We start from the raw sequence: 247,365 nt of genomic DNA, 5'->3' as shown, positions 1-247,365 counted from the left end.
CAATTCATTAATGCTATCTCAATATTTTGGTGCACTGAGCTTTTCTTCTACCCTGACCAGTCTCCCAGTCCCTGCCGCTGAAAAACAGCCCCACAGCATGAGGCTGCTACCAGCACACTTTACTTTTGGGATGGTACTTTGCAGGTGAAGAGCAGTGCCTGGTTTCCTTCAAACATGATGTTTGAAATTGAGGTTCATCAGACCAGAGAATCTTGTTTCTCATAGTCTGAGGATTCTTTCTCCTATCTCCACGTATACGATGATCAGGTTCTTGAGGCGCGTACTGGAAATATGCTTATGATTGTTATTAATTTACATTTTATTAAAACCTGCAAAAACCTTTCTGTCGAGCAAAGTAAATAAAATTTACAATAGTTTATTGTGCATGCATATTATATTTAAAGTTAAGCCAAATCAATGAGTTTATAAGACTGGTTTACTCATTCTTTATAGGCTACTGTATAACATATCCGAGTTTGTGCGTCAATGTCTGTAATGTGTGCTGTAGGTGTAAAACTTTAAGGAATCGTATCCAAGTTGTAGGCTATTGGTCAAAAAGGATACGAGAATGAAACTGTGACCACAAGCACCATTAACTTAAGTGAATTATATGGCAATAATCAGCAATATGCTTTCACACAAATAACTTTATTTATTTTTTGAGTGTTTCAACATGTGTTGACACAAATGATAAAATTTTTCATTGATGCAACATGCCACTGAGCTGTTAGAAAAGAAATGCGTAGAGATGTGATTGATTGATTGATGACGTCAGGAACCGATAAATCGGCTTTTGAACCGGTTCAATGAGCCGATCTGCCCGAAAGGAATCAGTTCGCGGAAACGAATCGGACTTTGCATCACTAACGGAGGCTACGTGCTTCTGTGAACCTTCAGTGCAGCAGAATTTTTCTGTACCCTTCCCCAGCTCTGCTTGTTTTGTGTTCTGACATGCACTGTTACCTGTGGGACCTTATATAGACAGGTGCTTGCCTTTCCAAATCATGGCCAATCAACTGAACCACAGGTGTGTTTACCACAGGTGGACTCCAATCAAGTTGTAGAAACATCTCAAGGATGATCAGTGGAAACAGGATGCACCTGAGCTCAATTTTGAGTGTCATGGCAAAGGCTGTACATGTGCATGTACATGTGATTATTTCGTTTTTTATTTTTAATAAATTTGCAAAGATTTCAAACAAATTTATTCCACATTGTCATTATGGGGTATTGTTTTTAGAATTTTGTGGAAAATAATGAATTTAATCCATTTTGGAATAGGGCTGTAGCAACAAAATGTGGAAAAAGTGAAGCGCTATGAATACTTTTCGGATGCACTGTGCAGGGGTGTTGTATAAACTAGAGCCTGTGTGCTTCAGCACCATCTCCATGTGGAGATCTTGAAAGAGGTGAGGGCCAGATATTGAATGCCACGAAGTGGCCACACAGGTTATATGTTTTATTTTAATGACCTAGTATTCAGTCACTTTATAATGTTCTAATGTATATTCTGTCATTGTTGTTTTTCCTGCAGTTGGGTTAATAAAATTCAGTTCAGTTGCAATTTATATCTGTTGTCTTTCTTGGCCACATAATGAAATACAGTGTTTATAGAAAATCTTACAGTGAATTTGAGTAAAAAACAACTATTTATATAAGATGTATTTGTCTCTTTAATCCCGTTACCCAAGTCTCAACCCCGTCACACCTACATTTTTATTAATTATTTTTTTAAGTTTATGAGAAAATATCTGAATGTTTGTTGAACTCGGTCTGAAATGTTCAGAGCAATCATAAGAATACTGATTTTAGTTCAAATTTTGAAGTTAAGCCACGTCTTTGATCAAAAATGATGAGGTTGCTCTCACAAAAAGTTCCATTTCAGGCTTTAGTATAGCAAAAGTGTGAGATTTTATGTAACTTTTATATTTGCAAATACTGAATTAGTGTGAGGGACATCTGATTAATAGGAAAATGTTGATTTCATTACAAATACATTTTATGATCATTTTCAGAGAGCTCCCATAGTGTCCATAACGGGGTTGAAGACTAATAGTGCCCATATCTTAAAATAATGACCAATAATAATAGGGATTTGATGCCTGAGGTGGGAAAATATGGTTTTCTAGAAGTTAAATATGTGATTAATGCTGAGGGGTGTTCAGAAAAGTAATACATTTTGGTAAAAAAATCTAAAACTCATCCAAATCGTACCGGTTTCGTGGGATGACTCAAATACGAACAGGTACAAATATTTTAAAAATGTATTAAAAATATATTTACAAAATTACCTATAAACTTATATTACCTATACCTGTTCAAATCTTTTCAAATACTGTATATGAACACTTGAACAGGTAGAGATGCTGCAGTAGCCTACGCTAAACAGAACTCATGATATGAATTCGAAATACATGGCTAGAGGTTAAAATGAAATCAAGGTTACCTCGTTTTAGGTAAACACTAAAACAGAGATGAAAATTACTTTCAACGTAAAAAAAAATAAAAAAAATAAAAATAAAATACTTCAATATATAAATTTCTGCCAAAACCTCTTCACAGTGTTGACATGAAATGACTTGGATGACAGTTTAAGATGAATGCAACGTAAATAGCCTATATTAAGTAATAGGCCTAGGCTACAACTCCTACCTATCTTAAAAACCAGAATATTTTTGAGCCGCTGAGGAACCTCAACAGCCCAGAACAACATATCTTATTTTAACACAGAGTGATTTAACACAGAGGACACCTGATATCACACATAAAGATGACTGAGAAAATGTAACACTACTTGCATAGACGATTTGTCAATAATGAGGGCAAATTTCCCCGACTTTAACCCCATATTATGATCAAGTCTGCATTGCTTTTTTTTAAGTGTAGTACAACACTGACATCTGCAGGCGGTGTGTTGCCTGCAACTAATTCATGACACTTTTATTCTAAACTGAGAAACATCTCTCACATTTGACCATTTTCTTGGAAATGTGTAGCCTATAAAGTTTTTGATTGCTTCTAATGTCCTCATTTGTAAGTCGCGTTGGATAAAAGCGTCTGCTAAATGACTAAATGTAAATAAATTAGTAAAATATAGGATCTATGAAATATGATACCAGCCAAATACATTGTATTGGGCCAGATCTCATGGATAAGTGGGAAATGGTGAAATGGTAAATTCATGAATTTCTATCTGTTATAATAGGATGTTATCTTGATTTAAATAAATTTTGATTACTTGCTTTGTTTTCTAACCACTAGACATATTGATTGTTCCTTTTATTGATTGTGCATTCATTTACATTTCAATTTAGTATTTCAGAAGTCACACACTTTTGAAGACTTAAGTCACACTTTAAAATGTCTGCATGTCATTAGATACACCTACACGAAATTGCTTGCACTTTTCATCAGAACTAGTTTTTTTTTTTTTTTTTTTGTAATTAGGCTACTTTTAATCAGGTCCCAAGGTGATTTTCATATTTCATAACATAACAACAGGTGTTTCTATTGTCTATTTGTTGTTTAATAACTCATAACCTAGAATATATTTTATATAGGCTATTTATTTATTTATAATTTGTGGTTTTATAGGCTAATACGATGTAATTCAAAACTTAACACACTTAAAAAATAAAACGTTAAAGTCTTAAAAACGTAGGCTTTAAATTAATATTTGTTTTTCCTCAAGTCAAGATTATTATCTATTAACAGAACCGCCCTGACTACATTAGTTTACACAACAAAGCGAAAGCATGTTTAAAGGTTGAGATCAGGTAAAAATACTCAACATCATCTGCACCGCCAGTGTGTGCCGCGGGTGAGATCAGGGTGGTGTCACGCGCCAGCAGGTGGAGCCGAGTCATTCAGTCAGTGTCAGCAGAGCTTCAGCGCGAGCTCACAGGGGCTTTCATCAGGTTGACAGGCAAAGGAAGAGCCGCAGTAACCGAAAGCGCTTCGATGCAAGCGGAAACGCCGTTTTACTGGGAACCAAGGCTATGACAACAGGAGCAAATTTTGTTTTGCTCGCTTGAGAAAGAAGTCTGAAGCAAGTGTAAGAAAGTCCGAGCGCAGTTTATGGTAGAGGCACAGCAGAGTTTCAGAGGAAGCAGGATGTACCATGAAGACGGCGCAAACTCTCTCAGACCACGATATGGATGTAAGTAAAGCCACTTCACTTCATGTCAGTTAAGACACTACTCTTTAAATATGAAACTAAATGAGTGTTAATTGAATTTGAATGCACTGTAGTGCCCTAGACAGTTGGTCAGCAAGAGTAGCTGCCACAGTAATCTGACATCTATGATCAGTGCAGTGCTTGGTTAGTTTGGTGTGCACATGTGTACAAATATTTCTTCAATAGTATGAATATACATGTAAATATTATATATAAATATGCAATATTTGGAAGCACACTGATGCTTTAAAAAATGAGTTCAATATGAGCTAATGTATTCAGGCAGATTTTAAATAATATTTTTGACTTGACTAAAGCCAGTTGACTTTTAGGTTACCTGAACAAGCATTTTTTGTTTGAAGTCAATATTCCTGATTTCTCAGCCTATCACTAGTTTTATTTAGGCTAACGTTATTATAAAAGCAATCAAGGAATATTGTTATAACTGCTGGGGAGTCGTTCAAGACAATTTAAATTTGTATCAAGATTTATGACTGAACTAACTGACTTGTCCAGTAAGAGATAAAATAAAAATGTGTGAAAGTTGTTAAAAAAAATCTGTGAAGATAATAGATCTGATGATGCATCTGTCTATCTATAGTTTAAACTCAGTTGCCAATTATGTTTCTGTCAAACCCACATCCCATATTTAAATTAAGAAGGTGATGTGTTATTAACTTCTATGAGACATTGCAATGTCTTCTGGGCCTTACAGATATGCTATATTAACTATTTTGTCTGTCCAGTGCTAGATCCCTGAACTTTCTCTGTCATGTCCTTATATTATGTTGCCTCAGAAAGGTGTTTGTGTACCCTTGGCATTAGATCTCATGCTGTGGCCTGAGCAAAGAGAAGCTCCAAGAGAGTTCTCTCCAGTTAAACATTACCTCTGCCCTTTGTAAAAGCACCTGACATACTGTACAGTCCAGATAATTGAGGAATTCTGTTTAAGGAGTTTATCTGTGCAGGCTTTATTAAACACACAAATTGCACCATGCGTGTAGACGTGGTGCTTTACTGTGTATATCTAGAATGATAAAGAATGTTTAATATACTGTTTGCATAGCAGCAGACATTTGATTCTGGCGTAAACTTCTAGTTGGCTGTGTATGAGAACCTGCTAGTTAACTCTACCATATCAAATCAAAGTTGAGAGATGAACTAGCTAACTAACCTTTTGTATGAAGTTTACTTAACTCTCTGTCAACACTGGCACAGAGATCACATTCCAGCTAAACTGCTGACAAGGCCACTGGTTTCATGCTGCTGATTTATATAGGGTGTTTACATGAGCCTTTTTGTTATTGATTGCCATTTTTATTCACAAAAATTAGATTTTTGGAATTGGGACAACACATTTTTATGCTTCACATATTGAATTTATCTCCAAAAGCTAGTACAGCTATACCCTGTTTCTTATGCTGTTTGCTTGAAGATACCCCAAAAAAGTTGGACCAAAGTCTGCATCACAGTGAACGTATTTATTTTCAGATATAATTAATCTTGAAAGTAAGCATACAGGAAATCATATCGTGCACAGAGGACTGAAATTGCCTACACTGCATCTCATTGTCATATGAGGTAGCTGTGGCCCATATTGATATGAGAGATTGCATGGCCAAAATGTAGTGACAGACGTTCCACTCACAACCACTATAAGTGTGGTGTGGTTGCTGACACAGTTTACATTACTGTTCAAATGTTGGGGTTGGTAAGATGTTTTCGAAAGAAAGGCTCTTATGCTCACCAAGGCTGCATTTATTTGATCAAAAATACAATAAAAACAGTAATATTGTAAATGATGTAAAAAATTACTTTTTTTAAATGTTGTTATTATTTTTAAATATAATTTATTCCTGATGTGCCAAAGCTGAATTTTCAGCAGCCTATACTCCAGTCTTCGTTGTCACATGGTCCTTCAAAAATCAAGAAACATTTATTATTATCAATGTAAAAGTCTGAATAAAAAACCCCAATCTTTTGTACGGAAATGTGAAACTGTTACTAATGTTGCCACATCAGATCTTAGTTAACAGGCTAAATCTACCCAATGATGTTTCCTCAAATGGCTGTTTGAGTCGTGTGCTGATGAGTCTTTCCTTGTTTATGATATTTTAATTGCAGAGCCACTTTAATGAGAACCCACTTTTGTTGCCATGTTTTCAAAATATCGAGTTTATTGTCTGTGGGACAGATTGAGGTGATCAGGCTGACCTACGTAATGAAACCCCACAGAGGTTAACTGGCAAGCCTGAGCCTGTGCGTCAGGGTGAGAAATTTGCAGTGCTGTTTGTCATTACAGAATTGAATCTCATTTACTCGAACAAAGGCCAGCATGGGATTGTGTGTCAGCAAGCTTAATTATTACTAGTGAGGATTGTGAAAACACTTGGTAGTTGGACACAGTCTTGTGCTCTGTCTGATTTTATCACATGTAAAAATGAGCTTCTCATTTCGTGTCAGAGCATCACATGTTCTCTTTAGGTTTCTTTTTAACTGCACTGGTTTTTGTTGTCAAGCCGCTGCCTTTTTCTTGTGAGAGTGGATGTGACCTACTTCACCAAGAGTCATAATAAGTGTCATATTTTACTATTTTATTGACGTTTCAAGTGGGCTCCATCAGGCTGTGGAGATGCACTGTATATTTCAGTCAAGGGAGGAGCGATTGTATAATCAAATAACTTATTAAACCAAGTGACGTGAGTGCCGCTACATCTGCGAGTAGACTGTTCTCAAAATCAGTCATGAGCTCTGTGGTAGACACTACAGGTTGTGAACTTGTGTGCTGCTTTCATAGATGGTGTTTTGATGGTGAGATGTGGTTGGCAGTTGATCTATAAGCGTGTCATGTTGACGTGTTAAGTCACGGCATGTTGATCATCAGCTTTGCACAGCTTCACTAACTTGAATTTTTTTTCCCAGTGTAAATTCAAAATAGAAACACATTCAAAATCCAGTCCTGGTTTTACCTAGGACTGAATATGATTGTGTTGGTTGCCTCATGTGATTGGTGAGTGTGTTTACAGTAAGTGGCAGCAGCAGCTCCATGCTATTAAAATAAATGATTAAATAACAAGATAAAGTAAATGTCTGAAAAAAGTAATGATGCCCTTAACATAACACAGAGCTTCAGTCACATTTAAAAGTGTTTAAATGTTTCTGCATTGAATAAAATCAAACTGAATGACATAAAAAAAAAAATGTAGCAACTTTAAGGCAACTTAACACACTTTAACACACTTCACAAATATACACTACTGTTCAAAAGTTTGAGGTCAGTTAAAATGTTCTTTTTTGTAATAAAATAGTACTTTTATTCAGTAGGGATGCATTCAGTTGATCAAAGTGACAAATTGTTCAAAATAAACACATTTTTATTTCAAATAAAATAATTTTAATAAAGACATAAGGATTTGTATTTCCAATAAATGCTGTTCTTTTCTGAAAAAAAAAAAAAAACGTGTCACGGTTTTCACAAATATATTAAAGGGGACCTATTATGCAAAATTTACTTTTATAAGGTGTTTGAACACAGTTGTGTGGCCGCAGTGTGTGAAAACAACCAGCCTATAATGTTAAAAATCCACCAACTAATTTAAAAAACCCAATAAATCATGAACAGTCTCTCCAAACAAGCTGTTTCAGATTCTCCCTATGTTCACGTCACCGAGGGGAAAAAGTCCCGCCCATTTGTGACGCTCTCTGCCCTATTAGCATAAACACAGCCCTGAGTGAGAAGCTGCAGTCTGCCATTACTGGGGATATATATACAATGTCAGCGCCAAAGAGGTGTTACAAGTGTTGTGTTTTGGGATGCACTAATACACAGAGTCGCCATAATCTCCTCTCATCTGAGCCGAGGACACTGTGGTTAAATTTCATTTTCGAAGGAAATATCCCGGAAAAAAAACTGTAACGTTCCCTAAATGTTCAGGAATCAATACCAACGCTTCGTGCGCGAACGTGAGCTCCAGACAAAGTAAGTATAACGCGTTTGTTTTCCAAATTGCCTTTCTGAAAGAGCTCCTTGGCACTCTGTAAGGCTAATTGCTGAAGCTATCATTGTCTCTGCCTGTTTTCAAGTGCTACCAGAATGATCTTAAATAGGAATGTGGTAGTTAAAAGTGGCATATGAAAGCGATGTGAGTCGATCGCTTGAAGTTGTCGAGCTCATGATCAGAAGTAGCCTGGTAATACCAAACTCTGCTACTTCGCTTTGCTTTGTAGACAGAGTCTGGAAGGGCATAATTGACAAGCGTTTACTTTCTCGTGGGCGGGCGCTTGTCTGAAGTTTAAAATCATTGGTGTACCCATAAGCCAATCACATAACGGTTGGTTATGACGTATGTTATTTGCCGGCTCAGCCGCCTCGAACTTCCGCTGTAAACACAGGTATGCGGTGAAAACAAAACCATCGAGCGAAATACCGGAATGAAGATGGCTGTGAACGACTTTTGCAGATTATGTGAAGTAAATCTACGCACCCACAATTATCGCCTTGCCGAACTTTGGCCCCCCCAGTTTCTCGCTGACAATCGGTAACCGTTGATAAATTAAACTTTTCCCAAAACCTGTCGGGAGTAGGGCCACAACATCACCTCCATTCAAAATGTGAACCAAATACTCTTCTTGTTCAGGCTTCAGTTGGCAAATGCCGGGAATATTCTCCACAACAGAGCGAATGTCTCCTGTGTCTCCATGTCCGCTGTCGTTTTATATTTCCCTAACCTAAACTACAGTCTTAAATTCGGCGCTTAGCGTCTACGTCACGGCTCTCAGCCCGCCCTCTGTTCGCTGGTTGGCCCGGCTGCTGCGGAGCCGGAGATAAACTAGGAGATGGTTTGCTATATCAGACTGAGTACAGAAGCGAAATGAAATTGAGTGGAAGTACGAAGTCTGATGTAGTCAGGCTAGATCAGAAGTGGGATTTATAAAGTCTGTGATAGCATGAGACCAGCTATGTTGTTATTTTTATCCCGCCGTGCTCCCCGTCTGTGTAATTCATAAACGCGAATTTATTATGCACAGTATAATCAGATGACTGACTTTGAAACAGAGTTCGGTTTTTGTAAAGATAACAGGCTTGTACTAATAGTGGAATGTTTATTTGCAAAGGCTAGCACTGCTAATGTCGGAGCTTGAGCTCTTGAAGCTCCGCCCTCTTCTCCGGGAGCAACAGTTCATTTGCATTTAAAGTTTTGGCTCATACCCTAAAAGTGGCAATTTTAACAAGCTATAAAAATTGATCTGTGGGGTATATTGAGCTAAAACTTCACATGTACACTCTGGGGACATCAGAGACTTATTTTACATCTTGTTAAAAGGGGCATAATAGGTCCCCTTTAACCCTTAAATGCATACATCGGGTCTTTAGCGGCCTGGGATGTCATTCAATGCCATCTCCCTCCTTTATTTTTTAAATTTAGACATCATCCTTCTTAGTATTCCTTAAAGCCAAAGTATACTTCACTTTTTACGCATACGTGAGGGACAGTGTGACGTGAATTTCATCATCAGAATTGTATGCGCGTTCTGTACACGCACTGCCGGATTTTTGTAACTGCACATACTTTGTACCCGCAGGTCGCACATGCACATTTAACTCTCTTGCAGTAATTAGTTTATCTACGAGGTGGCAACCCTGCCGTGGGGGTATCGATTCACAAGGTAGCCGAAGAAACACCGCATAAACAGAACAAACCGGAATGCGGGTTAGCTACAGCGACAATGGAGGCCTACATAGACGAGAGATTGTGCAAAGATGTTAGAAAATATCCTCATTTGTACAAGTGTAGCATGAAAGAATACAAAGATATTTATATGGGTTTTAACTCGTGGTGAGAGATTGCGCAAACACTGGCCCCGTTAGGCCAGGAGAGGTATTGCAATTTGGCGCAAAGTGCATGCGTTGAACGTCTGTGTACGCGTACGAGTCAAATGAAGTATACTTTGCAAGGCTGTGCGTACAACCGTACGTGTACGTTAACGTACACGTAAAAAAAAAGAAGTATACTTTGGCTTTAGTATATTCATTATAAACAATATAACCAATAAAGTAAAATTATAAAACAATGTCTGTTTCCTTATTAATTTTCTGTAAAAACTGTGTAAGGTCGCTAGCGATCTGAGGTGTGTAATAGTGTAAGTATATTTTCCTGCGCAACAATAATTAAATATCTGATGGCTCAATGAGTGCAGTTCACATTTATTCCTCTGCACTGTTGACGATGATATGATGTTTCACTCATAATAACATTGAAAATGGTAGTTTTGAGAATATGTTTGAGATGAGCCAGATGCTGAATGTACTTGGGAAATGCGCTCTGACGGTGATGGTAAAATCATCTGCTCAAATTGAACCCTTCTAAGTTTCAAAAGGTAATGAAATAAGCTTTATTTTATTCTTTTGTAACTGTTATTAAAATATCAGGAGAGTTTTATGCTATTGCAGCAATTAGAGATCCATCCGTGTTGGATATATAGGTCCAGGTCACTAAAGACCCGAATATGTAATAATGATTGGCACAACATCCATGCATTTAAGGGTGAAGTAGCAAAACTGTTTTCAGATGTTAGTAATTTGTAGTTAATGTGATAAACTCTGATAGGACACCTTTGTGAACTTGAGTCCACATCCACTATAGTCACTTTGGGACAAGTTATTTAAAGGTCATTGCATTGTTAGTTCTATGACAATCTCTTGTATCAATTGTTTGCAGATGACACATGATTTTGATAATTGTATTTAATGCAGTGCCATTCCACATGTGAATTAAATGTCCAAAAATCTTTGTGAGAGAAAGGACAGTTAATGGCATGTCATCAATTGTTTCTTTGGTCCAATTACAGAAGACTGATCAACAACTTCTTGTGACCAGCTTAAGTCATACATAAGGTGTTGATGTCAGCTCTACTTAACCAGAAATAAAGCGATTGCATTGAACTTGGCAGTCTTGTGTAGATGTAGCCGAGAAGTAATGTAGCAGCAATCACATAAAGGTCAGCCACAAACTGTTTTGTTGTGTAACATTACTGACAGCTGACAGACGCTAGATGTAACGGTGTTGCCTTCTGATGATTTCACGTACTGCTGACAGTGATGAAAGAGAAGCTGATTATTTCTGCACAGATGTACTGTATATTGTGTAAAATTCCTCAAGCATACACACACATTCAGTGGATCTTATAAGTGTGGTGTGTTTTAGATTCAGTTCATTCCTTCATTTCAAATTGCTTAAGCACTTTTTCCAGTTCATGCTGCTGAAAGGCGATTCCAGTGTGACTTTAAATCAACAGCACTCTGAAGCACATAGAGTCTGAATAAAATATCATTTGAAGAATGGAACTTGGCTATACACTGTCATATTCATTCATTACCTTTTGTCACAGTTTGTAACTGGAGAGTCTAGTGGTAGTTGTGTTGGCTATGCTACAATTAGCTGATTAACCAGGAGAGGAAAATGTCACACTCAGTGTTCTGATGTGTTATTCCAACATTATGGAAAAATAATAACCGATTCTTGATATCGGGTGTTGCATTCTCCAACTGTTATTTTCCTTTGTTTATCCTACAGCCATTGTGGATGATGAGAGGCTGTCAGCGGAAGAAATGGATGAGAGGAGGAGGCAGAATATTGCTTATGAATACCTTTGTCACCTAGAAGAAGCCAAACAGTGAGTCAAAGTATATATATTTCACCAAAATGAGTCATATGGACTATGCTCAGGGTCCCTTATGAACATGAACTTAAGTAATTCAGTGGTGATCCTGCCTAGCATGTGGCTGTATTCACAGTGTGATAACTTATTATAATGTGATACTGTAGTCTGTTTGTAATCAGTCAATATTGTTTTTACCAGGATGGCAAAATAAATAAGCTTACAAACCTTTCACAGGAAGGAGAAAATGCATATAATTTGTTGGCCCGCAGTTATCCTGTTCTTTGTGCAGCTCATAAGTGTATTTTATGGCAATTGTGTGTCAGAAGAATGTGCCACAGTCCTGACACTCTTTAGTTTTGAAATATATAGGTATGTATAAATACATCACTAATATTAAACTGAAATAATGAATTGTAATGTTAATTTTTCCCAATATGATTTTAAGAAATTAAACATTTGAGACCAGTCACTTCACAATGAGCTCCCAGAATGCAACATTTATGGAAGCAATTCATATATAGGAAATAAATGTTTTTTTTTTTTTTCAGTATTTTTATGATTTACTTGTAGTGCACTACTGTTCAAAAGTTTAGGGTGAGTAAGATTTTTAATGTTTTTGGCAGAATCTCTTATGCTCACCAAGGATGCTGTAATATTGTGAAAATGTTGTGTATATGATTATATTTTTAAAAGTCATTTATTCCTGTGATGGCAAAGTTGAATTTTCAGCAGCCGTACCTCCAGTTTTCAAATGATCCTTTAGAAATCATTATAATATGCTGATTTGTTGCTCATGAAACATTTTTATTATTATCAATGTTGAAAACAGTTGTGCTGGTTCATATTTTTGTGGAAATTGTGATATATTTTATTGCAGGATCTTTGATGAATAGATTGTTCAAAAGAACAGCATTAATTGGAAATCATTTCTAACATTATAAATGCCTTTACTGTCACTTTTAATCAATTTAATGTATCTTTGCTGAATAAAAATATTAACGTATTTAAAAAAAAAAAAAAATCTTGTTTACCCTAAACTTTTGAACAGTAGTGTATGTTCAGATTATAAACCAGGCATATTGTGTGCATGGCTAGAACATTTCCAGTTGTGAGGGCTGGGTCTCGTTTTGCTGTTAAGACGCAGAGAGCAGTTAAATGCATCAGCAGTCATTTGTATCACTGGGAACTTGACCCACATCTGATGAAAGCATGAAAGAATGTGAGGGAGTTTTGCAGTGTGCATTGTTCTGAGATGAGGACATTTTTTTCACTTCTCAACACAATAGTTCAAAATTCTGCGCAGTCCATCTGATGACAATGATGAAACTGTAAAATCAGAGCAAAGTGTGCAAGTTAATGAATGAAGGAATCAGTTATTACACATCCTGACCTTCCTCAAAGCCTTTGTTCTGGGAATCCTGTCGTGTTGGATCAGGATTATAAGGCTGGTCACTAATCTGCTTGTTAGCAAGGAGTAACTTGTCATCCTTGTGTTCCATTCAGACATCAGGAGTCACAGGTAGAGGCCCACAGGTCACACTAAATATCTGTTGCCTGCTGAGCAGGATTTTAACAATCAAAACAGTTCATTAGTGTAGTGTTTTTTTGCAAAAGCTACAAGTCCAGTAAAGAGCTTGCTAGCAGTTACCAAAAATAAATTAATCACAGTTACTGAGATGTTACTCAGTATTAATTACACCTGGCAAGATTTTGGTGTTCAAATCCACACAGTAAAATATTTTCTTTATTTTATCATGACCACATGTTTGCTTTCATTCATTTTATTTTAATTAAATCACAATCATTTCTTAATATTTTTTACTCAGCATTTATATTAGAATGATTTCTGAAGGTTCATGTGACACTGAAAACTGGAGTAATGGCTACTGAAAACTCAGCTCTGCCATAACAGTAATAAATTACATTTAAAAAACATTAAAATAGAAAATTGTAATAATATTTCGCAGTATTACTGCTTTTACTGTATTTTTGATCAAATTAATGTATAATTTATGCAACTGAAACTATATTAATTCCAGATCTATTAGACTGTTGTTGCAGCTGACAAACATACTTTCTTACACAATCCCACCCCCCTTTCCTGCACTGTGACAGAGAGACTTTGTACCCGCCGACTTAAGCAAACAGGACATGTTATTTTAGATAGGGGGACCTAGTTGTGAAACTTTTTCCATTTCTAATTTTGTCATTGTGTGATGCCCTAAAGCTCATTAGTCACAAGAGTAATGTGTGAGCAACATGTCTATGAGACTTTATACAATTGTCTCTTTTTTCGGAGCTTATATTTCTCTTCCCCTGAGTCGACATAAGAGATTTTTTTAGAGTTTACTTTAGTGTTTCAGTAACTTTTTTTCATTTTGATCTTTCCAGGTAGTACTGTTGCTACTTGTCTGCTTTGTCTGCCAAGTACGGAAAAAGGAAAATGATATGTCTTTATAAAAAAACAAGGCAAATTAAGCATTAACATCTGATCCCATTCACTGTCTGAGTCTATACTGAGTTGTTTTAATTCACTATGCAAAGTCATTTTAAGGCAAGTTAGTCCACTCTGGCCGTCTTAATGCCTCTGGGTAGCTATTTCTGTGTTGCTGACAGGCATACAAGTACATGCTATTTACTTGAATAGAGAATGGCGTAACTTTCCAAAACTGGCTTATCAACATTGTTTCAATTAGTGCTGTCAATCGATCAAAAAATGTAATCGTGTTAATCACAGTCATGGACTGTGATTAATCATGATTAATCACAAATTTAAAATACTAGGATTTACCTGTAAATGTGTTGAAATAAAGAAATGCATGACAAACTAGTTTAAAGGTCCCATGGCATGAAAATTTCACTTTAAATTTTTTTTTAACATTAATATGAGTTCCCCTAGCCTGCCTATGGTCCCCCAGTGGCTAGAAATGGCGATAGGTGTAAACCGAGCCCTGGGTATCCTGCTTCGCCTTTGGGCCATCTGAGCTTTCATTTTCTCAATCTGGAATCTTCCCTTTATGTCGTCATACGGAGAAAGGTTACCTCCCCTTTCTCTGCTTTGCCCGCCCATGAGAAAATGAGCTACCGTGCGAGGCGAGCACAATATTTTTTTTTCCTCGAGAGACATCATGGCTTGCAAACGAGTGAAGCATGATAGTTGCTCAGTGTTTGGATGTACAAATGAACACCGAAGTATTTTTTTCAGTTCCTTCATCCAAGTCTATGGCTAGCATTAGCTACATGATAATAACTGTAACAGCATACATAAACAAACCAACTAAAGTTCTGTATCCAGACACAATATTTTAAACTAACCATTCGGAGACGTCCTGCTGTAGCCGCTGAGTTGCAGCTTCTTCATCAGGTGCTTCTCCATCCGGATCAGATTCTGGGTCAAACTGAAAAGCTTGAATGACTGCATGTCTATGAGCCACTGCGATACATCCACTGTCAACATTAGCGCATGGTAGCGCAAGCTGGTTAACACTAGAAGCGCCAGAATTCCAAAACTACTAGAACAGCCGTGAGCGGTCATTTTGACCGCTATATTATAAACTCTATAATCTCTAAATAAATTGCCCAAATGAGAGATTAATGTATTAACTGTGTTAGGATATCTTAAAAAAAAACAAATAACACCAACATGTAGACTTTTTATTTAGTTAAAAATGATAATTATAAATTTAGAAATATTCGCATCATTTCATAGTAAAATGTAATTATTGCATATTCAGTATTTCTCTGTATTTATTTTACATAACTCAGAACAACAAAATAACATTTAAAATGATCTATTTGATTATGATTTTTTTTTTTACAACATTTATGATACATTATAACATAGAACATAAGCTGGAAACAAGCAGCTCTAAAGTTAAAAAGAGTCACGAACGAAGTTTGGAACCATAAAACAATTACGCTACAAATTTTATATAAAATAAATATATCTATATCATGCTCGGCTATTTAAGATTCACAGTCAACACAAGTTACTTCTGTTCTTCTCGCACAATTTCCACACACGGGTTTGTGGCATTTGCAACAGGTGTCGCGCGTTTTATTTTGTTTGCAGATTCTCCGCACCTGGGCCTGGCACTGTCTCCGTTTTGGTGTCAGTTGCGGGGGTTGATTGTGCTTTTGGTTGGGACCTTGTGTCAACTGCGATGCTGCCATTTTTTAAAAGGCAATAATAATTTGTAGTCCAAGAATTTGTATTTATAATCAAATGAGCATATGCTAATAGTACTGGAGACGCTGACAGAGACAATAAACCGCGGGAAAGTACAATTGATATCGCGCGAGATTTAAAGCGGTCAATATGACCGTTATGGCTTTAATAGGTAGAAATGCTCATATTTTTTTTGCCTTTTATGTAATTTATATAAAATCTATTGTAAGTAAAAATAGAAACACTTTTAGGAAAAGTCACAAACCAGCAAGATTGTATTTTTTTATTCAACAAAGTTATTGTACATATACATTTCAAAACGGTCATTTTGACCGTCATGGCAGTTCTAGTGTTAAGGCCACACCCCCACCATCCACCTTGCCCCGCATCTCTCGTCCTTAAAGCTACAGACACAGGAACGGCACGTCCTAAGGAAAGCTCATTGTGGGACTGGCTCATAGTGGCTGAAATTCTGCACCAAGGCTGAATTTCAGGAAACAGACTTCAGATACAGTATTAGGGACCACTTAGGCCTATATAAAAGCATCCAAAAAGCAGCATGTCATGGGACCTTTAAGGAAACAGAACCTTTCACACTTCCGCCAGGTATGAGACATAATCCTTATTATTCTTTTATCATTATTCTTTTGTTTTTATTCAGCCATTATCAGCCTTTATACTGGCAATAAAATGTTTACCAAGCCACATCGCTTCAATCCCAGTATACATTTACCCAACTATTATCAAAAGTATTTCTAAATAAATACAACAAAATATTTTCTTGCGACCTTACATGACGGATTATGACAAAATGCATTATGAAGAAGAATTGGACCTGTTCTGCAGGTGCATTATAGCTAATATTAGCATCATGCTTCATAAGACAATTTATGAGATTGCGGAATTTGGTCGTTTACTGTTGTTAAAATATGCTATTTATAGCCTTTTATATCGCTGCACAAATTAGCATTTCAGTTGTACACATTCAACTCAAGAAAATCACATACAAATATCCTATTGTAATCGTGTGTTTATTATCTTATATAATATATAGTGGCTGTTGTCATGTTTATTTTGTGTAAAAGCCTTAACATGTATGCTCTGCTGAAACTCACGTTGTTTGTGATGTTACAACCGCCTCTCCGTTCTTAAGTTGCCAGGTATACATTCCAAGTATAACACACATTATTAAAAGGATCTATTTTAATTTTAATTTGTCTATATACACCTTGGGCGGCTGTGGTACATTATAAAAGTAGCCCAAAAAACCGCAACCCACGGCTCTGTAATTTTTCCCGCGACTGTATTTTCAAAATAGCCCACTTGTGCCGCTACCCTAGCAACACTGGTTCACTGTACCCTCATCACACAATAATAGATGACCTTCCGTGTTGTGATGACAGGAAGAAGTTGGGGTCAAACCTTATCGAACAATTAATTTGCGTAAAATTTTTGATTAATCGCATGCGTTAATGCGTTAACGTTGACACCCCTAGTTTCAATAAAATATACACTACTGTTCAAAAAATTGGGGTGAGTAATAAATGTTGTTCTTTTGAACTTTCTGTTCTTCAAAGAATCCCCCCAAAAATGAATGACCGTTTCCACAAAAAATTTTAACCGCACAACTTTTTTCAACATTGATAATAATAAGAAACGTTACTTGCACAGTTGGGGGGGACAGTAAACATAATATTTCTCAAGAGCAATTTTTGAAGGGGACACAAATAATTCAGCTAAAATTGTACTTGTTAGGACATGGATACATAGAGGAAAGCCTTACTACTATTAGTGCAGCAGGGAGGGAGTGAGACCATGCCAAATTAGACAACTTCAAGCTGTTATGGTCACGCTGCGACAGCGGTTGTGTCCGTTGTAGACATTACTATCCATCACAGTGTTGCCAAGTCCGCAGTTTTCCCGTGGAATTGTGCTACTTTATCACTCTTGCCGCGGGTTGAAGCGACACCAATAACGTGTATTTTAGCACCCGTAACGTGATTTTTATCGGGGGACCCCCTCGAAACGCGGTTAGTTTGGGCTAGTTTTGGGCTAACTTTGAGTAGCAATTGGGCCTGGCAACACTTTCCTTCAAGCAGGTAACGTTATTGCTAACTCGTCGAAAAATATATTGGCATCATCTGTATTAAAGAGAAAATAATCACTTCATACGATGTTAAAGTGAATAAAATAGCCTCGACAGCCTTACTTACTGGAGTTCCACAGCTATTGACTTTGTTCCCTCTCATCAGACTCCTGTGTGTGTAGGTGATGTAAAAGAGGAAAGCAGGCATTTGGACCAAAGCACTGTGAGGCAAGGGAGGGGGAGACTTAAAATGTTTCTAAACTTAAAATGCTTTTTGCCCCGTCTGTGTTGTTTTACAACTTACACAATTATTTAAAGTATAGAACATTGTTATTTACAATACACAGCGTGGTTTTTAATCATATTTTTAGGGGGGACAACCCTCTGTTGGGGGGGTCCTGTCCCCCCCGACCCCCCCGGGATTTCCGCCTATGGTTACTTGAGCAGCAAATCAGCATATTAGAATGATTTCTGAAGGATCATGTGACACTGAAGACTGGAGGAATGTCTGCTGAAAATTCAGCTTTGCCATCACATGAATAAATTACATAAATTGTATTAATATATTAAAATAGAAAACATTTATTTTAAATTGCAATTATATTTTACAATATAACTGTTTTTACTGTATTTTGTACTGTATACTGTATCAAATATATGCAGTACTGGTGAGAATAAGAGCATAATAATAGCATACAGTGCATAACTTTTTAATAAATGGTCTTTTTCCAGACCCTCATGACCATTTCTAAATATTTTACATTTTGATCTTATTCATACATTTTTAAATAATCTGCTCCAGTGTGTTAGGTTTAGGGGTGAACCTTCATGCTGTTTTTTTATTTACATTTTTGTATGAATCAAATCGTACAAATTCAAACAAATTCACCAATTTATCAAATAGTTATATTGTGAGATTGGTTTGGTCCATTTTCTCTCATTATGCTTCCAGCTGCCCTGTCACCCCCTCAGTAGGCAGCACACAGACCCTGTTTACTGCAGGTAATGGTTTTCTATTCAGTAGCATGTCAGACACATGCAGTCAGATAAATAGGTGAAAAGTCATGAAATAGGATGTTGACCTCTGTGCCTCAGTCCTATTCATCTGACAGTAAACTGCCAGAACCAATAGATATTTTTGGCCCATTGCTTTGTTCCTTCCCCAGCTGAAGTAATAATATCCCACAGTGTGTTCCCAAGGTGCAGTTCTGCTTTTAGAACCCTCACCTCAATATCAGTTATGCTGTTATTTTCTATTAACAGTATGTAAAACTTTTAAAGTAACTTATTAGTCAAAGCTGTTTATTATAAGTCATGGTCAGTCTGGAGCAGAGCTTTGAATCTTTCTTTCAGTTTGAACCCTTGCAGCCTAACAATCACAGGAAAGCACCACTTTAGGGCTGTAAACAGTCAGATCTCTCATAGTCAGTGTAACAGACGGCTGCATTGTTGGTAGAGAGCAGCGGGGACAGGGAGAGGTGTGCACAGCAGCCGGATACTCTTCTTCTGATCGGGTCTGCCACATATCCTGATACAGCAATGCTCATTTTCATTCTAAAAGGTGCAATGCATTTTTTTTCACATTAAAGGGATGGTTTACCCAAAAATGAAATAATTTACTCACATTCATGTCATTCCAAACCTGTATGAATTTATTTCTTCTGTGGAAGACAAAAGAAGATATTTTGATTAATGTTGGTAACTAAACAGCTTCACTTCCCATATGGTCAAAAATATAATGGAAATCAATAGGAACTGAAACTGTTTCATTACCAATGTTTTTCCAAATATATGCCAAGTTCTGTCATGAAACTCTAGATGGCGCATGCTGATGGGTCCTTAACGCAAACTGATGATATTCACAGCGTTGGCACAAGCTGATTGGTTCATGTTGTATATGCAGCCAATAAGCTTGCTGCTTTACGTTTAAATGGTTAGTTAGCTTTCACTAGAGCATTCGCAGTGCGCTTGCAGAGTTTCTCTGAAACCCTCCACCTTCCCCAGCTCCACCTGTATAGATCTGCTACAGGTTATTATATATACTATAACCTAGAAGTGTGGGAGTCTCTGAAGGCAGAGAAGAAACTACTGTATGTTAAAGGTGAATAATAACGCAGCATATATATATATATAATTAACCATTCAATGTTGGCATAAGGGAAGGAATATTGTACCTCCAGAATAAACATGCTGAGTCACCTCTTGATGAACTGAAGTCAAACCATCTGAGAACCACCTCACTATAGTGTAGTAGATGTTTTACTATTACCACAGTGGCTGGAGGGGTTTAAAATGCTTGAAATTGACTTATATTTTCCCCTGTCAGCTGCCTTTTACGTCACAGCTCAATAATTACTACATTAATCATGGATGACATATTGAGCCGCAACTAGGCCATTTCTGCAGTGGCAATGGTTAACAGTGATAATGGTCAACTGAAAAATAAATTTTTTTTTTGCATTATCATTCATCAGTGCTGTTCATATGAAGTTTAAGACTTCTGTGAAATGTAAACATTACTTATTGCTCTTTTAATTGTTTTCTGCTTTGAAAGGCACGTTTTATAACAGCCAATGCTCAGTTTTAGCTTCCTTTTAAAGCAAGTCGTTTCTCATATAAAAGGCCACTATTTATTGTTTGATCTAATATAGTTTATTTTCCTGTCATTCTCCTGACATGAAATCTTGATACTGAAACTGTATGTCACATTGTCGGTTAGATATCAATGATATGATCTCATGTACTAGTGTGATGTAATTTACAGGCGCTCTAGCAGATGGGCTGTGTTGAAACAGAGCAGGTTTTGTGGAGGCTGGGGAATTGCTGACACATGTCTGGGCAGAATGTTTTCTTTGCCATTGTCATTTCATCTATGTTGTCTTTAATTAAATCAACCTAAAGAGCTGGATGGACATGCAAGGAATGTCATCTTATGGTCCATTCGAGAGAAGCATCAGATATCAAAGAGGGTTTCTTTGATCAGAATCATGATGCAACCCACTATGGCATAATAAAAGCCATTATCTCCATCTTGATTCTGCTGTACCTCAAAATGAATTGAGCATGCCAAAGAGCTCACCCGTGACCTCTGAACTGACCAACTCTAAACTCTGCTTTCATTTCTGTAGGAATGAAGTGACTTAACAAATGATTAGCCAAAGGTTTGCGAACAGCACCATAATATTGATGTTTTAACTGATTCACTTAACTCTACATAGTTTAGCTTTCTTCAGTGTTTAGCGTAATGTTTCTTACCCAACCAGATCTGTCAGTTCTAACACTGATTATAGACCCCGTTGCTTAAGCATAGATAACCCATGAATCAGCAGAAGGGGTGAATTACCGATATTTGATCTTTTTAAATGAAGACTTCCCCGTGTTTGTGAGCTGAAGGCAGGACACTTAGCTGTCAGTTGGTTGGGCAGCCCTGAAGGGCCCAATGCCAGTTTTCTTCACTGGCAAGAGAAAAGATATGCCAGTGTAGGTGCCATGACAATATGGCTTTCTCTGAATATGTCAAAGGTCAGGTTTGTCAGCTGGTCACTGACTAGCAACCAGTTTGGAATGTTGTTTGTTGTCCTGGATGATCCAGGTGAATTTCAATGATTCAGTGATCTGGAAAACTGAGTGGGTTAAGTGACTGCATGCTTATCGAGACTGCAGACTATTGAACTAGTTCATACTAGTTTAGACAATAAAACAATAAATAAAATATTTATTATAACTTCTTTTGGAAGGAAAACAATTCTTAATTCAAAATATGGAATATAGGCCTATATATATATATATATATATATATATATATATGTTAATTATTCTTACCAAGGCTGCATTTATTTATTTAAGATTTATTTTTTGTTTGTTTTACTATAATTTAAAATGTAATTTTATTTATTCTTATGATGGCATAGTTTTCATCAGCCATTACTCCAGTCTTAATTGTCACATGATCCTTCAGAAATCATTCTAAAATGCTGTTTTGCTGCGTAAACATTTCTTATTATTATCAGTGTTGAAAACAGTTGTGCTGCTTAATGTTTTTGTGGAAACCATGAGTTTTTAGGATTATTTGATGAATAGAAAGTTGAACAGAACTGCCTTTTTTAAATAGAAATATTTTGCAACAGTGTACGAGGCTTTACTCTCACTTTTGATCAAATGCATCCTTGTTTAATAAAAGTCTCAATTTATAAAAAAAAACAAAAAACACCCCAAACATTTGATCTATAGTGCATTTTTATAACATAAAATATGAGTTACATTTTTGTGATGAGAATTTTTTGTGATACATGATGTGTTTTGTTTAAAATAGAAAAAAAGCCAGAATTTCCTTGCTTTTTTTCCAATGTGAAAGAGTGGTAAGAAGGAATACATTTAGAGATCACATTTTTGATATTGATATTAACTGTTCATGCCAGAAAAGCCAATATTTAACATTTGGCTTTGAGTTTTTATCATTTGGGTGTGCTTTGGGAACTCATATCTGAAATGAATATTTATAATAAAGCATCACAGTGTGTCAGAAAGATAACCTTTAGTTCTTCCTCTTCTGTAATTCATTCAAAGGCTTAACTTGTTAGCACACTTGTTTTCCAGAAGAAATCTGTGTTGAAGTATATTCAATAAATAATGCATAAATAAATGCATGTAAAACCATGTTGCTATCATTTGAAAGTGTCGATTTCATATTGTAGTGAAATACCTACCCGTTGTAACATTTAGTGTTTGCTGTTAGTCTATTAAGTTTAAGTATGTCTTGCTTATGTGAGGAGTTAAAACGTGAACCTTTTGCTTTCAGATGGATGGAGGCCTGTCTGGGGGAGCAGCTGCCTCCTACCACAGAACTGGAGCACGGCTTGAGGAATGGCGTCTATCTTGGCAAACTGGCTAAGTTCTTTGCTCCCCTGTTGGTGTCAGAGAAGAAGATTTATGACAGGGACCAATCTCGTTATAAGGTACTGATTTTCTGATGTTATTTATTGGTGTTTAGCAACTCTTTAGTTCAGCACAGAATTACTGTATGTTACCTTACGTTCACACAGCTGCTCCTGAAAAGTACATTTGGAAAGTCGCACCTGTTAGTAAATACAGGTGTCAATCCCAAACACTGACTGTGTGAACATAGCCAGTATGTCACAGTGCTTTGCCAGGATGTGCCTTTTCAAATGCAACACAGACATCCTCACATCCTGAAAGTCTCATTCCCATGGGAGGAGAAAGAGTAGGGCAGGAATTCCCTGAGACTGAATTGTCACTGATAGTGATGTTTATTTGCATATGCTATCTGCATTGTTTTAGTACCTGATTCACTAAAGCAATTATGCAAATCAGGTAATGATGCATACACACCCAATAATTTTGTGGTGAACTCAATTTGCATGCCACAGCATAAAAAGGTGGCATGGTTGTACTGAAACTAATTATAATTATGGCTATTTAAGAGAATTTAGTACATGGTTAATTAAATTGGATAGTGAATAAGGTGTGAAGTTTTGCTATGAAATATGATTAGTAAATTGGCCCTAGAATAACTACTTTGCCGTTCAAAAGTTTGGCATCAGTAAGATTTTTTTAAATGTTTTTTTTAAAACGTCTCTTACGTTCAGCAAGGCTGCATTTATTTAATCAAAAATACAGTAATATTGGGAAATATTTTTTACAATTTAAAAGTACTATTTTATATTTTAATATCCTGTGATAGCAAAGCTGGATTTTCAGCAGCCATTACTTCAGTCTTCAGTTTCACATGACCCTTAAGAAATCATTCTGATATGCTGATTTGCTGATCAAGAAACATCAGTTGTGCTTTTTGATATTTTTGTGGAAACCATGATACTTTTCTCAGGATTCTTTGAAGAATATAAAGTGCAAATGAACAGCATTTATTTGAAATGGAAGTCTTTTGTAAAATTGTAAATGTCTTCCATGTCACTTTTGATCAATTTAATGCATCCTAATGCAATCCCAATATTGTTTTATTTAGATTTAATAAAATAAAAATAAAATTACTGACCACAAACTTTTGAACGGTAGTGTACCTGTCTGATGCATTTCAATAGCTCATTTACTTCACATATTTATGATGCATTAATTAAATGTAATTCCATTTTAATCGTTCATGAAATGTGCATGAAACATGTTACTGTTGCATGTATTTATTTTGTTTTGTACTTTCTTCAGCACTCAGGACTACATTTCAGACACACAGATAACACTGTGCAGTGGCTCAGAGCCATGGAGTCCGTTGGTTTGCCCAAGGTGAGGCCCAAATACACACTTTTAAAGAAACAGACACGCAATCACACACACACACACACGTTTGTTTCTGTGAAAAGTGGGGACATCCCATAGGCTTAATGGTTTTTATACTGTACAAACTGTATGTGCTATTGCCCTACACCAACCCTACACCTTACAGGAAACTTTGTGCTATTTCAGATTTTCAATACACTCCATTCTGTGTGATTTATAAGCAGAGGTGGGTAGTAACGAGTTACATTTACTTCGTTACATTTACTTGAGTAAATTTTTTGGGTAACTAATACTCTTACTCAAGTACATTTTTAGTGAAAAATCTGTACTTTTACTTCGTTACTGTGAGTGCCGCTCCTCTCGTTACTTTATCTTAATGCAATGCAAGTTAAAAATGCTTAAATTTATTCCAAACACGCCATCTACTTTTCTCTGGGCAATGAGTGATGCTTTGATTCATTCTTTTGAGTTAATTCTGTTCAAAGGCTTGATCAAACCAGTTGGCAAACCAGTGAATCGGTTCGCCAATCAATTTGAATGATTCGTTCAGTTCCCTGCCGCACGCGCTGAGTCGTCTGAAGCGGTTCTCACTCAAGAGTTGTAACAGAAAGTTTAAGAACATCAAGCGCGTTGATCGCAGCGGCGTGTGACCTGTTCCAGGAGGAATGCCTTTGCCTAGACACAATTAATATTGATATTTTCACAATATTTATGCTTGCAGAAATATAGGCTACATTTGTTTACATTTTGCAGAACAGATGGTAGAAGATCCGTCAATGTGCATTTGTTTCGTTATTTAGATGTTCGGTAGCGGTCATGTGAGGAGTTTTTACGCTTCTCCGTGTCAGGGGTTATATAATACATAATTAAAATATAATTTTTAAAATATAATTTAATTCAGTGACGCAAATCAGAATTTTCATTAGCTGTTACTCCAGTTTTCAGAGTTTTCAGAGTCATATGATCCTTCAGAAATCATTCTAACATGTGACCCTGGACGACAAAACCAGTCTTAAGTGTCAATTTTTCGAAATTGAGATTTATACATCACCTGAAAGCTGGATAAATAAGATTTCCATTGATGTATGGTTTGTTAGGATCGGACAATATTTGACCGAGATACAACTATTTGAAAATCTGGAATCTGAGGGTGCAAAACAATCTAAATATTGAGCAAATCGCCTTTAAATTTTCAAAATATCTTCATGGAATATGATCTTTACTTAATATACTAATGATTTTTGATTTGGATCACTGAAGTAAATTACATTTAAAAAAAAACATTAAAAATCTTTTGAACGGCAGTGTGTGTGCATAAATTTGATCTATATATCTAAATAAAAAATAGACTATAGATATACAGTATATGATCCAAAGTAACTAGTAACTAACTACTTGAGTGTTTTTTTTATCCAATACTTTTTTACTCTTATCAAGTAACTATTCAGACTATTATTTTTACTTTTACTTGAGTAAATATTTTTATAAGTACTTTTACTTTTACTTGAGTACAGTTTTTGAGTACTCTACCCACCTCTGTTTATAAGTGTTTTGAAAAGTGGGGACATGGGGTAATGTCCTGAAAAGTCACCTTCTCCTTGTAATACCTATGTCATACCCTATCATTATACAAATTGATGTCCTCATTTGTCACAAAAATGCGCACACACACACACACGCACACATATCCTTGCCATCTCCTCTCTTTGAAGATAACGGTGCATTTCATTAGATTAACATTCAAAACGTTGGTTGAATCAAACTAAACAAAACTGCATCCTATACACGTTGTGCCCAGTTTGACAGTTTGGTTTCACAGTATTACTTTTTAACTGTATTTACAAACATATAAAAAAATCCTACTGACCTCAAATGTTTGAATGGAAATGTACAGTAATTGTAGTGTATTATTTATTACAAATATTGAATATTGCTATTCCTCTTTCAGATATTCTATCCTGAGACCACTGATGTGTATGACCGCAAGAATATGCCCAAGGTGATCTACTGCATTCATGCACTGAGGTACTATAGACCTTTTTTTTTCACAGAATATTTAAAATGGATTCACAGGCTGTGAACTAATAAGGTTTGCTTGCTTCATCAGGTTTCATAACCTGAAATTATAAAAATGGCGGTTACTCTGTGGTCATGGTTTCACGATCTCTCAGTTATGACAGCAGGTTTGTAGAGCATCAGCATGTATGACTGCTGCTTCCTCTTGGCAACCATTGTCATGGCAATCTCACCACTGAGAAAGCATACGTTTTTGGGGTAATGGTGCAACTAGGGGGTGCCTCGTGGTACATCTACCCATCAGGCCTGCTGCTTAACTTCCTGCCTGTCTTAGGTCATTTCCTGTCACTATGCTCCAGAGACAAAAATTTTCACACCACCTCTGTTATTCAGATCGCCCTCAGGTCATTGACTTCCTGAGAGCAGTACTGTAGGATGTAAGCGCATCCATCCAGTTAATGTTTTATGTTTTTATTTGCTTCATGGATAATCTCCATTCAGTTTTTATGGCCTGCTCAGGATTGAATTCTCTGAAGTATGAACTCTTGAGGTGTGATCCTGCACTGTTATGATATCAGATTCCCTCCCTCCCTTGCAGGAAGTGTATACTCAGAGATTAGCAGAGGTTTCTGTTTCCTGTCGTAGTTTGCCACCAGTGGAAATATGCTACATACAATCTGAAAGCGGTGTCTCCTCTGTCCTACTGTAAATGTCTACCTTTATAATGAAAGCTCATGAGAAAATATGATTAGAATTGATCACCATGAACTTACAATAGTATGTTTTTTTTAAATAAAATAAAGCATTAAGGTGATTAAAAGTGACAGTAAAGATTTTTAAGTTCTGTTTGGTTATTGCTCTCTATTAGGTCTATTGGTATTGCTATCTATTAGGTTAATGCTAATTTACAAATATACTGTTACACTATTAATATATATTAATGCTTATTTATAAATATGTGTTGTTCATTCATAATGCATTAACTAATGTTACTTTCTACCGAAAATGTTGCAAATGTACATTATGATTCATAAGTTTGTCGTAAGATTTTTGAATACTTGAATATGTGTACTCAGCAACGATGCATTATTTTGACCAGAAGTGACAGTAAAGACATTTAGAATGTTACAAAAGATAACATTATCTGCAGTAATGGCTGCAGTTTTGCCATCACAGAAATAAACTAATAAATGGCAATCAAATAAATGCAACCTTGGTGAGCATAAGGCATTGCTTTCAAAAAAATATGAAAAACTTACTGATCCCAAACTTTTGAACAGTAGTGTGCATTTAAGACGGAACCCAAACTATATTTAGTTCAACAATGTCACAGAGAATGGGTGGGCTTTTCTGAAAAACCACAACTCACAACACATTAGTAACCACATAGCAACACCCTGACAACCACCCACAGTGAGTTTTGAGTGGGCAGTAGAGCTGCACGATTCTGGATAAATTGAGAATCACGATTTTTTTTGTCTCGAATTGAGATCACGATTCTCCCACGATTCTGAACCAAACAAAATAATGTGTGACAAAATATTATTGCTGCAGTGTATTTAAAAGTGTTTAATTAATTTGAATGAATTACTAAACATGTTAATATATATATATATATATATATATATATATATATATATATATATGTATCTTCAACATATATTAAATACACCAATTTTTAATATTAAAATTTAGAAAAAATGGTTTGAATGAATGATTCATTGACTCACTCATAAATACTTCACTTGTTTTATTTATTAATGGATTAATCAGCGTTTTTGAACAAATCTCTTCAATCAGTCACTAGGTGGCAAAACAATGCAATCGACACATTATTTGAAGTGCCAGTTACTTTCAAGAGGGGATTAACTCTATTTTGATCGCTACCGTAGACATCAATGACTACGTTTGCATGCGCACAAATAATGTATGGACTTAATCGCATTATGATGTTTGCATGTCAAGAGCAAAGCTCTTCACTCCCGTTTACATGCAGTTTCCATTATTCTTATTATTCGCGAGTTGTACTTTTTTATTTATTTTTTTTTTTTTTTACTGCCTCACGTACCCCACTGCACAGCACAAATGATGGACTCAGAAAGAGCAGGTGTGTTACTGGCCGCTGTTTTAATTTATTTAAGTCTAATGCAACACACTTTTGTATGGTTGTATTCCATGCTTTGGCGCCATAGAAATGTGACGGCAATACGTTCTGCTCGCCGTTTCTGGATGAGGGTAAGGAACAGAGACTGGTGGCAGCGAGTTGTGTTTTCCCGAGAAATGCGATGCTTTCTTCCCCGCCATCGTTTCTAATCTGCATGTTATTACAGGTGTCGCGTCATTCATGTCACGAGCGCATGCGCACTTTGGTCAGAGCGGCAATAGGCTACTCCGATTAAGGTGTTTACATGCCTGTACATTTCGATTAAAATCGGTGTACGCCACCTATGTCAATACGATTATGCTTGCTCCGATTATGAAGTATCGATTAAATCGAAGTATTGCGTTTACATGAGAAGTTTAAATCGCAATATTGCCAAAATCTCATCGCATTCAGAGGGTGCATGTAAACGCTAATGTTTATATATGAACTGCAAACTTTCATCCCAGTATTTCTGTGATAATATGAATGACTATAAGACAGAAATAATACTGTGCAGTTGAAAAGACTTTGTGAAGCTGTTTCTTACCTAAACATGTTAAATGTCTGCTCTCTGTGTCAGTGGCAGCGCGAACGCAGATTTGAACGTTGTATGATTTTTTCAAAGGTTTAAGACACGAGCGAATCGTTGTCATTTAGAAATGAGATCGTGTGGGTGTTTGAATCGAGATCGCGATCTTTTAACGATTAATCGTGCAGCTCTAATGGGCAGCACCACTTTTCTCAGAAAATTTCATTTAGCATTCACTTGTAACTTAACATTTATGTTAAGTTATTTATAGGAAACCGTAGAATGACTCAGTGTAGATAAAATGGTTCATGAATCATTTTGAAGTAAAAAAGCCAGGTAAGTCATTAGTATCGTAATGTATGCAAATAGTAACATTTAGACATTAGCAGTTGGTGTGCACAGGGGACTGTGTCTAATGAATGACCACAGGAAGGCTTCTTTTACGGTAAATGATTTATAGTGTTTTCCTGCTCTCTTTTTCTCTCTCTCTCTCTGTCTTGTGTGTGGGTTGCTTGGCTTCCTCCCTCTGCCTTGCACACGCTCTTCCTTCCTGACCCTGTAGTTAACCCGCTCAGTAAGACTAGACAACACTGAGACTGTGCCCAGAGAAAATCCTGTGGCTCAGGCATCATTAAATCACCATCAGCATATACTTTGCATTAGATAGTAGACACATGTATACGAGTATTTTTTAATTTATTTCCAAGATCGTCAATGTTTTAGGTTAAAAATATCTCTAATACATTATGTATGACACAGTAATGCTTACATATTTATATAAAATGTTTTTGTGTTATACATTTATACTTTGATAACCAAGGACATTTTTTTTTTTTTTTTTGTATTATAAAGGAAATGTTTGTCTGCATAGTTCTGCTATCAGTTTGGCTCTAAACAATAATCAAGCTTGTGACTCATGAGGTATAGTGACCTACATCTCTTATATCCGTTAAACCACTTAACCTTTGGCCCTTGTGTAGTACGGAGGATATTTTACACCAGACTGTGTCTATCTCTCTGACTACTGATGTAGGGGTCAAAGGTAAGGAAGGCATGTTAAGTTTATCTGTCATGCATAAACGCTCAGGCACACTCCACTCTAAACCCTTCAATAATTAATTACTCCTCTATTTGTCCTCAATCAGTCGACAGATAAAAGTTTAATGCAGTTTCCAGCATGTGTTGCACACTAGCTGCAGGCTATTTTCCTTTTACAGAACTGTATAGGGCTTGACTTAACTCAACTGCATACTGACATCTAGTGGAAGAACATTAGAACTACATGAACATTATGAAACAATATATGATTTTAATGCTTTGTGTTGCAAATAAGGCTAATGAATTATTTAAAACCGTGCTTCTCAACTGGTTTTGGCCTTAGGGCACAACACAGTATCAAACTGGGAACATGTTGCTTGCCTGTATAATTTGGCTGCTGTTACCAAGTGACATTTTAATGCAAGAATTACCGTAGGGTTTCATTGTGCAGTTCAACTGACATTCGACATCAAAAACTAAACATAAGAATTGAGGATATTTTGACAAGTTGATCAACTATTTATTTTGCTGCATGATTGTATGATCAAAGCCTAGATAGCAGCACGTCTAAGGACAGGAGTTGCTTTGGAATATATCTTTTTAATAAAGAACTTTTAGTTTTAAATACCAGCTTCTTTCAGTTAGACATGTTGCTCCTTCATTTCATAGTGAGGCCAAGAGAGTTGAAGAAATGGTGTTTAAGATTTATGATATGTGATTTTATGATATGTTCATGTGTGTTTGTGCATTTATTTATTTACTTTTGAAGCGTGTATGTAGTAAATGAATTGTGTTTATGGAAATTTGTTACATGTCCTTACATTGTCTTGAATTCAGTGTACTGTGTATGAAATTTGTGATAAATGTCTTTTGGAAAACTTATTTTTTTATTATTCTGCCATTTTGGACAGAAATGAAAATACTCAACAATTTCAAACTTCCAAAATGACTGTGCATCCTCAACCCAGCTCTCATGACCAGTTTTCTCTGCTGTCTCTTATTATATCTCATTCTCTCGCTTTTATATAGTTCATTTATTTATTTATTTATTTATGTATTTATTTGTTCTTCTTTGTGTAGCTTGTACCTGTACAAATTGGGAATTGCTCCTCAGATCCAGGACTTGTTGGGGAAAGTAGACTTTACAGGTATGCCACAGTCATTCACAAAAATCAGAAAATTTAGCTCAGGTCCAAAGTACAAGATCTGCCTGTAACCACAGTACATATTAATACTTTCAATAGTAATTATATTAACAATAAACTAATTGTTTTTACAAAGGTTAATCCTTAACCTATTACTTCAGTCATAAAAATATGGCATCTGCAATCCATTTGAGATTTAAAGCACATTCAGTGGTGCTCCCTTACAATCAGAGAACTCAAGCACAGCCATACAATTATATCCATAACTGAAGTGTAGATCCACCTCTGTCAGCTCAGATCACAGGAGAAAGAAAAGGAGAAAAGTGCCTCAGGTTTTAAGGAAAGTGAACACTCTGGAGAAACCTAGCTGTATGGGTTTGATTAATGATGGGATTGTAATGACAGGTAATTACCGCTTTAGCTCTGTTCAGAGTGTAACTCTTCAGCTTACTCATTGTGCTGCTATTAATAAAATATCTCATCAGGAAAACTGAGTTCAAGTCATAATGATGTGGTGTGTAGTGAAGTAATAACGATAGTGAAAACACATTCAATTCAATTCGTTTATTTGAATAGCGCTTTTTACGATGCAAATCGATGCAAAGCAGCTTTACAGAATATTAAAGTTTCTACATTATATTTAGTAATAGCTTATAAGTGGTGACTATCTCAGGCTGATGTCCATATGGCAGAAATGTACGGTAAAAATCAAGCAGTTAGTTAATGTCATGTAATTAAACAGACGGTGAACACTATTAACAGCAATGATTAAATGTTGCGATCAAACTTATAGCAAAATTTGGTAGTTTTGTATGTTGTCTGAGGGTTGGCATCATCTCTTCTCAGGTGTTCAGTTATCTCAGGTCTTTGTAATTAATGGTTTTGTCAGTAATAGAATAAAAAGATATATGTAGAATATTTCATATTCTCTTTCTACAGAGGAAGAAATCAGCAACATGAGGAAAGAACTGGATAAATATGGCATCCAGATGCCCACCTTCAGCAAGATCGGTGGCATCCTGGCCAATGAGCTTTCAGTAGACGAAGCTGCATGTGAGTGACTTCACCTGTTTATCCTATTCGTATGTTTAAATTAAATACATATAGGCCCGGTTTCACAGACAGGGCTTAGACTATGCCAGGATTAGATCATAGTTCAATTAGGACATTTAAGCAATTTTTATAAACATGCTTAGAAAAAAACATGACTGGTGTGCATCTTGGGACAACACAAAGGCACTGATATATTTTAAGATCAATCAGCGCAAGTTTCTTTCAGTTGAAACAACTCAGACTTAGATTTTAGTCTAGGACTAGGCTTAAGCCTTGTCTGTGAAACCGGGGGATGATATTCTTTCTCAGGATCACGTATTTGTTCTCTTTCTGATCTATATCTGTAGTACACGCTGCTGTCTTTGCCATTAATGAAGCCATTGACAAAGGTCGCGCAGAGAGCACAATGGTGGCTCTGCAGAACCCCAATGCCTTACTGAGAAACACACAGAAACCACTGGCCCAGGCCTACCAGGACAAACTGAGCAAAGCCAAGAGGAAGAAAGAGGATCAGGCTTCGGGACGGGTAAACTAGATATTCATATTAAAATTTAGAAAAACCCTTCCATTCAAAGTTTTGTGGTTGGTAAGATATTTTATGTCATTTATTTCTGTGATGGCAAAGCAGAATTTTCAGCAGCCTTATGGATATTATGCTGCAAGAATGATAATATTTCTGCCTGTCAGAAATAATGTTTTACAAAACCAATGCAAACCACGTTTGTATGTGATTTTAAAATCTGATTTAAATTGGGTTTTTGAAATTATGCACTGTATGAATGCCTTAGTCATACATAGGCGAACAGTAAAAACTTCCAGACACATGAATATCTGAATCTTTTTAACCTAAAGATTGAGCACTAATTTACTGGGAGGACTATTCATAAGTTGCTGAAAGCAAATATCCAAAGGTTGCCTGCAAAGCAAGTTTGTCTGTTTCTTTTTGCAGTCTCCTTTTTTTCTTTTTGCAGCCTTTTTGCAGCCTCCAAACAATCTCCAGCATTCCTTTACTTGCAAAATCAGCAGGATTTTGATTAAAACATAACAGAATCAGCCTTGCTAGTTAAATGCTGATGCCCTCTAACTCTCCTCACACACTCTGCTGACTCCAGTATCACCTGATCCCCTGATGTTGGCTCAGTTGAATAGTCATTTTGTTGTGTGTACACATCTAAGGTTGTGTGAATAGTGTATTATTGCTCAGGGATTTTTTTTTTATTATTTAATTTTTGGCCTGGTGTTAAGATCTTTGCTCACAGGCACAATGGTGATAACTCATGTCTCGCTGGGATAAAACCAATAGCATTCTCATTACTTTCCCTGAGTTTACCCTGTCCTCTGCACCACCAAATCTATGATTGTTTTTTTTTAACAAGTCTTGTTAATAAATAAAGTGTGACATATTGTTTGTGTGTGTGTTCAGCGCTCGTCTGTTGCAACTGAAGAGAGAGATGTGTATGAAGAATTGCTGACTCAGCAGGAGATCCAGAGCAGTATAGACCTTGTGAACAGTAAGTGTTTTATGTGTTAATTTCTGTTTTTTTTTTATAAATTTGAAAAAATTAAAACAATTTAGGTGGAATATTTAGTATATGTATATATATATATATATATATATATATATATATATATATATATATATATATATATATATATATATATATATATATATATATATTAGGGGTGGCACAGTACCAGTGGCGGCTGCTGGTCTTTCAAAGAGGGGAAGCTCATTTTCGGCCTACATCATAAAAATTGTCCATTTATTTATACGTAAATTCTGCCCTACATTCCTTTTCAAGAAAATGCTCTGTTACCCTGTCGTACCAACTAGGCGTCTTTTCCAGTGACGCTAGCCCAGCTACTGTATGAATGAATAAATGAACAAACAATCTAAAAAAAAGAAGATATTAAACTCGACGGAGGAAATATGGGAATTAGGTTAAACTGAAACAAGGAATGTGGTGTATAATAGGGTTGTCACGATACCATAAAAATATCTTACGATACTATACCAGCTTAATTTATAATTCAATTCTACAAAATGAATCAAAATTTAATAAATAAATAGATGTAAGTGAAAACAGATCCGTATCAAACCGTGACCCCCGAACCGAGGTACGTACCGAACCGTGACATCTGTGTACCGTGCCACATATTTTTTTTAATTTAATGGATAGTTATTTATGGGATGCCCTGCAATTGATACATACTGTATGGCATAGTATTATATAAATGTTATATAATAATGATTTTCTCATTCTAGCATCAGAAGCTATTCAACATTTAAATCAGGCTCTTGATGCTGAGGATCAGAAAGCCCTGCTGGCCAGCCTTAGGTTGCCTGCACTTGGTCTTGTGGGAGTCCTTGATGACAACTCCAGCTTTTACCTGGACCACTTCACATCCTACAGGGAGCATAAAGTTAAGGTACTAAAGCAGACTTTCCTTATTAGGTGAAATTACTTTTCAGTCAAATGAGTTTGATGAGAATGTTTATGACATCTGTATGCAGGATGCTGGTGCAGGTGCTCAGCTGGAGAGGGAAGAGATTCAGAGGGTCATCACTTCCTGTAACGAGTTTGCAGAGGCCGAGAAACGAAGTATGTTGCACACATACATGTAGCCTTGCCTAGCTGATAAAATAGCCTAGAATATAGAGTAGATATATCTGTAGATATGAAGCTCTGTATTTCATTGTTTCTCATTCAAAATCGTGACAAGTGAATTTATGCATCACAACATTATAATGTAAAATGATTTTTTTCTTTTTTTTTTCTTTTTACAAATTGAGATTTTGTAAACATTTAACAGTGTTAATAAGGTAAGAATTAAAAGAAATAAAGAAGTAAATAAAATGTATTAAAAGTGTTTTTAAAGATTTAGTGAATTATTAAAATAGGGAAACTGAGCTTAAATATCCAATATTGACCATTATATAACCAAAGTGGACTGATACAGATCTATTAAAAAAAACGCTCTAAAAGCAGTTTATACTGTATTTCCCTATTCAGTTTGAACCTGTATAATTTTTCTGTTTGTTTGTCTGATACTGTTGATTATTGTGCACTTAATGAACACAGAGCAGGAAGCGGTTGTTGCGATCAATGCAGCTATTCGACGAGGCATTCCAGAAGAGACCGTGGAGGCGCTTCTGAAACCAGAGGCCCAGTTACCCATCATCTATCACACTGCTGCCAGCCTGTACCAGGCTGAGCTCTTCAGCCTGCAGCTCGGCTGTCAGGTCAGCTCTCTTAACTCTCTGATTCCATGTGTAGCTCTTTCTTGTCCCTACTTACAAAACTAGTTTTCATTTGTTACCATCTCAGAACAAGGCCGGTCTAACTCATGAGGAGCTGTGTGTAGCTGTGGAGATGCTGTCTGCTGTGTCTGTGTTAAATGAGGTGCTGGACACTAAAGACTCTGTGGCCGTCATTGAGCAGCTCAGTGACTCTCCACTGGGCTTCAGTGGTCTGGATGCTGACAATTTACAGAGGTACAGTGATACTACTGTCTGAAAAAGAGGTGTCATACTATGTGGCACACTAAAACACAATTTAGTTATTTACTTAATTAAGTGGTTGTTTTGCTTTGTTAGATATGCAGACACACTGATCCGTCTGAGAGCTGAGTCCCTCACTCAGGGTCAAGAGTTCCTCACCTGGAATGATGTTCAGAAATGCATCGACACTGTCAATGTCCAGGTGCACGAGGAACATGAGAGTAAGCAAACTTTGAAATAAATTATACAATATTGTTCAAAAGTTTGTGGTTAGTACGATTTTTTTAAGAGATTAACACTTTTATTTAGCAAGGATGCATAAAATTGCTCAAAAGTGGTAGTAAAGGCATTACTATTACAAAAGATTTCTATTTCACAAAAATGCTGTTCTTTTTGTATTCGTCAAGGAATCCTGAAATGTATTACAGTTGATTTGATTTGATCAGGATATCAGAATGATCATGTGACATCATGCTGTTGAAAATTCAGCTTTGTCATTGCAGGAATAAATTACATTTTAAAATATATGAAAATAGAAAACAGCTATTTTAAATTGTAATAATATCTTACAATATTACTGTTTTTACTGTATTTTTAATCAAATAACTGTAGCCTTGGTGAACATAAGAGACTTCTTTCAAAAACTTTTGAAAAATCTTACTGACCCCAAACTTTCAAACAGTAGTGTAAATTTCAAAATGATCACCACAGAAGTTGGAAATGGAAGTATTTCAATAGTTTTTTCCCTTTCAAAATGTATTGAGTTTTAATGAATTTATGTAATATAATAAAAAACAGACTAAGTGGTCTTCTTAGTAATGATGTGTTTCATAGATGGTCTGTCAAATACAATGAGCCTTTCATACAAAGAATGTCTGTTTTATAAAAAGTTACCCAATAATGTGTATAAATTGAACTTCATTTATCCAATGTATTGAAATCTCACAAAAAAAGTTTTATTGTTCTCACAAATAAACATTTAGGCTTTGATCAACATTCAATTATAATATAAAACATAAATGATCTTGAAACAACATGCTAATGTATAAACAACCAGTTTGTCTTTTTCTTAATCATATTCCAATATTCCATTGAATATTCCAGTTGTTGAGCACATAACATTTCCATGTTCCCTGTGTAGGAGTCATCGCTATCGCTGAGATCAACGAAGCCCTAAATTCTGGAGATCCAGAGAAGACACTCGCCACCCTCCTACTCCCTACAGCTAAACTACAGGGAGTCAATCCAGCCAACGCCAAACACTATCACGATCTACTGCTGACCACAAAAGACCTCATCTGCAAGGTGAAACAGAATAACAGTGCTGAACCAATGAAATGTCTAAGAGGTTACATCTGTTATTTCAGATACTCTTTTCTTATACAAATGATCCGGACACTTTTTACTCAACACTCAACTTTCCCGGTCTCAAAGATTTTGTATTAATATTAATTTAGTTTCGTGTTCACACTTGAGTGTAAGTGTCCAACTCCTGATCAAGTCAGGAGACTCTTCTAAAGTAAAGTGGGAAGTCCAACCATAACATCCTCAACCCACTGTTAAGCCATTTTTAGATAAGGAAGCCCCCCTCGCAGGCCACAACAAAAACATCCTGGTATTTAAAAGGACTCAACTCATGGACAAAGCTATCGGAGCTCTAGAGCTAAAGGATCTAAACTTGACTTGGGAAGTTGAAGTCTTTGTGAGGAGATATGAGAGGAAGGGGTCCAGACAGCTGTGGAAAGAACACAGACATACGGCTGCTTTGTAGTAATAATACAAGTCATACTGCTGTTGAGTGTACAGCTTCACATAGTGTGCAAAAAGAAGTGCATTACATGGGGCAAAGCACACTAAAAAGATTCCAAACACCAACGTGCTGGCCTTTATGTAGTGTTTCCAGTCACGATTGGAATGATTTAGATGGTAGATGATGGATCCGTAAACAAATGTGTTGACCAGCGATGGCAGGATGAACCCCAGGCAGATTAGACTTAGTCTGTATGGAATCAAAGCTTGGTTGAAAGCTTTTTCATAGGACTGGATATCATGACACGTCACCAGCTTTTGTTCAAGAACTTGGTAGCTTTGCTGAATCATAAACTCAGGTATCATCGCGATAACAAAAACCATCCAAATGGATAAACTGGTGCAGATCGCATAGTGCATTTTCGACATTGTCCTGTAGAAGAACGGATGGACCACGGCAAGGTAGCGCATTACACTAATACACATGTGGGCATGGATCGAGCAGTAGATGTTCCCATAAAAGCAGGCAATCACCACCTTGCAGGCGAGCTCTCCGAAGATCCAGTCATTGTTATTGAGGTGATAGTGGACTCTGAGTGTGAGGGAAAGTAGCAAGAGAAGGTCTGAAAATGCTAGGCTAAGATATAGGATACCACTGGAAAGATTCTTTCTTCCGCTGAGGCAGGTTAGCACAAAAACATTAGAGGGGATCCCGATGAGGATGGCTAGGATGTACGCGGATGGAATGATCCTAGTGCTGACAATTCCAGTGGTGTGATCGATGACATTGGCACTGACATTTATCACAGGCACCTGGAAGGATGAGTTAAAGACTATTGTTCCAGGATATGTTTTTGGGTGAGGTGGGTTGTTTGGAAAAATGATTCTGGAATCTTTTGATACTAAAAAAAAGGTTAGAAAACAGCATTAAAAGACTTATACAGTGTGTTCTTAGTCAGTAATTACATTTCACACAGATTCATACTGAAAATGTGGTTACATTTGAAATGAAGTGAATATAATTCAACAGAAATTATTAGATTGGATAATAATTAATAGCAGGCATTATGGAAGCAGAATAATGACAATAGTTTTTGAAACATAAAGCATGCTGAATTCCACAAATCGAAAAAAAGATACATTGAATTTCCAGGGCTTGCATTTTTAGGTCCTGAAATTTAACAACGTTTATTTAAGCTGTGAATATTTCAATTCAAAATATTTCACACACATTTTCATAATTAAAAATTTTATCATTCATATTCACCTTCCAGAATTCACTTCCAAAATATTCAATCTGTTTAAAAATACGATTTATAATATTCGACAGGCAAATTTCGGTCACTTTATTTCACTTTCCAGATTCGCTGCCACAAATTCAGTGGTTAAAATTCGGCATAAAATTCAGGGAACGGCAGGAATAGCAGTAGAGCACCGATGCATGATCTCCAGCTGATGTCAGCCGCTCACCAGCAGGTGGCGCAAGCGGCTGTTGATGAAGCAGGCCATATGTGGATCAAGTCATTCATTTACAAAAACTGATTTGCAGAAATGGAGCTAGTGCTAAGTAGAAGTTTTGATTATCGGGGCCAGTATAAACATGTGGAAATGCTGATTGAGGTCTTATATCACTGTATTAGTTCACTGAGGCGCGTCGTTGGGGAATCCTGGAGTGTGACGTATGAGGGGAAACCCAGTATTACAGCACAGTGTCACACAAGCCATGATACAAAGTTACAGAAACTAAGCAACCGAAAGCAATATACTGTATGTCTTCCTCAGATGTAATGTTAGTTCTGTACTTCAGCATTGGGTAAAAGAGCATTATAATCTCCTTTGTGGTAGAGAAAGCTGCTTGCATGTAGGCTACGGGAAACAGTAATGAATTCTGGAAGGGGAATAAGAATTGTTGAATTTTTAATTATGAAAATGTGTGTGAAATATTTTGAATTGAAATATTCACAGCTTAAATAAACAACTATGTTAAATTTCAGGACCTAAAAATGCAAGCACTGTTAATTGCAATGCATCTTTTTTTCGATTTGTGGAATTCAGCATGCTTTATGTTTCAAAAACTATTTTCATTATTCTGCTTCCATAAGGCATGGCTTCAAGTTTTAGTCAATTTGTGTAGTCAATAATAAGATTAACAATAATAATAACATTACACTTTTAATACTAAAAACATATTTTTGTTACTTTATTAACTAGAAAAATCTGGAAAACACTGAATTGAATTTGAGATTCAGTGACCAAAAACATTAAAACCAGTTGAACAGACAGTTTTTGAAATTAAATAAAGGTTGTTCGTTTTCAGTTTTTAATGTTATTTAGGCACAGATTAGGCGCAGGTGTTCCAGATTTACCACACGACAGACATTTTTTAAGGTTAATAATTGATTTAAAGTGTTACATTTTTAATTATGTAACATTATATTTACTTACTACATTTAATTTATTTTAGTGTATTATTTTGGGGTAATGTCTCTGACTCTTTTTGCTGTTCTTTCAGCAGCGTATAACCACCTAAAATTCTCAAACTCACCATCGATATGTTGCTAGATTTTTTCACATTGTATTTAGAGAATAATTTATTTTAGGTGATTGAAAATGTTGATCGCCATAGACTGCTATAGTAGCTCTGACTAAAAGAGTCAGTTCACAAAAGTCTTGATTTCAGTCCAAATTCACATCTCTACCACATAGCAATCAGCTGTTGATCTTTAACCGAAAGAGAAAAGTTTTTCTCTTACCTGAATCTTGAAGCGAGTCCTCAAACATTAATGGTAATAGCAGCAGCACAAAAACTCTCCACATGTTTGAAAGGGTTTTCCAGTAAATTTTTACAAACTATTGTTCATCAAACTAGAAATGATCTACGAGTGACTCTTTTGAGGATCACTCTCTAGACAAATAACTGTCAAGTTAGGAGTTTACATCGAAGGGTGTGATATTGTGCTGGTTTCCTGTCAAGGGCTTGGGGAGTCCGAGTCAGAATTGCTCAGGGCTCATTATTCAGGCATGCCAGGAAATGCTGCGAGACGAGAGACTTCCTCCGAATGCAGTTCATGGACCAAATTATTTACAAACATTTGTCCATAAATAATTCGTAAATTGCACAGAGTAATGTTTAAATGGTATTTTGAAAATGTCTCTGGCCACAAGTCCTTTATTGGATAAATGTGTCCCTATAATTTCTTTCTTTCTGTCTTTCTTTCTTTCTTTCTTTCTTTCTTTCTTTCTTTCTTTCTTTCTTCATAACTTCTCCTTTCAGATAAAGAAAATGGTATTTATTTTTGTCTTTCTGAATATCAGTGTTAATAAATGATCAGTAGAATGATAAATCTTTCATTTTCCCAGTAGTCGAGACGATCAGTTTGTGATTTCTTTTTTTATTCTATCATTGCAGTATGTAAAAGACAGTATGGCCTTGCAATCTGACCACCCAAATTTGACAATATCACATGAATAATGTTTTTTTGCTCTTAATGTTTGGCATCATGTATTGAGATGCTATTTATATGACTGCTGTTCAACAAAAACAAGGCATTTCCCAAAGAGACAATTCCCGTTTAACCAGTGATAGTTGCACAGAATGTCTCCCACCTTTACTTGATTTGGTTGATTAGATGAGAGTAATTTGTAGAAGAGTAATTTAGAGTAATTTGGTTTGTTATAGCAGATGATTTCTTAGCCCTGTGACAGTGTGTTCAGTCTCACTTGTTTGTATGAAGCATGTGCTGACCGTGTGGTGCTGTAAAACAGAGCTCTGGAGATGAATCTGCTGTGCTGTGGCTGGACCAGATCCAGGAGGCTGTGCACACTGCCAACCGGGACCAGGAGGACGCACTCAAATGTTAGTGTGCAACCAAATATAAGCTGCATGGAAGCTGTATGATTAGCTTTCCTGTTCAGTCTATTCATGTCTTATACACATCTCTATAAAGAATGTGCATTAATACATATGATCCACATAATAACCTATGACATTTCAAGTCTATTAAGTTTAATATTTAAACTGACTACAGTAAAAACATGTAAAATCTTTATAACATTTACACAAATTAAATTATAGTCTTAGGAAGAACTGTGACTTTACCCATTCTCAATGATTACAAAAGTAAAGCCTACCAATTGAAATAATAGTCAGAAATTCTTTTTTTTTTTTAATGAAACAGTTTAATGACCCTTTAGACAAAATATTTTAAAAATTTATAAAAAAGGTTGCATACAGTATGTGATTTTATTGAGTAGCATATTTGATATACAAGGAATTTATGGCTTATTTAGTATGATATAATAGAATATGGATCTCATTCTTAAGAAGGAAATAAACACATACATTTTATTCAGAGGCCCAAACTGAGAAAAATATGAAATTAGGTGCAGCTGCTGATATTTATATGACCAAAGTAAGGTGAAATTCTCATAGCTTGTGATGTAAATCAATGAGTTTTTTAAAACAGTATGTCAGACTTACATCGGTTCATATACATATCAGTTGTCACTTCATGTCCAAATAATGCCTTAGTAAAATGCTTCGTTTTGTGAAGCTCTGTAGTTTTTATTGTGAGGGGCAAAACATATAATACAATGCAATACCGTGGTGATTGAGAAATTGCAAATAAACATTCCTCAAAAGTCTGTTATATCATATTTGATACATTTTAACATGGTTTGATGATGTATAGGTAATCAAATAAACCTAAGTTGCCTAAGTCAGTCCAGTAAGTGTTGAAATCTTGAAATATTACTACTAAGAAAATAAAATGAATTCTTACGTTTGTGTGAATGATTTCAGTGGCTGAGGCAGTAGCAGACATTAACAGGGCAGTATCTGATGGAGATGCTAAGGCCACACTAGCTGCTCTGCGGTGTCCTGATGCAGGTCTTCGAGCGGTGCTGTCTGAATGTGCTCATGTCTACCACAGCCAGCTCGCTCACTTACAGAGCACTCAAACAGAACAAGGTATCTCTATCTCACCCTTGATGACTGCGATCTGGAAGGTCTAGCTTTAATTTGAACATTAACTTATCTGCCTTACTCTTTCAGGCTGGAGAATTTCTTTTCATGCTGTTAGAAAATATTATTTATAAATTACAAAATTAATTATATGTTTAGCAGCATATTCTGCATGGTTCAGTAGTGTATTCTTGTATGTTTTTTTGCTATCATTAACAATCATAATAGTGTCAAATTTGCCAGTAAAACATTTACTGATTCATTTGATTTCAGACAGAGACATATGCATGTCTATAGCTCCTGTGAAGAATAACTTCTTCATGAAGAATAGCAATCACAGTGCTATAATTTCATTTTTTCTGTAGGAACCAGTGGCAGTTTATGGGTGAAACACAAGATCAAGGATAAATATGACTACTTCTACAACATTGAAAGCAAGGAAGGGACATGGGTTGAGCCAGATCATTTTGTCCATGACAGTTCACAGCTCACCAAAGAAGATATTCAGGTATGTCTTCAGCACAAACATACATTTACGGTTTTTAGTGTTGAATTAAAGTATGTAAGCTCTGTTGTTCATGTTGTCTTTCCCCTAACTAGAGTGTTTTGAGCAGTGTAACAGTGGAGTATAACAGAGAGCAGCTGTGGTTGGCCAATGAGGCGCTCATCATCCAGCTTCAGGCCCTGATTCGTGGATACCTGGTGAGGCGGGCACATAATGACAGGCTGGAGTACCTGCGAAAGCAAGAGCCGAGTGTCATCAAACTACAGGTGCTTAACTGTTTAATGTAAAGTATTGATAATTAACTTGATTACTTGTATACCAGGCCACTAACAACCTTAGTAATAAGTTAATAACATGCAGTAAAATGTTACTATCATTAACTCTTATTTAATAAAGTTCCTATTTAAGAAAAGGAATTATATAATTTGAAAGCTCTAAGACTCAACATTTTTGAATAGTTTAGCATAAAAATTAAAAATGTTAAATGATTCTCTTATAATAATATTTCTGTTATTTTTTTAAATTAGGATTGTTTATTAAAGAAAACAATTATAGTGAGTGGTTTCATAGTTTTTTTGTAATATGATACTCATCAAAAGCATGTAAATCTAATTATTAACTCTTCAAAACATTAAGAGACAATAAAATTAGCAATGACAACGAAATATCAACATTATACAATGAAAGTATAAAAAAAAACAAATAGGCTTGATAAACTCTAGAGTTGTATTGTTTTCTCTACAGCTCAGTTCAAAAGAAAATAAACTACCAATATTCTCTAGGAACATATATATATGATGTGGGGTTCACATGGGGTTTGGTTTATGATTACAGGCATCCTGGAAGGGCTACAAACAGAGAAGAGTGTATAAGGACAGACTAAAGACCTTCCAAGACAGTGTGAGCAGTGTGATTAAGGTAACGGTCCTGATCGCTGATGCTCATTTATTACAGCATTTCATCATCTTTTGCCTTGTTGCTTTGAAGTGCAGTATGCATAATAGGAAAACTTGTTTCCTCTATAATTTAGTTACAGTCAGTGGTGAAGATGTGGAAAGCTAAACGAAGCTACACAAGGAGACTGCAGTACTTTAAAGACCATGTAAGTCACGCACAAGCACTGATGTGAACGAGCAGCTTCTTTATCGGTTATACTCATGAAAATAGCATATTCTGTGTGTCATGCTCAGGAGAAAGAAATAGTGAAGATTCAAGCTTACCTTAAGGCTAACAAAGCAAGAGTGGACTACAGAACCTTGAGTAAGTCAATAACATTATATTTAATATATTAATTAATTTACATTACTTGCATAGTTGATTGGCTTGTAAGGTAAAGATGATTGTGTTTTTCTGTTTTTCAAACAGCCGGTTCTCAGCACCCCCCTCTCTCAGTGGTCCGTAAATTTGTACATTTGCTGGAACAAAGCAGCCTCGATTTACAGGAGGAACAAGAAGTGACACAGCTCAGAGAGGAAGTGGTCACCAAGATTCGTTCTAATCAGCAAATGGAAAAGGATCTGAATTTGATGGATATTAAAATTGGCCTGTTAGTAAAAAACAGGATCACACTACAGGTTAGATGCAGTTTGCTTTCAGTGCTTTCATGCGGTGATTTTAAATGATCCATAAAACTTAACAATCTCTTTGCTTGCTGGATATACTTTAATGAGATAATGTTACATTATCCTTTGATATGCATAGGTTTCTGTTTTCCCATGATGGGAAAGTGCTACTGTAAGCAAATACACATCACTGAGAGAAAACAACAACAACAGCATATTTGTTTTCTTAGGAGTCTCATGAGAGTAGAAGCAGCTACAGATGTTCAAACCAGTCGAGTATGAACCCTTGACCCATTCTAATTTTTCTAACTACTGCTATGTTGTCTCACGTTGTCTCAGGATGTGGTGTCACACAGCAAAAAGATGAAGAGCAAAAAGAACAAAATGAGCAAAGAGGATCTGGCCATGGGGGAAAAGCAAGGCATCAAGGGCCTGAGCAAAGATAAGAGGAAGAAACTAGAGGCCTATCAGCATCTTTTCTACCTTCTACAAGTGAGATAAAGAACTTTGGCACGAATTTAGTCATTTTAAATCATTTAAGAAATAGATTGGAATGCTGAATTGCAGCTTGGAGCTGACCAAAGGCTTTAATGGAATATTCCAATTAAATTTAGCATTGATTGCCACAGGAAATAATTTAGCTTGTTCATTTAAAAAAAAAAAAAAAAAAAAAAAAAATATATATATATATATATCAATCATACATTTATAAATTATATTTCTAAATAATTTATTTATATGTATTAAAATATATAATAAAAAATATTTTAAACATTTATGGAATGTATAAAACTCATAAATACTGTATAAGTACCTTTCAGTTATATTTGTTAATCAATGAGTTTTCTTCATTTAACAGACCAATCCTTCATACCTGGCCAAGCTAATCTTCCAGATGCCCCAGAACAAATCCACCAAGTTCATGGACACTGTGATCTTCACGTTGTATAACTATGCTTCAAACCAGCGGGAAGAGTACTTACTGCTCAAGCTTTTTGAGTCAGCCTTGCGAGAAGAGATCAAGTATGATATATCTTAGATATACTTATCTTAAAGATTCTGTCTTAAAGATATAGATACTGTTTGTTAGCTCGAGCATGCAAAAACAGCACTGATTTAGAGAGACCGATATACCTTTGAATTCATAATTAATGTAACAAATGTGTCAGTCAAATGTCTGTGATTACAATATGTCTTTATAATATTGAGTATGGCAAATATAATTGTTACTCTGCTGTCATCTCTGGCAGATCTAAGGTGGATCATATCCAGGAAATAGTGACAGGGAACCCTACAGTCATTAAGATGGTTTTGAGCTTTTACCGTGGTGCTCGTGGGCAGAATGCTCTCAGACAGCTTCTAGGCCCTGTGGTGAAAGAGATCATTGAGGACAAGAACCTGGGCATCAACACTAACCCTGTAGACATCTACAAGGCCTGGGTTAATCAGCTAGAGACCGCTACAGGAGAAGCCAGGTTTAAACACGCACACACCACCCATCTGCATATTTTCTCATCTTCTACACTTATTATATAAGCTTTCATTTAGACTATACTTTACATCCATGTCCCTTCATTTTTGTTGGCATATTTATATTTTTCCATACTATTTAAAAATTGTAACAATGAAAATTGCATGACCCAAATAAACAAGCTTATTTTTATATATATATATATATATATATATATATATATATATATATATATATATATATATATATATATATATATATATTGCTGTTTAAAGGTTTGGGCAACGGTGAAGGCTTTTACTCTGTAACAAAATATCTATATATTAAAATAAATAATGTTTCTTTTGAAATGGCAGTTCATCAAAGAAAACAACAACAAAACAAATCATGGTTTTCACAAAAACCACAACTGTTGTCAACATTGATAATAATAAGAAATGTTTCTTGAGCTCCAAATCGGCATATCAGAATGATTTGAGTAATGGCTGCTAAAAATTCAGCTTTGCCATCACAGTAATAAGTTACATTTTAAAAGAAATTACAAAAGAAAACAGTTTTATTTATTTGATTTTTTTATGTATTTATTTTCACTACTGTTGTTGGACTTTATTTCTAGTAAGCTGCCATATGAGGTCACGCCAGAGCAGGCTCTGTCACACGAGGAAGTGAGGGCTAAACTGGAATCCTCCAATCAGGAGCTCCGGACGGTCACAGATAAAGTGCTCGGCTCAATCATGTCATCGCTGGACACCATCCCGTAAGAATGAAGACCATCCCAGCCTTTCAAGCAGATGTTCAGTTCTGATTCATGCAGTTCATTTTCATATCGCTTGTTATGTTTGTCAGATATGCCTATTGTATTATGAAGGATTCCTTCATACATCAACTTTATACAATGTAACAGTGTCATTGTGCACCAGGGGGCAGCACAGTAGTTAAAAATAGTCATTTAGTCATATAGTCAAAATACAGCATTGTGTAATATTTTGCTCATGCATTACAGTCATCTCATTATTGTAAGGTATGGCCAGATTTTTTTTTTTCTGCTGCTAATCTGATTTTTACTTTTGCATCATTTGATCTGTTTTCTTTTGCATGCAGTTACGGCATGAGATATATTGCTAAAGTTCTAAAGGACACGCTTCATGAGAAATTCCCTGATGCCACAGAGGATGAATTATTAAAGGTCAGTTGTTAAAAATTTAAGTGGTACCCCTGTATCCATACTAATGTTTCGTTTAAATAAGTATGCCACTAGGCCTGTCTGCAAAACTCTTTTCATATTTGAAATGTAGCTGTAATTGCTTGATACACCAAACCGCAACTGCTTAAAGATTTAACAACTTAAGAGCCCATAAAAATATTGGTTCACATGAAATAAGTGCTGTCTGAATGGTCCTATCTTCTTCCCACAGATTGTTGGGACTCTGCTCTATTACCGTTACATGAATCCTGCCATTGTGGCTCCAGATGGCTTTGACATCATTGACATGACGGCCGGAGGACAGGTGCATTCGGAGCAGAGGAGGAACCTGGCGTCAGTGGCTAAGATGCTACAGCATGCTGCCGCTAACAAGCTGTTTGAGGACGAGAGCGACCACCTCACCCCTATGAACAGCTACATCTCCCAGACCTACCAAAGGTTCAGGTGAGGAGAACAGAGCACTTGTCCAGGGTCACAAACAATAAACACTATTTCTAATGGGAAGAATTAAAAACTTAGAGGAATAGTTCACCCATAAATGACGACTCTGTCATCATTTACTCACCCTCATGTTTTTCCGAACCTTTGTCTTTGAAGAATGTCTGTGTTTTTTGTCCATAAAATGAAAGTCAGCAGGATCTAATGTTGTTTGGACATTAGGCAAAGTACACACCTACTGGACAAAATCTGTCAACTGTTTTGACATATTTGGATATTTTCATACAGTAATCAGCATAAATGAGTAACTTCTTAACTTAAAAGACATATTAGGGTTGTTTGTAAATAGAATGTTCCATTGAGTCTTTAATTACCTAATAAAGCATGTCAAAATTATTTAGAAAAATAATATTTTCTTATCAAACTGATAAAATGTTGCATTGCAAAAATCAGTATACCTGATACCTGAGTATACCTCCTGAAAGTTACAAAATAGAACTAAATAAAAGCAATTTTGGATCAACAGGTGAGTATGTTGAGCCAAAGAAACAATTTCTTGACAATCGAAAGTGTTACATAGCCCACTGAATCATTCTCAGACTTAATGTTGACAACAATAGAATCACATAGGAGAGAACTATCAGGAGATGTATTTCATTGCTTAAAAGAGGACAGTGGTACAAGAAGTATACCAAATCATTGTTTTAAGTGTGAAAATATAGCTACGGTAACAGAGAAATTCATAAACAATGGACTTGTGACAAGGTCCCTGAAATAATCAGGCCTGTACTGTATTTTAAGCTTTAATTTCATGAGAAGGAGCAGGAGCAATACCAAGCAAGTGTCTCAGAGCTGACAAAAGCTATGAAGCTAAGTGACTATTGCATCTCACACAGTGAGATTTAAATTGAATTCTTTTAAACTATTACTAATTTTAAGCATTCATATTGTATGTAGAAACTGATGAGTAAAACAAAAGATTTGAAACAATCACAGATCTCAGGACAGGCTGAGGATATATGGAAATGGAGGTGAAAGGTGGGGAAGTGTTTTTGTGTGAAAGTAAGGCATCAGCAGAGAGGAGGGACATGTGTTCCCACTTCAGACACATTAGTGTGTGTGTTGTGTGTGAGGAGGCTGGAAGTGCTAAATGACCTTTTGCCATAAGCCCCTCATTCCCATGCTAGTGAATCATGCTTACTGGAAACTCCCTGTTTTTTTCCCCTCAAATTCTCAGCAACTCTGCCTGAATACATGTCTGTGATAGACCAGGTAGTTTACACTTGAGCTGGATTATTGCAGTTTAGCATGTGACATTCTCATTCAGGTGTACTTGGCATTATACATTTGTTTTTATCTTGTTTTATTATTTTTTTGGTCGCACAAAACTCAGTAAAAAGCTCAACAGATTTCTCGAAATTTGAACAGCTGATACTCACAAAATACCTCACTCTCTTTTGCCTAATTTCATGTGTTTTCAGCTAGTCATTTTAGCATTTTGATATTGTTTCTGAAGAAATCCACAGATTTTCAACCAAAATCACAAAGAAATCCACAGATTTAATCTTTTCTTCTTTTTTTTTTTGATTTTCAGGGGCTTCTTCCAGGTAGCTTGTGACGTTCCAGCTCCGGAGGAGAAGTTTAACGTGGACGAGTACTCTGACATGGTGACACTCAGCAAACCTGTCATCTACATCTCTATTGAGGAGATCATCAACACACACTCTGTAAGACATACAACTGAGAATTAGATACAGTTATAATGCTTAGATTACAAGGTAAAAAATAAAATAAAAAATGAAACATGCACAGTTTTTTGCACAGTAAGATTTATAATATGCATTTAGAAAATAGATAGGGTCAATTTTCGTGTCAAATTCAACAGAAGAGATGACCTCTTCTTTTATCTTATTTCTGGGCTGTTGTTATGAAAGAGAGAATCCAGTTTACATGCGTCTTGTCAAAACGTGTGATTTTAGCATTTACTGTTGGGCCTTGATCTGGAATGTGAAGTCAAATGCTTTTTTGAGGTCTGCAACTCATTGTGATTAAGTTTCATTAGCCACCTATGAGTCATGAGAGAAGTCTTCTGTGAGGAGCGGCTTAGCTTGATCCATATGTGTGAGGAAGTGACATCATGACCTGTGCAGACAAAATAGAGTCTCCAAACTTTTACCCTCTCAGACAAGTCTCTACATTCCTTCTGTTGAAAAAAAAAATCCAGACTGACATTTCGGGATGTTTCTCATTATGCAGCACTTAGACAATAACGTGATGTTCATTTTAAGCCGTATGGCTGTAATGTATATTATATTGAATGAGAGATATTTTATGATTTGAGAAGATGTTTAGAAGTTGTACATGGAAGAAATTGTTGTCCATATATTCCCATCAAGTCCAATTGTGTATTGACTCGTAATGTTGGGTGCTGTTCTGTTTTCTCTGCCAAATTTTAGGCATTGGAAACCAATAAGTCATCTTATTTATGTTGCCAATTAAAAATATCAGAAAATGAATCACATTGGCATCTAAGCAAAGTAATTTTGACATACCTATAAAATGGTATTACATCAGATTTTAACATATATCATACTTAACAGTACATGTACAGTATCAGAACAATTTTATAGAATCTTCTGGGTTTTGCTGTGGATGTAACATAGTACTCACAGTTAGTAGTAATAACAATTGCAATAGGAATGTATCTTGATCTAAGCTGTGTGATGTTAAGTATTATTGTTGTTTGTAGTCTGTACAGACTGCTTGTAGCTAGAATACTTAAATTGGCTTTTTTCTTCCAGTTGGTGTTGGAACATAAGGAAGCTATTGCTCCAGATCACAGTGATCTTCTGCATGAACTCCTGAAGGACCTGGGGGAAGTTCCTGACGTTGAGTCACTACTTGGTAAAATTATAACAAATACAAACACATAATTTCATTCATTCACTGGGTGCAGCTTTCAAACACCAGCAGTTTATCCACCTAGAAGAAGTAAAGACTGCAACAGTGTTGCCTTTGGCAAAAAAGTCCAGATGAACATGCCCTCACTGACAGCTGATTAAAAGTAAAGGACAGTAAACCGCTGTCAGAACAATAATTAATGTGAAACTCTGACACCCAGGTGAAGGAGCTTTGGATGCAGATGACCCCAGCAAGGAGAACTCAATGAGTCAACTGGCCAAAACAGAGGTCTCCCTTACCCTCACCAACAAGTTTGAGCTGCTGGATGGAGATGACAAAGACATGAAGGGACTGATGATGAAGTAAGTGCGCAAGTAATCATCACTTCTTCAACTGCCTTAATACGTAAAATGTCCTAACATATAAATATCTCCTTGCCCACACTCAACTTTTCTTCACTGTCTTCATTTCCTGTCTTCATATCTCTCCTGACCCATAGGAGGAAATGGTTTGGTGTTCAGTTTTATCTTTTCCAGTTCTTAAATGGGCCTTTTTTGACCAGCTTGTGTAATTAGAATTGTTGAGTATAGGCTTGTTCACAGTAAGACGAATGTTCAGTGGAAAAATTTGATGCAATAAACATTTTCATTTAAATGAACAGCTGGTAATAAAAGACAAACTTTTGCATCCCGTCAATGCAACAGAGTTGTTTTACATAGAGGTATTCTAATTTCTTTTTCATCACAATGCAAATAAAACTGCTCAACCAGAAGCAGCATGATTTTGGTCATATGGTATAAACAGACTTTAAGGACGGAGGTCACCACACACTTGAAATGTAATACTCTAAGGAAAATTTGTCGACTGTCATTTGCTGGCCACTATTGTCCTAGCATTGTGTCCTAACCTCTAGCTTTCTAGTCTATCTTTGGGAAGGAAGCAGGAACACTGTCGTCACTGCTCATTGTCTGTATGTTTACATCTGCTCCATTTCCACTCAGAAAAAAACACAGCATCTGTGAAGCCCCAATGACCCAGACATTTATGATCTTCTGTTTACAGACCGTATGAACATCAATTACTCTAACCAGCCAGTTTGTGTATGTGCAGTTTGAGACAAACCACAAATTAGTCTGCACTTCCTTAACAGGCATTTTTGTATGCTTACACTACCAGACAAAACTGTTCCAAACCTGCATAACTTTCTTTCTTTCTTTCTTCTGTGGAACATACATAAAACAAGATATTTTGAAGAATGCTCTCCTCTAGTCGCTCCAAAACAACATTGGACCACATTGACTGTATAGACAAAAAAACACCAATATTTTTTAAAATATCGACTTTTATTTGACTCTCTTAAGATTTTTAAGGTCATTACAAGCATAAAATTAGTTAAATTCAGTCCAGATATTTGGGACATTTCACCCAAAATGGAAATTCTGTCATCGTTTTGTCCTTTGTCACCAGCATATGGCAGTCTTGATCAAATCTCAATTTTGAGTGCCCGTGAAGTAGTCTTGCATTGCATTATCTTCTGGAAAATATCAGCCTGTATTCTAACAGATAAGACAATGCACAACATGAGGCACTCTGATATTCCTGACTAGGACATCCTTCTCTTTGTTTGCCTGTCACTTTGCAGAACAAAGAAACTGATAGTGGATGTTGTGAGAATTCAACTCGGGGAAACACTCACTGATATCCTAGAAACTCCTGCCTCTGCTGCACAGGTATAGTAGGCTCTTGAATTAATGATAAAGATTGAACAGAGGTCAGTCTTCCAACAGATTGAAATGAAATTCAATCACTTCGCCTCAATCAACCATCTCTCTCTCTCTCTCTGGTGCTGTAGGAGGCAGAGCACGTTAAGCTAGTAGAGCGACAGGTGGTGCAGGACTCTCAGACTCCAGAGGGGTTGAAGAGCAGCCAGGCCATGCTGGAGGACCGCCAGCTGCCCCTGGAGCAGAAGAAGAGAAAGATCCTCAGGAACCTGAGAACTCTGGAGCAGGCCGGTCTGGTCAGCTCAAAACACAAGTACCAGGAAGTCATCAATGACATCTCCAAGGTCAGGCTCTATTGATCTCAATCAGGGGTGCCGGAACTATTTGAAAAGATGTTGGGGCTTGTTGAAAAGTGATAATTGTCTATTGGACAAATGTAGTTATAATGATTGCTTCTGTATTAAATCATACCCTTTAGGACTGCAGGGTACCATAAACACCTTCCATTAGTTCATGTCTGTTAGTCTGACTGTGTTTTTGCAATATAGTATTTTGTAATAACAAAAATGTTTTATTTGGCAGGACATTCGATACCAGCGGCGCTACAGGCAGAGGAGGAAAGCAGAGTTGGTGAAGCTGCAGCAGACTCTGACTGCGCTCAACTCAAAGGCAGCTTTCTATCAGGAACAGATCAACTACTATGACACATACATCAAAACATGTCTGGATAACCTCAACAGAAAGTGAGTGGAGATGCACATGAAGTTCTCATACAAATGCACTCATGATTATGGGCCTCTTAATAATCACTTAAAATATCTATAAACAAATTAAAGGCAGGGTAGGTGATTTGGTTCAAAAACATTTTTTGTTATGCTGGTTGAAAGTCTCTTCACATCCCGATAGCGATCACTAAGTTAAGTGGTCTACATTTATTTATATGTAATTATATCGTCTGTGGAATGCGTAGGACTAGTGTTGTCACGGTACCAAAATTTCAGTATTCGGTACCGATACCAGTGTAAATGCACGGTTCTCTGTACCAATTTCGGTACCACATGCTAATTAAAAAACACACTATTTTTAATAAAGTCAAACAAAAATAAAATGTACAAAAATCAATGCCATTCTTTATACTTATTTAAATTGTGTTTCAAGTTTTTCCGCAAGTGATAAAAGTATGAAAAACAGTAAACAGTAAAGTTTCACCCAAATTTAATTTGTCTTTTAATTAATGAAATTTAAACACATTTTATTTTTTTGGTAAATAAAGGGGATTTACTATTAAAATTAAAATATGGAAGAAATATTGTGTGATTATTTCTTTAAAAATAAATATATTTTTTTTTCAACAGTAGTAATAGTATCACATACATTCTACTAAATAATAGTAATATATTTCTGGCCCAATGGCTTTAAGATAAATTTTAGTAAAAAAAAAAAAAAAAACCCTCTCTGCCATTCATTCATTCACACAGAGACTCGCAGAACATGGGGGATTCATATCTGAATCGACTTTTGTGGCTTAATATTTACAGATACTAGTCCATGTCACGATTTGATTTAAGTGTAATGACCTACTTTGACAAATTCCGTGACATTCCGTGCTAAACAGTAAATTCCGTTTTTATTACTGGATTCCGAGATTCCGTCCGCTTTTTCTGCATCGTGGACATCATAGGGCTGTACGTGTCAAGAACCGGGTTGACCGGGTACTCGGTACCACCGGTACTTAAAAAAACCTGGTACCGTGACGTTTTCATTTTTTTAGTACTGACTTGGTACCGAAGTACCGGGTCTTTTGACAACACTACGTAGGACCATAAAATGTTTGTCCAATCAAAATGTTCGGTCCGAACATTACCATAGGCTGCCCTGCCTGCCTGTCAAAATATGTATTTGCATACCTCTGAGCAGCCATGATACGTCATCAGCGTGTTCCAGCAAGAATTAAATTGTTATTGTAATATTATGTGCTTTGTACTGTAATGTTTTCTCACCGGTGAATGAGACATGAGGTAATCTGACAGCGTTGCACTCAATCCTACACCAGCTCCGTCTCTCATCGTGTCGCAGGTTAGTCTCTGGTCTGCCTGAGCCGCTGAGCGCGTTCACGTGTTTTGGGAGGAGGCGTGGCTTTGCAAAGTGGTCATGCAGGAAGGGTGGGGATCTTGCTTTCAAAGCTAACTTGCCACCGTTAGCCTTTCCAAAATCGCCTACCCTACCTTTAAGGGATCAATAAATAAAACAGCAAACAGTTAATAAAGTAATATATTCAAGTAATACATTCTAAATACAAAAAACAATGCTAAACCTGAAAATTATTTTCAATATGAACATGATAACCTTCTTATTGATTTTCTGCTGATTTGAGGTACAGCACATCTAATGTCAATATCAATTTGTTCATTTATCAATGTAATTAGATTATTATTTAATTGCTCATTTATTTTATTTAACCTCATGACTACCTTATATCAGTTTGTCTATTTATCCTCATGTTTAGACATTAATTTTCTCATTTGATATATTGATATTTAATGATTAGTGTTTGCCACAATTGAGTCCTGATACACAATGGCTTGAAGGGAAATTGGAAAGTGTCTACTGTCATTTCCTATAAGACATATATTTTATTGATGGTTGTTTTGCAATCAGGAATTCACGAAGGTCCATTAAACTGGACAGAAAGGAAGAGGAGAAGAGCAGTAAGAAGTCCAAGGCCTCGTCTCTGAAGTACACAGCTGCCAAACTGCTTGAGAAAGGAGTCATTCTGGAGATTGAAGGCCTCCAGACTAATCAGTAGGTTCTTCCTCTTTGCACCATTTCTTTTCATTCTATTAATAATTAATATTTGTATTCATTATTAGTAACTTCACTTTGAATATCAAATACTGAACAATAACTGATCAATAACTGAACTTTCTAATATCTAAAGTTAACCATCCTGTTCTGCTCTTCCTCATGCAGTCCAAAGTGGAGTTTAGCCAACTATTTCTGCAATCTCTTAAGGCAGATCAAAAGAATATTAAAAATGTTATCTTTAGTGCTCAGTGATTTAGTCGTTTAATTTGTTGTCAATCTCAGGAATGTTATGTTTATAATTCTTTTTGAACAGGCAGGCGCTACTAGTCATTTTGCAACACTGAAATTATTTGCACTGTAAGATGTACAGTAATAAGCTCCACCTATTCCAGTACTTAAGTCAGTGTTTTGTACATTTCAGGTTAAAAAATGTCATGTTCGACATTTGCCCTTGTGAGGAAGTGGGAGACTTTGAGATAAAGGCCAAGTTTATGGGAGTTGAGATGGAGAAGGTGCAACTGCATTTCCAGGTCAGTTCCCAGGTGCACAGAGCCACATGCAGGATATTAGTTGTATTTTGTGGAATTGCATTTATGGACACACCAATACAGAACTGTTTTTCACCTCTTGTGTTTTTTTATTATTATTATTATCATCAGGACCTGTTGCAGCTTCAGTATGAGGGAGTAGCCGTCATGAAAATGTTCGACAAGGCCAAAGTCAACGTCAATCTACTGATTTTCCTTTTGAACAAAAAGTTCTATGGAAAATGAATATCCCTTGGAGTTAATTCAGTGAAAATATTTTCAGTGAAAAATATTAACTAGCTATCAAGAGTCTCATTTTAGATGTTAGTTTACACAAATTGTACAAAAAGAACATTGTGCCTTTGGTTTTTAGATGTTTTTGTAAAAGAAATTTCTCTGAGCATTCAGGGTATTTGTGCAACTGTGTTTGCAGGTTTTCTGTATTTAATTAACTATGAGACCTTACCATTCTATGAATTAGCATATATGTAAAGCTGTACATACAAAGCTTACAAATGAAAGAAAATTTAATCAAACCACAATCAAAACAACGAATGTTCATGACTTTTTTTTTTTTTGGAAAATTGTGTATGGATTATATTTTTCAATACAAGTGTAATTTTATAGCAATTAATGTAATGATGCTGCAATGTTTTAATATCTTAGAAATTAATAAGATGAATGACTTTTAATGACTGATAATGCACTACTGCCATATGGCTGTTAAATAAGATAAACCTGAGGAGACTTTTCATAAGATTGTCATGAACTAGTGCCTTTCATTTCTAAGTGCTCAAATGTGTATCTTTTTAAAGATACTTATTAAACGGCATTCCTAAATGTTTTCAGTTTTAAAAAAAAACGACAATGTTCTGTGCTGAGAAGATGGATTAATGTAATTGATTATAAATAAATACAACTATCATACTTCAAAAAGTGTTTTTTTTTTTTTTTTCATATACACTGTGTATATATAGGGGAGACTGGATATATCTGACACAAAGGCTGTATTATGAATTAAAAGCCCAATCATATAAATGCAGGCGTTTATGGTCATTTCAAATTAGGACATTTTTGTGATTACTATTCTACAATCAAAATTGCACCTTCATACTGTATGTTTTAATAGCACTTGGTGAAACAAATTAACATAATATACTGTAAAGTAACTTAAAAAAAGAAATAATCCCCCCTTAAAAGTACCTACTTTAACATTTGTATGTTAGTCCCCGGCTCCCTTGTGTTTAGTAGGCGTTGACATGCACGCGACAGACGGGGGAGTGAATTCATCAGCCTGCAGTCTTTCCTGATGTCTAAGGACTGCTGTTGAGCTCAGGCTCATTCACTGAAACTCTTTGCCTGTTTTGTTAAGTATTTGCGCGGTTTTCCCATCATTCAGCTGTGATGTTGCGGATTGTGGTGTTGATGGGGCTGCTGGCTGTGGAGGGCTCTGCGGCTGTGCTGCCCAAGAACGGTAAGACATTTACAGCCTCTTTCTCTGCACGTGACACAGGCTAAAATATGATGAACTTAAGTAACATACAGTGCTTTGGTGAGCAGAGTAAATGTGAACTTTCTGTACTTTGTATTTTTGAAAGTAAGCATTACAGTCAACTGCTAAAAAATGACGTGCGAGTTACAAACTATTGCTTCTACATAGTTACTTTGGCAAGCAAAGATCACACTAAGTGCTTACTAGTTAGTTTGTAAATAACTCGGCATCAGTGTTGGGGAGTAACTAGTTACATGTAACAGAGTTATTAATGTGAAAAAAATGTAACTGTAATCTGTTACAGAGAGAGAAAAAAAGGTGTAAATAAATTAACTACTTGTGAAAATGTTAACGAATACAAAGGTGGTTTGCCTACATCTGAATATGTTCACACACACACAGAGATTTGATTGATTTCTTTCCCAAATTGCTTTGGGACTGCTTTAAAATACGAGACACCAATGATTCAGGAGTTTATGACACAAAATAAGACTCATGCTTGCTTGATAACTGTTTTTTTTTTATTTCCTATTTGGATTTGTGCATATGATTTATTTTTTAAGAGTAACTTTCTTCCAAAGCATTGTTAAATGCCAGTGTTTGTGTTTCCTGTCATATCTATGCAAAGATTTGATTTCAAAAACAATATCATAGCTATAAAACCAAATCTTATGATTTAAAATCTCTATTTAACCTCAGAACGATCTCTGAGTAAAAAGAGTTGCTAAAGTCTGATTTTGTGATGGCTGTGCTTTAAAATTAAATTCTTATAATCTTAATTCAAGTGATGAAGGATTTTGAAAGTCTGACTTGAGTGTTGACATACATGTATGAAAAGTTTGAATAATAAAGTAGCCTGCCTGCTCTGGCCAGGCAGAAAGACCAGATAAATCCAATAAAATTATGCTGGTTATGTATGTATTTATGTATGTAGCCTATGCTGGCTGGGCGGGGGTATTAGTATTTTAAAATAATTAAAGTAAATTATCATTATAACCAGAAAACATCAAGATTTTTGTGACAATTTTTTTTTTTTTTTTTTAAAGCAAACATTTTACACCTAAATAGTTTCATTATGTACTTCTTTTTCCAGAATCGTTTATTCGGACATTTTCTGGTTTTTTCCTCACCGTCACCGATGAGCCAATTGATTTCCTTGACGTGCAGGAGGGCAGCGGCTCCGGCTCGGGTCCAGTCTCCAAACCCAAGAAAGATCACCACCACCACCATGTGGCTAAAAAGACTTATCACATCTCTCCGGAGGCCTCCAGCTTCCTCACAGGCCGCCTGTTGACCGCTGTCATCCCAACAATATACATTATAGTGTTTATCATCAGCGCTCCTCTAAATCTGCTGGCGCTGGTCATGTTTGTGCGCAAAGTGAGACCGAAAAAACCGGCGGCGATTTATATGATAAATCTGGCTTGCGCCGACCTTCTGTTCGTCCTGGTGCTCCCGTTTAAGATAGCCTACCATTACAACGGAAATAACTGGATATACGGGGCCGGCATGTGTCGTTTCGTCACGGCTGCCTTCTACTGCAACATGTACTGCTCTGTGCTGCTGATGATGTGCATCAGTGTGGACCGCTTCATGGCTGTCGTTTACCCGATGGATTCGCTCACCTGGCGCAGTCCGCAAACCGCGTCCGTCGTGTGCGCCGCCATGTGGCTGTTGTCCATCGGCGGCGTGATGCCTTTGCTAATTTCCAATCAAACCATCCACCTACCTGACCTGGGCATTACCACCTGTCACGACGTCCTTGACCTCCACCACCTCCGCGAGTATTACCTGTACTTCTTCCCCATCATCTCTTCGCTTTTCTTCTTCATCCCGCTCATTTTCAGCACCGTCTGCTACGCGCGCATCATCCAAGCCTTGTGCGCGGCCAACGTGGAAAACCGCGCGAAAAAAACGCGGGCTGTCTTTATGGCCGTAACGGTCTTTTCTGTTTTCGTCATATGTTTCGCGCCCACAAACATCATCCTGCTGTCGCATTACGTACAGTTCGCGCACAAGCACAGCGAGGCGTCCTACGCCGCGTACTTGGTGTCCACGTGCATAGGGAGCATCAGCTGCTGTCTAGACCCTCTCATGTACTACTTCGGATCGTCTCAGTGCCAAAAACAGGTTCTCGCCGTTCTCAAGTGTCAGGGAGCGTCAGGCATCGAGAGGAGCGCACAGTTCACCAGCACCACCAGGTCAAGCAAGCTGGAGACTTTTAAAAGCAGCGTGAGCAACCAGTACAGGAAGCTGATGGCATGAGCAGCCTGCTTTTAAAGGGGTTTTAAAAACTTCTCAAACTAGCTGTAGCAGGTTTCCAAAGACTTTAAATCATTTATTTTTAGCAGGTCCGGCTCATTTAGGATGGTTGGAGTTGATTGCACTCATTCATTGAAACTCTTGGATTATTATTATTATTCATAACATTTCCAAAAACATCCAAATGACTGTGGCACTTAAACAGCTTTTATCTCATCTCTGCTAATGCTTGTAGATTCTTGCTTTATTTTTGTATTCATTTGTTACCATGTCGAAAAGCTATATTCTTGCAAATAAATGCATATTTACATATATACTTACTGCTTTGTAAGACAAAAATGACAATTGTATGTTACCTTTTTTCTGTTCACCGTAATTTACATGATGGCTGGATTTTACTTGGTGAAAATTCTCAAAAACATTTCAACCTATGGTTTTATCTTTAGGTAGATATTACAAACGTGCACTACCGTTCAAAAGTTTGGGATCAGAAAATTTATTCAGCAAGGATGCATTAAATTGACAGTAAAGGCATTTATTACAAAAGATGTCTATTTCAAAGAAAATACTGTGATTTTGAATTTTCTGTTCATCAAAGAATCCTGAAAAAGTGCATTACAGTTTCCATAAAGATACAAAGCAGCACAACTGTTTTCAGCATTGGTAATACTAAGAAATGTTTCTCCAGCACCCAGTCTGCATAATAAAATGATTTTTGAAGGATCATGTGACATTATAAATAAATGCAGCAGCCTTGGAGAGCACGACTTCTTTTTAACAGTTAAAAAATCTTTCCAGCCCCAAACTTTTTAACAGTAGTGTATAACAATGCAAATTATGTAAGTAAAGGCTTCAAATCTTGTTTAAATGTCCAACATAGCTGGTCACCAACATATTTTGTGCTTTGTGCTTTCTGATATGTGACCCTGGACCACAAAACCAGTCTTAAGCCGCACAGGTTTATTTGTAGCAATAGCCATGGGTCAAAATTATCGATTTTTCTTTTATCCCAAAAATCATTAGCATATTAAGTAAAGATCATGTTCCATGAAGATATTTTGTAAATTTCCTACTGTAAATATATATATATAAAACTTAATATTTGATTAGTAATATGCATTGCTAAGGACTTCATTTGGACAACTTTAAAGACGATTTTCTCATATTGATTTTTTTGCACCCTCAGATTCCAGATTTTCAAATAGTTGTATCTTGGCCAAATATTGTCCTATCATAACAATCCATACATCAATGGAGAGCTTATGTATTCAGCTTTCAGATGTTGTATACATATCAATTTCAGAAAATGATCCATATGACTGGTTTTGTGGTCCAGTGTCATATATTGTTTTGTCTCAATCAAGCTCTTTAACCTGCTCAAATTTCATATCCAGCAAGAATATTATTTGACCATCTACGCAACAAGAAAGTACTATAGCATAATTAATTATGGTGGCTTGTGCAATTTTTTTTTTTTCTCAAGAAAGGTTAAATACACAAACACATACTACAAATGGTGAAAATGATTTTTATATCAGCATATCCAAATTCTTCACAGATAGCTGTATTTACAAGAACAAATCCAACATGACAAGAAATCTTGAGGTCCGTCCTAAAAAATTCAGATCAGTCCATTACATTTAGGGATGTTACTGTACATTTGTCTTATTCCGGAGGAAAAATGAAATTAAGCCAACCTTTGGTTTGCCTAAACAATGTGTTTGATAAAGGGTGATTTTGTCAGTGATCGTTGTCTGATCAAATCCTTGTTTAAACAACGCAATATAATGAAGGCCTTGAAATGTCATGTTTAGTTCACTTAACAACAAAAAATATTTTTTCTGCTGTTCAATCATAACGGTGTAATTGTGTGAATTATGCTGCATCTAAAAGTGGGGAATTTTATTAAGGAACTGCTCTTTTTGTTATCAGCTATGCTGCATACAACAGAAAAAAAAAAATTACATAAAAAAGGAACATACAAAAACTTGTGGAAAGATTCAATAATAAAAAAAAAAAATAGATTGAGTCCTGTGTGAATCCATAAAGGAGACAGGACAATATTAACAATGGAATGACAAAAAAATAAAAATAAATAAAATGGTGGAAAAGCTTCTTCTAGGTGTCTTCAGCTTCCTTTCATTGCTTGCTTAAGTTTATTGAGATTTAGTTTAGGATGATGTTACTGTAATTCACAATAGTTCACCAAAGACAAAATGAGTAGAAAACCAAAGAGCCGGTTTTGAGAAGATCCTGTTTTTTTGCTGAACACGGTGAAAATGTAACTTCTGTGCTGTCCTTTCACACGCTCATTGTCATGTTTGGAGAATACTGCAAGATAGGAAGGTAGTTTGAATGACAGCTGCTGCTGTATTTAACACAAATGATCCTATAGAAAAGGCTTTCTGCATACATACACTTTCACTCTGAAATGGGTTGAGGAAGTTGCCACCCATTTCTCCATCATCTCTTGGTGTGCCAGGCTGATTATTCATGCTGAGGTTTCCTGGTGAGCTCTGATGAATGTGAACATTGAGTTTGAGGACAGAAAACACAAATGAATTTCAGAGAAATGGTTGTCACTGTTTAAATGTCTGTCAAAACAGTACGGAAATGCCCCATACCTTTGGGAGGCTTTCAATGTCGCCAGATCCTGCTGTTGAATGGAGGGAAAAGGAAGAGACTTTAAAGTATTCAACGTGCAAATGGATGATTTATATATATATATATATATATATATATATATATATATATATATATATATATATATATATGGCATTGTGTTATATCAGTTAAATCTGTCTTACCTAATGAACCATTCATATGATGAGGCTCCATGCCTGCCATGCTGCCTATTGGGCCATCGGAACCTGCACCTAATGGAAACTGAAAGGAAAAATCCCATAAGAAAACCAAATACACTTTACATGTCCATATTTAAGAAACTACCAAGACTCACATTTGGTCTGTTTCCATTTGGAGGGACTGAGCTGATCATGCTGTACATGTTGTCACTTGAGTTGTTTGACTCTAAAATCAATATTTTACATCACACATTAGTTGTTCATCTTTAGCTAAAGACAAAATAATTGACTTGGTATGGGTAAAGAATGCATTGCTGCCTTTTTAGAATTTGACCTAATCAAGATATGTTAGAAGCCATGAACAAGGCTTTTCAGAGAAGCCTTTTGTTTCCCTATGATGCCTTAAAAGGTTTACAGAATGTCAGTGGACTTGAAGTAGTTAGTATTGTGCTGACTGATTCAGTATTTGTTACCTGCGGGACTGGGCATGATGGGTGTTCCTGGAGGGCCACCTCCTGCTGGGGGACCCTACAAACACACTGATTCTGCTTATTAAAATGACCAGAGTGTGTTACCCAAAGTTACCTCGGACAAGGTAACAAAAAAAACAACAACAACCTTAGACAACATTACCTACCGAATAACTGCCTGGAGACGCGGATGAATAAGGGATCTGCAGGGAGAAAGTACGGGTATTTATATTGTTTAAGATACAAGACTTTTGATCAGTTATCACATTCCATGGTGAGAACTAACCGAATTGTTATTTGGTGGATTTGGCCATGGTCTTCCTCCTGCAGGACCCCTTTACACAACAATATACAAATATACAGTGTTATACAATGTTATACAGTAGTATAATAGGGATTCAGACTTAAAGGGAGTATCTATGAAATGATAATGGACTGTAAAGTGAATTCAATTACATGTTAATCCCAGGCATCCCAGGTCCCACAAGGGCATTTAGGGGAGGTCTCATCCCACCACCATAGTTCTGGAACACCAATTATACCCAATAACACATTACAGTAAAGATTGTGAGCACTGTAACATGCTTATACAAATTTACATTATTATCCATGGATAACTCACCTGTGGTCCAATAGGAACCATTCCTCGAGGGGTCATCCTCTGCATGGGCCCACTCATGTTGGGATGGCCTTTGAAATGGGAAAAGGAAGCAAAGTGGTTTCATATTTCTTAGTTTGATGTATTATTACAGCTGTTTACAGAATCTACAGACACAATTTCTATAAATCTGAGAAGATATCTGTCAGTTTTGTTGGCTGTAAATGTAATAATCCAAAGCATTTCATAAACAAACACACAAAGAGTAGGTGGTGAGGTGGACTTGATCATACAGCAAGTATTGTCATATTCGCAGAATTGTTAGAATTTTAAATACCTGGCTGTCTTGTAGGATCCATCCCACTGGGTAATAGAGGCTGGTTCCCAGGCCCCAAAGCCTGTTCAAATCACGTAACAGTCATTATCATGCACGGAATGAAAACTTTAGATCCCGAAAGCACAATATATAAATACCTGATTGGGTATTCTGAGAGAACCTCTGGGCCCACCTGGGTATCGTGGAGACATAAACTGCTGAGGAAACACAAGGACAGAGAACAATTAATACATTTAGTCTACACCACTCAACAGTTTTCATGGTTCATCGAGCAGGCAAACCACAGCAACTGAGTGCCATAAATCACACCACCAGATGGCATCACTAAATCAAATTCTAATGAATAACTATCTAGTTTTACTGGTACACATCACACAAAATTGGCTGCAAACAACAATTCACATTGGCTTCAATACAAAGGAAAGTGCTGTATTTCAGCAGATATGTATTTGTGAAGTTCAAAGCTGATATATCAGAGGGTTGGTTAAAATAAAACCGGATCAAACTGTGTGAGTTGGAGAGGACACCTGAAGAAAGTATTGTTAGAGCTGACAGCTGAATTCTTCGTGAATCTGAGTTTAAGACTATCAGTGAGTGATTGTCAGTACACATCAGGCAGGACAGCAGCTCTCAGACTGGCTGCTGACAGTTAATCAATGTATGTTCTGGTGCATTATCACTGACGTACACACAGTCGGTATTTATTCACTCAAAATCCTTCTTCAAATATAACACATTATAACAGATAATTAAACAAATAATTGAAAAGACACACATCTCCTCTTTCCAATTAAAAAATGAAAGTGTGGAAATCCTTGCATAATCTGCTGCTACAGACATCCACATATAGTTTTCTTGGCCTGAATAAATATTTAATTGCCCATTCATTCATTCATAATCTCTCCTGACTCAGCACATCTCTCCCGGTTCAACTGTCAGTCACAGAAGAAGAAAATAATTTCTCACTGCTTTTATCTGAAATTATTTCTTCCATGACACTCTTTTGTTGTGTTTTAGACAGTTAAAAAAAACAGTGTCATTCAATGACCTTAATGAAAAAGATGTTTCAATGAAATGACTTTAAAAGTTAAAAACAATGTATAAAATCAGTATCGATATGTTTGTCAGGACAGGACACTCTTCAGCCAAAAAAAAAAATAATAAATCTGAAAATTTGTTTATCAAATTAGGTTAGTGAGATGTGTGAACAAAGCCTATTGTCTCAATGCAATACTTCACACAAAAATACACACAAAAAAATGTGTGTGTGTACCTGAAAAAATCCTGGGGGCAAAGGCATACCGTCTCCAGGAGGACTTCCAATCACCGGACTCTGTGTCGCTGCTGCACTCTACAGGACACACAAAACTCAGATGAAATATCCTGAAATATCTTCAAATATAAAGAAAAACAACATAAAGGACACAGGAAGATTGTTAAAGAGGAGTCGGATGTTACATATCACTTTGATAAAAACTAGTACTGTCAATCGATTAAAATACTAGGATTTACCTGTAAATGTGTGGAAACAGAACCTTTCACACTTCCGCCAGGTATGAGACATAATCCTTATTATTCTTTTATCATTATTCTTTTGTTTTTATTCAGCCATTATCAGCCTTTATACTGGCAATAAAACGTTTACCAAGCCACATCGCTTCAATCCCAGTATACATTTACCCAACTATTATCAAAAGTATTTCTAAATAAATACAACAAAACATTTTTCTTGCGACCTTACATGAAGTATTATGACAAAATGCATTATGAAGAAGAATTGGATCTGCTCTGCAGGTGCATTAGAGCTAATATTAGCATCATGCTTCATAAGACAATTTATGAGATTAATAGTACACTTTTACTCAGAACTGAGTGTTTGTAATAACTTCCTTTTAAGATCACAAGTGGAATTTGGTCGTTTACTGTTGTTAAAATATGCTATTTATAGCCTTTTATATCGCTGCACAAATTAGCATTTCAGATGTACACATTCATCTCAAGAAAATCACATACAAATATCCATAACATTCGTAATATATATCCGTAATCGTGTGATTATTATCTTATATAATCTATAGTGGTTGTCATGTTTATTTCTGTTGTGTAAAAGCCTTAACATGTACTGTATGCTCTGGCTGAAACTCGCGTTGTTTGTGATGTTACAACCGCCTCTCCGTTGACAGGTATACATTCTAAGTATAATACACATAGTAAAAGGATCTATTTTCATTTTTATTTGTCTATATACCTGTCAACATTTTGGTACCACAATACGGGAGACCGGGGGAGGGGGCGTGTCTAGGGGGGAAGGGGGCAGAGTCTTTTTGCCAGGAATATAGCCGTTTCCCGGTAACCACAGTAAACAAAGCAGCGCAGCACCTGACTTTGAAACTCGCAGTGCTCATATTTAATCAATGAAACCATAGCCTTTTGAAGTGTAGCTATATCTCAGTTTACATGTATAGTTTTTTTTTTTTTTGTTTTTTATTTTGAGTCTTCTCCTCCCATTTCTGCCAGTGAACTGTTTCTGTCACTGCAACTTCCCGAACAGGTGAACACACACACACACACACACACGCACACACAAACGAAATCGTATGCCTGATGAAAAAATATATTTAAAACGTTCATATTTTAGAAAATGAAGTTAATATTTGCATCATTAACCCACTGTGACCCACCTGCAAATCAGAACGCATTTTTTTATTACCCGACCGGTGGATTATCCATAGCGCCCACGGATATAACTGCCATCCGCGCATCGCTACTGTGCAGATATCAACAGCATCACTGGGTTGTAAAGTTGCCAAGTTGAAGGGACAAATGGGTTGAAATTTGTATGTATCGATTGTGTGAGAAGGATGCGTTTCATACAAGATCTGGCAATCGGACAACCTAGGAATAGGCTATATAGGTATGATAAACACCTTGGGCGGCTGTGGTACATTATAAAAGTAGTCCAAAAAACCGCAACCCACGGCTCTGTAATTTTTCCCGCGAGACTGTATTTTCAAAATAGCTCACTTGCGCCACTACCCTGGCAACACGTTTACTGTACCCTCATCACACAATAATACCATGGAACCCATGGTTGTCGACAGACAGCGATTATCTGCTGCTGAACGGCAGAGAAGGTTGACCTGGGAGTTATGTCTGTATTGCGGAGCTAAAGGGCATTTGATTCTGGCATGCCCTATTCGTCCTCCATGACCAGTGGTGAGTGCAATTCTACCAAAGATGGTAAAGATGGAACCGCTCACCACTTGTGTAACACTTACTGCTTCTAATGTGTCAATTACAGTATCCGCTCTCCTCGACTCCGGGTCCGCAGGAAACTTCATTTCTCGAGACATCTGCCGTCAGCTCAGCTTACAAACATCTGCCACAGAAACGATCTACCAAGTCCAGTCGATAACTGGTAAACCTCTCTGTCGACGACACATAAGACATCGTGTGGGTCCCATCTCTCTCCGAATAGGCCTCTTCCACACCGAGGACATCCATTTTCTGGTTCTGGAGGGTTCAACTGCTGACATCGTTCTAAGGCGCCCGTGGTTGGTAAGACACAATCCCATCCTGTCATGGAAGACCGGGGAAGTCCTGAGGTGGGGCAAGGATTGCTTTCCAGGCTGCTTTCCCGTGACACCTGCACCGCTTAAGATCACCACCGAAGTTTTACCAGTAAATTCAACATCCATAGAAAGTCCCATTGAGAAGCAACCAGTGGATATCCCAGCCTGCTATGCCCCCTTCAGTGATGTCTTCTGCCCCAAGCAAGCTTCCCGTCTACCACCACATCGACCATGGGACTATGCCATAGATTTAATTCTGGGTGAGCCAGTACCTCGTGGAAAAATTTATCCCCTCTCGCTTCCAGAACAGAAGGCCATGGAAGAATACATCAAGGAGGCGCTGAGTCAAGGCTATATCCATCGATCAAGCTCCCCTGCTGCATCTAGCTTTTTCTTCGTGGCTAAGAAGGACGGAGGCTTGCGGCCCTGTATAGATTACAGAGCTCTTAACAACATCACCGTGAAGTTCCGGTATCCACTTCCCCTCGTCCCCAGCGCCCTTGAACATTTCTGAGGTGCTACTGTCTTCACGAAACTGGACCTCCGCAGCGCATATAACCTCATCCGGATACGTGAGGGGCACGAATGGAAAACTGCCTTTGTGACTCCCACAGGCCACTATGAATATCTTGTCATGCCCTATGGACTCGCCAACGCCCCCTCCGTATTCCAAGACTTTATGCATGAGGTGCTCTGGGAGTTCCTCCATCGGTTTGTGATTGTCTATATTGACAATATCCTCATCTACTCCCAGAGCCAGGCCGACCATCGCCAGCATGTTGCAGAGGTCCTCCAACGCCTACGAGAACACCAGTTGTACCTCAAAGCGGAGAAATGCCCTTTCCATCTGCCCTCTGTACAATTCCTCGGATACAACATAGACCGTACAGGTATCCAGATGGATGAGGGGAAGGTCGAAGCAGTTATATCCTGGCCAACACCTACCACGATAAAAGAGCTCCAACGATTCCTAGGATCGGCAAACTTTTACCGTCGTTTTATCCAGAATTACAGTAGTATCACCAGTCCCCTCACTAGTCTGCTCCGAGGAAAACCCAAGTCTCTGTCCTGGACACCAGCAGCTGAAGAAGCATTCACCGCCCTCAAGAAAGCCTTCACTAGTGCCCCACTCCTGGTACACCCTGACCCTGAACTCCCTTTCATCGTCAAATCGATGCCGCTACTACAGGAGTGGGGGCAGTGTTATCCCAGCAGCAGGGGAACCCAGCTTGACTCCATCCATGCGCATTCTATTCTCGGAAACTCAGCCCGGCGGAGATCAATTATGACATCGACAACCGGGAATTGTTAGCCATCAAGCTGGCCTTAGAAGAGTGGAGGCATTGGCTGGAGGGAGCAGCGTAACCATTCACCGTGTTAATGGATAATAAAAATCTCCAATATTTCCAGGAGGCAAAACGTCTGAATCCTAGACAAGCCAGGTGGGTGTTATTCTTTACCCAATTTAATTTCACCATATCCTACTGTCCCGGCCCCAGAAATATCAAGGCAGATGCGCTGTCTCGGATTCATGGTTCAATAGAAGATGCGGAGGAACCTGAAAACATCATTACATCGGAGATGATCGTCGCTCCCATCGAATGGAGCTCCCCTCCAACCGCCGCTAATCCCGCTCCACATAATCCACCGGGCTGTCCTCCAGAATGTCAATATGGTCCATGAACCCAACGCACTCCCTTGATCCATTCAGCCCACTCATCTCGAGGTACTGGCCACCCAGGGGCCAACAACACCCTCTCGCTGCTATGAGACCGCTTCTGGTGGCCTAATATGGCAAGGGACGTGAGAAGGTTCGTGCAAGGATGCCCCGATTGTGCCATGTCCAAGAGCCCATGCCACTTACCAGCTGGCAAACTCCTTCCACTACCAGTCCCGAATCGCCCATGGTCACACCTAGGGGTAGACTTTATCACAGATCTGCCACCTTCCGAAGGTAATACATGCATCCTTGTCATAGTTGACCGTTTCTCTAAATCCTGTCGTCTTCTACCTCTCAAAGGTCTCCCCAAAGCATTGGAAACGGCGGAGTTACTCTTCAACCACGTCTTCCGTTATTATGGTATACCCGAAGACATCGTCTCTGACCGAGGACCCCAGTTTATATCTTGGGTATGGAAGGCCTTCTTTCAACTCCTAGGTGTGACCATTAGCCTCTCGTCCGGTTATCATCCGGAGTCAAATGGACAAACAGAGAGGAAAATCCAGGAGGTGGGGCGATTCTTACGAACCTTCTGCCATGGCCACCAGAACTCCTGGAACCAGTTCCTAGGCTGGGCCGAGTATGCACAGAACTCTCTGCGACAACACTCTACTGGTCTCACTCCCTTCCAGTGTGTGCTCGGCTTCCAGCCTCCACTGTTCCCCTGGTCTGGGGAACCATCTGATGTCCCCGCTGTTGACTACTGGTTCCGATCGTGGGTATCAAGAATTGACATATTAGACCCTGCCCTTTTGACTGAATTCCATGCAGCTCATCCGGATCAGCCCGCTCCTCGGGGCAGAGGCAGACCACCACGACGTCGGGGTGTTCGGCCCTCAGGAGCGGGCCGTGGAGGGGGGGGTACTGTAACGGATCAGCCAGGCTCCATCACCACCCAATCACAACGATCACTATCACCTGAATACTGAGCACCTGTCTTCAATGAAGCACCTCATCACCAGCGGCATATAAGCACACACCTCAGACACCTTCACTGTCCGATCTGGTTCACACGTTGAGGACTCTCTGTATTGCTATACGTACTTTGAAAAGCTTACCTGCTCTACTTACCTCCTGTGTTCCTCCTAGTGTCTCCTCATCCCTCCTGTGTCTCCAGTTCTCCCGTCTCTCCCAGACGCCAGAAGGCTGTGGTGTGTGCTTCCTCCATTGTTCGTCCCAGCTCCTGTATCATATGGAGATTACAGTTACCACTCATTCTAGCTCAAGTACTTCTACTCACCATCACCACTCACCGTAAAGTCACCCGGATTCCTCTCACGAACTCTCTGTGCTGCAAATAAACATCCCTGCTTTTACTAACCTGTTGTGTCTGGTCCTCTTCCATTACAATATTATACCAACAAAGCACAATTTAACTGAAAATTAATAAGTTAGTAAAATAATATTTTGTGGCCATTTTTTGAGCCCCCCTTCTTGAACCAGGATTGCAAATAAATGCAGCCTTGCTGAGCAGAAGGGAATTCTTTTAAAACATTAGAAAATATTACAGATTCCAATTTGAACACTATGTGTGAACGTCATAAATGTATTAATAGAGCTGTTGTAATTATTATCATTATTATTGTCTTACTTTTTAATTGTATTTAACAGAACAACAGTAATATTACAATACTTACATTTATTAATGTTGATGGCTTTTATTTAGACGGAAACCCGCAGGATGTCCTCAGTGCTTTTTGTTGACAGCAGCAGATTTATAAATTATTCTCATTACTAATTTGATCCTTTTCCAGGATTACTAATCCATGCAGTGGTGCTTGTAATGATTTGTGCATCTTTCTCAGACAGTTTTAAATGCTTCCACACTGCTGACGTGTTTGCTGCATTAGTGCGCACCTCTATTTGATCGCGTCACGTCATTGTTCGGTACAATTTATTCTGTCTTTTTGCTTATTTCGGTGCATCCCTAGTAAATACGTTGATATCGCGATATGACACTTTTTTATCACGTAAAAATTTATACCGGTATTATCGTGGACAGTATGATATGGCACACCCCTACTGCAAAGTCACATAAAAAAAGGCATTGCACTATAAGCACAGACACGCTGTAAACACATTAAGCATAACAAGCATAAAGTATTTCTAAAAGAGACTTCTATTTGCAGCAGAGGTGACGGCACAGAGATTGAGGTCATTAAACAGCCATCAGCACATAAACATCACATCTGATATTACCTGCTTTTGCAATAACATACACATACACACACAAACCTAAGGCTTGGACAATGAGAGGAAATATGAAACAGTGGGAAGACAGACACTGAGAAGTTGGCCCTTCTGGCAAACACATTTTGTCCACTGAATAATTAACAGCACTACTGTTGATGTACTACAGTTTCGATGGTGGTTTAGGCTTTCTACTCGTTGGAAATGGAACAGAAGCAATTGCTTTCCTCTGTTTGCCACTTACATACACTCATGGCAGTTACCTGACCGTACCCAGTGCCGTGAACCCCAGTGGTTAATGATGGCTTTCTGGATGCCCATGAATCCCAGTAATTAGGGTGAAAATAACAAAAATATGTCTGGGTCATAATGCATTTCATCCCAAAATCCAAAAGAAAAAAATGAGGGAAAATGATGATTCACGTAGTGAGGACAGGCACTGCACCAAATTGATTCGTATTTCTCTTAAAAGACTCCAAGTCCAGATATGGCCAGTCACAATTATTAAAAAATGTATACTAGTACATAAGAGTGCAATGGGAATTATTTATCCTATAAATGTACATTTTTAATGTTCCTTTTCTTACTTTGTAAAGAAACAGCTGTACTATATACACAGCCAATATATTCCAGATTTTAAAAGTTTAAGCCTGCAGCAGCTCGCTCTGTCTCTAAGTTCATACATTTCCATATTTATTAGATTTGCTCCTTCTGTCTGCAATAAGGAGGCAGTGTGTGTGTGTGTGTGTGTGTGTGTGTGTGAAAGAGATTCCTCCAGTGGCTGGCTGGGTGGAGAGCCTCATTTCTCTACTCATTAGAGAAACGTGGGTAGAATGGCAAGTCCCTTTGTCTAGACTTTCTCATCAGCTGCATCAGGACAACATCCCTATTCCTCACACTCAGAGAGAGAAATAAATCTGCTCAGATCAAAAGAGAGAAACAGAAAACATTAGATCCAGTCTGTAAGAACTATTGAATGGAGGATGAATGTGGTAAAGGAAAACTGGAATTCAGTTCATGTAACTAACCAAACAATCCAAAGTTAACTTGAGAGAGATTGATATATTCATCTATTGAAATACATCAAATTCACACACCGACATTCATCCAAAATACAAGCAACTTTTATAATCTCAGTCATTCTCACATCTGTTCTTTTAAGCATGTGACTTGTTACATAAGCTCCACTGAGAGACAACAGATACATTATAGTGACACGTGAACCTGAGCCATTTGTATGGTAAGATTAGTCTTTAAAGCCAGCTGAGAACACAGACAAAGCAATATAACAACAGGAAATATACCAGTGATACAGACAGGAAGGAAGACTCTAGCTGCCCTCCTCTATTAATCTCTCCCTTGCTCCCCACATCTATTCATCCCCTATCATGCCACTGGACACTTCCTGTGCAAATCAAATAGAAATGTAGAAAAGTTTTACCCCAAAACGAAACAATAAACAATTGGATGTGGATTTATATGGTAGAAAGTAAATATATACATCGTATCATGTCCCAAACAGAATATGGGACTTGATTTCCACTTTACTGACAGGATGTGAATATATTGTGATTTGTGGTGGAGAAATTTACAGCTATACTATTTCCTTGCACCAGTAGGTGGAGACCAGTGACTGTCTTTGTTAGTGACTCATTGAGTCATGTATTTCAGCATGTGTTTATGAGTGAGTCACTGAATCTTTCACTCAACTGATTCTTTCCGCAACACTTATTTAGCCTCTGAATTGGGATACAGCTTGTGTTTATGAGTGAGTCATTGAATCTTTCACTCAGCTTATTCTTTCAGGAATGCTACTCATTGCTTGAAACCTCAACAGTTGATTCTGCTATGGATTTGGAACTATTTTATTAGTGGAGCAAAAATAAAGCAACTTGCAACCTTGATTGGGTCTGTACATGGCCTCGAAATCACAATGGCAGTGACCGTATAAGGGCCATTCACACTCAGTGTGTATTTGCATTCCACTGTCAGTTTTCTGTTGTTTTTCTATGTAAACACATTCTAGGCCAGCGTATTTCACTATTGAGTTTGCGTCTCAATAGTGAAATAGCATTCCAAAAATTCACCACTCAAGTTAAAAAAAATGTATATATATTACGGTAACACTTTATTTTAAGGTGTCATAATACAGAGTAATTACCTAATTAAGTACTTAGTAGTAGCCGTTGTGCTTACATGAAACAAAATGTACTTACCATGCAACTAAGTTATGGAACAACCTGTAATTACAGTTTGTAATTATGTAGATGTAATAGGCAGCTACTGTTACACATATGTAACAGGCCGAGTCTGTTACACATAGCTACTAGTACACTTAAGTACAATCTGATACACTTTATTTTAAGTAGCTCATGCTTGTGTAATATTCTGTAATTTTAATGTAATTAGAAAGGTATTACATGTATTTAAGCTGTGTACTGGTGGGTTAAATCAAACTAAGGTGCAGCTGGATAAGGTATACAGTATAGATACACATGAAGTACACTTAAGTACAATCTTGATACACTTTATTTTAACTAGCTTATGCCTGTGTAATATTCTGTAATTTTAATGTAATTAGAAAGGTATTACATGTATTTAAGCTGTGTACTGGTGGGTTAAATCAAACTAAGGTGCAGCTGGATAAGGTATACAGTATGGATACACATGAAGTCTGTCACGAATCTGGTCTGTGAACTTCCATTCACTCACCACCAGAGGTCACTCACTCACCACAGTATTCATTGCACTGATCACATTACTGTTGCACTTCACCATCTACTACATTTCCCATCATCCATCGCACAGATCACACAGCTGTCACAGATTACACATTGCACTGATTACAGCTGAGACCCATTAGACACGCTTATTTAAACCCTGGACCTTCTTTTCCTCACTGCCGAGTATTGTATGCATTATCGCTGCCCTACAGAGCCTTGTTAGTTTCCCTAGTCTTGCCTTTTTCGGATTGTGTTTTCCCCTGCCTGGATTCTCGCTTACGTTTTGGATTACCTCTCTTGTCAAGCCCTTTTGATACTGTTCGCCGATCATCGACCCACGCTTGTCTTTGTTTACTCTTTGTCTCGCCCATGTTATACCTGTTTGCCACTGTTCGACCCTGCCTGTTATGACCACGTCTCTGCTCATTAAAAGCTTGCATATGGATCCGCATGTCTCGTCAGCCCCGTAACAAAGTACACTTAAGTACAATCTTGATACACTTTATTTTAAGTAGCTTATGTCTGTGTACTTACATTTATAATTACGTTGTATAAAGTCTGCAACACATATGTAACAATCTTTTGGTTACATAAGTAGCTGTGTAACAGACTCAGTCTGTTACATATGTGTAACAGTAGCTGCCTATTACATCTACATAATTACAAACTGTAATTACAGGCTGTTCCATAACTTAGTTACATGGTAAGTACATTTTTTTTCATGCAACTACAATGGCTACTACTAAGTACTTAACTAATTACTCTGTATTATGGACACCTTAAAATAAAGTGTTACCAAACTTACTTCTAAAAGCTTACTTACTTCTTTTGTTTTAATGTGTTCTGTGTTAACAACCCATTAAAGAACAATATCAGGTTCAGAATGACAACATGGAACACTGGTTGGGTGTGCAAGGATGAAAGAACCTCAGATACTTTGATCTCCTGAGAAACAGACAATATAAAATATGCACGGGCATCTTCGAGACACCCCACAGAGTGGAGGTGCAGGAAACTTCCTTCCCTTCTATCCATTTGTTTCTTCTTAAATCCCTTGACCCATCCTTCCTTCTACTCACGTCTGCTCAGAATGGTCAATAGTAGAATATAATGTTCTACATGAATGCAAGTGATACTTACAGTCATGTTTGGCATCATTTGAATTGTCTCAGGGCGTCTGGTACAATGGTTTCATTCTCACAAGAAGTAAACTAAAAGGTAACACAGATCTTAAGAGTTTAGAGATATTTTGCATACTGTAGAGGGCGGGTCAGTTTTCCAGTGGTTTTCATGCAAAATTACCTTTTGTACCAAAAGGTGTTAACTCGCCAAATGCAAATTCCAATTGTTAGCTCCTGTCTCCATCTCGGGGATGTTGGTCTGAGGTACTTAAGGAAATGTTGCAAAAGGATCAGGGCCTTCTGTAGCCGGAATGAGCCCATAGGATGAAGTGTTCGCACTTATGCATCTATTATGGGGGGCTAGGTAAAATACTATCGAAGCATGGTTCGGGCATTTTGCATAGTACTAGCCATAACCTCTGGTTATTGTCTAAGCTCTATTCAAGTTGTTATATAGTTAGACTAACTATAGGGGGCTAGATAAAAACACTATTGAAGTATCATAGTGCTAGCCATAACCTCTGATTATTGTTTGAGCTTTAACTAAGTTGTTACATGAATGACTGTAGGGGGCTAAACAGAACCACTATTTAAATAATGGTAAGGATGGGCGACCTATTAAACAGTTAGTCATAACCTCTGAAAAGACCGAACACGCAGGAAACCTTCATCCATGATTGGATACCGTCCTTGGACCAAATTCGTGGACCTTACAGGTGTTAAAGGTGGCATAGAATGGAAAATGCCTCAGGTTACGTATGTAACTCTGGTTCCTCGAGGGAACGAGACGCTGCGTCCGAAAACGCTAGGGGAACGCCTCCAGTGTGAGCGGCTCTGAGTATCGTGTGCAATCTATCCAATGGATGGGCGAGACGTCACGGAAGAGGTGACGTAATGACCAGCTGGTATAAAAGCACGTGCGGTGAAACCGGCGTCAGCTTCTAGGAATGAAGCAAGCGCTGGCAGGGATGCCGGAAGTATGGCCTCGAGACGCAGCGTCTTGTTCCCTCGAGGAACTATGGTTACATACGTAACCTGAGGCGTTCCTCTTCAGGAACTCGAGCTGCGTCTGAAAACGGTAGGGGAACGAGATACCCACGCCACCAGGCTTCCAAGTCCCTGCCCAGTGTGTATCCCTGCGGAGCACATCTAGGCCGAGAGGACAGAAGAGCCTGGAGTGGCCTGTATGTCAAGGCCATAAAATCTGACAAAGGTCAGGGACGTAGCCCATCCTGCAGCATTGCGATGTCCTGTATTGGGACACCTGCGAGAAAGGCCTTGGAGGCCGCCACACTTAGAGTCGAATGAGCTCTGACTCCCATCGGCGAGGGGAGCTGAGAGGACTCATAGGCAATGTTAATGGCATCCACAATCCACCGACTGAGGGTCTGCTTTGTAGCAGGCAGACCCCTCTTAGGGGGACCGTGGCATACTAGCAATTGGTCCGCCCTTCTCGCACTGGACACATACAGTTATGCTTTTGCTGGTTAGGCTCCCGAAAGGGAGGAGGACAGAAGGCCTGCAGTACGACTGGCCGTAGTGCCGAGGAGGGGACCTTCAGAACATACCCTGTTCTAGGGTATTGAAAGGCTTTGGCCATGCCAGGCGCAAAGTCCAAGTGAGTAGGGGCCACTGAGAGGGCCTGAAGATCCCCAACTCTCTTGAGAGAAAATATCGCCAGAAGGAAAGTGACCTTCAGAGTGAGATGGTGATCAGAAATCTCCTCAATAGGCTCAAAGGGAGGCCTACAGAGAGCTTCGAGCACCACAGACAGGTCCCAAAGAGGAATAGGTGACCGTACTTGGGGCCTTAGCCTCAGTGCACAGCGAAGGAAATGTGTAACTAGGGGGTTTCTGCCCACTGACTGCCCACCAAGAGAGGTGTGGTAGGCCAAAATTTCCACCATGTAAACCTTCAAGGTGGAGTGGGTCAACCCTGTGGAGAGACGGGCCTGCAGGAACTCCAGAACTGTACCAATCGGGCAGTTGACTGGGTCGAGCTGGCGGTCTCCACACCATGAAGTGAAAAGTTTCCACTTCAAAGTGTACAGTTTCCTCGTTGAGGGAGCTCTGGATTGGAGGATGGTCTCCCGGGAGCAGAGCGATCGGGGGAAAGGCGTACAGAAGAAGCCTCAGCCATGTCTGTACCATGGCATCCAGCACCATTGGAGCTGGATGAGTCAGAGAGTACCCGAGGGGACATCGCGCTGTTTCTTGAGTCGCAAAGAGGTCCACCAGCCTGGCCAAACACTCTTCAGATCTGCTTCACCACCTCTGGGTGAAGCATCCATTCCCCGGGCCCCCATATTCTGCTCCCATATTGAGGTGCCCAGGAATATAAACCGCTCTCAGCGAGCAGAACTTCCCTTGGGCCCACACAAGGATCTGGTGTGCCAGCCCGTATAGGTGATCATCAACACATGGTGATCTCTCAGGTCCGGGAGAAAGTGTTTCAGAGCTCGAAACACGACCAGCATCTCCAGACAATTGATATGGCACGTGAGATGGCGACCACTCCACAGACCGCGGGCAGGGTGGCCACTCATGACCGCACCCCAAACGGTGAGGGACACGTCCGTTGCTAGCATTACACGGTGACAAGGAACTCCCGGCACTGGGCCCTGAGACAAGAACCAGGATTGTCTCCACATGTCTAAGGCACATAGGCACCTTGATCATGCGAAGCAGGTTTCCCCTCAGGGAAAACCCCCCGATCTTGAGCCACCACTATAGGGGTCTCATGTACAGCAGGCCAAGAGGTATCAGACCCAGCAGTCTCTGAAACTGCTTTACAGTGAGTGACCAACCTTCTCTCACTCTCGCGACTGCAGTGAGGATCGACTCGATCCAAGCAGGTGACATACGTGCCTGCATCGTGGTGGAATCCCACACCACGCCCAGATAAGTGGTTCTCACTTTTCTTGGCGTTCAGTCTTAGACCCAGACACATCTCGATGTCGAACCGCCATCTGCTCTGATTGAGCTAAAATCAGCCAATGATCTATATAATTGAGTATGTGGATGCCTTGCAGCCGCAACAGAGCTAACACAGCATCCACACACTTCGTGAAGGTGCGGGGGGAGAGTGTTAGGCCGAAGGGAAGAACCCGATATTGGTAAGCTTCGCCCCCGAAAGCAAACCTCAGGAACTTCCTGTGAGTGGCAAGGATGGAGACATGGAAATATGCATCTTTTAGATCGATCGTGACAAACCAGTCCTCGGACCTGATTTGAGACAAGACCTGTTTGAGTGTAAGCATCCTGAACTTCAGTCTCATGACTGAGCGGTTCAATTGACACAGATCTAAAATGGGACGCAACCCTCCATCCTTCTTTGGAACTATGAAGTTCCACCTCGATGGCCTCCTTCCTCAAGAGAGTATCTACTTCTCATTCCATTAACAGAGCCTGCTCGGGGCCCACCAGAGTGGGATTCACCCCATTGAATCGAGGCGGAGGAGAACCGAACTGGATTCTGTAGCCTCTCTCTGTAGTATGCAGGACCCACCGAGACACATTTGGCAGTAGTTTCCACGCTGCCAAATAGTCTACTAAGGGAACCAGTCTCTCGAGACTGGCCTCTGGTGTAATCAGTGCGGCTAGTGAACCGCACCGGCAGTAGACGGCCGAACTAGCTGCTCTAGAGAACCCCAAAGGGGAGGCGAGCACCTCAGCTCCACTACGTTTCTGGGCGGAAGAGATTGAGATGTGTGCTCGCTGGAGATCCCTGCGCCCTGGAACACTGTACGTGGCAGGGTTAGCAGCCCGATCTCCTGAGGGCACTGAGGAGGAACGGGCACCGTGCACTGCGGTGAACGCCACTCTTCCCCAGAGGGGGCTACCCTCATAAGCCCTGGGCCGTCTTCAGCTAAAAAGGTCTTGCCCACGATCTCGACACCTCGTGTGGAGATCGGGAAAGAACGGCAGGCTCTGTGTTGGAGGTGATCATTTCGCTCGCAGAAAGCATTCATTCAGTCTGCTTGTCTGCGGCTCAGCTTGCTCCTCAGCTGGCCAGTCGATTTTTAACTTGGCCACAGCACGAGTCATCACCTCCAACAGCTCCTCATACTGGAGCGACTGAGGGGGGGAAGCCTCGGTGCTCTCCACCAAGTCCGTTCCACGGGGAGAAGTAACCGCAGAGCAGGCTCCCGATCCCGGAGAATGGCCCGAATCTGATGGGTGGGGAAGGAGATAGGGACTCGCCTGTTTCCATTCCCCCCAACAGATCCACTTGCGAACCCCACGAGCGCCAACACCACTCCGCCTCAGCGGCAGCGGGACCAACACCGCGGGGAACGCTGGTGAAGGATCCTCTCTCATCGAAAAGAGCCTTCCAGGAGCGGAGCACGTGCATTGGCAAACATTCGCAATGCGGACAGCCGGCGCCCTCGAGTGCCGACTGTGCGTGCTCCGCTCCCAAGCAGAATGCGCACAAGCTGTGTGTGTCACCTGCAGTGATGTAACACTTGCAGGGAGGAACACATAGCTTGTACTGTCTCTCTCTTAGACATTTTACGGAGCTTATGGGACACACAACACCAAATAAGACTCGCAACAGATTGAATAGACAATACACACACAGAGCGCTTGCTGAATGACAAAAAGATGACGCCGGTTTCACAGCACGTGCTTTTATACCAGCTGGTCATTATGTCACCCTGTCCGTGACGTCTCATCCATTGGCTAGATTGCACACGATATTCAGAGCCGCTCACGCTAAAGGCGTTCCCCTAACGTTTTCAGATGCAGCTTGAGTTCCTGAAGAGGAACTGTATTTACCTTGGCATAGTTGAATAATAACAGTTCTGTGCATGGAAATGATATACCGTGTGCCTCAAACACCATTGTTTCCTCCTTCTTATGTAAATATCGTGAATGCAAAAGACCACTGAAAAATAGGCGAATCAGAACAGAACACCGACTGTGACGTTACAGTCGGTATCACTAATAGTTACACCCCCAACATTTGCATATACCTGCCTATGTTCTATGCCAGCCACCAGCCAAACCTGGACAGCCAAATCATCAGAAGTTCAGCAGGTATTGTAAAGAAACAAGCGAGGATAATAGAGAAAATGGCAGATCATGGAAATAAATGTTATGTTCTAGGCTGTGCAGGGGATGTGAAGTCCAGGGATGGGTTGGTGTCTGTATTCAGAAAGGCACGGAAAGCAAATAATGCGTTCTAATAAAACAACATGAGCCACTAAAGGGACATGGTAGCTGCTTGCTATCGGTAGCCTGTTACGTTACAGTACATAAGATTTCACTTACCACATAAACAGAATAAGGAGAGAAGACTGAGGATGATGGCGAATGATTTACAGATCCTGAGCACCACTCACAAGCATCTGATCTTGTAAAATGTGTGGTAAGTACTGCCGCTCCATGGTATAAACCGAGTACATGCGAAACTAGTGAAACTAAAAAGCGATCGTGCATTCGAAAGCAGTTTCAATGCCCCGCATATTAATAGCAGCTGCCTGATGCCTGCATTTTATTGTATAATTACCCAACGATATAATTACCGAACCCCGCCACCACCTCGGGTACTCGGACCACATCTCTGTTTATGCTAATCCCAGCATACAGACCACTTCTCAAACTTGCCAAACCGGTTCTAAAGCAGATCACGGTATGGCCAGAAAATGCTACCTCAGCACTGCAGGACTGCTTCCAGGACACAGACTGGAACATGTTTAAAGAGGCGGCCACCTACAACAACCACACAGACCTGCAGGAGTACACTGAAACTGTGACTGCTTACATCCAAAAATGCACTGATGATGTGACAGTCACCAAGACCATCACCACAAGCGCCAACCAGAAGCCATGGATGACAGCAGAGGTTCATGGGCTGCTAAAGACCAGAGATGAAGCTTTCAGATCAGGAGATAAAGCAGCCCTCAAAACAGCAAGAGCCAATCTGTCCCAGAGCATCAAAAAGAGAAAACGGTCATATGCTCAAAAAAATCAACAATCACTTCACAGACAGCAGAGACACACGGAGTCTGTGGCAAGCCATTCAGACCATCACAGACTACAAGCCCCCACCACAGGCCTGTTATGATGACACATCCCTCCCAGATACACTCAACCACTTATATTCACGGTTTGAAATGCAGAATGACACACCTGCACAAAAACTGCCCACACCTTCCAACAACCAGGCGCTCTGTCTGTCTCCAGCCGACGTAAGGAAGACCCTATCTAGGATCAACCCACGCAAGGCTGTGGGTCCCGACAACATACCTGGCCGTGTACTGAAAGACTGTGCTGTACAGCTGACAGATGTCCTAACAGATATCTTCAACACCTCGCTGAGCCAGGCAGTCGTCCCCACATGTCTCAAATCCACAACAATCATACCGGTACCAAAGAAATCACCTGTGTCCTGTCTAAATGACTACTGTCCCATAGCACTGACTCCAATCATAATGAAGTGCTTTGAGAGGTTAGTCATGCAAAACATCAAAACCAGCCTCCCCAACACACTCGATCCGCTCCAGTTTGCATACCGTCCAAACCGCTCTACAGACGATGCAATTTCCTCCACCCTCCACCTGGCTCTTACCCACCTAGAAAACAAAGACTCTTATGTTAGAATGCTGTTCATTGACTTCAGCTCAGCATTCAACACAATAATCCCACAACAGCTCATCAACAAACTAAACCTGCTGGGCCTTAACAATTCCCTCTGTAATTGGATTCTGGACTTTTGTAACTGGAAGACCTCAGTCAGTCCGTGTTGGCCACAACACCTCGAGCACTACCACACTGAGCACAGGTGCCCCACAAGGCTGTGTGCTCAGCCCACTGCTCTTCACGCTGCTGACCCACGACTGGACTGCAAAGTCCAGCTCCAACCACATCATCAAGTTCGCTGATGACACAACAGTGGTAGGTCTCATCAGCAACAATGATGAAACGCACTACAGAGAGGAAGTGGCACAGCTGGTGAAATGGTGTGGCACTAACAACCTGTCCCTCAATGTGAGTAAGACAAAGGAGGTTGTGATGGACTTCAGAAGAAACTCCGGTGATCACCCCCCACTGACCATCGACAGCTCGCCTGTGGAGAGAGTCAGCAGCACTAAATTCCTGGGGGTGCACATCACAGAGGATCTCACCTGGACCACCAACACCATGTCACTCTCTAAGAAGGCACAACAGCGCCTACACTTTCTCCGCCGGCTGAAAAGAGCAAGTCTCCCTCCACCCATCCTCACCACTTTCTACAGGGGCACCATTGAGAGTGTGCTGACCAGCTGCATCACTGTCTGGTACGGGAACTGTACTGCAGCAGACCGCAAGACCCTCCAGCGGACAGTGAACACAGCTGCAAAGATCATCGGTGCCCCTCTCCCCTCCATCCTGGACATTTTCCTTACACGATGCTCCAGCAAAGCCAATAGTATCGTGAAGGACTCCACACACCCCTCCCACATTCTCTTCCAGCTTCTACCATCAGGAAGATGGTACCGAAGCATCAGAGCCCGCTCTGCCAGACTGCTCAACAGCTTTTTCCCCCAGGCTGTGAGAGCCCTGAACTCAAATCACCCCGCCCCTCTCTGAAACCCCACACAAACCCCCTACCTCCTGAAACATGGACCATCTGAAACTTATGGAACTCTTTTTGTGCAATCGAAGTGTGCTACACACAGGTGAGTGGGCCTGTACAAACCACCTGTAGTAGCACACTCTCCTCCTCTATGCGCACTAGTCACTTTTCACACACACTGCTGTGTGTATACAAATCCCACAAAAAGACTCAGTAATATATGTATGTTTACATGCTCATGCACTACAAATCATCCTGCACTGTTCCCCAGCCAGCTGCTGACTCACAATGTTTCTCTTCGCACATGTACAGTATTTATCTGAAGCACTCATATAGTTTGTATAGTTTGTACTTTTTAGTTTATGTATAGGTAAAACATTTTTTATATATAATATATTTATAGTCAAAATCTATCAGTAGGATAGTTGTGTATAGGTTTATATTGTTTTACTTCATTGCTGTATGCCTGTATTTATGTAGCACCGTGGTCCTGTGAGGCACGACATTTCGTTCCACTGTATGCCCCCGCATGTAGCGGAATGACAATAAAGCTCAACTTGACTTGACTTGACTTGATATAATTACGCAAGAAATTATTGAAATATATATTTTCCCTGTGTTTTCTTCCTGCTGTTTGAGCTACTGAAATGAGCAGCACTGTGAAACAGCCAATCAGAGCAGAGCTCAACATTATTATGTGAAACAGCCAATCATTCAATCAATATTATTATTCATGACCCTTCCAAATAAAGTAATAACAGACCATTTAATTCTAGGGACAAATCCTAGGGTTGTAAATGGACATGTAAAACATTTCTGGACATTTTTTGCCCTTACCTAAGCCACGTATCTTCTATGTAGATATCAGAGAACAATTAAAAATATTGTATCTGTAGCTGAGGGGCTAAGGACTGTAAGGTGCTAGTCGGAGCTAAGGAGGGGGAGTTGCTCCGGGTGTGCCGGTTAGAACACCAGAGCGGAGAAGAGAATGAGTTCAACTGTTTATTGGTATAAGCATATGCAACGGAGGGGGAGCCAGGTGGTAGCGAAGTGCATTATTCTATGTTCTTTGTTTGCATATAGGAGGTGAGCATGAGTACTGGTGCAGAGCAGTATTGTCTTGTTCTTTATGTCCTTAGAAGTGTCAGTATCCTCTTGAGTGTGTGTGTGTGTGTGTGTGTGTGTGTCTGTGGTCTGCAACAAATGAATAAAGACATTTTCTAACATGCAATGCTTCTTCTTATCACACTACACAACATCAGTATGCTTACATTTATAGCATCTTATAAAGAATTAAAAAGCTATTGGCTCCCCCCCCCCATATATCAACACAATATAGCATTTAATACAACAAATAAGGCATTATGAAACATAAACAGCTTAAACAGTATAAAGGTTACACTTTACATTGGATGTGAACTCAAATACTGCTATACTTCACATTAGCATCCATTTCGTATGCATCACTCTTTTAACTTCTCTATTCAGTACAGTGTTAATTTCGTAGACGAAGACGAAAAATATTCGTCAACGAACCTTTTTTCTGTGACTAAAGCCGGGCTCACACTGTGCGATTTTTTAAAAGTCCTTTAGGATTGTACTTGTCAGACTGTACGAACATGATGATCATGTCACACTATGGGATCTCAGTTGTCATTAATGTCAGACTTTATGACAGTCAAGACGAGTTAAAAACGGGTGCGCGCAAGTAAACTTGTCCAGAGTTTTACATTATCAACTCATACACGTCCAGTGACTGCGAACTGCATTGCACGCGGGACCGAAATGTTGGCTGTCATGAAAAGTATACGAACCGCGGCAATACCGGCGTGTTTAAGAAGAATAGTGTATGTATTCATACACACCCACATGAAAACAGCGGCGCAACCAGTGTTTATATAGAAAAGAAACATATCAGATGAATTCCGTGAGCGGAGGACGGGAGCGCCGGAGTTTATGGCTGATAGAATAATTCTCTAGCATTAATTCTGCTCATAGCTTGCCTTGAAAACGGAGACAGTTTGATATTCATCGTAGGGGTAGTCACACTGAAGGACTGTGTGCCAAATCTTCTGACACTGCCAGAATTTAGTCGGAGGTGAAATTTGATCGCAACAGCCATTGGCTGTCCGTGAACATGTCAAACTAACGATCAAAGACTACGGATTTTAGCCTAGGATTATAGGAATCTTTTAGGATTTTCAAAATTTGTCCCAGACGACCAAATCGTGGCTAAAATCGCACAGTGTGAGCCGGGCTTTAGACAAGACGTTGACGAGCTAAAATTAATATCTGATGATGGCGAAATTTATGCCGCGTCTTCATTAACAAGACGAGACGGGACTAAAATGTTATTTGAGGACTACCGGACATTCAAAATACATCCTAGGCTAAGTTAACTGTATTGTCTTTAAAAATGTGCGTCTCTGTCATTGGATTGCAATCAGATGAGGGGCTTTTATATCTAGTCTCAGTATGGCATCCGCAGCGGACAGATAGGCTATCAAAACGCGAACTAGCGATCTGAAACAATAGCCTCAACACCCGAAGGGTTAGGGATAGGGTGACCAGACGTCCCGTTTTTCCCGGGAGTCACAGTTCGTTGTCGATTAAGTTGGTGACGGCGGGATAGGCGGAATCGCGCTGATAGAAGTGCTCCACTTCTTCAGTTCTCATACAGCGCACGATCAGTTCTCGGTGCTCAAATACACACACAGCAGTCCAAATGTCTATTGTGTGAAGTATCTCACGTAAATACAGTCAGTTATGGTTTAAGTGAGCGTGTCAGTATTACATGCATGCCTTCCGTCTTAAAGGGACAGCATTCCTATCCGTGTCATAAATGTTAACCAACATTAAGTAAAGCTACTGTATCTGAAAAATGAGTTTAATTTGTATTTCTACCAAAAAATAAAAATTTATTCCAGTTTTTCCAAATTCAATCCTTGATTCAAATTTCTCATAAGCTTAATTGATTTGGTCTAAAGAGAGAAGAATTGATGCCTATTTTTGTTTGAATACTACATATAAAATAGCTACCAAAATAAATGTTGTTAAGGACACTTTGACTAAAGTAATGACTAAAAGTTGACAAAAATACAATGAATTTTCGTCGACTAAAACTATGAAAGACTCAAATGACTAAAATGTGACCAAGACTATTAAGCATTTTCGTCTCAAGATAAAGACTAAGACTAAATCAAAAATGCCTGCCAAAATTAACACTGATTCAGTAAACAGAAATCAACTCAGTTCGAATAACGGTGAAATTTACAATACTCACTTTCTCTCTGGACACACACAACTTAAAACACTCAAAGGAACATAAGGACGATCATATAGCTGTTGTCTGCAACGGAATCTTACAACTCGTTATCACTGGAGACAGGTATTCTAATGCGATCCTGAATCACGCAGCACAGAATGCGCTGCCTTCCGCCAAAATAAAAGTCCCCGCGATCAGGAAAACAGCACTCTTGTGCATCCACATAGTAATTCATAGTCCATTACTAATGAGCCTTTCTCACAGTATCAATGCATTCTATGGCACCTTTAAGGATGGAGCCAGAAGCCTCCTGGGTAATGATGCAGTGAGTCCTATAACCACCAGGCAACCTTTCCCACAATATCTGCAGTCTAATCTAATGCAGTGATGAGGTCATCCTCGCCACATCTTCTCTCCTGCTGTCTCTCTCTGCTGGAAACATTCTCTGCTTTACAGATGGAAAGCTTTAACCAACCAGTGTGTGTTTGCTTCTGTGTGTGTTTGAGGGGGTTACTTCAGGACAACAGTGTTTTTCAGTTAACCCACAATGAACACCCATCCCAGCTGCTAACTCACTCTACCCTGAATCCACCTCTCGGCCTCTGGAACACGGCCAGCCAGACATTACAGGAACCTCTGAGAATATGTGTATGCATACAAATTCAATTGTGTGTAAAAGTACCCTGGCTCAGATTGTGTGCATCAGCCCATACTGAGATTAAATACACAATAATGATAAAAGGATTCTCCCCATCGTGCCGATCATCTTTCACACTGGCCCAAACTACACTGGGGAAATCAGTAAAAGCAATGTGATAGATGGTAAACATGAACAAAAAGTTATTTTTAGAGGAATTATTAGGAGAAATGTTATTCAGCACCTTACTATTAATAAAAACTGTTAGGAATACGTATTATTTCTCAACATATTTATAATATAATATAATAAGGTGATATGCTGTTATGTAATCTCAATGAGTATTTTTTTGTAATTTTATTATTTGAGTATTTCATCCAATAATGCCACAATATTGTTTGAAAATATCAACAAAACATTATTATTATTATTATTATTATTATTATTATCATAGTACATAAGAGGCTACATTTATTCTGTCAAGCTAAAATGTGTTAACATGTTATTGGTCCATTTACATACATAAAAAAAAGTACAAACTAGCTATAGTTTTATAAACTATCTATAATTTTTACTTTAAAATTAACACATTTTAAAGTAAAGATTTTGAGCACCCAAAGATATTGGGCAAGAGATAAACATTTAAGATAAGCAAAGATCAAAAAAGTACATGCATGCTACACTATTCAGTATGACAGCATTAATCTAAGCTCTGAATGTGGGTACACTGTGTGAAATATCTCTCTCCATTCAGGGGTGAAAATCTTCATTAACATGCTTGAATAGGCTGCATAATATTATAAGCTATTTCATGCTGCCGTGCTTCCCCTCTTTCTCTCATGTTTAATTTGCTGCTGTTTGTGTTCTACTCTGTGTGAACATAAAGAAAATGAAAGCACAGATGAGACTAGCCCTAAGCCAGACAGGAGAACATCAATAGGGAATATGAAGGATGTAAAGACATTAGGCTTATCAGAACTCGGTACCAAATATGCTCAGAATTTGCTTATTTATTAAATGGTGCTGATTAATAAAATCACTTGTAGTTTTAGCTACAAACTACAGACCACCAAATTACTTTATATATTTAATAGAGCACCATGGTTTAACCATGAATAACATCAGTGTGATTGTGAGTCATATTGTGAATTTCTATATGGGTAAATAATGGTAAAAAAGTAAATGAAACACCTTAAAAGAACATTTCACATTTAGGTTTCAGTGTGTGGTCATCAAGTAGCCTCACACAGCAAGACCTTCAGCCACATATTTTTAGTTTCCAAGTTATTTCAGTTTCCAGTGAAATTAAAGTTACAGGTGGGAGAACAATCGATGATGTTGTTTTATGACACAAGTGTTGTCTAACAGTATACCAGAATATGTCAAATTAAAAGATGGTTTAGTAGTTTATTGTGGATTATTTAAGAGCTATACTGATGTAAACAGTGTGATCTCTTATTTTTAATTATAATTTACTATGATTTAAAATGAATTATTATAACGAGATTACTAAAAAGTAAGTACTATGTAAACTTATTGATTTAAGGAGCAATATAAAAAGATCCTGATTCTTAAATCTATTTAAGCACTAACAATCATGACAAACATTTCTATGACAGATACAGGAAATACAGAAAATACAAATACAGGAAACTTAATAAAAAAGTCGCAATTTACCATAGACTGAAGATTCAGCAATATGTTATGCAATGATAAAATTGTATGCCATCTATTCCAGCCCCTCAAATGTATGAATATCTTCACTGGAACTAGTTAACAGGCAAACTGTTCCTTTCCTGAAAGGTGACTGAAGGAAAAGAACATGCAACGTGTAGCACTAAATAACACTGACAAAAATCAACTGATCTCCAGAGTGTCAGACATCATTCTGGGTGGGGGGGCACAATGAGAAAGAGTGGGTAAAAATAGAGTGTGTTTATGATTGCCAGGGAAATGGAATGTGCTCATTTAGGCAGGGGAGAATAATCTGAAGAGCACTTACAGCACAGCAGACAATATTTCCATGCTAAAAATGGCAGTTAAACAATGGAAATCAATGCGGGGTGAGTCGCTGGATCATTCTTCAAGATTTAGTTACTTCACATTTTGGATGTGTATCTTAAGTGAGAAATATTACAATACGTGTTATGTATAATCACTACTGTTGCTTGGCTAAAAAGCACACAAATATTAGAGACCACACACACAGAAACTATTTTCCAAAAAAAAAAAAAAAGAGTTGAAAATGTTCCAAACCTGTATGAATCGCTTTCTACTGTTAAACACAAAAGAAGATATTTTGAAAAATGTTGGTAACCACCAAACAGTTGACAGTAGCCATTAACTTCCATAGTATTTTTTTTCACACTATTGAAGTCAATGGCTCCCGTCATCTGTTTGGTGGTTACCAACATTTTTCAAAATATCTTCTTTTGTGTTCAACAGCTGAAACAAACTCATACAGGTTTGAAACAACTTGAGGGTAAGTAAATGATGACAGAATTTTTATTTTTATTTTAAGTGAAGCAATTTAATCATATTTTTATATTTAATTCTATATGAACATATAGATTAATTAAGATGAAAACACCTCTAGAAATATGATTGATGGCTTACTTCAATGAAACTTGCTAAAAACAATGTAGCCATGATCATAGATCACTTTAAAGTATTTTATGATTTAATGGCGTGTCTCTAACATTTCATGCATGAATGAGAATCAGTGTGGCACTTCACATGATTGAAGCATGAACTAAAAGCGAAGGCTTTTATCGTAATGAGCTGTGGCTGGCCAGCAGTTAATCTTAGTGATTCTGGTCATGAGGTCTATACATAATTTGTGGCCGACAAACAGGTACCTGACTTGTAGGTGGAGTCGTTGTGGTTTTAATCAAGGTATTAGAGGAACAATGAGGCTATTATGCTGATTTTGACCTAATGCAAATGAGTCATTATTTCTTATTGACAAGCTTTTAATCTAATCACACTCTGTCGCTGACTCCATATGCTTCCCCATTGCTCTCTATTTCTCTCTCTTTCATACTCAGAATAGGTCAAGGTGTCCTCCTCCCTCTAGCCAAGATGACCGCAAATGCATGACATCATCGCTAATGCCTCCAGCACGGACTACCAATTTATCATCCTTCCCGCTTTCCATTCCCCTCCTGCTCACCTTACCTCTCCTTCTATGAGCTGTACACTCACTCAATTATCCTGCAAGGTTTCTCCAGAGACCAGCTGTAACTGCTGTTCTACAGGTCAGTGGTTTCATACTGGTTTTGTTTATAGTACAAAACACTAAAATGTATTCAATGGTTTATTAGTGGTTCTAAATATCTCCTTAATTTCTCTTTAGAAACTGGGTTCGTGCTTTCAGCTAATAAAAACGTGGTTCCTGCACCAAATCATGGTTATCCTCATATTTATACTCACATAGTCATGAAAAGCTTTGGCTTCACTTGAGTGCTCACATGTTTCTCTCCTCTCAGGAGCAGCACAGTAGAGGTCCCAGAAAACACTGCAATAAAAGATGTACAATATCACATAAAAAAGACTGTTACTGCAGTCTGAGAATAAATGACTATTCTCGGTTAATTAAAGCCCTGTTTGGATGGGATTCGTTTTCCCTGAGGAAATGTTTGTTTCACAAATGTATTGTGAGATTTTTATACGTTAGAATCAAATATGTCTGTGTTTTTGTACAAACTTGGTATAAATCACAGAGTATCTAATATTATAACTAACTTGGGGTTCCTCTCTTTTGGGGTTCCTCAGGTGTTCCCTTGGGGTTTTGTTTTTAAATAAACTATGTTTTTATTCAGCAAGAATGCATTAAATTGATCAAAAAATGACAGTAAAGGTATTTGTATTGTTTTTAAAAAATTGGGAGAACTGATCACAAACTGCTCAGATCAGCCATGATCCTCACCTTAATGAATTTCTTCCCTACATTATATTATATTATTAGTTTTGTTTATTTTCTTGGATTTTGTGATGGATATCCAGACAACAAGATGTTCCATAATGCACATATACAGAATATAAACACCTTAGTATTAAAGGGGTCCTATTATGCTTCATTTTAATTTAATACAAACTTACTTTCAGGTTACTTTTGTATATGTGACCCTGGACCACGAAACCAGTCTTAAGTCGCTGGGGTATATATTTGTAGCAATAGCCAAAAATGATCCATTTTTCTTTTATGCCAAAAATCATTAGTATATTAAGTAAAGATCATGTCCCATGAAGATATTTTGTCAATTTCTTACCATAAATGTATCAAATCTTAATTTTTGATTAGTAATATGCATTGCTAAGAACTTCATTTGGACAACTTTAAAGGTGATTTTCTCAATATTTAGATTTTTTTTGCACCCTCAGATTCCAGATTTTCAAATAGTTGTATCCCAGCCATATATTGTCAGATCCTAACAAACCATACATCAATGCTTATTTATTCAGCTTTCAGATGATGCATAAATCTCAATTTCGAAAAAAAAAAATACACTTGTCGTCCAGGGTTACATATCTTTGTGCATGAAAAAGATCTGCAAAGTTAGAGTTAAGAGTTAAGAGTTTTTTTCTCTGTATAAGTAAGCTCTGTTTCTGAACTTCAATTATAGTCCTCAGTTTTCCTCTGGGAACATACACGTCACAATATCCCACATTTAAATAATTCACCCCAAGGCATGAGCAAAAAAATATCAGGGGGCGTGGTCTGGTTGAGTTGCGTAATTTGTTGTCGCCATGTCTGAGTGGCGCCATTTCATAGATCTAATATACTGATACACATTCAGCTTTTTATATTCGCAGACATAACCGACTGTGTTTAAGTGAACTGTGTTTTTGACACAATAACCAAAGAGATAACCAAAACCAAGCAGATGTTTTGTTTGTTGTTGCCTTAGTAACCAAGGCAGGAACAGAAAAGGCTTCACCCTCTTTCCAGAAAGCAGCAGCTCATTTGCAGGATGCTTTGGAAGGTAATGTTATTTTTAGTCCAGTTATCCTGTATTGCTCCTCTCTCCTTTTCATCTCACATTGGAGATGATGTAGAAGCAATGATGTAGAAGTAGTCACTGGTCTGATTCTGCAGAGGGGGCCTTTTGTCGCACTATGACGTTATAATGTGACAAAATGGAAACAAGTCGTTTCCTGAGCTTGGTTTCAATAACAGCTTTATAGTACAATGACCTTTTACATGTCAACAATCAAGGAAATTTTGAAGGAAAATTCATGACCCCTTTAACTACAGATCCCATGAATCTATCGTTCCTATCTTGATAATTATAACTAAAGTATAGCACTTTTAGCACACTAATCCCATCCAAATAGTGCTAAAGAAACTTTCAAACATAATCCCTTACCACCACCATGAGTGTAAGAACCCAGGCGGCTCTCCTAATGTTATGTTCTTCTCCCATCGGATCTGCCAAGTTAAACAGAGAACAAAGAAAGAGTTATAAAGATTCAGTGACAAGTCGACCTGTGCTCCCTTTGTGATTTAAACATAATTAAGGGCAAATTTTGCCATGGAGAGCTGAACTTTGAGTCAAACATGGTGCCCAGAATAAATCAGAGAGATAAAACTCTTACTTGGCATCTGTTTGAAACAGTTTCAGTGTGACTCAGTCTATGACTTCATTAATAAAAATTCAGTTAACCAATTGACACTTCACTAAGATCTGCTCTCCTTGGCAGAATATGCTATAGAAAAGAATTGGAGATTTTAAGGCAAGACTAATACGTGAGTAGGGTAAAGATTTAAACAAACAGATGTCACCATACTTACCACAGATGATTAATCACAGCACATTAAGACAATTGTTTTTTCTATTACATTATTAAATTATTTTATGTGTATATGTGTAAATGAGGTATTATCTAATTAAATTATGCACTAATTTCCATGAATTTTCCAGAACAGCAATCTGAACATTGGATAAAGCCAGGTTCAGCTTCATTTAAAGTTTTTTCTTTTGTTAAGTTAAAGGATTTCATTTTGTTAGAGTTAAAGGTTTTTACAGAGGAGATTTTGGATATCAGAAACTCTGTAAAAACCTTCAGAATTAATATACTGTATATATACAGATATGCATCTTAAATCAAATCTACAGACACAAATAACTAAAGCGTTTTTATAATAAAATGAACACTTAAAAGCATATTTTGGATATTTTCTTTCCACCAGTCTACAAGAAGACAATGAAAAAGAGAAAAAGACAATGGATTTGTCTGTAGTGTCTTGCCTTAAAAATAGGCTTATTAGCAACAATTTATTGGATAATTTCTGAAAAATACTATCAAAACACACAGGAAATCCAATGATATAGAAATAGAGCAAATGCTTCTCTGATAATACTGTGAATATGGACAGTTGCTAAGGTAAGATTGGTCAGTAAAAGGCTGTGCTTAGCAAAGGTCAGTTATCACTAAAGCTTCTGCAAACCCTTCTCCTTTCTCATCCTTAACTCTTTTTCAAAAGACTAAACAGGAACAGAAAACACCATCCGTCTCGATGAGATCATCAGTTTCAGTCACTGACCATGTGAGATGGGTTTACTGACATTAAAGCGCTGACGACAGCCGCCATAAACAACACGGGTGTGCCCAACATTATCTCAATACATTGCCGCGAGAGCTATGGCTATTTTTGGGTCCAAGTCCAGCGTGAACTGGTTACATGAGCAGGGTGGCAAAAGACAGGAGTCGCAAAGGAAACCGGCCACAATGGACTGGGCGGCTGGCTTAGTCACAGAGGCCAGTCTGAGTCACGACAGCAGTGTCTGGCTTGTTGATGTTCACGTCTGAGTGTTGGACCAGCCTTTGTGTTTTTACTTCTGTGATTGTGCCAGTCTCTTTCTCTGTCTTTCCTCTTCTCTCTTTGTTCTGTTCCACTATTTATCTGATCTTACTCCTCTGTAATTCACAAATATTTACTTGACTCAAGAGCTGCAGCACTCATCTGCATCTGCATTTACTTTTACTGTTCAGTTGTATCTTGTCAGTGATCATGCCTGCAGCAAGCGAGCTGTCGTGGACACAGATATAAACATCTCTTCCCCAAACGCAGCTTGAGAGAATGTCAAGTCATTAACATTGAGTGTCTCTAAAACAGACCCTTCAGAAGAAAGTTAAAACATTGCTTGCTGTCTGATGAATTGTGGCTGCAGTGCAAACAGGTCTCAAATTGTCCACTCTGTGTATTGGGTCATCTAAAGCCTTTCACAACCAGCTATTCTAACTAAAACTTCATATTGAATATAAACCACATTCATTTACAGAGCAGAGCAAGTGAACACTTTGTTCTATGAGTAAATAAGCTTACAGACCCCCGCTGCATCTCCATGAGACCATGCCATTAAACAGAAACAGTTTGCCCAGTTTCTGGTGCCAGCGTGGTTTTGTATCCTGTGTAATTCAATTAAGCTGGGATCAGAGAACAGTGTGGGTTTCATTGGAGCCGTTTACTGGCCTACATGTAAACAGTATCTCCTAAAACTACAGTGTCTTAAATAGATTCGTGTTTAGAAGCATTTTAGTGACAGTCGCAGAGATCTGTGCAAAAAGGTAGTTCACTTACCTCTGACAGGAAGGTCTGTGCTGATTTCTGAGCTCCCACATGTAGCAAATATTCGTACACATACAGAGCTAATCTGCAGAGACAGAAAGTTAAGAGGACTTTAAGGCAACTTTCTTTTTAGTGTCACTTCATTCATATATATGAATAAATATTTCTTTCCATACTAATGCTAGTCTTAGGTTTGTTTCCGGTGGCTACATAAAATTCAATTGTTCAGCTTCCTAAAATGGTTCATGAGAAACAAACTGCAAAAAGCACTAATAAAAATATCCATGGAATACAAGGCCAAGACTAAAAAGACTAAAGACTTAAGACCAAAAGCCTGAAGTTTAATTCTGAAAATGTTCAATACTATACTATATGTGCATTTTCAATATTGCACAAATGAGATTTGAGAGAGAAAAAGATTTTCAATGAATAATGACTTGAATTTTAATCTGTTCCTTTCTGTTTTAATCATATGGCTTTAGAATAATATAGTCATAGGAATCATTGAACTTTATGGTGTGTTTTTTTAGCCTCTGGTCAACATTCAGAAAAAAAATGTGAATATCCTAACACGAGAGAAAATATCTTCATTTTTGAATGCACCATCCCTTTAATTGTACCCATGTCTTTATGGCTTGGCTGTGTATCCTCTCATATGGTTAAGGAACTAATATGTGAATTTAATAAGGCAAAATGAGTGTGTACAGCATATCAAAATGAGTCCCAATTTGGAGATAAATAAACAAGACAAACTTTGGGCAAACATCAGGTTCACTGAGAGTTCAGTTTCCATTACTCTTTCAGTTCACCATTTCACTTGCAGTTCACAGTCCGACACGGATATTTTCAGTAGTTCCATATATTTGCCACGATGTTTTATTTTTTTTATACTAGTAAAATTCCTTCAAATGAAGCTCATGATTTTTTTAATCTATCGAGTATCCTCTATGAATGTGTAAGTGAGTCTGAGTCAGCACAGTCCAGCAGCATCCTATTAAATTTATAATTTCAGACACAGTCAAATGCAGACAAAATATTCACTCTCCTGCTTGTTTCTGCAGACACAAACCTGCACTAAACAACCTCCAAATGTTCAGAGAATGCATATACACTCACAAAAAAAAAAAAAAATGAAGAACATTCACCACAATGTAGAAGACAGTGTTTGTACAAGAGAAGAAAATGCTGAAGTGGAATAATGACAAGAGTTTAGGAACATTGGCAAACCAAGATCAAACACAAGTGAGATTGAGGGAGATCTGGAGGTTGGAGGAATGACAGGGGGTCCTGAACTCCTGAGAATCAATTCTCCTGAGATTGTCAGCAAACTTTCATATTCTAATGACAAAGAATAGAAAAGAAATGGAGAGACCAGGAACTTTCCAGCTGTGCTCTCTTTTGAGCAAAATCCAAACTCTTCCAACTAGAACAGAAAAGAAGCCAGGTTTCAAGAGTCTAAGATTAAAAGATACTGTGCACAGGCATACTTCACCAGTTTTAGGTTTAACTCAGTTTTTACATGTTCCTTCTATAGGGTGTTGTGGATGATTGCCAGGGTATTGTTACCGGTTGTTATATGGATTTCTAGTTGCTAAGTAGTTGCTTAGCCAAAAAGGCCTTCTCCTCCAAAGTCTATAGAATTCTATCATTTGCCAGAGATGAAAATTACTTAGTCAGGCATAAGTCCCTATATAAAAAGTGATAGCACTCCTCAACAAGCCACACAATTTGAGCTATTATTCATGACTGTAGTCGAGTTACATGATGAAGTTTACTTTCAGTATGGGCAGTAATAATGATGCCTGCTTTAGCAAACATCATCAATTAAAGAAATATAGCAATAAAAATTACAACAACCAACAAGCAAGTTGTAATTTAGTTGTAATATATATATATATATATATATATATATATATATACACACAATACAATAAAAAAATGAAATAAAAAATACAAATAACCAATTACGTAAATTTTCAGTAGCTATTTATGGGCCATTGATCAAAACATGAAATTAACACACATACATAATCCTGAATAAATAACTCTGACAGCTACATATGCATTTATTTTGTGCAACAAAATGAACAGGTAAATCAAGTAATAATAAAATGATCTCATAATTGTTCACTACAGCTCAAGTTACTGGATATACAACCGATATGAGAAATGATATAAAGAGATAATAATGACAGAACAGAAGAGCACATAGTCTCAGAGTGTGTTGTTAACCTCATGCAGCGCCCTCATCCCATCAACACAGCGCTCTTCCCTGTTCTACAGATGAACTGATAACATACTCATTGGCTGCCTTACACTCGCTAGATACAAACAGACTCATTTCCCAAGAGACATTAGAGAGCGGGGAGTTTGAGGGTGATTCTGTCTGTGTGTATTTGTATATTTGGAACAAATATGGCTATGGGTATGTGTTTGACACATTAGGTGCAGTGAAAGAGAACAGAGGATGAACACAGAAAGACAAATATAGAGATTGGTAGAAGAGGAAAGGTAGAAAAGCAGGAACTCATCAATGATTAATGATGAGAGCTGAAAAGGAGGAAGGAGAGTGACATGAGGACAACAGAAAAAAATATGATTGTAACCATGATTTGTAAAATAGCTGACAGATTACAAAAGTTGCTTTTATTTAACAAAACTGTGTGCATGAGCCTAACATCAGTATAGCTGATATCTTTATCTAATCCTTTGAAAATGTATACATTTATGGTGGTTATGATCTTTTATGTGTGTCACATGATCCTTCAGAAATCATTCTAATATGTCGATTTCTTCCTGAAGTAATATTTTTTGTTATTATTATTAATGTTGAAAAGAGTCGTGCTAATTTTGTGAAAACAGTGACACATTTTATTCAGGATTCTTTGACAAATAGAAAGTTCAACAGCATTTATTTGAAACAGTTGTTCTTTGTAACAATCTAAAGGTCTTTACTGTCACTTTTGATCAATTTAATGCATCCATGCTGAAAAACGTAGTTAAAATGTAATTTCTCTAGATCTTTCTCCTTTTTTAAATCTTACTGATCCCAGACATTTTAATGGTTGTGTGCAAATTTATAGTAGATTTATTTCTAAGCAAACTGTGGTCATGGCAGATTTGTTTTTTTTTTTTAGTTAAAATTGTGTGCAAAAGCTATGAAAGAACAACAAAAGTATTTTAGAGGGGAAAAGGCCATCTAGGTAAGGAATGAAACTAATATCCTGTGTGGACAGGACAATGCTACATTCCTCAGCCTACTGGGCCCAAATTCTTCTGCTCTGCTAGTTAATATGGAAGTGGTTTGCTTTCTTATTTATCATAAAGTGTAAATAAAACTGAAGTTAAAATGAATTTTATAAAAACAAAGCAGTTGCCTGTGTTTAATGTTCTCGAAGATGTCAAGAAATAGTGTTTGACTTGAGCAGGCATTTCACCACACAGAATGAAAACCAGGAGTTCAGGGTTTAGTCCAAAGCATGCTGCACAACACCTCAAGAAACAATGCCTTTCTCCACGACAACAGGAAATGCCAGCTTATCTTGCAGATGAAAGCAGGGAGAAAATGTGCAGCTCTGGAAAATAACTTATAACATACATGCTTACCAGAAGCTCTTAGTCTAGTTTACAACTACAGAGGAAACAGACCAAAGTGACAATAATGGAGAAACCACTTAACTTTGTTGGATTTCAAACAGGTCACATGGGAAAACTAAAGGAACGTGCAGACTGTGTGTGTGTGTGATATGTGGAAAAAGAAGGCTGTATAACACACAGGCTAAAGACAGAGAGAAAGACTCCTAGCCGGTTTCTAAGCCATGCCGTCACGCTTGCTTAACCTTGCAGTAGGGCCGGTGTGATGCTGCTTGCATATCAATGACGGAGAAAAATATCAGAGGCCAACCACTCTGCAGGAAAACTGTTCCAGCAGCAGGAACGACAACACCAGGCATTCTCTTACATACTGAATACAACTGCAGAACATAGAATCAATACTTTTCACCACATTAGAAAATACAAAGATAACATATATTTGAAAATCACCATTCACCAAGAATATATATGATAATTTCATGAATATGTCTTAACAGCTATGAAAATGTACAAATGTTTATTTTTTTCTTCTGGTGCTCAAGCAGTATAGAACATGATGATAGCAATGCCAAGGTCATGGGTTTGACTCCCAGGGAATGCACGAACTAACAAAATGTTTGAATGCTATGTAATTCACTTTGGATAAAAGCTTGTGCCAAATGCACAAATGTAAAAATAAATAAATAAATAAAATCATTATATTAATGACAGCTGAATTATTTATTTGATATTTTTGGAAACTGTCACAAAAACCACCATGGTGATTTTGTTTCATCATTTTGTTTTGATATCTCCAAGTGAGGAATATTCCTCTTATGTGTTCCCACATGGAGTTCTAGAGAAGAAAAGAAACTTCAGGCATTCTAGATAAACATCCTATAATACATTTTCCACTGAGCTAAAAGCTGTTAGAAGACATGTTGTGACAGATGTTTTCTTTAGTAGATGGTTTGCATGTCTTTGATTTGAATAGCTCAGATCACTTACATGAGCGAGGGTCAGATTTAAACCATGTATTATGTTACGGTTCCTAATAAGGTTACATGCCAGCTGGCATCTTATTTACTCAAAAAAAGCCAAATTTTACTCACTTCTGGCATTTGGCAAATGTTCGTTTGGGTCCCATATGTATGCATATGTAGTGAAACCCAAAAGCACACAGCGAGTTATTAATAATAACTTATTGCTAGGACACTTTTAATCACCTTCCTGACAATCATGAAGAAATGTGACTCTTCAAACTGAGATCGGCCTACAAATTGGACTACAGGGTGAGCTTATCAATGTTTGGTGATCTTTACAACACAAGAGCAACTTCTAAGTTAAGAGGGTGCTTATAAGATCACTTTTTTTAAATCCAGTTATATTATTCAACTTCTACTCTGTTCAAATTTAAAGAAAACAGACTTAAAATTAAAGTTTACCAGACACAAGTCTAAACTGACACAACATATAAACGGCCAACAGCACTATGCAATTTAAATGCAATTTAAGATGTTACTGATTTGCAAAAGGACTGACAACATTCAAATACAATACAACGACCCTCAGCACATTATCTAGCACCTTCAGTTTTATCTTTGACTATGAATTTTGTTTAGTAATATGGTTTCAGCAAGGACTACTTGTTGGTCCATGTCCATGTAGAATAAAACAGATGTTTCTAGAATAGGTATATAATGTCTTCATCTCATGTGAATGAACTTTTTTTTTTAACGATTTTAACGATATTTCTCAAAAGTGATGTTTAATTCTTTATGTGTAAACCTTTTAATTAAAAAAAAAAAACAATAACAACAACAGTAGCTAAATCTTTCAAAGTGGACAGCAAAAAAATAAAAAATAAAATAAAAAATAGAAAACCTTAAAACAGGTGTTGAAAATAAAATAAATTGCCAAAGCACTAAAAAAAATCATGTGGAAATTAATACATTTAAGCATATAAACATGATGTTGAAAATAAAGTTGTCCATACTATTTGTCATCCGCCCTATTACTGTGAAATGATTTGAGCATCCTTATGATTAATGCTTAAACACCGTCTGGCACAGAACAACATAACACAACCAAGCTTGTTTTGTTTAACGATCAGTCAAAATGTCTAAGACAAGGAAAAACAGCCAACAGCCATTCAGACAGACAGCTGGAAATGTCACTCAAATGTAAAATGCATTAACACCGAGTTACAAATAAGGGACAAGGAAGCAAACTATTCAAGTTAGTTAATTACGTGCTGTTAAAAAAAAAAAAAAAAATTGATTCTTCCCTTGACTGCTCAAGAACGATGATGGAAACTAAATTATTCTTGATAATCATACAGACTGCTACATGACCACACGATTCAGTAAGTGATCTAATAATATTTCTCATAATGCAGAAAGCACGCAACTTGAGAGGCGAAGCATACAGTAAGTAGCACATGCGCCAGCTGCTGTCTTATATGTCTCCTCTGTCTAAATGTGTGTGTGCGACTGCAGATGTGATCGCGAGAATTCCTTCTCCACCTCCTGATCAATATAACTTACTTTTCTCGGGCTTGACTATCCGATGGCACGCTGTTCTTGCCTTTGGCGTACATGCTTGCACAGACGCGACTGTCACGCACCTGTCAACCCATCACAGCCTCTGTCGAAACAATCTCGTCACCATAGCGACTCAATCAGCTCCTCACCGTTGGATGGACCGCAGTGAACAGGCGCGCTCTCTCTTCTCTCTCTCTCTCTCTCTCTCTAGATGTCTGAGCAAAGAAACCTGAATGGCCACGCCCACTCAACACCTTTCGCTCTGACTGCAGCCACGCCCCCGTAATCCGGTGAATTCGAATTCTTCTGACCCAGATTAAAGTCTGACGAAGAAAGTACTACGCATAAAGATTTATTTCAATATTAATAACGACATTTTACCCTCACAAACATTCAAATGTCTTTTAATTCCTTCTAGCCTAGATTCAGAGACCTTCACTTGAGCATTTTGTCTTAACAAAGTGCAGTAAACAGGAAAAATGTTTGCACTACAAACCGGTGCATTCATAATTAAGATAATACATTAAAATAATATGGTAAGCCACACCAATTTGCAATATCAAGCAGCAAAACGAGCTGTTTTGTACAGTATAAAATAGCTGGAAGTGGATGAGACCGGAAGCCAGACACATTCCAGCTCTTATGGAAAAATAGCAATATAAACTGCATGTAGCATGTTTGCTCACAGTTGTATAGCCTGCTGAGCTGGAACATAAATACACTAACATTTACTGTCATAAATTTTTCCTGTAAAAGTAAAACTCTTTTGACTCTTTATTACGATATGATAACAGTTACTATTGTAAAAAATATATATATATTTATAAAATTAGAATTTCGTTTGTCATAAGTTTTAGAGTCAATACATTCACTAGAAATGTCAGGTCAGGGCAAGTTTTAATTTTTTTATTGGGACTTGTCACAAAGACACATTCCAAAACCTGTTTAAAAGTTTCATTTATTGATTAAAAGATGTGACAACAATTTTGAAAAGGTGTCCCTTTATTTATGATACTAAATTTAATTATTATTTAATTGTAAATAATGGTACACTGAAAAAATTATTCATTGAATTTACTAAATTGTGTTGCAATCAATTTATTTTAGCTACATTTAAATAAACAAATTTAGTTTACTAACTTTCAACATTTTTTTAATTAAATGTAGCTCAAATAAATTGTTTGCGACCACTTACCTTAACATTTTTTTTTTCAGTGTATCATCAGGGGCGGACTGGGCCTAAAAAGTGGCCCTGGACTTTCTGGTGTGGCCCACTACACCCGATCCGCAACACACCACACCAACCTACCATGCTCATCAATATGCACAAAGCATTTTTAACACCACTTAACATAAAAATATAACATGCTATATAATATGCTAAATTCCGCCTTCTTTTCAAAAAATAAATGGATAAATACACACACTGATCGTGGTGTGTAATGCATGTGAACTAAATAGCATATTTTTATTAAAATATAAATCACTTTCCTAATCACGGCACTTGCAAGCAAAAGTCTTCAGATTTACAATGTTGTAGACAGAGTAAGTTTGAGAATAATATTTTGCCGGTCAAAATCACTATAAAGTGCCTTTGGTGTCCTCATCAGAATCATTCGGTTATCATGAACATACAGTGGGGCAAAAAAGTATTTAGTCAGCCACCAATTGTGCAAGTTCTCCCACTTAAAAAGATGAGAGAGGCCTGTAATTTTCATCATAGGTATACCTCAACTATGAGAAACAAAATGAGAAAAAAAAAAAAATCCAGAAAATCACATTGTAGGATTTTTAAAGAATTTATTTGCAAATTATGGTGGAAAATAAGTATTTGGTCAATAACAAAATTTCATCTCAATACTTTGTTATATACCCTTTGTTGGCAATGACAGAGGTCAAACGTTTTCTGTAAGTCTTCACACACTGTTGCTGGTATTTTGGCCCATTCCTCCATGCAGATCTCCTCTAGAGCAGTAATGTTTTGGGGCTGTCGCTGGGCAACACGGACTTTCAACTCCTCCAAAGATTTTCGATGGGGTTGAGATCTGGAGACTGGCTAGGCCACTCCAGGACCTTGAAATGCTTCTTCACGAAGCCACTCCTTCGCTGCCCGGGCGGTGTGTTTGGGATCATTGTCATGCTGAAAGACCCAGCCACGTTTCATCTTCAATGCCCTTGCTGATGGAAGGAGGTTTTCACTCAAAATCTCACGATACATGGCCCCATTCATTCTTTCGTTTACGGATCAGTCATCCTGGTCCCTTTGCAGAAAAACAGCCCCAAAGCATGATGTTTCCACCCCCATGCTTCACAGTAGGTATGGTGTTCTTTGGATGCAACTCAGCATTCTTTCTCCTCCAAACACGACAAGTTGAGTTTTTACCAAAAAGTTCTATTTTGGTTTCATCTGACCATATGACATTCTCCCAATCCTCTTCTGGATCATCCAAATGCTCTCTAGCAAACTTCAGACGGGCCCGGACATGTACTGGCTTAAGCAGGGGGACACGTCTGGCACTGCAGGATTTGAGGCCTTTGTTACTTTGGTCCCAGCTCTCTGCAGGTCATTCACTAGGTCCCCCTGTGTGGTTCTGGGATTTTTGCTCACAGTTCTTGTGATCATTTTGACCCCACGGGGTGAGATCGAGGGAGATTATCAGTGGTCTTGTATGTCTTCCATTTTCTAATAATTGCTCCCACAGTTGATTTCTTCACACCAAGCTGCTTACCTATTGCAGATAAAGTCTTCCCAGCCTGGTGCAGGTCTACAATTTTGTTTCTGGTGTCCTTTGACAGCTCTTTGATCTTGGCCATGGTGGAGTTTGGAGTTGGACTGTTTGAGGTTGTGGACAGGTGTCTTTTATACTGATAACGGGTTCAAACAGATGCCATTAATACAGGTAACGAGTGGAGGACAGAGGAGCCTCTTAAAGAAGAAGTTACAGGTCTGTGAGAGCCAGAAATCTTGCTTGTTTGTAGGTGACCAAATACTTATTTTACAGAGGAATTTACCAATTAATTCTTTAAAAATCCTACAATGTGATTTTCTGGATTTTTTTTTTTTTCTCATTTTGTCTCTCATAGTTGAGGTATACCTATGATGACAATTACAGGCCTCTCTCATCTTTTTAAGTGGGAGAACTTGCACAATTGGTGGCTGACTAAATACTTTTTTGCCCCACTGTAATACAATATAATGCAATTCTGAAATTATATGATAAATGACCAAACATTTGCACACATATAACTACAACTACAGTCTCTTGAAATGTATTTTTCTTATTTTATACCATTTTCTTTGATTGGATGTATGTGATTTTGGCATGTTCCTCACACAGCTCAGCTAACTTCAGTGAGTGTAAAAAGTGGTTAAATAACACAATATTTAAATAATTTAAAAATATTCTTATTGCCCTCAGCCAGTTGTTAATAAAACAAGTCAGATTGTTCTATTTTCATAATAATATTAAGCATTTGTGACATGTGCATAGTTTTTGCCAAATTCTGATAATGTTTTAACAAGGGCTATTGATTTAACATGTTAAATTGGTGTGATTAATTATGGGGGGAAAAAAGGTTGAATTGATAAATGCATTTAATGCACCCCAGCCCAGAACTGTATGCTATCCTACACTGCATGCAGTTGCTTGGTGATGAACATGATGGAAGGCAACTACTCACTGTGATGTAGCCTATTAGAATGCAGTTAGAATGTGCCTAAAATTCAAGACATAGCAATTTTCTCCGGCCAATCAGTGATCAGCAGAGTTTACACGTCACGTTTTGGTAACGTTACGGTTCGCTTGGAACCTCGGCCGAGGTGGTACTAAAAAAAGTACCAGGTACTGTTCCCAGTGGAAAACCCCCCAAAAGTGAGCCGTAATGAACCGTACCGTGCCGTACCATGCAGTGGAAAAGCGCCAATAGTGTCTTACTATTCTGATTTAAATAACTGATCCAAATGTAAGAATTTGACAAAATATGATACATACATCTAATAAGATGAGAAAAAAAAATGGCCTTATAAATGTAAAAATGCCCTTTTGAATCAATTTATAATTTACAATTGCAGTGTAGAATATATATTTCTGAAATCATTCTTTATATTACTTAAGGGTTTCTTGTTGTTCCTGTTGTTTATCTGATATTCTTTTCATCCATTAATGCATTTGTCCACCCTGTCATGCCAAGGTCCACCCTGTCATCTTCATCTTTTATGAAAATTAATAAATTATTTAAACAAGCTAGCAAAACCTTTTGTGTGATTTCTTTATAAAGAAATGAGGGCCAGTTAGTATTCATTGAAAGTTTGACTAGATATCTTTGTTGTTTGATTTTATTTAGAAAAGAAAGTGCAACTTTTGCATATTTTATGGGAATACAAATATGTTGAAGTAATTTAAATTTTTCAAAAGACTTTTCCCACTAAGTAAAATGTATTGTTGAGAAAGGGATAAAATATCTTTCTGAGAATATACATTTTATAATCACTATGTAATGAAAATGTATATAGGCCCCTACTCTACTTTGAATTTGTCCATGACAGGGTGGACATATTTTGTGGTTTACTCGAAAGTTATCTGCTTGCAGTTATTTTATAAAAAGTGCTGGAGCTTGACCAATATGCAATTCTAACAGCCTACAGTCTCCTTAATACAACAAATATGAAGTTTAATAGAAAATATAATTTTTTTGTTTTGTTTTGTTTTTTTAATTGTGAAGTCTCAAAGGCATTTTATAGTGATATTGACCCTTATATTTATTTATTTATTATTATTATTATTGTTTTACATTTTCATAAACATGTGCAAGTACAGAAGAAAGCCTTAGCCTGGATAGAGATGTACAAATATTCACTCTTATCTTATTCGCTTCTTATCGAATAACGTATGGCATTAATTCATTCGTGAAGTTTGTAAAATGAATGTCTGTCGTTTAACATTTTTCTTATCGTAAACAGTTGGTAAATATTGTTGCGTCATGTTTAGCTGCTTGCATCTTACCTCAGCTCGCATTCAAATGCCGCGCAGCTCACCCAGTGTTGCCAACTAATTTTCAGATAAGTTGCTAAAGGAAGGTCGATTTGTTGCTAAAAGTTGCTAAATGTTGTTGTGATGTCATTTCGCGATGACATCATTGCATTACAACGCAAAATTCTTCCGCATTTTTGGTTTCCTCTTTTTGTGTAATTTTGATGGAAAATGTGTGGCTTTTTTTCAAATTTATCAAGTCATTTATCAATAGTTGCTAAAAGTTGGCAAATAAATTTTAAAAATTGCTAAATTTGTTGCTAGGTGCTTTTGGAAGAAAATGTTGCTAGGGTAGTCTGAAAAGTTGCTAAATTTAGCAACAAAATTGCTAAACTGGAAAATGCCAGTGTTGCCAACTCATTTTCAGGGGAAATTTGTTACAAATGACTTTGTGATGTCATTGCGCGATGACGTCATTATGTAATAATCACCACGTAAAATTGTGTCACTACTGTACATTAAATCTGAGCAAAAAATATATTTTATATGTATATATTAATTTAGATATGTTTGTAGAATAATATAAATGCATAATATAATATTAAAACATAAATACATGTATTTTAAACACAGCATTGAATTATTGAACACTTACACATTTTTGAATGATTAAAATTTAAGTTTTTGTTTTCAATAGCTTGTAAACTAGTAAAACTACAAATTCTGAACAATTATAAACAGTGTATTAGTAGTTAGTATGCTACACTCTAAAACAAGTCTGTAAAAATAGGGCACAATCTACTCTGTAAGGAATTTTCTGTATTGACTGTTTTCGGGTTACAGGGTTACAATGGATAATGGATAATGTCTTGGAAAATTACTAGTGCCTTTTCCATTTTTCTAGATATTTTTCTTATAGTGTACTAACTGATCAACAATCACAGGTACAAGCTACTAACAAGGCGTATCATAAATGAACAATTATTCAATTATTATTAAATTGAACAATTGCAAATAGCAGCTAACTTAATTCACGTGATGTGTGTACTTCTAGGCATCTTTGGTTTCCATGATGGGGGCAAGTCGTGGCCTAATGGTTAGAGTCAAACTTGTAACCCAAAGGTTGTGGGTTCGAGTCTCAGGTCCGGCAGGAATTGTCGGTGGGCGGAGTGAATAACCAGTGCTCTCTCCACCTTCAATACCACGACTGAGGTGAGACCCTTGAGCAGGGCACCGAACCCCCAACTGCTCCCCGGGTGCCGCAGCATTGGCTGCCCACTGCTCTGGTTGTGTGTGTGTTCAGTGTGTGTGTTCACTACTGTGTGTGTGCACTTGTATGGGTTAAATGCAGAGCACAAATTCTGAGTATGGGTCACCATACTTGGCCACACCATACTTCACTTCACTCTTTTTGTGTAATTTAGATGGAAAATGTGTGCCTTTTCGTTGCTTGAGTCAATTATCAAAAGTTGCTAAAAATTGCTAAATTTGTTGCTAGGTGCTTTTGGAAGAAAATGTTGCTGGGGTAGTCTGAAAAGTTGCTAAATTTATGCTAAATTAATTAGACTTTTTGACTCATGCATTCCTCTATGCCGATGAAGGCTGCTGTGTAGCCTATATATATATATATATATATATATATATATATATATATATATGGGTCATTCTAGAATTGCGGGTACATTTCAAGCTGAGAAAGAAAACAAAAAAATAGGATATTTTTAAACCAAAAAATATATAGACTTTTTGTTTTAGAGTAAAAATACCAACCCGTTTAATTGAAAAGTTGCCAACATGGTGTGTATTTTCTCTAATCATAGCTTTAAAAATTAATGAAATTCTTTAAAATTTCATGTAGTAGTAGTACTATTTAGGCTAATTAGCTTCTGAGCAATTTGTTAACAATAAAACACATATAATTATCATTTTTAAAGTAAAACTTTAAACAAACAGAGTTGACATTGATGGTAACAGAGTTGACATCACAAAACAGAGTTGACCACCTGTAGTTAAAAGACCAAAAACAGCAACATTTTTTGCCAGATTCTGAAACTGAAACCATTTTAAATGTAACAACTATTTAATTTGATAAAATACATGTGAATTACAGATCTTTCATGTAATTGAAAATTAACTTAATGTGTCCAAAGATCTGGAAAATAAAATGACATAGCTGCTCCCTCACCCTGGGCATGCAAATCAGTTATTGGCAATTTCTGCCCACACTGTAAAAAATAAGTGTAATTTTAACTGTAGAAATTTTGTAAAAACGCTACTGAAAAAAAAAACTGTTAATTGTTAACAGTGAGTTCCTGTACTATATACAGGGGAAAACTGTAAAAGATCTAACCAGTCATTTCATGTAATTTTACAGTAAAATGCTGTTAATTGTAGTTTTTAGAAGTAAAAATAACAAATCAATGTATAATTTACAGTCAAAAACTGTAAACTGATATTCCCAGAATTTCCTGTGTGACACTCCACATTTGAAAGTATTTTGTTTATATAATCATGATTTTAAATAGTTTTTGTTATCAGTTATGTACATTTGGGCTTTATGTTACATTCTTCTTTTGTTTAATGAAAGTTTATTGCATTATTTAAGTATAATGTGTGTTACCATGATGGTGTTTTGTGTTTACATGAATGACTCTGTGCACCTTCTATATATTAGTATACAGGTGCTGGTCATATAATTAGAATATCATCAAAAAGTTGATTTATTTCACTAATTCCATTCAAAAAGTGAAACTTGTATATTATATTCATTCATTACACACAGACTGATATATTTCAAATGTTTATTTCTTTTAATTTTGATGATTAGAGCTTACAGCTCATGAAAGTCAAAAATCAGTATCTCAAAATATTAGAATATTACTTAAGAAATCTTGGCCAACTGAAAAGTATGAAAATGAAAAGTATGAGAATGTACAGCACTCAATACTTAGTTGGGGCTCCTTTTGCCTGAATTACTGCAGCAATGCGGCATGGCATGGAGTCGATCAGTCTGTGGCACTGCTCAGGTGTTATGAGAGCCCAGGTTGCTCTGATAGTGGCCTTCAGTTCATCTGCATTGTTGGGTCTGGTGTCTCTCATCTTCCTCTTGACAATACCCCATAGATTCTCTATGGGGTTCAGGTCAGGCGAGTTTGCTGGCCGATCAAGCACAGTAACACTATAGTCATTGAACCAGCTTTTGGTACCTTTGGCAATGTGGGCAGGTGCCAAGTCCTGCTGGAAAATGAAATCAGCATCTCCATAAAGCTTGTCAACAGAAGGAAGCATAAAATTTCCTGGTAGATGGCTGCGTTGACTGTGGACTTCAGAAAACACAGTGGACCAACACCAGCAGATGACATGGCAACCCAAATCATCACAGACTGTGGAAACTTCACACTGGACTTCAAGCAACATGGATTCTGTGCCTCTCCACTCTTCCTTCAGACTCTGGGACCTTGATTTCCAAATGAAATGTAAAATTTACTTTCATCTGAAAAGAGGACTTTGGACCACTGAGCAACAGTCCAGTTCTTTTTCTCCACAGCCCAGGTAAGATGCTTCTGACGTTGTATCTGGTTCAGAAGTGGCTTGGTAGCCCTTTTCCTGAAGATGTCTGAGCGTGGTGACTCTTGATGCACTGACTCCAGCTTCAGTTCTCTCCTTGTGAAGCTCTCACAAGTGTTTGAATCGTATTTCATCTTTGCTTGACTGTATTCTCAAGGTAGCGGTCATCCCTGTTGCTTGTGCACCTTTTCCTACCCAAATTCTTCCTTCCAGTCAACTTTGCATTTAATATGCTTTGATACAGCACTCTGTAAACAGCCACACCTTTCAGTAATGACCTTCTGTGACTTACCCTCTTTGTGGAGGGTGTCAATGTTCGTCTTCTGGATCATTGCCAAGTCAGCAGTCTTCCCCATTATTGTGGTTTCAAAAAACAAGAGATACCCAGAATTTATACTGTAGGGATGGTCATTTATTCAAACTCAAATGTAAATATTCTAATATTTTGAGATACTGATTTTTGACTTTCATGAGCTGTAAGCTCTAATCATCAAAATTAAAATAAATAAACATTTGAAATATATCAGTCTGTGTGTAATGAATGAATATAATATACAAGTTTCTCTTTTTGAATGGAATTAGTGAAATAAATCAACTTTTTGATGATATTCTAATTATATGACCAGCACCTGTATACTTCTGCTTGTGGCGAAGCTACCTGTGATGGAGCTTTGATTCTTCATGTGGCTTTCTCTTTTACCACCTGCATTGTCATGGTGGTTGTCAGTATGTTAAAGGTACAAAACAGATTTTAATAGCAGTGTGTGTTGTTGAATTTAGTGGTTTACATTCAAATTTCCCTGTTTGTAAATTACAGTTTTATACTGTACATTTTACAGTTTTGTTCTGTAAATGTGTTTACAGTTTTTCTGTATTTTTTTACAAATTATTTTGTAAAAACTACGGAATTTTTTTTACAGTGCATATGTCTTTATTTAGTATTTAAATGTGCACTATGCAAGTTGTTTATAGACATAATAAAAGACAGAGCTCTTGATTCAAGGAATAGCAGTTTGCAAGAATGTTAGATTTACTTTGTAGCCATATGTTTACATTAGTATTCATAAACATTAGAGCAAAACATTAATTTTGAGTAGTGGTGCTTTTTTCCTTTTGTGTCATCTGTCTCTGTCTATTTTCTGCCTTCCTTACAGGGTCAGCATGTTGCTGTGCCCTCTGTTGCCCTTGCCTTTCTGCTGCTGAGAGGTTAATTTACCTGTAATTCAATTTCTTTAGCCTGTAATGATGTAAAACAAATGTATCATTTACAGTAAAATGACCCAGAATCCAAAATAAACATAATAATAATGTAAAATACTTAAATGTGATTGGTAACATTTGACTCTGTTACTCATTGTCAACTCTGTTATCATTAAACTTTTTAAAAAACTACCTAGAGTTGACAATAACAGAGTTGACATTTTCCACCATTTTGTGCTTTACCTCAAGATGCTAACCCTCAAACCAGATACCACATGGCATGTCTAAAACTGAATTTTAACGATTTCCATCATATTATTGTTTTTAAAAAGTGAATGAGAGATTCACTGCAAAATCACAATAACAGATTTGACAAATAATTTATCTACTATTGGTGTATCCTAAACATTTTGTACAAATTAATGGAATAAAGAATGAAGACATACATCAATGCTTACCAAAGATTCCTACCAAAGGAAGTGACATCACTTGGTGCAAGTCAGATGTTTTTTCTATGAATGCTTTAAAGATTTGTATGCCTTTTTATAACTGACTTAACAGAGTTGACCGGAACGTAGGGACAGACACAAAATGTATTTTTTTAATTAATGAAATTACAAATATTCCAAAAATTTGATATTTTATGCAATTGTTTATGTAACTTAAGAGTAAACACAAAAATATGAAAATTAGACTTAATTATTTCATGATGATTCAAGCTGAATGTATGAATCAGAAGGCGAAGACAGTCAATAATAGGTGTAGTGGCAGTCTTTCAGTTATTATTTTCAAGACAAAATGTCCCTTAATATACATAAAATCATTGTTTTTGGTGATAGCTTAATATAAATTGTGTTATAACTCAAAACTGATTCAGTGAAATTTTTGTTTTTGAAAAATAACGCGAAGACGTGAAATGTACCCCCAATTCTAGAATGACCCATATATATGTCCAGATGGCCAGTCCACCACTGGGTATCATTAGACGGGTTCAAGTAGTTTGCTCACATGTAACGTGCTGCCATCTAGTGGACAAATCAATAAAAAAAACAAAGGTTTTTTTTGGGGGGGGGGGGGGGTGCAAATTCTGTGCTCTTGAGGCCTTTATGCAGCAGAACTTTTTTAAATGAGAGAATGAGAATGAGAATTTTTTGTAGCCTTCCCCAGATTTGTTCCCCGACACAATCCCATCTCCTAGATCAGGCTTGGTTTTTGCATAGACTGTATAAAGGTTTTTGATCTGACTGATCTCATTTTTACCAGGGCCAAATGTAAATATAAACCACGCCCAATATTAGCTTCAAACCAGAGCCTCTCCACGGCTCTGCTTCAAAATACAGTATGTCCCGCCCACAGCTGGAAGCCCACACACTTTGTTGATGTAGTCGCGTGACTGAGTGTAGCGACAATTTGAGTTCAGTTCAGACGTCAGAAGCAGATATTGGCACCAGAAGACAAGATGCCCCTCATTTCTATAATTTACAATCCTATCAATCAGAGCAATACCTTCACCAGCGGGGATTTCATATCGGGACAAGTCATTCTGGATGTAGCGAAGGACACACAAATGCAGTCGTTGAGTGTGAAAATTAAAGGGAAAGCAAAGGTGTGCTGGACCGAGCATTATGGTAAACCCACTGTTGTTTACTCGGATGAGGAGAAGTATTATTCCGTACAGAGATTTTTTGTTCGAGAAGACAAAACACATGGTAGGAGAAACTACAGCTGTAGGTTTTGCTTTAAAGTTAGATGAAACCAGGTCGATTTAATCAGCTGCATTTTGTTGTAACGTGATCTTGCAGGAAACGAGATGCTGAAAGATCCATCAGGACAGCCATGTAAGTCTGCACGCGAATTAGATAAATATTGCAAAAAGAGCTTTGAGAAATGTATCTAAAAGGTGTGCATTATAGTTGACACCTAGATGAACACTTTACAGTTGGTTTTGTGACTGTAAGCCATTCAAAATGCTATTGAGCTTTAAATTATGTCACATTTTGCATTTGAGCCCGTTCGGTAGTGAAAAAAATATTTTTGACATATGATTTAGTTTATTTTAATAAGTATAAAAAATGTAAAAGATGTGAATTATAGTCGACACCTACATGAACACTTTACAGTGTGTTAATTATGACTGTAAGTGATTCTCCTCAAATGCTATTGAGCTTTGAATTATGACATATTTTGCGTTTGAGCCCATTCGGTAGTGAAAAATAGCAATATTTACATAGGATTTGACAGTTTATTTTAATTCATATCAAAAATGTAAAAAGTGTGCATTATAGTCGACACCTACATGAACACTTTACACAGTGTTTTCAAACTCAATTCCTGGAGGGCCTTAGCTCTGCAACCCTAATCAAACACACTTGATCCAGCTAATCAAGGTCTTCAGGATCACTTGGAACTTCCAAGCAGGTGTGAGTTGGAGTTAATCTCTTCAGAGCTGTGGCCCTCCAGGAATTGAGTTTGAGACCACTGATTACAGTTTGTTTTGTGACTGTAAGTCATTCTCCTCAAATGTTATTGAAGTTAGAAAAGTGTATACCAATATGGTATGTAACTTTAGAGATGGTCCCTAAATTTGTGAATATCAAAAAGTCCAATGTCAAGCCAATTGTATGCCAGTGAAATAAACTTGAAAAATCTCATCTTTGATTTTATTTTTGACTTCTTAGATTCATCAGTTGTGGCACCAGGGCGTCATGTTTACCCATTCACCTTTCAGTTGCCTCTACAGTAAGTTAAATAATTTTATTTTCATAATTAAAAAAAAACAAAACTTGTATACCATTCAAACAAAATAAGCACAAATGTCAAGAGTTATAAGTACTAACTAAAGTACTTTCTTTGTGTCCTGAATACATGCAAATGAACACAACTTCTTTATTGAAAGGTTAAATATCAAGGATTTTTCTTCCTCTTGCATGTTGATTGTCACACTGACATTCATTACTAATATATTAAAACAATAGTATTATATATTAAAATAAAATGGCTTGACTGCACATATTTAATTTAAATATTTAAATATATATTATATTTTTCAAAAATATTAAAATATAGTTAATAAAATAGAACATCATGCCAAACTACTTTTACCAGTATTTCTTTTTTTCAGAGACTTTACTTCTTGCTGTACAGTTTTACATAAAGCATTTCTTTTACTTATAGGCACTTCCCACCAACCTTCAAAAGTTCAGTTGGAAAAGTTGTCTACACTTTGGAGACAAAACTATCAAGATCAATGCGTATTTCTATGAAAGACAAAACAGAGTTTCACTATGTCCCCAGACCGGATGTGTCCAATCCTGAACTAATGGTGAGATTAAAATCCCATGTTTGTCTTTACCATACATTCATCTGTGTGTTTTGAGATTCTCTCACCTATGTAATACTTGTTTTGCCATGTTTAGGCGCCTCAGTACGGAACCAAAGATAAACGAATTAAACTCTTCCCCTCTGGGAGTATCTCCATGAACATAAACACTGACAAAATGGGATACTACCTTGGTAAAAGTATATTTCTTATAACATCTCAGCTGTACGCTGGCCGAGAGAGCTCAACGCGCTGCAACTTCAGAAAACACATACAAATAGAAAAAGCACCAGCAAATCAAGAAAACATCTTCATCAATTTGACAGCAGGTGCTGCAATGCTCACAACACAAATAAAAAAACGCACTGCAAATGCTCACAACACAACCAAAAAAGAAACGCACTGCAAATAAAATTCTTTATTTGGTTGTGTTGTGAGCATTTGCAGTGCGTTTTTTTAATTGTTTGTGTTGTGAGCATTTGCAGCACCTGCTGTCAAATTGATGAAGATGTTTTCTTGATTTGCTGGTGTTTGTATTCTGTTTGCAGTGTGTTTCTTTATTTGATTGTGTTGTGAACTTTTGCAGCGCGTGTGTTGTCAAATTGACGAAGTTCTTTTCTTAATTTGCAAGTGTTTTTTTTTCTATTTGCAGTGTGTTTCTTTATTTGGTTGTGTTGTGAGCATTCGCAGTGCATGTGTTGTCAAATTGACGAAGTTGTTTTCTTAATTTGCAGGTGTTTTTTTCAAATTGACAAAGAAGTTAGACATTTCAGGCTTGAAATCAACCATAAGTTCTCTCCCCCATTTAAACCCAATGAGGTGGTGTTGGTGGTGGTGGTGGTGGTGGTGGGGGGTCCTCTTCATCTTCATCTTCATCTTCTGGGAATACATCATTTTCTTTATTTTCAGTTGTGTATTTTCACATTTCATATGTAACATAATTCTGAATTGAGAGGTCTATTTTGTCAAAAGGCAGACACAGTCATAGTTTCTAGTGATATTTTATTCTGCAATTTTGACCTAATTGTTTCATTGTGTCTTGCTACAGGGGAGGGCTTGAAAGTTTTGGTTGAAGTTCAGAACAGTTCTTCCCGTGCAATCAAACCAAAATACTGCTTGTATGAAAAACATAGTTTTTTTGCAAGAGGAAAAAGGAAACTTCACACACATGACCTGCTCAAAGAGGAAGGGAAACCCATTGAGCCGAACTCAAAGAAAACTGTCACCAAAGTGCTGTCCATTCCACCCAGCCTTACCATCTCTATCCTCAACTGTAGGATCCTCACGGTTGAGTACAGACTCAGGGTGAGTTTTAACATCTAAACCAAGTGAGCAAATAAATCAGATTGACATATTGGTGTGTCTGTTTTTATTTTAAAGGTGTATTTTAACATGCAATTTGAGGGCTGTGATTGATCATATCTAACAGAGTTTCTGTTACTAAATATTTTATATCAGTGCTATATCCCTGTAACGGAGCCAACGAGACGTGAGACATGCGGATCCATTTGCAGGCTTTTATTAGACAGGGACGTGGTCATAACACAGGCAGGGTCAAACAACGGCAAACAGGTATGGCATCAGCAAGACACAGAGTAATCCTAGGACAAGCGTGGATCGACGATCGGCAAACAATATCCAACAGGGTAAGGCAGAGAGATAATCCAGGTACAATAGCAATAGTTCAGGCCAGGCATAAACAGAGTCCGAACGGTGAGACAGGAGTAAATACAGGAAACACAGACTAGATAACAAAAAACAGGTTATGTATCGCAGCTAACACTCAGGGAGTGATAAACGCAGGACAATACTCGGCAAACTGTGAACGGAAGTCCATGGTTAATATAGAGTGTGTGATTGTGCGATAGTTCTCAGGTGTGAACCTGTGATCAGTGCAATCAGCTGTGTGTGTCGTCAGTGCAATGGATGATGGGAATAGTAGTCTAGTGAAGTGCAACAGCAATGTAGTGCCAGAGTCAATGTGGTGAGCGAGTGACCTCTGGTGGTGAGTGAATGGAAGTTCATAAGCCGGATTCATGACAATCCCCTACTTTTAAAGTTAATGTATTTATTTTTTATTTGCCTGAAAATTGTTTATGCTGACCTAAAAACATTAAAATGCACAAATTTTAAATGCATAAAAATAATTATTTGGACATTTTACAATTTTTGAGTAAAGTTCTTACTGAATCATCTGTATTTCAATATGTTTGTATTGTGTCTAGGTCTACCTGGATGTACCGTATGCCTCAGATCCTGAGATTAAATTCCCAGTTGTGATTCTTCCTCCTCAGCCTGTGTCAGGTGCCAAAAACAGTGACTTTGGAATCTGGAATCAACCACCAGAAAGCAATATGTACCCCAACCCACCTCTTATTGCTCCACGAGCCCCATCACTTAATGTGGTTGGACCACCTGGTCAGTTTGAAGCTCCTGGTTACCCTGGTCCTCCTCATGTACAATTTGGAGCTCCTTGTTACCCTGGTCCTCCTCATGTTCGATTAGGAGCTCCTGGTTACCCTGGTCCTCCTCATGTTCGATTAGGAGCATCTGGTTACCCTGGTCCTCCTCTTGGTCAGTTTGGTGCACCTGGTCTCCCTGGACCTCCTGGTCAGTTTGGTCCAAATTATCATCAGTCTGACCCATCAGCTCCACCTCCATATCAGGACTATCAATTATATCCACGGCTGCCAGACCACCCTGCAAAATCTTGACAAAATGGTTTTAAAATCACCTTCTTCGCTTCTTTTGTCATTAGATAGTCTGAACAGTTTCATGTAAAGATTTGCAAGAATGATTCATATTAACATGTAGCCTATTTATTTATATAAATACTACAAAGTAATGTTGAATTTAATATGCTGAAACATTATCACAGTTGAAGATTGGATTCAATTTTAAGTCAGAACAATAGTTAAACAGTCTATTAAATAATGCACAGTGATGTTTTCATATCTTTATTGAGGACACTTACTCTAGGCTGCACTCAAACTAAATACTGATACATGTTTTATTCTTTTTTTAATGTGACTGACACAATAAGTAAAACATGTATAGTTGTAATTTTCGTTTAATATAAATGTATTAATTTTTCCACTGGCTCTATGAGTTTTTAACGATACCCTAAGTTTAGTTTGTGACATGACCCAAACCAATCAGCTGAGGACAGTTTTATATACTGCCAGAGATTTTAGAATTAGGTTAATTTGACATGTAATACAGTTTCAAAATGCTGTCAAAGTGGAGTTTAGAAAACCCTTCTACCCCCAAAGCCCTTTGACTGCTAACAGTTGGTAGATCGTTTTATTATGCCCCCCTGTCAACAAGCTTGGCCCCCCTAAATTTGGAATCATATCATAGCAAACAATTTGGGGTGAAATGCCAGTTTGTAAACTATATATAAAAAAGAAAAAACATCACCAGCTGCTAAATTCAAATCTGCGTTCGCTGGCTGGCACAGAGCCAGAGACAGGTCGCGTTTTTAAAAACTGCGCATTATAACCAATCACGTATGATTCTGTTGTGCTTATGAATGCAAGGACCAATCAGAGGCGTTCAGATGAGTCATCGCTGGAACACGCTGTTTCGTCACCGCGCGCGCTCGCTGAAGATGTAGATGTACGAAATGTAAGTAGTAAGATATTAATTTCACAGTGTAAACAGCTTTAGAGATTATTATGACAGGTTTTGTTTTAGATGGTCCGGATCTGCTAAGACTTTTTCTTTTTAAAAGAACTGATCTGATTTATGTTTGCTTCACTCGGCTATTTTCAAATTTAACTTCACAAAGCGCAGATTTTACTATTATATCCGTACGTCGTAAACGGTTGTAAACATAACATTGTGGGTGGGACTAACAGAAACTGACGAATCATCATTTTGACAAGCATATGATGCACCTATAGGAAGAGGGAAAATGACCTGTAATTGACCATGAAAACAAGCGTTTAATATTGTTAATAAATAAAGTTACAGTGAAATAAGACGTTTATTAGTATCGTTTAATAAACTACATCCATTTGAAAAATTACAAACTTCTCAATGGGTGGGCCACAGATGAAAGTGGCCCACCCGCAGCTACGCGACTGGTGTGAAGGCGTATGACTCGCCGTCGCTTTCTCTCACATACACGCACGCAAAGAAAGATACAGAGCAAGAGAGTCTTTCATAACATGCAGAACTGACGCGCTAAACGATATTCTTTGTTGTATTTTTCTGTCAAAATAACGGAGTTCCTTTGGAATTCTTCAGCTTTTGAGAACTGCCGGTTTCTCTGGTAGTGGGCGGAACTTATGCGCAAGCGACAATCTCATTGGCTGGCTCATTGATCCTTAGGGCGTTTTATATTGTTATTATTAGTAGAATTCTTAGTATTTTTGTTATCTTATCAGTATTATTTTTAGAGTTTTTTCCCCCTTTTTTTTATCGAAACACTAAATGACAAACAATATCTTAAGCACCACCACCAGTTCAGTCAACATGACAAATAATTACTAAAATATATAATGCTAAATCATCATATAATGCTAAATTATCATAATATCAGATTATAATGCTTGACTGACTGATGCTAAGTGTCAGATATTTAAAAAAAAAAAAAAACTGTGCCATTTTACAAACATAAGCTTTATATATATATAATTGGTTAATACTCTTTACAATAATATATTGAATTTGATAGGTGTCTCTCACATTGTCCCACAGAAATATTAAAATAGATTAGTGTACAATGTTTTATAATAATAATTTATTCTATTTAGTGTCCATTTCATTAATTTAATATTGGGGGCATCCAAGTTATTTGACATATTTGAATTTTTTTTTTTTTTTTTAATGTAACGCAATAGTTACTTTCCCTGGTAATTGGTTACTTTTATAATGATGTTACTATTTGTGAGAAGTAACTAGTAACTATAACTAATTACTTTTTTAAAGTAACGTGCCCAACACTGCCTCCTAATAATCCCCATCCTCTTGATTGGCTCTATGACTCTCTCTCCTCTCCACCTGTAGCTGGTGTGTGGTGAGCGCACTGGCGCCGTTGTCCTGTGGCTGCCGTCGCATCATCCAAGTGGATGCTGCACACTGGTGGTGGTTGAGGAGAGACCCCCCCATATGATTGTAAAGCGCTTTGGGTGTACAGCAATACACAATAAAGCGCTATATAAATGCCTCATTCAAAAAAAGTAAAAAGACAGACTTAGTTAATAGATTACAGTATTAGGCTATACTTTGCCCATCGCCCATTATAGATCAACTAACATATGGTAGCTAATGTATAAAGGTGCAAAATGCATTTACTTACACATATTTGAGAATCGAGATATTTCATAATATATTTTGGGGATATATATCGAATAAAAAAAAAGAATAAAACCTCTGCTGAAAAACAAAAAACAAAACAATAGACACCATTACAAAATTTGTAATGGTTTTACTGGTTATAATAGGACTTGTATTTGTTCTACTGGAAACTGTAATGACCCTGTTGGTCTCTACTGGTAATTGGTCGCCTTCTACTGGTGGCTTGTTAAAACCAATAAATCCTAATGGAATATGTCCCAAAAGACACTACAGAAAACCATATTTTAATGGTTAAAAGTTGATGGTTTGTAATGATTTTTGTAGTGGAAACCATTAAAATTTTCTGTGATGGTTATATTTTATTAATTTTTTTCTCAGTAGGGACATATGCCAGTCATACAGTGGTACCGTATAACCCTTAACTCGTGCCCCCTCAAAAATAATGAGTACATGATGCCCCTGACACTACAATACAAAATGATTTGTCAAATAAATGAAACATGATGAAACATTCATTTGAGTTGAAATTGTTATAGATTACTTCTAGAGATTGCAGTGATACATGACATGGTGAAAAATGACTGAATTAATATTACTAGTAGGTTATGAAATATGAATTTTAATTGAATTTTAATTATGAATTGTGCCCCCCCCGCCCCCAGTTACTGTGGTCTAGAACCGCCCCTGACCATGAGATTGAGTGTTTAACCAGGTAAGCATTTATCCCAAAATCCTTTACCAGTAAAGACATGCCATGTTATATAGTGACAGGGCAGTTAACAGATGGGAACAGCCAGGAATGTTGCCTTGAGCCCCCACTAAAGCCTTTTATTGTATAATATACTCACAGGGCCTTAGGCGGCCCACTCATAGAAACTGCTCCCTGGGCCCTGTGAATTTGAGCCAAATATTGTAATCTAAAGATGGCCCGCAATACAAGATTATGAAGTGTACTATTAGGAAACCATCTTCAGTTTACAAAATTTGCCAAGACAGCTTTTGAATTTGGAGCAAATCATCTGATGTTCGTTGACATATGGTTACTCAGTTTCACTAGCCTATATTTATCCAAATATATCAATTATAGTAATCTCATCGGATGCAAAATTCACTTTACAAGTTGTTTGTACATACAGGTGCATCTCAATAAATTAGAATGTTGTGAAAAAGTTAATTTATTTCAGTAATTCAACTCAAATTGTGAAACTCATTTATTAAATAAATTCAATGCACACAGACTGAAGTAGTTTAAGTCTTTGGTTCTTTTAATTGTGATGATTTTGGCTCACATTTAACAAAAACCCACCAATTCACAACAAATTAGAATATGGTGACATGCCAATCAGCTAATCAACTCAAAACACCTGCAAAGGTTTCCTTCAAAATGGTCTCTCAGTTTGGTTCACTAGGCTACACAATCATGGGGAAGACTGCTGATCTGACAGTTGTCCGGAAGACAATCATTGACACCCTTCACAAGGAGGGTAAGCCACAAACATTCATTGCCAAAGAAGCTGGCTGTTCACAGAGTGCTGTATCCAAGCATGTTAACAGAAAGTTGAGTGGAAGGAAAAAGTGTGGAAGAAAAAGATGCACAACCAACTGAGAGAACCACAGCCTTATGAGGATTGTCAAGCAAAATCGATTCAAGAATTTGAGTGAACTTCACAAGGAATGGACTGAGGCTGGGGTCAAGGCATCAAGAGCCACCACACACAGACGTGTCAAGGAATTTGGCTACAGTTGTCATATTCCTCTTGTTAAGCCACTCCTGAACCACAGACAACGTCAGAGGCGTCTTACCTGGGCTAAGGAGAAGAAGAACTGGACTGTTGCCCAGTGGTCCAAAGTCCTCTTTTCAGATGAGAGCAAGTTTTGTATTTCATTTGGAAACCAAGGTCCTAGAGTCTGGAGGAAGGGTGGAGAAGCTCATAGCCCAAGTTACTTGAAGTCCAGTGTTAAGTTTCCACAGTCTGTGATGATTTGGGGTGCAATGTCATCTACTGGTGTTGGTCCATTGTGTTTTTTGAAAACCAAAGTCACTGCACCCGTTTACCAAGAAATTTTGGAGCACTTCATGCTTCCTTCTGCTGACCAGCTTTTTGAAGATGCTGATTTCATTTTCCAGCAGGATTTGGCACCTGCCCACACTGCCAAAAGCACCAAAAGTTGGTTAAATGACCATGCTGTTGGTGTGCTTGACTGGCCAGCAAACTCACCAGACCTGAACCCCATAGAGAATCTATGCGGTATTGTCAAGAGGAAAATGAGAAACAAGAGACCAAAAAATGCAGATGAGCTGAAGGCCACTGTCAAAGAAACCTGGGCTTTCATACCACCTCAGCAGTGCCACAAACTGATCACCTCCATGCCACGCCGAATTGAAGCAGTAATTAAAGCAAAAGGAGCCCCTACCAAGTATTGAGTACACATACAGTAAATTAACATACTTTCCAGAAGGCCAACAATTAACTAAAAATGTTTTTTTCTTTTTTTTATTGGTCTTGTGAAATATTCTAATTTGTTGAGATAGTGAATTGGTGGGTTTTTGTTAAATGTGAGCCAAAATCATCACAATTAAAAGAACCAAAGACTTAAACTACTTCAGTCTGTGTGCATTGAATTTATTTAATACACAAGTTTCACAATTTGAGTTGAATTACTGAAATAAATTAACTTTTCCACGACATTCTAATTTATTGAGATGCACCTATACATATAAAATTAAATCCAGATGAACAAACAACAGATGAAGCATAAACAGCAGCATGAATTTATTATGAATACATCACAATAGACATAATATGACGTGAAACAACCCATTCAAATGAACCATCTGTCTTGGATGGTACAACTGGATGACACATGTCAACAGACTGATTTGAACCATTTACTGTATGTGGGAGTCATTGGAACAAAACACATTTAAAGATTGATACTTAACTCTTTAAATAATAATAAACTAATAAAATTATTTTTTTTCTTTCTGTGTTTGGGCCACAAGAGAGGGAGTAAATTAAAACATTTAGCTATTATCATCAGCATATGAAGTAGATAGTTTCTCGTAGTCTCTGAGAGAATATGCACCGTTAATGCAGCGTCAGATAATGAAAGCTCCGTCAGTTTTTACTTTCACTTTCTGGGTCATTCTACAGAAACATCCACTTTTCTGTCCCTAGACTTTAAAGAAATATTACAATTGAAATACACATTAGGGTTACAATTTTTTTTTATATTTTAAAATGAAACAATATGTTATTTGAACAATTACACCTTCCTGAGCCATCAATGTGGCATTTTTTTTTTTATTAATTACATAGAATTCCAAGTACCACAAAACTGCTCGTTCCCACAGCCATGTACAGCAGCAAAGTGCTTTATTTTGAGGTCAAAAACAGGATTTTCTACCATTTAAAATACAAAAGTCTATTCATAACTATTAAATATATGATATAAATGGCATAATAAAACAAAATGCCAAAAAAATATTATAAAATATATAATGAAAATAGTGGTCCCCTGGAGTTGTGTCACTGGTGTTACCGCTTAACAAAAGTCTTTTATTTTGGAATAAAAAAATCACACTGATGACATCACTTGACTTTCTCCTTCCTATTTTCTAAACATCTATGAAAAAAGGCCCATGTTTAGTCCACTGTTTCTTTTCAGTTATGATAAATTTTCTAATTTATCTCATGATTTCATATGAAGCTTTTAGTTGATGTCACTGGTGTGACCTATTTATTGTTAGGGAAATGTAAAAAAAAAACCTATAATACAAATGGATTAAACTACTTAATTTAGTGAGTATACCATGATTGACAACATGTGGCTCGATACCTTGCAGCATACAATTTGTAAATTGCATTTTTAATGAAAATTGTCACTGGTGTTACCTTCCTTATGGATAACACCAGTGACGATCAGTATATCAGGTCTAATGTGTCACTGGTGTTACTGTCACTGGTGTTACTGTGCTGTGTTACTGTACTGTTTTTGTCTGTCACATTAAATAAATAAAACATAATCTCCTTATTTCTTGCATTTTCATTATTTTTCTGTAACTCTGACTACATGTACTTAAATTTTTTTTTTTTTAGAAATATTATTTCATAAACACTTTTAATATTGCTAAAGAAGGTAACACCAGTGACAAAAATGATACATGTGGTCTTGAAATAATTGCACAAAAAAGCAAAAAAATAAAAAAAATTAAGCTGTCATTTATATGTATTCATAAAGTCAAAAGGTAATCTAATAATGTGGTCTAAGTTTAAATGAAAAAAAAAAAAAAAAAAATTTAAGACATTTTGCCATACCAAAAGTGGACGTTTCTGTAGAATGACCCTTCTAGTGAATCGGCTGAGATTGAGGTTCACCGGCATAACTCTTGGGCAAAGTTTGCATGTTGCTTGTGTGATATCCTTTGGCTGGCCTTCCTGGTTTAACACTAATATTTACAATATGGCGACAATTCTCTCCTGAGAACAGTCCAATTGGCTGTTAATATTTAAACTTTAAATATGTATGAAATATATCAGTGTTTTTTTGCTTATTTATTTTCGTTTGGACATGCTCATATGTTGGTGTTTTGATATATTTTTAAAATATATGCTCACTGTTAAAAATTACCTGTAAATTTTACAGTAAAATACTGGCAGCAGGGTTGCCAGCCAGTTACTGTAATTTTTACAGTAGCGGTTCTGTCATTTAATTTACAGAATTTTACTGGATTCTTTATTACAGTAAAATTCTGTAAATTAAATTACAGAACCGCTACTGTAAAAATTACAGTAACTGGCTGGCAACCCTGCTGCCAGTATTTTACTGTAAAATTTACAGGTAATTTTTACAGAGGAATTTTGTAAAATGCAGAATATATAATATATTTTCCCAAATGCTGCCAATGACTGGCAGCTGAATTTTAAATGTAAACTATTAACTGCATAAGCTTTAATCAATTGTTAACTGCACAAAGTGTTGTATACTGCATAACGTAATTCAATTATAACAAAAAATAATGACACTTGTTTGAAAAACAGGTCAAAATTTATTTAATAACTTTCAAATTTGCATGAATAAAGTAATAAAACAGTGTACTTTGTATTATATTGAACTCATTTATTTACAAAATGTTATTTTTTAAATGGACAATTAAAGGGTTAGTTCACCAAATAAGTAAAATTTGTCATTAATTACTCACCCTCATGTCGTTTCCACATCCGTAAGACCTTCGTTCATCTACAGAACACAAATGAAGATTTTGATGAAATCTGAGAGCTTTCAGTCCCTCCATTGGGTGCAACGCAACTTGCACATTTAAGGTCCTTGAACTAGAATGTGCAAGTTGCGTTGCTCCCAATGGAGGGACTGAAAGCTCTCAGATTTCATCAAAATCTTCATTTGTGTTCTGTAGATGAACGAAGGTCTTACGGATGTGGAACGACATGAGGGTGAGTAATGACAGTATTTTCAACTAACCCTTCAAATGTTTTTAAATTACTTGAAACATATAATTAGCAATCATATACCCTCAACAAAAAGAAGAAATATGCAAACTGTTACTTTATAACCACAAGTTGACCAACATGGTCATAATAAAAATAATTATAAAAACCACAAAGATTCCGATGACTCTTCATCACTTCATGAACAGACCATGGCACCACAAACAACAAGGCCCCAAGTCCAACAAACTTCTGATCCAAAAAAGGAGAACACCACAGGATGCAAAGAGTGGCTAGAAATATTGCAAAGAACAGAGGACAATATATTAGATACATTACAAAACATAATGATACAGCCAGACACAGATAGAGAGAAGTCAGATACAGACAGAGAATGACGGATACAGTCAGATACAGACAGAGAATGACGGATACAGTCAGAGGATGACAGATACAGTCAGAGAATGACAGATACAGTCAGAGGATGACAGATACAGCCAGACACAGACAGAGGATGACAGATACAGTCAGAGGATGACAGATACAGACAGAGAATGACAGATACAGACAGAGGATGACAGATACAGTCAGAGGATGACAGATACAGTCAGAGGATGACAGATACAGCCAGAGGATGACAGATACAGCCAGACACAGACAGAGGATGACAGATACAGTCAGAGGATGACAGATACAGTCAGATACAGACAGAGGATGACGGATACAGTCAGATACAGAGGATGACAGATACAGTCAGAGGATGACAGATACAGTCAGAGGATGACAAATACAGACAGAGAATGACAGATACAGACAGAGGATGACAGATACAGCCAGACACAGACAGAGGATGACAGATACAGTCAGAGGATGACAGATACAGTCAGATACAGACAGAGGATGACAGATACAGATACAGACAGAGAATGACAGATACAGACAGAGGATGACAGATACAGTCAGAGGATGACAGATACAGCCAGACACAGACAGAGGATGACAGATACAGTCAGAGGATGACAGATACAGTCAGATACAGACAGAGGATGACGGATACAGTCAGATACAGACAGAGGATGACAGATACAGACAGAGAATGACAGATACAGACAGAGGATGACAGATACAGCCAGACACAGACAGAGGATGACAGATACAGTCAGAGGATGACAGATACAGTCAGAGGATGACAGATACAGACAGAGAATGACAGATACAGTCAGAGGATGACAGATACAGCCAGACACAGACAGAGGATGACAGATACAGTCAGAGGATGACAGATACAGACAGAGAATGACAGATACAGTCAGAGGATGACAGATACAGCCAGACACAGATAGAGAGAAGTCAGATACAGACAGAGAATGACGGATACAGTCAGAGGATGACAGATACAGTCAGAGAATGACAGATACAGACAGAGGATGACGGATACAGTCAGATACAGACAGAGGATGACAGATACAGTCAGAGGATGACAGATACAGTCAGAGGATGACAGATACAGTCAGAGGATGACAGATACAGTCAGAGGATGCCAGACACAGACAGAGGATGACAGATACAGTCAGAGGATGACAGATACAGATACAGACAGAGAATGACAGATACAGTCAGAGGATGACGGATACAGTCAGATACAGACAGAGGATGACAGATACAGTCAGAGGATGACAGATACAGCCAGACACAGACAGAGGATGACAGATACAGCCAGACACAGACAGAGGATGACAGATACAGTCAGAGGATGACAGATACAGTCAGAGGATGACAGATACAGTTAGAGGATGACAGATACAGACAGAGAATGACAGATACAGTCAGAGGATGACAGATACAGCCAGACACAGACAGAGGATGACATATACAGTCAGAGGATGACAGATACAGTCAGATACAGACAGAGGATGACGGATACAGTCAGATACAGACAGAGGATGACAGATACAGTCAGAGAATGACAGATACAGACAGAGAATGACAGATACAGACAGAGAATGACAGATACAGACAGAGGATGACAGATACAGACAGAGGATGACAGATACAGCCAGACACAGACAGAGGATGACAGATACAGTCAGAGGATGACAGATACAGACAGAGAATGACAGATACAGTCAGAGAATGACAGATACAGTCAGAGGATGACAGATACAGTCAGAGGATGACAGATACAGTCAGAGGATGACAGATACAGCCAGACACAGACAGAGGATGACAGATACAGTCAGAGGATGACAGATACAGTCAGAGGATGACAGATACAGTCAGAGGATGACAGATACAGTCAGAGGATGACAGATACAGTCAGATACAGACAGAGGATGACAGATACAGATACAGACAGAGAATGACGGATACAGTCAGAGGATGACAGATACAGTCAGAGAATGACAGATACAGTCAGAGGATGACAGATACAGCCAGACACAGACAGAGGATGAGAGATACAGTCAGAGGATGACAGATACAGACAGAGAATGACAGATACAGACAGAGAATGACAGATACAGTCAGAGGATGACAGATACAGCCAGAGGATGACAGATACAGCCAGAGGATGACAGATACAGCCAGACACAGACAGAGGATGACAGATACAGTCAGAGGATGACAGATACAGTCAGATACAGACAGAGGATGACGGATACAGTCAGATACAGAGAGGATGACAGATACAGTCAGAGGATGACAGATACAGACAGAGAATGACAGATACAGACAGAGAATGACAGATACAGACAGAGGATGACAGATACAGCCAGACACAGACAGAGGATGACAGATACAGTCAGAGGATGACAGATACAGTCAGATACAGACAGAGGATGACAGATACAGACAGAGAATGACAGATACAGACAGAGGATGACAGATACAGTCAGAGGATGACAGATACAGCCAGACACAGACAGAGGATGACAGATACAGTCAGAGGATGACAGATACAGTCAGATACAGACAGAGGATGACGGATACAGTCAGATACAGACAGAGGATGACAGATACAGACAGAGAATGACAGATACAGACAGAGGATGACAGATACAGCCAGACACAGACAGAGGATGACAGATACAGTCAGAGGATGACAGATACAGTCAGAGGATGACAGATACAGACAGAGAATGACAGATACAGTCAGAGGATGACAGATACAGCCAGACACAGACAGAGGATGACAGATACAGACAGAGGATGACAGATACAGACAGAGAATGACAGATACAGTCAGAGGATGACAGATACAGCCAGACACAGATAGAGAGAAGTCAGATACAGACAGAGAATGACGGATACAGTCAGATACAGACAGAGAATGACAGATACAGACAGAGGATGACGGATACAGTCAGATACAGACAGAGGATGACAGATACAGTCAGAGGATGACAGATACAGTCAGAGGATGACAGATACAGTCAGAGGATGACAGATACAGTCAGAGGATGCCAGACACAGACAGAGGATGACAGATACAGTCAGAGGATGACAGATACAGACAGAGAATGACAGATACAGTCAGAGGATGACGGATACAGTCAGATACAGACAGAGGATGACAGATACAGTCAGAGGATGACAGATACAGCCAGACACAGACAGAGGATGACAGATACAGCCAGACACAGACAGAGGATGACAGATACAGTCAGAGGATGACAGATACAGTCAGAGGATGACAGATACAGTTAGAGGATGACAGATACAGTCAGATACAGAGGATGACAGATACAGACAGAGGATGACGGATACAGTCAGATACAGACAGAGAATGACGGATACAGTCAGATACAGACAGAGAATGACAGATACAGTCAGAGGATGACAGATACAGACAGAGGATGACAGATACAGACAGAGGATGACAGATACAGACAGAGAATGACGGATACAGTCAGATACAGACAGAGAATGACAGATACAGTCAGAGGATGACAGATACAGACAGAGAATGACGGATACAGTCAGAGACAGACAGAGGATGACAGATACAGTCAGATACAGATAGAGAATGACGGATACAGTCAGAGACAGAGAATAATAAAAGGAAAATTAGATCTTGATGTGTGTGTACTTACATTTCAGAAATTCCACTGAAAATCCATCACTTTGCAAAGAAGAGTGGCAACATGTGGGTTCACTGCAACCTGTTTCTTCTGTACCATTTGCCCGGTCGTTTTAGATGGCACTTTTCCTTTCGACTTCTTTGTTCCTCTCTCCGGATTAATACCTACAAAGCGTCTAAAGGGTCATGAAACAGACAATATGTAATTAAGATGCGTTTCTCTACTCCAGTGAGGACCTCCCAGAAAGTTTTAGATGTCCACTAATTAAACCACCTGTTTTAACTCATTAGCTTGCTGGTGTTAAATGAGGAGACATCTAAATCATTTGCCCTGAAAAATTGTATGTCTTCTCGAGTTGAGAAGCATTGTGTTAAAGGCCTCAACAGATATAACACATAACATATCTACATAGATAAAATGAAAGTTCTGATATAACATATCAACATATGTAAAATACTGGTACTGAAGTTGTTAGAATTCAACCATTACCTTTGAATGAACTCCAAGGTACATGCTGCCTCCTCCTGGTACTCAAGATTGAATATATAGTACGATGCGAACAGAGTGGCAAGGCCAGACAGGAAGCTGGGCTGAATGCCCTCACACACAACCTCGCCTTCAATAGTCAGCATCCAGTGTCCACTCGTCAAAGTGTCTCCTAAAACAACCACATGTTACAAGTCATTTTTAACTATACCATTTTTATCTTTCAGCTTTTTACATTTAAACTATATTTTAATATGTAAGAGTACATGAACTCATTCTTTTAAACCAAAGTTAACAAGAGGCATTACAAACAAACAATAAGCAAATTAGAGCAAATGTCCAACTGAACAAAAAAAAAAAACAATTCTATATAAAAAGGCAAAAAAAAAACGACAATGGGGGCAGAACATCAGTGTAATGTAATACTGGTAACACCGAGTACCGCAGCAAGCATAAAGCCAACAAAAATACTAAATTTAAACAAAAATTTAAATGGAGGAACACAACATAAGAAAAATCCTTAATATAGACAGAAACCAGAAAAAACAAATAAACAAAGTACAGAGGTACAAAGTACACAGTTAAAGTAGTAGTTACATATACAAGATTTTCTTTTCTGGTCAAGTCCAAGTTCTGGTCAATTAAGAGAGTACACTTACCAAGCACAATTAGTTGTGGGCTCCCAGGTATGGTGTGTGTCGCTTGAAGGTCAGCTGCTGTGGCGCACCTCTATAAAGGGGAGAAAAAAAACATTAACTGTCCATATAAACTAATACAAGAACATACAAAAACAAAAAAATAGTGGTTTTCAGCAATATACTTACATTCGCAAGAAGCAGAAGACCATCCAGATCCTCTCGGAAATGTGCCAGGATGAGTTTGATCACAAGGGGTCCAACTTCTTCTTCGCTGGACAAGATTTTCTTGACAACTTCATTTGTGGGTTTGCTCTTAAAGAAGTCAACGAGGACTTTACCATACTCCTGTATGGCTTGGTTGAGCCTTTTGTGTATGGCGATACTGGTAAGCTCCTCAAAATGTGCATATATGTGCTTTTGCACAAACAGGTATGGCCATTTGCTTTTGAGGTCTTTGATAGGAAGTACTTGTGTGTCATTGATGTGCTTTCTTTGCAAATAATAAGTTTCCTTCATTAAGGCACAAACATCACTCCTGTCAGCTCCACTTTTTTCCATATCGCTGGTACAAATTCTCTAAAGTTTGTCTTTTTTCCTCAAGTACATCATCAGAATTTGCAAGCGGAGGCTCAGGCTGCCATTGTGTGCATCCGTATGTGGCTGTTGGTTCTCTGCATTGCATTCTCTCAGGTGTGTCAAGTTACTCCACTGATCCGTCGCCTGCGTGATAAAATATTATCTCTATTGACGTGTTCTACGCGGGTTTTTATTTGTTTCAAGAGGGAGTAGTACCCAATTTCATTTTTTTCTTGAGTATCATCAAAATCAGAAAAGCTCTTTGGATACTTTTTGACAATTTTGAGAGCAACAGCAAGGCACTGTGCTTTGCTTGGATTCTTTTCATGTTTCCTAATTTCATCAACAATTATACGAATCATTTTGCGGCGATCTGGGGGGAGTGGTCTCTTTCCATTCGCTACTGCACTGCGCAATTCGCTCGGCATTTGGTTCCAAGGAACCTGAAATGACTCAGGCCAAGTAACTGCTGTGGTTGAAGAAAGGCTTGGTGGGCTAATGGTGTCTAATGTGACAGTGGAAGAAGGCATTGTTGGAGGGACATCACCAGATTGATTTTGTTCTCCAGCTGATAGAAAAAATATATCATCAACATGTCAGTGTTATGTAACTGTGCTAATATTCTGATCTATTATCAGAAAAATAAAATAACTTTTTACAGTGTAACAAAAAAATACTTTATACACACACACACACATATATATATACATAAACTTATACATATACAGAATGTAAAAATAACCTCTCATAAAGCTGTCTAGCAGTTTGCGAATCTGGATGGGCGGGAGTAAATCAGACAGGTCCACTCCAGGAGCTCCCTCTACATACTTAAGATCATCTGTGCTCTCCACACCCCAGCTAAGAAGTCTCTGCAGCAACTGTTCCTTCTTTTCTTCAAGAAGACCAGGCAGCGCTTTGAAATGACCTTTGTATTTCCTCTCCCAAAGTTGTAGACATCATTCTAGAGAAGGAAAAGAGTGGTGAAGAGCAAGCACTGACAGGCCACACAACTTGTACATGGGCAAGGGATAGTAGTCCAATAGGTTTTCTTGGCTGACACAACACAGCCTTTTTGCAGGTTTCTCAGATATGCAATGAAGGCCCTGATCAATGAGAGTTGAAGAGTTATATCTTTCTGTGATGAAGTTGACGGAATCTCCTTGAATGAGAATGGCTTTTATTTTGCCAAATACAATTCCATCATCAATTTGATCAAGCACAAGAAACATATTTTTTTTGTATTTAGTCCCTTTCACTTTTGTTTCATGTGAAATGAGTGTGCTTGACTGACAGTTAAGGTGTGAAACAGCTTCTCTAATATCATCATTGTAATCCGATGGGCAAAATTCTGTTCCTTTTTCAACAACAACATGGGGTGGGAACAGACTACCAGCACTTAAATAAGCTTGAAATAGCTGATGCCTTTCAGCAAGAGTAGAGCAAATGTTCTTGAAATTGTGCAACTTTCTTGAACACTGCTTGAAATATGTGTGTTTGCTTTCAAATCTGAGGGTCCAGAGACGAATGAGTGGCCCAAACTGGACTGTTAGTTCTGGATAATGAGTAACATAATGGTGTTTTGGCCTCAGAGGATGGTCAGGAAATAGTTTCTTTCGAAAATACATGTAGTCCTCAATCATTACCTTTAAGTAGGCGATCTGTCCTGAAGAAATGGCAGGGGCACAAATGAACTCAACCATCTGTCGGAGCTGCAAAACAAGTTGCCACACATCATTGTCAGCTGGATCCCTTATTTTATCTCCTATTAACACTGGTAGTAATCTCAGGAAACACCAGTTCTGAACCGCATGCCCTCCAAGTTTATCACTCCCAGCATTTATCTCACATGGCTTATCATGTGCATCATTACCTAGGTATCTGAATTGATTTACCCTTCTATTTAGATCCACATATGTAAACTGTTTCTCAACTCTGACCAGATGTTTAATGCATAGAGCCAAATCATAGGACACAACACCTTCAAACAGATCGTGTCCAATGCATGGAGGCAAGCCAGGCTGGCAGACATGGTAATGTGATAAGTCATTGAAAAGAGAGTCAAATTTGACCCCTTTTTTCAGGTGCAAATCATCTGCTTGGACATTACCTATATATGACTGCACAGTCCTGCTTGGCCCCTTGGCCAGTGGGTCTGCCACAAATGTTGGTCGATCAATTTCACAGAATCTGCAAAAGAAGGAACTGGTGCTGAAATTTTCAACAAAGCCCCCAATAGCATGTGAGCCAAGATTGTCTCCGGCAATGGCACACACAATTGCTTTCCTAATCTCACCACTGGACATTTGGATACCACTCACCTCAAGGTCTTTGAGATCCTTTATCAGCTGCCCCATCACCATGTCATGTCCAAAGAACTTGAAATCTTGCTCTCTGCAAAGTAGAACAAGTTGCATATGGTCAGTGGTTGACCGATTATGAGGCAAAATGTCTCCTAAAGTGAGATAGACTGCCAGCACTTTGTTTTTTTTTCCCTGAACCTAATGGATTAACAACTTCAAATGAATCCTGATAGAGAATCAAGCCCAGGGACATGGGATCTGACTTAAACAATGCATTTTCTGCAATTACTTTTCCATCCCAAATGTCCTTAAAAACATTGCTGTTGTGAGCCTGCAAACGGGTGTTGCTGTGCTGCTCCCGCATGGACTCGCTCTTGAAAAGACTAGCAACTGTTTTTTTTATTGGAATGTACTGGGCAAAGCATTCATTTCCAGCTTCATTGTTCCCTAAACAAATTGGAACTGGCTCAATGTAGTTGAAACTTTGCTTAAACACAGTTTTCCTCCTCTGATCCGTTTTCAATATCTGAGTGTTGCAAGTGTGGAGAAGATCATCCACTTTAATCTCATCTACCACTCTTTCTATGTCTGTCTCAGGAACTCCAAGTAGAATCAGTTTGTCTTTTAGTTTACACAGCAAATTTGACAGGCTGATGTCATGTATATCCTGGAGTCCTTCAATGATTGTTTGAATAACAGACGTAGGAAGCAACAACTTTGCCTGCAACTTCAGATAAAACAGGGCCAGATTTTTTAGAAACATGTGATCATCTACATGTTCTGGGCAAATCTCATCTACAGTCATTTCACTTGAGGCAGCAGCCTCACACCTGTCCTCAGAATGGAGCATAGACTCCTGAGTGCTTCCTTGGTTTTCACATGTTCCCTGAACAATGGTTTCAATTAGACTGTGCTCTGTCTTTCCTTTATGACATCTTGATAAATGTGATGTGAATGTTGACAAGACAGTATATGTCTTTTTGCACTGTTTAAATGGACAAGATACTGCTGTGCCCTCTTTCAAATGGGTTTTTAGATGTGAAAAGAACCCAGTCAAGTCCTCACAATGCACAGAGCAACATTCAATGTGACAAGTCAAATCAGTACTGCAGAGTTGTGCCACAGCTACAGGTTGTCTTTCATTATGATACCGGTATGAGTGTGACTTAAATGCATTAAAGCTTTTGAAAACCAAACAGCAGCTAGCTATTCCACACTTAAAAGTTGCATTTGGCAAATTCCTGTGTAATTTCATGTGCCTTACATATGCCAAAACGGTCTCAAATTCATGTGAGCAAAACTGACAGATCATCTTGAACCTTATTCTTTTGGATGCTAACTATTCTTAATTCCCACACTCAGAAAACAATGCTATCTGGAGTCAGACATGGATAGAAGGAACAAGGCACAAAAAAGCGCGTGTAAGCTCCCGAAAAAAAGCGCGCATAAAAAGTATGTGGGACTTTAAATGCATTTTAAACAGTTAAATGCTCTACGTTTTACAAGCTAATTGGCACTATATCAGGTATAAATTCCAACTGACTCAAAAAAAAAGAACATTAATAAAAAAAAAAAATTATAAAAATTAAAAAAATTAAAAAAAAAAAAAAAAAAAATCACACTAAAATCAAAGACTAAATTACCGCTATAAATCACCGTTCTACAGCCGACAAGCCAACGAATGCGACAGCCACCTATAAGTAAGTTATCCTTATTGCTAACTGGAACTGCCCTCTCAACTTCCCAACTGAACTGCACAAACGCAAGTCAACAACAGATTCGAGCAAGAACCCAGAAGCAAAACTCCAGAAAAATATTCTACAACTACAATAAGTCAACTCGTTTGTTTATAGGTCGGCGTTGCGCATGCTCAGTTCATTTGTTCAAGTGTCACAGCACTGATAAGGTGCCCTCTGCAAAAATACAAGTTTGACAGCCGAAAGACATAAACACAGATGTCTGTAAATACCGTATTTAAACGTAAATAAATATTCGGTTGCGTTATAGTAATACATTAACTATACAAGGCAGACTTTATATCAAACAGATGTTAAAGTGTTCACATTACCTGAAGTAATCAAATAAAACAAATCCACTCCTCGCTGGTCAAACGCTTGGAACAGCACCATTCTCCCATTCAGCGACGCTCCGTGAGCGGGCTGACCGCGAGGCTTTAGCAACGCATTTTCATTTCTGCGGCCGAGTTAACAGATGACTAAGTTACCTGTGCAAATTTTACACCATAAAATAATCACGACGAAGTGTGCTGATCAACACGAAGTTCTCGTGAATAACGTTACCCACTGGTGTCACTGAATCATGGAATTCATAATTTAGGAACTCTATGTTCTACCCATAGATGCTATGAAATCCTACCGCGACCGCGCTGCTGAAACCCCGCGCAAGTCTCCTTGGATCACAGCGGACTGAGGAAGCGTGAATCCGGGGTTAACGTTACCAATATTAACCGCGAATGTATATACCTTCATATACTAGTCTATGACAGTTACTAAACATGAAAAATAAAAATATAAAAGTCACTTACCACAGTTGTGAATCACTCTTCTTGCCGCTCCCAGAATCTCGACCGTTGAAGATCCCAAGATGGCGCTGAAGATTTGAAATTGACAGCAATATTCTGTAAATTTGAGTCAAACCGCCACGCGACCCCAGAATGCATTGCGGTTTACAGCAATATGCTGTATTATTAAAAAAACTTTTATTAAAAATTTTTACAGCAATTCATTACAGTGCTGTAAAAGGTTATTATATGGTACGGTAGTTATTTTAGGCTGTTTAAACTGGAAAAAAAGAGAGATTCCGCAGCACCCCTAGCCAGTTGTCGCGGCACCCGGACGTCAGGCCCTCAGGCTACCCTCATGAAGTCTGTTTCTGATTGTTTGGTCAGAGGCATTCACACCAGTGGCCTGCTGGAGGTCATTTTGTAGGGCTCTGGTAGTGCTCATCCTGTTCCTCCTTGCACAAAGGAGCAGATAACGGTTCTGCTGATGGTTTAAGGACCTTCTACGGCCCTGTCCAGATCTCCTAGAGTAACTGCCTGTCTCCTGAAATCTCCTCCATGCTCTTGAGACTCTGGGAGACACAGCAAACCTTCTGGCAATGGCACGTATTGATGTGCCATCCTGGAGGAGTTGGACTGCCTGTGCAACCTCTGTAGGGTCCAGGTATTGCCTCATGCTACCAGTAGCGACCCTAGCCAAATGCAAAACTAGTGAAAAACAGTCAGAAAAGATGAGTAGGGAAAACAATGTCAGTGGCCTCCACCTGTAAAACCATTCCTGTTTTGGGAGTCGTCTCATTGTTTCCCATCTAGTGCACCTGTTATTAATTTCCAGTGTTGGGAAGTAACTAGTTACAAGTAGCGACGCTACTAACGTAACCACAGTTTTCAGTAGCTTGACGGTAGCTCAGGTACTTTTAAAACAATGTAGCTTTTCCAGTAGCTAACTACTTTTTCCAGAAAGTAGCGGTGTGGCGCGACTGAACGCTACATGACGAGTCACGAGCCTGTAATGCATAGAAGCAGCGTCAACAATCTTTTTATGTAACGATATCACGGGTTTAACGGTATTATTTTTTATTATTTCAGTGTTTCTGCATCACGTTAGATGAGGTAATGTGTTAAAATGGCAGCGTATGCGTTCAAATGAACAGTGGGGCTGCTTAGTTAGCACGGCTGGTAGCCATTGACATTAGCCTAAGCTAACTTCTACTGTATGTTATAGACCTGTTACCTTTTGAAATAAATAAATAAAACCATTTTTAATCATATTGTGACATGGGTCTTCAGCTTTTAGACATAGCTGATGACAGCACAACAAATCAACCAACCCGGTATTGCGTGATAATTGTGATCATGTAAAAAGTCCATATTTTTACCATAGTAACTGTTGCTCGATCATGTCATGTGTAGTCAATACACAATAACTACAACATATACCATATCCCTCATCAACTGTAGTTTTACTGTGGTATTTGTAGGTATGGTAACCACAACACCTTTTCATGATTTTACCAGTGTATTTAAGGCACAGTAACACAACACTTACCATGCTTTTACCACAGTAACTACTGTATACAATTTGTAAAGCACAGTAACCACAATGCTTGCCACACCTTTAATGTTTTTGTGAAGTAATTCAATATTTTTTTTCTGTTTCCAGATCACATACTCCAGCAGCTGTTTTAAGAAGCTTTCTCTCTCTCTCTCTCTCTCTCAATTCAATTCAAATTCAATTCAAATTAGCTTTATTGACTTGCACAGTATTGCTAAAGCATTGTCCATTACATGAATAAGGAACAAACAATTATATAATACATAGAACAAGAATAGATCTGTAAAATAATTAAGTAAATATGTACATGTGTACATGTCAGGTGGAGGAGCGCTGCCGGGGTTGATGGCTGTGGTTGTTGGAGGAGTCTGCTCTAAACTTTGCTGTCTGTGTCAGTTGCTCCTTCAGAGCTGGTAGTTGTTTTCCACTTTCACTTGTTTTTCTTCTGTCTTCTCTTAGCTCTCTCAATTCTTCTCTCATTACAGACAGTTGTTTGTTGTTCTCCTCTTTCTGATTTTTCAGTTCCTGAATTTCTTCCTTTAGCATTGCTATTTCTTTCCTGTAATCCTCTTCTTTCTCTGTTGGATCAGTCTGCTGCACTGCTCCATGCACTTCTTCTCTCAGCTGCACCAGTTCCAGCTCCATCTCTCTGAACTTATTTTATGTCGCTGATGATGCTGTGTAGAAAGGAGATCTCCTCACTGTCATCCCTGGATTGCTCATTTGTAGCTTGATGAGTGGAGATGGAGGTGTTTTTTTGCCTGTTTTAGTGTATTAGGGCCAGTCTCGTTCAGCTGCGTTTTTCCTTTAATTTGGAGGAAGTCCTTTTCAAATGTTTTCAGGTTGCCCTGAATCATAACAGTTCCATTTTTGTATGGGTTCGCTGTTATCATGACATCTGATTCTGAATCGTCCTCTTCTTTGACCCGCAGTTTCCATCCGTTACTGATGCCCTTTCTGATTACTGTGGGGTAATGCTGTCTAATCGCTGAGTGCCAGGCTTCTGGGTCTTCTGTATAAAATATGATGTTGCTGACCTCTCCGTTCTTATATAAATCTGAGTACAGTGCTTCTGGTCTGTCCTTGAGGAGCTTTTCTTTATGTTTTTTCTTTAAAATCTCATTTGTAGCTTTGTATGGGTAAGTTATGGGGATTGATTCTGTCATTGTTCAAATATTCTGACAATTGCTGGCAGTTTGTTGTTGTTGTTTTTTGAATATGCAGATATCCACTATAGTTAGAAACAAAAAAACTGTTTTTTGGTTCAAATCTTTCCCCAAAATAAAGATAGTTGACTGCAGACCTCAGTATATCTGTACTCACTGTACTCAGAGTTTTCTTTCTTCTCTTTCTTTTCTTTTGAGGCAGTTGTATGACCTTTTAGGCCACTCTCAGCTACCTGTCCTCTTCCTGCGTTTCTTGGTTAATTTACAATCTTCTTTCAAGTAATATAGGTTGTAGGAAGTCTGAACTACTCTTCAATTCATCAAAACTGAATGTCTGTCTAATCTTAAAACAACATTAAAGATAAAACAATCAGGAGCTCATTTTCTTGCTGCTGCTCTCATAGAATTCTCTCGCTCTCTCAATTCAATTCAATTCAATTGTGCTTTATTGGCATGACAAAAACTATACATTTGTCTTGCCAAAACAATTGCAGCTGGGCTGCTTACAAATAGTGCGTATATGTATTAACAGAAAGAAAGAAAGAAAAATAATAATAATAGTAATAATAATATATCAAAAGTATTAAGCATGTAGTGCAAAATGAATTACATGTGCTGGAAACATCAGATTAGGGCAGATTAAGTGTTTTCTCTTCTGTGGTGACATGCAGGCAGACACATATTGAGCAGCAAACACACGGCAGTTCTTGTGTTCTCCTAACAGATACGGCAGTTTCTCCTGGTTTGAAAGAGTTTTAAATGTCGGATGGAGCTGTATTTTATCATAGAACACTGTGAAGGATCTGTGTCTGTTATCATATAATCAACTGTGCTATTCCCAAGAGGTGAGCCAAATGTGAATCTCCCTAAAGTGTCTCCTCGTAACCTTCTCTCTCTCTCTCTCAGATTTTCCATTCCTATTTTTCCGAACTGTAATCCATAATTCAATTACACATAGTTTTGCTCTCTCTCTTTCTGTGGTTCAACATGGCATATCTTTAAATCTCAGAATCAAATTCTGACCAATTCTGTCAGAAAGCTACTAGAATTAACAGGGAACTTGGAACTCGAAGCTCCCAATGCTGATCTTGAAGCTGCTGCCAAGGAGGCTGAACAAGTCCTTCAAAGGTTCAACCCTTCACAGGTTTTGTTGAACACATTTAGCTATAGCTGATTTGCTTTAATGAACGCATCCTTATTTTACGTGTTAATAATAACTTTCCTTACTTGTTCTTGCATTGTTACGTTTGTTGCAATTTTGCACTTTGACAGTCAGTTTGAGATTATGTAACTATATAACTATATTTTATTATTGTGTGTATCGGATAGTTTACAAAATCAAACTATTGGGACACTTTTTGTAATTGAAATGACTTGGAAAAAACCTAAATTTACCCTACTCTTTGAAATCATGATTGCATTACAATGTTGTTTTAAACCCCAAATATTTTCCTTATAACTTCATTATATTTTACTTATAACCGAATAATTGTTAATGAAGAATTATAATTAAGTTACTTGTAATGTTAATTGTAAAAATAAAAATAAAAATTGAAAGTAGTTTCAATGTAGCTAGATACTTTTTGATAGTAACTTGTAGTGTAGCAAGCTACTTTTTCAGAAGGGTAGCTTGACTGTAGCTTAACTACTTTAATTTATGAGTAGCTTGTAGCTGGTCAAGTTACAGTTCCAGAGTGGCTTCCCCAACACTGACAATGTATATGTGCAATACAGTATTCACATCTGTGTGTAGTTTGTCGTGGATGTGGCTAATTATTTTATGTTTATGTGTAGAGTTACTATGCAAAAATACAATTTTTAGAAGAGTAAAAACAGTTTTCAAAGAAGTGTTTGCTTTTGCAAGGTGTGTGACGTTTTGTGCATAGAGTTTTGAGAAATGGAGCCATAGTTTCAAAAACTGTGCAAGCATTTTGAAAAAACTGTAATTAATGCAAGGAAGGTACACTACACATGTAGAGTGCTGCCATCTAGTGAACAATTCCAAAACAATCCACAAGACATACAGTTCAGACCAAAATTACTGTTGAAAGTTTTTTTCTTTTTCTCAAAATATGGTTTCAGAGTCACTAAGATTGTTTAAGTTATTCACACACACACACACACACACACACACACACACACACACACACGGTTTTAGTTTTATATATTTATTTATTTTTAATAGCCTACTGCAAATTACTCATAAGCTTAGTGCTGATGCACAATTTACCCTATAAACTTTCATCCATGCTGGTTACCTATAATTACCTGTCAGGTAATTTACAAGCAAGACAGATTTCTTACTAGCTCAATAAATGCATAATGTGTGCGTGTGTGTATTTTTGTATGTTGCATACAAATGTTTCAATATAAACTGCATGTAGCATATTTGCTCACAGTTGTAAGGTACAAAAAACAGTTTAAGCAACTAAAAACAGGTCAGTGGAGCTGGAACATAGACACTAACATGTTACTGTCATTGATTTTTTCCTATAAAAGTAAGTTACTCTTTATTAAGAGCCGATAACAGTTACTATTGTAAAAAATAAAGAATTCCGGTTTAGAGTCAAATACCCAATACATTAACACTAAAAATGTCAGGTCAGGGCAAGGTTTAAATTTTGCATTGGGACTTGTCACAGACACATGTTCAAAGAACCACATTTGTTTGCAAGTTTATTGGGAAATATTCACTGCATTAAAAGATGGGACAACCTCAGCCTTTCAGAATTTACAAGACATTTTGAAAAGGTGTTCCTTTATTCATGATACTAAATTTAATTATTTAATTGTATTCTTTAATTGTAAGTAATGGTATGATTGGACTGGTTCAACTAGTTTATTCATATCTAGCTTGCTGCCATCTTGTGGACAATTGAAGTCAAAAACTGTTTTGTTTTGTTTTGATTTTTTTATGGCAAATTGTGGTGGCCACTGTGCTCTTGAAGCCTTTATGCTGCAGAATTTTGTAGCCTTCCCCAGATTTGTTCCCCGACACAATCTAATGAGATATGGCTTGGTTTTGATCTGACTGATCTCATTTTCACCATGTCCAAATGTTAATATAAACCACGCCCAACATTAGCTTCAAGTAGCCTATGTCCCACCCACAGCTGGAAGCCCACTTCTTTTAGGGACTGAGTTGTAGCGATAATTTAATTGAGTTCAGTTCAGACGTCAGAAGCAGATATTGGCACCAGGAGACAAGATGTCCCTCACTGTGAAAAACATTTCTGTTACTTACAATCCTATCAATCAGAGCAATACCTTCACCAGCGGGGATTTCATATCGGGACAAGTCATTCTGGATGTAGCGAAGGACACACAAATGCAGTCGTTGAGTGTGAAAATTAAAGGGAAAGCTGAGGTGTGCTGGACAGAACGTCACGGTAAAACTACTGTTGTTTACTCGGATAAGGAGAAGTATTATTCCGTGGAGAGCTTTTTTGTTCGGGAAGACAAAACACATGGTAGGAGTAACTACAACTGCTGTAGGTTTTGCTTTAAAGTTAGATGAAACCAGGTCGATTTAATCAGCTGCATTTTGTGCTGTAACTTGATCTTGCAGGAAATGAGATGCTGAAAGATCCATCAGGACAGCCATGTAAGTCTGTTCGCGAATTAGATGAATAATGCAAAAAGAGCTTCGAGAAATATACTTAAAAAATCTCTTGATTTTGACTTCTTAGATTCTTCTGTTGTGGCACCAGGGCGTCATGTTTACCCTTTCACCTTTCAGTTGCCTCTACAGTAAGTTAAGGGGAAACAATTTTAAGAGAACATTTAAAAATGTGCCATGCTTCAGACATGTATTCACGTTGTTTTCTTCAAAAAAACAAAAAATTAATTAAAAAAAAAAACTTCTATAGCCTACCATTCAACTAAATAAACAAACAAACAAAAAAAAAGTCGAAAGCAAAAAGTACTTTCCTGGATACATGCAAATGAACACAACTTTGCTATTAAAAAGTTTTAATATCAAGGAATATTCTTTCTCTTGCATGTTGATTATACAACAGTGACTTTGATTATTTATATTTTAAAACAATATTAATATGAATAATTATATATTTAAATAAAATGGCTTGACTGCACATATTTAAATATTTTAATATAGATTATATACAGCAGATTATATATATATATTTTTTTTTAAAATATTAAAATGTAGGTAATAAAATAGAACATCATGCCAAACTACTTTTACCAGTATTTATTTTTTTTCTCAGAGACTTTACTTCCTGCTGTACAGTTTTACATAAAGCATTTCTTTTCCTTATAGGCACTTCCCACCAACCTTCAAAGGTTTAGTTGGAAAAGTTGTCTACACTTTGGAGACAAAACTATCAAGATCAATGCGTATTTCTAGCAAAGACAAAACCGAGTTTCATTATGTCCCCAGACCGGATGTGTCCAATCCTGAACTAATGGTGAGATTACAATCCCATATATGTCTTTACTATACATTCATCTATATGTTTTGAGTTTCTCTCACCTTGCCATGTTTTGTCTTATTTAGGCGCCTCAGTACGGAACCAAAGATAAACAAATGAAACTCTTCACATCTGGGAGTGTCTCGATGAACATAAACACTGACAAAATGGGATACTACCTTGGTAAAATTGTATTTCTAATAGTGTTAATGTGCTCCCATTGTCAATAAACTCAGTTTAATAAAACTTCAAATAAACTGATCATTGTAAACACAACCATTTAAAAAATCCTTATTTAAACCATTTCTGTATATTCGTAACAAGATTAAATGTATGTAAAATTGTAAATATCATACATCTTTGTGGAGTAGGTGAACACTGGTAGATGGACTTTTCCATTCTTGAGTTTCATGTTTGCGGTCTGTGAGCACTCTTGTGTAATCAAGTAGATTAAGATGATGAATTAGGTCTTTTTAGATAATGTGTTTTCAGCTGTTGTAATAATTGACAAAGAAGTTACACATTTCAGGCTCGAAATCAACTCCCCATCTAAACCCGCGCACCACTTGTAGAACTGGTTTTACTTGTTTGTTTTTTCTTTTAGGAAAACATTAGCGTAATTTAGAGTTCGCGCAAAACTTATGCATATAATCAATATTATCTATACAGATTTCTTTATTAATTTTCAGTGTATTTTTATGTCTCATATGTAATATGATTCTGAATTAAGAGGTCTGTTTTGTCAAAAGCCAGACAGAGTCATAGTTTCTAGTGATTATTTTACTCTGCGATTTTGACCTAATTGTTTCATTGTGTCTTGCTACAGGGGAGGGCTTGAAAGTTTTGGCTGAAGTTCAGAACAGTTCTTCCCGTGCAATCAAACTAAAATACTGCTTGTATGAAAAACACAGTTTTTTTCCAAGAGGCAAGAGAAGACTTCACACACACACCCTTCTAAAAGAGGAAGGGGAACCCATTGAGCCAAACTCAAAGAAAACTTTCACCAAAGTGCTGTCCATTCCACCCAGCCTTACCATCTCTATCCTAAACTGTAGGATCCTCAAGGTTGAGTACAGACTCAGGGTGAGTTTTAGCATCTAAAGCAGGGGTGCAGAACGTTGATCCTGAAGAGTTTAGCTCCAACCCTAATCAAACACACCTGAAGCAGCTAATCAAGGTTTTCAGGATGCAGTTAGGTATATTTATTTTTTTTCAGGGTTTTTCAGGGTTGGAGCTAAACTCTGCAGGAGAGTGGCCCTCCAGGATCAACATTCCCCACCGCTGATCTAAAGCATAGACACGAATGGCATATCTCGGTGTTCTATTTTTTATTTAAAGATGAATAATGACGTGTTAACTGTATTTTAAATTAAGGGATGTGCTGATTGTTTATCTCAAAGAGAGATGGGTTTCTGTTGTCATTACCCGCTCCTAATTTCATTAATTTGTTTTTTCAATATCTGTTCTTGATGTCTAGGTCTACCTGGATGTACCGTATGCCTCAGATCCAGAGATCAAATTTCCAGTTGTGATTCTTCCTCCTCAGCCTGTCTCAGGGGCTACAAACAGTGACTTTGGAATCTGGAATCAACCACCAGAAAGCAATATGTACCTCAACCCACCTCCTATGGCTCCACAAGCCCCACCACTTAATGTGGTTGGACCACCTGGTCAGTTTGGATCTCCGGGCTACTATGGACCTCCTTTGAATCAGTTTCCTGTTCCTGGTTACCCTGGACGTCGAGGTCAATTTGGTCCTTCAGTTTCACATCAGTCTGACCCATCAGATCCACCTGCTTATCAGGAATATCAATTATATCCACAGTTGCCAGACCACACTGAAAAATCTTGACAAAGTGATTTTAGAATCACCTTAGTCTTCTTTTATTGTTATTGTTTTATGTAGAATTCTGGAATGATTTGTACATGTAGCCTTTTATATTACAGGTAGTGATGTTGACTGTTAATAAGCTAACAACATTCTATACTATTTATTTTTGTATTTCTGAACCTTCAGTATAGTGCTATATTTTACATCCCATGAAAAAGCTAAATCCTGCTTGCTTTAAGTAGAGTACTGTATTTTTTTTAAATGTTTCAAATTAAAGTAAGCATTTGTGCTGCTTTAAAATTGTACATTTATTCAACTTGAAATGTTAAATTGTACCAAGTGACAACTTTAAGGCAGCATGAACATTTTTTTTGAAACAACAGTTTTTTTTATAGTGTAAATTTACCATCAGTTTCATAAAAAGTTATGGATTTACCAGGAACTTCTGTTACAAAGTTTATTCAGAACTTAAACTAAGTTACAACAATATAGACAATTTTTTTTGAACATACTGTGACACTATAGTTTGACTGAATAATATATTTTATGTATTTCTATTTATGTATGAAATATAAAACTGAATTTACTCATATTATAGACTCATATTATCTTGTTAACAGGTGGAAAACAGTGTAGTTTATTATTAGTTGAAATTTAGATATAGATTTACTCTTTAAAGCTCCTATGTAACTTTTTACTCTCTATCGGTAAAAATAAATAAAATAAAACTGCTTGTGTCTTGCGGAAGAACATTTTGGTTGTTTTTCGTCTCTGCACCAGTGTATGCAAATCTTAAAAAAAATATATATATCTGAGCAGGTGCCATATATTGCCAGGAGAGTCTTTCATAACATGCAGAACTGACGCGCTACATGTAAACGATATTCTTTGTTGTATTTTTCTGTCAAAATAACGGAGTTCCTTTGGAATTCTTCAGCTTTTGAGAACTGCCGGTTTCACTGGTAGTGGGCGGAACTTATGCGCAAGCGACAATCTCATTGGCTGGCGCTCACCTATTATCGTCCCTGTTTTGATTTCAGCAAATCAATTCGAGCGAATGCAGACAACGTGATTAATATTCATGAACCCAACAGCTCATTGATCCTTAGGGCGTTTTATATTGTTATTAGTAGTAGAATTCGTAGTATTTTTGTTATCTTATCAGTATTATTTTTTGGGGTTCCCCCCCCCCCCCCTTTTTTTTATCGAAACACTAAATGACAAATAATAAGCACCACCAGTTCAGTCAACATGACAAATAATTACTAAAGTATATAATGCTAAATCATCATATAATGCTAAATTATCATAATATCAGATTATAATGCTTGACTGACTGATGCTACGTGTCAGATATAAAAAAAAAAAAAAAAACTGTGCCATTTTACAAACGTAAGCTTTATATATATATAATTGGTTAATACTATTTGCAATAATATATTGAATTTGATAGATGTCTCTCACATTGTCCCACAGAAATATTAAAATAGATTAGTGTACAATGTTTTATAATAATAATTTATTCTATTAAGTGTCCATTTCATTAATTTAATATTGGGGGCATCCAAGTTATTTGACATATTTGAACATTTTTTTTTTTTTTTTAAAGTAACACAATAGTTACTTTCCCTGGTAATTAGTTACTTTTATAATGATGTAACTCAGTTACTAACTCAGTTACTATTTGTGAGAAGTAACTAGTAACTATAACTAATTACTTTTTTAAAGTAACGTGCCCAACACTGCTCATTTGTAATTCAGGATACATGCTACTGAATTAAATTCAAATCTGTTTATAAATTAATTTAAAATGCATGCAGTTTTCTTTCTCAAATCCAAAGGGTAGGCCTATATATTATTATAAATTATAAATATATATTATGTCATGTTTATCAAATTAAAACCGATAAAAATATGCAGCCCACTTATTCTTAAAATAGGTTAGGCAATACAAGGCCAGAACTTTCTACATGTACATACAGGCACTTACCTGTTGAATGGAAAGTGCTTCTGTACGCTATATGTAAAATTCACACTTTCTATCTGAGAAACAGGCCAATTGGTGATAATCACCGCTGACGGCTCTGTTTTCAACTCTTCCCCCGACTACAAAAGGCTAATTTTGCCTTTTAAATCCAGGCAGAAGCCGAAGCCGAAGCCGAACGCACCTTTCGAATTATGCCATCTTGTTTTACAGCCTGGCGCACGGCACACAGCCCTAGCCTCCAACTATGTCCCACCTACAGATGGAAGTCCACATAGCGCGCAGCAAGCGCGTGCCTATAAAGTGATTTCATTGAGTTCAAACGTCAAAAGCGGATATTGCACCAAGCGACAAGATGTCCCTCACTGTGAAAAACATTTCTGTTACTTACAATCCTATCAATCAGAGCAATACCTTCACCAGCGGGGATTTCATATCGGGACAAGTCATTCTGGATGTAGCGAAGGACACACAAATGCAGTCGTTGAGTGTGAAAATTAAAGGGAAAGCTGAGGTGTGCTGGACAGAACGTCATGGTCAAACAACTGTTGTTTACTCGGATAAGGAGAAGTATTATTCCGTGGAGAGCTTTTTCGTTTTGGAGGACAAAACACATGGTAGGAGTAACTACAGCTGTAGATTTTTGTGTTAGACAGCAGGTCGATTCAACGAGCATGTGTGAATTTTGTAGGTAATGACCGTGAGATGCTGAACGATCCCACCGGGCAGCCGTGTAAGTCTGCTCTCAAGTTACATGAATATTGCAAGAAGAGCTATGAAAATTTAACTGAAACAAAATCTTTGCTTTCTTCTATGACTTATTAGATTCTTCGGTTGTTGCACCAGGGCGTTACATTTACCCATTCACCTTTCAGTTGCCTCAACAGTAAGTTACACAACTCTTCGCTTTTCATTAAGTGTGACTTTGGATCTGTAAAACGTGTATAAGTGAATAAGAGTGTCTGAGATCATAAAATGTACTTTAAAACGTGTGTAATTTGGAAAAAGGGTTATCTTCAAGTTTGACACTGATCATACTTTACCCAGGGTTAACAATTAATCCGGGGTATTCACAAGGTGACGTTTCATACTGTACTTTCGTAAACCTCGGGCTAACGTTCTAAATAATTAGCATATTTGCGCTGTCAGTGTCATTGCGCATCACGCGTTTGTCAACTATTGAGATTTCCAGAATGGAGTTTTCGGATTATAAAGGCAAGAATGAAAGGATCTCCTCTCTACTCTAAATTGTTTTACTCCCTCGCTGAAACCGCTATTATAAGTGTTTCTGTATGCTACTGTTCTGACTGACTTTAAATAGGCTAGTGGTAATATTTTAAAGTGATACACTTATAAAGGTCTAAAGGTGTTCTCTCTGTTTAATGGTTTTCCTGTCATGGCATCCTGCATATTTAAAAATATATATTAATAAAATATAATTAATAAATTAAGAGACTAGCCCCAACCACCCCCACACACACCTCCCAAGTATTTTTCGTTCTGTTTTACAATCTCGAAATAATTCTACATTTACATATTCTTTTCTTCATAGACCCTTCCCACCATCCTTCAAAGGTTCAGTTGGAAAAATCGTGTATGCTTTGGAGGCAAAACTAGAAAGAGCAATGCGTGTTTCTAGCAAAGACAAAGCAGAGTTCCACTATGTACCCAAACCTGATCTGCCTGGTCCTGAACTAATGGTGAGATTATGACTAAAATCCCATGTATGTTTTTACCATACATTCATCTATACAGTGCTGCTCACTAATATTGGCACCCTTGGTAAATATGAGCAAAGGCGGCTGTGAAAATAAATAATTTATCTTTTTGATCTTTAATTTAAAAAATCCACAAAATTCTAAACTTTTTCAATAAAGTAAAACAACTGAAAGTGGGGGAAACTCACATTATGAAATAAATGTTTTTCTCCAATGCATGTTGGCTACCATTATTGGCATCCCTAGAAATTCTTATGAATAAAATATCTCTGAAGTATATTTCTATTCATATTTACATTTTTAGCACACCAGGGTGATCATGAACATGAAATTGTCCAGCCATGACTTCCTGTTCCACAGGATTATAAATATGAGGGACACAAAGGCCACATTCCCTTAATCATCTATCGCAAGGAGTAAAACCAAAGAATATAGTTCTGACGTACAGAACAAGATTGTTGAGCTTCACAAAATAGAAAGTGGCTGTAAGAAAAGAGCTAAAGCATTGAAAATTCCCATTTCCACCATTAGGGCAATAATTAAGAAGTTCCAATCAACTAAAGATGTTACAAATCTGCCTGGGACAGGATGTGTGTCTTACAGGACTGGACTGGGAAAAAAAATCGGCCCTGGCATTTTTTGGTCCTGGTGGCCCACCACCATATATGATATACACTACCATTCAAAAGTTTTTGAACAGTAAGATTTTTCATTGTTTTTTTTGAAAGAAGTCTCTTCTGCTAACCAAGTCTGCATATATCTGATCCAAAATACAGCAAAAACAAGTGGCCAAGTCATGTCAAGTGTGTTCATAGAGGTTTCCATGCTGAAAATTCATCTTTGATCACAGGAATAAATTATATTTTAAAATATATTCAAATAGAAAGCAGTTATTTTAAATAGTAAAAATATTTCACAATATTACTGCTTTTGCTGTATTTTGGATAAAATAAATGCAGGCTTGGTGAGCAGAAGAGAATTCTTTAAAAAAACATTCAAAATCTTACTGTTCAATAACTTTTGCCTGGTAGTGTAGATATGTATCATTGCACCTAGTTGTTTTTGATAATAAAAAAACGTCAGGTCTGACAATATCGTGTCTTTTCGAATTTAAATCTAGATTTATTCGCATTGGCCCATGGAAACCTCTATGAACACACTTGACATGACTTGGCCAAAAAATTGCGGTGGACGAATTTACGTTTTATTAAGTGTTTGCGTATTCTGCACTAATGGCGCGCACACACAGGATAGATGCCTGCCTCCGTTGCGAGTCCCATATCAAGCACTTTACCGATTCAACTGCTCTCCTCTCCTCCTGCCTGGCTCTTTACGCCGCATCACTCACCGCAGAGCAAGCCTGTTCTTGATAAAGCTGCTGTGAAAACATGGGAAAAGCCGACGAGGAAGAAGTTGGGGTGAAGTGTTCTTTATATAGGCGGAGCAAAATACTTCATGGCTCCGTCTATAGCGCATTGTGATTGGGTGGTTTACGCTGTCAATACAGGAGACAAACCAATGGGCCACTGGCTGCTCGTAGTCCCTGCGTGATGGTCCTTGGCAAAAAAATAAAAAATAAATAAATAAAATCTGTTGGCCCCTTCAGTGCGTCGGCTCACCGGGAAAATGCCAGGTATGCCCGATTACCAGTCCAGCCCTGGTGTCTTATCAAAGACTATAGAATACCCAAGACCTGTCACTTGTATAGTTTTGAATGTGGAAAAATGCAACGCTCAATATGGCCGCTCAATCGCAGGAAGCCCCGCCTTCTGAATGAAAGAGCCAATCACTAATCGGTAAAGTCAGCGCATCACTGCAGCTGCAGTTAGAAGTCCCGGTTGCTATAGAAACAGTCAGCGTTCTGAGACGTGCGCTTAGAACTGCACATGCGCACTGGCTGATCTAGCCTGAAAAATAAGCTTTTTATAATGCTATTTGAGCAAAAGAAACAACATTTATGATACAGTTGTTGTCAGATTTCTTTGGTGATTTCAAATATGAAATTTAATCTTAAGCTTAGTGAACAGGTTTGGAGAATTTTATGTTTCCCCATTCAAAGAGATAGGAGCTGCACTTGGATGCCCGAGAGGCGTTTCAAAGATGGCCGCCGAGTGACATGACTTGTCTTAAAGGTGCTGTATGTAGGATTTTGACTCTATTAAAGCATAAAAATACCATAATATGTTTGCAGATATTTAAGAAACATGCTAACATACTTGTTTATCTGAAAAACAATTCTACAGTCAGTTATTCTCCTTTGAAAATGTGCATTCCGGGCAAATCTAAACAGATTTTTAAAACATCAGGCATCATACACTTACCGACTTTGTAAATAGTGACAAAGGAAAACTGGGCATCATACACTACGCGACTGAAGATCATACACTACCAGACTTTAAAGTTGTTCCGATCACAACGAACTCACGCAGAAACGTGCGCCTTGTTGCTAGGAGACGCATGACAAATGAAAACATATGTGTTCTAAAATCGGCTGAAAATATCAAACATGTCTGCGACCATCATACACCACGAGATTTTCTGTGGAATCTGTCAGCTGTAATCTGCAGACTGGCTCCGACTTTCCTTAACTAGCGTCAACTTGTTCAGACTGTAAAATCGGGGGAAAATCAGGGCAAAAATTGCGTAGTGTATTCCAGGCTTAAGTGTCAATCCTACATACAGCACCTTTAAAGAGACTTTGGTCTTATCCTAATGCATGGTGAGTTTGAGTGGCCAAAGACTCTCCAAGGATCACAGCTGAAGAATCGCAGAGATTAGTTGAATCTTGGGGTCAGAAAGCCTAAAAAAAAAAAAATCAAACAGCCCCTACATCACCACATGTTGTTCAAATGGGTTTCAAGAAAAAACTTCTGGCTCATCCAAAAACAATCTCTGGCAAATTCATTTGTCAGACACGACTGGAACTTCAAATGGCACTGGCTTCTATGGTCAGATGAAACATAAAAAAAGAGCTTTTTTTCAGCAAACCCACCAGATGAGTTTGGTGCAAACAGGGCTAGAAAGTTCCCCATGTCCACGTTTAAATATACTGCTGGATCTATAATGTTGTGGGCCTATTTTTCTGCTGGAGGTCCTGGACGTCTTGTTCAGATACATGGCATCGTGGATTCTATCAAATACCAACAGATAAAAAATTTAAACCTGACTGCCTCTGTAAGAAATCGTATTATGGACCATGTTTGGATCTTCCATCAAGACAATGATCCAAAACAAATATCAAAATCAACACAAAAATGTATCACTGAGCACAAAATTTTGCCATATCCATTCCTGTCCTCTGACCTGAACCCTGTAGAAAATGAGTGGGGAGAACCGAAGAGATTCTGTATGAAGGAATGATCTCTGATCTCTTGTCAGGTGTTCTCCAAACTCATCAGGCATTATAGGAGAAAACTCAAAACTGTGATCTTGGGAAAAGGACGTTGCAATAATTGGGTGCCAATAACTGTGGCTAACATGAACTAGAGAAAAACATTTATTTCATAAATAAATGATTATATAAATAAATAATACCCCCTCCCACACACTTTCAATTGTTTTACTTCAATGAAATGTTAGAATTTTGTGAATTTATTTGAATGAAAGATCAAAAGGATAAATAATGCAGATTTATTTTAAAAGCCACCTTTGCTTATATTTACCAAGGGTGCCAATATTAGTGAGCAGCACTGTATGTTTTGAGGTTCTCTCACCTTGCCTACATGTTTTGTCTTATAGGCACCTCAGTATGGTACCAAAGATAAACAAATGAAACTCTTCACCTCTGGGAGTGTCTCCATGAACATAAACACAGAGAAAATGGGATACTACCTTGGTAAAATTGTATTTGTTATCGTAACATCTCAGGATTGTTGATGTTCCCTCATTGTCGACCATTCTTGTTCTGTTGTGTCAAATGAACCCAAAGCTTGATTTACATTAGATGGCCAATTTCATGAAATCAGTCAATTTGACATAGCAATTTTTATACATTTTGTCTCAATAAGTTGGCGTCAGACTTTGTTCAGAGAAAGGCTTAATTATTAATAAGACTTGGCATTCATATATTGTATATATTTAGTTGTTTCTATTTTTTTTTTTCTTTTTTCAGAGCAGTCACGTTCCATTATGTTTGGGTTCCATTGCAGGATCATTTGGATCCACAAGATCCAGAAATTGCACAAATTTTTTTTTAATGTGTTTGTATCAAAATGCATCAAAATGTTGATAAAATTGTAAACATTTATGTGGCTGGATTTTTTAGTTGTTTGTTTTTTGGCATGAGTTTTGTTTTTATGCTTTTGGCGTAAGTTTACTTTCTGTAAATAATCTTTTTGGCGGTAAGCAAAGGTTTTTCTTTCAACCCACACAATTTTGTTTGGAACATACACTTTTTGAGGAAGATTATTTCAACCTATACAGTTACAGCATTGTCACTAAAGTTTTCATTATGAACTTCAAATTGCTATGTGTAATAGGACTGTAAACTAAGCGGCATATTTCTGCCAAAACAGCAGTCAAGGTTGCATGTTCTAATTATATTTGATCATATAATTTACCTAATTAAGTGTATGTCTCTCCACAGGGGAGGGCTTGAAAGTTTTGGCTGAAGTTCAGAACAATTCGTCCCGTTCAATCAAGCCAAAATACTGCTTGTATGAAAAACACAGTTTTTTTGCAAGAGGCAAGAGAAGACTTCACACACACAACCTTCTAAAAGAGGAAGGGGAACCCATTGAGCCAAACTCAAAGAAAACTGTCACCAAAGTGCTGTCCATTCCACCCAGCCTTACCATCTCTATCCTCAACTGTAGGATCCTCACGGTTGAGTACAGACTCAGGGTGAGTTTTAACATCTAAACCAACTCAGTGAAGTGAGCACATAAATCAGATTGGCATATTGGTGTGTCTGTTTTTATTTTAAAGGTGTATTTTAACATGTTAACCATTTTGCAATTTGAGGGCTGTGATTGATCATATCTAACAGAGTTTCTGTTACTAAATATTTTATATCAGTGTTATATCCCTGTAACGGAGCCAACGAGACGTGAGACATGTAGATCCATTGCAGACTTTTATTAGACAGGGACGTGGTCATAACACAGGCAGGGTCAAACAACGGCAAACAGGTATGGCATCGGCAAGACACAGAGTAATCCTAGGACAAGCGTGGATCGACGATCGGCAAACAATATCCAACAGGGTAAGGCAGAGAGATAATCCAGGTACAATAGCAATAGTTCAGGCGAGGCATAAACAGAGTCCGAACGGTGAGACAGGAGTAAATACAGGAAACACAGACTACAAAACAAGAAACAGGTTATGTATCGCAGCTAACACTCAGGGAGTGATAAACGCAGGACAATACTGAAACTGAACAAGAAACACGGAATGGCACGGTAAGGCAGCCAGTGCTTGAAGAGAGCTATACGCAGAACAATACTCGGCAAAGTGTGAACGGAAGTCCATGGTTAATATAGAGTGTGTGATTGTGCGATAGTTCTCAGGTGTGAGCGTGTGATCAGTGCAATCAGCTGTGTGTGTCGTCAGTGCAATGGATGATGGGAATAGTAGTCTGGTGAAGTGCAACAGCAATGTAGTGCCAGAGTCAATGTGGTGAGCGAGTGACCTCTGGTGGTGAGTGAATGGAAGTTCATAAGCCGGATTCATGACAATCCCCTACTTTTAAAGTTAATGTATTTATTTTTTATTTGCCTGAAAATTGTTTATGCTGACCTAAAAACATTAAAATGCACAAATTTTAAATGCATAAAAATAATTATTTGGACATTTTACAATTTTTGAGTAAAGTTCTTACTGAATCATCTGTATTTCAATATGTTTGTATTGTGTCTAGGTCTACCTGGATGTACCGTATGCCTCAGATCCTGAGATTAAATTCCCAGTTGTGATTCTTCCTCCTCAGCCTGTGTCAGGTGCCAAAAACAGTGACTTTGGAATCTGGAATCAACCACCAGAAAGCAATATGTACCCCAACCCACCTCTTATTGCTCCACGAGCCCCACCACTTAATGTGGTTGGACCACCTGGTCAGTTTGGAGCTCCTGGTTACCCTGGTCCTCCTCATGTACAATTTGGAGCTCCTTGTTACCCTGGTCCTCCTCATGTACAATTTGGAGCTCCTTGTTACCCTGGTCCTTCTCATGTTCGATTAGGAGCATCTGGTTACCCTGGTCCTCCTCATGTTCGATTAGGAGCATCTGGTTACCCTGGTCCTCCTCTTGGTCAGTTTGGTGCACCTGGTCTCCCTGGACCTCCTGGTCAGTTTGGTCCAAATTATCATCAGTCTGACCCATCAGCTCCACCTCCATATCAAGACTATCAATTATATCCACGGTTGCCAGACCACCCTGCAAAATCTTGACAAAATGGTTTTAAAATCACCTTCTTCACTTCTTTTGTCATTAGATAGTCTGAACATTTTCATGTAAAGATTTGCAAGAATGATTCATATTAACATGTAGCCTATTTATTAATATAAATACTACAAAGTAATGTTGAATTTAATATGCTGAAACATTATCACAGTTGAAGATTGGATTCAATTTTAAGTCAGAACAATAGTTAAACAGTCTATTAAATAATGCACAGTGATGTTTTCATATCTTTATTGAGGACACTTACTCTAGGCTGCACTCAAACAAAATACTGATACATGTTTTATTCTTTTTTTAATGTGACTGACACAATAAGTAAAACATGTATAGATGTAATTTTCATTTAATATAAATTTATTAAGTTTTCCACTGGCTCTATAGATGAGTTTTTAACGATACCCTAAGTTTAGTTTGTGACATGACCCAAACCAATCAGCTGAGGACAGTTTTATATACTGCCAGAGATTTTATAATTAGGTTAATTTGACATGTAATACAGTTTCAAAATGCTGTCAAAGTGGAGTTTAGAAAACCCTTCTACCCCCAAAGCCCTTTGACTGCTAACTGTTGGTAGATCGTTTTATTATGTTTGCTCAGGTATCGGCTGTACAGGTCACACATTTCACACCCATATTGAGAAAATACTATTATGCGAAAAGGTTTTGAGTGACGCAATATTTGACATTTGACACACATTTAGCGAACTGCAAAAGTCTGAGGATAACCATGAGATTGAGTGTTTAACCAGGTAAGCGTTTATCCAGAAATCCTTTACCAGTAAAGACATGCCATGTTATATAGTGACAGGGCAGTTAACAGATGGGAACAGCCAGGAATGTTGCCTTGAGCCCCCACTAAAGCCTTTTATTGTATAATATACTCCCAATAAACCCACATAAACTGCTCCCTGGGCCCTGTGAATTTGAGGCAAATATTGTAGTCTAAAGATGGCCCGCAATACAAGATTATGAAGTGTACTATTAGGAAACCATCTTCAGTTTACAAAATTTGCTAAGACAGCTTTTGAATTTGGAGCAAATCATCTGATGTTCCTTGACATATGGTTACTAAGTTTCACTAGCCTATATTTATCCAAATATATCAATTATAGTAATCTCATCGGATACAAAATTCACTTTACAAGTTGTTTGAACATACAGGTGCATCTCAATAAATTAGAATGGCGTGGAAAAGTTCATTTATTTCAGTAATTCAGCTCAAATTGTGAAACTTGTGTATTAAATGAATTCAATGCACACAGACTGAAGTAGTTTAAGTCTTTGGTTCTTTTAATTGTGATGATTTCGGCTCACATTTAACAAAAACCCACCAATTCACTATCTCAACAAATTAGAATATGGTGACATGCCAATCAGCTAATCAACTCAAAACACCTGCAAAGGTTTCCCGAGCCTTCAAAATGGTCTCTCAGTTTGGTTCACTAGGCTACACAATCATGGGGAAGACTGCTGATCTGACAGTTGTCCAGAAGACAATCATTGACACCCTTCACAAGGAGGGTAAGCCACAAACATTCATTGCCAAAGAAGCTGGCTGTTCAAAGAGTGCTGTATCCAAGCATGTTAACAGAAAGTTGAGTGGAAGGAAAAAGTGTAGAAGAAAAGGATGCACAACCAACCGAGAGAACCGCAGCCTTATGAGGATTGTCAAGCAAAATCGATTCAAGAATTTGAGTGAACTTCACAAGGAATGGACTGAGGCTGGGGTCAAGGCATCAAGAGCCACCAAACACAGACGTGTCAAGGAATTTGGCAGTTGTCATATTCCTCTTGTTAAGCCACTCCTGAACCACAGACAACGTCAGAGGTGTCTTACCTGGGCTAAGGAGAAGAACTGGACTGTTGCCCAGTGGTCCAAAGTGCTCTTTTCAGATGAGAGCAAGTTTTGTATTTCATTTGGAAACCAAGGTCCTAGAGCAGGCATCCTCAAATATGGCCCACTCCTGCAGAGTTTAGCTCTAACCCTAATCAAACACACCTGAGCATGCTAATCAGAGTCTTCAAGATCATTAGAAAATCACAGGTAGGTGAGTTTGATCAGGGTTGGAGCTAAACTCTGCAGCAGATTGGCCCTCCAGGGAAAGATTTGAGGAACCCTGTCCTAGAGTCTGGAGGAAGGGTGGAGAAGCTCATAGCCCAAGTTGCTTGAAGTCCAGTGTTAAGTTTCCACAGTCTGTGATGATTTGGGGTGCAATGTCATCTGCTGGTGTTGGTCCATTTGTGTTTTTTGAAAACCAAAGTCACTGCACCCGTTTACCAAGAAATTTTGGAGCACTTCATGCTTCCTTCTGCTGACCAGCTTTTTAAAGATGCTGATTTCATTTTCCAGCAGGATTTGGCAACTGCCCACACTGCCAAAAGCACCAAAAGTTGGTTAAATGACCATGGTGTTGGTGTGCTTGACTGGCCAGCAAACTCACCAGACCTGAACCCCATAGAGAATCTATGCGGTATTGTCAAGAGGAAAATGAGAAACAAGAGACCAAAAAATGCAGATGAGCTGAAGGCCACTGTCAAAGAAACCTGGGCTTTCATACCACCTCAGCAGTGTCACAAATTGATCAACTCCATGCCACGCCGAATTGAGGCAGTAAAAAAGCAAAAGGAGCCCCTACCAAGTATTGAGTACATATACAGTAAATTAACATACTTTCCAGAAGGTCAACAATTCACTAAAAATGTTTTTTTTATTGGTCTTATGAATTTGTTGTGAATTGGTGGGTTTTTGTTAAATGTGAGCCAAAATCATCACAATTAAAATAACCAAAGACTTAAACTACTTCAGTCTGTGTGCAGTGAATTTATTTAATACACGAGTTTCACAATTTGAGTTGAATTAGAGAAATAAATGAACTTTTACATGACATTCTAATTCATTGAGATGCACCTGTAAATGTGTGTTGGAAGTGTGTGTACACATCCATCCTATAATGATAAAAATCCACCCAGTGTTTTTATTTTTTTATTTTTAAATCCCCTCTCTCAAATCAGGCTGGTTGGAGATTCCTGTCAGAATGATGTAGTTCTGTACAGGCCGCTCCCACGATAGTTGATTGACAAGGCTGTTTTACCTTAGACCTGCCCTAAATGAGCTGAGTGAACTGAGTGAGCTGTAAACAGTCTGACCGCCATTGTGTCGACTTCGGTGCAGGGGAAGACAAGATGTCTCAGATTAAGCGATTGAGGTGTTCTGTTGATGCATGTAATAATGAACATAGCAGTCGTCATTTACTCCCGACATCTGAGCCGCTGAAGAGGATTAACATTACTTTTAATGCGCCGATCTCGATCTGCCTGAATTCAAGACCCTAAAGAATCATATCAACTTGTGGAAAATGGGCATCCGACCCCTTTAAAGCATTTGTGTGAACAGCATTATGGTTGATTATTTCCTTTTTCTGGCAGGCATTGGATAAATAGTATCTAACTACTTTCAATTCAACTTAAAGGATACAATCAGGGTATCTTCTGTTCATTAGTTTTTTAATTTAATATTAAAAACAGAAAAATAAGAAAACGGTTCCTTTTTTCGTTTTTGAATTTTCAAAAAAAAAAAAAAACCCAGAAAAAACAAGAATTATGTTTGATTTTCCGTTTTTACGCTCCTGGTTAGAAAATGAATTAACGACTTGAATATTTCATCTCTGCATGTGGGCGGGAATAAAACGCCCCTTTCTGCTGATTGGTCAACCAATTAAACTGTGCCAGCATTAGTTCTTGCACAGTTCTGCGCAGCAGAAAACAGTCCTGCTGCTACAGTTGTATGCATTCTTAACGGATTTATTGCAACTATATTTAATTACTTTCTCACCAAACAACCAGACTAACAAATGGCTAACGAATAGCCCATACTGGGGCAGAGCCTCGACGGCTTACTTCTGTATGGGCATAATTTCGGCAACCTGTGCGAGAAATAAGTTATTAAAAAAGTTATAAGTTATTATTTTCTCATAGCTTAATATTAATTTATTCACATCTGTACTCATAGCTACCCCCTAGCCTACATCTTTGGCACATCGCCTGTTTTATTGAGCTGAGTTTTGGATGAGATTAAGTTGAAATGATATAGATATGTAAAGATATGACATTATTTCATATCAGTGTAGTATGGTCTATTATTCTATTTTTATTTTAATTGGTTTTCATTGTTATATTTTAGGGGTAATGTTAGCCATTTGTTAGTCTGGTTGTTTGATGAGAAAGTGATGAAAGTTGCAATAAACGCAATACGAATTATACAACTGTAGCAGTAGGACTGTTTAGTGGAAGAACTAATGACAGCATGGTTTAATGTTTGGTTGACCAATCATGGGAAAGGGGCGTTTTATTCCCGCTGTCACAACTCACACGGGGGAGCACGGGAACCAGGAACGAGGAGACGAGGAATTAGCAACACGGGAGTTTAATAAACACAATAGGGAAACAGATCACAGGCAGGGTTGACACTCAGGTTGACACTCACGTTGACGTTCAGGTTGACACTCACGTTGACGTTCAAAGACCGACAAACACTAACTGAAAGGACTGGGGTTTTAAAGACAGGACAAATCAAGGAACTAAAAGGAGACACACCTGGAATCAAATTAACCAATCAAGGGAGACAGAAACTAGGTCACAGGGCACACATGGGGAGCAAAACACACACAAGACAGTCCAGGGACGTGACATTACTCCCTCCCGGAAGGTGCGTCCTCGCACCGTGGAACAACAGAGGGGGGAAACGGTGGGAACCATGGCGGAGGCTCAGGAGGAGGACGGACCACCGGGAGGAGGTCGGCAGACAGAGACCAGGGAGGCAACGAAGGAGGGAGGAGCCAGGAAGAGACAGGAGGGACCCGGAGCAGGAGGAGCCTGGCGGACCCAGGCCACAGCCATGATGATGGCCCACGGTGGAGCCGACGGAGGGAGGAGCCATGGAGGAGGAATGGCCTCCGACTCCAGGGGCCGACCAACGGCGGCGGAGCAGGTGGTGGAGGAGCCCGAGGCGGAGACGGAGAGCCGACGAGCCAGGGGAATGCCGAGATCCGGGGGCCAAGGTGGAGCAGAGTGCTCTGGCGACCGAGGCGGCGGAGCTCCGGAGATCCGCGGGCGGAGCCGGGAGTGACTGAGGACCAAGGTGGAGCTGGCGGGAGGAAGGAGCCCAACTGAGCCGGTGGGACGGAGCGACGAGGTGCAGCCGGAGGAGCGGAGTCCTGAGGCGATGGCGGGTCGACGCCCGACCAAGGCGGAGCCGGAGGGACGAGGGAGCCTGGTGGAGCTGGAGGATCGACGGGTGACGGTGGAGGCGAGGGAGCTAGGAGCCGAGGTGGAGCCGCTGGGTCAACGGGCCGAGGCAGAGTCCGGGCCGAGGAGGTTGGAGGCGGAGGTGAGGGATACTCCAGCCCGGCGATGCTGGAGGATGGCAGTCCTGTGGGGCTCGCACCGTATTGATGGTGGGCTGAGGCGAGCAGAGGGGCTGCCAGACGACAGCGGTGGAGGAGGCAGGAGCGGGTGGGAGGGTGGGCATTTGCGAGGGGCCGGCACTGGGGGCGCTCTTGAGCGCGGACACTTGGGGCGCTCTGGCAGCGGAGACAGGGAGACGCTCTTGCAGCGCGGAGACAGGGAGGCACTCTTGCAGCGCGGAGACAGGGAGGCACTCTTGCAGCGCTGGAGACAGGAGGCGCCTTCTTGGTGCAGGCACCGGGGCGCTCTGGCAGCGCGGTGCTGGACGGGACCAGCGGGACTCTTGAAGCGCCGTGGCGCAGGCACTGGGGCACTGCAGGGGCCGGCACTGGCGGGCACTGCGAGGGGCCGGCACTGGGGGCGCGAAGCGCGGACACTTGGGGCGCTCTGGCAGCGCGGAGACAGGGAGGCGCTTGCAGCTGGAGACAGGGAGGCGCTCTTGCAGCGCTGGAGACAGGGAGGCGCTTGCAGCGCTGGAGACAGGGAGGCGCTCTTGCAGCGCTGGAGACAGGGAGGCGCTTGCAGCTGGAGACAGGGAGGCGCTCTTGCAGCGGAGACAGGGAGGCGCCTTCTTGGTGTAGGCACTGGGGGCGCTGGAAGCGCTGTGCTGGACGGAACCAGCGGAGACTCTTGGGAGCGCCTTCTTGGCGCAGGCACTGGGGGCGCTGAAGCGCTGTGCTGGACGGAACCAGCGGAGACTCTTGGGAGCGCCTTCGTGGCGCAGGCACTGGGGGCGCTGAAGCGCTGTGCTGGACGGAACCAGCGGAGACTCTTGGGAGCGCCTTCTTGGCGCAGGCACTGGGGGCGCTCTGAAGCGCTGTGCTGGACGGAACCAGCGGAGACTCTTGGGAGCGCCTTCTGGCGCAGGCACTGGGGGCGCCGAGCGCTGTGCTGGACGGAACCAGCGGAGACTCTGGGAGCGCCTTCTTGGCGCAGGCACTGGGGGGCGCTCGGGAAGCGCTGTGCTGGACGGAACCAGCGGAGACTCTAGAGGGCTCTTGCGAGGGGCAGGCACTGGCGGGCTCTTGCGAGGGGCAGGCACTGGCGGGCTCTTGCGAGGGCCGGCTCTGGTGGGCTTGCCATACTCTCTGCCGGCGGGCTTGCCATACTCTCTGCCGGCGGGCTTGCCATACTCTCTGCCGGCGGGTTTTCCTGGAACGCGAACGGCGGCTGGTGAAGGGAAACGTTGACCTCCAGATCCGCTTTCCCAGTCCAGTAAATCCTCCTCCATGTCCAGCAGCCCCAGATAGATGATCAGCTCATCCTCAGCCGTGATGCAGGGGCGGAGCTCCACTCCGCGCTCACACCGCCCACGGTTGGCTCCTCGCGATGGGCACCGCCGCCGCTCGCACCTGATCTGACGTGTTGGGCTCAACTTCCGGGCGATCTTCCGCTCAGTCGCCGGCCGCTGGCTCGCAGATCGCGGCGGGAATGGCTCTCCGTCATCGGTGGGCTCGGGCTGATGCTCCGTACCGCTGGGAGTTGGTGGGCTGGGCTCTGGGTCTGGAGTGGATCTGGCGAGATCATCCTCGGAAGAGACGGTGAGGGTGATCCGCTTTCACCAGAATCCACTCCACGGCGGCGAAATCCTCTCGAGGACCATCCTCGGACGACAGCGCCTGCACGCGGTGTTCAGACTTGCGTTGTAGAATGAGCAGAGCGTGCCGTCCGGGTAGCTGGTGTCATTAGCTATCATCAGGAATAGTCTGGTGTGGTCCTCGAGATCTGTCCCCTGCTCCAGCAGGAGGAGGAGGAATTCGGGCCGAACATAGGGATCCATAGATGCACAACGGAAAGAAAAAACACTGGGTAAAACGAGAAAACAAAACGGAGGGAAAAATACGGAGGTTACTTTGTTACGGTCGGTCTTTCTGTCACAACTCACACGGGGGAGCACGGGAACCAGGAACGAGGAGACGAGGAATTAGCAACACGGGAGTTTAATAAACACAATAGGGAAACAGATCACAGGCAGGGTTGACACTCAGGTTGACACTCACGTTGACGTTCAGGTTGACACTCACGTTGACGTTCAAAGACCGACAAACACTAACTGAAAGGACTGGGGTTTTAAAGACAGGACAATCAAGGAACTAAAAGGAGACACACCTGGAATCAAATTAACCAATCAAGGGGAGACAGAAACTAGGTCACAGGGCACACATGGGGAGCAAAACACACACAAGACAGTCCAGGGACGTGACACCCGCCCACATACAGAGATAAAAAATTCAAGCTGTTTATTCATTTTCTAGCCCTGAATGTAAAAACGGTCAATCAAGCATAATTCATGTTTTTTTTCGGGTTTTTTTGAAAAATTGAAAAACGAAAAAAGGAACCGTTTTCTTATTTTTCTGTTTTTAATATTAAATTAAAAAAACGAATGAACGGAGGATACCCTGATTGGGTACCGCCACAGTAACAGCTTTTGTACCTGTATCAGGCAACTGTATTTTGTTTTGTATCAGGCAACCAACTGGACCTTATTTACACACACTGCTCCACTGATCATGTGCTGGTTATTCCACTGCACACCTCAGATCACTTCCTCCTCACTCTTAACCTCAACATGATTCCTGACACAACACATACCCCTCCACATGTCACTTTTCGACGCAGTTTACGCTCACACTCACCCTCCCGGCTATCTGCTATGGTTTCATCTTCGTTTCTTCCCCCTAAACAGTTATCATCTATGGGATCAGATTCCCGACAAAAGTATTGCAGTCACGGATAAAAAAAAATAACAAGTGTGAAAACAAAATTTAAAAACGCAAGTAAAAATATATTGCACAAGATTTAAAATTGAAGTTTTCAGAATAGCAAACAATGGTCACGGATCGAAAAAATAATAAGCGTAAATCAAAAAATTAATAACGTATTTTTAAATATAATAAGCATTAATAAAAACTTTAAACATATTTAAAATCACATTGCACAAAATTGAAATATTAATGCAAAATTATCTGACTTGCGCCCAAAATCATGTTTTCCTTGGTTATATTTCTCTGTTTTTTCTGCTCTCAGACATTTTTTGCTCATATTTTTATTTTTTGTATGCTTATGCTGTTTTTTATGACGGCGTTTTAGTGCCACATCAACCTTATCAATTACATACTGTACAGGAAAGAAAAAGCTGCAAAGCTGTTTACAAAAAACAATACATGACAAGAAATAAGCAAAATATTGCCTACAGACAGTTAACAATTACGAGCAATATACAGCAAACTAAACAATTGTGACTTGGATGTATTACTTTTACTCATATTATCCTCTCCTCAGAGTAATAACCATAAGACTTAATTTTAGTCAGGTACGGGCAAGCAAGACACATATAACGGTGACTTCGCGAGGCTGGTGCATATTGTGGCTGCTCCCTTTTGCGATGTGGCCATAGGTGAATAAATCAACCTGTCAAATACAGGCTAGAGGAGGAGCTGTCAATCAAGAACTACTGGACCAATGATGATGCTTGAGCCCGCCCTGATTTACATGAAACTCTAACCGCAACATTTGGAAAAGCAAGCGCAGAACGTGGAAACAAGCGAGAAGGGAAAAACAGCATAAGCATACAAAAAATAAAAATATGAGCAGAAAATGTCTGAGAGCAGAAAAAACTGAGAAATATAACCAAGGCAATCATGATTTTATGTGCAAGTCAGATAATTTTGCATTAATATTTCAATTTCGTGCAATGTGATTTTAAATATGTTTAAAGTTTTTATTCATGCTTATTATATTTAAAAATGCGTTTAAAAATGCGTTATTAATTTTTTGATTCACGCTTATTTTTCGATCCGTGACCATTGTTTGCTATTCTGAAAACTTTGCTTTCAATTTTAAATCTTGTGCAGTATATTTTTACTTGCGTTTTTAAATTTTGTTTTCACACTTGTTATTTTTTTATTTTTATCCCTGACTGCAATACTTTTGTCGGGAAACTGATCCCATAATCATCTCTTGATGCTAACAGTGCTACTGATACTTTCTGTTCCACTCTGAAGTCTTGTTTAGATACTTTCTGCCCCTTATCTTCCAGGCCAGCCCATACCACCCCTTCTGCCCCTTGACTATCTGACATTCTCCGCGAACATCATTCTAAGATCAGGGCTGCAGGGTATGGCGCAAATCACAAAATGCTACTGACTTTAATTTATATCGATTACTCCTCTCTGACTTCTTGCTAATATCTCCACTGCTAAGGACTTAGTATCATGACAAAATTAACAATTTGCCTAACTCTCGCATGCTCTTTAAAACATTTTCCTCCCTCCTTTGTCCTCCTCCTCCCCCTCCTTCATCAACTCTAACAGCCGACAACTTTGCCACATTCTTCATTAATAAAATTACAAACCTCACTGCACAATTCTCCACACCACAAACTGTCAAACACATCTTACCACCAAACATACACTCGTTCACATCCTTCTCTCCACTCTCTGAGGCAGAAGTCTCTAAACTCATCCTTTCCAGTCATCCTACTACTTGTCCAATTGATCCTATTCCATCTCATCTCCTTCAAGCCATTTCTCTTACAGTTGTACCTGCACTCACTCACATCGTTAACACATCCCTTCACACTGGAGTTTTTCCCTCAGCATTTAAACAGGTTCGGATAACTTCTTAAGAAACCCACTCTTAACCCAACTCCTTTAGGGAACTATAGACCGGTTTCCCTTCTACCTTTCATTGCAAAAACACTTGAACGATTTGTGTTCAACCAAGTCTCTGCCTTTCTCACACAGAACAACCTCCTGGACAGCAACCAATCTGGCTTCAGAAGTGGACATTCGACCGAAACTGTTCTCGACATTCGACCTTGCTCTCAGTTGTTGAAGCCCTAAGACTTGCAAGAGCAGCTTCCAAGTCTTCATTACTTATCTTGCTGGATCTGTCCGCTGCTTTTGATACGGTCAACCACCAGATCCTCCTGTCAACCCTATTGAGATAGGGCATCTCAGGAACCGCACTCCAGTGGTTTGAGTCTTACCTCTCAGATAGGTCCTTCAAGGTATCTTGGAGAGGTGAGGTATCCAAGTCGCAACATTTAGCTACTGGGGTGCCTCAGGGCTCAGTTCTTGGACCACTTCTCGTCTCTGTCTACATGGCATCACTAGGTTCTGTCATTCAGAAACATGGTTTTTCATATCACTGCTATGCTGATGACACTCAACTCTTCCTCTCATTCCATCCTGATGATCCGACAATAGCTACTCGCATCTTAGCATGTTTAAAAGACATTTCTTGCTGGATGAAAGACCATCACTTTCAGCTCAACCTAGCTAAGACAGAACTGCTTGTAGTTTCAGCAAACCCATCACTTCATCACAATTTCACCTTCCAGGTAGGCTCATCAACCATAACTCCTTCAAAAAAATGGCCAGAAACATTGGAGTTGTGATTTGATGTTAAGCTGAATTTCTCAAACCACATTGCTAAAACTGCCCGGACCTGCAGATTTGCAGAGTTCCTTTCTTTCGGAACATGCAACACAACTCCTTGTTCAAGCTCTTGTTCTGTCCAGACTTGACTATTGCAATGCTCTCTTAGCAGGTCTTCCAGCCAATTCCTTAAGACCTCTACAATTAATCCAAAATACCGCTGTAAGATTAATCTTTAATGACGCATGTCACACCTCTGTTCATCAATTTGCACTGGCAAGCTGCTCGCATAAAATTCAAGGCATTGATGTTTGCCTACAAAACCACCTCTGGCTCTACACACCTTTACCTAAATTCAGTACTTCGGATAAAAGCGTCTGCGAAATGATTAAATGTATGTAAATATACTTTTTTTTTCTCTGAGTGTATGTGTGCAGCAGAACAGTGATGACCCACTGACTACTTCCCTGTTTTCTGTACACACATTTGTCTCATTATCACTCCCACACTGTTATCTAAAAGAATATCCAGGCGCCCACAGAGCAGACAGTGTTGACAGCAATATTTGTACTCCAAACTATACAGTTTATTAATTTTTAAATACGAAAGTAAACAGTCTACAATGTAGCTTCATTTTCAGCATCATAACATTTCTTCGGTAAACAATTAAAAGACAACATCTTTAAATCTATCAACATACAGAACTAAAAAGTATTTGGAAAGTCAATACATAGTGCAAGGGACCATAGAATAGAAAATCAAGCACTGCAAAATGAAGTGTCGTGTCAGGCTGTCAGCCCTGTCAGCCCTGTCACATACCTCTCTCTCTTTGTCTCTCTGCTAAAAATAAAAATAATAATATGATGCTAAGGATGCTAATAGTGCATCAATTACTACTCAGAAAACATAATTTCTCACCATTTAGCTGAATAAGATTTAATTTACTTTTCCAGAAAATTATGATATTAACTAAAAACTCAACACTAATCTAATAAATATGAAGAGATCTCTGTTGCTGATCCATAATTACAATTGACACACTTTCATGTGAATTATTATTATTATTAGATATTTATTTAACCTTAGATGCCTCAGGAAAAGTATTAAAAATGGTTTTGCTTTCAAGTTAATACAGTCCAACACTGATGTATTATCAGCATTTGGCGTGCCAACAGGATGTCAACCTGAGCCATGCATACTGACACAACAATGTTTAACACTGCTGTTGAGACAGACTGTTTATACAATATACTATACTATATACATATACAGTATGTATATAGAATGGAATATTCTGGACTAAATACAACTTTAGTATATTCTTTTATATGTGTTTATATATATATATATATATACTGTAATCTGAGTTAAATTATATGTGCAGTGAATGCTACATATAGAGACATGACTCCCCCTGCAGGGCATCAAGAAAAACACAACAAGATGGTGTCAGCTCCAAAATCCTTCATGAACCTCACTTCTTACTATTTCTGTACTGTATATTGCAGTAGTGGTTGGATTTACAGATTAAACGATTTAACTGTCACTTCTCCCAGTGAACAATGGTGTGTTTAGGCCAACTAAGCATTCACATAAGCAAGATGGCAGCATGTATCCTCGCCAGTTTATTTTAAGTGTTAAGTGTGCCATTGCATACATTGTTTTTACTTGGATTTGACAAATTGGATTTAAGGGATTTTATATCAGTGCTGTTCAACGCCTACTGGAACATTTGACATGGTAAGGCCTATTTTGTTTTTACAAGTCTTTGAGGCATGTCTTGACTGTCAACGGCTTTTCAGTCAAGGTGCTGTATTGTTGTTGTTTTTTTTTTTTGAATAGTAGTGTTTCAGCATGCAGACTTTTAAGACTGTGTTGTTTATTCAGTCTCATTATTTCTCTTGTGCTACATTTGAACTTTCTGACAATATGATAATTTATCATAGCTCTGCCTGATAGTTTTTATGTGCTGTGGGAACATTGGATATGTATTAGGAAGAGATATGATTTGGTTTGTCAGCTCAATTGGATCCATTATGTGGTCAGAATGCTGGATAGTGTACAGACGGTTGATTATGGTTATATATTATTGACTATAAACTATTTCCTAGAAACATTCAGCCTAATCCCGGCACTGAATCTCTTTTACAGTGCATTACATTGATAGGCCTGGGAATTATGTATTGAATGTGTGTTACTTGTTGTTTACAGTCATGTGAAAACGTTAGGACACCCTATTGATTTTTTTTATTTTTTTTTTACTTTTAGATAAAAAATGTTTTTTTTTAACTGATATTGTTTTGTCACTTCATGTTGTATGAGACCAATTCTTTCATATTTCCTAACTGAGCTTGTTTGTATATAGGCTGTAGTTTGGATTAGAGCAGATTTTGGAATTTCACTAGTTGCAGAGGTCTAAAATGTTGTATGATATTCATCTCAGTTTTCTTATAATTATCATACTTGATCAGCATGTGCTGTCCTATTTGCTAGCTCACTTTGTAATCTTTTAAATTTATTTATTTTTTTCCATGTCTACTGTACAACTGACACCCTTTTTTCTGTCTCGTGTTTGTTTTACTATGAAGCTGAGTTGTTTGCTATCACTAGTGTCCTTGTTTGCTAAAGCTCATATCATATCAACTCTTCTATGATATACAAATAATTGAACTGGACGTTATGCAAATATTCATCCACACCTGTATTACCTAGCCCACTTCAATTTTGTCAGACAAAATGATTGAAATATTGTGGAAAAAGTTAACAAAAAATATAAATTCAAAATCAGTATTTAGTATGAATAACTTAATTTTTAAATGAAAAGAACTTGCAATGTTAGGTTTGACTGCTCATTGAGGAAGGATAGATTCTCCTATATTTGACTTGATTTATTATTATTTTCTTTTTGTAAAAGAACTGCATCATCAAAATCATTTTGGTGAGGTTTCTTCAATTTATTGACTATATTTAATAAATAGTCAACAGCTTATTAAGTCAATCTAGATAGCTAGTAGAAGGCCTGACATATTTCTTTAGCAGAACTAATGTATACCAAGTGAGAAAATGTCCTTTTTCAAACACTTTAACAATAGGAATACACAACACATAATATCAAGTTAAAAAAGCTAGGCTGCTTGAATTATAATTAATTCAAATAGTTTGCTTTGAATTAATATCTATATGTGAACCCTTAGTTTTAATCTATAGATTACTTGTTACTTACTAAATATTCTCAGCAGTATGTTTTTATATTCATGCATATTCAACATTCATATTGTTCATCCTGATGAACAGATTTGCATTCTCTCAACAAGCCTACAAATGAGTAATGTTAAAGTGGAATTCCATGCATGCTTTGCCAAACATCATTTGGCTGCCAAGTTTGTTTCTATACACAAATATTGGCAAAAGTTCTGTGTATATTACTTATTGCTTGCAAATATTTAAATGACTCTGTCCATATACAGTGGACAGAAAATCTGAGATCACATTGAAAATCTGGAATTTTGCCCCTGAAAATTGAACAATTAAAAAAAAAAAAAAATGAATATAAATACTCCAAATAAACATTAGGTTATAATACAACGAGAAATCCATTTTAATTCTTGCATGCATTTGCATGCAAATCATGCTGGATCATCGCAAACCTAGAAAATGGCAAAATGTGGACCCCACTGTACATATACTGTACATATAATATCAAACCATTTAGAGGTGTTTAAATGTTACTTAATTATTTGACACAACAGACAAATAGCCTTAAAGCAAATTTTGAAGTAATATTGAACAAACTGTCTAAAGTTTCATTACTGTATGTTTAAACTCTGCCATCTACTGGTTGACTTTGGGCATTTCTGAAGAATTAGATTTTTTTTAAACAATTGCTTACTTAATTACCTTGCAAGGCAAATCAATACATTGTGAGTTAATATGTCTAGAAGAAAAACAAAAAACTCCTATTTTTTTTAACCTAATCAAAATAACCCAACTGCAGTTTCATTGAGATTAATTGGAATGCACAATGAAAACAACAACAACAACAACAGATTTTTGATAATTGTTAAAAACTTAACAGAGTTATCTGTTTTTGCAAATGAGCTCTTCGTATATATATATATATATATATATATATATATATATATATATTTATTTATTTATTTCACAAAAAGGGACAGTGTAGGCTACATTAATCAACATTTATGAATGTAAATGTACCCAAATTAGCCCAAAGGCTAGTTTTCATTGGTAGTCCCTTTGCCAGATGTTATTAGGCCAAAAAACTAGAGGAAAAAAGAAACAAAATAGAAAAAAACCCCAATAACAACGAAATACAACCAAAAATTAAACTACTTATACAAACTGGCAATAATAAATATATATATATATATATATATTAAAATAAAAAAAGCAGCTTATTAAGATATATAAACAATATTAATGTTCACATTGTTGGTTATGAAGAAGCCATTTCTTAAAATGCTTAAATACTTTAAATGATGTACATTCTCTAATTGCTTGTGGTGTTGAATTCCACTGATGTGATGCTCTGAATGAAAAAACAGCTTGACCAAACAAGGTTTTTCTGTATGGAATTATGCAATCAGCTTTAGTTGCACCTCTAGTTACTCTGTTTTCAATAGAGTATTTAATTTCAATAGAGTTTTCAATTTCAATTTAATAAAATCAACCAGAGCCATTAAATACTGTATATATAAAGAGCTGGGGAGTGAAAACTTTTTGAATTTGAAGATCAAGGTAAATTGTACTTAATTTGTCTTCCGGGAAACATGCAATTATATATTTAGTTTTTTCCGAAAAAAAAAAAAAAAAAAAAAAATTATATTTCTACAAATTGAAAAACAACAACATTTGGACATCTTTATCCTGTTCAAAAGTTTTCACCCCCGGCTCTTAATGCATCGTGTTTCCTTCTGGAGCATCAGTGAATGTTTGAACCTTTTTTAATAGTAGTCCCCTCAGTTGTCCTCAGTGTGAGAAGATGGATCTCAAAATCATACGGTGACTGGAAAGGGTTCAAATATGCAAAAGCTGCTGGAAAACTGAAGATCCCGCAAGACATGGAGGATTTTTCTGAAGAACAGTGCTCCGTTTAACTGTTCAGAACAAACAAGGGACTCATGAACAACCATCACAAAACAAAAAACAGTCGTGGATCATCCAGGTAACCACACACACAATATTAAGAACCAAGGGTTCCCAAACTTTTGAATGGGGTTATTTTAATAATTTCAGCTATTTGTTTTTGTCTTGTAGACTAAATGTAAACATCTTTTATATAAGATATCTTATTCAGGACAGTACTAAATAAAAAATAACGTGCATTTTGTATGATCCCTCTTATTTTGTTAAAATTACTCACATTTTCACAGATTCTGCAATGGGTTCACAAATTTTCAAGCAGCAATGTATGTGTGTGTATATATATATATATATATATATATATATATATATATTTGCTTCACTACTTACTTTCTGACTCGGATACTTTGTAAAAAATAAATCAGCAGTAAAGACAATGTGTTTGATTTACAGGATGTCCTTAAAATTTACCTTTGTCTGACAGCTCTCTGTTGAGCCAGATGGATAACATGTGCTGTCATTACTCAGTATTTTGTCCTTCTAACTTCTTCCTGATGTCTAGCTAAATACCCAACTGTAGTGTTTTAAAAAGTCTCAATCCTTTTTACCATGCATATTTAATACTCCTATAAGCTGCACGTATCTATTTTTAATAGCTGCCTTTTGCAATGAAAACCATGCAAATACATGTAAATGTCCCTCTTTTAGCTATTTGTGAGATTAAACAAACCCTCGGCCGCTTCTGCCGCCATCCCTCTCCACATTTGAACGTGGTCTGTTTTTGGAACAGAGCTCAAGGGGTGTGGTTTGAGCTAGCTCCCAACTCACAGCCGGCAAGTACCCATGACAACTATTTGAGCCTGCTGGCAACTCACTGTCTTCACATGTTAGGGTTGCCATAGCAACTCCCCGCGGGACTCCCCCTAGATCGACAGGAGGGGCGTCCAGTTGACTAACCCGTTCTTCGTCAGAGAGCTGGAGGGAAAAGCACTGTTGTGGATCTGAGAAACCAAAACCTCAAGAGGACCACGCTTACAGGCCTAACACTGACTCACCAAAACAAGCTGAGGGAACAACCAAACAATGGCACTCACTGATGATTGTTCTGCATGCCATATGAAAAATTACTTCAATTATGATGTCATTTTAAAATGCTTGTAATTATGTGTTCCTAAATGGAAAGGAAAATCAGTTAATTGAAAAAATAATAAAAAATTGCATAATAGAAAAAATGTGTCTAAATAACAGTGTGCATTAGATACATTTAGGTTTAGTTGATTTGATTACATTGAGAACCATCATAATCAAGCTGTCATAACAAATTTTATCCAAATTATATACTGACAGATTGACTGTACTTATATCTGCAAATAACACTGAGATCAGGTTTAAAACAGTTCATGAATAGAATGTGCTGGTGTTTGGACTGAGCTTTATAAAGTAACCTTTACACCTTGCCTAAAGATGTCTTGTATGAACTGCACTTAGATGAAGGCTGTGGTTCTTAGTGCCTTTGTTGTGTTGAGTGCTGTAAAAATTGCAGCAATTTCTCTATTGCCTTGGATTGTGAAACCTTTTTAGACATAGAAATACTTGTTTACAATATACAACAATAGAGAAACAATCAAAAAAGAAAGTCATTCTAATAAGAAAATACCAACCAATTACAACAAACCAATATCAAGGATTGGGTCTGGTTTTGCAGGAAAATACACAAACCCATTTGAAATAAAAGGCTCTTTAAGTATTTATTTTGAAAAAAGCATAAGAACTTCTCACAGAAAACATATGCTTTTTTAGGTGCCAATGTATGTGTTGAAAAGTTTTATTAATCCATAAAATGCATTTTCTGTTCATCGTAATATAAAAAGTGACAAGGCCTTTTGTTGGCATTATGAAAGTCAATTGGATAAAACATTCTATGCTAATGCAAATGTATAATTTCTGTTTCCTTGCAAATCGTGCATTACTACAACAACTATTACTAGAGTACAATTACTAATCAAATCAGACTACTATGATTGGTACAGCACTTGCAGTGGTTGCCTTTGGATAAGAAATCCACTGTTTTAAACATTTTTCATGATAAACAAACAAAACGTGGAAATTGTTTTTAAAAAATGGTCATTTATGGAATTCACTGAAGCACCCTCCTCTGCACAGGTGCACGTTGCAGATCTTACACCCGAAAACACTTTCGTGTCTCAGGCCTTTGTTAGTGCAGTTCCTACAGCGCCGCGAGCGTTCTGACATGCGCTCAAGGCGGTGCCCGTACTCCAAGGGCGAGTCCGCATGGCGTTTACGGGCAGCCCGCTCCATGCCCCTTGCCCCCTGGTAGTCACCAATCAGCTGCTGCGCCAGGCGAATCCGGAAATGGCGCTGTGTAAACTGTTTGCCATTAAAGCCTGCTGGCGGTGACCCTCCTCGGCTTTCTCGCAAAACCACATAGGCGTTGACGATGCAGAGGTTTACGTAGAACCACAAAAAGTAGCGCCACCATTTTTTGCATGGCCTCCCAACCTGGTAGCACTCCCTAAGCTGGTCACACAAATCAACACCCCTCATGTTCTCTTGGTATAAAAGCAGAGGAAGTGGACGAGGTATTCCAAGCCCCGCCAGTCCGCAGTCTCCATCGCTCGCGTCTCCGTCGTGTTTACCTGGCCCGATGCCCACAATGCCAGGCGCAGAGTTAGTAGACATGCAGCTAACGATTTTAGCATCCCTTGTGATGGTGGCCACCAGGTTGCCATGCTGACACTGATAGAACTCACCCGGTGCTAACTTCCCAACGTTGCGAGGCTTGAGGGCTTCGGGATAGCCTCGCCGACACGGGTTAGTAGGCCCGCAGGCGTAGAGCCCTTGGCGCAGCAGATGCTGAAGCAGGGGCACCGACGTGAAGAAGCTGTCCATGAAAATGTGGTGGTATCTACCCTCAAGCCCCCTTGCCAGTGACGTCACCACCTTGTGGCTCAACGCAGCAGCTGCCAGATCGTCGCTCGGCTTACCGACATAAATACGAGTGCGGTGGCAGTAGCCCGAGCGAGAGTCGCAGAGCATCCACACTTTCAATCCCTTCCGTAACGGCTTTGACGGCATGTACTGCGTTGGCGAAAAGCGGCCCTTCGGGGCGATAGCACACTCATCAATAGTCAAACAACGGTTAGGCAGGTAGGCATCCCACATTGTATTTCCGACCATATCCAGCAGGGGGCGTATTTTGTAAAGACCATCGTAGCCCAGCTCCCCTTTGGAAGGCTCTGACTCCCGGTCGCACAAGTGCAGGTTTTGGTTGAGTTTTTCGAAGCGCCGGGCAGTCATTGTTTTTTTAAAGCCAGCATTCCCAATGAAAATGTCACTGGCCCAGTACATGCCATAGTCTGGCAGCTGATTGATGCCCATGAGGATGTTAAGGCCAACATATGCCCTCATTTCTCTAATGTCAGTGGGGTGCCAGTGGGCGTCTGATCTACCGCTTCTCCTTTGCCGGTAGAGGGCGTAGTTGTTTGTTTGTTCTACCATGTGTTCAAACAATGAATCTGGGAAGAGCAACCGGAAATAGTCTAAAGTGTCAGCATCATCCCCTAGCGAGTGCTGAGGGCCACTGTCAGTGGTGAAAGGCTCAATTGATATTACCTGGTCAGGCTCTCCCCAGAAATCCGGAGAAGTGCACTCGTCGTCCAAAACATCATATGTGCTGAATAAAGCTGGCTGTTCCTCCTCCTCTAGATCGGAAAAATCGATGTCCGAGTCGGTCGAAGAGGTTTCAGAGCAGTTATTGGAAGTCGCATAATAGGAGTCCTCCTCGTAGTCCTCGTGCTTGATCCCATTTCCAGTGACTAAAATGATATTGCAGCCGCCTCCCGCGATGTAGCTGGCGGAGTCCGCAGTCTCTTCTCCCTCCGCCGCCGCCGCCACCGACGCCGCCGCGCTCTCCAGCTCAGGCTCCCCCTTGTTCTCCTGCAGTTCCTCGTCTTCCTCGTCCGACTCGGACTTTCTGAAAGGAATCTCGAACCACTTCACATCGACGGGGAGATTTAACGGGCAGTCCTCGCCGTCGGAGAGCGCGTTCGTTTCTGTGTCAGTGCTAGTTTCCAAAATAGTAAAAAGCTCTCCTCTTTTTCTTGCCGCCATGTCGGGGTATTGAACTGCCCCTGCATGAGTCCTTTATTTATTTTAGCGGGGTAAATATTCGTCAAAACTAACCGCAAATTCAAAAGCAGCCGAAATGGTCTCGCGTGTGCGCCCTGACAACTCATGGGTGTCTAAATCGGGCTGTTTTGAAGGATAGTTTCTCATGGTTTCCGCTCTTGCTTTGGTACGCTTTGTAGCGCAGTGTGGCCGCAGACGTCAGAAGCTGCTCGCATGTCCTGCTTTGTAAGGGCGTTTTGCGACTGCAGCTGGTGGGGTTGCTGCTAGTTCGCTGGGCTGCCAGATGGCCGCTTGCTGTTGTAATGCCCGTTGGCACTTGCCACTGCCACGATCACTGCCTAAGAGCACCGTAGAGACGGCAGATAAAAAGTTCAAGACAATAAATGCATCTGCAAAAAGTGGCAAAAGTACCATGGTACCTCTGATGTGTTATTTTCTTGGACGTGTGCCATAGTATCATGTCTTTTTCGAGCCATTTCAGGTTTTTGGACATTGTACTACCATGGTACTATGTTCTGTAATATGGTACCATGTTAATACCATGGTATTCCTAAAATTGGTTGATTACATTTCAAAGTACTATGGCAGCCTATTTCCATCTGACATCATCACTGAACCACTGCCACAGCATGCTCTTTTGTAAGGGTATTGAAAAACAATAACAAACCATTCAAAAAGTCATTTATGATATTTAATAGTAATGCCATGTCTGTTATGTTTTTTGATTGCCAATTCATGACTTAAAGGGACAAGTTGCACCTGCTCTACCTCAATAAACCTGTCATGGTTTTGCTTGAGAGATAAAACATAACAATGATACACCTGCGCTGGTCCTGTTACATTTATTTTTTTCACCCCAGCAAATGTTTTATGAATGGTGCATCACTTGATACCACCTTGAACTGCATTAGCAATGTCTAAGTTTTATTATTTTAAACTTGCAAAGGCAGGTTTGGTATTATTACTGGTAAAAAGTTATATTTTTAATCCTTTAATTGTATTCATTTTGTAGACCATGGGTTTTGTGTTACATAAGCTAGACATTATGATGGAAATGTGAGATCTTTCTTTAACAAAACGCTATGCAATGGTGCTTGGTTGCATCCATCTACAACTAATATAGATGCATTTGGAATAAACTGTGAGTGTTCTTACAAAATAGAAATAAAATAAATCCATTAATTTCCTTTTCCTTTTAATATATTGGTTATCATGGGTTTGTTAGAAAGAAGACAACAATGCATGTCTGTAAGTGTAAGATGGCTTTATCTGGTCAGTTTTTGAGGGTAGCATATCCTTAACTGCTTGTGATTTCCCACAATCCAGTGCATGTGGTTCAGTGGCTGGTTAAAGAGGCAAATTAATTTATAAATATCTTCTTTTTTTTTTATATGCATGACTGAATTTCCTCTGTGGAAAAAAGTGTATTCACTACATATTTGTTAAGACTTGACTAAAGATAACTGTCTAGCTCATTAGATATGATGTAATGATGCCTGGAAGTCTGTCTGAAACCAATATCTTTTTGGAGGAAGTACCTTCATACTCAAACCACGGCCTGCAAAGTCATTGACTAACTGGGCAAAGCAGCTGGCTTAGTTTATGGACACAGCCTGTAATGCCAATTCATCTTAAATGAGATTAACCTAGGTGTTGAGGTCAATCACTTCTTTCATTAAAGCTCAGAATGTAAAAAATGCCCAGGATATCTGATATTTCACTTACTAGGTTATTTATTTATTTATTTTTAAGTATTTCTTGGAGTAACAGCGAAAGGGTTAAGAACAATGAGCTCCACATGACACAAAAGTTCTTCAGAAAAAAACATCGTTAAATGACTGGAATAAACTAGCAGAGTAACGGTCCAAAATGATAGATTCATACACTAATATGAGCGTTTCATTTCAGTATGCTGAAAACATACTAAACCCCATGATGTCCTAATTATACTGAACTGTATCCTCCACTTTAGACTTAATATGTAATTTTCTTTATGCCCATGGAATTGCTCTTTTGAAAGTAAAGTGACAGAAACACAACTGGAACCAAGCTTGAACAGAAATAGATGTACACTGTATATATATTAAAAAAAAACCCCCAGCATTTCCCAGCCCGTGGAGTACTGAGCTACTGCCCCCACAGAGACTCTATTGGCGGGGTGGAGATACGGTGACCAATAGGGGCAGAGAGCTCATGAATGGGTGTGGAGAGAGGAAGGGGAGGGTGTTGAAGCTGGTTAAATCAGAGTTAAATTGTATATGGGTCTGTAACCTCTTATTCATTTAATTAATATTTATTATTTTCAGGCATTCATCCTTTTCCATATTACCATATCCATAAGCACTTTCCAAGGGCAAATGAAGGTTTAGTTACTTATTTCATTTTATAATTATCTTCTCTTGGTAACCCTTCATCACTCAGACTGTGCCAATGCAAGAGCCATCCTGGCAGTGACCTTCCCATGGCACCTTTACAATAGCAGCAGATGCATCCTGGTCCCTGTGAGCCATGGACGCCTCATACTCCGCCTGGGCGTAAAATATGCTGAGACCACTTTCTCTGCACCAGACAAATGCCCCCTCTTGTGCAGACACAAAAATGCCAGCCTGCAATGGATAGCGCACTCCATGTCAGTCCGGCTTAGCCTGCTTGTCCCTGAGTAGAAGCTATGTCTTTCCTGAAGAGAAACGTGATGCCTGCAGTTTAGCCATATGGAATCGAAATAAGGACAAATGTAGATAAAGCAAGATGAATGTTTTATCTTCTAATCCACTTGTGATGTTATATAGTGATATAAATGACCTATTGGGTTTTTATGCTCTTTTTTTTTTAGGCTTGTTCTCATTCTCTAGAGATATAAGCATGGCTGCTGGCTCTAAAATAGGAATAAACACCCGAGAGATTCAGACTCAGCCAGAGGATCCCTTACACTTAATTACATCAGTGTTCCTTCATTATCTATTTTATGTTCCAGCTGAGGTCTCTACTCAACCGAAGACTTCAGCAAACAAGACCAGAGATTTTCTAATCCATTCTTCCCACCAGAGCTGCTGGGTACTACTATGTGTCAGCTGTACATTTTTAATTTACCTTTGAAAACCATAAGAATGATTGAGATTCTCTGAGGTCGTGTTTACAATTTGAAACAACAGTGCTTACAAATGACTTTATAAGAGCTTCTTGGACTAGATCGATTCATAAAACGTATTTTCGCAGTCTTACAATATGTAGAGTTCCCGACGATGACCACTAGATGGCGATACAGCGTAACCTATTCATACAATGACGTCTTACTCTGGTTTTTACAGAAGATTATTATACTTTCCACTCTTGCTTTTTACACTCTGACCAAAGAAATTGAACAGAACCGATTAAATCAAGTTTGTCTTTGCTCCATAAAACATTTCCAGAAAAAGGAATTTTGTGACTTTATAATTTGTAATTTTGATATTTCTGCTTCCTCAGAGTCTGCATTCTCATAGAGAACTACACTCAGATACCCACACACACTCTGGGAGGTCAAGGCCATTGGGTTCAATTTAGCCTACTCTTTTGTTTTTATGCCACATGTTTGCCATTAGTGGTAAGAATGACGATGCATTTCATTTGCAATGGTTTTGACTAAGTCTTTTTTTTATATATCTTTATATATATATATATATATATATACACACACACACACACAACAAATCTCACAGTAACTTGACTGAAGATAAACAGTCTTACTTGACTATATACTATGAGAATGAGATTTCAGATGCTACTGCTCTTGTCCCAAACCACTGCATTAATAGCCAGTTTATGCATATTAATGCATCTGAGCAGGAGGCCTAAATTGTCGATTTACATTTGAATTAGCCTACACAATATCATATAATGCTTTACATATGTTTCAGATAGATGCTCTGATATACATAGGCCACATCACCATGTGATCTTAATGATGCTGGATCTCGATATTATCAGGTGTAGGCATCTTATCTGTCCTTTAAGACTATTATTATTATTATTTTTAACTTCAAATACAGCAGTTGTTAATTTGGTGACAGTGAACAGAATTAGACATTATTTTATTTCTTCATACACTGCAATACAACGGTGCTGGTTTAAATGTTACTAGGTGAACAGAAAGAATAGAAAGTGTTTGGAAATAACTAACAGTGAAGTACAGCAAATGTGTCTGTCTTTCAACATATGAGCTCTTTCAAGATTGTTTTGTCTGAGGAGTGAGGGCTGAGTGGGATACTTTAATATATGATGTAGCCTATTGAGAGATAGGCTACATAAATAGCTTCAGAGGGTTTGAGAGTGCCATCACATGGAGACTGGGGGAACTTCAGGTTAATGGAAATGTTATGGGTAGGTTCACTGATATTTGTCAAGAGTTGTTAAATAATATAATATTTTAGTAGCCTATATTGGAATAATTTCTGAAAGTTCATGTGACACTGAGGTGCTTTGACATTAAAAAGTGCAAAAAACTCACTTTCATATCTGTCTGTTGGTTGTGCAGACATTAGCAGTAATTTATAATGTGAAACAGATGTCATACAGTGTGTAGTTCAGAGAGTTTTTAAAGGGGAGACTGGGGATGACCATCAGTGTAACTACTTAGAAATTAGGCAATTTTAAGGTAGGAAAATTGATGATTTGCACTCATGTTAAATGACAGAACAGGAACTGGAGTCATTTGCTGGGAATGCTGGGAAATTATCATATGGTACTTTGAGATGAATAGAACAAAAACCGAAACAACAGATATAGTTATTAAAAAAATAAAGTGTTACAACCATCTCTAGTCTTCCTCACTCTTTTATCCTTGTTCACACCACTTCTGATTCACTGTAGATTATCGTTGAAAACCCAACAGATGTGTATGAGTAAGTAAACCGCAGTCTTATCTAGTCAATATCAGATAGCCTTTTGAACGAATCCAGGTTTCGTCATTTCATCATGACTAATTCAAACTATCTTTTATCTCAGACTGCAGACAGTGAGTAAGAAGTGATTGGCCAAGCTTTATGGGAAAGTAGGTATTGATTGTTTCTGCACAAGCATTTCCTTGTACTAGAGGATCAAGGAAATGCAAAGTGTTATAAATGTTTTGTGTTTCTTAGAGTACTGGATACCAGACGTCTGTAGAACAGAAGTCTTTCATCCTCAATTTAATGGCTGTGCTGGAACAGGGCAGCAGTAAACATAATCAATCCTGTGCCTGTCACATGCATGTCAACCATTTTTCATTTTAAAGGGCTTGAGAAATTTTGTCATGCCAATGTCCAAGAAAGGCATTATGCCATTGTGTTTTGAAACAATTACACCACATATTGCGTATGAAGTACATTGTTTTAATTAAATATTCCTGCTTGTTTATGACCATCCTGAAATTAAATTTAAAGCCATGTTGCTTTTTAATTTATGCTGTCTGTTATGATTAATTAAATGTCACATTCATTTCTATGACACAATAGGCACATTGTTGCAATGACTATGGGGCTTAAGGAGAAATGGTCGAAAGTACTTATGTTTGGCCAATTTTTTTATCAAAGTATTGATAAAACTGCTAGGAAAATGGCATTAGGCCAGATGGGTTTATCCAAATGGATGCATTTGCTCACGTAAAACACTGCATGTTTGGAAATAATAGCATGTTATACGGTAGGCCTGCAGCTATTACCTTATTATGTGTCAATCAGGGACTAATATGCTAATATTATAGACTACTGCAAAATTTTCAGTCTAAACAACAAATGTTTAGTCTTCATTTTTCTAGATAATTGTGTTTTTTTTTTTTTTTACACAGAAATAAGTTTGACGGCATGGTATTGTTTTGGAGCATTCATTTATCTTCCAATCAGCTGATCATTAATGGTTGGTGAATTGTGATTCTATATTTCTGCATAAATATGACCCAAAAGATCATCAGATTTTCACACAAGTCCTGAAAGTTGACAAAGAGAACCCAATCAAGCAAATGAGATAAAAGTAACAGTGATCTATCAAAGTCTGATCTTGTTTGTGGAAGTGAATCATAGCATGAACAAAGGAGATCTCTGAGGACCTCAGAAAAAGAGTTGTTGCTGCTCATCAGGCTGGAAAAGGTTACAAAACCATCTCTAAAGAGTTTAGACTCCACAAATCCACAGTCAGACAGCTTGTGTACAAATGGAGGAAATTCAACACAATTGTTATCCTCCCCAAGAGTGGTTGACCAATAAAGATCACTCCAAAAGCTAAAACATGCAATAGTCCACGAGGTCGCAAAGGAACCCATGGTAACTTCTAAGCAACTAGAGGCCTCTCTCTCACGTTGGCTAATGTTAAAGGTGTCTTCAGAAACATTTTTTGTTATTCTGGTTGAAAGTCTCTTCACATCCTGATGGCAATCATTAAGTTAAGTGGTCTAAATGTATTTATCTGTATTTATATATTGTGTGGAAGGCGTAGGACAAAGAAATGTTTGTCCAATCAAAACGCTCGGTCCGAGCGTTTTAATTGGCTTTCCTACCTGCCTGTCAACGTATGTATTTGCATACCTCTGTGCACCCTGTTCGCGCAGACAGGATACGTCATCAGCGCGTTCACGCATGCTATTGCAGACAGAGCGAGAATGACAGGCAAACATCAACAACCCGATCTTCCTTCCTGGTACTGTAGTAGTTTTACTAACTGTGCTGTAAAGTTTTCTCACGGGTGAATGACACATGATGTAGCCCAGCGGTTCCCAATTCCAGTCCTCGCGCTCCCCGCTCTGCATATTTTGCATGTCTCGCTTAGTTAACACACCTGATTCAGATAACCAGCTCGTTAGAAGAGAGCTACGTGCATTAACTGTGTTCCCATTGACATGCTCCCTACACAGTGTTCATTGCTCCCTGCTCCCTGAACAGGGAAAATCCGTTGAAGTTTACTTCACTTCGGAACATTCATTCATGGATTTGCGCTGCGCAGCGTCTTACACACAGACGAAACTTACTAGAGAAGTGTGAAGTGTGACAGTATACCTCTGTAAATAAATGCAATTTAAATTCACATCTCGCACACTTTAATGCCCTTTGTATGGAACATATACACTCGCTTTGAACTGGAATCATGGCGGAATATCTGGTGATGTCCACTTCACAGGGCACTTATGACTTACGGTCGAACAGAACAACCGTCTGATATGATAAGATATACATATGAAATGTGCAGGCCGGGGAGGGCGTGAGGACTGTAATTGTAAAACGGAAAAACGGAAACCGTTGATGTAGCCTATTGTAGTAATTTAATGTTGTCTCTGGTATTCTGCTCTTTGAGCGTATGTGCGTTCAGGGGGCGTGGCTTTGGACGGCGATTGCAGGGAGGGTGGGACGTTCGCTTTCAGTGCTATCAGGCTAAAATTAGCATTTTCCGAGATCTCCAACTGCACCATTAATGTTCATGAGTCCACCATCAGAAGAACACTGAACATCTATGGCGTGCATGACTGAGTTGCAAGAAGAAAGCCACTGATCTCCAAAAAGAACATTGCGGCCCATCTACAGTTCGCTAAAGTTCATGTGGACAAGCCAGATGGCTATTGGAGAAATGTTTTGAAATGTACCAAAATACAACTTTTTGGTTTAAATGAGAAGCGTCATGTTTGGAAAAAGGAAAGCACTGCATTCCAGCATAAGATCCTTATACCATCTGTCAAACATGGTGGTGGTAGTATCATAGTTTGGGTCTGTTTTGCTGTATCTGGGCCAGGACGGCTTGCCATCATTGATGGAATAATAAATTCCGAATTATACCAGCAAATTCTAAAGGAAAATGTCAGGACTCAGGGGAGCTGAATCTCAAGAGAAAATGGGTCATGCAGGAAGAAACACACAAGTCGTTCTACCAAACAATGGTAAATAAAGTTAATGTTTTGGAATGGCCAAGTCAATGTCCAGACCATAATCCAACTGAATGTTGTGGAAGTACCTGAAGCAAGCAGTTCAAAGGAGGAAACCCACCAATATCACAGAGCAGAAGTGGTTCTGTACTGAGGAATGGGCTAAAATTCCTACAAGTGGTTGTGCAGGACTGATCAGCAGTTACAAGAAACTTTTAGCTGCAGTTATTGCTGCAAAAGGGGGTCACACCAGATACTGAAAGCAAAGATTCACATACTTTTGCCACTGAATCATTTTTCTCAATAACTAAATAAATGACAAAGTATATATTTTTTGTCTCATTTGTTTGATTGGATTCTCTTTTTATACCTTCAGGATTTATGTGAAAATCTGATTATGTTTTGTGTCATATTTATGCAAAAATATAGAAAATTCTAAAGGGTTCACAGACTTTCAAGCACCACTGTGTGTGTGTGTATACAGTGCCCTCCACTAATATTGGCACCCTTGGTGACAGAAAATTCACAAAATTCTAAACTATCATTGAAGTAAAACAACTGAAATAAATGCTTTCTCTAGTTCATGTTGGCCACAATTATTGGCACCCCTAGAAATTCTTATGAGTAAAATATCTCATTCATATTTACATTTTTAGTACGCCAGGGGCATGAAATTGTCCAGCCATGACTTCCTGTTCCACAGAATTATAAATATGAGGAACATAAAGGCCAAATTCCCTTAATCATCCATCACAAGGAGTAAAACCAAAGAATATAGTTCTGATGTGCAGAACAAGATTGTTGAGCTTCACAAAATAGAAAGTGACTGTAAGAAAAGAGCTAAAGCATCAAAAATCCCCATTTCTACCATCAGGGAAATAATTAAGAAGTTTTAATCAACTTAAGATGTTACAAATCTGCCTGGAAGAGGATGTGTCTATATCGTCCTAATGCACAGTGAGGAGGAGAGTTTTGGCCAAAGACTCTCCAAGGATCACGGCTGGAGAATTACAGAGATTAGTTGAATCTTGGGGTCAAAAAGCCAAAAAAAAAAAAAAAAAAAAAATCAAACAGCCCCTACATCACCACATGTTGTTTGGGAGGGTTTCAAGAAAAATTCTCCTCGCTCATCCAAAAACAAACTCCACCTTTACTCATATTTACCAAGGGTGCCAATATTAGTGGAGGGCACTGTATGTATGAACATGTGTGTGAATTCATCAAACCATAATAAATCAATGAATTTTGGCAAACTGAACCATTCGTGATGTCTAACAGAAAATCTTTAAATGTAAATTCCCATAATGCATTTATCACTGTCAGAAAAATATGCAAAAATTATACCTTTAGGTAGCTTGTCACTGAGGCAGTAGTAATATGTATTCTTTTGGTTCCATTATGAACCCTTTGCGATAAAGAAGGTACAAAGATGTCCCTTAGAGGGCAATTTTTAAAAAAAATTTTCCTGAGAGAGTACAAAGTGACAAGCAAAAGCACAGCAAAGCTCTGTTGGCTGAACTGAAATGAGAGTTACTGTATGTCTCTCAAAAGCAGAATTAACATTCTGACCACAAACTCTGTGGTGATCATTCATTTAATTTGACATTACAGTGCTTGTTTGTCTTTGTATCTGCTTTTGTTTCGATGCAATATGTTACTGATTTAGCAACATTAGCAAAAAAGTTGCATGATGAACTTTTCGAAATTATCAAAGTTAAAATATTTCAATTTCAAAGACTTGCTGTGTTTGTTAATCCACACACGAATCAATCATTACACATGAATATGTTTCAGTGTACACACTTATGTCTCCAGAGTTGATACAAATATTTGGGGACTGAAAACCGCAAACAGCTTTGTTTGTTTATGCTGTGCACAACTAACCACTAAAGAGACTGAGAGGGTGTCGGTTAGTAGGTGCAATCATAAGTGCATTAACATAACCTTCAGTGTCTAAGTTATGTTCCACAGCATATTGCATGTCCAAAATCTGACCTGTCTGTTGTGTTGTTTCAGCCCAGCAACACCACTAACCTGCTTTTTAACATTTTTACTTTTCTTATTTTCTCTTTGGTCTTTTCCCACAGGACAGCATGTAAGAACTCTCCCTGTCTGTTGAGTAATGACCCCCCTCAGGTTTTGAAGGAAGCAGGAGGAAGTGCAAACATGTGTCATTGGTTAGAGTATGAGTTTGTTGAAATAAGAATTTCAGCCTGAAAATATAGGCTTGACTTATCCTAAAAGTCATTAGATTCACAGGAAAAAAATTTGAATTTTGTTAAATTACTACCAAAGGAGTTACACTAGAATTATCATTGCAGTTTATGTACATTATTTATTTTCATTTTATTTATGAAGTGAAACTAGAATTAACACACTTACACACACTGTCACACTTTCCACAATATTACATTATTACTTACATTGTCCAGAGTTTAGTAAATTGTCACATTCAGTTCAATGTGACAATTGCACTATTCTTCAGAACTTTGGGGTCTGTAAGATTTATAAAAAATGTCTTGGTAACACTTTAAAATCAGGGAGCACTATTAAGTTGCTTATTAGCATGCATATTACTAGCATATTGGCTGTTTATTAATACTTATAAAGCAAATATTGTATTTATGCCTTATTCTGCATGACTATATTCTAGATACCTTTACATAACTACATAACAACACTTAAACATAACTACTACAAAAACAATAATCATTTGAATATGCTATTTTGATGCTCAAGAAACATTTCCTTATTATCATCAACGTTGAAAACATTTGTGATGCTTAATGTTTTTGTGGTTACCGTCATAATTTTTCCCCATGGTTTTTTAAAATAAGTATAAATTTTAAACATTTATTTGAAATTCAAATTTATTATTTCATTATAAAATTATTTTATGCAATTTAATGCATCCTTACTGAACAAAAGTATTCATAAAAAAAAAAAAAAAAAAAACTTGGATCAGTAGTGTATTGTTTTACACAGAAATTTGTTGTTCTTGCATTTCATAAATAAGACCCAATGTTAGAATTCATAAATCCTCCATGAGAAAAACACGATGTTCTTCCCTAAACAATTATGATTGAAACATCGTTTTATTGTTCAAAAAGCTAAATGATAATGAAGACTCTTTTAGATGACTTGATGTTGCTTGATGCAGCTCTTTTATGATTAGGGCCAAAGTTTACAAACACTTTACAACCCAAAGTTGTGAATTAGTGTTCAAAGACCATATTTATTGTGTTTGTAGTTTCTACCGCTGGCTCCCAGCAAAATAAACATGTCCTTTTTGTTTGTTGACTTTGAAACAAACTGCCATTCGGGTTGTATTTGGGGTCAGAGTCGAGACCCAAAAAAGAAAAAAGAAAAAAAGAAAATAAAATTCCCATGATTCTACTACACCTATGCAGAATATTATCTGTGTTGCACTTTAGCTGTTTTAATGGTAAAATTGTGTTGAGTAAGGCAAAGTGTGAAACTGCATTAAACAATGTATCTTTTGGATGACACAAGCAGAGGAAGAGCTTTCTTAAGTGTAGAAATGTGATTGTAAAGCCAGGCGTTTAGATATTGGATGAAGCTATTGTTGTCAATGACTTTTTGTTATTGTTTCTGGTGGATGTTGGGCCCAAGTTGTCACCTTTTAAAGTTTTAAACATTGAAAGTTCGCAAGGCACTTAAATCAAGGCACATAAGTCAGCTTTATTTATCATGGAGCTATTCAGTCTCTTATGGAAACTGCAAAGCTAGATGTCATATAAAATGCTTGCATACCTGAATTTTGGCTTGCTGAGTTTGACAAAGACATACATTATAAGTGATGCATATATATTTTTTTTAATGCAGCAAATTGTAACTAAAACTTGCAGAATTCATATTTATTTGCAGAGAATTTATAAAGAGAAGTTTCTCTGTTTGCTTATGGATTACTTCTGTTTTATAAGTGCTCGAAAAAAGTGCCTCCAACTATCTGTCTCAAGAATTCCTTTGGATTTAATGCAGTAATAAATGACCTGATCAAATGACTGAAATAATGCTTTTGAGCAACTGTCTGTACATAAATTTAATGACCAAATTATTGAAAAAAAGATATACCCTTATTCATTTGTAAACAGTTGTTTTATATTTTTTGTAATCTTTTATTTATATGACAGTAGAGGAAATAATGTGGAATAAACCATGAGCCAGGACTTTAACTCTGGTTACTGGAAGTGTAAATAAGTAAAAAGGGCTATCAGCTCTAATGCACTAATCAATTCTCACAGGAAAGCCCAGCTAATTTTGGAAGACTTTTTGAGTTGTTATGAGAGACACTGCTAGATTGGGCTTCATTAACCCATGGATGGGCACATTATTCAGAGTCACTTCTGATATGTTGTATGTTTAAACAGGTTTGCCAGCAACATTCATGTGTGTGGCATGACCTCCCACCCGACCTAACCTTTAAACCCTGCTCCATAAGAACAGGATGTTTATGTGTGCCTAGAAAGAGCTCACTTTCCACTGAGATGGCAGAAGAAACAAGCAGAGACCACACCATTGTAGCGATAAGATGAGATGGACACACACACTGAGGGCTGGGTCAGGGATGTCATGGTGAGCTCTTTATTATGGTTAACATGAGCTATGATCTTGCTGACCAGTGGGTGCAGAGACAAACGTGCCATACGAGTTTCATGATGTGGCACATTTTAAACAGTTCATTTGACTTCAATTTTTGACTGTCTGTTGTTTCTTTTATATTGAATGTGGAGTATTCATAGATTTGAATATATACTAAATGGAAGTAATGAACTCATTTTTATTGCATAAATTAATCACCCTCTTTCCAAGTTTGTGGCTTTCCTTCCCACTGCGTCATTCAATGAGAACCTGGTTGCTTAAGGCTGTTTAACTACTGCTGTGCAAGCAGGATCCTGTCCTTGTGCTTTAGCTTCAATGAGTCTTTTGTGTTTATGTGACCATTGTGGCGTATTTAAATATATACACCAACTACACTGCAACATTCTGCTGAAAGTCTTACAGGAGTTTTGCATGATTATAACGAATGCTTTACCTCAGCTGACTGGCAAAACATGTATTCAGTTTATCTTAATAATAGATATGACGTCTGTTTGTATTCTCAGCAAATATTTTCTTGGAAGATATTCAGATAGCATAGTTAAGAAAGTCTTTTCCTTTCCCCAAGTTTCCAGTTTCTGTTGTGGAAAATTAAAGTATCTAATTTCCCTTATCACATCTGCATAAAAGAGCAATCTGCTGAAGTTAGTGATAAGGTATTACACAGAATTCAGACAAGAGTAAACTTGAAACTTGGAGGAGAACAAGGTACAAGTGTCTTCTGCACACATTTATATGCATATTTTGGGACATTATTAAAAATGCTGGATGGAAAGACAAAGATGTGAATAAGGCTGCATACACAATATACAATCTTGAATGCACTCTTTAAAATAAAGACAAAAAAAAAAAAAAAAAAAAAAACGGGTTTTGCAGCAATGCCATGTAAGAGCAATTTTTGGCTCCCCAATGAATCTTTCAGTGAAACCATTTTTTTGCAATGGAAAGTTCTCATGGATGTTCAAGGTTCCTTGAGCCCTTATTTTTAAGTGTCAATTCGCTCAGATCTCCCAGAATGTTACTCTGTCTCTCCCAGACAAAATAAATCTGCAGTCAATTGCTAACAAATGTTCATCAGAGTGTTTTGTCTGTGTATTCTAAAAAAAAGAAAAAAAAAATTATTACATTTAATTCAAGATCCTCAATGGCTTTTCTAGAGGATACAACTTCTGTTTCCATTTTGTATAAATAAAATTTACATCTTGGAAGCAGAAAACAGTACAATGAATATTTTCCTGACTGACTTGATAAGTCTGAGAATTTGTGAAGGAAAGCAGCTGTACTATTGCACCGGTTCTTGTGGAAGTTGTGATGAAGAGGGAAACGCCACAGTGACAGCAATCCCTTTGATCCACCTGCTGCCAGCAGAACTTGCTCCAGCTGGCTGGAACCTCTCAAGTGATAGAATGGAAACAGCTCTGCCTCTCATTTACAGCTAGACGTTTTTTTTTTTAGCATAGTGATGAATCACTTTTTAGCATATGAAAAATGAATTATATATCTTCATGGATAAAGACAGAGAGGTAGAGGATGCAGTAATCAATTGGCATCACATCTCCATGTGTTCACAAGATGTGAGAGAAATGTGTCTGTGAATTAACATTATCTGTACTAGTGTTGTGTATTTAACAGTACCAAAGGCTTGAGGAGGATGGAAAAGATTTGCTGTATCATTGAATCAACTTGGGAACGTTTGTGTTGACCATTTCTAAGCAGATGTCTTTGAAGGTCTCTGTGCTTTATTCCTCCTCTTCGAAAAGAGCTGGCCATGGCTGACTCAGGGGTTTATCAATGCGAGTGGGCTTTCAGCCTGTGTGGGAAAAGCTTGTTAGCAGAACCTCTACCCTCGAGCCCTTGCCACAGTAGGGCAGTCTTAGAGTAAATGTTTAGGCTTCAAAGAAAACATGCAGGGCCCTTCTCTTCAGGCTACGGGCCAATGACCCAGAAGATGCTCTTGTTAATTTTTATGTCAGTGGCTACATGTGTTAACATGATGGGTCAGTGCATTACGAACATCCATAGATGTAGTCTGAATTAAGTTGGCAATTCATTCTGCCAATACTAGCAAAGTGCTTACTCTCAAGTGTGTTATGATTAAAACCAATACAAATGTAGTTAAATGACTTTTGTGAATCTGATTTTTCATTATCAACATTAAACATATTTTGCACAAAAGAGTCATGGCCTATATTTTTGCTCTTGTTTATTGTATAAATATTTTATCAATTTGTCTAGCAATGTATTTCATACGGGGTTAAGTCAGATAATTGTTTTCTTATATATTATACCTGTGTATTGTTGAATAAAACTGTGCATACTGGATTGCAACAATGAAATTAATTTTTATGGTCATGTAGAAATAGCTCCTTAAGATTACAGTGTAGCTATTGAAAGAAAACTAAAATAAGTCAAAATGCATTTATTTGAATGGATTACTATTTAAAATAGTTTTGAAATAGCTAAAACGTTGTGATTTTTCATTATACAGGCATGTGAGAAAAATATGGGTCTTCACACTGATGGGCACAAAAGCAAGACATGTTCTATTCCACGTATTATTTTCTTTAGTGCCTCTGTATGCTTGCAGACTTTTTATACTTTGCTTGTATGCTTTTTAGGTCCTCAGGCCTCTGCTGAGTTCATAGCCTCACTCTTTGGTCTCTTGCTGAGTTAAGTTAGCAGTGAATTGGTTAACTTGGAGAGGAATGAATGCTTTGCAGGAATGCAGCTGATGTCAGCTTGACTTAATTTTACTCATTAGTTGTTTTTACCGGAATATGAGCAACCCATTAGTAACAACATGCTAGGTAAATGCATTGTATTGATTTGTAAGAGCTTGTAGGTCACTATAGACACTATTGAATGTATTTGGATAATATGCAGTTCAGTGAATGAGTTGTTTGTAACCAATTTGCAAACACTTCTTTGATGTGACATTGAAAAAGGATATAGAAAGAAAAAAATGTGATTGGTATCTGTTTGCTGGGCCAGTGGATGAACATTAATTTCTAAAAAATATGTTTAGGTTATGGTTAGTAGCAGATATGAAACTACCTTGGTGAAACCTCTAGACCATAGTTCTATCATGACAATTCACAGAGTGATTGGCATGATAATGTACATGAAAATGTTAATGTGTTTGGTCTTGGCGGAATAGATCTGCTATGCTGCTGCGGAGACTTGCATGCTGCTGTGAGCATGTAAGAAATACATATAACATATATGAAATAACCACCATATAGCTTACATGAATCACCTGTAGCAGATCTATACAGGTGGAGCTGGGGAAGGTGAAAGTTTTCTGAAGTGCACTGCAACTGCTACAGCAAGCACTATCCAAGTATTTGAATGTTGAGCAGCAAGCTCATTGGCTGCTGATACAAAAAGAACCAATCATCTGCGCATGTGATAATGATGTCATTATGTCTGATTGACTTACACCTATCGGACTGCGCCATCTAGAGTTTCATGACAGAACTTTGGATTTACATTACTGCTAATAACAATACTCAAAGAAATATAAAAATATTGCTCCTAAATTCACCAGAACTAAACACTTTGTTGCTGTTTTTGCAATAAATGTCTCCTGCAGAAACATGTCCATGGATCCTGTAAAAATTTTGATGCTTTGATGAGGAACCTGTGCCATGTAACAAATATTTAGATTATTACTCTCACGTTTGTTTCTATAAGAGTAATTTTGTTGGTTGGTTTTAATTCTCCTTAAGAAATTACATGTGCTTTTCATACAGCTTTGCTCTTCATGGAGACGAGGTGGGATTTAGTGGTGGTGTGTAACAGATGACATTCTTTCTGATCTCTCTGTACTTATAAAACTGGAGTAGTATTTTCTTGTAAATCTGTGGTTGAACTACAAGAAATGGAAAAATGGACAAATACCTACCTAGACAGTGAAGTCAGTTCATCTTCACAGGCTCATGCCGTTCTTCTGCATGATAGCCAAAGTGACATCTCTACCCTGTGAGGAACATGTCTACATAAGACATGATAAATATGTATTACCATTAAAGTCTATAGTTGGTTGGTGGAATGTGCTGGAACGGAAGTGCTCAAATATGGTTTGTTAGACAGGTGCAGCTGCAGACAGGACAGTGGCTCCTCATCTGTCATGTGTATTGCCTGTCAACACAGCAGGGTCTCCACTGTACATGAGGAAGCAGAGGTTATCAGAGACATGCTCTGCATTCTCACGATAAGATTCAGAACGTCATGGATTCGTTTTTGCCAAGCTTCATTGGTGAGTTTGAATAGTGAGAACAGAGACGGAACAGGAACTGCAGTCAATTAATTTTACTAGCAAATTTTTATACAACAGACCCCTTTCAAAAAATGCATACATTGAAGAAGAAGTAGGTAATAAATGGGTTTTAGAGTTTGTTAAATATGAGCAATTATAATAGTTGTGTTAGTTTATTACTTGATCGGCTTGGTTTTTCTGGCATCTACACTTCCTGGACTCCTCTTGGTCTGGATTTTTCTCACGAAGTGATAGTGCTTTATCTGATATTCTGGAGGCATGCAGACCTCTGTCCTCAGCTGCTCCTTAGCAGCACTCATTCTATTTTTACAGCATCTGAGTGGTTAGTTTTTAGAAGCTCATCAGAGGTCACCACAGATGAGTTTGTCCACTGTAAATGTCAAACTTGTGTGAGTTCTGTTATTTATTTATTTGAAAGGAACTGAACTGTACCAAATTTATGGAGGAAGTTTAATTTGATGCCTACATGAGATTCCACAGACCACACTACTTTGTCAGACAGTGAGTCAGCACTTTCCTTCCAAATGAAGCAAACCACAGAAATAGTTTTCTCATTGATTTACTGGAATGTGTGTGCACACATGAATGCCCACACACATGCAGGCAGCCATTATTGCTCCAATTGTGTTTTCTTGAAAAGCTCAAATAGTTTGCCAATGTGGCTGAACTGGCAGATTAAGCATTCAAACACCGTAATACAATTAAAAAAAAAAAAAAAAAAACTAAACAAAAAAACCCATCTGAAATCAGTTTTCTGTGGACACTGGGAGCTACTGGCCAACTTCCAGCTGAAATATTCTAAATGAATTCAACTTAATAAATATAGTCATACACATATTCTAGATTAGTAGCCTACAGAAAAAGGGAGTGAAAAAAGCATCTTGTTTAGATTTATGCATTTATGCAAGTCTTAATGATTGAAACCCCACCCACAGTTCCGTCATTGGGTTAATTTCTCTCAGCTTTCCGTCACTGGATAATTTCTTTCAGTTTTCCCAATGGTAAACCACTTTAGCTTATAAATCATTTAGTTACAGTATTTCCATGGACGCTAACAGACCAGACTGATGAGAACGTTGCATATCAATATATCTTGGAATGGTGACACTGACTTGAATTGTTGCCAGATCAGAATACTTTCTCTTCTAATAGTCACTGATCTCCTGTTGTACCATAAACATGTTGAGGCCACTGACAATCTCATGGAAAGATTCATGACATTATTACGTCATTGTTCCATAATTTTGAAGAATTTGAGTACTAGTTTAAACTCAAATTACGCTTGTGGAGCCTGGCAGATAATTTTTTTTTTTCACTTTACAGCAAAATAGAATAATTTATATACTATTATCAGGACTTCTTGATAACTCATGCTGTTCCAAACTTGTATAATTTTCTTTGTTATGTTGAACACAAAAGAAGATATTTTGAAGAATGTTGAAGAACCAAACTGTTGTTGGTCCCCATTGACTTCCATAGTAGCGAAAAAAATATGGAAGTTAATGGAAACCATCAACTGTTTGATTACCAGCATTCTTCAAAATATCTTCTTTTATTTTCATCATAAGAGAGAAACTCATACAGGTTTGGAACGACATGAGGGTGAGTAAATCATGACAAAACATTTCATTTTTGGGTGAACTATCCCTTTATCCCAGGTGAAAAAGACGTAGTATTAAATGTATTAAAAAAATATACTTGAAATTCAAGTAGTATGTTTATAATACATTTGTATTCCCAACATGCTTATTTGAAGTGCATTAAAAATATATTGAATTGCATTTTAATATATTTCTAAAAAGTATACTAGAAGTACTTTTGTATTAAATATATGTTTAGTTATACTTCTAAGAAATATGCTAAACACAAGCATATTTTTAATGTATTTATAAAAAAGTATACTAGAAATACGTTGGTAATAAATATATGCTTAATTACACTTTTAAGGAATATGCTAAACACAAGCACACTATTACTATATTTCTAAAAAGTATAGTAGAAATACTATGTTAATAAATATATTCTTAGTTACACTTTTAAGCAATATACTAAACACAAGCATACTTTTAGTGACGTTTTAGTGTCTTTACAGAAAACATAGGTTATGTTACCCTTACTTAAAGTATATTTCATGTGTACTTTGTGTAAGAACATAACAAAATGATTACACTTTTAGTAGGTTTTTTAATGTACTTTATATTGCAGTAGGCCTACTGTCACGGTGCACACAGCAGGGAGGAACGAGGAACACGCAGAAGAGGAGTAACTTCAAAATAATAGTCTTTAATGAGGACATCAGGACAGGGCAAGACAAGGCAAGGCAGACACGGACAGGAACACCGGGGAATAACGAGTAGACCAGACGAAATCTAACTAAACAGGCAGGAACTAAATACACATGACAATTACTGATAAATACCAAAACACGGCTGGACAACACTTAACTAATAATCACACTTAACAAGGACAGAAACAAGACCAAATATGGAAACAAGAGGCGGGAATACATGACACACACGACAGAGGACGTGACACCTACACATGGTTATATTTTAAATATTCATGTATTTATAATTGTAATATTTGGAAAAGTACGATATTTTGAAAAACATTTTTAACATTTACAATATACAAACCTTTGTCAAATCTTAGTAACCATTGCAATATTTAAAATACGTTGTTTAATATGGGTTATGCTACTTTGGTTGATTAGGCTGTTTTTCAGTATGATACATTCATTGTTATAAGCTAAGTGTTCATAAATTTGTTCAAGCTTGATGCCTTTATTTTTATTTTCTAATATATATTTCTGAAATTCCCACAAGGATTTCAACATCATATCTGAAAAAAAAAAAAAATATCAATCATCATTTGCCTTTTTTTGTGCGTGTGAGAAATATTAACATTTGTTGTTTTTCAGATCAGCTGCTATAGAAGTCAAACTGAAATCTGATTGCAGAGACAAGCAAAGGAATAGTAAGTATATTTTAATATTGTATCACCTCTGTTATAGAGATTTTTGAATCAGGCCTAATGGAGGATGATTCGGTCAATCTTGGAAGAAAAATGTTAGCATTGTGTCCATTCCAGGTGGCTAATTTGTGCTTCCTTTCAGTCATTCTTGTAAAAATTCGTTATCTAATTTTGTTTCTGTTTTGTTTTTTTCTAAAGCTGCAAGGCACTTGTGCAAAATATTGTATGCCAGGACGACTAGGCTGTGCCCAGGTCTCCGGAACCTGCGACTACGCTCAGCTCCATCGGCCCTCCGTCTGCACCTTCGGATCCACCAGCTCTGTCTCCATCAGTCGGCCCCCAGATGTCGGCAGCCACACCATCTACATCTTGGCTCCTCCCTCCCTCGACTCCGCCGTGTATTGTCAGCACTGGGATGCTCTGGGTCTGTGCCATGTGCCAAACTCCATCTAAGCCACCAGGGCATCATCATCATCCTCCCATCACCATCCCTTCACCACATCCTGCCATCATCCCCCACCTTTGCCTCTCACCATTCCTACACCATCTCCTCATCCACCTCCAAAACCCCCTCCATCCCCTATTCTGTTGCTTGAACTTTATCATCTTCAGTCTTTGCACACACATCTATTCACTTCTGCACTTAGTTTTTCTGTAAATTGTTTTTTTTTTCTTCAGAAAATTGCATTGTAAATTTTATTTATTCACTGATGTAAAATTCGTAACTTTTCACTAATACAGGTATAACTGAAATGTTCTACAAATGGATGATATAGCATTTGTCTTTTTTAAATTTATTATAATGTTATTTATTATAAAAACACATTTTTTGTATAATGTTTTAAAATGTACTTGAGTATGTTTGTAGTAATACAAATATACTATAAACATACTTGTATTTCAAGTACATTTTTAATACATTTAATAGCATGTTTTTTTGTTTTTCACCAAAGTATATATGCCGCTGTACTTTTTTTAATGTACTTTATGAATATTTGTAATGTACACAATATGTAATACATTAAAGTTTTCTAGATATCAAAGTGTATGTGTGCATATACTGAAAAATATAATACTAATAAATATAATATAATATACTAGTAGTGTAATGCTAATGCATTTCTAATGAGCTGAAATACAATTGAAATGTACTTGAAGCACATTAAAATGATGCTTCAAATGTATTCTTCCTGTAGTTCATGAAGTATTAAAAGTACATTTTAAATGTATTTTAAGAAATACACTTAAATTGCACTAAATATACTTAAAGTGGTTCCAATTTAACACAATTTCAATATATTAAATATATTACAAATAGATTAAAATTGAACTTAAACATATCTTGAAATACACTTAATATATTTAAAGTTGTTTCAAAATAATACATTTAATATGCACTTAGTATAGTATAGTATAATATAAATATATTAAGTGTGTCTGAAAAATCACAATTTAAATATATTTCTTTTTCACCTGGGTAAGGCAGAAACATTACTTTGTTTTACAGTTTTACATCTTTATATAAAGAGTTATATTAAGAATGTCAATGGATTTCAGCGTTTTTATGTGAAGTTTATGAATTTATTTGTTTGACTATTTGCAGTGAAAATGGAGTTTTAAATAGTTTCTATCAGTTTTCTCACATTTCACTTAAAACATTCACTGCAAATTAATGTGTTAGCTTCAAAATACCAATAGAATTAGGAACATTATAGTAAAAAATAAATAAATAAATGATGACAGTTACCTCTGTAGAATACAATATGGTGCCAGAAGAGCAGGTTATTCACAACGCTTCTGAATGGCTTTTTGTTTTTTTTACGTCCCCCCCTTCCTCACCCCTTTGTCAAATCACAGCTTAACTTGAGTGGAACATGTTGAGAATGTAAGTTAATTACACCTTTTGCCGGCTGCTCATGTGTGGTGACTATTTTCTGTATCATTAAGTAGCTACTCATCAGAGTAACACCTTGAATTAGTTACTGACAAGATGTTTTACCTGACCAGTGTTCTCATATTCATAAATCACTCTCTCAGGACGAGCCCTCAGCAGACCTCTCGCTCTGGAGTTGGCATCTGGTAGAGCTTTAACGTGGAAATGTCAGAGTTTATTGACTGTTTTATTGCCCATGTATGGTAGTCTCTGGTTTATTGAATATTTTCCATGAGCCAAATTCCAAATTTTTTTTTTAAATGAGCAAAAGCAGCGGCAGGAATCCAAATCATGACTGATTCATTGCATACTGTATGGAGGGAATGCAGGGCATTCTTTGCTTATTTTAATACTCTTCTAAGTGGTTACTGTACGAGGCTAGTTGCCTGAGTTGGGTGGAATATTGCATTTTCTCATATTGAAAGTTAACTAGAAGCTCGCGTCTGATCTAACTTGCATTTTCTGCTCTCATCTGTTCAGTTTGGCTTAAACCGAGTTAACTTAAAATAAAAAATCTATCATCATTTACTCACCCTCATATTGTTCCAAACAGGTATTTTCTTTCTTCTGTGGAACACACGCACAACAATTCTGATGAATTTTGGGGTCCAAACAACAATGGGCGCCTTTGACTTTCACTGCATGGACAATGATAAAGATATATATATATATATATATATATATATATATATATATATATATATATATATATATAGAGAGAGAGAGAGAGAGAGAGAGAGAGAGAGAGAGAGAGAGAGAGAGAGAGAGAGAGAGAGCTGTTAAAGGGGTCATCGGATGCCCATTTTCCAAGTTGATATGATTCTTTAGAGTCTTAATGAAAAGTCTATAACATACTTTGGTTAAAATTTCTCAATGGTAGATTAAATTAAAATCTCAATTAAAATAACCTTATACTCTCTTCTTCTGTAGGTGAGGCTGGATCACGAATGAATCGCGCGAGCATAGACACATATAGGCAGAGGTGGAAAGTAACGAATTACATTTACTCGTGTTACTGTAATTGAGTAGCTTTTTTGAGTACTTCTACTTTTTAAAGTAATTTTTTAAATCTGTAATTTTATTTTTACTCAAGTATATTTTGTTTGAAGTATTGTACTTCGCTACATTTTAAAACACATTAATTACTGAGTAAAAAAAATAAATAAATAAAAAATAAATAAATAAATAAAAATCGCTCCCTGGAAACTACTGCAGTAAATAATTGGCAGGAGAACAACCTGGTGCTAAAATCACAAGAAAGATGCAGACAGACAAGACAGGCGTTAATGGTGCAGACCCAGCTGAAAACCAAACCCCGTCGTATTCTGCTGAAGTTGAACTCGAAGGAAATGAAGTGAACCCCTGGCCATATTTATGCTCTATTATGCAGTGTAAGCTGTGTTTGCCTAGGGAGACTAAACTAGCAGCTTATAAAATCTGGACATCAACCCTTCGCAAGCATGTAGATGTAAAGTAAAGACTTGCATCATTGCATTGGTGGTTAAAATGAAGCTTTGACAATTTAGCAAAAGGTTTTGCACAAATTAGCCAAAAAGACAGTGGTGCAGAGTGTGCGATATATATCGTCTGCGATAATATCCTAATTGTTGTTTTAACAATGTGCAATTTGACATTATCAGTAATTTGGAAAAACCAAACAAAACACTCCTACAGAGTGCAGTGAAGTCTAGTAGATTAGACTAGTGTGCGCACACATTTAGAGTGCGTTCATTCACTGCGTGATTCAGTCTGTTAAAATGCATTTAGAATGATCACAGAATTGAAGATATAGGGCAGAACGTGTATATTTACACAATTTCATATAGTAAATCAATATCACACGAAGAGTAAAAAAAATTTTTCTCCAAAAATCAGCATGATTAGCCTACATATAGATTTTTTACAACAGTTCAATAAACAAGAGGTTAATTAATAGACTTGTCTTTTAGACACCATATTACAGGTTTTTGCTTTATTTCGACAACAAAAATAATTCCAAACAGCCACCATAGCACAGTTTTGTGTCTCTGAGCAATGACGATGTTTCGTTCCTGAATGAATCAACCGTTTAAATGATTCAGTTCAATCGCAATGACTCACTTATTAACAGTGACTTGCTGACACCTACACCTACTTTTACTCATTTAAAGTATCTTGATTTTTTTTTTAAAATTATATATACACAGGTGCATCTCAGTAAATTAGAATGTCATGGAAAAAGTTCATTTATTTCAGTAATTCAACTCAAATTGTGAAACTCGTGTATTAAATAAATTCAGTGCACACAGACTGAAGTAGTTTAAGTCTTTGGTTATTTTAATTGTGATGATTTTGGCTCACATTTAACAAAAACCCACCAATTCACTATCTCAACAAATTAGAATACTTCATAAGACCAACAAAAAAACATTTTTAGGGAATTGTTGGCCTTCTGGAAAGTATGTTCATTTACGGTATATGTACTCAATACTTGGTAGGTGGTCCTTTTGCTTTAATTACTGCCTCAATTCGGCGTGGCATGGAGGTGACCAGTTTGTGACACTGCTGAGGTGGTATGGAAGCTCAAGTTTCTTTGACAGTGGCCTTCAGCTCATCTGCAATTTTTTGGTCTCTTGACAATACCCCATAGATTCTCTATGGGGTTCAGGTCTGGTGAGTTTGCTGGCCAGTCAAGCACACCAACACCATGGTCATTTAACCAACTTTTGGTGCTTTTGGCAGTGTAGGCAGGTGCCAAATCCTGCTGGAAAATGAAATCAGCATCTTTAAAAAGCTGGTCAGCAGAAGGAAGCATGAAGTGCTCCAAAATTTCTTGGTAAACGGGTGCAGTGACTTTGGTTTTCAAAAAACACAATGGACCAACACCAGCAGATGACATTGCACCCCAAATCATCACAGACTGTGGAAACTTAACACTGGACTTCAAGCAACTTGGGCTATGAGCTTCTCCACCCTTCCTCCAGACTCTAGGACCTTGGTTTCCAAATGAAATACAAAACTTGCTCTCATCTGAAAACAGGACTTTGGACCACTGGGCAACAGTCCAGTTCTTCTTCTCCTTAGCCCAGGTAAGACGCCTCTGACGTTGTCTGTGGTTCAGGAGTGGCTTAACAAGAGGAATACGACAACTGTAGCCAAATTCCTTGACACGTCTGTGTGTGGTGGCTCTTGATGCCTTGACCCCAGCCTCAGTCCATTCCTTGTGAAGTTCACCCAAATTCTTGTATCAATTTTGCCTGACAATCCTCATAAGGCTGTGGTTCTCTCGGTTGGTTGTGCATCTTTTTCTTCCACACTTTTTCCTTCCACTCAACTTTCTGTTAACATGCTTGGATAAAGCACTCTGTGAACAGCCAGCTTCTTTGGCAATGAATGTTTGTGGCTTACCCTCCTTGTGAAGGGTGTCAATGATTGTCTTCTGGACAACTGTCAGATCAGCAGTCTTCCCCATGATTGTGTAGCCTAGTGAACCAAACTGAGAGACCATTTTGAAGGCTCAGGAATCCTTTGCAAGTGTTTTGAGTTGATTAGCTGATTGGCATGTCACCATATTCTAATTTGTTGAGATAGTGAATTGGTGGGTTTTTGTTAAATGTAAGCCAATATCAATATCAAAACAATTAAAAGAACCAAAGACTTAAACTACTTCAGTCTGTGTGCATTGAATTTATTTAATACACGAGTTTCACAAGTTGAGTTGAATTACTAAAATAAATGAACTTTTCCATGACATTCTAATTTACTGAGATGCACCTGTATATATATATAATTTTAAATGAGTATTCAACATTTTATGTCTTGCATATCAAAAAATAAATAAATAAATAAAAAATTCTGCATTTGTAACTGCAGGTTAAATTAATTCATGTCCTGCATTAAACTGTGTAAATACATCTAAATACCACTTCAGATGAAGCTTCTGTGTTTCCTCTGCATTGCAAAGATGAATTTTGTTGATACTGATTAAATTTGCCTGGTAACAGCCCAAATGTCTTATCATTATAAATAACTAATTCCTTTAATTAAAAACAACTAGTTTGAGATTTATAGGCCTATCCCAGGGATGTCAAACTCAGTTCCTGGAGGGCCGCAGCCCTGCAGAGTTTAGTTCCAACCCTGCTCTAACACACATACCATGTAGTTTTCAAATAATCCTAAATCAGGGTTCCTCAAATCTTTCCCTGGAGGGCCAATCTGCTGCAGAGTTTAGCTCCAAACCTGATCAAACTCACCTACCTGTGATTTTCTAATGATCTTGAAGACTCTGATTAGCATGCTCAGGCGTGTTCGATTAGGGTTAGAACTAAACTCTGCAGGAGTGGGCCAGATTTGAGGATGCCTGGCCTAAATGATTAAATTAGCTGGATCAGATGTGTCTAATTAGGGTTATATCTAAACTTAGTTTGACACCCTTGGCCTATTCCATTTTTTGCCTCCCTCCCACTGTTAAAATGTAACTAAGTAATTTTTAAATGAGCTACTTTTTACTTTTACTGGAGTAGATTTTTAGACTGGTACTTTTAAATGAGCTATACGCAGATCACTACTCTGCCGTGTGACTGAGAAAGTCCATGGTTTATGTGATAGTTCTCAGGTGTGAGCATGTGATTAGTGCAATCAGCTGTGTATGTTGTTAGTGCAATGGATGATGGGAATAGTAGTCTGGTGAAGTGCAACAGTATTGTAGTGCCAGAGTCAATGTGGTGAGTGAGTGACCTCTGGTGGTGAGTGAATGGAAGTTCATAGGCCGGATTCATGACAGGCGGTCTGATGACAGCTCACTCAGGGCAGGTCTAAGGTAAGAAGCTGAGATCGGCTTGATTTGAGAAAGGGGATATTATTTATAGGGATTTAAAAAAAAAAAAAAAAAATAATAATAATTTTTTTTTATCATTGTAGGGTGGATGTGTACAAACACTGCCAACACACGTTTATGTTCAAACATGTAAAAGTGAATTTTGCATCCTATGACCCCTTTAAACACAGACATGATAATATCTGACATTTTCCAAGCTGTGATGGAATTCTCTAAACTGAGGCAAGAACTAGAACAATGTTTAGGTGGTGCAGGTGGCGTTTCTCTTATACGACCGGCCTGCAACCAAAGTCTATTACGCTTTTAGTCCCTTTAACGCAAGTGGTCATTTGACTAAAAATCATAAACTTTGGTTTAAAACCAGCTGAAAGCTAAAGTGGGAGGAAACATTATTAGTGAAAACTGTTCACATACAGAGGGGCTTTGGAGCGTTACACCAAAGGTGCAGTGGTGAATAGTAGAGATGCTTTAAATGTTTGCAATGAGCCTCGATATTAACAGCAATGAACAAACTATAAACTTTCTTTGTAGTGGAAAATTGCTCTTTAGATTGTTGAACTGTTCTATACGCTCAGAAAGAAATGGTTCTTTTAGGAACTGTTCACTGAAAGGATCTTTAGGAAATACAAATTCATTTTCTATCACATTGTTATGAAAACTGTGCTTTTAATTTTTCAGAGTGAAAAATCATATATAAATTTTTCTTCCAGCTTTGGCAAGTGACTAATTATAGATGTGAATGTAAATATACAGTATATATATATATATATATATATATATATATATATATATATATATATATATTTATTTTTATTTTTATTTTTTCATTTATATTCACATCTATGATTAGTCACTGGCAAGCTGGAGGAAAAAAAAATAAAAATAGCCCTTACACATTTTCTCAGCTTTTGGGTTGATGATGTTGAGGACATAACATGACTCTTGTACCAATGATATGTTCCTCCCACAATTAATGTAAGTATTTGTGTGTCCATTGTTCACACTTGGACTTGGACTCAGAGGGTTGCAACTAAGTGACCAACAGAACTTTCTGAAAGTCCTGCAGCCCCTTGTTATTGTAATGGTGGAGTGTGTTTGGATGATTGATAGCCTTTTCATTTGAGTCCAAATGTTTTCTGAGATGTTGGACTATTTGCTTGAAAGAACCACTAATATCCACCATTCCACGGTGGCAGCACATTATTTCTTTCATTTGGCTGCGTGTCTGTCATTATGTGAGGGTTATCTTACCTGGTGCAGATGTTACTGATACTAATGAGTAGCCAGGCTCATTTTATGAGGTTAAAGTTGAGAATGTGGGGTCAGGCTTAATCTAGCGAAGGGAAGAATCATCTGTTCTGCTGCTTCAATGTCACCTTGTCTTGTAGAATGTGCAGGAGGAAGGTGACTGTCTTTTGCACAGGGGGTAATTCAGTTTTCTTGGATTGATGTTTGACCATGTCTTGGTCTTCTTGATTTAGCATGATGCATTGGTTGTGAGCTGCAAACATAATTTAGGATTTCTTAATTGTAGAATTCTATGTGGTGTTTGTATGTGTAATTGTCAAGGTCCTCCATCTACATGCAAAGTTTTGAGGAGCTGGATAAAATGGACTGGAAAATTTTCCATATGAACTGCGATGAAAGAATGGTATATAAAATAATCTATTATGAAGTACATACACATTCTAATACTTACTTAACATATTTTTATATTCTGTAGGGAACGCTAAATAAAACGGCAGTAACCGTATCAACAGGTGTGAATGATTCTAGTTATGTGCTTTGCAAATTTCACCACTGCTATTAGTGCAATTCACAATTCTGTATGTTCCATTAACTCATATAATGTTAAAAATATGGCTATTCATCTTCCAAAATCTTTTACATTTAAATTGAATAAATTCAAATAAATTAAATTAAAAATTGAAAGGAGACCGTGCCTTTTCAGTGGCTGCTCTTTGGAACTATTTGCAACTGCACCAACATTTACTGTTGCATATGTAGGTGCATAAGTAGGTGTAGGTGTAGGTCATAAGTAGGTGCAGTGGTATAATTGTAGTGTACTGTTTGTCGGTGTGTTCTTAAACTTTGTACAGCACTTTGGCCAACAGCTATTGTTTTTAAATGTGCTTTATAAATAAATATGACTGACTGACTACCTGACTTAACAGTATTTTATTGCAAAATTACGTAAAATGTCCCATTAGAACTTGTATAGTTTTTCACTGTGTATAAAGGGTGATGGTTTTTACAATAGCACTTTTATAGTCTTTTACCATTAAAATTAAAAATTTTTTACAGCGTACCATATGGCAATATATCCTAAAAAATAATTACAATAACATCTTTTGCTCCTGCAGAGATATGACTAACAAAAACGAAAGTCCAGTGTAATTTTTGTGTTATTAATATATGATAGTAGTATTTATTGAATGTAGTATTTTGAATACATTTTTATTTTAATATTTTTCTGTTTTTATTTTTGTAGATTTGTTATTTGCTTTTTTCTTTTTATTACTTTTTATTTTTTCAAGTATCATTTTTTTTTGTTAACAATATCAACATTGAAGGAGAAGTAATCAAACAGTAAATGTACAGTCAACCCATCTTTTTACAGTTTGTTGTATTGCTTCTGGTTCACGTTATATGAAACATTGTAAATAGTGGTGGTGGTAATGGTAGTCTTGAAGCATTGATATCACATCTAGAACAAACATGGTCTACTGGTTCACTTCCAGAAGAGCTCTCCTTAACTTTGACCAAACAAAACTTGGTTGTCTATTATGCTTTCACAGCTACAGTGTTGTTCAAATCATAGGTAGATATTGGTAATCAAGGATTTCTCCATGATTAAGCAAGTTTTTCTTCCTCGTTAAGCAGGAAATTGCCTTAGTATCCCGGACTCCCACAACACACCCTTTCCCAGCGCTAGAATTACTGAATCTTTCCAACTAACTACTTGTTTTGTAACGGTTATACGTTTGTGTATTTCTGTAACCCAACATTTGGATTCTAAGAAATTATAGTTGCTCAATTGAGGATAAGTTACAACATGTGTTTTTACAGATAGGGTAAATATCCTGACGTGGGAACCCATGCAGAGAGAGGTCTGGCTGCTTTATACACCCTTTGTTCTTTGTGAGATGTTAATTTCCTTTACTGGTGGTCACTGATCATTGCCAAAAATGGTGAGCCTCCTAATTGGCTTTGGCACACTATTCTTGATAATAAATCCCAACAACCTCACACACAGATGCCTACACACAGACATACACATTGACACATTATACTGACACATTTTCTGTTTATGCTCATTTACAAAGGCTGAAATTAAGTTTTGCAAATAATAACACAATGTCATGTCTAAAGAAAGTTAGAGGAAGAGAGAAAGAAGGAAAGCTACACAGCTGGCCATGGAATGGACACCTGGGCTCTGTGTAGCCCTGCTCTGATTGGCCAGATGAAAGATAGCCCAGGTCTGGTGACAGATCTGCCCATGTGCAGATGTTATAGATCTTGTGTAGCTCTATATACAGGGGTAATTATGAGTCTTCTACTGCGACTCTTTGTGAACAGCTGGGAGCCGACTGATGCCCACCTCAGCAACTTTCATCAGCTTGCATTCAGTGTACTGCCGGAGTCTTCACCATTAAGAAGCTGAATGATGCAAGCAGACCTCAAGGCTCCATTTGTGCTCTTTTAAACTGACATCACCTGAAAATATAATTATTTATCATTGTACAAATGACAAGTCCTAAATTATCTAGTTAGTTTAATTTAGGATTTGAAGTCTAAATTAAGATATAAAGCCAGGTTTTGACTTTTATTTGGTGTAATGATACAGAAATATAGTGGAGGATGCATACGCATCACTGTAACTTGATTTGTATGGTTATTTTAAGTCAAACGAGTGCTTCCTTAGAATTTGGACCACACTGAGCACATCCACATTTCAAATCTCAAAAAGATAACCTAGCAAAAAGAAGGAGAAGATCAGAGAATTGCATAAATAAAACTGCTGGAAGCAGTTAACTGCGTGCTTGAACTTTTTGTTCCCCTTCAGGAACTCGAGCTGCGTTGGAAAATGCTAGGGGGAACGCCTTCATCGATACTATGCTCTGAATCATACGTGTAATCAGTCCAATCGATGGTGCGAGATGTCACGGGCAGGTGACGTAATGACCAGGAAGCTTAAAAGCACGTGAGGTGCAACTGGCGTTAGCTTTCTGTCAGTCAGCAAAGCTCTGTGTGTGTGTGTCAGTCATGATCTATGTTTTGTGTGTGAGTCTTATATACTGTTGTTTGTCAAGTCCAGCAAAATATAAAGCTCCAGTATGTCAAAAGCCGAGGCAAAGACAAAACATAAGGGCGAAAGCAGATCACGTTACAGATTGTGTGTTCCTCCCTGCCCACGCTACATCACGAGCAGGGATACACACAGTTTGTGCGTGGTCTGCTTGGGAGCGAAGCACGCAGATTCGGCTCTCGAGGGGGCTGATTGCCCGCGTTGTGAGTGGCTTGCACTGCGTACGCTTCGCTCCCCGAAGGCTCTCTTTGAGGAGGGACCCTTCACCAGCGTTCCTTGCGGTGCCGGCCCCGCTTTCCCCGAGGTTTGTCATGATAGATCTAAAAGACGCATACTTCCTATCTCCATCCTTCCCCATCACAGGAAGTTCCTGAGCTTTGCTTTGGGGGCAAAGCATACCAATATCAGGTTCTTCCCTTCGGCCTTGCACTCTCACCCTGCACTTTCACGAAGTGTGTGGATGTTGCACTGGCTCCTCTGTGACTCCAGGGCATCCGCATACTCAACCACATCGACATTTGGTTGATATTAGCTCAATCAGAGCGGATGGCGGTTCGGCATCGAGATGTCGTTCTCACTCACATGAAAGAGCTGGGGTTAAGACTTAACGCCAGAAAAGTGTGCTTTCTCTAGCACATAGAACCTCTTATCTGGGCGTGGTGTGGGATTCGGCCATGATGCAGGCACGTATGTCCCTTGTTCAGATCGAGATGATCCTCACGTCAATCAAGAGAGTGAGAGAGGGCCGGTCACTCACTGTCAAGCAGTTTCAGAAACTGCTGGGTCTGATCGCAGCTGCGTACAACGTGATACCTATTGGCCTGCTGGACATGAGAACCCTACAGTGATGGCTCAAGACCAAGGGGTTCTCCCCGAGGGGAAACCCGCTCCGCATACAAGGTCACGTGGCGATGCATACGTGCCTTAGACATGTGGAGGAAACCTTGGTTCTTGTCTCAGGGCCTGGTGCTGGGAGCTTCTTTTCGCCAGGTAACGCTAGCGATGGACGTGTCCCTCACCGGTTGGGGAGTGGTCATGGTGGCCACCCTGCCCGTGGTCTGGAGGCTTCTCCCAGAGGTGGTGAAGCAGATATGGAGAGTTTTTGGCCAGGCTCAGGTGGATCTGTTTGCGACTCAGATGACATTGCACTGTCCCCTCTGGTTCTCTCTGACTTATCCAGCTCCACTGGGGCTGGATGCCATGGTACAGACTTGGCCGAAGCTTCGTCTGTATGCCTTTCCCCCGATTGCTCTGCTCCCGGGAGTTCTAGAGAGAGTGCGCCGGGACGGGGTCCGTCTATTGCTAGTAGCCCCATTCTGGCTGGGCCGAGTATGGTTCTCGAACCTGATTTCTCTCCTTGACGGCTCTCCATGGGAGATTCCCGTCAGGAAGGATCTCCTCTCACAGGCGGAGGGTATGATCTTTCAACACCACCCGGAGTTGTGGAAGCTGTGGATGTGGCCCCTGAGGGGGCACAACTCATAGCCTCTGGTCTCTCAACTGAGGTTGTTGAGACCATCCTCCAATCCAGAGCTCGCTCAACGAGGAAACTGTACGTCCTGAAGTGGAGACTCTTCACTTCATGGTGCAGAGAACGTCTGCTTGACCCAGTTAACTGCCCGATTGGTACAGTACTGGAGTTTTTGCAGGCCTGTTTTTCTGCAGGGCTAACCCACTCCACCCTGAAGGTCTACGTGGCATCTATAGCGGCCTACCACGCCCCTCTTGGTGGCCTTTCGGTAGGCAAGAACCCTCTACAAGTTTCCTCCGTGGTGTGATGAGGCTGAGGCCTCTGGCCAGAGAAGTTTATGCTAAGCAGTGGATCAGGATGCTATTCCATAGCCTCGAGTCCTCTGATCTCCCCTCACCTTTGGGGGTCAAGGCTCACTCGACTCGTAGTATGCCGGCCTTCAAGGCCTTTCTGCAGGTGTGCTTATGCAGGACATCTGCAATGCTGTGGGATGGTCCACGCCCCTCACGTTCGTCAGGTTCTATGACCTAGATTTGCGAGCCACTCCTGGCTCTTCTGTTCTCTTGCCATAGCTGTGCTCTTCCACACTAGGCAGGGATTTGCAAGTCTGGCGGCGTGGGCATCTCGTTCCCCTAGCATTTTCCGATGCAGCTCGAGTTCCTGAAGGGGAACGTCCCAGGTTACGTATATAACCATGGTTCCCGAGGGAATGAGGTGCTGCGTCTCAGTGCCATACTTCCGGCATCCCTACTAGAGCTTGCTTCATTCCTAGAAGCTAACCACACGTGCTTTTAAGTTTCCTGGTCATTACGTCACACGCCTGTGACGTCTCGCCCATTGATTGGACTGATTACACATATGATTCAGAGCATGGTATCGCTGAAGGCGTTCCCCTAGCGTTTTCCGACACAGTGTCTCGTTCCCTCGGGGAACCATAGTTACATATGTAACCTGGGACGTTTATTTTAGCTTATGTCTTTTAGTGTAACCTGTATGATGTTTTTTTTCCTGCAGAACATAAAAAAGTTTTTTGTTGCTGTTGTTTTTTAGTCATAAATGAAAGTCAGTAAAGTCGGGTTTTTTAAACCCTAGTGTTCTTTAAAATATCTCCTTTTATGTTCCACATAAGGATACAGGGTGAGTAAATGACACAATTTTCATTTTTTAAGTGCATGGTTCATTGATGGCTGCAGATCTATTTGGATTCATTTAAATAATGGAGTTACCTTATTGCAGTCAGTGACTGTTTTTTCCTATCATCATTTGTTCTTTGTCTGACGTGGAAAGGATTAACATATCTGCAGAGTGAACTAAAATGTACAATCCAGACGTAAGCAAGTTCTCTTTGAAAGAAAAGAGAAAAGAAGACAACAAAACAGGTGGTGAACTAAACCTCAAATTAATATTTTATGCATATGACCTTTGAAGTTGTAATGTTATGTGTAATGTGTGGTTCTCCTCTTCCTCACAGGTGTTTAAAATGACTCCTCTACACATGAAAGAAACCTCCAAAAGGCATTTTGGTCACTTCCCCCAATGAGAAACATTAAAACGAGTTAACTTATTGTCCAAATATGGTGATATAGTCTGTTAAACACTGTTTGCGGCATCAGTTTTAAATGTTTGACATAATATCCTCTTTGTGTTGCATGGCATCTAATTCAGTGCTCATGCTGGTATGTGTGTGTGTGTAGATTTGTTCGTGTGGGACTGTGTGTTTATAACAGTTTCTAATGTGTGGGTTTCAGACTGGATGAACCTCCTCACCTGGCCTAATCACACACACGGACACAGTCCTGGTTAAGATGACCTCTAATATTCTGTAGAACATTGACAATAAGAGATCTGTGTGTGGATTCACCAGATGTTACTGTTGGAGAGCCACCTGGCTGTCTTAAACACCTGTGTTGGATCTTTCAGTGATAGTTTAATGGCTTAATTTATACATCTGATAATTGCAGCACTACGGCATATAGTTCCAATAACTTTTAAACTCAAGAGACAATCAAGCCCCTTTCCATTATGTGCACCTGGTGCACAGCGGCTGTAACACTGATATAAAAAAGGGTCTTTCCTTTAGACAAGGTTTGTTATCTCTGCTAAGGGTGGGCCTTTAAACAACGACCTGATGCTGTACTACAGCTTGACAAAGGCTGACATAAAAATAGCCTGTTTTTACGCATGTCACTGATAGGGTTAAGTTTGTGTCTAAGTGTGTGTGTGGCATACAGAGAGAGTGTGACTGTGTGACTGCACTGACAGGGCCACCCATTTAGTCTCAGCAAGTGGCCAACCAGAGGAGGGGCAAAAAAATACAACCTCCATGTGCACCTCTGCCTTTTGTGATCTGTCCTTACCCAACCCCAATCATGAAATTACACTACACAGTCTAATTATTACTCTGTTACACTGACCTAGTTCCCAGACTATAAGAAAACAGCAGTTCTTGCATCAGCTATCAAGTAGCAGCAAGTGGAAATTATTCCAATCAGGTCAAATAACACATTATACTATCCATATTATCCGTATGTAGGCTTTTTATACACATTCAAATGTGTGTTGGTTCTTAGGCCTACAATTTCCCTGGGATGAGCGATAATAGAAAATGAACAATGCTATTGTTGGGATCTTATTTACAGTCCTCACGGGAAATAGATTGGGAACTGTAAAGAATTTAACAAATCACATTTAGTTAATGATTCTTAGTTAGTAGCCTACTTTTAAATAATTTGGGAATGCAGAACAGATTTTTTTTTTTTTTTTTTTGTGATTTTCACAGTCTTCTTAGAGGTGATATAAATGGAATCCAATAATTGGTCTTAAATGGTAACACATTTAATTATTTTATTTGTATGTAAATATATTGACATGTGTAGGCCTAACTACACATTGATATTTGAACAACCAGTCAGCAAGTGCACTGGTGTATTTGTACCATAAGCCTCACTGTTGTAAACTGTATGATTCACTAAGAAAAAACGACACAGTCATTTGTTCGCGAATCAGACACTTGCACTTGTATTCATTTAAAGGGGTCATCGGATGCAAAATTAACTTTACAAGTTTTTGAATATAAATGTGTGTTGGAAGTGTGTGTACACATCCACCCTATAATGATTAAAAATCCACCCAGTGTTTTTTTTAAATCCCCGTTTTAAAATCCCCTTTCTGAGATTTCTGGCAGAATGACGTAGTTCTGTGCAGGCCGCTCCCACGATAGTTGATTGACAAGGCCATCTTACTTTAGACCTGCCCTGAGCGAGCTGTGAGCTGTCCGCCATTGTGTCAACAAGAATGTCTCAGATTAAGCGATTGAGGTGTTTTGTTGTTGGATGTAATAATGAACATAGCAGTCGTCATTTACTCCCGACATCTGAGCCGTTGAAGATGCAGAAGATTAATGTTACTTTTAATTTTGAAGGGATTGCGCCGAGCCTAAATGTTCGCGCGAATCATTCGTGATCCAGCTTCATCTACAGAAGAAGTGAGTATAAGGGTTTTTTTATGAATCTTTGCAAATCGCCTTTCCTAATATGTGCTAGTTAACAAGTTTCGCAGCTGAAGTTTACAGTCTGCTCCTCACCCCACGGAAGAGAGGGGCGGGGTCAGTAGATCTCATTAGCATTTAAAGCAACATGGACTAGAACAGCTTGCTAAAAACAGGAAATGGATACTGGAAGTGCGCTGTATGCGTTTGATTCACTAACAAGAACCGACTTAATAGAGTAATTTGTTCGAGAATATGCCTACACTGTTCGCATTTCTGATTTACGCTGTAGATCCTGGAGTGGTTTTGTGGTGCTGTTGAATACGTATTAGAAGTAACGTATTCATCTTCGTATTCTGTCTGCATTGGCAGTAGAAAACGCAAAAATTATTATCTGAACTGATCGTCATTCGGTTCTGGTTTATTTTGGAAATGGAACCGGTTCTGAATAAAGAAATAGCCTATAAGTTTCAAATAAGAACTACTTCTCGATTCCTAATCCTAATGGCTAAGCTACAGATCAAGTGGTGACAGTCAGAAAGACCACCCTCAGTGTGACACCACCAATCTGTGTGGGTGTGAGAGAAAGGTGGAGAGATGGAAAGACAACAACATTTTGTGATGAATTCAAACAGTTGTGAGCACATTTATGTGATATTTCAACTTCTGCATATTATCCACTAGTCACCCACAATCCAGTGTAGTCTGTAGATTCTGTGCTGAATTCTCTGCAAAGTAACTAGTGAGCATAAGCTCATAAAAAATGAGATGACAGGCATTTTAATTAGATTTTATATGCAATTTGTCTTTAATTTACAAAGAAAACATGATGTTGTCTTGCATGCAAGGACTTTGAGGAATTCAGGAAATGTTTGTTTAAAGGCTGTCTCTCCTACTGATGTTCTGATGGGTGCATAAACAGCCGATCATGTGGCAAGTGACAGAAGCCTCTGCTGTGTCAACAACGCCACTGTGAGCAGCAGCTGATAGAGGCCAATACAAACAGTGAATGACGACTGTAGCGCTGCAGAAAGTCTAAACAGCCTTCCTCCTCACCTGTCTCAAGCACAAGCCCTCATGCCTGCTTCACTGAGACTAATACAGGCCTGAGACTATGGGCAGTAGCTACAGTATAAGATTAATTTCTGCACTTGTCAAAAAAAAAAAAAAAGTCATTGTACTCAATATGAAAGTGTGCATGTGACAGAAAAATAGGCTACTAGTAATTTAAACTTTTAAAACTATACACTACCGGTCAACTGTGCTCTGTTCAGGATTGAAATATGCCTCAACATGAGCTTCAGAACATGCTTGTGTCATGCTTCACAATGTGCATGACGTAAAGCTTCAAAACTCTTTCATGATCCTGCATATGACATTTGGCTGGAAGTGGTGTTTGAAAAAGTTTTTAAAAATTTGTATTTTTGTCACACACAACTATCTATTGCTTAAGAAGTTTCTGATTTATAAACTGTGATCGTATGGATTACCATAGTGTTTACTTTGTATGGTTTTTGAAGTGTCAGCTTAAGAGGTCCATCCACGTGCATTATATGGACTCAGAGATGGATTGTTTTTCTAAAAATCGTTGTGTTCTGCAGAAGAAAAAAGTCATATGGGACGGCATGAGGGTAAATAAATGAGATAATTTTCATTTTTGGATGGAGTAAACTTACTAATTTTAAACTTACTTTTGCATTAAAGGGATGCACCACTCAAAAAATTTACAAAATGGAAAAGAATAATCAAAATAGTTATGATTTACCATTATCTTATGTCAAATACAAAAGGAAACATTTTGAAAAATGTTCACACTGCTTGTTTCCATTCAGTGACATTGCATGTGGATCTATCTGTCTTCCCCTACAGCATATGAAAACCTTCATTATTTTGTGAGGTCATTTTGTCCCTGTCCAATTTGCATGCATGTGTATTTATCATGTTATTTGTGTAACAAACATGTACGATGCTAACAAACCATTTATGATGTAAATAAGGTAAATGAACATAATCGCACCCACAGACACACTTAAGTGCACACACACACACACACACACACACACAAAAACACGTGTATCTCCTTCTTCCCAGACTTTTTTTGGTCCCGGAAGCCATGGGACGCTGGTGATAGATAGTATTCTCATCGCTGATCGGGCATTTTCCACTCTTTATCTGCCTGACACCTCTGCAACGTGGGTTCCCAGACTGAGGGGGCACAGTTTCCGTTTGATACACTTCTTCTGGTAAAAAGACCCCCACCCTCCCCTCCACCCAGTCCACACGTACATTAAAATCTGCCTGTTTATCTCGAGTAGATATCATTCTATTTTCAGAATGGGAAAACAAGCTCTGTACTCCCTTTGTAGATTTGGGACGCCAGTTTCATACTTTGTGTAGCTGTGTCATATTCTTTGACAATGTTTTTCTTTCTCTGTGTAAACATTAGACATTTCCCATTGTGAGATTTACTTTATATTGGCTATTTAGAGATTGCGTAATATACATTTCTGCCAACACTCTAACATCAGTGACCCGCTACAATCTCCCATCTGTGCTAGGGAGTGGGTATTTCAAAATTTAACATGAATCAGTGAGAGTTATAATGACACATTGTTCCTCTCTGCTTGCATAGGAGACTCTGGGACGTGTGACAGACGTAAACTGTTGATGAGGAATGCCGTTTTCTTCTTGCACCCACTGTGTGTTATGGTAACATTTTTTCCTGTTCTGAATTTCTTTTCTTTCACACCTACAGTTTCACAGTCCTTTCTCAGCAGGTCTAAAGGCCACAGGCCTCCCCAGACCACACTCGGATAAAGGCTGATTTATGCCATGGCTTGAAGAGGAGCAGTGTGGGCAGGCATCCTGAGCTATATAACTGTCCTCTTCATCCCTCTGTTATTAGTAGACTAGATTTCAGATCGGGGTCTTTCTGCTTTACTGAACAGTTAAGATTTAAATAATAATTGTTATTATTATTGTTATTTTGTTAACACTTTAGTATAGGGACCATTTCTCACTGTTAACTAGTTGCTTATTAGCATGCCTATTATTAACATATTGGCTGTTTATTAGTACATATAAAGCACATATTCTGCATGACCATATTATATTATATTAACTATTAATAAGCAGCAAATTAGGAATTTATTGAGGTAAAAGTCATAGTTAGTTGTTTGTAATGGTGAGATTTGAACCTTAAAATAAAGTGTGACCATTATTTTTATAGTAGTGAAACTAAATTGACTGAAATATTGTGGTGTCCATAAATCTGACTACTGACTACTTATAAGCTATACAATAATTTCAGAAAACTGAAAAGAAAAGAAAAGAAAAGAAAGCAATTTGAAAATAAAATAAAGAATAGAAATGGTAATTTCTCGCATTTGAGCTGCATGAACTCCCGACGGTTTGTGTAAAACCTGATGATTTGAGAATGTTCCAAAGAGCAACTTTTGCTTTAATGGAATAAAGAAAGCAAGGACGTTTTTTTGTTTTGTTTTTTTTGTTGTTGTTGGTTTTGTTTTTTTGTTTTTTTAATAAAGAAAGAAAGGAATGGAACATCTTACCAAACATTTTAAATCTTACCAAGCTAAAACTTTTGAATATTGTGCTTATTTGATTGCTTACGTTAGAAAGAGTTCAGAAAAAAAGAAGAAAAAAAAAAGAAAAAAGTTTTAACAATCCCAGATTTACAGTGTGGTCTCAGACTTTTAAAGATCAACTCCAGTGACAACATATTTGCCCTCAGTCTTTATGTTTGTAATGTGTAATGACAGTTAATGGTCAATGTTTATGCGTTGGTAATCTGGTTATTGCCATCTCATCCTTTATATTTCTTTTACCTGGATCTTTAGAATAACCCCTTAAACATATCTTTGTACTGGGTTGGTAAATCCAGCATATTATATGTATATGTATACATCTATAGAGTAGTTTTGCGTAATTCATAGCAGGTATGTGCTTGCTGTTATTAATTAATTTCACAGTTCATTTACAAAACCTACGAACAACATAGTCAAAACATGCACAAAAAAGCATTGGTTTGGGAGTTCCCTCACTGAATGAACTGTCTTTGGCCTATCCAAATATCTACCCACAACCAGCTGGCCTGGCAAAAATGTTGAATATGACCTTTTAGCTGATGGGTGTTACAGCCCAGAAATACAAGAGGTTTAAAATGGTATTAAAGATGGAACTTAATAACATCTGAGATGATCTTCTAACAAAACCAAATGATGTACTGCACATGCATACTGAGACAGAGATAAACACAAAAGACAAACTGATCACACCCTTGTTGACTGATTTAAGCTGTTGGATAACAATGACATATTTATGCATTTGAGTATCACTCACTTGCTCCTTTAAAAGGCTGCAGAAATGGTGCACATTTATTTATTTTTTTGATAGTTTTTGACTTTTTGTTTTATAAAAGACCAATGCCAAATGCTAAGATGTATGGTGAGTAATGAGTATAGTCTATAATATTATTGCTATTTGACTAGTCAAAAAGAAGTCTGAGTGTGAACCTAGTGATGGTCTGTGATTAAAAGTAAAACATTAGCCATGTAGCTTTTTGAATTGTGTTTTAATGATCATGTTATGAACTAGGCTACTTGATATTTCAAGGAGTAAGGAGTCCCATTTAAAACAAGTTTTTAAATGTCCTTGATAGCACTTCATGCCAACAATTGGTACATTTTCTGGATGATGTTAACAACTAAGCTAGAAGCAATATCGCAGACCTTTAATCATCCAAATCTGCCACCAAGCCCAAGTCCAGCCCAAGTATTAAGATCAGAAAGTGGAAGATGTTTCCTTCTGGGAAATCATTACTGACTCTGCATTGTAGGAAAAATTAAAGAGGGAATTTTTAAGGAGTATTCACGCAGACAGAGAGAGGAATAGTCACTTTCCATAATAACAGAGTATCCATTATCCATAATGGAAAGCAATGAAGATGGTCAGACTTGCTCAGTAACCAGTGATTTTCTTCAGCCTTTTATCAGCCTGTGCAGGTTAGCATTAGGTTAGTAATACAACTGACCAGGTTTCTGTGTTAAAAGATGTTCCTTTTGGATAAGAAAAATGGCCAGTTGTGTAAACCCTTGAAAACAGATGACAAACAGATGAGATGTTTCTTTGGTCATGATGCATTGATAAGGTGATATTTAAAGTTGGCATGAAACAGAAGTTGTGTTCATCTTTTCTTGCCTATTGTGACTTACTGCCAAGTGAAACAGCTTATTGAAGGATAAAAAAAGGAGAAAGGAAAAAAAAAAAAATAATCAGTATAATAAACTATAGTAAAAATAATATATAATAAACTAATTCTACTAAAAATATAATTTATTTCTGTAACGCAGCACTGAATTTTCAGCATCATTACTCCAGTCTTCAGTGTCACATGATCCTTCAGAAATCATTTTAATATGCTGATTTATTATGAGTGTTGAAACTGTTGTGCTGCTTCATTTTGTAAATATTTTTTACGGAACCTGTGATACTTTTTTCTTTGATTATTTGATGATTACAAAGTTAAAAAGAACATCATTTATTTAAAAAATACATTTTGTCTTACAATATAGAGTGCTATTCAAAAGTTTGGGGGTCAGTATTTTTTCTTTCTTTTTTTTTTTTTTTTTTTTAAAGAAATTATTACTTTTATTTAGGAGGGATGTGTTAAATGAATAAATGTCATAGTAAAGACTTACATTAGAAAAGATTTCTATTTTGAACAAATGCTGTTCTTTTTAACTTTGCATTCGTCAAAGAATTCACAGAATATCACAGATTCCAAAAAAACAATATTAAGCAGCTCAACAGTTTCAACACTCATAATAAATCAGCATATTAAAATGATTTCTGAAGGATCATGTGACACTGAAGCCTTGAGTAATGATGCTGAAAATTCAGCGCTGCATCACAGAAATAAATTCTATTTTAAAGTATATTGAAAAAGGAAACCAATATTAGAAATTGCAATAAGATTTCACAATATTGTTGTTTTTTTCCTGTATTTTTAAAAAAACATTAAAAATCTTACTGATCCCAAACTTTTGAGCGGCAGTGTATGTTTACACCACTGCCAAAAAAATTTATTAGTCCAGAGCCATGTATACCTATTGCCATGTAAAACAACATCTGTAATGCAAACCACTCCATATTGCTGGCATAGGCTAATATTGCAATACTAATGCAATGTCATTGCCAAAAAAAAAAAAAAACACAATAGGTTGCACAACTTTGATAAATAGTTGCGTTACACAGTGTGGACATTCAGTCATTTAGATCAGATTTCAAATGAATACACAAATATCAGGACTGACAAATCTGAGAACATAGTTAAAGGGGTCATATGACATTGCTATAAAGAACATTATTTATACCTCAAGTGTGAGACAGAAATGTTATGCCCCTTACCGTATAGTGATGCAGTGTCCCGGGACGTCGACACAAAGACAATAAAGCCCATTACAAACAAGGCATTTGTTGCATCCAATGGGGACATACTGTCTTTTTAAGTGTCGCGTTGCATCACGACCCGTAAACATTACCACGTCTGCATTTGTGATCGGAGAAACAACAAACAAAAAGCACTACTCTGCACAGCTCAAAACTCGCATTTGAATAGTCAGTGACAAATTCTTTAAATATGAAAACATACTTACAGGCTGTGAGTCAGAAGCGCCAGACTGACCTTGCAAAGTTGGAATTGCCCCACTTTATAGAAACAGTCTTTTAGCATAGCTGGCAGGCTACTCCCAGGTTCAGGAAATAGTCCTCCATAAAATGTGCTGCACACACTCAAATATTTGGGTTGAACTGTTCTGGAACAGTGTTGTAAATACAACTTAACCACTGATTTCTAGCTGTGTCTTCTTTTGGAAGCCCAGACAAAGTAGTTTCGCTTTCACAACGAAACACGGTGTCTCCAGGACATGGCGCCCGCAGCAGCAACAATACTACAGCAAGAATAAAAGTGCATATAAATTTCTTTGCATATAAATTTGGACTGTGTTTTGCAAATTTCCCCACACCATGACGTAGACATGTGGGGGCGTGTTTGATTCAGCCGTTTTAGGGGGGCTTGGTCAAGTCTTAACTTTATAAAGAATATCTCTTTGGTTTTGAGACTTTAGTCTTTGCAACTTCAGGGATCTTATCTATGCACAAACAGCTTGTAACACTCCAAAGACAAAGGAAAACTTGAAATCGCATCATATGACCCCTTTAAGACCTCCTGATCTTAAGCACTATGGCTGCTAATTACTTCAATAAATCAGCAATGACAATGGCATTTAAGGCAACACACAAACACGTCTTTTCTGGAAGGGCTGCTGTTAAATTAATGTTCATTATGCAATTTGTATTGTGTAGGCTGCTTTAAAACCACATGGGCTTCCCCTAAAAATTCATCAAAATGCAGCAGCGATATTTATCTACGAGGGTACTGTAGTTTGTCAACATGTTGAGCAATGGTCATACAGGAGTTTATTACTATGGTGATCATGGCAAATTTCAAAGCGGTGCATCTGTTTCGAATATGTCAGTTCAAGAGTTTCATGTGGTTCAGTATGGAAGAGCTTGAGATGGCTTATGGTCTAATTCAACACTGAAAACACAGGCTGTATCAGATATTAGAATGTATACTGATTTGCAGAAGGAACAGTGTTGAGTTATGAAATGTGTTTATTGGCTTACAGCTTGGCAACAGGGCTTGATGGAGACCCTTGAGACGTAAGGGAAGGGTTTGGAGTCCACGTCCAGCAGGGGACTCAGATATTGCCAGCCGTACTTCCAAACACACTGAACTTGATTGTGGTTTTGTTATGCTCTGAATTCTTGCGAACTGCTTGACACTGGTTTTCAAATGTTCAAATGTTGACAGTTTTATTCATGTTATGATCTCAGGCATCCTTGTAGCTCCATTAGTAAAGTGTGGCTCCTAGCAATACTACAGTAGAGGGTTTGAGCATGTGATCTGTTCAAATATTTACTGTGGATGCACTTTAAGGCACTTCAGACAAAGGCACGGACAGTTATGTTACATCATGACAACACTTAGTCACTACCATATCATATATTTTGCATTAACATACTGTATATGTAAGAGAATTTGTGCATGTGTCAACATGTGTTTGTGTTGGCACTAGTTATTCTCTTGAGAAGCAATGTTTGGTCAGTGCATCCTCCCAGGCCGGCCTTGTTTGAGGAGAGTAGGCAGGGAGTCATAAACACATCTCACTCTGTTTAAACACAGATGACTTAGAGTCTCCTATTCCTCAGATTAGAGTTCCCTCTCTTTCTTTCACTCGCCTGATGTTACTACGTTGCAGAGCCAAAAAAATTATTCAGGAATAAAGTGAGTGCAGCTTTAGGAACATTTTTAGCAGAATATAATTGATAACAATGTCTGTCATAGTCTAGGGGGTGTGTGAGTTATTCTAAAACTTGTCCTGGAGGAAATGTACCCTGTAAAATAACTTTAGTTCCTCTGATGTTCTGTGGTCGATCACTTGGTGACATCTTAATACATCCTCTTTTATGAGGGTCTGCATGTGTTATTGAGGGAACAACTGAGAACAGGGTCCTGGACTGAACTGTCACTTCACTGTATAGCTGGGTGGTCTCCCCTTCCAAGAGAAGATTGTTAAAATAGTGGTTTATCGCGCCTTGATGTATTTGTAATGAACACACTGTAGTGCTGGTTTTTCTTCTGTTGCTCACAAATAGTGGGTGTCACTAGAAAACTTAATTGTCTAATGGAGGCTTTGTTTATGTCTCTGATTCTGTTTATTGGGAGGATTTTAGCATGATTTCCAATTTCCATTGCTTATACCGGTGGTTCTCAATTCCAGTCCCGGGGAGCCCCTGCTCTGCTCATTTTGGCTCTGTTATCTGACACACTCAGTTCAGTTCCTGGATCTCTCTCCTAATGAGCTGATGATCTGAATCAGGAGTGTTAAATGGGAGCAGGGAGTCCCCAGGACTGGAATTGAGAACCAGTGGGTTGGTGAGATTTTTTTATCTTATGTTGACCAAGGCTGTATTATATAAAAACTGTAATATTGCAAAAATATTACTTTAAAAGATTTAAATGATCTATTTCAATATATTTTTAATTTTTAATTCATTCCTGCGATGGCAAAACTGATTTATCAGCAGTCATTGCTAATATGCTGATTTGGTGCTCAAGAAACATTTTGTATTATTATAAATGTTGAAAACAGTCGCTAAATGGAATGTATAAAAGAACAGCCTTTATTTGAAATTGAAATCTTTTGTAGTATTCTAAATGTCTTTACTGTTACTTTTGATCAATTTAATGCACCCTTGCTCAATTTCTTAAAAAAAGTAGTGTATATGCTGTACCATTATACATCACTTTAAAACAGCCTTTTTCAAGCATCACATTGAGCTCTCACTCTTTTACCCGTCTGTACCCTACCTGCTAATGTACTGTAGTCAGTATATCAGGCTTATGTCATAGCACACGATCATCACACAGCTGTGGATGAGAGGAGAGCAGAGGAGAAATCAGCTGTCAAGTTTGTTTGGCCATTGAGAATGTGGGCCAAAATGAGAAGTATTTAATGATGATGTGAAGCATTGAAATGTTTATAGTAATTATAATGGAACTACATACTGTACATGTAGAAGATTTAGAATTTCACCATCTCAGTCTTTAAATTAAAAATAATGTTCCAGTGGAATATTAGATTGGCATTTCATTTTTTTTTTTTTTTTATCATTATTTGTAGATCATTAGTTCTGGTCTTGGAATTTGATTGATTTGCTGAGTGGCATTCCTTGACTATTTTATAGTCCACTTTTTTCTCTATTTCCTTTTCTTCTTTCTTTCCTTGAATAACTAGAACTTGAATAAAGCAGTAGTCTCAGTATGTTTTGAGTTCTTACAGGAGCGAAACTCTTATGTGCAGAAATGAGACAGTGGAGTGACTAAGAAACGTCTCCCACCCTGTGCTTACAAGCTGACTTCATTTCCCTATAAGCAGCTTTAGACCATGAGGTATTTTTGAGAGGCCCTAGTTCCCTTGCCTAAAGTCATTTGCCCATCACCCATGACATGGCATGCTGGTCTGTATGATTTTGATCAACCGTACTGAACTTACTCAAAATCTGGCTTGAGTATGGTGTTTGTGTATGTGTCTGAGGCCGCATGGGGTCTTCTGTTTACGTAGCAAGGGAATGGAAATATGTTTCTAAACTGTCAAAGTTTAAAGGACAGGATTACATGCATCAGTGAGAGAGACAAACAAACAAACAGACAAAATTAAGCTTAATTTAATGGAGTCAATCATCTCAGAACAAGCTTCATTTGTCACTTGTGGGTGTGTGAGGGAGGGAGGAATAAGACATTAGCTTACAGTATTTTCCCACAAATTTTGCCATAGAATCATGATGCCAAACTTTATAAATGTCATAATTTTATGGCATGTCTGAGTTTCTAAACACTCTCTGAGCATTCAAGTCGTGTTTTCTGAAGAGAATAACATTTACACTGTTACTGTCAGTCTTTCAATGCCTGATTCATTTGTTGCATATTTTAAGGTATGTTTCACTTAAATTCTCCTTTGAAAGCTTTCTCTATTAACTTTTACTCAGTATTTACTCCACTCTGAGTATGAGTATCCACTCTTTGATGACTGAGTCACCAAAATTAGACTAGGTTGTGAGTCTGTTGACAAGTCAATATCTACAGAGAATGTTTAGACCATGAAAGGACTGAAGTAAGAGTTTGTGATGATTGTTGAAAAGTTACTCAGAGCCCATCCCTGAAAAGCCACTCTGATGAGTAGATAAACACAAACCTTTCATGGTAGAGTTAAAAATGTCCCTCCTAGTGCTGTTGCTGATGACTTCTTGGAAATAACGCAGTATAGACCATTGAGTTTTTAATAAATCAGCAATGAGGGCAAATTACATCCACAAGGCAACTTACAAACATTTCTTATTTTGGGAGGGGTGCTGATCATTGTCTAATTTGAACTGTCTTTCTGACATGCACAGTGGTGGTTGCTTTAAGACCGCATGGGCTTCCCCTAAAATGTAAAAATATCAAAAAAATACCTCAATGTCATTTATGAATATATAATGTCACTGACAACCTCTTGAGTGCTTTGTGCATTGTTGACAGCACTTGTAATTTAAAAGCACCACTATACATGGAATGCTTGGAGATGTCTGTTGTGGCTCATAAGGCATTTAAGTCAGTTTGTAAAAATATGCTTTATTGGTCAGTTTGAAAAGACTTTTCAGGTGTAGTTTTAGGTGCAGTACTGCAGATAAACATAGAAAACATAAAATAGATCTTAATTCATGTTTTACCATGATAAAACCTGGGCTTCCTAATGCTTGAAAATCACTTTTTTTTTCTATATTCACATACTATTTAACCTTTGTATTAATACCTTAAGATCTTTTATATTACTGTATTTATATTACTGAGAGATGTTCTGTTTGAAAAGCTATAAATAAGACAGCATATTTGATATTTTAATAATTTTAGGAATCAGAGAGGAACATTATGTTTCTCTGCTGTGTTTCAGTGTCTTGGAAATTAGCTCCATGAGCTCAGTGAAACATCTTCATGTGAAATACTTGATGTAATGCTCAAAGTACATACACATAGCCCTGACAAAATACAACAATCCAATCTTTGTGCAACTCAGGAAAAGAAAATATGTTTATCATGTACTCACACCTTCAAAATCATTCATGCACACAGATTTCAGTGTATTGACTGCATGGAGTTATCTCATATTTCCCCCAAATTACTGGTCCCTTTGGAACAGATGACTTTTGAAAAGGTTCTCCTATAGTCTCGTCACTTATCAGTTACACTGTATTTTAATCCTAATCATCTGAATTTTGTGGTTCCCATATACACACTTGCATACAGTGGCTTCAAAACCAGTGAGCAATTGTTGTCCTCAGCCAGATTTAAATGAATTTAAATCTGGTTAACCCTGCGTTTGTGGAATGTTAGATATACTACTTCTCTGGAAGGGTGTCAAAGCCTGAACTGGAGGTCAAAGAAGCAGACAGGATGGTGTCAGTGGAGTCACTATGGTTATCTCTGGTCACCCTCCCCTAAATCACAAAACGATATCCCTCACAGTACAAGCTGCTGTAATTTAGCTGAGGACACTAATTTGGCTGACCTTTGCTTCACCCCTTAGTTCTTGTAAGGGACACTTCAAAGACTTTGAGTTAAATTCTTTAAAATATATATTTTTGAAAATATATTCTTCTGCAATCTTAGCAATTTGGTGCATGCAGATTTTAGAGATAATAAAAAAAGATTACAAAAACATGACAAGAGTCATACATAATTTATTTAAATGACACATTTATTATATACAGAAAACACAATGTTTATTTTGGGCTAGAATGCAGATTTATGTCTTGCCAATGGGTTTATTCTTTTCTATAGCTCTAGGCCTTATTCTCCTGAGTCCACCCTTAAGAAAACCTGTTAATTACCCTTAATTACTTTACAGCCACACTGACAGAAGCAAACAGGACATTCCTGCAAGTGTGAGTTGTATGACAGACGCGACCAGACAGAGACAATGAACACAGCTTCACAAGTACTTGTCAATGTAAGGACAAAGTTACTGAAGAAACACTGTATGTACTGTTGATTTGTAAAGGTCACTAGTATTAATACTACTATTTATAATATTAAAACAGCTTTGATTATTCTCAGTACAAAAATAAAAATACTTCATCTACTGTATGAGATTTAAACATTTAAATTGCATTAGACATGTACAACAGCTCCAAGTGGTAAAGGCTTGGTTGGTGTAACTCTGCATTTCTGGTTTTCAGTGTATGGCTTTCTTTCTTTTAAATTATGTAATATACTTTATGGCCATTTTTTTTCTTCTTTTGTCCCACTAGCAAAATTCAGAATGTGAGCTTTCTTTGGTGTGGGTCCAACAAAAGCTTTCTTTGGTGTTGATCCAAAATAGCACTACTATATATAATTAAAGAATTATTGTAATTTTGACATTTTAAAATACATAAATGTATTAAACTATGTGAACCACATGTGAAATGCAGTGGCAAATAGGCATTTTTAATCTAAAGCAGGCTCAATGAAACTCCAGCTCAGCTGGGTCTCTACTCAGGATCTCCATTTGTAATAACCCTGACCTATAGTGTAAGTATATTATAGTGAAATGTAAAGTTTGGTATGGGGGCTTCTGGTAAATTCAGGCCTTTAATACCAAGAATGTAATGATAAAATTTTGAAAAATCACTCTAACTCTAGCAAAATCCACAGACCAACTATAACATAGTACTGTTATATGTTATATGTATTTAAGATTGAATATGTGCTAGTGTATACGATAGAAGTCAAAGGTCACTTTTTAATATATATTATCCTGTATTTACAAAAGGAGATGCATTTACTTTTGTATATATCGCTTGTCTGTTTAATGTTCAATGGGATTATGAAAGAGAAGCTGTTTTGTCATTAAAGGGTTCGGTCACCCACAAATGAAAATCTGTCATAATTGATCTTTAACATAATTTACCAACATCTTTTGTTTATCCTGGAAAAACATCACTGTCCAAAAACTGATCCAGGAACATGTACTTGGTGAAATCATGTTCACCATTTTGGTCCCTCCACTGAAAGTCCAGGTAAGCAAAACTTAAAACATCCAAAAAGGTTATGAAGGCATTGTAAAACTATTCAAAATTGAAGATTTTATTTACATATAAACGCACATATACAGTAGATCAAATCACATTTAATAACAGCTAACACTAAAACTAACACAAACTCTCAGTCTGGCCTTTATTTTACGCTTGATATCCTAACTGCTTCAGTGATTTACATCTGTTGCAGCTGCACATGCTTTTTTTGATGTAGTTCCTGCTTTCCAAAGACAGAACGGTACAAACTAACCCTAGTCCTCTCCATCTCCCAGCTCTATTGCCTTTAATGTGCTTAGGAAATGGTGAATGGAGCTAACAGAGCATTACTGACAGACCTGTTCACAATATAGAGACAAATCTGACACGACTGCCACACTCTGTGAACCTTGAGGAAAATGTTTAATAGTTAGACAGTATCAACATAGCCATAGTTTGTAATTATAGGAGTTGCATTATTGTGTTTGTATTATGCCTTGTACAGTTTATGTTTTTTCCAAAGACCATGTTTCCCCAACATAAGTCATGTGATTATGTAGCATGTCTGGACACAGACTGGTGAGGGAAAGTGACAAAACACTTGTTGCTTGCTGTAACATGCATCTTGTGACTCATTATACATATGACTGTTCTACATAACGTCCCAGGTTAAGTATGTAACCATGGTTCCCCGAGGGAACGAGACGCTGCGTCGGAAAACGCTAGGGGAATGCCTTCAGCGATACCATGCTCTGAATCATATGTGTAATCAGTCCAATCGATGGGCAAGACGTCACGGCTGGTGACGTAATGATCAGGAAGCTTAAAAGCACGTGAGGTGCAACCGGCGTTAGCTTCTAGGAATAAAGCAAGCTCTAGTTGGGATGCCGGAAGTATGGCACTGAGACGCAGCGTCTCGTTCCCTCGGGAACCATGGTTACATGCGTAACCTGGGACGTTCCCCTTCAGGAACTCGAGCTGTGTCAGAAAACGCTAGGGGAACGAGATGCCCACGCCACCAGACTTGCAAATCCCTGCCTAGTGTGGAAGAGCACAGCTATGGCAAGAGAACCAAAGAGCCTGGAGTGGTTTGCAAATCTAGGTCATAGAACTTGACAAACGTGAGGGGCATAGACCATCCCACAGCGTTGCAGATGTCCTGCATAAGGCACACCTGCCAGAAAGGCCTTGGAAGCCGCCGCACCTCGAGTCGAGTGACACCCACACCCACAGCTTCCACAACTCTGGGCGGGGGTGAAGGATAGTACCCTCCGCCTGTGAGAGGAGATCCCTCCTGACGGGAATCTCCCATGGAGAGCCGTCGAGGAGAGAAATCTGGTCCGAGAACCATACTCGGCCCGGCCAGAACGGGGCTACTAGCAGCAAACGGACCCCGTCCCAGCGCACTCTCTCTAGAACTCCCAGGAGCAGAGCTATTGGGGGAAAGGCGTACAGACAAAGCAAGTCTGTACCATAGCATCCAGCCCCAGTGGAGCTGGATGAGTCAGAGAGAACCAGAGGGGACAGTGTGATGTCTGATGAGTTGCAAACAGATCCACCTGAACCTGGCCAAAAACTTTCCATATCTGCTTCACCACCTCCCCAGGCCTCGGCCCCTGTATCAACGAGATGTCTGCTCCCATATTGAGATGCCCACAATATGAACTGCGAGAGGAGCTTGTCCTGGGACCACACAAGGATCTGGTGCACCAGCTTGTATAAGGGGTGCGAACGCAGATCTCCCTGGTGGTTGATATAAAAGACCACCGCTGTTTTGCGCACCAACTCATGGCGATCTCTTAGGTCCAGAAGAATGTGTTTCAGTGCTCGAAACATGGCCAGCATCTCCAGGCAGTTGATTTGCCATGTGAGATGGCAACCGCTCCACAGGCCGCAGGCAGGGTTTCCACTCATGACCGCTCCCCAACCTAGCGTTACGTGGCGACAAGGAGCTCCCAGCATCGGGCTCTGAGACAAGAACCAAGGTTTCCTCCACATGTCTAAGTCACGAAGGCATCGCCTCATAACCTTGATCATGTGAAGCGGGTTTCCTCTCGGGGGGAACTCCTTGGTCTTGAGCCACCACTGTAGGGGTCTCATGTACAGCAGGCCAAAAGATATCACATTGGAACGCAGCTGCCATCAGACCCAACAGTTTCTGAAACTGTTTGACAGTAAGTGACCGGCCTTCTCTGAGTCTTGCGACTGCAGTGAGGATCGATTCGATCCGAGCAGGAGACAGACGTGCCTGCATCATAGTCGAATCACATATCATGCCCAGATAAGTGGTCCTCTGTAATGGAGAAAGCACACTTTTCTTGCCATTTAGTCTTAACCCCAACTCTTTCATATGAGCGAGAACGACATCTCAATGCCGAACTGCCATCTGCTCTGATTGAGCTAAAATCAACCAATCGTCGATGTAATTGAGTATGCGGATGCCTTGGAGTCGCAGAGGAGCCAGAGCAACATCCACACACTTCGTGAAAGTACGGGGTAAGAGTGCTAGGCCAAAGGGAAGAACCTGATATTGGTAAACTTCACCCCTGAAAGCAAACCTCAGGAACTTCCTGTGACTGGGAAGGATGGAGACATGGAAGTAAGCGTCTTTTAGATCTATCGTGACAAACCAGTCCTCGGACCTGATCTGAGACAAGACCTGTTTGACAGTGAGCATTTTGAACTTCAGTCGCATGACTGAGCGATTCAATAGCTGCAGATCTAAAATTGGATGCAACCCCCCATCCTTCTTTGGAATGATGGCGTACCGGCTGTAGAACCCGGACTCTTGGTCGAGAGGAGGGACCACCTCGATGGCCTCCTTTCTCAAGAGAGTGTTCACTTCTTGTTCTAATACCAGAGCCTGCTCTGGGCCCACTAATGTGAGAAATCCCCCCTTGAAAAGCGGCGGTGGAGCGCAGAACTGAATGCGATAGGCCTCTTCCTACAGTTTGCAGGACCCAGTGAGATACATTTGACAGCAGTTTTCACGCTGCTAAATAATCTACTAAGGGAACCAGTCTCTGACTGGCCTCTGGTGTACTTGGAGCTGCTAGCTCGGTGCCCTGAAGCAGAGGGCCGGCAGGATATGGCCGAACTATCTGCTCGAGAGACCCCCGAAGGGGTTGCGAGGCTCTCAGCTCCACTACGTTCCTGTGCGGTAAATACTGTGAGAAGCACTCGCTGGAGACCGCTGCGCCCTGTAACACTGGCAGGGTTGGCAGAACGATCTTCTGGGGGCACTGAGGAGAGACGGACACCGTGTAATGCGGTGGACCCCGCTCTTCCCTCAGCAGTCCTGGGCTTACGGACATCAGGACCACTTCGTCGAGGGCTTCCTAGACTGCGAACCCCACGAGTGCCACTGTGAGGAACGCTGGTGAAGGCTCCCTCCTCAAAGAGAGCCTTCCGGGAGCGAAGCATACGCAGTGGAAGCCACTCACAATGCGGGTAGTTGGCCCCCTCGAGAGTCAACTCCGTGTGCTTCGCTCCCAAGTAGACCACGCACAAACTGTGTGTATCCCTGCTTGTGATGTAGCGTGGGCAGGGAGGAACACACGATCTGTAACGTGATCTGCTTTCTCCCTTATGTTTTGTCTTTGCCTCGGCTTTAGACGTACTGGAGCTTTATGTGTTGCTGGACTTGACAAACAACAATACATAAGACTCACACACAAAACATAGATCGTGACTGACACACACACAAATTTGCTGAATGACAGAAAGCTAATGCCGGTTGCACCTCACGTGCTTTTAAACTTCCTGGTCGTTACGTCACCCGCCCGTGACGACTCGCCCATCGATTGGACTGATTACACATGATTCAGAGCATGGTATAGCTGACGGCGTTCCCCTAGCGTTTTCCGACGCAGCTCGAGTTCCTGAAGGGGAATCACAACTTTAACTTGTAAGAAGGTCAGTGGTGGTTGCGATAAAGGTTCATTTCTAGCTGTAGCGCTTTATTTATCATCTGGTTTGAGCTAGTATTCAGTGCCTTTATGATGCACTGGTTGACTGAGTCTCTGCCCTTGCCAGGGTAAAACCTGAAAGTTACTTAGATAATAATACCATTTCAATTTTTACACAATATAATCAATAACTTATTATTCTGATCCAATATAGCTCTTCTTGTAGACATGGTTCCTTTGTATGATATCCCATATGAAATGAGTCTGGAAGGTCTCGAATTAATTGGAAAGTCCATAATATTTTTAATGTAGGTAGCAGTGCTTTTGGAAAATGTGCTAGTGATGTTAAGTGATTGGGTAGGTCAACTTTAGGTAATGAGACAACGTCCAGTTTGATCTGTCAGAGAGAACTGTAGAGATTCTTTCTGAGTTGCAACTGGACGACCATGTCCAATCATTTGGTGAAAGTAATGGTTAAAGCACTGACTGACCCCATGTGGTGAGGCTATGGGTGAGGTGTGTGAGCTTTTCCAGCTGAACATAAGATCTGTTATCTTGGAAGGAAATAAGCCAGAAGAGCAATGACCTGGAAATGCACATCTTGGCCAGTTTAGATATTAACTGTTTGTGGTAAGGTCTCATGAAGTGCTATCTGTAAAAACTGTGATAATTATCCACACTCTCAAAAAAAACAAACAAAAAAAACAAGTTAGAAAAGCTTTTACTGATATTACTGTTGCCTTACCCTTTCAAATGGTACAACTTTGTACATTATTTACTCCAAAAGGGTACATATTAGTACCTAGCATGTTCAAAATTCAAACTATTAGCATCTTCTGACTTAAAAAAGGAAGATGAAACTGATTATTTATTTATTTATTTATTTTATTATGTTTCTAAGATAATTCTGAAAACAATCTTACAAACAATCTTAAATGACAATTATGTTGGGAAAACAATTGAACACAATAAAACCATATCAGAATATATCCTGAAAAGTAATTAAGGTGTATATTTATTTTATTTATTTATCTATAAGTTCACTGACTACATTATATGTAATTAAACTAAATTAAATATTTACAAAACAACAAAGTACATATCAAAGTGATTTATAGTGCAGCTTGAACCTGTCTCAAAGTTCAATGAGTCACTTTCTAACCTTTTGAACGTCCGATTGCTCTCTCTTATCATCTATGCTGTAACTAGTGCGGTCTCCCACCCCCACCCCCACCCCGTGTGGAGATGCAACTGTCTGATGCATGTGATCCACAAAATAACTGTTGAGATTAAATTAATATGGGAATAATTCGTGGCTTGTCATAAAGTGTTAATGTGGAAATAGATGATGACTTTGAGAAAGTGACTTGACATCTAAGATTTATCCATTTATTCGTCTCTAGTAATTTTGCTGTTTATGATCACGTGATTGTGATTTATTATGAAAAATAAGGCAATTTTTAGTTGTTACCTGGGATTTAAACCTAATTGTTTGTTTGTTTTTAGCAGGAGCCTCAATAATAAGACAGTTCAAAAGTTAAACCAAAATAAATTCATATACAATGATGTTATAGGCTAATTGAGGTGAAAGTGTTATTGGTTATAACAACATTAGCCTACATATTTCACTGCTATATTATCAATTAATTTTATTATTACGTTATCTTAAGTGTTCTACACTTCGCAGTGAGTAGAGCAAAGTGACGCTCTCTTATAAATGTAATTCGCACCCATTTACATGTAAATGCTGTGCTTGCGTTGTGTGTGTGTGTGTGTCCCAGTCCTTGTCTAGTCGGGGCACCTGTGACGTGTGCCCCAGTCACTTTCGCCGCACCTCCCTTTTGCTTGGTGTCCACCACTCACTTTTTCGGGTGGGCAGTGCGCCCCTCCTCTAAGTGCCTGACGAAGTTATTTAGGGTGTAAAATGGATCTGAATTTGCTGTTAGCGTTCACATTTTGTGTCCGGACCACAGCAAGCAACATACGGTCCAGGTAGATTGATCAAATTGAGGAGAAGGGAACACTTTTTTCCCCCCTCGGGACGCGTATGAAGGTTTCATGTGTACTCACTGTGAACTGGGATTAAATAACATTTATTTTCGTTTGGAATTATAACTTTCAGGAAAGGTACAGTATTTCATTCATTATTTTGTACTGTTCTCTGTATATTATGACATCGTCGTCAGTGATTCAGTGAATTGCAAAATGTACGAATGCATAATGTCACGAGATAATATGATTACATTTAAATAAATCAGAAAATATTTTAAAATGCTAGATGTTTTTTTTTAACGATTGTTTTTCAGCCTTCGCCGTCTTATTATTATCATAATTTATTTTCTGTTGTCCTGTTATTATTTTATAGTATTTTTACAATACGGAGTAGCCTAAATAATACTCAACAATATTTTAACCTGAGTCACATGAAAGTATTGAAAGTTCCCATGACCTCACTCAATACAGAAGTAGAATTATCCAGAGAGAACCAGTGAACTAATAAAGTAGTGCCAAAGACTCGTTAACAGTCCTTCACATCTCTGATGCTGACTTTACATCATTGGGCGTGATTTGTAATAGGTTCCAGCTCCGTTTAGGGCATCTAGGACAAGAGAGTTCTGCATATCTATTCACAGATAATATTTGACTATTAAACACTAACTGTAGACTGGGGAATCTAAATAAAGAGTGATGGTGAACTTCCAATAGAAGAGATAAATACTAGAGAGCGCGCGTGAATGAAAAGTGGATGTGAGATCTAGACGACTTCTTGGATAATAATGAGAATTTTAATGCATGAATATGTCAGATTCTTTGGAAACGTTTCTAAGTAGGCTACATACAGTTTAGCCTAGTAAGGATTATTTTGACACCACGTGTTTTAATTAATTATTTTTTTAAATTAATTTTTATTTTTTAGATAGATAGATTGTTGCAGTGTTCGTGCACTGTAGCATTTGCCTCCATCTATTTTTGTCACAGTGATTTCTGTCATTTCGACTCGGTTTTATGAGATTTCAGTAATGAAACGCACAGTGGTCAAAAGTGTGATGACCTCATCACTGCACGTTTTCACCACTTTGATTTTTTTCTTAAACGTTTTGAGGCGACAATTAAACTTAAAATAGCACGTTTAAGGAGCTGACTTTTTCATACTGTATGAGGCACGGAATTAACAATGGAAAACGTACAACTGCATGAAATAATACGAAGAAAGAAAAAAAGAAATCTTAATTTTCACGTTCATGTCATGAAAGACCGCACATAAGTTTTAGGCTGCTTTATGTCACATTTTATTCTCATATGGTCAGTGGGTAGTCTCGTGAGCCCCAGTTTTGTAGCGTGGCGGTGGCAAAAGTTTGTGCCTCACCCCCCGCAGGGGATTATAGCAACTGAATACTCAATTCCGCCACCCACCCTCTGAGAGGAAACACTTTGTCTGACCACCACATCGCCTCAGTCAGATGAGTAAAGACGCTCAGCATAGTCTACATTAGTCTCAATAGCTAGCAAATGTGATTCGGCTCCGTATACAGCTAGATTTAAGTGACTTGTCAAATCAATAATTCAACGATTCTTCTTTTCACCTCCAGGAAGATGTTGCTAAATATAAAACACATATTGTGGTTGATCTGCATAGGCCTATACCAAACAACGGCTGAACCTGGTAAGCTTTTTATTTTTTTAACATCTATATTAAAGTGTTGTCTGGTAATACTTCTCTACAGGTTCAAGAGTTTCTGAATGTAAGGGTGGAAATTTGATTTATTAATGTAAGACTGGTGTTTGCATGAGTCTAAAGCTACACATCCATGTGAATATATACATGCTTTTGTTCCGTGCTCTTTTTCTGATTTCATTTCATACAACAAAAATCAACTTATTTGTAAAATTAACTTCAATGCTTCTCCTAAACCGATCAAACTTTAGTGAAGACCTTAATCTCTCATTCCCACAAACTATTGTCCCCCAGCTGCCTCTAATGGTTTACTTCCAGGCACCTATACCTTTTAATTAGGATCTTCTTGTAGTCTGGTGCAAACAGATGGCTTGACTTCATCACTCCGAGAGGCCATGCTCTCACACGGTGGTGTGCTACCCTGAGGGGTAATCCCACCTGTCCAAAGCATTTCTCACATTGTTGGTCTGAGTATATGGTGATTTTCTGTCAGTTATGATCTGTTCAACGTCCCCCCTTCAAGGTTATCTGTCCTTCTACAGGAAAGTAGTTTCTGGTTTGCTCACCCGTAGGCTTCACAGAGGCAGTAAAATAATTCTCAGCTCAATTATCTTAAACACAGTGGATGCAGCTGTATAAAGTCTCATGCCTTTCATTCTTTCAGTCTCTAGCACGTTATTGGTGATGCGTCCTGTCAGCGGCTTGTTGTCCGGGAAAGTGACCCTTCCGTGTTACTTCTCCATCATCCCCACTGTTGGACCTAGAAACAGAAACGCCTCAGGAACAGATTACCTGCGCATCAAATGGACCAAAATTGAGGGCGGTGTTGAGTCGACTGTTCTTGTAACCCAGAACGGCGTCATTAAGATCGGTTCGGGGTACAGAAGCCGTGTATCTGTGCAGAGTCACCCGGAAGACATTGGGGATGCTTCTCTGACTGTGGTGAAGCTCCGTGCCAGTGATGCTGGAACATACCGCTGTGAAGTGATGTTTGGGATTGAAGACACACAAGACACAGTCAGTTTGAATGTTGAGGGTGAGATTTTTTAAAACACATTATCTGTCTCCTATTCTCTCAAATTTGTCTTGTCTTTTTAGAGACGCCATTGTTGTATCTGAAGCACATGTGCTGCCAATATGGTAAATTCCTTAAAGCTAATTGATCAATGACAGTCATAACCCAAGTAAATTATAGATAAATGAAAGTTCAGTCTGTTAAGTGGAACTGTTTATGGGAGAAAACCCGCAAGTGTAGATTATCTAAATTGTTGAGGGATTTTAAGGTTGTTTTGGACTCTCCCAGATTACAGTTACAGTGTAAAAAGTCAAATGCACTCCAATAAACTTTGCCTCTCTTAATGTATTCCCTCTGCTTGGATATACTGTGATTCCGGGAGACATCTTGTATGGGCTGATTTATGCTTAGGCCATGTGAAAGGATGGGATGGGTCAACCCTGAACTGTTTTGGCTCTAGAATTGCAGCACCACCCTGCTCTCAGCAAAGACACACTGCCATTTTAATTAGATCCATTACTCATTTAATTTGAATTTGTTTCAAAGCGACAATTATGGGGGTGGATGGAATGTCCCCTCATTCAAACAAATGTCCCAACACTGCTTGCTTTATTAATTTGTTTATAAGCAACTTACAGACATCATCAAGAATAAAGCAGTTTCTATTAGGCTATATATCTACTGTGGTCACTGACAACAATGATAGTAATACAATATGCCCCCATTTAATGAAAATTTTAATGGATGGAATGGACTTTGTTACAACATGTTCATTTTTGTTTGTTTTATTTGTTCTTTTGAACAGGCGTGGTGTTTCACTACAGGTCAAATGTCAGCAGATACACTCTGAACTATGCACAAGCTGTGCAGACCTGCAGCAACGTTGGAGCCACCATTGCTACAGCAGAACAGCTGAGATCTGCTTATGAGGATGGATTTGACCAGTGTGATGCTGGTTGGATAGCAGATCAAACAGTGAGGTTAGAAGCAACACACACACAAACAGTCTGTATTTCTATATCCTCTACTGGCAAACTCAGTAATAAGTTTTAAACAATATGTCAACATGTTGATGTAAAAAGGAAATTGCAAAGGCTGTACTACTTATACTACTTTTTTAGTCATGAGAAACTTTTCTGTCTGTTTGGATTGTTTCTGTCTGTAGATATCCAATCACTAGGCCAAGGCCCGGCTGCTTTGGAAATCTGCCTGGAAAACCTGGTGTCAGGTCGTATGGCAAACGCAAGCCCATAGAGACCTTCGACGTGTACTGCTATGTGGATAAGATTGAGGGTACGGATTTTACTATTCATGTTATTTCTTACAACTTCACTCATTTAAAAAAAACAAAAACAAAAAAAACCATGTTGTCATGGCCAGCAGTTCTGTGGTAATGTGAAAGGGCATTAGTTTATCTATTATATTTGCTCTATGCAGACATATTTAATGTGGTTTTAAACTGCGGTTATGGCCAAAAATGAGTATCAACCATTTGGCAGTGAAAATCTGCGGTATTAAACATTGAAGTGGAAGCTTTCAATATTTTAGCTACCACAAAAGAGAAGTTCAAGTTTTTTTTTTCTTTTTAAATAAATCTGTTTCTTTTCAATTCCAATTTCAATGTGAACTTGAAAAACTTGTTTTGATGTAGGCTATGTACATTGGCTAATCATAGCATAACAAAAATCACAAAAGTGACATACTTGTATTTAAAGTAGCATTTTCAGTTACTAATAATGATGATAAAATATTGATTGTAGAGAATTTAATTTCTTAAGGTCTTTGCACACTGAGTCTGAAATTTTTGCACGTTAAAAAATAAATACAACCTCACGTTGTGTCAGTCACGTTTACACACTGCCTCTGAAATTTCGGTTTTTCGATTTTCTGTGTTTTCACATAAATAGCAAGCATTTTGATAGGAAAGGATGACGAATACGAAAAAAAAAAAAAAAACAGAAAAACGCATACAAAAATTTCGGATTCAGTGTGCAAGGACCTTTACAAATCCCAAGATGACCCCAAAATAATAAGGATCATTAAAAAAAAAAAATGTTTTCTCATATCCAGGGTTTCTGCGGGGTCTTAAAAAGTCTTAAATTTAGTTATATCAAATTTAAGGCCTTAAAAAGTCTTAAATTGTACAAGAAAGTCTTAATTATGATTTCAAGAGGTCTTAAAATTTGGGGACGGAAAGACCAGAATTGTGATATGGCTGAATGTTACGATTAAACTTCAAAAGGCTACGATTTCATGAATTAAACATGAGCGCTGCACATTCAACAGTTAGCCTATATTTCTGCCAAACGCGACACCTGCTGGTAGAGAATGAATGTTAACATAGGTTAAACTAGTGCGCATATGAGTGCCTTCTTTCACTGCACGATTCTATTAAAATGCATTTAGAATGATCACATAATGTAAGATATGGGGGCAGAAAATGTATTGCCTATATTTATATAATTTCATATAGTTAATACCACACGAAGAGTGCTGTTTTTTCTCCAAAAGTCAGCATGATTACAAATGTGATATTGATTTTATGCAACAGTTCAACAAACAAGAAGTTAATATTAAGAGACTTACATTTTAGACACCATATTTCCTGCTTTTGCTCTATTTCGCCAACAAAAAACATTCCAAACAGCTACAGCACTGTTTTTGCGAGCAACATGCGGTGTTTCGTTCCTGAATGAATCAACCGTTTAAATGATTTGGTTCAATCGCAATGACTCACTTATTAACAGTGAATTACTGCCACCTACTGGAGGTTTTAATTTTACATTTAAAGTATCTTTAACTGTAACTGTGCAGGTTAGCATTCTATGTCCCTCTGAGCTGCATTAAACAGTGTGTAAATACATCTAAATGCCACTTCAGATGCATTGCAAAGATACATTTTGTTGATACTGATTTCAATTGCTTGGTGACAGCCCAAATGCAAGAATTTGACTCAAAAGATGATGCACACTTTTATAAAAAATGGCTTAAAGGTAAAAAAAAATACCCATAAAACTTATTGGAAAAGATTCATTTCCAATATCAAAAGAATATCAAAAAAATTCAGGAGTCAGCTGTCCATGGTAATCTTTAAGATACCAGCACAGCAACACACTCAGCAAAATATCGTCTAATTATCATTATCGATAAAATCCCAGAAAAAATGGCTTAAAGGTAAAAAAAATACCCATAAAACTGGAAAATATTAATTTCTATCACTGCTGTGAACTGACCACACAGAATATGAAGAATGTAAAAAAAATTCAGGAGTTAGTTGTCCACGGTAATCTTTAAGATACCAGCACAGTAACACGCTCAGCAAAATATTGTCTAATTATCATTATCGATAAAATCCCAGAAAAAATCAAGATATAATTTTTTGTCAATATCGCACACCCCTAATTCATGTTATTTCATTTATATAATAATTTTTATTGATAATAATTGTTTAAATCAATATAATAATTAATACTTTTGACTTATCCATTTTCTTAAAAAATGGTTTAAAGGCTGAAATATAAAATGTATCATTTTATAAAAGTTTTTGTGAAAACTTGTATCTGAATTGTAAATTATCTTCTTAAAAAAAGGTCTTAAAAAGTCTTAAATTTGAACTTAAAAATCCTGCAGAAACCGTGATATCTTGTCAGTATTCTTGGTATTCTTAATATGTGCTAAGTCCAGCTCAATGATGTGACAAAAGCATGAAAAACAACTAACATCAGAAACAAATGGAAAATGGATTTGTGAAATTAACACCCTGTTGTATGTTGTGGTGTTTAATATGTCTCATTCCCTCACGAAAGAAGATCTGGGTATGTCTTTACTGTTCTGCTGTAAATTACTTAAGACGTCATAAAAACCTCAGCTCTAGCTTTTGACAGCTACACCCAAGGCTGGGCGAAAACAACTCCCCCTCATTTTTATTTTCATTTGATTCACCACAGCATTTGCAAATGGAAAACAATTCTTTCTTTTCTGAAAACTGTTTAATGAATTTGCATTTGTCATATCATTAGGGTATTCCTCCTCCACTCAGAGCCAATATGAGGGTTTTGATTCATTGACTGGCGCTTTGAAAATACTTGTTAGCAAGACTTTAATGATTATGAACATACTCTTAACATGCATGCTGTTTTTATGACTCAAACTCAAAATGCGGCTAATTTCAGATATAATAATACAAAATGTTTCTTGTGTGTTTTTTTTTTTACTTCAGGTAATGTTTTCTTTGCACCCACACTGCGTAAGATGACCTTTGATGAGGCCAAGGCTGAGTGTGAAAGCATGAATGCAGAGCTGGCCTCTCCTGGTCAACTCCACGCTGCCTGGAGACAAGGTCTGGACCGCTGTGATTATGGATGGCTGTCTGATGGCAGCGCTCGCCACCCTGTCTCCGTACCCAGAAGTCAGTGTGGTGGTGGCCTGCTGGGTGTCCGCACCATGTACCGCTACCGAAACCAAACAGGCTTCCCAGATCCCAATATGAGGCTAGGAGCATACTGTTTCAAAGGTAAAGACTTTACACTAAGCTCATGAATTGTTTATGGTGTAATAAACGAACACCTGAGTTGTTGCGAGACTAGCCACTTTACCAGCTGCTTTGACGTCATTTCTCTCAGTATGCATATTATGGAGCGCCCACCCCATTAAACACATAAATATGAGCTCCAGACTTACTGTGAATGCCTCTTAAAGGGTTACTCCACCCCAAAATAAAAGTTTTGTCATTAATCACTTACTCCCATGTCGTTCCAAACCTGTGAAAGCTTCGTTCGTCTTCGGAACACAGTTTAAGATATTTTGGATGAAAACCGGGAGGTTTGTGACTGTCCCATTGACTGCCAAGTAATTATCACTGTCGAGGCACAGAAAAGTATGAAAAGCATCGTCAGAATAGTCCATCTGCCATCAGTGGTTCAATCTGAATTTAATGAAGCGACGTGAACACTTTTTCTGCGCAAAGAAAACAAAACAACGACTTTATTCAACAATTCGTCTCCTCTGGTTCAGCGTAGCGCCATTTTGGAGAATATCCGCTGGACGCAAGCAGCGTATGCTCTTCTGTGTTAGCCGCATTCCAAATACGCAGTTTTCATTCAAATCAAAGCGTAAACAAACGTAGAAGATGTTTCCTTGTGGGGCGGCTGACACAGAAGAGTGTACGCTGCTTGCGTCCAGCGGATATTCTCCAAAATGGCGCTACGCTGGACTATTCTGACGATGCTTTTCATACTTTTCTGGGCCTCGACAGTGTTATTTACTTGCTAGTCAATGGGACAGTCACAAGCCTCCCGGTTTTCATCCAAAATATCTTAAATTGTGTTCCGAAGACGAACAAAGCTTTTATGGGCTTGGAACGACATGGGGGTAAATGATTAATGACAAAACTTTCATTTTGGAGTGGAGTAACCCTTTAAGGGCAGTAAATCAAAGCAGAATATTAGTTAAAGTGCACCACTTTTTGTTAATTGAGGTTCTTTTAAGTTGAGACGCCTGGTATGGAAAAGTTTACATGAGAGTTGCTCATTCTCTAGTGATTCACTGACCTCACTCTACTGCATTCTGGGTTGCCGCCCGTTTCTAAGGCAACCAAACTGGGCTTGGTTAACAAGAGGCTTTAAACATCCAGAGGTCCGTTTTGCCACTGTAGTGCTTCGTGGCTAAAATGACAGATGCTTGTCAGACTTTGCCTTGTGGTGTTGTAGGTACTCAGACTTCAGAAAGACTTGATGTTCTCATCAGCTGGGATGACCTCATAAGAACAATATTATGAAACAAGGGGGACCAGTCTCAAAAGATAAACAGCATTGAGACACTTCAAAGTCCCTTTAAAACAAGTTAGTCTATGGACATTTTGGTAACACCTTTGAGCAGATACTGGTAATTGGCATATCATCTAGGGATGCATACTGTCCATACTGCTTATTGATATCATAATGGTAATGGCTGATATTACGGATTTTTATTTTTATTTTTTTTTAATTTAGCAGCCTATATTGGGTATTTAATTGTGCTAATTTCACATTTTACATTCTGATTACTTTTGCTGTTATCTAAAGCTCAAGTAGAATTAATCTTTGAAAACAGAAATTATTTAATAACACTGTTAAATTTGAAAAAAACATTACAATGTTTTTACTCCTAATTTCACTTTTAGCATTTAAATATTTAAATGATTTTAGTTTGTAGTGTTTTAATTTTCATTATAATATCAGCTAATTGCATTTTTCAGGGAGGTCTACTTAATGCATATGATTGATGTCTTTTAACTGAAAGGTGAGAATTCCTTCCCTAGAGTTGCCATATTGGGATTTATGTTTTTCCCATTCATTTTATCTGAATTATAATGAACAAATCTGTATTTGCCTTTTCTTTCCTTTATGTTTCTCTATGTCTTTTGTTGCGTAACATAGCTTTTTCATAACTTAGGAGCACAGCACAGGCCTAAAGCCATCAACAAAGTTTAAAAACTACTTAGTTGTTACCTGTTACTTTTTCTTTTTCTGCCTGAACTCTCCATCCTTCCTGTCATTTGCACCAGCGCTTATCTGAACAGACATGAGGATAAAGGAGAACGCTACTACCAGAGAGCTAAAATCAGTGGGGCTCGCTAACCCCTGACCTGGGGGGGTTTATCTTTTCAACTGAGGCTAATTTAGACAACCTGCCCCATGCTAGGCAGGGCACTCACGCAGAATGACAGCCACTGACTGCTGTGATAAGTAATGGACCTGGGGTTAACCCTAAACCTCAACACTATGACCTTGTTGTGTGTTTGGTCTGTTTCAACTCTGTCAAGCCTCTCTGATCCATGTGGCATTGAGTGTGTTCAAGTGTCTTCTCTTCTGTGGTGGGTTTGGTTCTCATGTTCGTCTGACCTGTGATGACTATGAATGTTTTATATAGTGACAGAGCTGCATAAAAAGGGGGGGTTTGCCCCTCACCACACCTTTCTACATTATAACATCCCACAAACCATCAGACAATGCGTCACGTGGATGATTGGCATTTTTCTTAAGGGAAAAAGTACCTCATGGCTGACATCAGACTGAATAGAGAGAGCCTGTTGATAATAGAGAACAGCTGGAGACTTGGCTGCTGGCCTGTTATATTTGAAGATGACGCCTTTTTTTGTGAATACAGGGTAATTAAAAGCCATTTAGAGCATGTAAGCTGTTTGTGTGAGTGAAATTCAATTTGCAAAACAATTGTTAGGTTGTTGAACCATTCTGACTCCATTCAGTTGGTGAAATCCACTGAATAGTTTAAAGCCAAGATAATCTGAGTTAATCTGATGTGCTATTCACGCCAACCTTTACATATTTAAAATCAAGCACTGCATACAATGAAACGTACAAAGAGCTGTCTGTACCTAGAAAGTTGTGTAAAAATGACCATACCCTTATATGGAGTAACCATATCCTTTTATGGAGTTGAAGTGAAAATCACTTTCAGATTGCAGCAATTTGAAAAGCTTTATCACCTAGGTATGTTTCAACATTTGTTAGAAATATAGGCCTCTCTGGGACTCTGAGAACGGTATGATTAAATCATCGTCTTGTTTCAGCAATACTGGGATGATGTTTCATTATAATTTCATTATAATAATCATACAATCAAACATAATGTCCCAAGAGATGGACTGACAGTTGGAAGCTTGGGTGAAAATTAAAAGATCCCATAACAGAGATTTATTTAGAGATCATGGTATTTTTCTTTTTAAATACAGTGGCCTCAAGAAGTATTTGTCCAAATTTGTAAATTTAATTGTGGATATCAAACCAAGACAACCATGTGACAAAAAGAAAATGTGATAATATTTTAATACTACTATTATTATTCTTAAATAAAGTAAATAATGATATATATCTACACCACTGTTCAAATATTTGGGGATACAACTTTTTAATGTTTTTGACATAAGTGTCTTATGCTCACCAAGGCTGTATTCATTTGATCAGAAATACAGTAAAAACAGCAATATTGTACTAATATTATTGCAATTTAAAAGAACTGACCCTAAAGTTTTGAACAATAGTGTACATTTATATTTATTTAAAAAAAAAAAAAATGTTGTATTTATATGTATTATTTAAATATATAATCTGCATATAATTATAGGATATACTATTTTGTTTGCTTTTTCATTTTAACTAAATTAATAGCTACTTTAATAATTGTGCTTTTGTAATGGTGCTTTTTATGTTTCTGTAACCAAGAAGTTTCAATCTGATTAATTATTATAATTTTTTTTAATTATTATTTATTATTTATTTTTGTTCTATATTTCAGTATGAATTAAATGCATTCTTTTGCCTATAATACAAAATACTTGGTAAATACTGTGATTTTTGTATTTTTTTTACTCTAGGTTCAAAGCTTTTATTCAACCAGTCCTCCTGGGTGGATGTCACAGTTCAGAGTGGTACCACTATGGAGCCCACCACTGCATTCTTCAGCACAGAGACCACCACAGGCCAGACTCTCTCTCCTGAGGCCAGTCCCTCTCATGTATCACAGGCCTCCTCTTATGATGACCTTTCTCCAACAGACGCCCCTTCTATGTTTTCTACAAGCATGGCACCACCAAAGACAAGCCACGTCCCTGACATACTAGAATCTATCATCACACCTTTTGTGGCAGGAGTCAGTGCGAAATCTGAGGAAGGCTTCCCCACAACAAAACTTCCAGATTTTGATATTAGTGATTTTGGCACTGAGAAGGCTGGTGATGAAGTAAATGTTCGTGGAGATGTGATCCGTGGAGAACTTACTACTGCAGTACCCACAGCCTCAGAGGAACCAATGGAGGAGACAGAGGACAAGAGCATCATTGAGGTGAAGACTGTTCTACCTGATATTTTACTCTCAGACTCTCTAAGCACAAAACCGATGTTCGCAGTTGGGAAAACAGAGGAATCTATCCTGGTTGGGGTTACAGCAGACAGCGTTTTAGAATCAGAGGCCACTGTACTGACATTAGTAAACACTGAAGAATCTGGACACAAAACTGAATCGTCCTCACTTAGTGAATCCATCACAAAATTTCCAGCACAGTTTCTGACTCACACAGCTAGTGAGACCAGTGCTGGTAAAGGCGAGGCTGAATTACACGCTTCCACACAGTCATCTTTTACACTGGCAACAGAGGCTATTTTTCTTGAGCATGCCAAGTCTACTGTGTTTTCTGAGTATGAAGATGAGACTGGCATTGTTGTTGTTATGGCGGACCCCCCACCTCTGTCTACACAGAGATCCACCAGCCCAGAACCTGAACCTTCAGAGACCTCTAGTGGAGTTACCATCACTGCTTCTACAGTTACACCCACTGTTTTTATGCAAACTTCAGGAACCTCCAAATCAACACAAAAGGCGTCTCAAACATTCACCAGCTATTCAGAAAGCGAAACTGTTGAACTGGCTGACCGTGTTACGAAGTCACTGGGTTTGACCACACCTAGTTCAGCCACAGTTGCTGCAGGAGCAGCGATAACAACACCTTTACTTACTGACCATGAAACATCACATGAAGAAGTTACTTCTGGCTCTTCGGAAGCACCCATGGAGACACTAACAAAGGCCACAGACATCACCACTGATTCTGATCACTCATCAGGTATTATTTCTCTGCTTCTCTTCCTCTGAGGTTTCCACATGCTTTCTGAACAAAGTGGTTTGAAATGGCCTTCCAGTCTCATTGATATTGAAAAGATGTGCAAGGCAGGGCTACATAATATATTTTTAAAAACATTAGCTTATGTACATATGAATATGTAACATGAAAGGAATAGTATATGTTCTCACCCTCTGTGGTTTTCATTTGTTATCAGTAACAGATTCAATATATAATGATGATTTGAAGTGTTTGTTTATATATATATATATATTATTGAAACATTAAGATAATTAACAAAGGTTCTGCTTGGCTAACCTTTTGTTCAGAGATTTCAAGCTGCTAAAATCATGATAAATCAAGGTTCATTGTTCAAAAATTATTATGGTGTATTTTATTTTTTTTCAACACAGAAAGAATAATGGTCATCTTTTACCACTAAACAGTAATTGTTATTAAATGCCACAAAACGTTTAAAAGTCGGTTCATACCAAGAATAGCATCTTTAAAGATAACTTTATTAGTGTCCATGTCACTGTACGATAGCATTCTGTTTATTATACTGTAGTTATGTTGGCTGCCACTTTAAATGCTCGAGATCTTTGAAGTCAGGTGGATTGGTTGTCCATCTTTTCGTCATCCATCAGTTGGAAAAAAACAATTATGAAAGCATGTTCCAATGATGTTGTTACATTGTGTTGTGTGGACTTCCCACAGAATTACAATGCTTATTAAAACATTATCGTTGTAGTTATTGTTATAATTATCATTCTAGGTGTGAACAGCCCTTAACAGTGCTGTCCAGGGTCCTGAAAATAATGGTTCTATACAATTAAAATGTACTTAGAAAGGCATTTAGCAGTACTCATGATCTCTATTTCTGTCAATCTCTGAGAATGTCACTTTCTTGGCCTTTCAAAAACCTTTGTGTTCTAACTCTTTCTGAAAATGCTTTCATATCCTGAAAACAAAACTGCCTGCCCTATTTGCTGATTTTACTGAGCGTATTGAAAGCCTTGTCAAATTTTGGATGGATACTACAGTACCATACAGCAGAGATTTAGCCTTGTGTTCTTTGTATTGCCCTTAGCAATCCTTTTTAATAGTGACAGGCGAACTCTGATTCTCTAACAGTGTGATTTTGTGAGAAAGAAAGATGCTTTCTTGATGGTCCAAACTGGTCCACTTTGTGTTCAGTAAGACTGAGTAATTTTGAAGCTCCAGGCAGTTACCTACACTACACCATATTAGCTGGCAGGTCTGATTTGTTATTGAATTTAAATTTTTTGTTTTTTGTTTTGTTTGCCTGCATCTGGCAGAGATGTTTCAACACAGATGATGTGGATCCATTTAGTTTAGAGAGCAGTTTATTAGGGGATGCCCTAAAAAATCTGTTCTCCCAGTGATTTTTGTCAGTGATCGCAATGTTTGGCAAAATGAGGCTTTGGACGCATTATCAGTGTAAACACAGAGGTCTGTTAATGCATTGATGTCTGGACGCTACAACATGGGTGATATCATCTCTACAGCAGAGTTTCCTCTGTATAGAGACGGCTGAGAAAGTAGTAGAGAAGAGAACACGAATGTTGCATTCTTATGTTTGCCTGCTTGGTTGGTTGTAAGAAATAAGTGTAAGACCAATGGAAAGCAAGTATGTAAAAATGAAATATTACGTATTTCATGTCAAAACATTGTGACACAAAGATTAAACTAATGAGTTCAAGGACATTACCCAGGTTGCTTAGGCCAGTGAGGTAATGATTTAGGGACAAAAGCACATTTGTGCCCGCCATCAGCCCTCTGCACTGCTCTCCATCTTGAGCCTGCTCCAGCTTGTTTTTACCAGATGCATAAAATGATGCTGGGAACTTTGGGTTTGGCCATTCCCCTGTGTCTGAAAGTTGGACTATAGGCAAATGAATGAGAACGAGAGGAGGAGTTTTTTTTCTTTCTCTGTGTTCTGTCTGTTCAGACTTCTGTTGGCTTAACCAGGTGTCTGCAGACATTAACCTTTGTCCCTCCAGGTGTTCCCAATAGAGGTCGACCGATAGTGGATTTTACCGATACCGATAGCTAGGTTGGACCACACTGGCCAATACTGATTAATCAACCGATAGTTTTCAAAATGGATACTGAAAGAAAGCTAGTGCTTTACTATTTAAAAAAAAAACAAAAAAAAAAACAGTAACAGTACTGAACCATACATTGTAAATGAATAAAAATTAGTGCTGGGCAACGATTAATCGCGATTAATCGCATCCAAAATAAAAGTTTTTGTTTATATAATATATCTGTGTGTACTGTGTATATTTATTATGTGTATATAAAGACACACACATACAGTATATATTTTGAAAAGATTTACATGTATTTACATGTATATATTTATTAATATAATTTATATGATATATATTTAATATATAAACATAACACATTTTTCTTAAATATATACATACATGGGTGTGTATTCATATATACATAATAAATACACACAATACACACACATATATTATGTACACAAAAACTTTTATTTTGGATGCGATTAATCGCGATTAATCGTTGCCCAGCACTAATAAAAATATTAATATTATTTACTATATTGATCATTAAAGTTATTTCATAGTTTGCTAATGTTAAAAGAAGAAACTTTAACATTTTTAAAAAGGTAGCGTATTAGTTGCTAATAGTGAATGTTGAAATGAACACACTCTAACAACAGGAAGGAACAATACTTCTACAGTTTTCATTAATGCTAAAAATGGACTCTTATTGTTAAGTATTACCATTTAATTTCAACAATCATGCTTAAAGATATCTTTAAATATCTACACAAGGCCATAGCATTAAAATTACATACATATGGATATTGTATGTGTACTCACACACTTTATATGCTTCTATTTTTTAACACTTGGTAATTATCTAATAATAAAAAAAAGAGTGACAAAATAAACAACACATGCTGTCAGTGATTTCCGCCTCTAGAGGCCGCTCTCGTACTGTATAATGCCAGCAGACCCTTCTCAGCCACTCCAGCAATGGTTGCAAACCGGAAAACTATCGGCATGGATTTCTGCCGATAACCGATAGTTGCGGCAATCAACTATCGGTGCAGATTAATCGGCAAAACCGATGAATCGGTCGACCTCTAGTTCCCAAGATCAGCTACTAATCTGGACAAGTTCAGAAATATTGGTCTTCATCTGACCTTGAAACACATATCATTAGCTGTGTGGGATGTTATGACTAATTCTGCTTTAAGATGAAATGGTAGATCTGATAGATACTGTATGTAGTGCTTTAGTTTGTGGCAGCCGGTCATGAAGAAACCAGGTGTCTGTCTTTGCTCCAGATTGTCACAACAAGGACATTTAGAGGATCAGTTGTTGTGAAGTCTGTAAATATGTATGCAATGAAAGGCCCAGTTGTCTTGTTGGTTGTAATAATCCAGTATAAAACTGAGGTAGTTTGCTAAAAAAACATTTGCCAATTATTTTTGTCTTCATTGACAAGAGTTTTAATATGAAAAAAAAAAAAACGACTTTTTAATTGCATGTAATGTGCATATGCATTAAGAAAAAAAAAAATTGCATGTTTGAACTTTTGTCATTTTGTCACATTTTTGTGAAATCTTCAAATGTGTGATTTGGTCACTGTTCCACTGTAATTCAGGGTTGTGCACCATTGAGAAATTAACTAAGAATGTCTTTGAAATTCTTATTCAGTTCCTGAATTTTAACTGAATTTGAAGCAAAGTTGTAAATAGGATACTAAGTTGAAATTCATGTTTCAATGTAATGAAGTATAATTGAAATGAATTGAAATTCAAAGGAATTCATGTCTATATAACTAGAACTGAATGTTGGTTCAACAAAGCCTTGCTTGAAAAATAAAAAAGTTCATGTTTGAAAAAAGTTTATGATTGAAGATAATAAATTACCTGTGTTGAATTTCAGTTAAACTTCAATTTCAACTTCAAATGAAAATTCAGCTGATGTTCATGAATTGACAGAAACATGATTCTTCATTTCTGAATTTTGGACAACCCTGCTACAAATGCATCCAGACAGAAAAGAGGCAATCAATTCAATTTCTTTGCTTTTTTTCCATTTTTCAACAGTTAATCAAAGTCTGATGCCTTTTGGAGAGCCACATTCTCACACTCCCCAGTTGGTTGTCATCCCTGAGATACCTGATGATCTTCTTCCTGTCGATGGGGAGAATGTTGTAGCAAGTGGAGATTTATTGTCTTCTCTAGCAGTTACCATGACCCCAGCAGTCAGCTTCATAAATGGCAAGTTTGAGGTGACACTTCAGCCTAAAGTTGTGGCAGAAGAAGTTAGAGGAGATACGTTTGGAAGTCATTCTCTTGGAGTACACAACTTAAGTGAACAAGAAGAAGCAACATTTAAATTTGATAGTTCATTAGTGGAGGCTGGCAGAACACCACTTGAATCACTGGTATCAGAATCCTCAATAGTGGCCCCCTTGTATTCCACAACCCTTCATCCAGACATTAATTTTGGCCCAGGAGGAATAGTAGTAGAGTCCACTCCACCATCAACTCCCATAGAAATTAGCGAAGAGGAAACACTCGTATCTGAAGGAACTGTCATGCCAAGTATTTTAACCTCCACCACTGAAAAGCAGCCTTCTGTAAAACCAGTTATCCCAATTAGATCAACAGATATTCCTTTGGATCATGATGACACTACTAAGTCATCTCTATCTTCTTCAGTGCACAGTACTGGCTCAGTAACAGAGGACAATGTCAAAGATACATCCGTTACAACACAGGTCATGGCAACTCAGAAAGATGACTCAATCAAAACGACAACACACACGGTTGTTTCTGGCCTAGGACCTACTTCTGCATATATGGACAATTTGGATACAGATGAATCAGGCTTGAGTGTTCAGACAACTAAAGAGTTTAATTTGACGTTACCAACTCAAGTACATAGTACAGCAAATACAAGAAAAAAAGACATAACATTTACATTTACACCATCATCAAGTGAGACTGTTAAAATGCAGAAAGAGACAACTTCAGAATTCATGACGCCATCAACAAAGAATTTAGAAATGACAACAGCAAAACATAAGCTTTCACCATCACATTTTTCTTCTGTTTTACCGTCTTCAGAGGCTTCAGGAGATGAGACTTTGTTTAGCACCACAACAATAAGTTCTGCATTGTATACAATAACTAAATCAGACCAAGAACTGAGCAAAACCACAAAAACAATCTCTGTGTCCGGCTCAACAGATGCTGAGATCACAAGAGATCAGACAACTGAGAGACATAGTAAAGAACCTGTTTCCACTCTTGACTCTACTGAAACTAGCACAGAACGTATATTTATATCATTGAGCACTGGGGCTCTAGTTCTGACCGAAAGCACAGAAATAATCTCAGGGTCCAGCTCAGCAGATGTCAAGACTACAGGTGAACAGACAACTGAGGCACATAGTAGAGAACCTGTTTCCTCTCTTGACTCCACTGTAACTAGTACGGTCAATACATTTACATCATTGAGCACTAGGGACTCGACAGGACGAACTGACACAAGTCAAGATATATCACATTTAGCAACAACCACAGCTACTCCGATGGAGCACAAAGATCTCTCAGCAAAACCATCTGAATCCAACATCATTAATGTTACAGATACTCTTTTCTCCTCTGCTCAGACAGGACATTTAGATGAGACATTATCTCAAAGCACTGTAACAAGCACGATGATTACAGAAAAGACAACTGCCAAAGATGTGCTGTCACCGTCACATTTTACAGTAAAAGATGAAATGTCACTTTCAAGTTTTGCTTCACTTATGCCATCAACAGAGTCTGACGCTTCAGGAGATGCGACATCTGACATGTTTAGCAAAGAATTTACAACAACAAGTTATTCATTGTACAGCACATCCAAATCAGACAAAGAACTCAGCAAAACCACAGAAACTATTTTAGGGTCCAGCTCAACAAATGCTGATATCACAAGAGATCAGACAGCTGAGGGACATAGAGTACCCGTTTCCTCGATTGGCTCTACTTCATCTAGCATAGTACATACATTTGA

The 247,365-nt window shown here is 38.0% G+C and overlaps 7 protein-coding genes and 1 long non-coding RNA gene across 15 annotated transcripts; 5 read left to right on the top strand and 3 right to left on the bottom strand.

Moving 5' to 3' along the window:
• The first annotated feature begins 3,812 nt into the window (after positions 1–3,812).
• On the top strand, positions 3,813–56,553 carry iqgap2 (IQ motif containing GTPase activating protein 2). Of its 2 annotated transcripts, XM_058774823.1 has the most exons (38): positions 3,813–4,159; positions 11,752–11,851; positions 22,892–23,048; positions 24,274–24,351; positions 26,294–26,370; positions 31,152–31,219; positions 32,156–32,269; positions 32,617–32,795; positions 33,693–33,780; positions 34,536–34,699; positions 34,785–34,872; positions 35,353–35,513; positions 35,599–35,765; positions 35,868–35,992; positions 36,913–37,076; positions 41,286–41,376; positions 42,322–42,489; positions 42,849–42,991; positions 43,084–43,254; positions 43,823–43,906; positions 44,019–44,090; positions 44,179–44,248; positions 44,354–44,562; positions 44,890–45,042; positions 45,410–45,573; positions 45,801–46,025; positions 46,638–46,778; positions 47,123–47,207; positions 47,437–47,669; positions 49,258–49,390; positions 50,465–50,567; positions 50,785–50,926; positions 52,207–52,294; positions 52,417–52,629; positions 52,868–53,028; positions 54,944–55,087; positions 55,512–55,620; positions 55,750–56,553. In XM_058774823.1, the coding sequence occupies exons 1-38, from the start codon at positions 4,078–4,080 to the stop codon at positions 55,861–55,863; spliced, it is 5,028 nt and encodes a 1,675-aa protein (XP_058630806.1). In that variant the 5' UTR covers positions 3,813–4,077; the 3' UTR covers positions 55,864–56,553. The 2 variants fall into 2 exon arrangements, with proteins under 2 accessions (XP_058630806.1, XP_058630807.1); XM_058774824.1 differs by lacking the exon at positions 3,813–4,159 and having other exon boundaries at positions 26,294–26,344.
• Positions 37,083–41,266, bottom strand: f2rl2 (coagulation factor II (thrombin) receptor-like 2). The gene is made up of 2 exons (XM_058774827.1): positions 40,274–41,266; positions 37,083–38,422 (listed from the first exon to the last, which is right to left on the bottom strand). Exons 1-2 carry the CDS (start codon positions 40,335–40,337, stop codon positions 37,401–37,403), a joined length of 1,086 nt encoding a protein of 361 aa, XP_058630810.1. The 5' UTR covers positions 40,338–41,266; the 3' UTR covers positions 37,083–37,400.
• Positions 56,554–56,828: 275 nt separating the features above from the next.
• Positions 56,829–61,486, top strand: f2r (coagulation factor II (thrombin) receptor). Its single transcript, XM_058774825.1, has 2 exons — positions 56,829–57,091; positions 58,203–61,486. Exons 1-2 carry the CDS (start codon positions 57,022–57,024, stop codon positions 59,372–59,374), a joined length of 1,242 nt encoding a protein of 413 aa, XP_058630808.1. The 5' UTR covers positions 56,829–57,021; the 3' UTR covers positions 59,375–61,486.
• A 78-nt stretch (positions 61,487–61,564) lies between these two features.
• Positions 61,565–100,260, bottom strand: ssbp2a (single stranded DNA binding protein 2a). Of its 5 annotated transcripts, none has more exons than XM_058774831.1 (17): positions 100,061–100,260; positions 93,954–94,026; positions 91,738–91,799; positions 89,801–89,885; positions 64,854–64,931; positions 63,718–63,777; positions 63,581–63,641; positions 63,268–63,335; positions 63,102–63,169; positions 62,932–62,980; positions 62,813–62,848; positions 62,649–62,703; positions 62,331–62,401; positions 62,179–62,257; positions 61,996–62,027; positions 61,789–61,887; positions 61,565–61,702 (listed from the first exon to the last, which is right to left on the bottom strand). In XM_058774831.1, the coding sequence occupies exons 1-17, from the start codon at positions 100,111–100,113 to the stop codon at positions 61,673–61,675; spliced, it is 1,059 nt and encodes a 352-aa protein (XP_058630814.1). In that variant the 5' UTR covers positions 100,114–100,260; the 3' UTR covers positions 61,565–61,672. The 5 variants fall into 5 exon arrangements, with proteins under 5 accessions (XP_058630814.1, XP_058630815.1, XP_058630811.1 ...); XM_058774832.1 differs by having other exon boundaries at positions 61,996–62,024; XM_058774828.1 differs by having other exon boundaries at positions 63,102–63,179; positions 63,269–63,335.
• Positions 100,261–110,989: 10,729 nt separating this feature from the next.
• LOC131540094 (arrestin domain-containing protein 3-like) lies at positions 110,990–116,206 on the top strand. The gene is made up of 7 exons (XM_058774550.1): positions 110,990–111,503; positions 111,597–111,632; positions 112,473–112,533; positions 112,969–113,116; positions 113,211–113,307; positions 114,162–114,418; positions 115,339–116,206. Exons 1-7 carry the CDS (start codon positions 111,254–111,256, stop codon positions 115,825–115,827), a joined length of 1,338 nt encoding a protein of 445 aa, XP_058630533.1. The 5' UTR covers positions 110,990–111,253; the 3' UTR covers positions 115,828–116,206.
• A 7,622-nt stretch (positions 116,207–123,828) lies between these two features.
• On the bottom strand, positions 123,829–138,240 carry LOC131540040 (uncharacterized). Of its 3 annotated transcripts, none has more exons than XR_009271164.1 (10): positions 134,489–138,240; positions 131,962–132,034; positions 131,751–131,830; positions 131,287–131,352; positions 130,386–130,604; positions 129,254–130,211; positions 129,089–129,158; positions 128,433–128,601; positions 127,956–128,118; positions 123,829–124,157 (listed from the first exon to the last, which is right to left on the bottom strand). It is a non-coding gene; the product is annotated as an uncharacterized LOC131540040 (long non-coding RNA). The 3 variants fall into 3 exon arrangements; XR_009271165.1 differs by having other exon boundaries at positions 123,829–124,116; XR_009271166.1 differs by lacking the exon at positions 134,489–138,240 and adding an exon at positions 133,587–134,003.
• Positions 138,241–139,983: 1,743 nt separating this feature from the next.
• On the top strand, positions 139,984–144,199 carry LOC131540979 (arrestin domain-containing protein 3-like). Its single transcript, XM_058776426.1, has 7 exons — positions 139,984–140,655; positions 140,754–140,789; positions 140,875–140,935; positions 141,468–141,615; positions 141,705–141,801; positions 142,445–142,701; positions 143,096–144,199. The coding sequence occupies exons 1-7, from the start codon at positions 140,394–140,396 to the stop codon at positions 143,468–143,470; spliced, it is 1,236 nt and encodes a 411-aa protein (XP_058632409.1). The 5' UTR covers positions 139,984–140,393; the 3' UTR covers positions 143,471–144,199.
• Positions 144,200–145,447: 1,248 nt separating this feature from the next.
• Positions 145,448–154,862, top strand: LOC131540980 (arrestin domain-containing protein 3-like). The gene is made up of 7 exons (XM_058776427.1): positions 145,448–146,050; positions 146,125–146,166; positions 146,259–146,319; positions 146,986–147,133; positions 150,890–150,986; positions 151,737–151,993; positions 153,009–154,862. Exons 1-7 carry the CDS (start codon positions 145,789–145,791, stop codon positions 153,534–153,536), a joined length of 1,395 nt encoding a protein of 464 aa, XP_058632410.1. The 5' UTR covers positions 145,448–145,788; the 3' UTR covers positions 153,537–154,862.
• The last annotated feature ends 92,503 nt before the right edge of the window (positions 154,863–247,365 follow it).

This window comes from Onychostoma macrolepis, chromosome 05, assembly GCF_012432095.1.
Source record: "Onychostoma macrolepis isolate SWU-2019 chromosome 05, ASM1243209v1, whole genome shotgun sequence".
In the NCBI taxonomy this organism is placed as follows: Eukaryota; Metazoa; Chordata; class Actinopteri; order Cypriniformes; family Cyprinidae; genus Onychostoma; species Onychostoma macrolepis.
Note: the sequence above shows the minus strand (reverse complement) of the source record. Positions and strands in the feature narration are given on the sequence as shown.

What these genes read in the sequence shown, in the direction of transcription:
- iqgap2 (XM_058774823.1), top strand. Translation starts at nt 4,078, where the DNA reads ATGGTAGAGGCACAGCAGAGTTTCAGAGGAAGCAGGATGTACCATGAA. An exon ending in TACTGCATTCATGCACTGAG is followed by an intron (nt 26,371 to 31,151) that starts GTACTATAGACC and finishes TTCTTTGTGTAG; the next exon opens with CTTGTACCTGTACAAATTGG. An exon ending in GAGCACTCAAACAGAACAAG is followed by an intron (nt 42,490 to 42,848) that starts GTATCTCTATCT and finishes TTTTTTCTGTAG; the next exon opens with GAACCAGTGGCAGTTTATGG.
- f2rl2 (XM_058774827.1), bottom strand. Translation starts at nt 40,337, where the DNA reads ATGTGGAGAGTTTTTGTGCTGCTGCTATTACCATTAATGTTTGAGGAC. An exon ending in GGACTCGCTTCAAGATTCAG is followed by an intron (nt 38,423 to 40,273) that starts GTAAGAGAAAAA and finishes CCTTTTTTTTAG; the next exon opens with TATCAAAAGATTCCAGAATC.
- f2r (XM_058774825.1), top strand. Translation starts at nt 57,022, where the DNA reads ATGTTGCGGATTGTGGTGTTGATGGGGCTGCTGGCTGTGGAGGGCTCT. An exon ending in GGCTGTGCTGCCCAAGAACG is followed by an intron (nt 57,092 to 58,202) that starts GTAAGACATTTA and finishes TTCTTTTTCCAG; the next exon opens with AATCGTTTATTCGGACATTT.
- ssbp2a (XM_058774828.1), bottom strand. Translation starts at nt 100,113, where the DNA reads ATGTACGCCAAAGGCAAGAACAGCGTGCCATCGGATAGTCAAGCCCGA. An exon ending in GGGATGCCTGGGATTAACAT is followed by an intron (nt 62,981 to 63,101) that starts GTAATTGAATTC and finishes TGTTGTGTAAAG; the next exon opens with GGGTCCTGCAGGAGGAAGAC. An exon ending in CGTCTCCAGGCAGTTATTCG is followed by an intron (nt 62,704 to 62,812) that starts GTAGGTAATGTT and finishes GTGTGTTTGTAG; the next exon opens with GGTCCCCCAGCAGGAGGTGG.
- LOC131540094 (XM_058774550.1), top strand. Translation starts at nt 111,254, where the DNA reads ATGCCCCTCATTTCTATAATTTACAATCCTATCAATCAGAGCAATACC. An exon ending in AGATCCATCAGGACAGCCAT is followed by an intron (nt 111,633 to 112,472) that starts GTAAGTCTGCAC and finishes TTGACTTCTTAG; the next exon opens with ATTCATCAGTTGTGGCACCA. An exon ending in ACCTTTCAGTTGCCTCTACA is followed by an intron (nt 112,534 to 112,968) that starts GTAAGTTAAATA and finishes TTTTACTTATAG; the next exon opens with GCACTTCCCACCAACCTTCA.
- LOC131540979 (XM_058776426.1), top strand. Translation starts at nt 140,394, where the DNA reads ATGTCCCTCACTGTGAAAAACATTTCTGTTACTTACAATCCTATCAAT. An exon ending in AGATCCATCAGGACAGCCAT is followed by an intron (nt 140,790 to 140,874) that starts GTAAGTCTGTTC and finishes TTGACTTCTTAG; the next exon opens with ATTCTTCTGTTGTGGCACCA. An exon ending in CAAAATGGGATACTACCTTG is followed by an intron (nt 141,802 to 142,444) that starts GTAAAATTGTAT and finishes GTCTTGCTACAG; the next exon opens with GGGAGGGCTTGAAAGTTTTG.
- LOC131540980 (XM_058776427.1), top strand. Translation starts at nt 145,789, where the DNA reads ATGTCCCTCACTGTGAAAAACATTTCTGTTACTTACAATCCTATCAAT. An exon ending in TTTGGAGGACAAAACACATG is followed by an intron (nt 146,051 to 146,124) that starts GTAGGAGTAACT and finishes TGAATTTTGTAG; the next exon opens with GTAATGACCGTGAGATGCTG. An exon ending in CGATCCCACCGGGCAGCCGT is followed by an intron (nt 146,167 to 146,258) that starts GTAAGTCTGCTC and finishes ATGACTTATTAG; the next exon opens with ATTCTTCGGTTGTTGCACCA.